Source organism: Haemaphysalis longicornis, unplaced genomic scaffold, assembly GCF_048455015.1.
Source record: "Haemaphysalis longicornis isolate Haplotype H1 unplaced genomic scaffold, Haemaphysalis longicornis Haplotype H1 scaffold_11, whole genome shotgun sequence".
In the NCBI taxonomy this organism is placed as follows: domain Eukaryota; kingdom Metazoa; phylum Arthropoda; class Arachnida; order Ixodida; family Ixodidae; genus Haemaphysalis; species Haemaphysalis longicornis.
This window is the reverse complement of record NW_027526214.1, coordinates 112,839,855-113,128,212: the sequence shown is the minus strand read 5'-3', so window position 1 is coordinate 113,128,212 and position 288,358 is coordinate 112,839,855.

Sequence of the window (288,358 nt, the reverse complement as noted above, 5' to 3'; positions counted from 1 at the left end):
GTATGTATGTATGTATGTATTGTGGGAGATGTGGCTGCCCGCGATCCAGACTGGTTACGCGGCAGCGCTGAGAAGGCCGCGCGGGATTGCGCAACCAGACGGCAAGAATAGAGGGGTTCGCTTGCGCGTCGCGAGATGGCGCCACCGGCGGGAGCGTGTGGGAGCGGGGAGCTCGGAGTCACTTCGGCGGCGGGCGCCCGCTCCGAGCGAGGACGAGACGGTGCGGGGGTGGAGCGACTCGGCGCCTTCCCCTTCGATCCTGGACCGACCATCGTCCACCTGTAGCGGCGGAGTCGAACGACTTCGGCCGCTCGAGCAACGCGGAAGCCGTCGATGACTGAGAAGACGGAGCCAGCTAGGAGAGGGTTTTGGGAATAAACCCCCCTTGGCGTGACAAGTGTGTGGCGCCCCCCATCCGTGATATTCGTTGGCCGGTAAGTTCAGTGGCCCCACCAGGCTCGGTGGGCAACCTTGTGTGTGGCCGGGCAATAAACGCCGCCGAGCACGCTGCTCGGGGGTCAGTCACCGTCACCACCAGCACGCTGCATGTCGTCTCTCGGCTGGAGGGTACCCCTACCCTCACAGGTTCACGAACGCGGGTCTAGATCGTGACACTGGCGACGAGACAAGAAGCCCGCGGAGCGGCCGAAGCCACCGTGAACGCTGCCACCGAGACCGCCGAGACACCGCCCCCTCAAGCCAGCCGCCATTACGCCATGCCGCTGTACGGGAGGCTCGAGCCGTTCGAGGGTGAAGGGTCCGCCTGGCCGGTCTACAAGGAGCAAGTCGGCGTGTTTTTCCGGGCGAATGACACACCCGAGGCAAAACAGCGCGACATCTTCCTGGCCAGCTGCGGGACCCGCGTCTTCACTATCCTGCTCGACCTGCTCAAGCCGGCCACGCCGCACGAGAAGTCGCTGGGTGAGCTGCTCGCTACGCTACGCTCGCACTACAGCCCGGCTCCATCGACGTTAATGGAGCGTTTTCGCTTCAATAACCGGAGCCGCCGAGACGGAGAGACGCTCGGGCAGTTCGTCGCAGCGCTGCGAGGGTTGGCGAGCGGCTGCACCTTCGGGGAGCAGCTCGACTCGCTGCTCCGAGACCGTTTCGTCTGCGGCATCAACGACCCCGCCATGCAGACACGACTCCTGGTGCTTCCCGACCCATCGCTGGACCACGCCGTGAAGGCAGCGCTGGCGATGGAGGCTGCGGCCAAGGACGTGGGCGAGCTAGCAGGTGTGGCCGGCTCACCGTGGACGGAGGCGGCGGTGAACAAGGTGGCGTCACGGCATGGCAGGTGCGTTCGCTGCGGTGGTGACCACCCCCCTCCCAGTGCCAGTTCGCGGAAGCGGAGTGCTTTGCGTGCGGAAGAACTGGGCACATTGCTCGGGCGTGCCGAGGGGGGACGACGGCGGACGCACGGAAGCAGCAGCCAGCGTCGAGCACAGGTTCCGCGCCAGCCCACGGCCGAGGGAGTCGGCGCAAGGGTAGGCGGCGGGGGCGTGCGGCAGCAGCTTCGGGTGCAACGGCTAGGCTTCACGTCGTGGCTGAAGACCCGCAGATTTACGACATGTGGCACGCGGGCACAGTGCATCCGTCGGTGTCACCATACATGCTGACCGTCGAAGTCTGCGGGCGCCCCATCTCCATGGAGCTGGACACAGGGGCTAGTGTGTCGGTCATGGCCGGGAAAGCCTTCAAGCGCACCTTCCCTGGCGTGGCCGTCGAGGCGTCGGGCGTCATGCTGCGCAGTTACTCAGGACAGCTCACCCAAGTCGAGGGTCAAGCCCAGGTCAGCGTCCGCATTCGCGACAGGGAGGCCACCCTGCCCCTGTACTTGACCAAGGGGTTGTCACCGACGCTGCTGGGCCGGAACTGGATCCAGGCTTTGGGCTTGCGGCTGCCTGAGTACCAGGAAGCAGTGCGTGCGGTGGAAGACGTTACGAGCCTCCTGACCTATTGCAAGGCCCTGTTCCAGCCCGGGGTGGGCACATTCACCGGCACGGCGGCAAGCATTCATGTCCCAGAGGGAGCAAAGCCCCGGTTTTTCAAGCCGCGCCCGCTGCCATTCGCCTTGAAGGACGGGGTCACCCAGGAGCGGCAACGGCTGCAGCGAGACGAGATCCTGGTGCCCGTCAAATCTTCGGAGTGGGCTGCTCCCATCGTGCCAGTCCTGAAGCAAGACGGCAGTGTAAGGATCTGCGGAGACTTCAAGGTTACCATCAACCCCGTCGCTACGGTCGAGAAGAACCCGCTGCCACGCATTGAAGATCTCTGGTCGGCGCTGTCCGGGGGACAGAAGTTCACCAAGCTCGACCTCAGAGATGCATACCAGCAGCTGGTGCTCCAGGAGTCGTCCCGGAAGTATGTCACCATTTCGACAACGCTGGGACTCTTCCAGTACACGCGCCTACCGTTCGGCGTGGCCTCAGCTCCTGCCATTTTCCAGAGGGAGATGGACAACCTGTTCAGGGGCATGAGGCACGTGGCAGTGTACTTGGACGACATCCTGGTGACCGGTACCGACGATGAAGACCACCTGCAGAACCTACACAACGTCCTGGCACGACTGCAGGATGCCGGGCTGAAGCTTAAGCTGGAGAAGTGCGTGTTCTTGGCCCCCAGCGTTGAGTCCCTGGGCCACATCATTTCGCAGGCAGGCCTAGCCCGGGCACCCCGCAAGGTTGAGGCTGTGCTCAAGGCGCCCAAGCCCCAGAACAAGAAGAAGCTGCAGAGCTACCTGGGCCTGGTAAACTTCTACAGGAGCTTTCTGCCGAACCTGTCATTGCATCTGGAGCCGCTGCATCTTCTGCTTCGAGATGGACAGCAGTGGGCCTGGAAGAAGGAGCAGGACTTGGCCTTCCAGCTGAGCAAGGAGCTGATCACCAAGGCTTCGGTGCTGGTGCATTTCGATCCGGCCAAGCCTGTCGTCCTGACCGTAGATGCGTCACCGCACGGCGTGGGAGCCGCCCTGGCCCACCGGGAGAAGGATGGCCAGGAACGCCCTGTATCGTTTGCGTCCCGTCGGCTTCATGCGGCAGAGCAGCGGTACAGCCAGCTGGACAAGGAAGGCCTGGCCCTCATGTTCGGGGTCGAGCGCTTCCACCAGTACCTGTGGGGCCGGAAGTTTGAGGCGGTCACAGACCACAAGCCGCTGCTAGGACTGCTGGGGCCTGACAAGGCGGTTCCAGTGCAGGCATCGCCTCGAGTGGTGCGCTAGGCCTTGAGGCTGGCGGAATACAGCTACCGGCTTGTCTACCGTCCGGGAAAGGACCTGGCACCTGCTGACTCCCTGAGCCGACTGCTGCCGGAGGTGCCTGCTGCAGTTCCTGAACCTGCCGAAGTGTTCATGCTGGAGCACACTTACCCGGAGGTGCTGTCCAGGTCGGCAGTGTCGCAGGCGACCAGCCGGGACCCAGTCCTGTCGCAGGTGGTCAAGGCGGTGTCCCGAGGGGAGGAGTTGGCTGAGCGCACGTACAGCCACAAAGCCGGCGAGCTGAGCCTGCAGCTGGGCTGCCTGCTGTGGGGCACCAGGGTGGTGATTCCGCAGAGCCTCCGGTCCAGGGTCCTGCAGTTGCTGCACGCGGGTCATCCAGGCGTGGAGAAGACCAAGATGGTGGCCCGGTCCCACGTTTGGTGGCCTGGCCTGGACCAGGACATTGCGCACGTGGTGCAGAGCTGCCAAGTCTGCCAGGAGAACCAGCGAGCCTCACGCCATGTGGAGATCACCCCCTGGCCGTTCCCGGAGAGACCCTGGCCCCGCCTGCACGTGGACTTCGGGGGCCCCTTCAAGGGCCACTACTTCCTGGTGGACGTGGACGCCTTCTCCAAGTGGGTGGAGGTACTGCCAGTCCCCACTCCCTCGGCAGGAGCAACCATTGCGACGCTGCGGGAAGTCTTCGCAGCCCAGGGGTTGCCGGACGACATCGTGTCCGACAACGGTCCCGCTTTCGCCAGTGAGGAGTACCTGGCCTGGCTGACGAAGAACGGAATCCGTCGGATGATGGTTCCGCCGTACCACCCTGCGTCGAATGGTGCTGCCGAGCGGGTGGAGCAAACGGTGAAAGAAAAGCTGAAGAAGAGCCAGGCTGGGGATTTCCGGACACAGGTTGCCCGGTTCCTCTTCCAGTACCGGACCACACCCCACGACGTCACGGGCCGTGCCCCCTGTGAGCTCCTGTTGGGCCGGATGGTGAAGACACCGTTGGACGTGTTACACCCAGACCTCCGGTCCACAGCGCTTCTGAAGCAGCTGAAGCAGAAGCTGGCGGCTGACCGAGGTTGCCGTCCTGGGCCCTTGCCGGAGTCTGGGACTCCGGTCTTCGCCAGGAACTTCCGGCATGGTCCACGCTGGTCTGCCGGGCACGTGGTCTCTCCTGCCAGTGCATCGTCACTGCTCGTTCGCATGTCGGACGGGATCGCGTGGCGCCGGCCCGCTGACCATGTGAGGCCTCGCCTGGTGACCTCAGCCGCCCCTTCAGGAAGCCAGCAGGCAGGGGAGCCAACCACACCGACCGCTGCCAGCACAGTACCAGGGGCTGGTGCTACTCGCGCAACTGTGGCGCCGCGCGCAAGTCCTTCGACACCGGGAAGGCCGACAGCTGGTGCGAGTGTGACCCAGGCAGCACCTAATGCTGCCACAACGGCTTCGACACCTGTGCTCCGGTGGAGTGAGAGACAGCGGAGACCGCCGAACCGTTACTCGCCGGGGTGACAGGTGTTGTTTGGTGTTTGCGTAGGACAAACAAACTTGGGGGTGAGGGGTATGACAAGTGTGTGGCGCCCCCCATCCCTGATATTCGTTGGCCACTACGTTCAATGGCCCCACCAGGCTCGGTGGGCAACCTTGTGTGTGGCCGGGCAATAAACGCCGCCGAGCACGCTGCTCGGGGGTCAGTCACCGTCACCACCAGCACGCTGCATGTCGTCTCTCGGCTGGAGGGTACCCCTACCCTCACAGGTTCACGAACGCGGGTCTAGATCGTGACACTTGGAGGTTGGCGTCAGTTGCCTTTGTCTCTTGCCTGACTCTCACGCCGGCGCCGTGTACACGGCAGCCGCGTGCGGAGGATCGTCATAGAATGACCCACACCACAGTATGTATGTATGTATGTACAACGTGGTTCCTCGAGGTGCCTCGTGGTGCCTCCCCAACGTGATGCCTCGACTGCAAACGCAGTTGAGGCACAAACAGGCAAGATGGCAAGCAACGCAACGAGCGGAGCGACGGGAGGAGGCTGTAGGCACGTAGGCGTACTGTCAACTTGGCCGCGGATCGGCTCCCCCGCCGCGCCGTGCCCGCGCATAAGCACCGGCTGCTGCGATGAATTGACCCCACAAGCACCGAATGGTCCGGCGGACTCTGCCTACAAGGAAGCAGCGGTTGGGAGTACGCAAATGCGCACCATAAACCCGTGACTACAGGCTCCGTGCGCTGGTGTTTAGAGCGCGACCGCAGCGCCGCCGAGCAGCGGCGCCGTCAGAAATGGGATGTTGGTCAGCCCGAAGGAGCGGCTGTACCTGGAGGAGATACCGCAGTCGTGAAAAATTGGAGCTAGTAGTGCGTATTTCTGTATGTATTGCTGGTTCTACGGCTCCCGCAGCATTTTAAAAAGGTCGCGAGGAGGCTGACGAAAAAAATAGTTTATCTCGGTGCCCTTGAAATGAAGCGGAAAGGCGACAGTGATGAACCCGCGCAGTGCGACAGGCAATGTACACAACGCCGATCGACTTCTGGCCATAAGCGTTCGTTTTTCTGTTTTGTGTGAATGTGGTTTATACTGTGGGATCTTGTTCCTGTGCACACCCGCTATCAACTTCGCAGGGGACCTGCGGCAGCCGGTGCCCGGCTAAACTTGCATAGGCAACGCGAGCTTCATCGGCAACAAAAACAGCGCGCCAGCATACAGCCAGAAATATGACGCAGCGTAACGGTTGACACGAAACGGCAGTGAATCCACAGGGAACCACTGCGGCTAAACGAATGGGTCATAAATATACGCGTCAATCATCATGAAGCAGTGACGGTGTCGGTCGTTTTCTTTTTTTTGTCGCTGCGCTTATGCCTCCCCGGCATTTTAGCATTGCGTGTTGCTTATGCTTTAGTAATCTGTATCGTTTATTCTTCTTCGGTATTATGGTGCTCATCGCTGCTTACCCCCTTCCTAGGTGTACGCGCGGATCAGCTGCCCATGTGGCCTCGGCCGCTGCATTGACGCATATATCGCGGCCAACTTCATACGACTAACATTTCGCTAATTCGGACAGAGCTGGAACACCGGCGTTGATACCGGCACTAAAATTTGGTAATAGCTGCTCGGTGCTTACCGTTATGAGTTGACGAACCTAGCAACTGCATCAGCATGTTTACGTGAGCCGCGGCACCCCGCCTTGCGCGTGCAGCTTCCCCCGCCTACCTCGCTTAGACTCACTGAACTCGTAATAAAGCGCTCGTCCTTGTATCCCTCGCCCTCTGTTCTCTTTGCTTCGCTCAAAAAAGTTATACCGGATTACCAACTCGCTCGTACCCACACGTTGCTAAATCATAAAGTGCAGAGATGCGTGAGCCGCGTGTTTACAACAGAACTCATAACCATTCACTGTACCCGCCTTTAACTGGAAGTCGCAGCCCAGGGTCACGCCTGTTATGTGCCCAACGCCATTGCTGGAAAAATCGGACGGGTCCGTTGTGTTCGCCAGCTCCTCCCGGACGCAGTAAACATCGTTTGCGGCCTGTAGCTGGTGACCGCGTTTTGAGGTTTTCTTAGACAAAAAAGAAAACGAGCAAATATCTCCCACCTGTCTAAAACCGTTAAAACGAGCGTGCTGGTTTGAGCAATCAGTCATCGGAGCGTAGCACGGGCAGTACGGGTAAGGACGCAAGCGACGACCACAACATCCAATAAATGCCTCCAGTGGCCGTAGATGGCGCTTGTTGTTCCGGCGCTTGTGTCGCCACCATACCAGCGCACGGAGCCTACAGCGCGTCGACTTGGCCGATGCGACGTTGACAAAGAGCGAGGAGGACGTTGAGGGTCAGTGTTTTTTGTTTGCTACGGGTGGTGCGAAGGGAGACGAAACCGTCTCCACGCTAGTAGGTGCTTGCGTCTTGTTGTCGGAAATGTGAAGAAGGTACCGCCCGAGATTGCATTCGGGCAGTAAGAGCTTCGCGTGGCTCGGCAGGGGGCTGGTTTTTAAATGCAGAGCACTTCAGTAACTCACGATGTCACCCGCGTTGACGTCCATAGTCCGCACCGTCGTTGTCCCTACTACATAAAGAAATACTATCCGGCGCCCGGTTTCGACCCCTCGACCCTACGGGCGGAGCGCAATGTACATGGTGCTCTACCCACAGCGCCACAAAGCCGACACAGAATGAGACGCTACGAACGCGCCTTATATCGTTGACTCATACAAATTACTGCTGACGATCGCTGTCTCGTCAGCAGTTGCCACAAGTGCAACAACATTAACGTAACGCAAACTACTTAACGTCGTGCGCCCCCGGAAATGCTCTGCATTTGATCGTGCCCCTCGCGAGGGGGATGTTACACTGCGTCTTCTCTCGGTCGCGGGACCCGTGGCGCCATCTGGCGGAGGCGCGGCACAACTCGTAGCACTTTGAAAAGATGCGGCGCCAGCCAGCTGTGTGTGTGCGTGCCACACTTGTACAAATGGCGAGTGCATTGGCTTCGAGAAGGAAGAATTGGTGAGGGAGGAAGACGAAGAGGTGACGCTGGAAGAGGAAGAGGTGGACCAAGAGGAAGACTTCGACAAACGGGAAGGGGAAAATGAAGAATTTGTGGATACTTCTGATTAAATTCGTCGCTAACATTCATAGAAAAATATGTCGGGTAAAATTGATGAAATACGTTACTGAAAATCGCTATATCCACAAAAAGACTTTGTTCCTAACAACCAATAAAATAAAGAATATATTGGCCCTCCTTCGGAACACGTGTGCTTTGTTACAGAATTTTCAAAGCCAATAATAAAGTGATTTTCTATAAAATTACGCTTTTTTACAAAAAGCAGCCTGGTGTGAAAAAATTGAAAGGAAGCAACAGGTGTTGCGGAGTTTAAGGGACCTGTTAAAGGCATTCATGAAGGATGTTTTTTTCCAAATTTCCCCGCAGGTATACCTGTTCCGCAGAAACTCCTGCAGGTAGATAAACAAAACGCTCGATGTTATTGTTACTTATTACATATGCGCAGTTTCTCTTGCATTGCTGCAGTTCGTAAAACGAAGGTGGCCACGTCTGTTATATCTCATCAACCTTCATTTCGCAGAGCTAGGGCAAACCTGATTGATTATTTTGTAGGCTGTCGCCATAACGAGAATACCTGAATTGCCGAGTGAATCCGACAGATGTACCCTGAGCGCTCACTCAAGGTTTACAAGGGCGGTGCTTCCATAGCAGCAGGCTACGAACAAGCCAAAATAATAGCGTCTACATATGCTGTTAAATAGCGGGCTATAACAAAGTACCTTCATTGGTATTTTATTCATAAAACGAGTGCTTTTGGGGTGCCTGCAAGAATAGAAAAATAATATAAATACTTCTTGAAGCCTTTATTAGGTCGCCGCAGCAAAAAAAAACCCGAATTAGTAACAGCTGTGGAGATATTTATTGGGCCATACAAGCTACATTACCTCCTTTAGTACACATTAGGCTGGTTTGGTTTTCGCTTCAATACCTAGTCCCGACAACAAGACCCAAAGGAAGAAAGGTTCCCTCAAGAAGATCACTGGACTTCAACTGACAAAAGCCACAGACGAAGAAAGAACGCTCCAAGCAGATCCCTCGACACTGACAATTTTTCTTTGCGACACGTACGGCGTGAGGAAGTGGCATTGATAAGGCGAGGCTATTTGTAGAAAAACATCACCTGAGAACCTGCTGCGGATTGGCCAGGTGTTGAAAGAAAAAACTTAAAAACCTTGCCGCAGCTTGCACCAGTGCTGCCAGGTTGGAAAAAACCGGAGAGATGGCGGCTCCTCTCTCTTTCTTGGAGATCCGGCTTTTGTCACATGACATGCATTTCCGAACTTGAAGCTGGAAGATTTCCACTACTGGCAGGCCCGGATCTTTTTGCCCGCGGCCTTTCGCACCTCCCCCAAAGTCGGCTGCGGTAGCAGCCGCCAGAACCCGCGGCAAACGGCTTCCCCAACTCCGTACCCGTGCCCCCCACTTCTCACGCGAAGGCACGTGTTCTGGAGAGGAGAACAGCACGCGAGAGATCACGTCATGAATGCCGGCCAAAGTGTTCTTGAAGGTCGAGGTCGCCCAGGTCGGCCACTCCCAACGAGCTGCAGTCTCACGTGCGCTCAATATTTTTTCTGGATATTTTTTGCAAGCTCCTCGCGTGAGGGCAGGCCACGCTGAAGCCCCGACGATGTCAATCGCCCCTCACAAGGCTAACGCTCAAGTGGTTTCGGCTGGACTGTTTTTTTTTTCGTTAACACTCTACGGTGGAACTAAATGCCTAAACAGCTCTGCTGCGAAACTAGTCGAGGCGGTTTGTCACCGGTAACAGAAGCGTTGTGCAAAATCAGAAGAAATATGCCACACTAGGCGGTGCATGAAAGACCGTCTAAGGGAGCACCGAGTGCATGGGTGGGGTCGCATTTTGTCGTGGGGTTGACTCGGCGAACATTTCATTTGGTGTGATTGCGGGCCAGCAATTAAACTAGTCGTGTTTTATCATGCGTGCGTGTACGGAAATCGAGAGAGTGATCGGAAACCTTCACTGCCCAGAGGGCGACACGAATGAATTAATTACCTAACTTATATTTAAATATAATGCCTATTATTTATCAGTAAAAAATTAGTTCATATTTTATTTATTTATTTCTGATTGTTTGGTTTTTAGTGGTATCCCCATTGAATTTGGGTGATGACGAGTCATCTTACTAGAAAGGACTGCAGTTAAACCTGGATTTAACGAACCTCAATGTAACGAGTTCCTGATTTTTTCAATTCCCGATTGGCAGCTCCATTGAAACCCATCTGTTAGCGACGTCTATGTAACTAAGGCGTTGCGACGGTTACCATTGATGTAACAAATTAGCTACGCTGATGAGCCAGTGTTTTTCGCACTTTTTCTGAAAAATCGAATGGAGAAATGCAATACTTTACCCATCTGTGGCTGCACCGCAAACTACCGTGCGTTTCCGGTGTGAGTCCGGTGCTATACCGGACTGCCGGCTTGTAGTCGCGCGTCTCCTATGTATAACCAATCCAAAAACGTCCGTATTGGTTCACCGGAATGTGCCAGCTCAAATATCTCAATTCGATAGCGTTGATATCGCACATGATCTTGTCGTCTTAATTCCTCCTAAACGAGATGCACTTAGGATATACATACTTAACGTATACAGCAGCCCAAGAGATACTGGGCACAAATTTGGTCACTTATTTTCTCTCGCTAAGCAGGCAGCCCACAATCACATGCTGATCATAGCAGGGGACTTCAATGCCCCTCATACTGCTTGGGGATACTCTCATTGTACAGAGAAGGGTCGCCTGCTATGGGAACAAATACAAGCACACAGGTTTGTTATTGAGTCAGATTCCTCGATCCCCACCATAATTGACAATAGCGTACAAAAAGACTCCTCCCCACACTTCACTCTCACTCACAAAATGAAGCGCTACGTTGGACCTACACTGATTCATCACTGGGCAGCGATCACTTAATTATTCAAACGGATATCTTCCTTGACGTTACCATTCCGCGGCGAACCAGACAAACCTATTTATAATTGGGAGGAATACCGCAACGTCCATGCTGATAACCCCTCGCAAGAAGTTAGCACCGACAACTTCCAGGACAGGGTAGACAGAATCATCTCCGATGCCCGACTTGTAAGCACTCGCTTAGACACAGAATTTCCTTCGGATGTAGTAGATTCCCGGCTACAGCACATGTAGGGAAGCATTCAAAAGCATACAACGCCGCTGGCGCAACAACAAGCACAACCGCAAACTCCGCCTGAAGCTAGCTGAGTTGACCGAGTCCATACAAAACCACGCTGCCGAATTAGCGCGAGATCAATGGGGCCAGATCTGTGATCAGATAAAGGGAAACTTAAGTATGAAACGCCCATGGTCACTTCTCAGACATCTTCTAGATCCCGAACGGTCAAAGACAACTCAGTTGAATCGACTATCCGCCATAGTTCATAATTTCCCTGGCACAAGTCAGCAACTCCTCAATAAGGTACGCTCTCTTTACATATCGACCGGCGATAGACAGGCTCTTCCGTCCTATTCAGGGGAAGCTAATGCTGAACTAGATGAGGAAATAACGGAAGCGGAGGTACGAGCCGCCCTCCTCCACATTCGCCCAGGACCAGACGGCATCACAAATAAGATGCTCCGTAATCTAGACGACCAATCTATTTCAACCCTTACAAAATACTATAACCATTTTTGGAAACTCGGCGTTCTACCCTAGTCCTGGAAGCACGCAAAAATTGCCCTAGTACCTAAACCGGGGAAGCCGCTCAATATTGAACGTCTTCGACCCATCTCCCTCAGTTCATGCTTTGGAAAAGTTCTAGAGCACACCATTCATGTTCGCCTAACGAATTATCGCAACTCTACTAATTTTCTTCCTCACTCGATGATTGGCTTTAGATCAGGATTGTCCACTCAGGATATTCTTTTTCAACTATCCCGGGAAGTAATTTTCCTTTCGACAAAAACGGACATGGCCGCTGTACTTGCCCTAGACGTCACGAAGGCATTTGACCGGGTATCACACAAGGCAATCTTGCAACGGCTGGCAACAGCCTCCCCTGGAGAACGTACTTACAACAACGTCAGGGACTTCCTCACGTCTCGCACTGCAAATATTCAGGTCGGAGACGTCACATCAGACGTTGTTGAACTCCCCTCAGTTGGCACTCCGCAGGGCACCGTACTGTTTCCGCTTTTGTTTATTGTCGCCCTCCTCAACATCCCCAAGAGGTTGGAAAGAATCCCGCACCGTCACTTTGCCTGTACGCGGATGACATTACACTCTGGGTACCGAGTGGTAGCGATGCCCTCATAGAAGAAGCCCTACAAGATGGTGCACAGGTGGTTGTCGAGGAGGCGGGTGCGGCAGGACTCAAGTGTTCACCTCAGGAATTTCAGCTCCTTCTTGTACCCGCGAAGCGTAGATCGGAAGCCCCAAAGGACATAAAAATTCAGATTGGGACCAACACTGTCCCAACAGTAGGAACTGTTAAAATTCTTGGTCTTTTCATACAGCGTAACAGATCAAACACTCAATTTATATCGCAAATTACATAGCATGTAAACCAAACTATCGGCCTAATTCGACGAATAACCTCCCGTAACAAAGGACCTAAGGAGACAGAAAGACTCCACCTGGTACAAGCTTTCGTGATAAGCTGCATCACCAACTCACTCCCTTATCTTTATGTAAGAAAAACCGAACTGCAGAAAATTGATTGCCTAAAAAGAAAAGCTTATAAGGCGGCGTTACAAGTTCACATGCACGCATCCACTGCTCGACTCGAACGTCTGGGGGTTTATATTACCGCGGAGGAACTCGTAGAAGCCCATCATATTAATCAACTGCGGAGGCTTTCGGCCACCTCCACCGGAAGGCATATACTAGATCGTCTGAAGCTGCACGCCCCTTTAGTTACTGATAAGAGACTCCCCATTCCCCGCGATACGCACGCGTGTCTTATAGTCCGCCTCATACCGCGCAATATGCACCCCATTCATCACAAGGGTCGCACGGAGCATAGAGCACGAGAGCTATGTCGGCGCTTTCCAATGCGACACCACGCCGCATACGCAGTGGCAGTAGTCGACCGACCAAATGTCCCCCCTGTCACCTCCCTCTCCGTCCGTACCACCTGCCCCACGAGGGCAGAAGAGGCGGCGGAAGAGACGGAAATTGCACTAGCCTTACTCAACGGCGAGCCCCCGCAATCGTAATCTCTGATTCAAAGACGGCCGTGCAAAATTTCGCCCGGGGTCTAATAACCCCGCAGGCCCTCCACATTCTCCCCAAAAATCCACCCACCACCCCGATAGAACTGATCTGGACCCCAGCCCACACCGGTGTAGGGGGTAACGAGGCGGCCCACGCTACTGCTCGAGAACTCACTATCCGAGCGGGCCCCAGCCTTGTCCCTTCCCACGGTGCCAGATCGGCTGGAGATAGCCTCCTCAGCTATCACGACTTGGTCCTACGCTACCGTCTCTCCCGCCGCGCATTTTCCCCCGCTCATGTCAGTCTTAATAACTCCCAGGTACGCACGTGGCGGCTCTTGCAGAACGACGCTCTTCCATGTCGTGCAGTACTGCACCATATCCACCCCTCACTATTTCCCTCCCCCAACTGCCCTTCGTGCGGTGCTCTAGCCACCGTGTCGCACCCCATGTGGGCATGTCCTAATGACCCCTTCCCCTCCATAGCGTGTGACGAGCAGTGGAAGGGGGCGCTGGGTATCTCGGATCCGCGGATCCAAATCTCCTTGCTAAACCGAGCCACCGCTGTCGCCACCAGGCTCATGCCACCGGCCACCCCGCCCTCTTAACTGCCTTGTACAATAAAGTTTTTCTCTCTCTCCCTCCACTGCCATCTGTGGTGTCGGTTCCGCGATGATGAGTTCTGCTGCCATAAAACGAGGTGTTCTGCCTTTTGAAGACAAGCTCGCAATGTTAAATGCCGTCTGCGCCAGCTAAAAAGAAGAACGTCGCCGCCAAAACCCCAGCTAGCAGCCTCTCAACAATTTTCAGTGCCGCATAGAGCTCCAAGTTCGCTAAAGCCGCCCTTCCAGGAAACAAATTTGGTCGTTTAAACGGTTAAGGCAACGAGAAGTGTTAAAAGACAAAATTGATACTTAAGTCACGTTTGGGAATACGGGGCTAAGGGACCTTGCGTTTTTGGACTGCCGTGTAGTAAATATATAAGTTCGTGAGAAAGCAGCACACGCAAATAACGCGGTTTTCCAGTGTAAAATAAATCGTTTAAGGGTGATTTAACCATCACAGATGTCTAGCAGTTTGATTTCGTCTCTTAGTCACGCGAGCCAAACTCGAGCCCTGCATGTAACAAAAACCTGCATGTAACAAAAATTGCGATTTTTCTTCAACTTGGTTATATCCAGGTTTAACTGTAGTATATTGTCACGAAGCCAAGGACGACGCAGTTGTCTTGCAGGAGAAACAAGTTTATTGGAGCGAACTTGTGCTCCGCTAACAACTCAAAAGAATACCGAGGCGGCGAAGCAGCGGTCAACAAAGTGACTTGCGTCAGCGAGCGTCGCAGAATCTAATGCCCCGGCGTCTGTTTTGCAGGCTTTTAAGAGCGAATGCTCTTTATAAGCGACCCCAAACCATCCAGCGCCGGCGGCGGCGGCGTCGGCGGCGTTGGCGTCCGCAGTGCTGTTTAAAGAAAAAACAGCATCCGGCGCCAGGTTTCGATCCGAGGACTTTGCGGGCCGCAGCGCGACGCGCTACCGACCAAGCCACAGACGCGACGGTGATATCAGTGTTAGACGCGCCTTATATCTTTAACGCATTCAAACTACGTCGTCAGCGGCGTGCGTTGGCGACTCAGCGGCGTTATAGCGGCTTGATAACTGCGTGGTGTACACGTGATACTACAAACCCGATGGAAGAGATGGAAGAGAAGGCGGCGAGGGGGTGGGCTGCGGGGGCCAAGCGCAAGCGCCGCAAGCGGGCCGACAACCGTGCATTCGCACTTTCACATTCTCCCCCTCGGGGAAATGCGGGGGATTTTTTATCTTTCGGCGCGCGTGGTTCTGGAACCGTCGATTCCCATCGAGAACATTGTAGATGCAAGAAGATTATTCCGGGATGTTCACGTTAGATCGGAATGCTCTCCCTATCAGAACAGATAACACATGCGGCACAGAAAGAAAGAATGGAACACGCGCCTCCCTTGGCACGGAGATAACACAGACCGGCGCAGCCGTGCGGTAAAAGCAAAACACAAACAAACAAACCCAATGCATGGTTCGCGGAATTACCCCCCCCCCCTCTAAGAGTGCATCCACCCAATGCTAACATAAGCGACAGTCCGAAAATGAAAATAAAAGTTCGTCATCGTTCGTAGAAAGGTTTTAAGCAAACCACGTGGACGACTTAGGGCCGCGTACGTTGTCGTGATGGGCCGGAGTCACCATCGGGGATCACTTCGTAGGTAAGTTGGCAAACACGTCGCAGAATCTGGTAGGGTCCGAAATACCGTCGCAGAAGTTTCTCGCTCAGTCCGCGTCGTCGGATGGGAGTCCAAACCCACACACGATCCCCTGGTTGGAACTCGGCGTCTCGGCGTCGGAGGTTGTAGCGGCCGGCATCCACCAGCTGCTGGTCCCTTATACGAACTCGAGCGAGCTGGCGGGCCTCCTCCGCACGTTGAAGGTATCCTTCGACGTCGGCGTTGAGGTCGTCGTCTTCTACATGCGGAAGCATGGCGTCGAGCATCGTAGTAAGTCGTCTTCCGTAGACAAGCTCGAACGGTGTCATCTGCGTAGTTTCCTGCGTCGCTGTATTGTACGCAACGGTGACATACGGGAGGACTTCGTCCCAACTCTTATGTTCAACGTCGACGTAGATGGACAGCATATCCGCAATTGTCTTGTTCAGACGTTCTGTTAGTCCGTTCGTTTGGGGTGGTACGCCGTCGTTCTTCGGGGATCCGTGTTGCTGTAGCGTAAGATTCCTTGCATCAGCTCCGCGGTAAAGGCCGTTCCGCGGTCCGTGATTAGGACTTCAGGGGCTCCATGTCGCAGCACAACTTGGTTTTTAAAGAACTTGGCGACTTCTTGTGCTGTCCCCCGCAGACGAGCGGCGGTCTCTGCGTAGCGCGTCATGTAGTCTGTCGCTACGACAATCCACTTGTTCTCCGATCGTGATGTCGGGAACGGGCCTAAAAGGTCCATTCCAATCTGTTGAAATGGTCTCGATGGGACGGCGATCGGTTGCAGAAGTCCGGCGGGTCTTGACGGCGGCGTTTTTCGTCGCTGGCAGTCCCGGCAACTCCGAACGTAGTGGGTGACGTCGGATGTAAGGCGGGGCCAGAAGTACTTCGCCTTATTTTTGCAATAGTGCGAGCTGTGCCTAGATGTCCGGAAGACGGGTCATCGTGGGACGCTTCCAAAATTTCGTCACGAAGGTCTGCGGGGATGACAAGTAGATAATTCGTTCTTGTTCCGGGGCTGAAATTCTTCTTCACGAGGACGGAGTTTTTGAGGCTGAATGTTGGTAAGTTACGCTTGAACGCTCTAGGCACGGCGACGTTTCGTCCTTCGAGGTAGTCGATCATTACTCGCAAGTCGGGGTCGGCACGCTGCTGGGCGGCTAGGTCGCTCTCCGTAACAACCCCGAAGAACGCACTGTCTTCATCGGAGTCTTGTGGTGGTGGGTCGACAGGGGCGCGGGACAGGCAGTCGGCGTCGGGGTGTTTCCTGCCGGATTTGTAGACTATCGTGACGTCGAGCTCTTGCAGGCGCAAACTTCACCGCCCAAGACGGCCAGAGTGGTCCTTCAAATTGGCGAGCCAACACAGCGCAAGGTGGTCTGTTACAACCTTGAACGGTCTGCCATACACGTATGGGCGAAATTTTGAAATGGCCCATATAATAGCCAGGCACTCGTTTCTGGAGGCAGAGTAGTTTTTCTCCTCCTTCGACAGACCACGGCTGGCATAGGCGATTACGTTTTCGCACCCGCTTTGTTTTTGGACAGGGACGGCACCCAAGCCTATATCACTGGCGTCCGTGTGTATTTCCGTTTCGGCGTTTTCGTCGAAATGAGCGAGCACGGGCGGACTTTGCAGGTGTTTTTGCAGCTCGCAGAATGCCTTTTCTTGGTCATCTTCCCAGCTGAAAGCGGTGCTATCTTTCGTCAAGCGCGTGAGCGGCTCTGCAATGCGTGCGAATTTTGCGACGAAGTGCCGGCAGTATGCGCACAGTCCAAGAAATCTTCGCACGCCCTTCTTATCTTTCGGCCTTGGGAAGTTCGCTATGGCTGAAGTTTTCGCCGGGTCAGGCAGGACTCCCGCGGCGTTGACGACATGGCCCAAAAACTTCAGTTCCTCGTACGCGAAGCGGCACTTCTCAGGCTTCAGCGTTAACCCCGACGTACGGATGGCCTCGAGTACGGACTGCAACCTTGCGAGGTGTTCGTCGAAAGTCCGAGAGAATACGACAACGTCGTCGAGGTATACGAGTCAGGTGTGCCACTTTAGGCCAGCTAGCACAGTGTCCATGACTCTTTGGAACGTTGCTGGTGCCGTGCATAGCCCAAACGGCATTACCTTGAACTCGTATAGGCCGTCCGGGGTTATGAATGCAGTCTTCTCTCGATCTCTCTCGTCCACTTCAATTTGCCAGTAGCCGGTCTTCAGGTCCATCGATGAGAAGTACCTCGCATGGCAGAGGTGGTCGAGGGCGTCGTCGATTCGTGGCAGGGGGTACACGTCCTTTTTGGTGATCTTGTTCAATCGCCGGTATTCAACGCAGAACCTCAGTGTGCCATCTTTTTTCTTCACGAGTACTACCGGCGCAGCCCACGGAGTTTTCGACGGCTGTATAATGTCGTCGTGGAGCATGTCGTCGACTTGAGTCCAGATGGCTTCGCGCTCGTGGGAAGAGACGCGATACGGTGACTGTCGGGTAGGTCGGGCTCCATCTTCGGTTATTATCCGGTGCTTCGCCAGAGGTATTTGACGTAACTTTGAGTTCGACGAAAAACACTCGCTGTAGCGACGCAGCAAAGCCAATAACTTGTTCCTTTCTTCTTGCGGTAGCGCCGGATTCACGTCGAAGGGGTGCGGAAGCGTGAAGGTATCGTCGGGTGCGCGTTCAAAGTCGGCGACTGCTATCATGTCACTTGCTTGTTGCGTTTCTTCGACGAACGCAATTGCAGCGCCCTTGTTTAAATGCTGGTACTCCTCGGTGAAATTGATGACCAAAACGTGGGATTTGCGCTGCTTAAACCGCGCAATGCCTCTTGCGACAGACACACCGCGGTCAAGAAGCAACCTTCGGTCACTCTCCACGATAGCGTCGACGTCGGGAGCAGCACCTTTACAGTAGACGGTGATCATCAAGCTTGCGCGGGGTGGCAGGGTGGCCTGATCATCGGCGATCCTTACAGCTGCACGGTGTTCGGGGTTCGATTCGGGCGTCATCGAGTGGTTGGAAGAAAAAGTTATCGACTTCGTCTGCAGATCGAATATTGCGCCGTTGTCCGTCAAAAAGTCCATTCCGAGAATTACGTCGCGGGAGCAGTTGGTCAAAACGACGAACACCGCAGGGTACGTCATGCCGTCTATGGTGACGCGCGATGTGCACGTTCTACTTGGCGTCACGAGGTGGCCTCCTGCTGTGCGTATGTGCGGACCGTCCCATCTGGTCATAACCTTCTTCAGCTTAGACGCAAATGGTCCGCTCATTACGGAGTAGTCGGCTCCCGTGTCTACGAGGGCGACTACATCAAAGCCGTCGATGGACACCTTGACGTCGGAGGCCGCCTTCCTCGAGTTCCGGGTGCGTCGGAGCGTCGCATCTCGGCTTGTGCGTGTTGACGGTCGGGCACTGTGCGTAGTCGTTGTCATCGTCTTCTCAGCGGACGTTTTGGTCCGGTCGGGTACGCGTCGCGGCGTATAGCTGTCTTCGTGTACGGGAGTCTCGTCAGGTCTGGGACGGGTCGTCGGGATGAGGGCTTGTTGTGAGTCACTGTCTTCCGCGAGTCGTTGCGTCGTTGGAGGGTTTTCAGTTTTCCGCGATCGTGCAACTTTACCTCCAGAAGTTGCTGCTTTTAGTTTCCCCCGCGTGGGCTGGGGGACCTTCCACGGGCGAAGTCAGCATTGCTACGGCGGTTCGGCGATTGGTACGGGTAGGTCGATGGCGAGCGGTTGAAACGGGATGGGCCACGGCTGGTTTCAGATATATACTCGTCGATCTCACGTGGTCGTTGGCCAGGGCGAGGGCGAGTTGCGTCGACATAGTAACCAGGCAGTCCGAGTCTCTTGTATGGGCAGCGACGGGAGATGTGGTCGGCCTCTCCGCAGTGGTAGCACAGAGGACGATTATCGGGAGTTCGCCGTACGTCCGTCTTCCTCAGCGTCTGGTTTCGGGGTACCGGGGGTCGGGCGTGTGCCAGTGGGCGGCGGTACGGCGGGGCCTCTTGACGGCGTGTTGGAGCAGGGCGCGGTCGACGAACAGCCGCAGAGTAGGTCATAGCCTCGGGCTCGCGGGGTGCTTCGGACGGCACAGAAGTTCCCAAAGCCTGCTGTACTTCTTCCCGGATCACGTCGGTCAGTGAAGTGACTTGACGTTGTGTTGTCGTCATCGGGAAACGTTTCCGCAGCTCCTCCCTTACCACTGCGCGGATAGTGTCGCGTAGTGAGTCGGAGTTAATAGCGCTGGCACCAATCGTCCCTGAAACCAGCGCATTGATTGGGCGGTCGTACTGCCTCGTTCGTATTTCGAGCGTCTTCTCCATCGCGGAGGCCTCAGACGCGAATTCGGACATGGTCTTGGGGGGGTTGCGAACAAGGCACGCGAAGAGCTCTTGCTTCACACTTCGCATCAGAAACCGTAGTTTCTTTTCCTCCGTCATTCCTGGGTCCGCACGGCGGAAAAGTCGCTTCATTTCCTCGACGAAGATTACGACTCCTTCGTTCGGGTGTTGCGTTCGAGTTTCCAGTAAAATCGCAGCTCGTTCTTTTCTCACCACGGTCGTGAAGGTCTTAAGGAACTCGCTTTTGAATTGCGTCCAGTCGGTCAAGGCGGTCTCGTGGTTTTCAAACCAAGTTCGAGCAGCATCCTCCAAGTAAAAGAAAACATGCCGGAAGGTTTCTTCATCGTCCCACCTGTTGAAGATCCGCACGCGCTCCAGCTTCTCCAACCATTCCTCTGGGTCTTCAGCGGGGGCTCCCCGGAACGATGGTGGTTCCCCGGGCTGCTGCAGCATGATTGGCGACGTTGTTTCTTGTACCATGGTGTTGGTTGCAGCGTTCCTTCTCTTGGGCCCTTCTGGCATCAAACTTAACTCGGGTGGTAAATCTTGCAGGCGGAGGCTGGCTCTTGTTGGACTGGCTTGGCGGCTTCCCGAGGTTGTAGTGGGCATGAAGGGTGCGTACCCCGCACCTCCACCAGATGGCACGAAGCCAAGGACGGCGCAGTTGTCTTGCAGGAGAAACACGATTATTGGAGCGAACTTGTGCTCCCCTAACAACTCAAAAGAATACAGAGGCGGCGAAGCAGCGGTCAACAAAGTGACTTGCGTCAGCGAGCGTCGCAGAATCGAATGCCCCGGCGTCTGCCCTGCAGGCTTTTTATCTTTCGGCGCGCGTGGTTCTGGAACCGTCGATTCGCATCGAGAACATTGTAGATGCAAGAAGATTATTCCGGGATGTTCACGTTAGATCGGAATGCTCTCCCTATCAGAACAGATAACACATGCGGCACAGAAAGAAAGAATGGAACACGCGCCTCCCTTGGCACGGAGATAACACAGACCGGCGCAGCCGTGCGGTAAAAGCAAAACACAAACAAACAAACCCAATGCATGGTTCGCGGCAATATCTATGTTTATACTCTTTGTTTAATACTAGCGCATCTCTGAGGGCAAACACAAAATCCTTATTTTTTCTGCTGCAGGTGTTAGATCTCCTAGGCATTATTGCCTCCTCTGCTTTTTGTTCACCATGATTCTAATCTTCTTTTAATCGCTTCGGCAGCCTTGAAGTGAACAACCTCTATGCTACCTGGGTGGACTACCTGTGAACTACCTCAATGCTATCTTGATGTTCTGTACTACCCTTGAATTCTAGAGCTTCTGGATGCCATTTATACCCTTCTTCAAAATTTGTATCTATACGCTTACATTGTAATACTATTTTCCGCATAGTGTCTGTTTCTTTTCCGCAGGCCACGTATACCCCTTCATTTTCTGTATGCTTCCCCAGAAAAATATTAGTTGTCAAATCTGCTTTCGCCTTAAAACGCACAGAAGTTTCCTTAGAATTACTGTAGAAATTTCCCTTTGTGGTGTGCGATTTCGCTGACCTTTTCATCTCTAACGACGTCTTCGCTTTCATATTCCGGAGCCAGTGACCCCACCACCTCCTTCAGAAGATACGTGCAACACTGGGGTAGGTCACCACGCGCCAGCCCTTTCGTGACTTGAGTGCCCTCCCTTCTCGCCGCACCCAGTGAATCATATTAATTGGCCCTTTTGGGTTTAAAATAAACTGAGCCATTCTTCATTAATTCTTCCGCACAGTGCCGTAGAGCGATGACGGAGTTCCGCGGCTGATCTCTCGAATGGGATTGAAGGTCTAAACAAATTCTCGTGACGACAAGAAAGGAACCGAGTACGTGGGATAGCTCATGCGTCTTCTCATTTTCCCTCACACCTTTCTTATGATCTTCGGGTTTGGTTCAAAACAGACACTGCTTTATTATTTTTGAATCCCCTAAATAGGATGTTTTATGTGCAAATACGATATCAGACGTTGCGTGATTTTTCCGCGAGTTAGCCGATATCTGTGAGTACACTCGTCGAATTTTCTTTTCCACTGCAGAACTACTAACTGAGAAAAATGGGCGTTACATAGTGATCTGATCTTAATATGGTACTTCGTATATGCAACAGTATGACATTCATACTTGTTTGTGTGTATCGGAAGCAGTTACATTATTGAATGAAACGCGCCCTCGAATGTGACGTCTCGAGAGCTCAAAACCAAATGCTTAATTTAATTCATCATTTCGATTACAAGAACAGACACTTTACAAGTGTGTGTGAGGCGCACCATGCTATCTTCTTTTCATTTCTCTTTGTTCGCTTCTGCCGAACCACTGCACAGCCGATATGACCCTCTCCAGCCTGATCGCGCCAGACTGTGATGTCCCGCCAGCGCGGAATACAGGGCTGCGTTTGCAAACACTGTGCAATGCACGAAGTAGACTTTTAAAACAGACGCTTCATGCGACATGGGGAGTTGCACCTGCCCTTCTCGATATACTTGCTTCGACACAGTACGACGCGTGCTCGCTAACTACTTGCATGCCTGTGCGTCAGCGCAAAATCGCGAACACGCGAGCAAGCCGTATATTTATTCGTTCGTGCGTGTTTGCGTGAAACTACTTTTTCTTTCGGACAAGATCACACGGGTAGAAGTGCGGACGCCGATACCGGACGCATGTGCACTCTGTAGCGATGCCCGAGCAATTCGCCGGAGTGCATTCGTGGCCTTCGCTGGCTTCGCGCTTTAAGCTTGGAAACTTTCGCTCTATGACGACCTTCGATTTATCTACCGGACGACGAAACGCTAGTGGGAAGTAGAGGTAAGCGATTAGTTAACGTACTTTTTTTGTCTGATGTATTTAACGAAGCATAGGTACTCTCAAACTTTAGTCCGCGGAAGCGGTTAGCCCTAATGTCTTCGTGGCTCATTTTGACCATTGCGTTGATTTGAAGGGCGGCTTTTAAATGCAGAGCATTTCAGTAACTCACGATATCACCCGCGTTGGCGTCCGTGGTCCGCACCGCACCCCTCCCTACTATATAAAAAGATCAATCCCTCGACCCTGCGGCCAGAACGCAATGTATATGGTGCGCTTCCCACTACGCCACAAAACCGACACGGAATCGGACGCTACCTACGCGCCTTATATTGTTGACTCATTCAAATTACTGCTGACGAGCGCTTTCTCGTCAGCAGTTGCCACAAGTGCAACAACATTAACGTAAAGCAAAATACTTAACGTCGTGCGCCCCCGGAAACGCTCTGCATTTGATCGTGCCCCTCGCGAGGGGGATGTTTGTACAGGAACTCCTACTTCGAGCGGACTCCTGGCGCCCTCTTTCTGCCATTGTAGAGACTACGAGGCGGTCTTCGAAGGGCGCCAAATTTGAATTCTACAAAATCGATTTCTTCTTGCATGCGGTCGACAAAGCAAAGTTCACGAATAGCATAAAAACTATGAGTTCTTCCTGGAAGGAAGGAACTTGATATCTGACATTTAGCACGTCCTGACAATTGCTTCACTTCGAAGCAACAGCTGTGGCAGTTAGCTGCCCAACATTGCTGTGTTGCCTTCTGAGAATCAAGTTCCTGTTTTGGTTTTCCCGGAATAAACCCAGGATTCGTTCTCATGCGGATCGGCGTTACTTCGTTTGGCAGGTTCGGGCTCGCGAACCCTTTACGCTAGAAGGGGGATCCTTCACATTCTAATCTTCTTTTCACCGCCTCGACAGCCTTGAAGTTATCTTCCTCTGTGCTACGCTTAGATCCTAGGGCTTCTGAAAGTCGAATATTTTGTATCTGTGTGCAAACACCATTCGTTCTTGCCCCATTTCAATACCTTTGTATTGTGTAGTGTTGGTATTTTTGCCAGATGTTTTCGCTAGCTGAATATTTCCCCAGGTAAGAAGCACGGTCACGCGAATAGTGGCAGCGCTATCCTGTACAGTCGCGTGCAATTTGAAGGTAATCGCGCGAGTGTCCACCGACCACGACGATAAAGCCCCCACGCAGCTTGTTTTACTGCGCCTGGTTCCTTGTTTACGCCTTCTTCTCTCCCTCGGTCGCTGTTTACTCAACCGGCCATCACTCCCGCGGCAAAACCAGTTACCCGTTCCTCTTTTTTACCGCGCACGCAGCGACGACATCCCACTTGTCGTGTCTTACAGCACTCCACGAAAAGGTGTGCACAAAGATATTGTTGGAAAATACTCGGCATTTATACCATTGGGTTCTATCACTGCCCACGATAACCACGGAGAAAGCACACATATAATTAGAACACAAAATCCCCACAAAGCGGAGGGGGTGGTTTACTAGCCGCGGGGGGGATGACTACTTGAAGGAACAGCGACCGAGGGAGAGAAGAGTGCATAAACTAGGTTCCAGGCGCACTGAAAAATAAAGCGCGAGGGCGTTATTGTCTTTCGGTTGAAGCTCGCGCGATTACCTTCAAATTGCACGCGACTGTACTTTTAGCTCGGCGGCTATTTATTTATTTATTTATTTTTTATTACATATACCTAAAGCACCGATAATACAATATTGTAGAGGGGTTACAATCTTGATGCATAAAACAATCACAGAAAAGAGCATACACAAAAGGCCAACATCGCTTAGGAATACAATGGCGGATCATAATACATAACTGCTACATGTTACATCACAAAATCATCGATGACAGTGTGAAAATCAGATGCGGCAACTACTTCACCGCGTACAGCATTCCAATCTTCAATCGCTTTGGGAAAAAATGAGTATTAAAGACGTTAATGCGGCAAAGATACGGTTTAAGTTTTCTTAAGCTATTCTGTCTAGTAGTGATGTGATGAGGCTCTTATTTAAATGTTTTTGTTAATATCTGTCTTATCGCATAGAATGTTAAATAAACATTTTAACCCCAATACTTTCCTACGAGCTGCCAAAGTTTTCCATCCAAGTCCGTCAACAATATTCCAGCTTCTGACAGTGAAATCGTAATTGGCTGTGACAAAGCATGCTGCTCGTTTTTGGGTGCGCTCTAACTTATCAATACTCTTATTAGTAAGTTTACCCCATGATTGGCAAGCGTATTCTAGCACAGGCCTAATGTTAGTGACGCACAACGTTTTCTCGAAACCTGTAGGGGCGTGCTTAAAGTTCCTCGGAAAAAAATACAGCATCGGGGATGCTTTCGCCGCAACTGTGTCCACGTGCGCCGACCAATTCATAGTCGAAGAAAATGTGACACCCAGATATCTAACTTAATTGCACATTTACATGGCGGTGTTATATATGTGGTAAAAAGTTACTAACACATTTATCTTATTTGTATATTTTTCATGGTAGCACTTCTTTATATTGAATGACATTTACTATTTATCACACAAACTAGTTACACCGTCCAGGTCAGTCTGCAAAATTTTCGCGTCATTAATGCGCGTAAGCTTCAAGAACACAACCGAAAAAGCAAAAGACAATTACTTTACTATTACGTTACCGTCATTTATTACTGGTCACCCCCAAAAATTCTGGAAACATTTCCGCCCTAGGAAAGCACGCAGTCCCACACTATCATTAGAACAGAAAAGAGATAAATCTAAAGCTTACAACAACTTTTTTCAATCGGTATTCACTAAAGATAACGGCCAAACGCCTCAGCTCCTGTCGCCTAATAATGATACAATCAACCCAATAAATATAACTGACGAAGGAATCTGTAGCCTTTTGCTTGAGCTATACCCTAAAAAAGCTTTTGGGCCAGATAAATTTCAAAACGCACTTCTTCGGCGATATGCAGAATGTTGTAGTAAATATCTCAGCCTGGTTTTCCGCAAATTTTTCTCGCTGTCACAGCTTCTACACGACTGGAAAAAGGCTAAAGTTACACCAATTCTCAAGTCGGGAGATTGCGACGACCCTTGTAACTGTAGACCAATTTCGTTAACCAGCACACCGTGTAAAATATTTGAGCTAATTATCCTGAAACACTTAACAGTTTTCTTGGAAACAAAGGGAATCCTGTCACCTTGCCAACACAAATTTCGCAGCAGATTATCGACTATTGCGCAACTACCAGAAGTTGTTGATGACCTAGCATTGTCTATTAACAACTGTTCCCACACTTAACTATTAACAGCTGTTAACAACCTAAGCGCGTACAGGATCAGAATTGAATGCTGTCCAAACTAGTTTTTGTGCCTTTTGATTGAGGGCACGATGGACGGCAAGCAGACATTTCGGGGCCTCCACCCCGCACTCTCAACGGGTAACTACATGCGTCTACGGCGGTGAGCGACTCGAGAAACCTCCCTCAATGGGTACAGCAAACAGGTATTGTGGGCGACACAGACAAGCGCAAAAAATAGCAGTGTGTCAGCTGGGCTATCCAAGCATACACGTAGCGTGAGTTAAGGTAAATGGTTATTATTACCTTTCCTGGTCGTCTAGGATTAGCTTGGTTATCATGCTTACGGATACTGCAATAACACACACACGGTATACGCATTATGTGACACATGTGTATTGTAACGAGAAGACGATGAAGTGGGCAACGCAGCTTGGCTCGGTCACCGCAGCCTACGACGATGAAGATCTGTGGGCGTGCGCTGCCTGCGGGGGCTCTGGCCGGGGCGCCATGTAAATAGGGTGTAAATACATCGTTCGACGGCCTCATAGTTCATCTCGTCTCTCCTGCCGCCACGTAACATTTTGGTAAGGTGTGGAGTACCTCCCCGTACTGGCACCAGCTTCTCACCTCATCGCTCTCGGCGAAATCATCGAGAGGGTGTGACCCACGTCAGTAGCCCCAGCCCCGCCGCCACCAGCACTCGACAAGAGCCCCCCGACCGTATCCCCAGCCCGTGAGAGCCGATCCAGAATCGCCAAGACGATGACAGGTGACCAGACGACGATGACGTGTCCCCAGCCCAGTTATCCGACATGGTTCTGGATACTTTCGACGTTTCGCCGGTGCCTTGAGAAGGTCGTGTCGCGAGACCAGGCTTGCCCACACCATGATCATCATATGTGGTGGCAAGGACTTCATTGTACATTGTAATCTGATCTTTCGTCCTCCCTTCATCGCCCACTACCGCGTCGTCGACCGGGACAGTCGCTTTCAACCGGGGGGCCATGTAACAAGACGGCGATGAAGAGGGTAACGCAGCTTAGCTCGGTTATCCCAGCCTACGATGACGAAGATCTGTGGGTGCGCGCTGTTTGTGCGGGCTCTAGCTGGGCCGCCATGTATATAAGGTGTAAATACATCGTTCGACTGCCTCATCGTTCATGTCATCTCTCCTGCCGCCACGTAACAACATCTATCAAGCGCAGAATCACGAATCACGCCAGAGCTAAGCTGGTTCCACAGGCTCGCGCCGGTGTTGCTCCGACGCACGAGCCATCGGTTCCACACCCGGCCACCCATCGAATAATCATCAAGTGGACCGGGCCGCCACGTGCCGCGCTTGCGCAGCACGGTGTTGCTGCGACGCACGAGCCATCAGTTCCACACCCGGCCACCCCTCGCATGATCATCAAGGGGACCGGGCCGCAACGTGCCGCGCTTGCGCCACACGGCTCTCCAGGAGGCACACGAAACTGCTCAGCCTCGGCTAGTATAGCTCGCGCTACAAAATCTTTACACAGCCCGGCGGCGGCGGCGACTGCAGCAGGTGACGGGCCGTCGCCGTCGCGTGAGTTTTCCCGGCCAGAAGAAGCCCACAGGCGAGCGGCAGTGACGACGACGGAGGGAATTGGCGTAATGCATTATTTTGTTCGCTTTTCCCTTGTGGCTGTCGCCCACACTGTATGTTGTACCCATTACGTTACGTTTTTTGCGTCCCTTGTCACCGTCACTGCATGTGGTTATCCTTTTAATGTTTGAGCAGTCTGATCGTTCAATAACGAGCCTATTGGTTCTCATCAAATGTTGCGATCTGCAGCGTGTGTACAACCAAGGGTAGGCGAGAAGGAAGAAAGCCGTAGCTAGGTGACCCACTGGAAACTTTCCCACACTGATTTTGTAAACGTATAATGAGCCGTATGCCGCAGTCGGCTAAGGACGACAATATTCAATGAAAATCAATCAGGGATTATAACCTTACACAAATACTTTTCTGTACTTAAATTTTGTGCAATGTTTTTACCGGGAACGATAGCGGGGTGAACAAATAAGGTACGGACACGTAAACATAAAAGCACTAATGGATTTTGGACGGAGTGCGTAGTTAGACAGAGCTGTAGGGCACGCTGTCTGACATGACATTGGCCAACTGGCACAAGGAGGATGGCTGCATCCACGGTCACCGCACATTCGCCTCTAGGCTGGTGACTGCGCCAAGCAGTATTGCATTCCAATGTGGTTTCACTGCGTGCTGTCTGCGTAAAAAATTAGCTATTACCCAATAAACTTTATTTAAAGTTCTTCAACGTCGTCAATTTTATTTTTCATTGTAGAACTCATTCTTGCTCTCCCCCTTTTTATGCCTATTTAGGAAGCAGGGGAAGAGTCTACTTCCCGAAGATTTTTTATTATGAAGCAGTAAACTCGAACGTATTTGTTTTTTATACCAAATTATGCATTTTTCTAATCTTACTAGCGCATCCTCATTTGAGAACCACCCCTATTAAAAACCCACTGGCAATGTTTCCTGCGGTTTCGTATTGTCCCACGAGTATATATCTGTTCAGAGTTCCCACGTCAATGTATGCTTATCGTTGTGTTGATGGAATTTTGTAATGCGTTATAATAATACAAGATGAATTGTTTTCATCCCAGAATATTGCTTGTAAAAATTTATTTGTAAGTGTTTTTGAAATTGTGTCCTAAATAAGAGCTGGCTTTCTAGTCAGACTGAAGCACTGACTTACGTTCTAAGGCCATTTTGCTTTATTTTAATACTGTTAACTATTACCCCATTGCTACAGTTCTACTGATGCTTTTCGTGGTAATGCCAGTATCTTTTTATTTGTGGGTGTTAATGCCTTTTTTATTGCTTTAATATAATGTTTGCCTTTCCATGTTTTTTTTGCTTTGCTGCATTTTTTGTGAACTTTTCTTGAATGTGTCCTAAATAGGAGCTACGTCTCCTTCTATGGGGATTTGGAGTGGGAACCGTTGTTTGTGCCGTGGTATTTTAATTTCATGTAAATTGCTTTTCGTGTGAAATTGCTGAATAAACCCAATTGTTCTGTTATTTTCGTGGAAAATAAAGTCTGAGCTCGTTTTTCCTTTGTTTCGAAGTTTCAAAATAGCGTTACCTTTTCTGTTTACAGTTCCATCGTGGGGGGGGGGGGCAGTAGCAGGCGGACGGAAAACACGCTGCCCCACGGGGAATAGCAGAACGCTCTTGGGGCGTAACGGGATGCTTTAAAAGAGGGAGTAGTGGTACCCTTCTGCAGCATACGGTGACGCCACAGCCAGAAGAGCTTATTCACGCCTTAAGGGAGGGATGGAACGCTGCCTTGAAGATTGCATTGCAATTCCCATACAGTGTTCAAGTACTCCGCCTCGAAAGCAGCAAGTAAATCCCACGATGAGTATTTCGCCTCTCGTTTTGACAGCCATACGCCACTCCTGGGAAGAGAAGCTCAAAGCTTCAAAAGGGGGAGAAATATGAAACAAACGCTTTTACTCCTAGACAACGTGCCCAGCACTCCTCGACTTTTTATAGGGAAGGTTTAGTGGCGATCTCCACACGCCTGCTGTTACATGCAGAGTGGCTTGGTTGTTCGACCATGGCCGCTCGATGGAAACAAGGTCCTTGTTTCCATGGAGCGGCCGTGGTTTAATAAATGCAGAGCATTTCTTAGCCTCGCCTGTTCCTGCGTCAGACGGTGTCAACAGTTCCGCGTCCGCAGCAAGGGCGCCTCTCCTTCCCTCCTCTCTCTCAACAGCAGCTGGCGCGCGCATGCGTCGTAGTCAGCCCGTTCGCTCCGTCGCGGTCTCGGCGTAACAGGTGCGTGATAGCAGCGCGGTGGGGCGTGGAAGGGCGCACGCTGCTTCGCATGCGCGCCCTCCTTCCCGTACTGCTCCCCCTCTACTGCGCGCCCTGCAGATATAGCGGCTAGCGGTCGCTCGTGTTTCAGTCACCGCGTTGCTCATTCCTTCCTTGGTTGACGCTCGTGCCCACGTTCACTCGTGTCTGCTACTCCAGCATCACGAAAGAAGCGATGGAAGCAACACTGCCTTCAATCAGTACTGAGGCCCCAATGCTCTGCATTTACACGTGTTCCCCTCGCGGGAAGGCGCGGGAATATTTTTATTTATTTATTTATTTATTTGGTTACCCTCAGGGCCCAAAGGGCGTTACAGAGGGGAGCAGGTTACATCTTGTGCAACATCATCATCATCATCATCATCAGCCTATCTACGCCCACTGCAGGGCAAAGGCCTTTCCCATTGTCCTCCAATTATCTCGGTCATGTGCCAACTGTGACCAATTTATCCCCGCAAACGTCTTGATCTCATCTGCCCATCTAACTTTCTGCCGCCCCCTGCAACGCTTGCCATCTCTAGGGATCCACTCTGTTACCCTTAAAGACCAGCGGTTATCTTGCCTTCGCATTACATGCCCTGCCCACGTCCATTTCTTCTTCCTAATTTCTACTAATATGTCTTTAACACCAGTTTGCTCCCTGACCCACTCCGCTCTCTTCTTGTCCCTTAATGTTACACCTATCATTTTCCGCTCCATTGCCCGCTGAGTCGTTCTCAATTTAAGTTTAACCCTCTTAGTGAGCCTCCAAGTTTCTGCCCCGTAGGTGAGTACCGGTAAGATGCAGCTGTCATACACTTTCTTCTTCAGCGACAATAGTAGGCTGCCAATCATTATCTGAGAATGTCTGCCATATGCACCCCACCCCATTCTGATCCTTCTAATTATCTCTGCCTCATGGTTGGGATGAGGGGTCACAACTTGGCCTAAGTAGATATATTCGCTTACCACTTCCACTGCCTCGCCACCTATCTCAAACTGCTGTGCTGTCCCGAGGTTATTGATCATTACTTTAGTTTTCTGCATATTAATTTTCAGGCCCACGGTTCTACTCTGTTCGCCCAGTGCAGAAAGCATGCTTTGCAATTCGTCCCCCGACTTACTTAACAAGGCAATGTGATCAGCAAATCTGAGGTTACTGAGGTATTCTCCATTAACCCTTACTCCCACCTGTTCCCAATCCAACGTTCTGAAAACTTCTTGTAAGCATGCTGTAAATAACATTGGAGAGATTGTGTCTCCTTGTCTGACACCCTTCCTTAAAGGTATTTTGCTGCTCTCCCTTTAGAGGATGATGGTAGCTGTAGACCCGTTGTAGATATCCTCTAGTATTCTTACATAATGCTCATCTACCCGCTGGTTCCGTAATGCCTGAATGACTGCTAGGGTTTCGACCGAGTCAAATGCTTTCTCATAATCTATGAAGGCTATATATAGGGGTTCAGTATACTCAGCGCACTTTTCTATGACCTGATTGATGGTGTGAATATGGTCCATTGTTGAATAACCTTTACGGAACCCTGCTTGTTCTTTAGGGTGACTGAAATCTAAGGTTGCAGAGATTCGGTTAGCGATTACCTGGGTAAATACCTTGTAGACGACTGACAGTAAGCTCTTCAGCCTATAATTTTTCAAGTCCTTCATGTCGCCTTTCTTATGGATTAGGATGATGTTCGCCTTCTCCCAAGATTCCGGTACCATTGCGGTCATTAGGCATTGCGTATACAGGTTTGCCAGTTTTTCAAGTACAATTTCTCCGCCATCCTTCAAGAGGTCTGCAGTTATCTGATCCTCATCAGGTGCTTTGCCCCCTTTCATTTCTTTCAAAGCCTTCTTTACTTCTTCGGTCGTTACTGGTGGGATGTCTATCTCCTCTGAGCTACTGTCTCGTTCAGCATTATCCTGTATGTCCCGGATACTGTACAGATCCCTATAGAACTCCTCGGCCACTGTGACTATTTTATCCCTATTTGTGATGACATTGCCTTGCTTATCCTTAAGTGCATACATCTGATTTTTCCCCACGCTAAGACGTCTCTTCACTGCTTTCAGGCTACTTCCGTTCTTTACAGCGTATTCGATCCTCTCCATATTATACTTCCGTATGTCAGCTGTCTTACGCTTATTGATTAACTTCGACAGCTCGGCTAGTTCTATTCTGTCAGCTGCGGTAGAGATTCTCATGGTTTGCAGTTTCCTGATTAGATCTTTCGTCTCCTGTGAAAGTTTACCAGTATCCTGTCTAGCCATAGTGCCCCCGACTTCTACTGCACACTCCGTGATAATGCGTGTAAGGTTGTCGCTTGCTTCCTGCGTCGTAAGCTCGGCTTCCTCGTTAAGGGCGGAATATCGGTTCTGCAGCGCGATCCTGAATTATTCTACTTTACGTCTTACTGTTAGCTCATTTATCGGCTTCTTTCGTACTAGCTTGTTGCGGTTCCTTCTCAAATCTAGCCTAATTTGAGATCTTACCATACGGTAATCACTACACCTTACCCTTCCGAGCACTTCCACATCCTGCACGACGCCAGGGTTATCGCAGAATATGAAGTCTATTTCATTTTTGTGCTCCCCATTCGGGCTTCTCCAGGTCCACTTCCGACTCTCCTGTTTTCAGAAGAAAGTATTCATTATGCGTAGGTTATTCCGTTCTGCAAACTCAACTAGTAGGTCCCCCCTGCTATTTCTACAGCCCAGACCATAGTTCCCAACTGCCTTGTCTCCAGCCTGATTCTTGCCTACTTTAGCATTGAGGTCCCCCATAACTACGGTAAACTGTGTTTTTACATTAGAAATTGCCGATTCCACATCTTCATAGAAGCGTTCCACTACTTGGTCGTCGTGGCTGGATGTGGGCGCGTAGCCCTGCACCACCTTGAGCTTGTACCTCTCATTGAGCCTAGTTACAAGACCTGCTGCCCTTTCGTTAATGCTATAGTATTCGTCTATGTTGCCAGCTATGCTTTTATTGACTAGAAATCCCACTCCCAGCTCTCTTCTGTCCTGTACACGCCGGTTACATAGGACGTGTCCATTTCTCAACACCGTAAAGGCTTCGCCTGTCCTCCTAACCTCGCTAAGCCCTAATACATCCATCCCATTTATTGCCCTCTAATTCCTCGAGCAACACCTCCAGACTTGCTTCGCTAGATAAGGTTCGCGCGTTAAACGTTGCCAGGTTCAGATTCCATTGGCGGCCTGTCCGGATCCAGGGCATCTTAGCACCCTCTGCTGCGTCACAGGTCTGACCGCCGCCGTGGTCAGTTGCTTCGCAGCCGCTGGGGAGTGAGGGCCGAGGGTTCATTGGCTTATTCATGGGAGGTTGTGGCCGGTACTACCCCAGGGTGGCCAATCCTGCTCTGGTGAGGGAGTGCATTACCGGCAATGGTCGCCGGGGTCAGGCCGCACCCCAAGCCCCTTTGTGCAATTCCATCAATACGCGGATTTTTTTTTTAATCCGGTGGGAATTGTCCGGCACCGGGATTCGAACCACGGTCCTTCTGCACGCGAGGCGGATGTTCTACCTCTACGCCATCGATGCATCTCTACGCCATCGCTGCATCATAACATTAAAAAAAACATAAAAGCTGTGCAACATAAAAGAAACAAAAGCAGCAACACAAACACAAGCTGAAACGAGCAACGTAAAGATAAGAAATCACCCCAACAGGTTGCTTACAGCAGATGGGAACGTAGTCTCATCTGTTATCGCAGCAACAAACGAAGGAAGGCGGTTCCAACTAACGCAAGTCCTGGGGATAAACGAATTATGAAAATGCTTCGTATGACCGGATGGAACATTAACTTCGTACAGATGATCAATGCGTGCCGAAGTGTAAGATGAAGAAGATAGTAGCTGTTGTTTTAGAACGGGATTTTTGTGATATATTTTATGAAAAAGACATACCCAAAATAATTTCCTTGGATGGTCGAGCAGGGATAAAAAAGGCTTAATTTCATGGCCGTAACGCTTGATGTGCGGTGATAATTAGAAAGAATGAAGCGCGATGCGCGATTTTGAACTTTCTGTATTTCTCTATTACACTATCGAGCCTTGTGCGCGCGCCAAAGCGCAGTATTTGCTGCATTTCCACGCCGCAATAGCGAGCAAAAATGAAGCCTCGCAGTGTCAGGCGCATTGTCCGAAGGTTACGAATCGGTGACATCGAATCGCGTGGTACGCTTTCCGCGGTCCGGACAAGTGATTTGTTCTGCAGTGTGAATCAGCCTTGATGGTACGAGCTTCTTTTGTAGTCGTCTCCACTGCGGCCGCCTTATTCCTCAGCTGTGGACACTCCTCGCCACGCAAAGCGGCCTTAAGGGCCAGACGCATGTCCGGCGAGCGACACGTTCCTGCGCGTGTTTTTCCCCTCTCCCAAACCGGTCCTGTAAGCTTCGCGCGTGCTCCTGGTCGCCTCCGAACCGGTTTCCAGAGCGCGAATAAGCGTGCGGATAAGTGTCCCTCTCTGCTCATGTGTTCCCCGCTTTATGCCCCTAACATGGCGGAATGCCCCGTGCTCTTGGGGGACCACTTGTACATTTATAAAGACGTCATTGTCGCTATCCGAAAATTATGTGCGCCCTTACTCACTGACGGTTGCGCTACTCGCCCTGAAATCAAACCGAACAAATCTGCAATATTGCTAAGACCCTACATCGCAAATGTCCCCATATATTCAGCATCACTCTAATTTTCTCTTTAGGGGTGTCAAGGCTCTGATTTTTACTTCTATTTCTTTGGGTCATTCGCAGTGCGTTCGTAGCGTAAGCAACATTTGCTTTGTGTTTAGCAGCCCGAAGACGAACACGATATTTTAGCAAAACAACGTGCTGACGCTACGGTGAACATGTATCCTTGCCTTTACAAAGAGGCGACAAGTACCGCCGAGCCACTAAACGTTTCAGCTGTGTTGTTAGGATCAATTCACTTCTTATTGAAGTTATGTTCTGCTCCTCTGTTTTAAATACGGCGGTGGTTTACACGATGCTTCACGCGTCGCAAAACCGATGTGACACCCCTACCTATTTGTACAAAGCTCCGGCGGACAGGGTGGCGGCCGAGGCTGCGTATGGTGCGTGCGCGTTCGCAGCACTATGGAATGCGCCGTTGTGGTTATGAGAAGGCGCTAAGCTGATTGCATGCGCGATCACTAAGCAAAGCTTTATTATTCGCCTATACCACTTTCGCCTAACCCGCTTTTGGCGCTGCGCACAAGGTCCCGTTCTGAGTCGTTCTGCTGAACTGATCAGCTGAGCAGGGCGCGGTTGTGGGCACTCAGCTGATTGACAGCATACCAACCTACCGCCTTGCATTCATGCGCCGCTTGTTCATCTCGGGCTACGTGACCCATCTTTCGTGTCGGCGAAGAGGAACATCGGATTCGCCGCGAATGAAAGCGAAGCGGGCCTATTGCGGTGAGCATTGCACAGTAACGGACGGGTTTGAGCCGTGGTCGGAAATACGTTGAACTACATGAAAGGTTGTGGGACTGCTCTCTACGGTTGCCCAGGAATGAGGTACGCTGCGGTTGTGTACAAAAACTCTTTACTCACAGTATGGCTCATTCGAGGTACACCACCCAGGCACGCACCGCACACAGACAACCCTCCAGAGTCCCGAGTCCCGCTGCTCCGTGTCAACTAGCGCCATCCCTCAGGCGCCGACTTTCCCAGGTCCCACGGCCGGTGGGCGATGGGGCGGGGGGGGGGGGCAGATAGGGTGAGGGGAGAGAGATTGCAGCGGGCGGCGCCCAGCGACCGCCGCTAGGCCAGAAGGTATCGTGCCAAGGCGGTCCGCACAAGGTTAACCAAGCCAAACCACTACTGCGAATATGCCAAGCTTTTGTTTTGCATATCCAAGGTTAGCTGAGTTAAGCCGCAGCCATTTTTTTAACTGTAGAGCACTTATGGGCACGGCATGTCGTTGTATCTTGTCCGCTGTCAGGCTAACTAGCCAGCACAGTTACGCAGCAGCAGGTAAATAAAGCAGAGTCCCCCGGCGTCACTAACGCAAATAGGTGCTTCCAAGAAATACCCGCTTTTACCTCAATTTAGTCTTCCGGCCCAATTTTCAGAGGAAACTTGAACCAGAGGTTTATATACGCCGAACTATAAACAATTGTGTGTATCCCCGAGTCTGGTCACAGAAATCCCCATTATTTAGCGCAAAAAAATGCAGGTACATTTGAGGTAACATAAGTATTTACCCGAATTCCCCGCGTCAATTAAGTTACGAATGCTCATTGGGTTGGTTTGTACGATAGTAAGCACCAAAAATGGCCACCACAGAAAAACATTTAGGCTGTTTCAGTCAACAAAAAAGCTGCCGAAGTGCAGAGCCATGATTCGCTATAGTAGGCTGTGGTGCCGCTATCACTCATTGCTACCACTTCTCACGCTCTTTGCCTCGCTGTCTCACTCGTCTCGATGCATTGAAGATATTTTAAATGCATAGCATTTTAGTAACTCACAATGTCACGCGGCGTTGGCGTGCGCTGTCGTAGTCCGCATGCGCGCCTTGTCGTAGTCCGCGTCCGCAGCCAGGAAGAAATAACAGTTTCCGGCGCCCGGTTTCGAACCCATGACGCCGCGGGCGGAACGCAAGGTGCCCGGCGCACAACCGACCGAGCCACGAAACCGACACAGATTTCGATGCACCGAACGCGCCTTATATCCTTCACTCATTTCTCGTTTGTTTCGAAAGCGCCACAAGTTGTCCCGCGCTTCCAAAAGATGGCGACACGGGTCCCGCGATCAAGAGATACGACTTGCCGGCGCACCCCCTCGGAAATGCTGTGCATTTGATCGTGCCCCTCGCGAGGGGGATGTCTTTTTTTAGTTAGATGACGACGCGTGGCGCCTGATTTCTCTAGTCATACGATGTGGACAACGCCTTATTTGTGTGATATAATTTCATTTTCATGAATTCACAGTAATCGAGCCCCCTGTCTGGAACAGCATGATTGGGAGTTTTCATCGTGTAAAGCGAAGTTCATTACCACACCCCCTCCCACACCCCCGCCCCAACGGTTCTGTGACCACCGTTCGTGTTAACAGGAAACTCCCGCGAACAAATAAAAGAAGTTACTGGCCCCGCAGGAACCGTACCTGCAACGAAGAGAGAAATGGAGCGAGAGCCCGGTGTCTTACCGATTGAGCTGCGTATCCACGCGGAGAATGGGGAGACAGACGGGACACTCACCGAGACCATATACGGGTTCACCCCCTGCGTTCTCCGTAAGTGCCACGTGATAGCGTCACGCCACTTTTCACGCTGCGGTGCGCTCCGCCCACAGTAAGTGTAGCGGCCGTGTGCGCGCCTTGCGTATGCTCGAGGAGTGAGTAAAGTGAAAAGGAAGGTTGCATCAACGCTTGGCATCTCACTTCTCCTCTATCTCTGCCGCCAATCTCGTCGCCTCCGTCGACAGCGGCAGAGACGGCGGAAAGTGAGATAGTCAAGCACTGGTTTTGAGCTTCCTTTAATTAAAAAAAAACTTTCCACTTACGTGCTCCACCAACACAACTCCACCAGCCACCATTCAGGGATCATGCATTTATTTAAGTTTAGCAAAGAATACCCATTTAAAGTAATAAACAGTGTCGTTAAGTGCATTTATCTTATCTCTGGTTTCACTGTTTGTAGAGCCACGTGTGTGAAGTCAAGTCACGTCACATGGGTAATCGTTGTGGACGCCATTTACAGTTTCGCTTTCCAACCACCTTTACAGGGTGGATTGGCGCACATTTTTTGTGCTTCTTTTCATCTTGCACGTGCTGGAGCCCTACTGCGCCATTCTTAACGCGTTTTTTTTTCGCGGCCTCTTTTTTTCGCCTACTACCATAAAAACCAACCCAACAATAATTCCTAACAAAACGCATCCGGGGATGGCCTCTTAAGTGCATATATTCTGCATCAGATATCCCCCCTGTTTATTTTGCGCTAACTAACGAGTGCAGGTATTACCAAAAACCGTGATTCAAATAGTTTCAAACAGTTCTTCTTACATAAACTTCTTGTTTATGTGCCATTTTTCCTGTCGGCCGAAACGCTGAATGAAGGGACAGGCGGGTAGCTTTTTGAAGCCTCTGTTTGGGTTCTTGAAGCCACGGTGCCGTGTTTGGGCCTGTAAAGCCGCGTGCGCACGGTGGCTAGAGAGCGTAAAAGAGGAAGAGCTACGGCAAAAAACCAGGCCTCTAAAGTTCTCTGCACTTAAAACGACGCTTTTGAAATGGTGCAGGAATGCTCTAAGCACGTGCAAGATTACCTCGGTGTAAGATATACATTTAGGTAATGGCACAGCTTGAAATGCAGACATTTCATCGTCGTTCTAATAAAGTTGCCAAAAGACACTGCTGAGACCGTAAGGCCCCTAAATTTTAGGGGCCTTACTGAGACCGTCCACTGCAGCGCAATCCAGCGCAAGAGAAAAGAAGCTGCTCGAACGGCTGCCACTCGGATGTGTTGGGATTTTTTCGGCTCCTCCTCGGGGCTTCTCCGAAGCTTCCGTAACCGGTCATCTGCTGGCCGTGGCTTGGACTATTCGGCGGGCAGATGGAGCCGGCGATAATCTGGAGAAAACCCTGGGAAAGTATTTGTGCTCGGCGCAGTGTTTGAACGTGTTGTGGGCAGTTGTTTTGAGTCTGTAGGAGCCAAATTAATATGCAATAAAAACACTAAACAAAGGTGAATGCGGGCCGTGATATCAGATGAACACTCTTGCAAGTCAAATGCCCTTCTGGCGCAAAGAAAAAAATAGGTTGCACATGCTTAATAAAGGATTGCACTGCCGGTACACGCACACGGCAAGAAAACGTGGCAACAGAGTATTAGCTGACCGTTTTCGATGGTCCACTGAGGGATCGGTGGCCCGCTCAGTGCAACCGGAGCCAATGCCGTTCACGGTAAAGTGTGCCACGCATGCGTAATGGCACTCCCGCTTGCTATCGGAGCGGAACTAATCGTGCACGAGGACCAGCTAAAATTCGCTATTATTTAATGTTGCGTGCGATACTAAACCAATAAATGCTTGCTCTGGAGCAATCCCGCGCCGGCAATGATGCTACTTGTAGTCGGAATTTCTCTGAGAGTGCGGTGTTGCCGATAGGTGCTTCTCGGAGCTTGTAGGGGAAGGAAGTACTACTGAACGTAGAAGAGGGGCGGGCTTGCAAACAATGCAGTGCCGTCGATTTTAGGGTTCGCTGCAGCACCCCTGCTACTCAGTGCCAGCAGCTGCAAAAATGGAGCGCTCCCTGCAGGAACACCACCCAGAAATACAAGAAGGGCAGCTGAATTACTGGAATTGATTAACCAAGCGGCGAGTGCGCGGATGTTTCTTTGTCATAAACGACTTTGCAAAACTTGGGTAAGTTTAAAGGAGCCATGAAGAGAAAATACAACTTCGTTTAATTTGAAAGAACTAGGATTCAGTATCTCACTCAGCCCCATTACAGCCACAAAAGATGTATTTTAACAAAAAAAGCAAGAAGTATTTAAAACTTACAAATTTTGCGCCACAGTGACGTGTTATGAGCAAGAATGACGTCATACGGGCCAACAATAAAACATAATTTTCAGTGCGTTAATTGCACGTTAGCATTCAAGTGATGCGGTCAAACGGAACTAGAGGCCCCATTACAGACGTCCAGTCATGTGTCGTCGCGACAGGACAGTTAGGTGGCCGCCAACCGCACAAACAAGGTTCCGTGACGTCATAGAAAAGTTGCGGGAAATTGGCTAGGGGGGCGCGACTGCTTCACACGTTTTCTTTAATATGTCCGTTATTTGTTCGAAGATTGCGACGATATTGGTATCATTGTTATCGGGACTAAGCAGTCTTTCTAATAAACCCAACTTGTATTTTGTCTTCATGGCTCCTTTAAGAACGACGCAATGGAGACGAAGCGGTGTCATCAGTCACTGGCGGCACCCAATGTTCGGAGGAGCTTCGGCGCAGGTTTAAATAAAGTTAGGACTCCGACACGTACGCAGGTGTTTTAACAGAGCGGTAAAATCCCGCGTGAAAATCGCTTTGTGGGAGCTCAAAGAGTGAGATTACACAACCAACGTTGTTTCACACATATGCCGCTGGTTCATGCGAGCTACGCTGCTCGGGAGAGTCATTAGTGAAGTCACGTGAAGTCTGCGACGCTCCGAAGGTACCAGTTCTGCCATCAGATGACATTTCCACCGGAGGTACACGCGCGGCGCCGTCAACTTTATTTGAGAGCCTTTTGAGCCACTTTGTACACACCTAAAAGTATCTCTTACACTCTGCGTGCGACCACTCAACGCTGTATGGGCAGCTGCGGCTTAACGTCACGCATTTGCTCTACCGAAAGGAGGTGTTCAATTCCCGGAATCACACAATCTAAGACCTTATTTATGATGAAGAGGCGGCCACCGATAGCCTCCTAATCTTGTGCATCAGCTTCGCAGGGGATGCAGTGGCGTTGCAGTGTTCAAAACGTTTCTAATAAATTTATTAATTGTTTGAAAGTTGTTTAAATACCCGAGTCAAAGCCGGCAGTTTGCTGTAAGGCATTATGAAAGATTTCTAAAAAAACAGTACTTTGATCGTGCCGCTTTCAGGTGGACTTTGGTAAGAGGTTATTTGTATCATGCTATGCACGTTTTGCCTCCAATATAGCGTGAAAGCGTTTACGTGCAGTGGTTTTGATAGTCGTAACTCATCGAGGCACTTATCCGAGAGACCCGCCGCGGTGGCTCAGTGGCTAAGGCGTTGCTCTGCTGAGCACAAGGTCGTGGGTTCGATTCCCGGTAGCGGCGGCCGATTTTCTGAAAGAGGCGAAAAGCACCCGTGTGTACGAGATTTCGGCGCACGTTAAAGATCCCCAAGAGGTTAAAATTTATCCGGAGCCCTCCACTACGGCGCGCTTCATCGCCGGTGCAGCGTCGGCGCATTAAACCCTCCATTAATAATAACTTATCTGAGAGAAAAGCAAATCTGCGGGTCTTCTCGCATTACAATAAATGAATAGCGCAGAGCATATTTTAGTGATTCGTATTCTTCAAACAGATGGTGCAGTCCCCATAAATGCAAAACTGAGGAAGCTCCTTGCAGTGCCAACTCAGCATGCGACAAAACGGTTAACGTTTAGCCATGAAAATGGCGCAAACGCTTAAATAAACCTACTTCGTTAAGGGGAGCTTTCAAAACGTATGCAGCACTCTATACACGCACGCAGACTGTTAGAAATACACGCGCAATCCTAATTTTATTTTTCCCACTACAGGTCATGCCTTGAATTCTTCAACCGCGGACGGGTGAACTTTGATGCACTGTGGATTGCACATGGCATAGGCTTGAACAGCTCAAATTTCGCGAAGAGCTTAGAGGAGATTTTTTACCTTTTAGTCTTCAACACACTGCACTACATCATGAGGATAGGGGTATACGCCCGGCGGCAGCCGGGCAGCAAGGGCAACGTTTGTTCTGCAACTCTGAATGTCTCCACCGGAACCTCCATGGTACGACAAATGATTGGGGCATGTTGCAGACTCTTTGTACACCGTGTTCAACGGGTAATAAAGTACAGCCTTTCTGTAGGAGATATCAAAATTCTAGAAGACATCTACTTTGCCGAACGCGTGGTTTGTTGATCATGACACACGTTGCGGTATTCGGACATGACTATCGCCCAACTAGACGTGTCGGATTTCACCTAATAGGGAGTCATCGGGGAGTTTGCGAAAGCCTCCAAGGGGCGACCCCCGTCCAGTAAGAGTGTGCGGCATCTTTATAGTATTCAAGATGTTCTGGATAATCTCGAATTTTCCAGCTTGGACGCGTGTCTACCCGGCATAGCTGCCACTCGAAGGATTCATTGCGGCTAAGAACGGCGTTCTTCGAGAGAGTGTTTTCGATGCCGAAGAAAAACGTGCAGCAACGGCGCAAATCGGTGTTACTACTCTGGAGCTGTTGTTTAGGAATGCGTATTGGCAATGGGCATCATCCGATATTCATAAATACTCGTCGATAGCAGACGTAGAACAAATATGGAAGGACGTGCTGGCAGTTAGTAAAAAGTCATGTCGAGGTTTTTCCTGACGTTACATTAAACTACAAACAGATATCTGGTGCGCCGTATTTAAGTAGATGTGAGGGTAGATGTTGAATACACTGACAGGCCAAATTATGTCTAAACTGTGCATTGCATGGGGATGCATAATGAGCCTGTGCATTTGGCAACTACTGTTTTGCAAAAGAAACCTTTTTTCGTAAACCAGTGCTTTCAGTAAAGTGGGTGTTTTCATTACCACATTTTTGCCCTATTTATTCACGGTCTTGTGCATAGCAACTACGCACCACCTTCAAAACGTGTTTCCGTCTCCGACCTGAATCCGCCTTCACTTGTTTTGTACAACTGTTTGTAAAACGGTTCCTCTTGATACTGCGGTGGACAAGCATGCGAGTTTCGTCCTCCTGCACAAAACCTCAGGCCCTGTGGTTGCCCGCACAGGCAACATTGAGTGGCCTATCTTAATGGCTGTGCATATTGCGTACCACGAGTGCTTAATAAGGCCCGTTTGAAGTTTACCAGCATCACAAATTTGAGCCTTATGTTCATTCCGGAGGCGTTGTTTCGAGGAAGAGTTTTTATGCACAGTGAACGCGCGCTAAGCGAAACAGAGATGAACGAAGAGGTCTTTTACACAAAAAATTTGAGAGTGTAATTGTTTTTCTGTAAGAGTTCTGCTAAGTTGTGCTCGACATTCAAAACATCGTTTTGCGAGAAACAGGGAAACCGTAATGGAGCTCCGTATAGACTTTGTTACTGCCCCTACCCACAATTCCATCCCATCCGGTGGCCACGCCCAGTTAAGCTGCCACACAGTTTTGAATATAAAGATTCTCCAGTCAGGCGGGTTTCTCTGAGGAGGTGGTTAGAAACCAGGAGTAGTAGGACGCCGACAGTGCTCAGGTGCACCCTGTCTCTGAATGGTGGCTGCAATTAGCGGCCTGGAATTGGAAAAATTAACGACAACGCAAGTATTCATGAGAACCTCGTCACCGGCCGCGGGGACACTTGCAGATATACTAAACGAATTTGAAGAAGCCCCGGTGGGGATAGTGACGAGGAGACCGACAATGACGATCATCAGACCTTCCCATCATCGACTGTAGAAGCAAACCGGGCTATAGAAGTACTGCAGCCGTACTTCGTATCTGTACTTTAATTCATATTCCTCTCTAGAAGTTTCTAAAAAACTACAAGCCAGTGAAATGCTTGTTAAAGTGAAGACGCCACAGCAAGCTGCAAACCTCCAGCACCAAACCCGCATAATACATCTGGGCATCAGAGTCACGCTTCACCACAGCCTCAACAGTTGGCAGGGTGTGATATCTAAGCCAGATCTGCTTAACAAAACAGAGGCGGACCTTCTGAAAGGCTTGGAGCATCAAGGTGTTACCGCCGTGAGAGCAATCCCCGTCATAAGAGGCAATGTAGAAATACCAACGGAACACATATTGTTGACTTTCGACTGATCAAAACTTTAAATACATGCCAATGCTGATTTCAATAGGTGTGGAGTACGTCGCTACATTCATAACAAACGCCGCTTCTTCAAGTGCCAGCGGTTCGGGCATGGTTGAAACTCTTGCACGGCAAAACAACCTGTGCCAAATGCAGCGCACAGGACCACACCCCTGACAGATGCAATTCCACTACCCGCACTTGTGTTAACCGCCGGGACCGCACGTGGCATTTTCCGGGACCTGCAAAAACGTCCAGCTTGAAAAGAGAGGTATCAACATCAAAGTAACGGAGAACATTTAGTTTCAAAAGGGACGGACGATGTTCTCCTCTTGCCCTCCGGAGAGGTACGCAGACGCAGCTTGCCGGGAGGCGGAGCGGCGCCTGGTTTTGGCAGCGAGTAGTACCGCGAGTCGGAATATGCCGCCCCCCCCCCCCCCGCTGCCCCCTAGGTTGCCTCAGTCCGCCTAACCCGTCAGCACTTTCGTGACCCAGCAGCAGTTGTGGTGGCAAGATTCTCCATCGGCACCAATGCCGCCTTTTTCCCTGCTTTCACATCCTACTGGCACACTGAAGGCTGCCGATGAGACTGACACGGGGTGCCACGCATCAGCGGCCATCCCCGCCGTACTGCCCGTGCCACTCGTGCCGCTCCTGACACACTCGGGGGTGGCGAATCAAACTAGGGCTCCCGTACGGCTTCTATGTTCAGGGCGCCCGGTTCGCCGGGCTCGCTCAAGACATCAGATGACGAGATAGACATCGGGCCATCCCAGCCTGCATCGCAGCGGAATGAAGTGGCTGCAGTGTCCAAACAAACAGAGAAGCCTAAAAAGCCCCTTCGAATACAAGCCCCGAAATACTAAAAATAAACACGCACGCACATTATAACAGCTCTTAAATGTACACAATGGGAAGAGGAAATATCACACAGTGCAACTGTAGAGGTCTCGTTATAAATCTTGATGAAGTGTACAAGATATTGCATTGTAATCAGCCAACTGTTGTGTGTTGCCAAAAAATTCCTAGCATTTCCCCGAGGGAAGAATGTGAAAGTGCGAATGCACGAGTTGATTTTGCGCGGTTCGGTAATGTTCGCGAAAAAGAGATCACACACACTCACACAACTACAAAGAAAGAAAGATGCATTTATTCACAGACACCTATTTGTGTTGTCGTTGTACTTGATTGCTAGAGCGGATCTCAGCTTTGAAATTTCGTGTCAGTACTCCTTTAAGCGGGTGCATTAGCCCTTCTCACGCCCGATTCCTGGCCAATCCCACACGTGGGTATGTGCCATGTCAGCGGCCAGGCAGCGCGCGCCCATCTCCTCCCGTTGCCAAGGAAGAAGAGGAGATTCCTGGCCAATCCCCCACGTGGGTATGTGCCATGTCAGCGGAAAGACAGCGCGCGCCCATCTCCCCCCGTTTCCAAGAAAGACGAGGAGCGCGCGCACCCGCAGCTGTTGCTATGCGGACGGCGGCGGACGCTTCAGGCTAGCTTAAGAAGTGCATTCGCACTTAAAAAAACATTCAAGCTCCAAAAAAACAAATTTCTTGAAACGTTTTTCTCTTTCAAAAGTTTACCCTCCCTGTCCTTACATGGGATTCAGTAAGGAAATTGAGGGTGCTGGTACGTCTTTAGGTGGCGTTCATCATCGCCCAAAAATCCTCGGCGTGTCAAACTATCCCATTGCAGCGACTCCTTGAGGGTTTTGCCACTAAAAAATATTCTCCAATAGGCTAATGACACTGTGCTCTGTTTACGTCCTTCCTGATTTCCAGCTTCCAAGCTCTGATTTTGAGGGCGTCCTAGATCAGCTACCCAAAACCTTTATGGTTATAGGCGACCTCACTGCACACAACTCCCTTTGGGGTCCTTCCCTTACGGATGCCGAGGCCGCCTTATCGAACTATTTCTAACATCTTCGAGACCATGACTAGTCAACAAAGCAAGCCTACATACCATAATAAAGGCGAACACTTATTCACACCTTGACGGCTATAGCCTCTGCTGTACTTTTTCCATCCCGGGAGTCGGATTTTGGCGCCAAGCCATGTATTAATGTTTACTTCCCTAGTTTACAAACATACATAGGTCCAAACAGTTCACCTTTATAAAAGTGGTTAAATGAAACAACAGCGAACTGGAACACGTTCACAGACACATAACCACTACACCCTACATACATAACAGATTTAAATATAGAGCAGGCAGCCCAGCTCGTCACGGCGCACATCCTCGCCGCCGCCGGAAAGTCAGTTCCCCAGGCCTCCTTTGCACCCCGCCACCCAAGAAGTCAATGGTGGAATGACAAATGTAGGTGACCCCGAAAAGCTCAGAACAATGTGCGGGGTGTCCTCCATAGATAGTCAACAACCAGTGACCTCATATCATTTAAAAGGACGGACTTTAAGTAAGCGTGTGCGCCGTGAGGCAAGAAGGGAGAGCTGGCGAACCTTACCCACATTCATAAACTCCCACTCCCCATCAACGCTTCTTTAGGTATGCGGATGAATACGTACACTCAAAGGCCAACGCTCACACATACTGCCCCTAGTTAGTACGACAGAGAACACACCCGAGGACTAGGCTCACACACTCGCACAACACTTCTAACAGGTTTCTAGTTCTGCCCGCAAAACAAACACTTTCTTGCAACACAAATATCTGACCAGAAGTCCTTACGCGACAAGAGCAAGTCGAAATCTGCATACAACTCTGAATATAAAGTATCTGATCCGTCGGTTGCTCTTGCCACTTGTAAGCCCTTAGCTCCTGGTGCAGACAGTACACACGCTATGATGACACACCCACAGGCAGACACTCTTGAGAGACTTCTACACCTAAACGACCAAATCTGGCTGTCGGGGAACCTTCCAACGTCTTGGAGGGAGGCCATAGTTGTGGTTCTCTAAAAGCAGAGAAGGACCCGTGTTCTCCCGTGAGCTATAGAGCCAATGACAGGCTCCCCTCAACAAGGTTTTTGAGAACGTGACTAACTGGAGGCTCATGTATTTTCTTGCGTACAATGCTCTCCTCGAGAGCTTCTAAGCAGGCGCCAGGACAAGGCGACCGACCAATCATCAAGTGGTTGCTTTAGAATAATACATAAAAGATGCCTTTATACACAAACGGATGTGCATGGCCGTATTCGTTGTCACCGTAAAAGCTTAGAATACGGCATGGCACATTCTTGCGGGCCTAAAATTCTATGGTGTAACAGGTAACAAGTTTAACACTCTTGATACTTATTTGTCCAAAAGAACATTTCGTTCCAGATTCTGGCCGTTACTGAGTAAGGTTGACATTCACAAAAATGGTGTGCTTCAAGGCGGCGTTTTGAGCTGCTCATTGTTTACTCTCAAGATGAATTCTCTTCGGAAAGCATTTTCCTGCTTCCATGTTCTGTTTATCGTATGTGGATTATATACAAAAATATTTTAAGTCTTCATATGTGAACGACAGGTCCATCTTGGTGTGAGCAAACTTTCTCGATGCGCAGACGAAAATGATTTTAAACGTAATCCTTTGAAAAGTACGTGTGTTGCATTCCTAAAGAGATGCAGAATAAGTCCCGATCATGACATAAAACACAATTGTGACTGACTTTCTGTAAAAAAGAACTCACATTTTTTGTTGTCGTGCTGGATGGAGAAAACACATTCATCTGTCACATAAAACAAATAAAAGAATGTCTAAAAACAATAAATATTCTTAAAGTCATTTGTCATCAATCATACGGTGCAGCCCAACAACTCCTGCTGCACCTTAATACCACTTCGGTAGGGTCTCATTTGGACTACGGTAGTGCTGTCTATGGCTAAGCCACGAAAACAGCGCTGGATATGCTTTACGCAGTCCTGCACTTGGTGCTTCTCCTTTTGTGCGGGGCTTTACGTACAAGTCCACTCCAAAGCCTATACGTAACCTGCGTCAGATGGCGTATAGTGTACCAGCCAAGTTATGGTGATCTGTTTTATGCTTATAAAATCTCATCAAACGGCAACCGCCTTTCGTAACCTGTTTTTATAAATATTTCCACATCGAAGTTCTTTTTGAATCACCAATTTATTTCTATTCCCTCATCACAAAGAGTAATAGAGAAGGTGGCTTTACATATTGTCTCCTTTTAAAACCCCTTCAAATCATCTCAAACTGATTTAGAGCACCATTGTACCTTCGCAATGTATCGGGAGACTTGTCTTCATTCCAACTCGACAGAAATATGGAACCAAGAAATGCGATACTGCAGCCCTTTCTGTCACTACAGCAGAAATACAAGTCTACAGAATTTTGCAGCAACACCTCCAAAACTACCTTCACCGTGTCATGAGCCGTGTATGGACAAAGTTTGAACGTTTCTGAGACCATGAATCTTGATTCCGGCATTTTCACAGTAGAGGCTAATGGAATTTTTCTTGCTCTGAGTAACATTGTCAAATGTCATATTCTAAAATCTATCATTTACACTGATTCACTAAGCGTTGTGCGGGCGTTATCACCCCGAAACAACTCCAAAAACTACATCATCAACCTAGTTCTTCCGTTTTCGTATATGGCTGAAATCTTGAGGTGACAGTGTGTTCGGTGCCAGGCCGCTCAGCGATCGCGGGAAACGACGAGCCAGACGAAATGGCCGCCGCTGCTGCACCTACAAATGCAGTGCACATAACAGCACGCTACACCGACCTCAATTCACATAAAACAACAGCTACGTAAAGCATGGCAAAAACATTGGAGTGAACAGACAGACAACACACTACACGTTGTGAAACCTTACTTGGGACAATACACAAGCGATTCACACAACAGACACAAAAGTTACCTCACCAAGGCTACGGGTAGGACACACATGTAACACACACACACACCTGCTCAGTTGATGAGCAAGACTCAAGTGCAGCGGTTGTAGGGAGGGCCTATTCATTATCCACATACTCATTCAATGCAAGGCACTTGAGACAACACAACACAACACTTTCTCTGAATCTAAGGACACCAAGTTCTATTCCACCCACCCTTGTTTTTAGGGGACAATCCTATGTTTTCTCAAAAACGTGACTATAATTTTTTGGCAGAAGTTAAATTTCTACACCTCATATTGTATCACGCCTGATCACATCTTGGTCCTTTACCCCAGCCATCCTTATTGTATTTTATTTTAATTCTGTTTTGCTAGCCACTTTTACTAGTGAGAGATTCATCTATGCAATGTAACTACTTTCTTTGCACTCTTTCCTCTAGTTGGCCTTGCGCCATTGACTTCCAATCATCATCACCACCGTAATAATCATTTATTATTATGAGGTGGGTATTTTTACCCTAAAAGCTTGCCTGCGTCTTGGCCAATCCGTCATGTAGGTTTGTGACATCACTGAAGAAACATCACAAAAATCACCAACGGAGAGCCACCGGCCTGCTAAGCCACCCCAGCCCGGCCCTCGGCCCCTTCATTGGAGGTTCTTATGGGGGGCTGGCTCACTCAGCGACGCAGCAGCCTCCATCGAGACAGGACACTCTATCATGCAGTGAACTGAACTGAACTGAACAGGGTATATCTGCTTTCAAATAACGCCTTGAGCATAAACCACTTTGTTTAAGTAAAGCTTAAGGACAACGCAAATTTTACACATTGTTGCTGCTGCCGTTTTCTTAGATCTCTTAAAAGCTTTCCACACCATTAAGCTTATTATTCTTTTCATAAAACTTGAGCGTTATGGCGTAATTGGTCCCGCACTTACTTTGATCCGCATTTTTTATATAACCTAAAATATTAACTTGATCAAAGCAGTTTTTCTGGGGAAGCGATTTTTGATTAGCATCTTATATTTCGTAAGCACGTAATCTACATTTAAAATAAGGTTTTCTTTGGTATCAAAGTTTTGATTAGACCTATACAATTCTACAACTCGCAAACTCCTCTAACCTTGTATTGCGCTTTTGTCCGCAGTCACCTAAATTATTGCATTTGTTCCGGGTTAATACGAAACATACCCGTATTGCACACTTAATACCACTGCAGAAACAGGCGCTAGGCCTTAATACATTCTCGCACCGACCAGCAGAATGCTCCCAAATCAGCTGCGTGTTTTGCCTCTGCATAAACGTTATCGATGCAGTATCGGTATCTTCTTTTTAAACAGTTTTTGCAATCACCTTTGCGTACATATTTTTCCTGAGGCCACCAGTTTTCACTCCAACTCAATGAGCTTTACCGCACGCTGAAATCTGCTACTTCCAGGTGTACTCACCACGCCAAACATAAGAATAAATTCCCACCCATCTGCCTTTGGAATTTGCTATGTCCTGCTAATAAATCTTCTAAAACACTACTCTTTTCAACATATAAGCAAAAACTTTCTTGTTAGAAACTTCGCAGTTCTTTTAATTATAACCTTAGTATTATGTGGTTTTTGCTAATATGACACTCATATGCCATTTTGTGAATAGATTGGCGTATTACTCACTGTTCGTTTCAGTGTGCCGTGTTCTGAGTATCATATCTTTTCATTGGCACCGTCCATCTTTGTGCATCTTACGTTGGGTGTTTATTTAAGGTTTTTAACATCTCGATTCTACTGTTGTTTGCTAATTATAACTTTTTTTACATTCATCGTGGGATGTCCCACCTGTAGTTTTCACCCTGGAGTCTTGATTTTGCACCCAATCACGTTTTATTATTCCGCCTTAGAAAGAAAATAATTTCATTTCATTTCTAACATAGAAGCTAATGCTGTCGTTGCCAATAACATCTCGCAATTCTAACCTACGCTTCTGCGTCGCCATAGTGGTAGTGGTTTATTTATTTCTTTATTTATTTATTCACAATAGCCCTAAAGGCCTCCGTGAAGGGGTATTACATAGGGGGGTGGTTACATAGCACACGTGTTGTATTAGCGCAGTAAAGCGGGAAAAAATAAACAAAAAGAAGCAGGATTGTTCACACTTGAAACGCAAATAAATACACATTGTAAAATTGAAAAAGTGATAACGCAGTAATCAGATGATTATAGCAACGAATACACAGGAATATAATACAGATTATCCAAATTCAAGCACGATACGATGTACAACCTATCAGAACAACAACAAAAATAAAATACAGAGCAAAATAAAAATGTTCAGCGGACAATTTGAAGGACGAAAAAAATCCAAAAACAAGAGGAAAGTGCTAGGTTAGCTGTTGAATTAGTTCCTGGAATTTCGTGTTGTCTTTTTGAGAAGCGATATGAGATGGTAGATTATTCAATTCGACTATGGTACCTGGAATGAAAGACCGGGCAAAGGCAGATGAGTGGCAATTCGTGCGTTTAACTTTGTAGGACTGTCTTGGCGAGAGGAAATTATTGGAGGTGGTTTGAAGAAGCCATCGTGAAGTGACGCCTGGCGATACAGCTTATGGAACCGTGATAGGCGGGAAAGTTGGCGGTGATGTACTAAATCAGGTAGTTCAGCGCGACGTTTTAGTGCTGTGATGCTTGAATGAGGTGAGTAGTCTGAATATATGAAGTGAGCAGCCCGGTTTGGCAGAGATTCAATATCAGTTACGATGTACGCCTGATGGGGATACCAAATGGCTGCTGCATACTCAATTTCAGAACGTATTAGTGTAGTAAAGGCAAGTTTTCGAATGTCAGAAGGAGCATGTTTAAGGTTACGCTTTAGAAAACCACAAGAGCGATTAGCGGAAGCCAGGGTGTGTTTTATGTGATAATGTCATGACAGATAGGATAGGAGATAGGTAGGATAGGAGACAGATAGGAGGTAGGAAAGCGGGAGGCGCGATTAGTGAAGGACATATACTAAGTTTTAAAATGGCTTAGGGTCATTAGCCATGATGAACACCATGCATTGATAGCGTTAATATCAGTTTGCAAATCTTCACGGTCATTATCGCAAGAAATTATTCGGTAAATCACACAGTCATTAGCAAAAATTCTTATGCGGGAAGTCGTTCATATAAATTAAAACAGTAGCAGTCCTATTACGCTGCCCAGGAGGACTCCGGAAGTTGCAGGTTTGAAAGAAGAGGTACAAGTGTTAGCAGACGTGAACTGTAGGCGTGATGAAAGGAAATCTTTTACCCATGATAAAATGTTAGAGGGAATGTTAAGCCGATAAAGTTTCGTGAGGAGCCTGTGATTACGAACACGGTCAAAATCTTTTACAAAGTCAAGAAAAATGGCGTAAACTTGGGATCCATCGTCGAGAGGTGAATGAATGTCATGAATGAAACCTGCGAGCTATGTGTCACAAGAATATCCTCTGCGGAATCCGTGTTGGTACTTATGTATGAAGTTAAGACCCTTTAGGTGGTTGATAATTTGTGTGTGTATTAAATGTTCAAGCAGTTTACAAATGTTACTGGTTAACGAAATAGGACGATAGTTTAGAGGTGAAGAGCGTTCCCCAGGTTTGAAGATTGGAATTACTTTTGCAATTCGCCAGTCATGGGGTATGCAACCTTTATGAGAAGGATTAGGAAAAAAGAGCACACAGTAAGGAACAAATGCTAGCTGATAAATGTTTGAGTATTTTGTTATTGAAGCCTGCATGATCCGAGGTAGTAGAAATTTTGAGTCGATTGAGCAATGAAAATATTCCAGCTTCACTTATTAATATTTCAGGCATGCTGATGTCTGGAATGGAGTTAACTTTAGGGCATGAGGCGGTGTCTTCACACATAAATACTCATATGAAGGCGTCGTTTAAAACCTGTGCACACTGAGACATGGGAATGGCATCATTATTACTGTCAGTGAGGATGATGTCAGGATGGCTAAGAGGATTGATAACACGCTGAAATTTCCGAGGGTAATTTTTAACATAGGTGATAAGTCATGTTGGAAAAAAATGACGTCGAGTTCATGCAAGCAGTGACTGATATTCTTTATTTCATCGTTTGTAGCGCAGCCAGCTATCGGAAAAGTGGACTTTTTTTTTGGCGCGGCGATAAGTACGTTTCTTTTGTTATTAAGGCGTCGAAGTCGCTGGTTATACAAAGAAGTGGTGTGTTCTGTTTTTATGGTGATGGTTGGGATGGACCTGTTCACTAAATTAGTAAGTGCGTTTTTGAAAATGACCCAATTATCTTCAACTGAACGCGATCAGTGTTCTTCCGAGAAATTATCTGCGAATGAGAACAGTTCATTATTATTGCTTGTGTAGTCATCCCTATTGTAACATCTTATTTGCTTTTTAGTAGTTTTGCTCTTGATAGGAGAAATATGAAGAATACCAGTAAGGATGTCGTTGTCCCATAGCCCATCGAGATGCGTGATGACAGACAAAATATCAGGGTAGTTGGTAAAAACTAAGTCGAGAATGTTAGCCGATGTGGACGAACAGCGCGTTGGACGACTAATTAATTGAACCAGTGAAAAATCGAGACAAGACTGAACAATGTTATGCGCTTCGGTTTGGCCATCCGTAACTGATTGAGTGGACCAGAAAATGTTAGCAAAGTTAAAATTGCCAAGAATTAACAATAGAGAATTTGGAAAAAGGGAGCAGAACAAGTTCAGCACACGGGTAAATTCACTTGAAAAATCAGCATTCGCATCGGGTGGCCGGTAAAAAACGCCAACAATTACGTCACGAATACCACACTTTATGGAAACCCATACACATTCCAGAAATAAACCATCATACACAGTCACGACAAGCACGTCATTTGTTACCGCTGGAGGAACGCCGCCTCCTGTTCTGTGTTTTCTATCACAACGGAAGAACCTATAGTTAGCCCAGGTTAGAAAAATACTGCTATCGGGAACGTCTTTGTTTAGCCACGTTTCAGTAAGCGCAATAATTGATGGAGTGCAGGAATCGACCAGGTAAGAGTGCGGAATGCTTTTGACTGAACGCTTCTGATATTTGTGTACAAAAACGAGAGGCCACTAGAACGGACCTTTTGTGGTGATGGACAGCAATTTTTGTTGAATGGGAAGTGAGAGGGGAATGCAGTCATACCGTGGTTGGATTTGGAACGGGTGCCGCTTGATTTGCAATAGTGTCCCACACGTAGACGTCGTTGTTTATGCATAGCCTGTCAAAAACGAGCTTCGCACGGTCACCATCCTTTTTTATTCTTTTTGAAAACTGCAGTAGGTTTCGCCGTTTGTCATGAACTGGCTTCAAAAAGTCACGTGAGACGTCGTAAGGTGTATTTTTCAGCTTGCCGCTACGGCTCATTATCGCCTCTATTTTATCATCGAAGAATTTGGTAATAATTGGCCGCGTTTGATCTGGCGATAAACGCCCCAGACGATGTGCTCGTGCGATTAATGTGACCGTAAGTTGAAGCTGCTGTTGACAAAAATCAGTTACAACCTTTTGGAACAGCATCCAATGTCTATGCCTAATTACTGTCAGTGATTACAACAAATGAGACGTTGGACCTTTGCGAGCGGTTTTCTAGATCGTCAATCCTATCCTAGATATGAGATATATTGCTTATCCTTGTGGCGGCCCCAAAAACATTATAAAAATGCGAAGACGGTGGCCGTAAAGTACATGACGCGTGCGCGGCGTAATTACGCTACCATAAAACCATACACTGCATCCATAAATTTGCGTATTGCCATCATGCAAAAGACACGCATTCATAGTACAGGCGAATAATCAAATTGAATGTCTTGATATCACCGGATACAATAGAATGCGTGACATCAGTCTCAATTCTTAAGGCAAGGGTTCGGACGAAGGGAGCGTTTAATTTCGTTTAGAATATTGTGACGGGAAGGCCAGTCCAAGTGATCCCGGCAACTCCAACACAAGGACCAAAAATACGACAGAATCGGCACTACAGTATATCCTTGGCAACCTGCGTTTTTGTTTAGTTATTAAGCTTTTGGAATCGCTCTTCAGTCGATCGTGCAGGCGATGCTCATATCTTCTCTTCCCGACCCTCCCGGTGGAAACTTTTTCTGGTGAGGATAGGCAATATACATACATATTTTGAGGAACTTCACAACGAAAGTGTTATTTGGCAATGAAGAAATAATGGCCACTCTGAAACAAGGCAAACAATATTTGTTGTTGGAAAAGACTTAAATCTTTGGAACCGTAAATGTAGTGCTCATTTCAATGAAATCCGATATCAATTGACTGTTTTAAGGCAAAAAAACATGAACTATAGTCACTTCCCTGTCATATTTAAAAATTCAAGTTCTGAAGACATTCATTATGCACACAGTATGCTTGAGAACTTTATATTATCCTCCTGAGACCAGGGTGTGAGGGTTTTTCCAATATATTGGACAATAGGTGATGCGGTAATACTCCAATGACAACGCATGCATCCCCATAAACCTCGAATGTCCAATACATTTTAGACCTGCTGGCGCAACCTAGGCAGCATTGGTGAGAGTACATTGTTCGCATTCCCACCAAAACTATTCAAAAATGATTGCGTTCAGCGGCGTGGTGTCCTACGGCGCCGTCCGAAAACGGGAATGCTGTTTCTCGTATTTCTACCTGCTTTCAAGGCATATCTTTGATTCTACAATAAACTTATTGCGACAGCGAACACGCAGAATACAAAATTTAAACTGTTGTCGCGCTTACTTTCTTCCCCGCTCATTTGAATTTTGCATGTTCAATACATCAGACGCCCGGACTTGACACGGACATTTTGACCGGGCTTTAGCGATGGCCTCATTAAAGGAGCACGGACACGAAAAGTTTGTTATACTTTTATTGCTCTTATCGATGCCTAATGGTCTGGCGAACCTTAAGCACCAGTTCAAATATTTCAGCACGCGATAGTTAATTACAATGAACGGTCTGAAAATCGTTTGTTTCAAATTCCCGCGCTTTCATCCCGAACGGCGCATACGACAGAATCCCGGCCTGACCTCACCGCTTTGTGCGGACGTCACCGGCGCCTGCTTGAAAGGGTGTTGCGCCCGCTCGCCGCTCGTGGGGCCGCACGCATAAAGTGACGTCACGAGTTTTTGACGGGCGCTGTCGCGTCACTTTTTTTGGCTTCACGGGGTGATGTCACGGTGATGTCCATTTGCTGAGTGCTGCTCCGTGCGCTGCTCCGTCGGCGCGATAAATGAGATCCAATTGAACTATGTTCTTCGCGTCGCAGGCCGGTCATATTTCAGCCAGGGTATGCTGTTGAGTGAAGGAAGCGAACTGTGCAATACTATTAACGCCGGAAATTGGTGTCAGTGCTCCTTTAAGAAAAGCATACGAATGCTGTTGGTATTTACCAGCTTGTAGGCGAAATCGCCTGTTAGTCCGGTCTCACGTGTCTGATGAGACGGATGAAGCAATTTTGCGAAGTTTCGCCAAACTGTTACTGCGACCCTTGATACTCCAGAGAGGAAACAAGACGAAACCCATAATGAGGACGAAGCTGAGTGCTATCAGCAATCAAAGCACGGCTCGACTACCTCCTGCTAAGGCCTAATAAAAGAGCACGAGCCTCTTCCCAAAGCCGCCAGACACTGCCAACGCTACCCGTTCCATGCCAGAGGGCGGCGAAATGAGACCATAGTTCTTTCGCCCCAAGTGTAGACTTTTTTCTCGATCGCGAAGGACAAAAGATGTTTTAAAATTGGCCACGGGAAGTGAACAAAAGAGCGATATCGTTCATCACATACTGCCCTCTTTGAGTTCAAATATCTTTGCACAAGAGTTTCAATGCAGTAGCTCCTGTACATCACACTTGCGCGCCGGAAAAAAGAACCTGGAAGCATCCCAGCGTCCAATATATTGCACATCTAGCTGAAGTGAAACTATAAGAGCTATTGAAAAAACAAGTAACTCTTTTCACTTTCATAATTCTTTTTACTTAGTATGCAGGTTTAGAAAAAATTTGGAGATCCAAATGCTTCCCGGGTCTCAGGAGGCTATAGAGAAATCTCTGTTCAATTATTGTGCAGTATACGTCGTTTTGCTTACACACAAGTGATACAGTGAAACCGAATTTTCTGCGCATTGCATACGGTTATACACGACATTTTTGAACCAAGCACGACAGAATAAAAATATTGTGTAAAACATACTCTGCTCAACAATTATATATTACAACCACAGTGCTGAAAAGTTACAAGGGAAACCCGGCAGCAGAGTCACCAACATTGTGGCGAGCCGGAACTTGCGCCCGATTATTTCATCGAGGAGCACTTACGAAGTGTTGGCAGTTGAAACGTTTCTATAAACTGCAGGGCACTTGGAAACGTATTCAATTCATTTAAACTCAATAGAGCGCTTTAACAATTTTTGATTTTCAATTAAAGAAGTTACGAAGTTAAGGGAAAATTCTAGCTGCACGGATGATGTTACTTCTCCAGAAGAGCCGCATGGTCACGTAAACACACAGGCACAAACACACGGATTAACGAGATATGCTACGCATGGGAATCCCTGCCTATGCTTACTGTCATAGCTCCACCCTGGCAGACCACCTGACCTACATCGGTGGATATGGGGACCCCACCACCGCTCCCTCCTTGCGTTTGTTCGCGAAACGGGAGTTAACCTATACTTGTAGCATAGTATTTATGCCAACGGGCATGCTGTCGCAAATAAAAAAAAAAAAAAAAAAAAAAAATAAAACGTAGGTATATTAGTTCTTTCTAGTAAGCAGACATGTCGCACCCCTGCTACAAAGGGGAAACCAATAGCAATTATTATCATCATCATTATCAGAAAGAGGTGGCAATATAGAGAAACAAGGCGAGGGAAAAGTTTTGAGAAAGGCCTCACGGATGACTGAAATGCTCTCGCCGACCCCTGGGGTCTACGAACCTCTATTTGAGGACTACTGCCTTATACTATCAAGTGATAAGCCATGTTGTAGGTAAGCGTAGGAGAGTGTCATAGAATCAAGCTTAATAAATGCTTGAAAGATATGGGCTGGGTGTTGTTTGAAGTTCGTGAAGCCCAGAGTAAATCTGTTTTGACAGGAGGTTGAGAGCACTGGATCAACGTAGGTTGTCAGCTAAGGTTTTTAGGTACATACACTTATAAAGCGTGGACACGCACTGGTAAAGGAAGACTACAAGGCTAACGATTTAATAACGAAAGAACAGTGGAAAATCGAAAACAGCCACGGTAACCAAACAAGAGGCAAGGCGGATATAAACGAATAAATGGACAGAAAAATGGAAGCTAAAACGTCGTTACAGATGTACAGGGCTGATAAATTGGACATCGGAAAGACACATTTCTACGGTAATTCCTTGAGGAGTGCCCTGCTTTTTTAGGCTACAGAAGGTTTCTTGCGAAGTGAGAGTTTTGTGGGGAAGTATTCACAAAATGATGGTGTATGCGTGGTTTGCGGAAAAGAAAGCTATGCGGTACAGAGTGTTAGAATGTGAAGGTATCCATTCATCACTACTTCGTTAGTTGTTCTTCCATCCGCGCCTAGGGCCAAACGAACAACCATTCTCTGGTTAACTTCAAGGCGTGATGGAACGTCGGATCGTAAGCAGAGTACAGCATTCGCAAATGTTGGCTGGAACGCAAAGCAAGAAATGGTGCGGCAAAATGCTGTCTTTTATTTGTATCCCTTCATACCAGGATTAGCAGCAATAAATATTGTCAAGACAGTCCCGTAGAGAAATAATTCTTTATCTTCGTGTAAAAAAGAATGTTGCGTGTGCATGCGTGCAATAAAAAAAGGATTGCAATTACGACGCCCAAAACGTTAATTTTGCAATGAAACTCAATAAATACACGCCCTGCAAATACCAAAATACGTACAGCTAGTGACTTCCGTAATAGAATATCAGGAGCGTGACGGCGGGGGGATCAGTACCTTATTGCGATGGAACGGGACAAAAGGGAAACAATCTCCACTAGGGTGCAGTCTACCAGACTGTTCCACTAAAGACGACCGGCCCCCTTCCGCCGGTAATCGGCCGGCTCACTTCATTGTCGAACGGTGACAGCGGCTCCGCGGTGGCCTTATATGTTGTATTATTTATTTAAATTCGGAACTCCAGTATCAGTGCATGTGCCAAATAAAGGAGTAGTAGTAGTAACTTAAAATCCAATTTAACGAAGTCAACGGGAACCGCAAACTATTTAATTAAATTGAGAATTTAGTAAAATCTCTGACTGTCATTTTACAAGAAGCTGATACCATAACTATTACGTTTAAAGGAGGCGCGTCCGAGCACCCACCATGGTATAGTAATTGGGGTATAGTATAGTAACTGCGTGGTATAGTAATTGCGTGGTATAGTAACCCGCGGCCCATTATTTGGCAACGTGCTTTAAGTCCGCGGTGCAGATCATACCAATAAAACGCTGGTATTTCTGGCGGAAAATACATTATTTTCTGGCCAGAAAGCTGCTGATTTTTGCATGCGTGTACTTCGTTAACGTTGGTCGAGAAGACGCTTGGTAGCACCAAAGCGCGTTCAATGTGCTCTCAGTTCCTCCGCGTGGTCTGGGAAAGCGCCTGATCAAGCCAATGGCGTCTATTGCCTAGGTTGGAGCGGGCGCAGGAGCTTCTGTAGTTTCTCGATCATCAGCATTCTGTGACACCCTTCCGGCTCCAGAAACTAAGTGTACAATGCCGTGGTGTTGTGAATAAACGAAATAAAAATTGCTCCCTTTACTTGTGTTCTCCCAATACTACTTTAAATCGGGAATAGCCTGAGCCTATTTGGTTAGTAACCGGTTTATAAAAGCATTGCGCATTATAGGCACTTGCGGGAGAATTAGAATTTGTTCGTTAGATCGGGAAAGACCGAATTTCGTTATATTGAGTTACGACTGTTGTACCAGATGTACCTCTTTAATAGGGAATAAAAGGACCCATGGATTGAGTAGGAATGGCAGGTGATTAGGAACGGGTGTTATTATCACTGCAGGCAAAACAATATGAGCTGATACATAGAAACCTCTTGCACAGGCAGTGTCATTCGGTATTTTAAATGCGAAAGCGTTTATTAGTCGGGGGTTGTCTTGCGTCCATCGAGCGGCGTGCGCCTGCATTCCCCCAGCGCGAGCGCACGTGAGCGCGCGCCTCGTAGTTCTGCCTTCGTCGTCGTCGTCGTCGTAAATGCGAATGCATTTCTTAGTCGGGGGTTGTCGTGCTCCGTCGGCGTGCGCCCGCAGGTGTTATCTCTCCGCGCTCAATGCCGAACGCATGCGCTTGAAGCGAGCTGTACTAGTTCGCTCGAAGCGGCAGAGACGGCAAGTACTGCGGTGTTACTCTCGTGTCTAACGTGTATGGGAACTTGATATCGCACGCCGTTGCCACGTCTCCCGTTCGAGACATGTCTCCGTACAAGGACTTGTACACCCTTGCCTACACCGGAGACCGAGTCTTTGTGGTGACCGTGTACTTCGCGCCCAACCTCGCTCGAGACGCCGTTGCCACGCAGCTGGATGCGGCTATGGAAAGTGTGCGCGTGCGCTCCAAACCCTGTGACCCCATAGTCTTGGTTGGCGACTGCAACGTTGACGTGCGCAAGAAGAATGGCGAGTGGCTGGTCGAGTGCATGCAGACCAGGCACTCTATGCATTGTCTCTCTGCCGGCTTCGACACGTGTCCCACTACCATTCACCGGAGTTGCATTGATCTGGTCTTTACGCGAAACTGTGACGCGCGTATGCTTCTCAAAGACCCTTTGACCGTGCACTTTAGCGATCACAAGGCAGTGATTGTGGCCGTCAGGTGCAACGATAACACAAACAGGTGCTGATGAATAAATGATTACGTTCACACTCTCGTCATTAATTACGCCATTACTCGCAACACACTCATCGGTGCACCCAATGCATTCGCATTTCTGCACGATTCCCTTCGGGGAGGTGCGGGGGAATTTTTTTTCAATCATGGTTTGCTATTGTGTGACGTTTCAATTTAGTATGCAGCAGCAAATAACTCAATACAGGGACAGCATTTACAGTATCCATGCAAGCCAAATTTAGAGTAATAATTGTCTATTTCAGTAAAATTACAGAGAGCTAGTGTCGTCGTACAACGATGCACGGTGCAGGTCTGCCCGCTCTTGCGTCAGGTAAACTGAACGTAATGCGAAAAAAAAACAATTTAAAATGAACAGCCCGCTGGAAGCCTCAGGACGACTGCAAGCGTTCGAATCGCAGCTTTGTGATATGTGAGAATCACAACTCGCAACGTTCAAATTTTGTTCGATTGTGCTGCTTCTCCTAAGCTCAAAGTAACCCTAGTTTAATGAAAACAAAAAAGAGGGACGGTATAGGTACTACTAATTACGTGTATAAACCTCAGTGCACAAGCTTGCTATTCACCATTAAACTATCAATGTATCTGTCGGATTTGCTGTGGATGGGAAGGCTTCGCTCTCGGAGGAACAAATGCGGTACTTGGCTAACAAATTTTGCACTTGGCAAGTCGTTTTGCATATACGACTACTCGCTGATTTCGCCGTGTCCCACCGTGATAAGGCACTCATCCAGACGCCGGTTGATGATCTTGCAGTATTCACAGAAAAGTCGCGTGATGTAGAACCGAAAGTGGTTCACTTGGAAAACAGCGCCGATGTCATCAGTTACTAAACTTTTTATACAACTAAAACATATTTGCAGCTTCGCTTGATTTGATTTGTTGGAATATTAAATGTCGTTATTAAATACATGAACGAATGGTTCCAGAGCCACACAAAAGCTATATCTCTGCAATATATATTTGTTGGAATATATAAAAAGGGGCTTTTTTCGAAACTGTTTGAACTCCACTTGAACAGAACAACAGTAAGACGCAAACGTTTGTGTCTGGACCTAAATACCACGTTTTCAAATGTAATATATCACAGTTTCTACATGTCAGCTTTGGGAAGTTAGCTTTAACCGCTTTCCTTTGGCCACGTAAAGAAAATTTTTGTCTGTGTAGGAAATATTGCCCAAATAGATTTGACTCATTTCTACAAAAAGCGCGACATTTGTTTGTGAAACCTCGTAGAGTATTTTTTCAAGAACAAAATACGCCGTCCGCAGTTTCCATTGTCAAATAATGGTTGTTAATAACATTTTTCAGAACTGTCGCAACAATATCTTAACCCCACCCAATGCTGTGGACGCTCCAGAGTGGTGGCGTGCCAGGAAGGTATCAGCGGAGTAAAGACACCAACAAGTTAGAAGCAGTTCTTGCAGTTAGGTTGTTAGGTTTAAGCGTGTAGGCCCAGGAAAAGCTTCATCAACCGTTCCGAAACATAGCCGTGAAACTTTTTTGCGTCGCTAGATTCTCTCAAAAATACAGAGAAATGATAATTACGGAGATTTCGTGTTACAGTCAAACCCGACTATAACAAACCCGGATACACCGAATTATGCTATATATTCAACAAAAATAAAACAGTTACGGAAATACACGCGAAGCATATTCGTTATAACGAACTTCACATCTGAATATCGAACTCGGCGTGCCTAGAATGGCAGCCAAAATGCATGGCCTCAGAGCGCCGATTGCGATGTCGATTGTCCTCGACTACTGAGCAAAGGCCGTGACTGAGACATTGCGCCTCGTATAAAGAAACATGACACCCGACATTTTCAGCAACTGTTTCCGACGCGTGGAACTTATGACGGAACCCGCCCAGTCAGTGAGTCCGGATCAAGACGGCAGCTCGCAAACCTCGCCGATGCTGTGCCAAAAGGAGTCCTTCGAAGATCTCCTGAGTGTCGATGACGACGTTGCCATCGCTGTAAGCCCCTCGGACGCAGGCACTGTCAGCAGCGACGTCGTAAAGCTGATGAAAAGCACCGAGGAGGCTGAGGATGTCGCGAGTGAAAACCATTCGACGCTTATGTTGTGTTCATGTGATCGCGCTGATACTCCGAGTAGGAGTACGCCGATGCGCCGCTTCCCCCAATCCGAGCAAGAGTCACCAGTCCCCAACCTATCGCGTACCCGATCTTGGAGCCGTGACCCGTCCCGATGAGAGCTTTAATCAAACATGATCATAATGATGATGGGCACGAGATAGGCGGGGCTTCATCGTTTTCAACACAGGACGCGACCATGGCGCCGCGGCACGGCCAACACGGGAACTGCAAACAGCCAGGCCGGCCAATGTGTTTCAACAAATAGCGGCCGCCAGATCGAACGCGTTAGCTCGAAGCCAAAGTTAAGAACGTATTCCTGCACTTTGAACACAGGAAGCGGTGCGGCGAACCGCTCGGCGAACTTTGTTGTGTAAACGTGCGAGTCATCATCGTCTGCGCTGCTGTCCTTCTCGGCGTCGATTTCGAAGCCAAAACAGACGACTGGGCGAGTTGGTACATTGTCTTGCTTGGTAACAGCGCAAATAAACAGCGCACCCCTCCCGGTAAATGAAGATTACTTAGGCCTGTCCCACGGTTCGATTGCGACCATGATTTTTGTTATGTCATTTGTTTTTATCTCGTTTCATAATGACCACTGTGAGTTTTTGCCTTCCCAAAATTCTTATCGTGACACGCCAAGGAATACGTGATGTATCTATTCCTTTCATGTTATCATGCATAAAAACTTTTCTTTTCCTTCTCCTTATCTACTTTTTCCTTTTTGTTGTTATTGCCAGTGTTCCTACAAACCCGCTGGCAACCGCAATAAAATTTGAGTTGTAAGTCAGCGCTGTGTTCGTTCCTTCTTCCTTTTGTGTCCTGTTTTATTTGCGCTGTTACCAAGCAAGTCGATTTCGAGCTGCAGAAGCAGAGGAGACGGTTCCCGTACACTCAGTAAGCATCTGGGCATCTCCGGATCCCGACATGATGCGGAGATGCCTTCAGTAGTAGCACGATAAGCGAAAAAGTCGAAATACTCCCAAAACACCTCTGGCTAGGCCTCAGCGAACGCCACCGACTGGACAGGCCAGTATGGGCGAGCGAGGCGAGCTGCGGCGCCGGGGTCACGTGACCCCATAGACTTCCTCCATGCGTGACCCGAACGCCTCCACGTTTCGGCGGCGGTCTAACTTCGGAGTCAGAGCAGTCGGAGGCACTCGGAGTGGAGGACGACGCTCTGAGACGATCAACCGAACGTACGTCGAGCGCTCGATTTCGACCACCCGAGCACGGAGGCGCTTTCCGGAGTGCTCCAGGGCGCTCTAAAACGACCCCCTGAATACAGCAATAATCAAGTGCTTTCGGCAGCGATGTCCTCCGACAATAATTCATCGATATTGAAGGACACGGACTCGGACTGGTGAGAACAATGCCTTGTGTAAAGAATGCTGTGCTAGTTGACGCTGACAAAATGAAAGGGAAAACAAAAAACAACGCTTTTTTTGGAAGTTGGCAGTTATGGCGTTAAGGCGGAAAGTAGCTTTATTATTTGCAAGAAATCGAATGTTTTGTATATGGTAATGACATACTTTATTTTGTTCGTTTCTGCTTTCGCGTTGGCAAGGGGATTCCCGCATATTGTGAACTCGTAACAATAAACTATTTGTAGGCGGGTTTGGTATATCGAACTGTTGGATATATCGAAGTAATACAGTCAAACCCGGCTATAACGAACCCGGATAGAGCAAATTATGCTATATATCGAACAAAAATGTTTCAGTGACGGAAATACATGGGAAACATATTTCCTATAGCGAAGTTCACATCCGATATATCGAACTCTGGGCGCCTAGAATGGCCGCCGAAATGCATGATCTCGAGCGGCGATTGAGATGTGGATTGGCCGCGTCCACGGAGCAAGAGCCGCGACTGAGGCATTGCGCCTCGCACGGAGCGACGTGACGCCCAATACTTTCCGTAGCTGTTTCCCATGCGCGGGACTAGCGACGGAACCCGCGCGGTCAGCGAGTCCGGACCAAGACAGCAGCATCGGTGAACGGTGGGAAGAGCTCGCCAACGTTCCCGATGATTTTGCGAGTGAAATCCGTCCGACGCTTTAATAAAGCGCTTTCGGCAGTCGATGTGCTCCGCCAATGCTTCTTAGATTTTTGAGGACGCGGACTCGAACTTGAGCAAACAATGTTTCATGTAGAGAATACTACGCTAGTTGAAGCCACCAAAACGAAAGTGAAAACAAAAATCACCGTTTTTTTTTGCAACGTGGGCAGTTAAGGCGGAAAGTAGCTTTATTACTTGCAAAAAAATGGGTTATTTTGGTATGGAAATGGCTACTGTACTGTGTTCGTTTCTGCATACGCGGATGGTGGAGTTGGGGAGGAGGCGGGGGTCTCCTGCGGATTGCGAACTCGTAACAATAAGCTCGATATATCCAAAATATTGGATATATCGAACTAATCGCGGTGCATATTGCAGATCGCTATAAATGGGTTTGACTGCATATGGACTGTGGCAAATGGAATTTTTTTTGCACCATCGTATTGTTAGGTCATACCGGGGTAAGTGCTTACTGCGTATTCATTGCTGTTGGTTTCCAATTTTTTATTGCGTGTATTTTTAATGAACGTGCGTAACAAAAATGATGGTTGCTAGAAAACAGCGCACTTTACTTGAAACTACAAACAACTAGGAGCGACGTGCATATGTTTATTTTTAATTTTATTTTTACTGCGGGCTATCATTACTATGGTTCTAAGAAAAATCCTTACACTTTCCCACTTCTCCAGCACGCCGAAAAGGCTCACGGGTTTGCGGAAACTGCAACAGTTCTAGTTTGAAAGTACAACTTGTCAAATATTTAACATTTATTTTAACGTTTGGGATGTACCAAAAGCCTTAGGAATATACCCCAAGACATTACCTGAGATGTATGTGCAATCTAATTTCAAGAGTGTTTCATGGCATAATAACATCGTTTCGCGGAATAATAATACAAACGTTATGAAACGGTCAGTTGCATCATAAATCCCACTACCTGATATGCCAACACTGTCTTTGGTTATACCGGGCTTATAATTGACTTTAAAGATATCAACACGGTTCTTTACGCATATAAGGTATGATAATGCGGTTTTGGGCTGAAATTATATTTGGTATTCAGTTTTCGTGGTTGTTTTGTGTCGAAGGGTGGCATGGAGTTAACGGGATCGAAAACAAATCTCCTTGCCCTTTAGAGAGGTCTAATCGAGCATTTTCAATTTGTGGGCACACGCCTTTCAAGAGAACCAAGCACAGTCCAAGAGTGCAAGGCCAAGATGTGACTTCGTGGCATATGAACCACCCTCTTCGAAATTTGGCGGCACGGACACTCTGCCGTGTGAACTGTCTACGTGTCTTAGATAGACCCAGCGCGAACGAAACGAAGACGCATGAACGAACAGAACGACGGCTCCTGGTGTAACAGGCAATGTTTAATATAAAAGAAGGGGGAATATAAACACAAAACTAAGACAATGAATGCACTGCGCATGATCAATGACGGGTGACAAATATCAAGGCGATGATTTAATTAAATAAAAACGGGTTTATATACACTCAATCCCTCTGAGATGACGACACAAACTCACTTGACTAATGCCTGTGCTACACGGGAAGTTTCAATTGTCAATTGAACTGTGCGCCCTATGTATCTACAATGGGGCACTCGATAGACCACAATTTTAACGGCATTCACAAGGCCTTTGAAACAGCCATGTACCACAGCCATTACCCACATGTCACCTCTTGCAGCAATGTGTAACGCTTCTATAACTTCACGGGTGATTTTTCGTCAGTGTGTAAACGAAATGCCTGATGCTGGAAAATTCCGCTCACTGCCATTACGCTCAGCGAAAGGTGATACAAAAGGCCGCGAGGGGCGGCCGGTTAATGACAATTTATGCTCTTTAAAATTTATTTATTTATTATTTATTCACAATACCCCTAAAGGCCCCCGTGAGGGCTTAATACATAGGAGGGTTACAGCGCACACGCATTGTAGGAGGTCAATAAAAGAAAGGGTAACAAATGAAACAAAAAGAAGCAGGACTGTTGAAACTAAGCGCAAATGAATACACGCTGTAAGCTTGAAAAAAGTGATAATGCAAAATGTATTACATGATAGCAACAAAAAATACAGGAATACAATAAAAAATGGTTCGAACACAAGCGCGACACGATGTACAACCTATAAGCACAAGAACAACATAAAAGGAAGTACAGAGCAAAGACAAAACTGTTCACTGCACGTTTTGAAGGACGAAAAAAAAACCCCAAGCAAAGTGTTAGGTTAGCTCTTGAATTATGTCCTCGAATTTGGTGTTTTCTTTTTGAGAGGCGAAATGAGATGGCGGATTATTCCATTCGACAATAGTACGTAGAATGAAAGCCCTACAAAACCAGATGAGTGGCAATTCATGCGTTTATGTTTTTAGGACTGTCTTGGCGAGGAAAAATGGCGGAAGGTGGCGGAAAGAAATCATTGGGAAGCGGCGGGTGTTGATGAAGCTTAGATTACAGTGATAGGTGGAACGTTGGCCGCGATATGCTACATCAGGTAGTTTGGCGCGGCGTTTTAGTGCTGTGACGCTAGAATGAGGTGAGTGGTCTGAATATCTGAAGCGAGCAGTACGGTTTTGCAGAGATTCAATATCTGTTATGATGCCTGCCTCATAGGGATCCCAAATGGTTGATGCATATTCAATTTTAGGACGTACTAGTGTAGTAAAGGCAAGTTTGCGAATCTCAGAAGGAGCATCTTTAAGGTTACGCTTGAGAAAATCGTAAGAGCGATAGGCGGAAGCCAGGGTGTGTTTTATGTCGTAATGCCATGACAGATCGGGTTGTAGGTAAATTCCTAGGTATTTGTAAGCCGAGATGAGGTCACTGACATGGTTATTTACACATTTAGGAGGAAGAAAAGCGGAAGGAGCGATTTTTGAAGGACATATACTTATATTTAGAATGGTTTAGGGGCATCAGCCAATATGAGCACCATGCATTCATAGCGTTAGGATTAGTTTGGAAAGCTTTACGGTAATTATCGCACAGAAATATTCGGTAAATCACACAGTCATCAGCAAAATTTTATTTTCGGGAAGAGACACAGGATGGTAAGTCATTATTATAGATTCAAAACAGTAGCGGTCCTAGTATCCTGCACTGGGGAACTCTGGAAGTAACAGGTTTGAGATCTGAGGTGCAAGTGTTACAAGACGTGAACTGTGGGCATGATGAAGGAAAATTTTTAACCCATGAGAAAATGTTTACTTATTTATTTATTTTTTCAAAATACCTTACAGGCCCAGCAGAGCATTGGGCAAGGGGAGCTAGTAGTGGAAATTATAACAAAATAACGGACGAAAGTTATATAATAACTAGAGATAAGTTATGGTACATGCGTCAACAAGCCAAGTAAGTAGTTCAAAAAAATAACATAAAAACCACATCATGGCAACGTCAGAGAATCTATCCAACGAATAATAACAACATCAAGTAAAACACAATGCGAAAACTTGGAACGAAAATGGGGGGGGGGGTGGTTTCAAGTGAAGAAAAAGATAGAATGCGGCCACGGAAGCGAACGCCACCATTGCTGCTTAAATTGAAAAATAGATCAGCAAGTGATGACGAGATAATTCCCGGTTAGTGAGTGACGAGATGGTATCCGGAAGATCGTTTCACAAGCCGATAGCATGTGACAGAGCGGATGAATTAAATGCGTTCGTGGTGCCGTAGGTGCACGCGAAGCTACGTTGGTTGAATAATCTGCGTGATGCGGAAACAGGGGTTACAGTGCGTAATGGGGAAGGTCTGATGGTATAAAGGTATGTGTGAAAAAGCACAGGAGAGCGATTTGCCGGCGCATATGCAATGGTTCTAGTGAAAGATCGTGTTTTACTGTTTTTATGCTCGTGCCGAAGTCATATGACCCGGATATAAACCACGCCGCACGAGTTTGTACTTCTTCTATTTTGTCAGTTAAATATTTTGGTAGGGGAACCAAACGGAAGTGAACTATAGCTGTGGTAATACAAAGGTTTTGTAGGCTAGTTAGAGGGAATATTATGCCGAGAACGTTTTGTGAAGAGTCTGTGATAAGGAACACGGTTTAAACCTTTTAAAAAGTCAAGAAAAGTCGGGTCAACTTGGAACCCATCGTAGAGACATGAATGATTGTCATAAATGAAACCTGTTAGCTGTCTGTCACAATAATATTCTCTGCGAAATCCGTGTCGGTACTTACGCATAATGCTATAACCAGGTTGTTGATATTTTGTGTGTGTATTATATGTTCGAGGAGTTTACAAATGTTACTGGTTAACGAAATAGAACGGTAGATTAGGTGTGAAGAGCGTTCAGCAGGTTTAAAGATTGTAATTACTTTTGCAATGCTCCAGTCATCGGGGATGAAATTTAATGATAAGTATTGGGAAAAAATAGCACACAGTATGGTACAAACGCTAGCTGATAAATGAGTATTTTGAAATGACGCCTACATGATCAGAAGCACCCGCCGCAGTGGCTCAGTGGCTAAGGCGTTGCGCTGCTGAGCACGAGGTTGCGGGTTCGATTCCCGGCTGCGGCGGCCGCTTTTCTGATGGAGGCCAAAAGCAAAAACGCCCGTGTGTACGAGATTTCGGCGAACGTTAAAGATCCCCAGGTGGTCAAAATTAACCCGGAGCCCTCCACTACGGCGCACCTCATCACCTGCGTTGCGTCGGCGCGTTAAAACCCACAATCATTATCATACATAATCAGAAGCAGTAGAAAGTTTGAGTGAATTGAGCAATAAAAAAAGTCACCTTTCACTGATTATTATTTCTGGCACGCTAATATCTGGAATGAAGTTCTTTTAGGCCATGATGTGGTGTCCACTGAATACGTGAACGCGTGAATACTAATACGAATGCGTCATTTAAAATCTGTACACACTCAAACATAGCAATGGCGTCAATATTGCCGTCAGTGAGGGCGATGTCAGCATGGCTAGCAGGATTGATAACACGAAAAAATTACCGGCGGGTATTTTTTAGCATAAATGATAATTCATGCTAGAAAAATGACGGCGAGTTGATGCGAGCAGTGACTGATAGTTTTATCGCATCTATTGTAACGCAGCCAGCTATCGGAAAAGTTGTCTTTTTTATTGGCGCGGCGATAAAGACTTTTTTTGTTATTGAGGCGTCGAAGCTGCTGGTTATTCCAAGGAGCGGTGTTTTTAGTCTTTGTCGGGATAGCTGGAATAAACCTGTTGATTAATAATTAAGTGCGTTTTTGAAAATTACTCAATTATCTTTAACTGAGCGCGATCCTTGTTGCTCCAACAAATTATCTTTGAATCACAGCAGTTCATTCCTAATGCTTGCCAGGCAGCCCTATAGTGAGATCTTATTTGTTTCTTAGTAGTTCTGCGCTTGATAGGAGAAATACGAAGAATACCACTACGGACGTCGTGGTCAGATAGCCAATCAAGATGCATGATGTCAAACTAAACATCAGGATCGTTATTGAAAACTAAGTCGATAATGTAAGCCGTTGTGGATGAACAGCGTGCTGGACGACTAATTAGCTAAACCGGTGAAAAATCAAGACAAGACGGAACAAAGGTATGCACATTCGTTTTCACATTTTCTCTCACATTTGTTTTCACATTTTGTTTCACATTTATTTTCACAAATGCAGATTGATTTTTGTTTCTCCGTTTCGTTCGCAGCGGTTCCGCTCAAAAACCTCTTTCTAAATAACCCAGCTAGCAACACTTCTGATTACGTGCTAAGACGCGACTGTATTCGTAATCCCTCTGCGCTTTCTTCATCACAGCTGAACAACTTATGAATACTAAACTACTTGTTACCCGTCATATGTAACACAGCTCGTCAAACTCTCCTCGTGCCATTCCATTTCATCACCACTACCGGCTTGCTGCATGACGATCTGAATAATGGCTATATGCACAACGTTCCCTTCTAGCCAAGCACTCCGCGGTTGCTATTCTATTTGAATTTCAGTTTTCTCCAGTCATCGGTGCCACTTCGTTGGTTGCATGTGGTTTTTCTTGCAACGTTTAGTCAACTATTTGTCGGTTTCGCGCTAATGTTTTATTCCCCGCGGCAGTTTGAGGCGTACATGGTTAGGTTCATTTCATGTGATTCCCGTTTGGCCAAAGGGAAGTGTACATGTGCTGGGACGATTTCGTGTTTAATAAAGAGTTTGCTTAGGAGAGCGCTTTCAGTGAAAATGTTCACATTGTGGGACCGATGAAATATTGTGGCGGCACCGGTAGTTAGGGGCATTGGCCTCTCCCGTGCTAAATGTCCTTGCGTGAAACCGAAACGATCAAGCTGCCCTTCACCAAATGGCCCTGTTGTAGCTACTCGTGTAGTAGCTCACGAAGTTTTTCCTGGATTGTTTGAAGTAGACCTAGAAGGTCTCGCACACAAAGATATTCCAAGTAGGTGAAATCTAATTTGTGGAAAAACTCTTCTGTTTATAAACCGCGGTGCTCCAAACTAGAAAATGATTTATTCCGTATAATTTGAAGCGAATGTGTTCCGCACTTCATACGTGTGCCTTTAATCAAGACACTGTAGGCCGTTTCCCCGTTTTGAAAGAACTGTTCACTCAGACTTTGTTGTGTCATCCAGATGTATTTTCTAGTAGGATGAAGATCGTGCTTGTGCGCACATTTATCTTAGAAACCAGAAAGCTCCCGCTACCTCGTAGAACCGTGGGTGTGCGCGTGCTATTGAGGCATATTGCGCTAGAAGTATAAACCGATATTGCGGTCCGGTTTCAGTCTTCGTATTTTCGAAATTCCCCACAAGCAGACTAAGACATTTTATACGTTTTATATATGTACGTTATTTAAGCGGAGGCGTGTGCTCCTGAGTGATTTAGCGGTTTGAGGTTATGCACGAGTTACTTAGAGGCAAATCCAGATTGATTGGTGCTTTCCAGGCTGGGGTCAGTTCTGCCTATGTGTTTTAAAAGTTGTCGCAAAAGTGGTTGAATCATTTCTTTGAATAAAAAGAAAAATTGGTACAATGTTAAGGCGAGCAACGCGCGTCCACATCTTTGTCTCGCGCATTTGAGTTTCGCCTCACTGGCAGCAATTACTTTTATATGCCGCTAACCACGATTACGACAGTGCTAGGCATCAGGTGCTTGCGTATGCGTAGCTTCATATTGTTTTTTCATTTCGTTCTGGTTGACTTCTATTTACAAAATATCCCACCGAATTTGTCAAATGTCCTTCCAGACGATCTTCTACGTCACTTTTTGAAGCTACTTTACGCCTATGCAAGCAAGTGTCAAAAATGATTTTGTCTGAACGAACAGCGTTGGCAACGATTTACGTAACACGAAGGTTTCCAAAAACTATTTTTTTTTGTTTTGAAACACCAATATATTTACCAGACAACTCAGTTGAGAAAATGTAGAACAGTCACAAAACCCAAATCAGATTTAGGCAGGCTGAGATAGGGTTCAATTTCGGTCAACAATGACATCTCAGAAGCGGGGATTGAACTGTAAAAACAATGCAGTCACAAGAGTAGTGGTGTTCCGAACCCAGAGAAGGCGGTCATGAGTGTGAAATGAATGGTTGAGTTCTGGTTAGCTATTTGCCCAAATAGTTATAATGGAAGAGCTCCAGTTTAAGGTTCTCTCCACCATCGCGGATTTATTCACCATGTAACACTTTGTTCATATTCTTTCTAAGCAACCAAGGCCGTTTATGTTACTGCCGTTCGACCCCAGTGTTTTCGGTAAATTTCAAAAACATGACCCTCATGTTTTTGTTGTACGTTAGCTGAGTAATTAGTGTATCATTTTTTAGGGCAGTTGGCAATGTAACAACATAAACGTTCTCTGCAGTATTATATATGTCTGGCGAAGAGTGAATAGCGTACAATAGTCGTACCTATGAACAAATATGGTCGAAATAACAATCCCAGGGTGTCTGTTGGCTGGGTAACTTTACAAACTTTGGGAAACACACAATTCTGCATACATTTTAAGGTGCCGGTGAAATAAATATTCGAGACATTTGCAATGGTTGTTCTTTTTCGCAGTTTTTAAACCATATACACGGAGAATCTGAGAACATGATCATAAAAAAAGAAAAGGTGCATGAAGTGGAAGCAGAGAAGGTATACTCGCCTTTTGGGTAAAGCTGGATTTCAACTTACCGAAGACGATGACAGCAGAAGCGTAGATGGGCAGCAGCCTCATTTTGTCCAAGAGTTTAGGCTGTCCTCGGTAAGTATGGTTTAATTTCTTGACGGCTATGCAGACCTTCTTTTATACTTCGGTGCTTTAGGGTGTGTGGAAAGGTGAACACTTCCATAGAACGAAACTCCACCGTGTGGCACTAATTCGCGACTTTTACCCCTCGTATGCTTTGAGCATGCCCTCAGATGTTTTTTGAAAATCGCTTATTCTTGAAGAATAATAATTGCAAGCTACCAAAAAGAAAAACAGTCTCTCAAATTTTTTGTATTCTGGTAGAGAAAACTGCAAAGAATGAAGAACTAGGTACTTTATGAAAAAAAATGAAGCGACTTCTCGAATAAATTAGGCTGCTTTTCGCAAAGGTCGGAGGAAGATATTTAAGCATAAAAAATGATGCACAGATATGTAAGGATATGTACAAAAGTTTTAATGCGATACTGAAAAGAAACAGCTGTGAAATGGGTGGGCGAATTCGCTTTTGCCTTTGTCTTTAACGTAACTGAGAATGCTTCTAGACCTCAGTAGAATTCCTTCAGGGGATAACAGCAGTATTTTTCGCTGTGCGCGTGGTAAAAATTACAATTATGAATGAAAAATATATTTCGATGATTTTATTCTACAAATTTACAACAGAATTGTTGTCAATTTAAGCCTCAATTAAGACTACGCCCGTGCTGGTCAAGACAAAAAAGTCACAGCTGAGCCTCTGGCAGAATAATTTAAAATCGGGGCTTCACTGTCTTGATAGCAATAAAATGACCTTAAAATAATGAGGTGTTACGGAGCGACCACCTCGTTGCTGCTTAGGCGTCAGGAAACGGAGCCGTAAGAGCCCCCATCGAACCTCGTTAATGGCGATGACACACTGATGTACAATGATGATGATACTGGTGGCCTAGAGCCAGGAGCCACATCTTCTTCCTCTACGATTTGGAAAATACTGCCACAAAACAGATGTGAAAAACATTGACATCTGGCAAATCTCTCCTGCCGAAAAAATACTACCGAAGTGCTCGGCAAAAACACGGCGTACAGGGCGGTTCAGACTAGATTGTCTTTTCGCCCTTTATGCCGTGTTTTCGCCTAGCACTGTGGTGGTATGTCTGGTGACGCACCCGCAACGAGGTGGTCACTCCACAACATGAGGAATTTTCTAACTACTGCCAAATTACAACACTGACGTCTTTTTCACACTTGGTTGAAAAGTTTTTTTTCTGTATTTTACCATTGTGTTAGCCTACAAGAACGCCGAACACAATTTTTTAGGTGAATGTCAAGATTGTTTCGCTAAGAATTTCACGGTCACATCACGTACGCCCTCCTCCTGCACAAACAGACAGGCACAAATAGATGCCTCCTTTACAACTGTAAGAACCCCTAAAGGTTTCAAAGTACTACAACTGAAGAGAACAAATATACTTCTCACAATCATTTCCGTGAACGCGCTTTAATTTAAATAGAAAGGGACATCAAAATTTAACCCTTCCTCTCTTCCCTCCTCAGTACGTCTCATGAAATTACGTTAGTACTCTGCCGCTCAAGACAAGTATGCCGTCTCCCTTGCCAACTCCGAACCTCTTCGCCACTGCTTTGGACACTCCTGCGAATAATAAATACATGTTGGTTCATTTTAACTCAATTTCCCGGAATTAGCCCTGCTGGCCCGGTGTTTTTGCTACAGTGTGCATTTGTCTCACGTCACCGCAATATTGTTAGCAACGCGTTGCTTTTTTTTAATTTTAAGCTCCAAAAACAAGTCCGCCGCGCTATCCTAAATAAATAACGAGAGGGCTTCCGGTGCTGCCTATATAGCTTGAATAAAACGCCCACTGTTTCTTTCGAGCGTTTTAACACACGCCTGTGTCAGCTCAAAAGCAATTCATTTGCACAGAGCCTGTATGAAACCTGGCCAAATTTGTTCTGCTTGTGTCAAGTGCTTGAATCGATTGACGATTGTAAGACGAACCTATTTTTTTGGAGTTAGACAGCTCGAGGGAAGTGACCTTGTGAAAATGTACATGTAAATATGTTTCAACAATTGGTGTCTTTATTACGGTGAAACTGCTTGTGGGGTATGTATTTGTCGGATGAAGTGCAGCAGATCGAGATATAATTGAACTACATCCGGGTCATTACCGTTCACCGATATGTCGACACACGCGAATTTTTGTTTTTCACCTCCACCTGAAAAGCCGCCGCAGCGGTAGGGATCAAACCAGCTTCCTTCGACTCCGCACCACAATGACTTCGTAATTCAGCCACAAGGCGGGCGGAGCTAGAACATGCCAGCACAACCTCGTTTGCCGTAGTATGCTCAATGATTAATTTCTATGTAGTAAGAGGCTCTGGGAGTCGCCAGGCGGGAGACTTTATTCGTGTGGTCACAGCGCCAGGAAGGCTCAGCAAGAAAGGCGATGTCGATGACACTGTCGCCACCGAGATGAAGATGATGCGATGATAATAGGATGCACACCCAGGAAAGGGCGATTGTCCACTTGCTAAAATATAACCTGTATAGCTTCCCACACATATCCTCCCCCTTCAGAAAAAGCGGTCACCTGGCCACTGGCTAGGGCGTGTCGGAAGGATGAACGTAAGGCTTCAGCCGAGAAACGTGAACAATTTCAGTCCCGCGGCAGCGACGATCGGTGGCAGCGTTGTTCGGAGCCACGCGATTATTCACCGGGGACGTTTGCTGAAGCACGGTATAAGGACCGATGAATCTCCAAAGCAGCTTTTCGGAAACCCCACGTTGGCGTACGGGTGTCCAGAGCAAAACTTGGTCCCCTGGCTGAAAGGAGACACTGCGGTGAGTCTCATCGTAGTGAGACTTGCGGAGATTCTGACTGGCTTCAGTATTCTACCGGGCCAATTGGCGGCAGTAAGCGACACGGGCAATGAATTGTGCGGGGACATTCTCCGTGCAGTCAACAGGTGCAAAAAAGAAAGTTGAATCGAGAACAGAAGGGGGTGGGCGCCCATAGACGAGATAATACGGCGAAAAACCAGTGGTGCGTTGAACTGCAGAATTATACGCGTATGTCACAAAAGGCAGAATAGTGTCCCAATTGGTGTGATCTGGTCGGATGTAGTCACAAAGCATATCAGAAAGTGTCCGATGAAAGCGCTCAGTCAACCCGTTTGTTTGAGGGTGATAACTCGAGGTCGTTTTATGGACGGTATTGGCGGCACGAAGAACTTCTGCGAGGACTGCTGACAGAAACGTCTTCCCACGGTCGCTTAGAAGAGCGCGTGGTGGACCGTGGCGCAAAAATAGGGAGTGTAAGAAAAACTCGGCGACCTCTACGGCGCAACCGGTTCGGAGAGGGGCGGTTTCAGCATAGCGGGTAAGGTGGTCAACCGCAGTTACTACCCGCCGATGACCAGCTGGAGTAACGGGCAATGGGCCGTATAAGTCGATGCCCACAACATCGAATGGTGCTGACGGACAAGGTAGTGGTTGCAGCGGTCCGGTAGGTGCTGTGGTTGGCCATTTACGGTGCTGGCAGGGCGCGAAGGAAGCGACATATTTGTTAACACTGGTAGAAAGCCCAGGCCAGAAGAAACGACTTTTGATTCGGTGGTAGGTCTTGTGAAAGCCTAAATATCCAGCCGTAGCGTCGTCGTGAAAAACGCGCAGTATCTGCTGTTGAAGAGCACGCGGAACGACGGGAACCCACTTGTTACCGGTAGGGTCGTAATTATAGCGATGCAGGATGCCATTAAAGAGACGGAACTTCTGTAGCTGACGACGTAAGCGGCTGTTCGACGGCTCTGCCAAACCGTTCAGTTCATCCATGAGTTTCTGACAATAATGGTCTGCCCGCTGGAGTGCAACGAAGTCTTCCGGGCAGTCGAGCTTCACGACGTCTAAAGGCGCTATTGGCAGGGTGACTTGAGAAGCAGGAGCTGATGATTCACTTTGTGTCGAGAGGGCGTTTGCATCCATATGCTTTATGCCAGATTTGTAGGTCACAGTAAAATCATACTCTTGCAGCGTTCTGGGGCCCGTCTGAATCTCCCTACGCGCAAGACGCCGCGGGCCGCCTGCACTTTCATGCTTTGCGCACGGAAGCTCAACAATTAGGCGCGCCGTTCCGCTGCCCTTGCATGCCCCTTGTGCTGCCTCGGCGAAAGACGGCTGCTCATTGTCCGCCTCCACAGAAAGAAGTTCGGCAGCTAAGACATCTGCCGCGCGAGATTCCACGATCTCACCTGTAGCCGTGGGAACGCTACGGTGTTGCTCAACCACTGGGGTGGCTTCGGCCACCTCCACTACATTCCCACTCTCCTTATCCCGCGGCGCTCGAAGCGCCCACGAGGGAACAAACACCGTGAAAACATTGGCGTCCTCATCGAGTTCACCGATCCTAGGGAGCTTCGCTTTCTCATAAGCGATCTCCGCTCTCCCTTAGGCTAATTGAGCACTGAGCTCATCAGCCGTCCATTCGGACGGGCTACCCGCACCCCGGTTACTCGCTAGCCTTGATTTTCTAAAGCGTGCTGAGCATTTTTGAGAGCTAACTCCGCTCTCAACTCCTCAATCTCGAGCACAATGGCACTAATCTTTCGGTCGGTGCCGCGACATCCTGTTAGCATAGTGGCCATGGTGAACCTAGAGAAAACAAATCAGGGCCCACCTGTGCTCGCTCCGGGCTCGATCGGGTTGCCGTGTCGCTGATGCAGCAGCTCGTGGACCCGATGCGCCGCTCTCGATGCTGGGATGGGGCCATGCTCCCCGGGCCGGAGCCCGCGAGGCCTCCCGCTGAGGTGTCGCCCCTTTGAACCGCGGCTTACACCACCCTGGGCCAGAGCCCACGAGGCCTCCCGCTGAGGTGTAGCCCCGTTGAACCGCGGCTTCCGCCGTCCTGGGCCAGAGCCCACGAGGCCTCCCGATGAGGTGTCGCCCCGCTGAACCGCGGCTTACACCACCCTGGGCCAGAGCCCACGAGGCCTCCTGCAGAGGTGTTGCCCCGTTGAACCGCGGCTTACGCCGCCCTCGGCCGGAGCCCACGAGGCCTCCCGCTGAGGTGTCGCCCCGTTGAACCGCGGATTACGCCGCCCTGTGCCGAAGCCCACGAGGCCTCCCGCTGAGCTGTCGCCCCGTTGAACCGCGGCTTACGCCGCCCCGTGCCGGAGCCCACGAGGTCTCCCGCTGAGGTGTCACCCCGTTGACCCGCGGCTTACGCCGCCCTGGGCCAGAGCCCACGAGGCCTCCCTCTGAGGTGTCGCCCCGTTGAACCGCGGCTTACACCGCGCTGCGCTGGAGCCCACGAGGCCTCCCGCTGAGTTGTCACCCTGTTGCCGTTGAATCGCGGCTGCTGCCGCACTGAGCCGAAGCTCACGACGCCTCCCGCTGAGGTGTCGCCCCGTCGATGCTTGGAGTCTGGCTCGTCGTTGGTCGGAGCCGAACCTTGCGTCGAAGGAGTCTCTCCGCAATGCCCCACCAGCTCCAGCCCATGGTCGTGGTCATCCTGCCGACTGCGCCAGTTAAATTTCGCCTCTCCATTTTCTTGGCGAACTGATGGAGACGAAATAGTGATGGTCTTTTGATGCGCGAGCCGAGAGGACGATCTCGACTCGCTCTCATGACAGACGACCGATGCTTGGAGCGGGTGAGGGATGAGGTCTGCCTTCCTTGCTGGATATTAGGTTTATTTACACTATTTACATTACTCCAAGTTTACATCAGGTCAGAGTGATGGTTACATTGTCACTCTGACAGCAGCAGCCTGTTCGGCCGAGATCTATACTGAACTAGATCCCCTCTCGACCGACCCCCGACAAAACCCAACACTCCTGTTTTGATAACAAAAACCCCGCCTCCAAAAAGGGGGTGTTCAAGAAAGAGACGAAAACCTTTCAAAAAATTATTACAAATCCTTGATTGGCCACAGGAACCAGCCAATCACACACATGTCCCCACCTGCGGTCACGTGACCTAACGCTCTCTCTTACACACTCATAGTGCATTTCCCCCGAACGCCATAGCACCCGACAAGCAAACACAGGACATCTGTGGCCTAAGTGGACACTCATTACGTTCAGCGGGCGGCATCTGCACAAAAGCCAAGCCGAGGGCTCGGAGCGGTCCCCGCGCGGCTGACCTCCCTCCGCGCGACGCCTCCCACGACGTCGTGCGTCTGCGCGCGCGGCGGGACAATGAGGGTTGCTAATTCTCTCCCAGACTAAAGGGGCGCCGCCGCCCACCTGAACAGACCACGGGGAGAGACGCTGCCAGCCGAGGCGACCATCGTCGAGGCGAACGACCCGTTGACGAAGAGCGCCCGCCGCCGGAGTCGAAGATTTTCCAAACTTACACCGCGAGCGCTTTCAACACTAAGAGATACGATAATCTGGCCTCCCGTCAGCTTGTTATGCCAAATGACCCAGCCACCTCCGGCGCGACAGAGGTACTCAGGCTAAGCACCCCCGTCCTTTGACACACAAAAGGACAGGCACAACACACGCTCTCCGCGTCTCCGAACTTGGCGTCCGTGCGGCAACATGAAAGAGACACAGGATCGTAGCTACCAGCGGAGGCGACGCCAATACATGGGCCACCGGCGGCCTTCATTAATTACATGCGGAGCCCGAACTTGACACATCCGCACCAAGATAGTTGTGCGTACACTAGCTGTACGCACAACATTACTCGCCCGCACGTTATGTCTTACTGCAGAGCCAGAACTAAAAAAAAACACTCAAACCGTTACGCAAGTGCAATACAACGTGAGTACAATACAGTACAAAAATAAAAAAAATTACCCCGGCACACACCAACCCAACCAGCACAACGCGCCGGCCAACTGCACCAAAAACAGATACCACACGGCACACTTAGTGCCTTGGCCTAGCCGTTGCTTGTGCAACATCAAACGATAAAAGAATGCACTCAACTACAGGGCCCGTGAGAACAAACTCATGGCACCCTCTACCAATAAAGGCAACCAACATCACGGAGGGTATAAATGTTCAAACTTGACAACTCAATGAATGACACCATCCACTCTTAAACGTACGTGCATGCAGGGGCATTCTTTCTCTCCAAGGAAAGGAACAGACACCCGAACAAACCCAAACGCACAAAATGAGGCTAGTCCTGTACAAATAAAAAAAAAGGTCTAAGGAAGTTCAGCGTCTCTTCACGCACTCGCGGACGCCTGTTCTTTCAGAATGCGACACAGATTGTTCGTCCCGGTTGCAGTTCACTTGCTGTCCACATGCGATGTACTGAAAGTTAACTTTTCAACACTTCAGACACTTGTTCGCACACAAGCGCAACAAGGGGGCCCTACCTCTACATTCCATGGCCCAAAATGACCACATGCCAACGGGCGCAAATAAAGGAATGCACTCGCCATTGTACCCAGAGGTAAACTCCCTGTTGCGCTGTAACAGCGGCTCTACTCCTCAAGAAGACAGCTTTAAGACCGCCAGGCTGCGCTTCTCGCAAATCACACGACTTACGACAGCTGAACGCAACCAACACATGCACAAAAAAAAACTAACAAGGGGGGAGAACTACAATACAGGTGAAACTAACAATAATTGCCCTCTGAGCGATCCCTACGCACCCAGAGAAAAACACGCTAACAACTAAGTAACACGCTAACAACTAAGTGTGCGCCAAACAACACTGACGCGTTCTGTCTAGCACTGCACACTATTCAGCGCAACCCCCCCCACCTTTCCACGGCGGCACACACCGACCGTCGCACGGAAGCTGATTCCGTTTCTTGCGCCACCAGCTGATTCTACACGAACCCTGCTTTGGCTCGCGGCGTCCTCTGCTCCCGGGAGAAAAGGAACACCCTACCCGGCGGTAACGCGTACGACGATGTCGCACCTGAGCTGCCACACCTGCCCCCGCGTTCCGCGTTCTTGGGCCCGTCTGAATCGCCCTACGCGCAAGACGCCGCGGGCCGCCTGCAGTTTCATGCTTTGCACACGGAAGCTCAACAATTAGGCGCGCCGTTCCGCTGCCCTTGCATGCCCCTTGTGCTGCCTCGGCGACAGACGGCTGCTAATTGTCCGCCTCCACAGAAAGAAGTTCGGCAGCTAACACATCTGCCTCGCGAGATTCCACGATCTCACCTGTAGCCGTGGGAACGCTACGGTGTTGCTCAACAACTGGGGTGGCTTCGGCCACCTGCACTACATTTCCACTCTCCTTATCCCGCGGTGCTCGAAGCGCCCACGAGGGAACAAACACCGTGAAAACATTGGCGTCCTCATCGAGTTCACCGATCCTGCGGAGCTTCGCTTTCTCGTAAGCAATCTCCGCTCTCCCTTGGGCTATTTGAGCACTGAGCTCATCAGCCATCCATTCGGACGGGCTACCCGCGCCCCGGTTACTCGCTAGCCTTGCTTTTTCTAAAGCGTGCTGAGCATTTTTGAGAGCTAACTCCGCTCTCAACTCCTCAATCTCGAGCACAATGGCACTAACCTTTCGGTCGGTACCGCGACATCCCGTTAGCATAGTGGCCATAGTGAACCCGGAGAAAACAAATCAGGGCCCACCTGTGCTCGCTCCGGGCTCGATTGGGTCGCCGTGTCGCTGATGAAGCAGCTCGTGGACCCGATGCACCGCTCTCGAAGCTGGGATGGGGCCGTGCTCCCTGGGCCGGAGCCCGCGAGGCCTCCCGCTATGGTGTCGCCCCATTGAACCGCGGCTTACAACGCCCTGGGCCAGAGCCCACGAGGCCTCCCGCTGCCCCGTTGAACCGCGGCTTACGCCGCCCTGGCCCAGAGCCCACGAGGCCTCCCGCTGAGGTGTCGCCCCATTGAACCACGGCTTACGCTGCCCTGGGCCGAAGCCCACGAGGCCTCCCGCAGAAGTGTCGCACCGTTGAACCGTGGCTTATGCCAACCTGGGCCGGAGCCAACGAGGCCTCCCGCTGAGGTGTCGCCCCGTTGAACCGTGGCTTACGCCGCCCCGGGCTGGAGCCCACGAGGCCTCCCGCTGAGGTGTCGCCCCGTTGAACCGCGGGTTATGCCGCCCTGGGCCAGAGCCCACGAGGCCTCCCGCTGAGGTGTCGCCCCGTTGAACCGCGGGTTACGCCGCCCTGGGCCAGAGCCCACGAGGCCTCCCGCTGAGGTGTCGCCCCGTTGAACCGCGGCTTACGCCGCCCTGCGCCGGAGCCCACGTGTCCTCCCGCTGAGGTGTCGCCCCGTTGCCGTTGAATCGCGGCTGCTGCCGCACTGAGCCGAAGCTCACGAGGCCTCCCGCTGAGGTGTCGCCCCGTCGATGCTTGGAGTCTGGCTCGTCGTTGGTCGGAGCCGAACCTTGCGTCGAAGGAGTCTCTCCGCAATGCCCCACCAGCTCCAGCCCATGGTCGTGGTCATCCTGCCAACTTCGCCAGTTAAATTTCGCCTCTCCATCTTCTTGGCGAACTGATGGAGACGAAATAGTGATGTTCTTTTGATGGGCGAGCCGAGAGGACGATCTCGACTCGCTCTGATGACCGACGACCGATGCTTGGAGCGGGTAAGGTATGAGGTCTGCCTTCCTTGCTGGATATTAGGTTTATTTACACTATTTACATTACTCCAAGTTTACATCAGGTCAGAGTGACGGTTACATTGTCACTCTGACAGCAGCAGCCTGTTCGGCCGAGATCTATACTGAACTAGATTCCCTCTCGACCGACCCCCGACAAAACCCAACACTTCGGTTTTGATAGCAAAAACCCCGCCTCCAAAAAGGGGAGTTCAAGAAAGAGAGGAAAACCTTTCAAAACAATTATTACAAACCCTAGATTGGCCACAGGAACCATCCAATGACACACATGTCCCCACCTGCGGTCACGTGACCTAACGCTCTCTCTTACACACTCATAGTGCGTTTCCCCCGAACGCCATAGCACCCGACAAGCAAACAAAGGACATCTGTGGCCTAAGTGGATACACATTACGTTCAGCGGGCGGCATCTGCACAAAAGCCAAGCCGAGGGCTCGGAGCGGTCCCCGCGCGGCTGACCTCCCTCCGCGCGACGCCTCCCACGACGTTGTGTGTCTGCGCGCGCGGCGGGACAATGAGGGTTGCTAATTCTCTCCCAGACTAAAGGGGCGCCGCCGCCCACCTGAACAGACCACGGGGAGAGACGCTGCCAGCCGAGGCGACCATCGTCGAGGCGAACGACCCGTTGACGAAGAGCGCCCGCCGCCGGAGTCGAAGATTTTCCAAACTTACACCGCGAGCGCTTTCAACACTAAGAGATACGATAATCTGGCCTCCCGTCAGCTTGTTATGCCAAATGACCCAGCCACCTCCGGCGCGACAGAGGTACTCAGGCTAAGCACCCCCGTCCTTTGACACACAAAAGGACAGGCACAACACACGCTCTCCGCGTCTCCGAACTTGGCGTCCGTGCGGCAACATGAAAGAGACACAGGATCGTAGCTACCAGCGGAGGCGACGCCAATACATGGGCCACCGGCGGCCTTCATTAATTACATGCGGAGCCCGAACTTGACACATCCGCACCAAGATAGTTGTGCGTACACTAGCTGTACGCACAACATTACTCGCCCGCACGTTATGTCTTACTGCAGAGCCAGAACTAAAAAAAAACACTCAAACCGTTACGCAAGTGCAATACAACGTGAGTACAATACAGTACAAAAATAAAAAAAATTACCCCGGCACACACCAACCCAACCAGCACAACGCGCCGGCCAACTGCACCAAAAACAGATACCACACGGCACACTTAGTGCCTTGGCCTAGCCGTTGCTTGTGCAACATCAAACGATAAAAGAATGCACTCAACTACAGGGCCCGTGAGAACAAACTCATGGCACCCTCTACCAATAAAGGCAACCAACCCCACGGAGGGTATAAATGTTCAAACTTGACAACTGAATGAATGACACCATCCACTCTTAAACGTACGTGCATGTAGGGGCATTCTTTCTCTCCAAGGAAAGGAACAGACACCCGAACAAACCCAAACGCACAAAATGAGGCTAGTCCTGTACAAATAAAAAAAAGGTCTAAGGAAGTTCAGCGTCTCTTCACGCACACGCGGACGCCTGTTCTTTCAGAATGCGACACAGATTGTTCGTCCCGGTTGCAGTTCACTTGCTGTCCACATGCGATGTACTGAAAGTTAACTTTTCAACACTTCAGACACTAGTTCGCACACAAGCGCAACAAGGGGGCCCTACCTCTACATTCCATGGCCCAAAATGACCACATGCCAACGGGCGCAAATAAAGGAATGCACTCGCCATTGTACCCAGAGGTAAACTCCCTGTTGCGCTGTAACAGCGGCTCTACTCCTCAAGAAGACAGCTTTAAGACCGCCAGGCTGCGCTTCTCGCAAATCACACGACTTACGACAGCTGAACGCAACCAACACATGCACAAAAAAAAACTAACAAGGGGGGAGAACTACAATACAGGTGAAACTAACAATAATTGCCCTCTGAGTGATCCCTACGCACCCAGAGAAAAACACGCTAACAACTAAGTAACACGCTAACAACTAAGTGTGCGCAAAACAACACTGACGCGTTCTGTCTAGCACTGCACACTATTCAGCGCAACCCCCCCCCCTTTCCACGGCGGCACACACCGACCGTCGCACGGAAGCTGATTCCGTGTCTTGCGCCACCAGCTGATTCTACACGAACCCTGCTTTGGCTCGCGGCGCCCTCTGCTCCCGGGAGAAAAGGAACACCCTACCCGGCGGTAACGCGTACGACGATGTCGCACCTGAGCCGCCACACCTGCCCCCGCGTTCCGCGTTCTTGGGCCCGTCTGAATCGCCCTACGCGCAAGACGCCGCGGGCCGCCTGCAGTTTCATGCTTTGCACACGGAAGCTCAACAATTAGGCGCGCCGTTCCGCTGCCCTTGCATGCCCCTTGTGCTGCCTCGGCGACAGACGGCTGCTAATTGTCCGCCTCCACAGAAAGAAGTTCGGCAGCTAACACATCTGCCTCGCGAGATTCCACGATCTCACCTGTAGCCGTGGGAACGCTACGGTGTTGCTCAACAACTGGGGTGGCTTCGGCCACCTGCACTACATTCCCACTCTCCTTATCCCGCGGCGCTCGAAGCGCCCACGAGGGAACAAACACCGTGAAAACATTGGCGTCCTCATCGAGTTCACCGATCCTGCGGAGCTTCGCTTTCTCGTAAGCAATCTCCGCTCTCCCTTGGGCTATTTGAGCACTGAGCTCATCAGCCATCCATTCGGACGGGCTACCCGCGCCCCGGTTACTCGCTAGCCTTGCTTTTTCTAAAGCGTGCTGAGCATTTTTGAGAGCTAACTCCGCTCTCAACTCCTCAATCTCGAGCACAATGGCACTAACCTTTCGGTCGGTGCCGCGACATCCCGTTAGCATAGTGGCCATAGTGAACTTGGAGAAAACAAATCAGGGCCCACCTGTGCTCGCTCCGGGCTCGATCGGGTCGCCGTGTCGCTGATGCAGCAGCTCGTGGACCCGATGCACCGCTCTCGAAGCTGGGATGGGGCCGTGCTCCCTGGGCCGGAGCCCGCGAGGCCTCCCGCTATGGTGTCGCCCCATTGAACCGCGGCTTACAACGCCCTGGGCCAGAGCCCACGAGGCCTCCCGCTGCCCCGTTGAACCGCGGCTTACGCCGCCCTGGGCCAGAGCCCACGAGGCCTCCCGCTGAGGTGTCGCCCCATTGAACCACGGCTTACGCTGCCCTGGGCCGAAGCCCACGAGGCCTCCCGCAGAAGTGTCGCACCGTTGAACCGTGGCTTATGCCAACCTGGGCCGGAGCCAACGAGGCCTCCCGCTGAGGTGTCGCCCCGTTGAACCGTGGCTTACGCAGCCCCGGGCTGGAGCCCACGAGGCCTCCCGCTGAGGTGTCGCCCCGTTGAACCGCGGGTTATGCCGCCCTGGGCCAGAGCCCACGAGGCCTCCCGCTGAGGTTACGCCCCGTTGAACCGGGGCATACGCCGCCCTGCGCCGGAGCCCACGTGTCCTCCCGCTGAGGTGTCGCCCCGTTGCCGTTGAATCGCGGCTGCTGCCGCACTGAGCCGAAGCTCACGAGGCCTCCCGCTGAGGTGTCGCCCCGTCGATGCTTGGAGTCTGGCTCGTCGTTGGTCGGAGCCGAACCTTGCGTTTAAGGAGTCTCTCCGCAATGCCCCACCAGCTCCAGCCCATGGTCGTGGTCATCCTGCCAACTTCGCCAGTTAAATTTCGCCTCTCCATCTTCTTGGCGAACTGATGGAGACGAAATAGTGATGTTCTTTTGATGGGCGAGCCGAGAGGACGATCTCGACTCGCTCTGATGACCGACGACCGATGCTTGGAGCGGGTAAGGGATGAGGTCTGCCTTCCTTGCTGGATATTAGGTTTATTTACACTATTTACATTACTCCAAGTTCACATCAGGTCAGAGTGACGGTTACATTGTCACTCTGACAGCAGCAGCCTGTTCGGCCGAGATCTATACTGAACTAGATTCCCTCTCGACCGACCCCCGACAAAACCCAACACTTCGGTTTTGATAGCAAAAACCCCGCCTCCAAAAAGGGGGTGTTCAAGAAAGAGAGGAAAACCTTTCAAAACAATTATTACAAACCCTAGATTGGCCACAGGAACCATCCAATGACACACATGTCCCCACCTGCGGTCACGTGACCTAACGCTCTCTCTTACACACTCATAGTGCGTTTCCCCCGAACGCCATAGCACCCGACAAGCAAACAAAGGACATCTGTGGCCTAAGTGGATACACATTACGTTCAGCGGGCGGCATCTGCACAAAAGCCAAGCCGAGGGCTCGGAGCGGTCCCCGCGCGGCTGACCTCCCTCCGCGCGACGCCTCCCACGACGTTGTGTGTCTGCGCGCGCGGCGGGACAATGAGGGTTGCTAATTCTCTCCCAGACTAAAGGGGCGCCGCCGCCCACCTGAACACACCACGGGGAGAGACGCTGCCAGCCGAGGCGACCATCGTCGAGGCGAACGACCCGTCGACGAAGAGCGCCCGCCGCCGGAGTCGAAGATTTTCCAAACTTACACCGCGCGCGCTTTCAACACTAAGAGATACGATAATCTGGCCTCCCGTCAGCTTGTTATGCCGAATGACCCAGCCACCTCCGGCGCGACAGAGGTACTCAGGCTAAGCACCCCCGTCCTTTGACACACAAAAAGACAGGCACAACACACGCTCTCCGCGTCTCCGAAATTGGCGTCCGTGCGGCTACGTGAAAGAGACACAGGATCGTAGCTACCAGCGGAGGCGACGCCAATACATGGGCCACCGGCGGCCTTCATTAATTACATGCGGAGCCCGCACTTAACACGCGGGAGCGTGCTTTTTTTTATAAGTTAACTTTTTTCGTTTTCGGCCAATGTTTTGTATACTGTGTTCACCTTTGTTGGGCCGCAACGTTCTTTGCTCCACGAACTAGTTCACAGAACGCGCGCAGGCTGGCACTGGCGCGCTAGGGCGTTCTCGTTGGCGTGCTGTTGCCATAAGCACCTACTGCTTGCGGGCAGCGGGCACAGGCCAGAATCAACAGACCCTTGGCCTTGTGCGAACACGCTTTTTACGATACAGGCATGAGTGAGGCAAGCTCCAAATATGGGGGAAAAGCGCACGGCATTTCAGCGCCTGCGGGGACGCCGAAGGCGTTCATGCACTGCGTAGGCCTCGGCTAGTGAATTCTACGATTCCAAGCCGTCCTGGGAGGCTTATCTTACGAATTTTACAGCCGACAACATGGCAGAAGCGCGTACGATGATTACTGAGATATTGAGAATGCCCATCCAACAACGCCATCGGTTGTGTTTTACAGAACCGAAACCGAAACCGAAACTTGTTTGATTGCTAACCTTGGGCATCGTCCAATCATGGTGCTGCCTCCTCCCAACGTCACAGCTTCAGTTTGTGCGGCCGCCGCAAACCGCGCATGGTAGTTTTTCTTCTTTCGCGCTGTGTAAATTAATTACCGATTTGTCAACAGGATAAACGATGAAAAGTGGGCTAATTTGAGCCGGTCTACGCAGTGCAAACAAAAATGATGATGATGATGGTTGGATGTTTATGGCGCAAGGCCAACGGGGGCAAAGAGCGCCAAAACAATAGTCATATATGAAGGGTGAAACCTTAAAACTAAGTAAAGTCAGCAAAAACAAAAGTGAAATTACAAAACGACAATGAGCATGGCTGGTGTATAGGGCCAGATTTCATGATGCGTGATAGGAAATGAGGTTTAAAAATTTGATGTCTAACAAATACTCAAACACACGTTTCACAGAAACAATGGCATCGTCACCTAGAAAAAACGATGGATGTAGGGGAATATGTTGTCTGTAGAGTTCTCTGAAGTGTTTGCGTCGTGTTGTGTGAAGTGCCTTGCATGTGATTAGTATGTGCACTACGGATAGGGCCTCTCCGCACCTGCTGCACTGGGATCTAGAAGATCCCGTCAGCAGATACGAGTGCGTCGCATGGGTGTGCCCTATCCGCAGCCTACCCAAGGCGACTTCCGCGTGTCTGTTGTGTGAGTCAGATGTGTACCATCCCAAGTGTGGCTTTATTACATGTAGTTTGTTGTCTGTCTGTTCGTCCCAGTGTGTTTGCCATGTTCTGCGCACGTGTTGTCTTATGTGTGGCTTGAGGTCTGTGTAGGGTATCGCTGTAATGTCTACAGTGTTCCTGAGTGCAGCCGCAGCGGCCCTCTCGTCTGCCAACTCATTCCCAGCGATCCCTGCGTGTCCTGGGACCCAGCAGAGGACCAGCTTATGCTTTTGTGCATACACGGACATGATAGTGTCAAATACAAGATTAACAATGTGGTTTTTGGGGGGTGTATGCGATGACAGTGCGCGAACAACACTGAAATAATCTGTATAGATGATAGAATTGGGAATTTGATTTTCAAGAATGTGTCGTACAATCAGTAAAATTCCATACGCTTCTGCTGAAAAAACTGTTGTGTGCACGCTCATGGTTCTGGCTGCATTAAAATTTGGACCATGAGCAGCGCACGACACCATAGTGGAGGATTTAGAAGCGTCACTATAAAATTCCGCACATGTGTATTTAAACTGCAAAGACAGAAAGTGCTGCAGTATTGCAGCTCGTGGTACACGATTTTTATCAAGTCTCATAAAAGAAAGGTCGCACGACACAGGGCGAACTTGCCAAGGCGGTAAACTGTTAGAAAAGGATGACCTGTACACGTCTAAAAACGAAGCACTGAGATCCGAGGCTCGCTCTCTCACTCTAAGTGAAAAGGGCAGAGGAACGGATGGGCGATTTAAAAAGAGCAGAGATGTTGATGTATCATTAAAGACAGGTTAAAAAGGATGATTATTCAGCGATGAAATTTTAAAAGCATAAAGCAAGTCCATGTATGTTCGTTGGTTCTCAAGGCTCCACTTATTACATTCGACATAAAGACTCTCAGCAGGGCTAGTGCGAAAAGCACCCGACGAAAGACGAAGGCCCAAGTGTAGCACTGGGTCAAGAATTCGCAAGGCTGTCTTAGTCGCCGACCCATATACCACACTGCCATAGTCCAAACGAGACCCAACCAAAGCAGTATACAAGCGACGCAAGAGTTCTTTGTCGGAACCATAGGATTGGTGGGAGAGAACCTTAAGTATATTCATTGTTTTGAGACATTTATTTTTAAGTTCCTTGATGTGGGGAATGAATGTGAGTTTGGGATCAAACACCACACCCAAGAACTTGTGCTCCTTGTTCACAGGAAGCGACACGCCATTAAGAGTAATGTCTGGGTCCGGATGGACCCCACGCTTCCTGGTGAACACAACGCAGGAGCTTTTTGCAGGATTCAATTTAAACCCATTGTTGTCTGCCCAGCCGGCAAGTTTCTTGACACCAAGCTGGACTTGACGTTCGCAGATTGACATATTACATGATTTATAGGATATCTGGACGTCATCTACATACATGGAATAAGAGATTGTGGGTGGCAGTGCCTTACCAAGAGAGTTCATTTTTACTATGAAGAGAGTGCAGCTCAACACGCCACCCTGTGGCACGCCATTTTCTTGCACGTGAACCCTTGAGAGTGCACCACCGACTCTCACTCGAAACGTTCTTTCTGACAGGTAACTGACAAGAGTGTTTAACATGTTACCCGAGACACCGAATGAATTCAGGTCACTGAGGATCCCGTAGCGCCAAGCGGTGTCGTAGGCCTTCTTGAGGTCGAAAAAGACAGTTAAACAGTAGTGCTTATGCGCGAAGGCATCCTTGATGTACGAATCAAGAGCAACTAGTTGATCGTTCGTCGATCGCCCCACCCTAAAGCCTGCCTGGCGGCCCTCGAGAAGACCGTGTACTCGAGGAAGTACACGAGCCTGCGATTTACAATCTTCTCGAAGAGCTTGAACAGGCAGCTCGTCAGGGCTATAGGACGGTAGCTTGAGGGGGACGACGGGTCCTTTCCCTCTTTCAGAAAAGCAACAACTATAGCCTTCTTCCAAGAGTTTGGAATGTGCCCCGAAAGCCATATCTTGTTATATAGGTGTAAGAGTGTTAGAAGAGTGTCTGCGTGCAGGTGTTGTATCATTGTGTATGTGATGTTGTCTGGGCCTGGAGCTGAGGGTTTACACATGCTCAAAGCAGCCCTCAGCTCATGCAGTGAAAACTCTGAGTTATAAGAAGATGTTGACCTATTGTTATCTAGTATAGGTTTCTTTTCGGCCGTTTGTTTGTGTTTCATGAAAGTGTTTGTGTAGTGTGCTGAACTGGAAACGTGTTGGAAGTGTTGTGCGAGGGTGTCAGCCTGGTCTTCAAGTGTGTCCCCTGTTGTGCTGACCAGAGGCAGGCTGTGTGTTTGTTGTCCTTTGAGTTTCCGTATTCTTGTCCATACTTTCCGTGTGTCTGTGTAGGAGTTTATTGATGTTATGAAGGAACGCCAACTTTCTCGTTTTGCCTCACGGCGCACACGTTTTCCTAACGCCTTGGCCCGTTTGAACAAAATGAGGTTACCCGACGTGGGGTACCGACGAAGGACACCCCACGCCTTGTTCTGGGCCTCTCGCGCCCGCCTACAGTCCTCATTCCACCAGGGCCTCCGCTGGTTGCGCGGGGCACCAGAGGCGTGGGGAATGGACTTTTTGGCGGCGTCGAGGATGTGCGCCGTGAGCAGTTGGGTAGCTTCTTGGACGTGTAGGTGTCCTATGGATGTGTGGTGTAGTTTGGATGTCTGTGTAAATGTATTCCAGTTAGCTCGTGCTTCATTGAACCTATTATGGGAAGATGGACTGCATGGGCCTTTACCTATGTATGTGAGTGAGGTGGGGAAGTGGTCACTACCGTATGGGTCGGTGCCCACACCCCACTCGTGGAGAAGAAAGAGAACTGCTGAGCCAATCGCCAAGTCAAGACATGAGTATGTGTTGTGTCCTATGTTATGGTATGTAGGCTGTTTACTGTTGAAAAGGCATGCTCCAGAAGATGTAAGGAATTTCTCTATCAGGCGACCTCGGGCATCGGTTCTGGAAGAGCCCCAAAGAGAGTTGTGAGCATTAAGGTCGCCTGTAAGGATGTATGGTTCGGGCAGCTGGTCTACCAGCGCCTCGAAGTCAGAGCTTAAAAGTGAAATATCAGGAGGAATGTATATGGCGCATACCGTTATCAACCTATTAAATATTATTACGCGTATTGCTACAGCCTCAAGGATGGTGTTCAAAGTGACAGGGTGGCATGCTAAAGATTTCCGGGCAATTATGGCCACACCCCCAGAAGAGTGTGTGCAGCCATCCCTGTCCTTTCTGTATACCAGGTAACTATTCAAGAAATTTGTGTGTTTAGAATTCAAATGTGTTTCCTGAACACACATTACACTTGGCTGATTAGCATGCAGTATTTCATCTACATCGTCAAGATTTTTAAGGAGGCCTCTGCAGTTCCATTGTACTATGTTCTCTCTTCCCATTATGAAGTGTTCGGAGCTACTGGACTGTGTTGTTTATGTGTCGTCTTTCGGGGCTGTGATTCTCGTCTTTTTTGGCTCTTCGGGAGGCTTTGGCGTCGGGACGCGTTCCTTGCGGTGCACCGCAGACAAGAACGGACCGACGTCCATTTCATCCTCGGATGTCCTCGGAGCGCCTGAGGGATCAGGCTCCTTGGACCGCGAACCCTTTGGGGTGCGCTTTTCCTTGCCCGCAAGCACCGAGGAATTCAGGAACGCCTCGGATGGCGCAGGCGGTGCGGTGGTGGTGGGAGCTGCTGCTGGCTCCCCCAAGTCCATCTCCTCTGCGCCCTCGCCTGTGGTTTGGGACGCTGGAGTGGAAGTGGAGGATGCAGCATCGCTTCCACCAGACGTGGTTGAGACCACAGCCGCTGCTGGCTCAGCGAGCGGTGCGGAGGCGGGTTGGGCTGCCTGAGGCATCTCAGGGGGGGGGCGGAGGCGGGACCAAGTCCGACTCGCGGTACTGGGTCCCCGCCGAAACCAGACGCCGCTCCGCCCCCCGGCGAGCTGCGTCGGCGTACCTCACCAAGGGAAAAGAGGCGAACCTCTTTCGCGCCTCGGGGAAGGAGATGTTCTCAGTTACTTTCACGTGGATGATCTTTTTTTCCTGGTGAAACTTTTCACAGCTACGGGAGTATGCCGCGTGCGGCCCCTGACAGTTTGCGCAGGTGAAGGTGGTGGAATCACACTTTTCAGTGGGGTGGTCGTGTGCGGCGCATTTTGCGCAGGTCTGTTTGCCGCGGCAAGAAGTGGTAGCGTGCCCGAACCGCTGGCACTTGTAGCAGCGGCGCGGGTTAGGTATGTATGGACGTACACCACACCTAATGAAACCAGCATTGATGTGATCAGGAAGTTTTGAACTGCTGAATGTTAAGATAATGTGCTTTGTGGGTATTTCTACATTGTCGCGACGGATGGTGATTCTCCTGACAGCTGTTACGCCCTGATCCTTCAGGCCTTCTAGAAGGTCGGCCTCTGTTTCACTCAGCAGATCTGGTTGAGATATCACCCCCTGCGAGCTGTTGAGGCTGCGGTGGGGTGTGACAGTGATGTCCAGATCTGCCATGCGGGTTTGGGTCAGGAGATTTGTGGCTTGCTGCTGCGTCTTGGCTTCAACCAACACTTCGCCTGTTCGTACTTTTTTTGCCTCGAAAGATTTGCCAATGATTCCTTCAAGGAACTTGGAGACGAGGAATACAGATTGGGAGGAGACGGGTTTGGATTTGTCTATTGATTCAAGGACCAAAAAACGGGGATAGTTGTCATGTTTCGGAACGTTGATAGTTGGTAGGAGTGGAAAGGAAACTTCGGTGCGGCCCCTTTTGGGGGGCCGATCACGTCTGGGGGGGGGGGTTGAAAATTCCATATGATACATTGGAAAGCAGGGAGACGGGGGTACTTTCTCCTTTAACCTTACCCTGGTAGTCAAAGAGGTCCCGGAGCTCCCTGCCTGGTAGACAGGCAGGGAGCCCATCGGCCGGAGCTTGACCAAATGCTCCGACGGCCACCGTTCATGGTTTCTAACCGTCCACCTATAAACACATTGCCACGGTTGGATCCAGCGTATGTTTGGGGGCTCGGGGTCCGCGGTATCGCCAGTACCGTCACCACGATTGCTCAAGGTGCCTCGTGCGGGGAGTGCAAACAAAAACGGGAGCTTGACAAATTCACTTCAGTGTCCCTTTAAAACATCCAAAATTCTCATTATTTTAAAAACATAAAAATAACGATATGAATCTTTTTGCTGTTTTATGAATATGCACACATGAATTTGATTGTGGGCCTTAACGCGCCGACGCTTCTATTCGATGCGACGCGCTGTACTGGAGGGCTTCGGATTAAATTTGACGACCTGAGCCTAGTTAAAGGGCGCCGAAATCTCGAACACATGTTTTTGCTATCCTCCTGCATTAGTAAAGCGGCCGTCGCGGGCGGAAATCGATCCCGCGTCCTTGGGCTGAGCGGCGCAACGCCATGGCCACTCCGCCAACGCGACAGGTGCAACCATCAATTTATATCCAGGTTATCGAATAACTAATGCAAGCACTGCGCCAGCTGCATGATGTTTGATGGTGTAGAATTCGTTTGGGAAGGAACATACTCAGACGTTTCACAAAATACAGAATAGGGCAGTGATTTTCTTTTGTAGGGCACTTTCTTTTACTACAGCAGATCGGGACATCCTCTCCTAAAATGCCCATTAAGAACATCATCTCGCCTGTCCCATGCGCACCCTTTGATGACCATAAAATGCCGGACGGCGGCGATGAGCAGCTCCTTTTTCCCTCATGCCATAACAGTTTGGAATGCACTACCAGATAACATTTTTACTTGCAGAGACCACAAAATATTTCGCGATAAACTAACCCGTTCTCAAAATACAAATGATACGTCCTAACAGCACATTTACCTCTCGCATTTATAGTTGTGTCTTTACTGTGCTCTCAGAATTTATCACCTATAATGTATTTTCATGTGTTGCTATGCGTGTTCCTTTCGTTTTTTCTTTCTTTATTTCTTGTAATTAGTGTGTACCTTCATATTGTTGCCTTGTTATGAAACTTCCAACTTCGATGTACGCCCCCCTTATATAATGCCTTCGGGCCCTTAAGGTTGAATAAATGAAATGAAATGAAATTTATTTTAGCTTACCTGGATCATAAACCGAATGGTAAATAGCGAAATTATACAGAAATGAAAAACATCAATAGATGGTAGACTGGCATAGCGTCATAGCCGCGGCAGACGCACTGGCGCCGGTGCGTGCCCAGGTGTGAGCCTCGATTGCGCTGTAGCCAAGTCTGACGCTGCACCTGAGCGCCAAATCTTATAGAAATGACGGAATCTTGAAGCGCTAGGACACAGGGACAAGCGAGTGAGACAACACAAGGCGCTACTTCCAACAGTTTTATTAGCAGACGAAAACACATATATATACACATGACCACTGGCCCACGTCATGATACAATCTTACACGTCACACTCCATTCAGAAAATCACGCTCTTTCTTGGATAAGGCGACAGACGCAGTACTAACACAATCGCGGCCCGCTTTCGCTATCATGTCAGCTTCTATTATTTCTCGCGTAAGCTGACTCTTATGCTTGGCGACAACTGCGCACTTGTCGAACAGGGGCTTGCAACCATGCTGCTTACAGTGTGACGCAAGCCATCCCCCCGTGTTGGTTTTTACATTATTGCCGTGTTCACGGAGACGATCATTTAGGCACCGCCCTGTTTGGCCGATATACCTTTTCCCACAGTCCAACGGAAGGCTGTAAACAACGCCTTCTGCGCAAGCACAAAGCGATTTAAGTGCTTTTTGTTGCACCTCGGTCTCGTGGGAAGGCTGGGGTCAGTCAGTCTGCATAGCTTGCCCAATTTGTTGGGAGCCGAAAAAACGACCCTTACTTTTGACCGCTCGGCTATCTTTTTCAAATTGTGAAAAAGTTTGTGCACATAGGGTATAACCGCCGTTTTTTGCTTTTCGATGGGCGTTGCCTCAAACTCACCGTTGCCTCTTTTTTTCTTTTCCTTGAGCAATGATTCCGCTACTGAAACTAACACATGTTTGGGGTACCCTGCCTGAGACAGGCGCGCATCGTGATTGCCAAGGCTCTGACTCATTAAATGAGGACAAGATTTATTTAAGGCATTTCCGAAGCATAATTTTACGATTCCCCTTTTCACAAGCTTGGAATGCGCAGAGTTGTAGGGGAGGAGCGGCTAATTTGCTCGTGGTGCGTAGCACCAGCAGACATGCTTATCTTTAAATGAAATACATAAATCTAAAAACCGGATTGACCCATTGTCGGGAAGTTCATGAGTTAGTTCTAGCGGTGCAGGGCACTGCCTAACTTTTGTTAATACATTGAAAGCCTCCGACTCAAACATGTCACGCTTGCAATTAAGAACAATTAAATAATCATCAACAAACCTAAAGATCCTAACAACCCACGTCCCTTCAAGAGAAGAGGAGACGACCTTGTCCAGTCTTGCAAGATAAAGATTGCTAAGAATGGGGGCAATACAGGATCCAATGCAAATGCCCGACTTCTGGAGGTGCGCTTGATCGTTCCACCTGATAAAGGTAGACCTAAGATAAAAAGCTAAAAGTTCTAAAAAATTACTGCAAGCTACTCCGGTAGTGTTTTGGAAGGCAATAACACCATAGTCATCAATAGCACTTTCTACACACGTTAACAGGTCTGCATGAGGTATTGAATAATACATATCCTTTATGTCGATGGAGAAGGCATTCATTCCCTTGTTCAAGTGCGACGTGAAAAAGTCAATAACCTGATCTGAATTTTTAACCATGTAAGGGTCATCTACCGGCAGCATGCTCAGTTTATCTTGCAAAAACAAGGCAATGGGTTTAATCCACGTTCCATTTTCAGAAACAATTACCCTTAACGGAAGGTCAACCTTGTGGGTCTTGGCGCTAAAAAATACCTCAAGGTAGTCACGCTTACTATTGTCTATCGCTTGGGCTAGATGGCTGAGGTTGAGGGCATTGCAAAGCTTTTTCCCTTCACGTTTTACAGCGGATATGCTTACTTCCCTGTGGGGTTTAAAAACTGCTGACACAGCTTCGCAGGCTTTAGAGTTAAACATTCCGGAAGATACAACTGCGAATCCGCCTTCTTTATCAGCTGGGAGAAGGCGCAGATCGTGCTCTTTCAAGTGACCAATGGTGCGTTTTACAGGTAACGTAAAGCTAATCGGCTTACATTTGTTTAGGATGTCAACGCCTTCCGAGATGCAACGAGTGGCTTCATCATCTTCTGTGGTTTTGCGAGCAATCTGTCGCCCAAGTGTCAGGAGCTCCGGAGCGGTGCGCTTGGGTGCCTCGGCGAACTTAGGACACAGAGAAAGAACCTGCTGAACATAATCAGGCAGTTGCAGTCCCTCCGGAACGTGCACCGAACACTGTGGTGCAAAACGCTTCGCTGGGGTGAGGTGTCGACGTTCTCTAAGTTGAAGCTGCCAGAAGAACTCCGTTGTGCGTTGAGCCAGGCCCAAGTACTCCCAGAAGAGCCGGTGCGTTCTTGACGTTCCTTCGGCGTGTAGGAGCTGCTCCCAAAGCTGCTCCCAAAGCTGCTCCCAAAGATTCCGTCATGTCATACCAACAGGCCCAAAGCAGCACCCTCGTGAATTATAGAAATGAAAAACATTGGTAGATGGTAGACGACACTTTTGTTTGAATTTATTTTTCTATCTACCATTCTACAACGGTCATTGGCAAGAAGAAGATTATCAAAGCCATATCCTATACGTATATAACAAAGGGGGACCACAGTTTTCAAGTTATTGATTTTTTCTCTCCAGGCCTTTTGGGTACTAAGTTTGGATAGGTCAATAGTCCGTTGAAATGATTATGCGCATAGTGTTGAATCTGTTGTTTTAAATGGAGATTTTTACCGCCATTTGTCTGAGTGATATGATTTCTATGGTTTGAAATCTGATATTGCACGTACCATTCGTTCTACTTTGCTTAGTGATGTGTTTATTTGCCAGCATTTGGCCGCTTCAGAGCCTTTTATTTACTTTCGAAACGAAGCGCGTGTTGTCTTAGCTGCACATGCAATCTCCTATGATAGGGAGAGTGCTTTGCCCTGGCGTGGGTAGACCAGTAAAATCCCTTTTATTCTCGAGTGTTTCTCGATGCAAGTGCGGAGTTCTAGAAACCATTGTGCAGAAAGATAAATGCATAAACGAGAGACGCTTCAGCGCTCGTTGGCAAATACTTGCCCGTAACCGTCCCAATGTTGACTGCTTATTCATTTGTTGTGTATTTTTGAGTTTTAAGCGGAGCACAGGTTTCCTCCATAAAATTTTTCTTTTTGAAGAAACCTGCTCGTGCTTAACAAATACCATCTGGTTGAGGTTCTCGTAAACCCCTTTTATGTTTTGACGCCCTCAGAATGCCAGCAAGTCAACCGAAGTCCAGCAAGCCGCCGACAGCAAGGTTTACCCGCCGAGCTTGTTATTCTGAGAGAAGGAACCAAAAATTTTTAGTAGCTTAGCTCTGCTATGCCAGGATCTACGTAGCGTGAGGTAAGGTTCACCAATCTAGTCAAGTCCTGTGCAGTCTAGTCCAGTCCAGGCCAGTCTAGTCCAGTCCAATCCAGTCGAGTCCAATTCAGTCTAATCCAGTCCAGTCCATTTCCGTCACTGCGCCTGGCGCATGCTCAGCACGGCTCTTCACGAGCCATTCGAAACGGCTATCAAGCGGGTCCGGTGCAGCGTCAGACTTGGCTACTGCGCAATCTAGGCTCACTCCTGGGCACGCGCCGCGCCAGTGTGTGTACCGCGTCTATGACGCAAGACATTCCAACACAATTCACTTTAATCTAATTCCAATCCAAATCCAATCTAATCAAAGCCACGCCAAGCCAAGCCAATCCAGTCGAATGTAACATCCCGCGCGCTTGCGCAGAACGGCCCTTCACTGCACACGCCAAACTGCTCAACCTCAGCCAGTGTAGCTTGCGCTACAAAAAGACCACCGGAACCGAAAGCATGGTGGAAAAAGCCACTCCTCTCATCGTCTATCAACAGCCCTGGTGATCCACCATCGTTCCAGGGATCGCCCGGCGAAGGCCATAATTGCAGGTTCGATAAAGGTGTGTGCATTGGGGCATCCAAAAGATGGTACGATGAATGAATTCTATAGCGTGTATTTCAAGTACAGAGCACTTGTCGCTCGCCCCACGGTGTACCGTCGTCACGGCACCCGACACAGGCTTCGAAAAACAAGAGCTTTATATAGTCATAACCCCTCAATACTCGTCACCTGGTTGTGCTTGTCATATATTTTTCCGTTGTTTAGCGCAAAGGAAACTGCGATACAGTTGAGGCAAAGTACATGTTATTACCCGTAGCCCTGCGTTCTTTTAATTAGGAACGCTCGTTGGGATGGTTTTTACGATACTAAGCAGAAAGAAAGTGGCATCGCAGGAAAACAAAAGCAGCGTTTCAAACTATGCAGTAAGGCACCGGCGCGTGCGTTATGAAAAGCAAGCAAAGAAAAGACTCCCACTAGCGGTGTTTAAGGCACAGGTGGCGCAACCACTAAGAAGGCGGGAAGAATTTCAAATGCATTGTACAAATGTCCGTTCCATTCATTAGGAGAGGAGCGGGACAGGGCAGTGAATAGTGTTATAGGTAATAACAGCTAGCCGATAAAGGCGCCACCGCCCGTTATGGTGGATGACTGCTCGGTACTTCTCACAGCTCTCACGTTGAGTGGAAATGCTTTATTTACTTTTCTATTCAAACGATGCTGCTCGAATCCTGTTGAGAACTGCGAGAGGTCAGTGACGACTTAAGCTCTCTTCAGGGATGACATAGTGAAGACGTTCATTAAAGCCGCGCCGGAGGAAACCGCTGAAGGTCTGCTGCGAAGGCGTACCGGCAACACTTGCCGTTTTCAGATGCATCGGATTGCCGTTTTTAGATGCGCCGCATTTGTTGCACTGAGGCATGTCCTTCCTGCGTCGTCGGCGGCGGCTGCGGCGTCCGTCCGCAGCCCTCCTCGGTTCACCTCTCTCACAGCTGTGTGCAACACTATCACTCCGGCGCATTAGCATAACGACAGCTGGCGCGCTTGGTTGGCGCGCGCTTCGCTGCGTTAACGCTGCGTTAACAGCTGCTCCGGTGCGCATGCGAGACTCTCCTTTGCGGTCTTCCCTCCTTCAACCCAATGAAAACGCCAATTGAACCCCCAGACGCGCCGCATCACACCAGGGTTCCCTCGCGGGGAGATGGAGGCAATTTTTTAAGAGATCAGGGATAACTTCGCCCCGCTTACCTGGAGATGAACGAAGGCAGCAAGCTGCGGTTTCTGATGTGCGGAGGTAAGAACAATAAATCTTGCTGGTCTTATACGCAGCCCACCAATGACTGTCGCCGTATTTGTGTCCGGGGCCGCTGCTATGGAAGATACCCTTGGCATGCGCTGACGATGATATACGCGAAACCTAAATGAAATTACGAATGACCACGTCAACGCAATGGTAATTACGTCGGAAAGAGTCCATGCAGTCCGTTATGTAGTTCGTGAAGAGCTGAAGAAGCTCTTCGAAACAACCAGGCCCTCTAAATCTGCTTCTCTTATCGGCGCTATGAGAGAAGTGCAACATGCACTGGGTACATGTACATCGTCGTAAAAAATCCGCTAACCGAATCTATGGCCTACGCCGCAGCCTTTCATCATCCCTTCCCTTCGGTCGTTTCGTACTCGTTTTTTCCCGCCGTACCGCCCTCTAGTGTCTCCCACCCTTCCTCCTGCATTTAAACACACCAATCCCCGGAATACCGAGAGATGGCGGATTCCTGACCGTCGTCTGCGGTTCTACTAGCGTGGACAAGCCCGCCAAATTTACCTTCGCTGCCTCTACAGACAGTTTGGCTTGCGAGGTTTCTCCTAGACGCACCACGCCCATATCCCGAACAACAATCGATTGAGGTTGACAAGTGAAGTCGAACACAAGCCCCGATCCAGGATGTTTGAACTGTGGATCGTCGCCCCATCTCTTCAAATCGCCAAGCCACCGCAGCAAGAATGACATCGCAAGTGGGAGCTTACCCCGCCCTCGAAAGGAAATCTAAAAACACCAGCTACTGGAGGTGAAGGGGCGGTAAGGGAAAAATAAAAAAAATTGTCGATCGGCGCATCCACGCACCGAGTACCAAGATGTACGACGCGACAGTGCCGGACGGCCCAACCCATACCTGACGTGACCACGCAACACAACGAAAGCCCCGCACGAGCCGGAAGAGCTATTGCACCCGGTTACCAGCCTTCGGAACATTACTCGGATGTACCGTGAGGAGAGGTGCAGACTGCCGGAACCGAACCCCAAACTGTCTAGGCAATAACAGACGTACCTGCGTCGAGCGCAGGTACGTCTGCGCATCCCGTCTGCGCACTTGAGCATCCCGTACTGATGAACCGCCTCTACACTGCGGAACACGATACGCTTTGTCCATTTTGCAAAAGAGAATAGGGCACCCTGCCGCACATGTGGGCAGAGTGCCCAGAACTCAATACCACCCTCCTTCTCTTCCCCACAACTACCCCAATCTCCAACCCCTTGAGCGATGGGAGACCTTGTTGTCCAGCCCCGCCCTGCCGACTCAGCTCGCAATGCCAGACAGGGGCCAGGAGCTACTGGGAACAGTGGTCCCGTAACTAGGGAACCACCCCGTCTGGTGCCAGCGTGCACCACCGATTTCTTTTTGGGCTCAGTAAAAGTTGATTCCTCCTCCTGCTCCGCGCGACGCCTAATGACCTGATCGAATCTGGACTTAAAAAGACGACGAAAAAGACAGAGATGACGAATAGCTAGCGACCATCAACACGAACGAAACATCATAAGACACCCCGATGAACCAGCAACTCCAAACGAGGAGTTCGTACAGCTACACATAGATGGGATTCACGCTGTAGCCCTAATGCACACGACACCCGACTGTTCAGCCATAAGCGGATCATTCGCTTCCGAACTGAAAACCGTTACTACACGTTGGCACAGTCAGTACATACGCACAGCAGGAACCCATCTGGCCACGCAAAGTGGAACCCGTAAGTCATCCGTTATAATAAACGGCACCATGTACCGTGTCGCGTTCGTCACACTCCAAGATTGCTCGCATCGCGTGATTTTCGGGATGGACGTTTTGACGGACCATGGTGCGATAATGGAGTTTCAGGCCAGTCCACAGGTTTTTCTGACGGTCAGGCCTTGACGCAAAAGCCAGGCCCAAACCAACGTGTCACGTAAGGATCACCGATCCACCCAGCAGCAGCCTAGCGCGTGTAGCGGTCCCTTTCATTTCACTGCCGGACAGGCTATGTTACTTGCAGGGAGAGCGCTTCGGGCTTTCGCCACTAGACTAGAATAATATTATATGATCTTCAGTGTTGTCGATGTCTTTCGACAGTTCCAGAAACAATCACGTGGAAATATATTTGCTCGCACGAGAGACACTCGCGTGTGCACGTAACTTTGTTAACAGCTCCTTCACCGCGTCTGTATTCTTTTAGTTCTTAGGGGTGCACAAGTTCTCTACAATAAACTTTATCCCTTAGAGAAACTATCATCATTCTTGGCTTTGTGACAATTGTGATATCTCCCAGCTGCTGTAATGCCTGCAAATGCAAGGTATCCAATAAATACATAAATAACTGAATAAATATTAAAAATATTTGGCCATAAGGTATCCGTCAATATTATACTATGGTATTAGCAGCACTAGTTCAAATATTACGGGGGTGTTCATTGCAAGATTACTTTTATGGTCAAAACTATGTTGCGTAGTTCTTCAGAGTGGGTGCTGGTGTTTGCTACTAAAATGTACGGAGAGTAGGGTATTACTAAAGAAACTTCTTTTCTGACTGAGCTTTTTGGTAGATACTGATTCGCCCTCCGGACCGCTTTGAATCTGAGGTCCTTTACGGATAACAAGAGATGACCTTTACTAATAATATATCTGCGAAATCAGTATAAGACGTCTGTTTGCACACATTGGTTGGCCTTTAAAAGTCGCCAGGGCTTTAATACAAATTTTCATATGGATTTCATAAAATGTCACTACCTTGCATGATTACCCGATAAACACCGAAATTACACACAGATGACAGAAATCCGTTAATTGTGATTGTCGCAAACTCGTGGTAGTGCAGCATTTGAAAGATACATGGTCATCCGTGTTTGCGGCCTATTCACTCTTTGCAGATTACATTAAAGGGGACATGCCAACATAACACAGGTTTGGTTCACTCGAATCTCTGCCTTGTTAGAATCATACTGACACAACTTTTAACGCACACTTCGCTCAAATAAGCTACATTATTAGAAAAAAAATCGAATGGTGATGCGACCCACTAGGTCATTTCCTACTACAGAACCTATGATGTCATATGCTCAGGTTTGCGACTGGCCGAGGCCGAGAAAAGTATACGCTAATTAGGCGTGGTCTATAAGCTTCCCGAGCTAGCTATTTGTGCTTAAATGTACTGCACATTTATTTTACAGCAGTAAGAATGGTAGGGGAAACAATGAAACTTACGAAAATACTCGTAAACAGATAAATACAGATGCGTACTTCTGTTGGTACTGGCGGCACTAAGCTTGTTTTAGCTTCTAAGGAGTCAGCTGCTTTAGAGTTGTTATACACGACACCGGCCGATGGGCGTAAGCACCCCGCTTGTCAAGCATACCCCATGTTTTACGAAATGATTACTTTACCGTAGCAAAAAGCAAGCGAGGTGCAAATACAGGTAAAAAAAAATTCACAGCATATCCACGGGGTGAATGATGATGAGTGGGCGAAGCTCCTGAGGGGAAATCATCGCAAAAACCGTGACTCTTCAGTGAAAGTTCGCACACTACATCTGTGTCCGAACGTAACGTCTAGAAAGTCTCGCTTAAACCGCGCGTCGGCACCTTAGGGCTGAGCTCGCCTGATGCGTTTTGCAGACGCCTCACGAGCTCTCACTGCATCGGGGTCTGCCTGCCGATACGCGCGCTTTCTCGCCGCTTCCCGTTCCCTGACGTTTTGGAGATCCTCTTCGCGCCGCAGCCGTGCCGCTTCGCGTACGGCAGGGTCCTCGCGCCGTTGCCGTGACGCTTGGGCCTCTCGTTCTCGAACGCTGGGATCTTGGCGGCGTCGCCGCGCAGCCAGACGACACGCTTCGGCCTCCCGCTCTCGTACGGCAGGATCTTGGCGGCGGCGTCGCGCAGCTTCACGGAGCGCTTCTGCCTCGCGGGCTCGCACATCTGCAGCCTTATCCATCGGGCGACTGCGAGCGCGCGCCAACAGCGAACGGATTTTATTACAACGCTCTCCACCATCTAGTAAACAATCCAAGTACTAAACTAGAGGTAGCCGCGCCATCTAGTAAACAATCCAAGCGCATCTTTTCATCATATACAAGTACCGCCATCTAGTAAACAATCCAAGAACTAAACTAGAGGTAGCCACGCCATCTAGTAAACAATCCAAGAACTAAACTAGAGGTGTCTACATACATACGTCGAGGATGGACAGACCCACGCCCTAAGAAGCTTCGCCCCTAAAACAAAGCAGCTGCGCCATCTGGGCGGACTGACAGTGCGCAAGGCTGCAGAGCTTAACAACGTACAGGAAATTCGTTTTAATACCCCCCCCCCCTTGTGACTTCATGGCAGACGTCATGAAAACACATGATTTCGCGGGAGAACAAAATTTCGAACTAAACTGTTTAATTTATCAGTGAATACGGCATTGTTTGCGACCAGATGAACACTGTAGGCACTGTGAATCCCAAAATCTTTCGAATAAATGAAACTTGTATTTTCTGCTTGGCGCCTTTAGTATTAGTATAAGTTGTTTGTTGAGAAATATTTACGTATATGTAGTGTTATGGGCGGATTATTGTGTATTCGTTGGTCCTATTCTTGTGGCTGTAGTGTGTGAAGTGATCATATTATGAAGGGTTTCATATGCTGATGCCAGTATGGAGTGTACCGTTATCACCGCGGAGAGTGGCCACAGAAAGATTTGGGTGAGAAAAGTATTTGCCCCCTACGTCGGTCGTTTCGGGCGAACCATTTTATCATGGTTGATTTGAGGACATCAATAGATCATATAACTGTTGTGGCACGGCGTAAGGTACGTTTTCCTTTGTTTGTGGCTGTACGGCCTGTACAACGCCTTGAGAAATCCTACAAATATTGCTATAAACAACAACCTGTTATTTATTAACTGAGGACTTCTCACCCCCACCGGGCCGAGCCCGGCTGCCTTATATTTGAAGCAAAGCGCGCGTTTCCTCGTTTTTTATGCCGCAAAGACAATTTTATTTGTTAGAGGAAGAATGATGCTTTTAAAGCACTTTTCGTTTCTGTTCTCGTCGCCCTAAAATGTTCTCACCCTAAATAGATGTTACAAGAAATGATATTACCCAATATAGGTTCTCGCGCAGCAAATTACGGGGCAGTGTACTCGGCGACGTTCAACAGGTCATGTTAGTTTATTGAATTCTTCTTCGGTGCTTTCGTTTTCTTCTTCTTTTTGAAAGCATATATTTTTGTCAAAAAAGTCGTAATCTCCTGCTGCAAAGGTGCTCGTAATTATTTTAGGAGTATTGCAACAGTAAAACCCTAACAATGTGCAGCCCGTGATATAGCAAATTGAACTTGTAGGCATCCCAGCCAAAAGCCGGTATGTGCACTTGGGTTGCAAGTATAACAAGCTTTGTAAAATCAGTTTGTTTCAAGCGGTGCTTTTCGGGGTTCTCTAGTAGATACTCAAAATGCAAGTCGAGTTGTCTACCAAAAAGCAACGAGGTGTGTAAAAAAAGTTACAACAGTTTCACCAAATACACCTGGAGTGTAGAGAGTCGCACGTTGGAGGCACAGAAAGGCTTGAAAGTAACGGAAGATTCAAAAACAACTGTATGAACAATTGGTGTTCTTGATGGAGGATGAAAACAGGTAATTTTACATGAATTTCATTTTCGGAGCGTACAAAAAGTCTGCGTATGGGTGCAGTTTTTTTACGATCCACCAAATATCTTCTATGTACAAATGTTGGTCAGCCTCGTTCTAAAAGCTTTATACACGAGGCCCCACCTCATGCATGCGACCGAATCAAGGCTATTTCGGCATATCTTTTGAAGCTTACGGTGGTAAAAAACTCCGATTGCCTGTTCGTGCCCTGATTTACCTGTATAAAAAGGGCACTAGGCAAGCGTTTTTACGTTGTAAGCGTAGTGGGGAAGCACTGCACCTTCATTGAGTTCATTTGCAATTTTATCTGGTATTGGCATTATAAGTGGAACAAATGGAAGCGTCTAGTAAAGCATAATACCTCAACCAATTTGTTTCCTTTTTACTAGACTTACTACAGGAATTATTCGGACGGTGGGATAAGCACGAGTGCAACTGTGGTCGGAAAACAAAACACAAGCGCTTGCTCGGGATTGATCCTGAAAATATTTCCTAGGCACCGACTTCGCAATGCTCTGCACCACAAGCTCCACCTCTCCTACAGAGGTCCACAGCTACATGACCTGGAAATATTGTGAATATTGCCCACATAAAAGAATAAAAGATTGGACGTGGTAGAGGTGTAGTAAATGTGACAACGAATTGTCAAAAAAATTTGGTCATGTTGCGCATAGAAGACAGCCGACGTGAAGACCTACTTCAAATCGATGGTGTTCTAAATTTAGGCTGAAAATATACTTTTCAGAAAATTATTCCCTGCCGAAGGTTAAGGGACACTGAAATAATTTATCATCATTGCGGGATTACTAGCGCAAATTGTAGTATGGAGTCTCTAGGGCATGTTTTGACCACTCTCCTGTTTTACGCGACTTTATTCATATAAAAAGAAATTAGAAAATTCTGTCCTCTTATCTGCATTGCCGCCCATTTTTTGTGGCGTTTCCTATGACATCACAAAAAAGTAACTTGGTTTGCTGAACTACAGCCCGGCTCGCCAACCCTCCAACAGAGTCCGTCGGCCCATCGTTTGGTCGGCCGGCGGCCGGCAGTTTGTCGCAATTTGTTAGCTAAGGTGAAACTAAGCCACGACGCAATTTCCGCATGGAGGAATGTGTGTTTAATTTGTTAGTTTGTAGACTGTACCAAGCTATAAGTCAATGCACCTCAACACAAGTGCCCAACTCACGCTTCACTGAGCGCTAGCTAGTAAGAAATGTGGTTCATCCCTCTGTCATGGGAATCGGTAACGCATAAAAGTGACATGTGCCTTCACAGGATCAGTTGAATGTTTATGCTGCATCAATATGTACTTGCACATCGCTATTTATATTTCATTGGTGTGGCACCACCAGAGTTAGCATTAGAAACTTGATGAAACCACCTGCTCTTGCAACTCAGGCGAACGAAACCGAATAGGTTGCCAGCGGATCGTTTGGTGAACTCACGGTCCACTGCAGCGAAAGAGCATGATTTGCGGGGCTGTCTTGAGGGTGTGTTTGGGGAGTGACTACCTGCTGGAGCGCGCTTTCGCAAATTCTCGAACACTGCGTCACGATGCGTCCCTGCTCTGTGGAGTGTTCGGCAGGCGGTTGCGACGAGCTCAGCTGGCGCAGACTGTCGGCGCTCAGTAGCATTGTCATGCAATACTTCGCTTCACCTGTGTCAGACGGCAGCACCATCGAAATAGAGAAGCTTATAGGAAAGATATATGGCGCGTTCACACGGCTGTCTGCGCTTCAGCCCGGAGCGGAATCGGTAAAGCACCAGGCACCTTCCGTTGCGCCGAAGTAGCACCCGGCACGCATCCTGGCGCAGCCGCGTTTTTCTGGCGTTGTCATTTCAGTGACGAATATGACGTCAGTATGGTCTTGGTGGATCCCGGTATAAAACACTTTTGTGTTAAAAATGCAAGACCAATTATTGCACAAAAAGAGTCAGCGAAACTAATATAGGTCTTAAGGAAATTATATCACCGAAACGTCTACCGTACAGCGTCAATACTGGGTGCAGGAAGCACACTTTTGCGCTGGGTGAACAAGCCCTGCGCTCAGTAGCCCGACCACACATCTGCGGGCGCTGTTCCGTCTGAGAAATGCAGACGTTAGACTTGAGATAGTGTGGGAATTTGGTGGACGCCTAATGCAGGAGAACTATACAATAAATAGTTATATAAGCTGTTTAAAGCGCTAAAACTAAATAGAAATGTGAACTGGCTAGACATTATATAGTTTGTATTTCCCGTACCTAGATAGTGTGTATAACTGAATTGAATTGAATTGAAATGAAATGAAATTTATTACGCAACGATAATATATTACGAGGAGGACCGGTAAAAGCTTTGGAAACAGCTTGATAGGCCCTGACCCCCTGGAACACGGGGCGGCATACAAAGCAAGCGGCTAACCGATAAAAGCCTTCATAGGTAAACACAATAGGAATTTGCATTGTCATTTGAAGATAAAAAATAGGATAGAAGCACCAGTCTCCAGAGCACATCATTATACAAACATTCGGCGGAGTTATTTTACTGGTATACAGGATGCGACCATGTTTGCTGACGTTACTATATGGTTTAAAACTGTAGGATAATGGAAATTATAACATTTGATTTCCATAATTAGTTCTGCATTTAGTGATATGCCACACTTCAGGATGGCGCTCAATATATGACGGGATGTTTTTATTTAAATTTGCTATGCTGGTTACGGTATCATTTTTCAATATACCTAGTTTATATGAAGGACATAATTTATATTAATACATCGATGGAACCTTAATTATGTGATATTTTCTAAATACGTCGGTGGTGCGGCTGCAATAAGGCGCTTTACAAGGTAGACGTAAAGGTTTTTTCTGCAAGACGGTAAGCCGGCTAATGTTTAGAGATGTTGTTGGAATGCATAATATAAGAGAAAATAAAATAAGGCGTTATATGTGAGTATAATAAAAAATAGGCAAATTGTAGCAGTGGCGATACATGATACCAACTGTCCAAGATAGTTTACTAACAATATAGCTGATATGATCATCCCATGTCATATTTTGTGAGAAATACACACCGAGAGATTTGAAGCTTTTTACAATTTCAATTTCAGTGTGGTTAACTGAATTTTGGGCAACACAACGGGCGTGTGGTGGAGGTGAAATAAAAAAAACCTCGTTTTATATTGTTTAGTTTTATGTAGTTAACAAGCGCACATGAATATTAGAGTCAGTACACGATTCGCCTTACTACCTAATTCAACGCACTACTTGTCTGAGAAGAATAAACTAGTATCATCAGCATATACGATATATTGAACTGTTTCATCAATTCTCACAACTTCGTTAACATAAAGTATAAATAAGGACGGCCCTAGGATGCTTCTCTGGGGGACACCGGTTGTGATGGGTTTGATTTGCGAAAGTTTTCCTTCGATGGCAACAACTTGAGTGCGGTATTGCATGTAGGAACTAATGGAGTTGTGTGCGATTCCCTTTTTGCCACAATGATCCAGTTTGTGAAGCAGAATTTTATGATTAATCAGGTGGACGGCTTTTGAAAAGTCCATGAACAGCCCAAGTAAAATATTTTTACGTTCAAAATTGTCTATAATTAATTCCTTCTGGGCCAGTAGCGCAAGTTATGTATACTTGTTCCTACGGAAACAATACTTTGCAGCATTAATCAAGTTGAAGCGGTTAATAAAAAAGGTTAGGCGGGGCAAAATTATTTTTCTAAGCCTTTTAAAAACGCTAGCAGAACCGATATGGGACGGTAGTTAGAAATCTCATTTCTACTACCTTTTTCTGCACAGAATTTACTTTGGCTTTCTGCATATTATTTGGGAAATTCACTTGACTAACCGCCTGGCGTCTTCTCATTTTTTAACGCTTGTGTGTGTTTAGTGAACTTTGATGTATTTGGAACATTAGAATTTTGTGTTCAAGAATTCGTTGAGCAATGAGAAGAAGCCATATGCTTCAACTGAGTAAATTGTGGTGTATGTGCTGACGATTCTACATGCATCAAAGTTTGGCCTATAAGCAGCGCTAGGCACCAGAGCTGCAGTTTTTGATGCGTGACTGTAAATTTCTGAACATTGCTATTTATAATGCAGGGACAAGAAGTGCTCCAAACTGCTTTTTGTGCTATCCGCGTTTTATTCATTTTCATGAAAGATAAGCCACAAGATCCAGGTCGAATTTTGCAGGCTGGTAAATTGTCAGTAAAAGGTGATGAGCAAATGTCTTAAAAGGAGATGTTGAGATCCGAAGCTTCTTGTCTCATTCTAATGGAGAATGGCAAAGAAACGGGCGGGGGTTTATAAACTGGGGAGATATCGATGTGTCACTAAAAACCTGTTTAAAAGGATTGCTATTTAGCGATGAAATCTCAAAAGCATAACGCATGTCCATCTACGTTCGTTGGTCGTCAAGGCAACACTTGTTACATTCAGTATATAGACTTTGGACTGGGCTTATCCCAGGCTAGTTCCAAAAGGCGAAGCCCTTAATGTAGCTCTGTATTGACCATTGTATATGCTTTTTTGCCTCTGATGTATATACTGCACTGCCGTAGTCCACCTGATACCCAACCAAGGCAGTATATAGAGGCGCATCAGTAGTTCTTTGTCAGTATCATACGACTGGTGTGAGAGTTTAAGTATATTCATTTTTTGGACATTTATGCTTAAGTTGTTTTATTTGTGTAATGAATGTGAGTGGGTCATCAAACACAACACCTAACAATTTGTGCTTCTCGTTCATATGAATTGAAACAGCACTGAGAGTAATGTCAGGATCCGGATGCATGCCACGTTCTTGCAGGACACCAAACAATAGCTCTTTCCTGGATTTAGCTCAAAAGCATTCTGGTCCGCCTAGCTGTCAAGTTTTTTTCACGTGAACCTGGACTTTAAATTCACAGACTGACATAATACGTTATTTAAAAGATATCCGCACGTCGTCTACATAGATGAAACATTGAGTAAATAGAGCTTTCAGTGGCTCCCCGGTATCACCGAAGAATAACCGGTTTAGTACCAATGGCCACAGTACATGCACAGTCCAATAGGCAGAAGAATTTCATCCACCCGAGGGGGGAGAGAAAATAACAGGGAAAGCTACCTTGCGACCCACCGCCAGGGGGACTACCCCGGGGGGACCCCTGTTGTCCCCCCAAAGAAAAAGTCGGATGGGGTGGGTTTTTGAGAAAAGTAAGTGGAATCGGGATGTGTTTTGGGAAAAAGGATGGGATTGGGAGGGAGCAATATCGGTCTGATCCAGATAGATGTCTGACTCCTTTTCAGGACAGATCGCTCATCGAGGGCATTAGACAGCGCCAATTGCCAAATGTGTGGTCCCTTCCATGGGTTACCGCTCACTCATAGGGACCGTTAACTGGGCCCAACTTCTTGGTTGTGATGGTCAGCCCCCGCTTCCCCCTACGACCACCAGCTCTGCGGTCAATGCGTACTAACGTCCTCTATCGACAGTCCCGCACCAGGTACTGACGAATCACCACTTAAGTTTTCCACCATAAACGGGTACTTCCAACACCTGCATTTCACGGTCTCCGGACACCGGAAGTTTGTATGCGAACGTTAACTCAATTCCACGTTCGCAAATTCCCCATGGTGGTGTGAGGGCCTTTTTCTTATGTACTCCTCTTTGCCTACTCTGTCGCTCAATGAAGCAAGAGTCTGCTGGCACGGCAGAGATCGGTCCGGGCCTACTAGCCGTTACTAAGCCAGGAGAGTTTCCTTGGTCGGTGTACTAACCTACCATTTCCTCGTTTTAACCATGCGGGACACCAAGTAGCTCGTGGTAGCAGGTCCCTGCGGCTTTTGGGTGACGAGGCTCGCCTACTGCCTCAGCTAGAGAAGATCAGTATATAGGCAAGGTAACAGGAGGGCGTGACCCCCCTCCCCCCGGCCCAATACGTACTGTACTAACCTCTAGCCCCCAATGACGTTTGGTTACAAGGGTATGTCACTCCCCCCGACACTCTGTCGATCAGGTCGCTGGCCCCGCCAAGCTTGCGGTTACAATGATCGCCAGTCCCCCGGCCCGTAGCGGTTTCCCGACTATTACCATCGGTACTGCCAACTACAAACGACTGTATGCTGGCATCACTCGCTACTTCGCAAATTGACTTGCCGGCCTTCTCTCACGCTGGAGTACAAGGGTGCGTTACTTCCCCCGGGCAAAGAAAGTCATAGTTGATCGATCTCGACACATCTTCCAACTTCAAGCGCATCACCAAGTGCCGGGTTGACACCCGACCACGCGACCTCCACGTAGGACCTGATTCCAATTGACCAGGAACCTTCTTTTTTTACGATGAACCTCCGCAGTGGGCGCCGTTTTGCGTGCTCCCCGGGCAGGGGTTGTGCGGCCTCCCCGAATCCTCGAGCGGGTCCTGTGAAACTTCCCGCACCTCCACGCTCGGGCCCTTATGACATAAGGTTGCAAGGGTTTGTCACAACCCCCGGCCCGCAGACCAGCTCGCAAGTTCAACCAAACGAGCCGAAAGCTATGGTTACAGGGGTTTGCACGCCTCCGGCTCGGTAGTGGTTTACCCATTGCTTCAGCAATAGTACGCCAACACTACGTGCGAACTCTACCGCTTGAGCGCAGTAGTTAATTCGCAACATTTACCCGCTTGCTGGACAACGCTGGCTTACTTGGGCCGGTCTCCCGGTCTCCCGCTGCCGGTTTCCTGCTGCAGGTCTCCCGTTGCGGCGTGTGGCTCAGCCGTGATCTGCTCTGGCTCGTCGTGACGGCGGGACACTGGCATGTTCAGAGGCCTGGATGACAGTAATGTCGAGGACTGGCTGTCATCCTACCAACGCGTGATGTGCACAATCAGTGGGACGATAAATACAAGCTGTTTCACATCGGTGTCTATGTTACCGGGCTTGCGAAGCTGTGGTACGGCAATAATGCACCGGGTATTACTACCTGGTCTGAGTTCCGGACCCTCTTTGCTGGAGCGTTCGGACGACCTGCTGTACGCAAGCTTCGCGCCGAGAAATGATTGCGTGTGCGAGGGCAGCGAGCTGGTGACACGTTTACCAGCCATATTGAAGACGTGATGGACTTGTGTAAGCGCGTCGACCTGTTGATTACGGAAGCCGACAAGGTCAAGCACATGCTAAAAGGAGTGGACGATGACGCCGTCCAAATGCTTCTGGCGAAGGAACCCCAGATGATTTCTGGCGTTGTGAATTTGTGCCAGAACTTTGGCGAGTTGCGAAGGCAGCGGGCGCTCACCAGACAAGCTTACGCTCGGGTGGAGCCTTTGTCGAGTTTGACTGCGACCTATGGAGAAGACCCGGTGCTGTTCGGCCGAATCAAAGCTTTCATTTGGGAACATGTTTCCCGCCAAGTCTCCCTTCTTCCGTGTTGCCCGTAGCCGTCATCTACTCTGGACCCAGTGCTAAGTTACGTTATACGCGGAAAAGTAGCTGAGGCACTTCCAGCTCGTCAGGATCATGCGCCGGTTGCTGCTCCCCTCACGTAGCCACAGCTTTGAGAACGCCGTCTCTATGGCCTGCTTCATTGTTGCACCGGACAATGCCGCAGCCTGTCCGGCACTCGCTCATCCTCTCGGACAGTCGAACCCACTCAGCCGCCACGCCCTCTTACAGCTGTGCCTAGACGACCCCCTCCGTTTAGTGTGAGTAGCCCTTACTTTTCCGGTTCATGGCGTACACAGGAACACCGACCGATATGTTTCGCCTGCCGAATTCCTGGACATCTCGCGCGCTATAGCCGCCGTCTCATTCCGCTCCGGGAGCAGGATCAACAAGCTCCTAATTACAATCGCGCCTATGCCCCGTTGTACATGCCGCAAACTACGTACCAAGTCCAATGTTAGCGGCAATTTATCGCGTCGACATCCGACCATCCTTTCACCTTTAGCCGCCGCCGCTCCCCTTCATCTCCTCGTCGCTCGCTGTCGACTATGCGGCGCCGTCCTACTAAAACCGAGGAGGAAAACTAGCAGCCGCAGTTCCGGAGGCAATAAATGCGTTGACCTTGAAAGGTCCAATTCCTCGATTTCTTTTAGAAAATGTTATCGACATATATAGGACAGAAAATAAGGGTTGGCAGTCAAGAAAACCTCGGAAAGCAATGGGGGGGGGGGGGGGGGGGGTTGTGGTGGGTCATACAAACAGATGAAGAATTTTTTTTTCATTCAGAAAGAAATTGGTGAAAAAATGCCCGCCGGGTGGGATCCGAACCCACGACCTCCAGAATACCGGTCTGGTGCGTTAACCACTGCGCTACAGGCGGGGCTGTTTCCCCACCAGTTTCTCGGGCATTTATGTTAAGGTACTTTTTGTTTCCGGTACTTGGGGGTGGTAGCCAGCGCCACTCTGACTACACGGGGTGAAGGGGACCTTCTTTTAAACCCCCGAGCCGTGACTCGAGTGGTCGAACAGCGTCGAACCCTCTTAAGCTACCTTTGGCACCAAGACTACCAGAACAGAGGCCCTCGCTTAGCGTGTAGGGAATCAGAAATGGGAAATGAGGGGCTCGGTGAAATAAGACAGAAAATAAGGGTTCGCAGGCAAGAAAAACTCGTAAAGCAAAGTTGTGGTTGTGGTGGGTCCTAGAAACAGATGAAGATTTTTTTTAGTCAGAAAGAAATTAATAAAAAAATGCCCGCCGGGTGGGATCCGAACCCGCGACCTCCAGAATACCGGTGTGGTGCGATTACCACTACACTACCGGCGGGGCTGTTTCCCCACCTGTTTCTCGGGTATTTATTTTAAGGTACTTTTTGTTTCCTGTACTTGGGGGTGGTAGCTAGCGCCAAAGGTAGCTTAAGAGGGTTCAACGCTGGTCGACCACTCTCGACATGTCGTAGGCACTGGAGTCACGGCCCGGGGGTGTAAAAGAAGGTCCCCTTCAACCCGTGTGCTCCGAGTGGCGCTGGCTACCACCCCCAAGTACAGGAAACAAAAAGTACCTTAACATAAATACCCGAGAAACTGGTGGGGAAACAGCCCCGCCGGTAGCGCAGTGGTTAACGCACCAGACCGGTATTCTGGAGGTCGTTGGTTCGGATCCCACCCGGCGGGCATTTTTTCACCAATTTCTTTCTGAATGAAAAAATTCTTCATCTGTTTGTATGACCCACCACAACCTGCCCTTTGCTTTCCGAGGTTTTCTTGACCGCCAACCCTTATCTTCTGTCTTATTTCACCGAGCCCCTCGTTTCCCACTTCTGATTCGCTATACATAAATATATATATATATATATATATATATATATTGTAGCGTTGATTATGGACGCGATTGATGTAATTGTCAGAGGCAACCATGCAAGGACAATTCCCCGTTGGGGATATTCGGCTTGGTGCACGCCCGACGACGAGGAGGCAGAAGCATCGCTTGGGCACGGGCCGATCGAGGATCGCGTCGGACACAGCTTGCTTGGCACGAAGAACCTCGGCTTCTCCGCAGGTCTAACTGCTCGTTAGTGGTCCAATAAACCACGCTTCAGTTTGGTGGAGTGTGCGGGTTCGTTCCCAGCGTGACTCTACCTTCGCATCGCAAGACTCCGATACCACATCCTGGAGTTACGAAGCAGGCGGCTACAGCCCATGATGCAGCTGAACACCGACCGGGACATGGCACCGCAGCCCATCATGTGTTCGGGTGTGCTTCGCCAGCGCGACCCCCCTAACTTCGATGGAACGGATGACAACGACGTGGAGGAGTGGCTGTCGCAGTACGAACGAGTAAGCGCGCACAACAGATGGGACGATCGCATGAAGCTTAATGACGTTGTGTTCCATTTGGACCACCTAGCCAAGAAGTGGTTCCACAACAACGCCGCCACCATGGCTACCTGGGCTGAGTTCAAAAATCGTATTGTCGAGGTCTTCGGCCGTCCCGCCGTACGGAAGCTTCTTGCTGAGCAGCGTCTCCGCACACGAGCACAGCGTGCTGGAGAGACCTTCACAAGCTATATCGAGGATGTTGTGGACCTCTGCAACCGTGTTGATTCAGCTATGGCGGAAGCAGAGAAAATTAAGCACCTGATGAAAGGAATCGATGATGATGCTTTCCAGATGCTGTTAGCGAAAGATCTGCGAACCGTTGCTGACATCATCACCCACTGCCGAAGCTACGAAGAACTCCGCAGACAGAGGGCGCTTACCCGGAACTCTTCTGCCCAGGGAGAGCCGCTGTCGAGCTTGACAGAGCCGGGGGCCGATGCATCCTTGATGCGGCAGCTTCAGCAGTTTGTTCGCGAAGAAGTCGCTCGGCAAGTGTCCCTTCTTACCCTGGGGCCTGGATTAACGATGCCACCGTCTGTTCCTGGCCCATCTCCACGATACGCAGTGCCTCCGCAGCCTACCGAAGTGACTCCTTCCGTTGTCTCGCCGACGCTTCCAGCGCTTCGCCACATGATCAAGGAACAGGTGGCTGAGGCCCTGCCACCCACTCTATACTATGCACCCCTCACGTATGCCGAAGCTATGGGGAGACCGGCACAGCCAGCTGGGACGTCTTTTCGGGCCATGCCACCAACCCCGCCACGCTCTGCGGTACACAGAAATCCGCCACCGGTGAATCCGTGGCGCACGGCTGATAATCGCCCCATCTGTTTCGCCTGCCGACTTCCAGGCCATGTGGCCCGGTACTGCCGCCGCAGCGTGCCCGGTATGAATGATGACGCTGGAAACCACAGATTTGGCTTTGGCTCTCCTCACGGGTCTCCGCAGCTAATGACAGACGTGTCACCCAGGTCGCCGTTGCCTGCCTCCGGTTACAACGATTTTAGCCGTCGTGACGCCGATAGCCGCCGTTCAAGCTCCCCACGTCGCCGCTCACTTTCGCCGATGCGACGTCGTTCAAGCCCAACTGAACAGGAAAACTAGCCGCCGCAGTTCCGGAGGCAAGAGCTGCGCGACTTTCGAACTGTAAAAGGCCTACAAATGTAATCGACGTATCTGTTGAGGGTGTACGTACAGTCGCACTAGTCGACACAGGCGCAGCCGTTTCCGTCATTACCGCCGATATTTGCCGCTCACTTAGAAAAGTTACGACGCCACTGCCGCAATTTTCGTTATGTACCGCAACTGCGCAACGTGTAAAACCTTTGGCAGCCTGCACGGCGCGTGTCACAATCCAGGACGTCGTGTACCCCGTCGAGTTCCTCGTGCTGCCATCCTGCTCCCATGACGTCATTTTAGGCTGGGACTTTTTATCTCGCAATCGCGCAATAATCGACTGTGCGCGTGCGCAAGTAGAATTTGATTCTCCGTTAGACGCGCCTTACGCCGACCTTCAGTCCACTGCCCCTGCAAAGCTCACCGTGGCTAACGACACGGACATTCCTCCACGCTCGGCTGCTCTCGTACCGCTCTGCTGCTCTTCCATTCCCGACGCACCTGTTGTTTTTACGCCGTCGCCCTTATTTGTCCACCGAAAATCGCTGTCCCTGCCATTCGCCCTACTGACAGTTCATGCTGGCACGAGCGCCATAGTAGTCAACAACGAGTCCTTGGAGCCCCTTCGTCTCCTGCACGGTGAGGTCCTTGGCTGCGTCGAAGTTGTTGAGCCACAGCTTGTCACCGCCGTACCGGACGACTTTTCGTCATGGGTTCCAGTGGCTGGACTGAGTCCTGCCCCGTCAGCACCAGACCTGTCGCCTCCGGACATTGGCGCTTCGATCGATCCTACCCTCAGATCAGACCAACGAGTGAGGCTCCTCGCTCTGCTATATCGGTTCCGCTCTTCCTTTGACGGCGCAAAGGCACCACTGGGCCGAACATCTGCAGTTGCTCACTCCATCGACACCGGATCGCATGCACCACTGCGCCAACGACCGTACCGTGTGTCGCCGAAGGAGCGCAGCACTATTGACGAAGAAGTGAACGATATGCTCGAGCGGGGAGTAATTCGGCCCTCCAACAGTCCCTGGGCGTCTCCCGTGGTGCTTGTAACGAAAAAGGACGGTTCCATCCGCTTTTGCGTAGATTATCGCCGTCTGAACAGCATAACGCGGAAGGATGTCTATCCTTTACCACGGATTGACGATGCCCTTGACAGTTTACAAGGCGCCGAGTTTTTTTCTTCCCTTGATCTGCGGTCTGGATATTGGCAGGTACCCATGGCGGAGGCCGATCGCGCGAAAACGGCGTTCATCACTCCTGACGGCCTGTATGAATTTAACGTCATGCCGTTTGGCCTGTGCAACGCTCCTGCCACGTTCGAGAGGATGATGGACACCATTTTGCGCGGCCTGAAGTGGAAAACGTGTCTATGTTATCTCGATGACATAGTCGTTTTTTCTCCCGACTTTGACACTCATTTGAGGCGCCTGGAGCAGGTTTTGACTTGCCTTGCCGAAGCCAGATTGCAGCTCAACATGAAGAAATGCCACTTTGCGGCGCGAACGTTGACCATACTGGGCCACGTTGTGTCGAAGGAGGGAATTCTTCCCGACGCCACCAAACTTCGCGCGGTCGCCGAGTTCCCTAAACCGACCACCATGAAGGCTCTACGGAGCTTTATTGGACTATGTTCGTATTTCCGCCGCTTTATTCGCAACTTTGCCGCCATAATTGCGCCCTTGACGGCGCTTCTCGGCAAGGAAAGTGGTATTGGCGCTTGGTCGAGGGATTGCGATGAAGCGTTCGCAAAGTTACGGCGACTCCTTACTTCCCCGCCTATTCTGCGACACTTTGACCCGACCGCGCCAACAGAAATCCACACGGATGCCAGCGGTGTCGGAATTGGTGCAGTGCTTGCCCAACGAAAAGCTGGTTTTGACGATTATGTCGTCGCTTATGCCAGTCGTACGCTCACAAAAGCTGAGTTAAATTATTCGGTCACGGAAAAGGAGTGCTTGGCCATCGTATGGGCGCTTGCAAAATTTCGACCATATTTGTACGGTCGTCCTTTTGACGTTGTGACGGACCACCACGCATTGTGTTGGTTGTCGTCGCTCAAAGACCCGTCTGGCCGCCTTGGTCGCTGGGCTCTGCGACTTCAAGAGCATGACATCCGTGTGCTGTACCGTTCCGGCCGGAAGCATTCAGACGCTGACGCCCTGTCCCGCTCCCCCCTACCGGCGGAAGACTCGTGTTCCGTTTCTGTTGCTGCCGGCCTGTCGTCCCTCGACATCACGGACATGCCAGCCGAGCAGCGCAAGGACCCCTGGATTGCTTCGCTTATTGACTTTCTCTCTGGCGTGCCCTCTGCTCAAGAATCGCGTGCGCTGCGCCGCCAAGCTGCCCACTTTGCAGTCCGCGACGAAATGCTGTTCAGGCGCAACTACCAATCAGGAGGTCGCAAATGGTTACTGGTAATACCTCGCCATTTGCGCACGGGCATATGCGCATCCTTCCACGCTGACCCCAGCTGCGCTCACGCCGGTGTGTTAAAAACGTATGAGCGGCTTCGCCTACGGTATTACTGGCGGGGGATGTACACGTTCGTCCGCAAGTACATCCGGTCATGCATCAACTGTCAGCGGCGCAAATGCCCTCCTACTCCCGCGGCGGGCCCGCTGCAGCCATTGCCGTGCCCAGAAAGACCGTTCGATCGCATCGGGATAGACCTTTATGGTCCCCTTCCGTGCACAGCTGCTGGCAACCGTTGGGTCATTGTGGCAGTGGATCACCTTACGCGCTATGCAGAAACCGCTGCTCTAGCAACTGCCACGGCACGTGACGTCGCGTCCTTCCTGTTACGCCACTTCATACTTCGCCATGGTGCCCCTCGAGAGCTGCTCAGTGACCGAGGTCGCGTCTTCCTGTCGGAAGTCATCGAAGCCCTCCTGCGGGAATGTCGAATTGTTCACCGAACTACGTCGTCTTACCACCCGCAGACGAATGGTCTCACAGAACGATTTAACCGCACCTTGAGTGATATGCTTTCGATGTACGTGGCGTCGGACCATTCGGACTGGGACGTGATACTTCCCTTTGTCACGTACGCCTACAACACGGCCACGCAGACGACGACGGGATTCTCACCTTTTTTCCTGCTCTACGGGCGGGAGCCGGCATGCACTCTTGACACAATTTTGCCGTATCGCCCAGATCAGACCGAGTTCGCACCCATTTCGGAAATAGTCAAGCATGCCGAAGAATGCCGTCAGCTCGCCCGCTCGCTCACATCTGAACACCAGCAACACCAGAAGCATAATCTCGACGCTTCCACCGCGGCTCCCACCTATAGGCCTGATTCACTTGTCTGGCTTTGGGTCCCATGCCCTACACCCGGTCTCTCACCGAAGCTTGTTGCAAAATATCATGGACCCTACAGAGTCGTCAAGCAAACTTCAGCAGTGAATTACCTCATCGAACCGGTTGCGCCCGCACCCGACCGTCGACACCGTGGACGCGAGATAGTTCACGCCAACCGGCTGAAAGAGTACTACGATCCTGTGGTCTCCTCGGCACCTTGAGTCGCCAGGATGGCTCCTTTTCCACCGGGGGCGAATATTGTAGCGTTGATTATGGACGCGATTGATGTAATTGTCAGAGGCAACCATGCAAGGACAATTCCCCGTTGGGGATATTCGGCTTGGTGCACGCCCGACGACGAGGAGGCAGAAGCATCGCTTGGGCACGGGCCGATCGAGGATCGCGTCGGACACAGCTTGCTTGGCACGAAGAACCTCGGCTTCTCCGCAGGTCTAACTGCTCGTTAGTGGTCCAATAAACCACGCTTCAATATATATATATATATATATATATACATAAATATATATATATATATAAATATATATATATATATATATATATACATAAATATATATACATAAATATATATATATATATATATATATATATATATATATATATATATATACATAAATATATATATATATATATATATATATATATATATATATATATATATATATATATATATATATATATCAAAGTTTCAGTCCTTATTGCCAGTGCTGTCTGGCGTTTTTTTTTCCTTTTTTTAACAGTGTTTTATAGTGCCGAATGAGGTATGATTGCCTTTTTTTTATGCAGGCATAAATAATTGAAAATTTAAGTCGAGAAAAAATGCGCCGTTTTTTCCGGAAGCGGGAATCGAACCCACAACCTCGGCATAACGCGTGGGGTGCTCTACCATTGAGCTAGTTCCGCGGCGACTCCTCTCTCGACTATACCGCGGGGTTTTGTATTTGCGACTGCTCAGAGCCCGGTCAACTAGCGCCGCCCCTCGACCACCGCGGGAAGACGTAGAACGTCTTTTTCCCAGCGGCCACACGTAAGACGTGGTCGGAAGTCGGGGATAGCCAAAGGCATTTCAGACTGCTGAAGCCCGCATGCATTTTGTAGAACAGAGACGTCCGGGACGAGAGATTCCGTAAGGACGCATATCAAAGTTGCAGTCCTTATTGCCAGTGCTGTTTGGTGTTTTTTTTTTCTTTTTTTTAACAGTGTTTTATAGTGCCGAATGAGGTATGATTGCCTTTTTTTATGCAGGAATAAATAATTGAAAATTCAAGTCGAGAGAAAAGGCGCCGTTTTTTCAGGAAGCGGGAATCGAACCCACAACCTCCGCATAACGCGTGCGGTGCTCTACAATGAGCTAGTTCTGCGGCGACTCCTCTCTCGACTATACCGCGGGATTTTGTATTTACGACTACTCAGAGCCCGGTCAACTATCGCCACCCCTCGACAAACTGAATCATATATATATATATATATATATACATGTCTGAAGGTTTTACTTCACGTCCTTACATTCCCGATTGCGGTTGAATCATGTCATCTGTTGTCACGTATGCTGTAGCAGTTCTTTGTTTTGTTTTTCAGCGTTTTTTATTGGGTTGTGAACTGGTTCCTTCCCTGCACTTCGGTGTTGGAATCAACCACCCTGCTTGTGGAATGCGATTTATATGTTACGTCTTTCCTCCCTTCTTTCCTCAACCTGCCCTCCTTCATTAGCACACAAGTTGAATTTTCCGTTACTAAAGAGAATACAAGAACAATTTGCGTTAAATCTGTGGATAAAATATCTGTCGTTAATTACCATCCGCACTGACAAAGAATCTTAAAGATAAAAAAAATTGGCAAACATGACAAATTGTTCAAGTAGAATTTCAACTGCTTTCTCAGAGAGATAAAACTTAATCATTCAAGAAAACGTATGTTTAAAAATGTACCTACCTGCTCAACGATGGTCACATCTTTGTATTTCTTATGGCAGGGTTCTGTGTAAATTGAATCTCTTGAGTTACAAACAAGAACATGAACAGTTTTGGACTGGTATTTTTCGGGCTGAATCATAGGAACGGATACAGACATCAAAAGCGTGGTGGGGTTATGTATGATGGAGTCGAAACGCCATATAAATCGGCTCCTGCATTCCCCCGGCCCAAAACGATACACATGCCTATCTTTCTTTGCTGGACCATTCAGGCGCATTCCTTCCACCCTTTTTATGTGGTGCCTGTGGACGATAAACGGTGTGCTTGTCTCAAACATTGCGTCATGAAAACCATTATTTTACACAAAACAGTATTCCGCTTACTCTGCTTTCAACATATTCGTATGGGAGATTTTGGCAACCCGACCATCGTATATTTCGAAGATTTCCGGGTAAATTTCAGTTCGAAAGCCCAATACCCCAATCCTTTTGTGGTCTACGCGAAGCTGGAAAACATTTCTCCGAACGTTTTTTCCCAATCGTTCTTCGTGTGTTCGTTACTAATAAGGCTTATAGGCACTATGCGGACCGAAGCATCACTTCAACATTATTAAAAGCCATGAGAGTTCAGAAAATTGCCCGTTTGGCCCTTTTATTTTTATTTAGCTGGCTCATTTACATTACATTAGCGGCAAAAAGTACGTAATGTCATAAGTATCAGAACATATGAAAAACAAAATACTAGTTTCACTATATCGGGGAGCAATGCTTTTTATGATGAACACATCAAAACTTTGTTAGCAGCTAAAAATGAAAGACGTGTTCAAGTCTGACTGAAATTATGAAACGAATCGCATTACCTATGTGCCACATCGTTTGTTCGCGCGCGCAGAAAAAATATATTATGAGGTATTTGTTATTACACCGTTTGAAAGTGGCTGAGAAGTCAAGCTTAGGTAGCATCGCATTCTGACCGAACGGGCTAACACACGGCTAGCACCTATTTTTTCATGCTACCGAAATCTAAGTCGTGCATCTATCGCGGCCATTATAATACACGTGGGACCTAATGAGGTAAACATTAGCGACAATTTGTTAATTTGAGAATTTTTGTAAGTGTTGCTACAAAGGGGACTTTTTGTCCAACCAGGTAGGGTTTGCTAACGTTCAGAGATCACTTAGTCACAAAAACTCCCTCATTAACGTTGTTTGGCTGCTGTTTTGATTGGCGTTCGCCACGTATTTTTCTGTTCGCAAGTTGTTTCCAAACAAATCTGTTCGATGAATACGGCTTGCTTCTATTTCTACGTAATCTTTCAAAGAAACACTACAAAACTGCACAGGCTGTAAAATAATGTAATAAAACTCAAGTCAGGATGTATTAATAACGCGCTAAGATAAGATTCTTTTGGACGCTTTTCTTTTCGGCCTAGGCTGAAATGGTTGGCCGTAGACCCACTCTTATCTTTATTTTGAAGATGAAGTGCTTTAAAACGAATGACCCTGCATGTGTGTAGAAGTTGTGTATTGTTCTTTACTTATTTTTCATGTTTCGACACGCAACAGAATATCCGTAGTGCTCAGCGTTACAATTGTCCGCTGACTTAGAGCTGATGCGGTCTGCATTGTATACCTGCCCCGCAAACTTTTTGTTTCCTGCTCAGTACGGGCCTGTTTTAGGCTCTGGAAACACAGATGTTGAAACTGTCACGTATCTCTTAGAGGGCACGAAAAAAATCGCATATTCGTGGCTATTACTCAGGCGAGATCGCGAGGAAATAGGGAGATATTAGGTACTTAGTGCATACAGAGATTTTTATAAAATCTCAAATCGGGTGATCAAGCTTTGGTAACACATGCAAATATTTCTTTAGCTGGCCTAGGAGGCTGCCGATGTGAGCGATTTTTATGTTTATATTAGGCACTAAATGATGGTTTGGTAGCAGATGCGACATGATAATTTGTCGACATGCCCTTAGCTCTTATTTGAAATGACGTATTGCCGCAATAATGTTTGGTCGGTCGGCGGCAGGAAATTCTATTTGTGACGTCTTTACTGCAGTAACCATGTATACCATCGACTAAAACCTTTTATATATATATATATATATATATATATATATATATATATATATATATATATATATATATATATATATATATATATATATATATATATATATATATATATATATATATATATATATATATATATATATATGTATATATATATATATATATCACAATTACGATTTGAAGTGGTGAACTTTCATTTTGTGCAGCCTCAGTTGTGGCTCTGCATCGGCCTACCCTTAATATTTACCGGCAGAATAATCGACCTCAACTACTTACGCCGCGAAATGTATTGCCCAACATTTCAGAAACACTGCTGTTCGCGAGATGGCCCTTGGAAAAGGTACGTGACGCTGGGTGAGGGTACTGACTCAGCATGCGTTCCGAGCCGCAGCTGTAATCGATAACGTTTTTTTCTCTGCTTTTCTACACTTCGTCTGATCTACCTGCCGGAATAGCGCGACACATGGGGGGCCTGTGGAGCATAATTCACGACTACGTTAAGTGTCGAAAAAGGACATGGTCGCAGGGAGGCGACGGGAACAAGCGGTAACTTCAACTGAGCTTTAGTTAAAAAAGCGAGAATTTTATCACTGAGGCGGGGCATTATTGTAAACAAAGATAGAAAAGAGCAGAAAAGAAGCATGGTATTATAAAATTTGCAATCAAAATTATTCCACAACGATATGACGTAGAGAAAAGACAGAGAGAGAATGTATTTATTCGTAAAAGCGAGGTTAGCCGAGCCATATCGCTTAGCATGCTACACCATATCAAGAAAAGAAAACATGAGGGTCTTTGAACTAAAATATTTAAGTAAATAAATAAATAAATAAATAAATTATGAAAGAACGAGGTGATGCGCCTGAGTGTTCAAGGGAGCACAAGCACTGACTAAGGTCGCACCCACCTTTTATATAGCCAAACTTATCAGACCAGGCCACTGACTCGCTGAGGCCTCGGCCTCGCGTGCTAAATGCTTTCTCTCTTGATTTAAAGGATTTTTATTACCAACTGCCTGACAATGAACTACTTGACGGCTTTGAGGCTGGAATCTACAGGTTTGGAGCCGTAGCCTTCTATAACACTGCGGATGTTATTCTATCGGGCTTTCTAGAGATGCTGAAATTGTACCTACAGGAAACGCCCACAATACGGGAGGACGGCACGTGCATCTAGAAGCGCGGGGTGTGTACAGGACCCTGCTTCGTACCTCTACTGAGTCACGTGTTACAAACCCAATAATATCGACGCTTCTCTGCGCTGCTGGACCGAGGACATTTTGTTAGGGCTTTTGGTATGCGGGTGATTTCATTGTGTTCATCGCGTGTGAGAAAGCAAGTTTTCCCTGCGATTTAACGAACGTTGTAACGACGTTAAAGAGCTGCTTTGAATCATTTGAGCTGGCACACCAACTACCTGAAGGGATCATGTTGCGGTTTTTCGACATGAAGCACTTTTTCCCGGGTGAGCATGTGTATTTGAGCTACGAGCCACGTGCCAGCTGGGCGTTGCTACCCTTCTCGTCGGCGCAATCTCGCTTGGTAAAACGGGGGGCGGCAAAGCTGGGTTTGAAAAAGTCGCTACAAAGGTTTTGTCTCTTCAGGATTCAAGAAAGCTTCTTGCAGCAGGAGAAATGCCTTTGCCAGGCGGGGTTCCCGCCTCAACTTGTTACCTCTCTTGCTGAGGGCCTACAAGGTGCAGAGCTTGAGGAGCATAACGTCGCTGATAGCCCTGTCAAAAACGGCTCGCTGCAATACCGACCTTTCATGACCTATCACATAAGCTAAGGAAGATGAGTGCCAAATATGAGGTGAACGTTGTGTTCTCCGCCACAATAAAATTGTTAAGCTTGCGCAGCATAAAAGACCATGCAGCTCGCCTGCAGCTAATGTGCTATAAAAAACCCCAAAAGCCCTTCATTTCATGCACAAGAGTCGTTGGTACGCCATTCCTCTGAAGTGCCCTGAATTTTATGTTGGCCAAACAGGTCGTTGCCTGAACGACTAGTTTCGTGAGCATGACTAAAGCGTTCATAAGGTTGTGAAGGGCCACTTGCGCATTCATTTCCGCGATTGCGGTTGTACACCCCTTTTTGAGAGTTGTGCCGTCATTTCTCGAGACGCCAACCTGACGACAAGGGAAAGAATTGAGGCAGCCGAAATAACACGCTTGGGTCGTTGCGTGTCCGCACCATTCGTGGCCTTGTCCGATAAGAATATTGGCTATGTAACAGGAGGGTTGGTTCAACACTAGTTAACGCCTTGTGCTGCCTTTTGTCGACATTTCATAAATCTGCGAATGATTTTGTGTGGCAATTTTATGATGCCTCACTTGTGTTCTGTTCTTTTCTAGCTTTGTTTGTTTAAGATTATGTACCACATGTCTATTTAAATTGTAGGATTTTTTTTCTTAAAGCTTAGTTGAAAGATAGCGCCTGTGCCCATTGCCTCCCTCTGTCCTTGTCTGTTTATGGCGCTATACAAACTCATGAATTGCCGCTACCAACTAGCCCAAACCCAAACGCTTTTCACCTGCTAGCATAGAACAAGCTAGCTAGCATAGTATTAGGAAGGGGCACCAGCAGAAGACTGCAAGGTCTGAGACAGGAAGGCTAGGTGTGATGCTGCCGGGACGCCGACGCCGCAACCTACGCCTGGGCAGGGGTGGACACACGATTCCTCTGGAACAGCGGTTCAGCTCTCCAGGACTAGCGTCTAATAAATATGCTCTAGTAAACGAGTCGCTATAATAGGCCGGTCGCAATTGCACTGAAGAACCTCCCACAAATAAAAAACTGTGACCCAATAGATTTTATTCACTGAAAAGTGGAGAGGGCGGTTTCCTGGCTTGGCAAAACTTAAAACCGCCATTTCTGTGGTCCTGTGCTTGGATATTGCACCCGCACTTCGCAGAAAAAAACAGCTGCCAGCATCGCCTGCGTCGTTTCAAACCGCTTCGCGGCCATATTGTTAAGAAATTTATTAGTATACGCACTAAAAGTATGTGGAAATGCTCTAGTTGCCATCGAGAACCTAAAGGGAGAATGAAACCTGGGATGGAAATGGAAGCGACATTGCGAGAAAGCGGCCGACGCTGCAGTCGCCTGCGATCGCGTATGTCCTCACAAGTGGCCTATAATGCGTGGGTGACCACAAAAATCAAACATTGTTTTTGAAGATAAGCTTCACGTGTCCAGCGATTTAGATACGATGGTAGCGTAGCAGCTAGTGCGTCTGACGTGCCGTGCCGTGCTCAAACTCACTAGTGAGCGCACATACTGGCGAATGGGCCGCGCCCATGGAACAAATCACTTGAGTTAGGCTAGGGTACCAAAGAATTGTCGGCAACAACATTTCAGTTGTTGTCCTTGAATAAGTGAGATAACTTAAAATATTGATAGGTTCTCAGTAGCATACGTACACGACTTGTTCCATCCTGGCGCAGTTGCAAGGCCTCAAAGTTCTTACCGCTCAACTTAATCACGCGAAGATTTCAGCGGTGTCTGGTGATAGGTACATCGTAGGTTGTTGCAAAGAACAATATTTCGTGTCGATATATTACTTTGCGTTCGGTGTGACACAGTTTGGAACACCAAACAGCTTTTGGTTTCATTGGCCGTGCTCCATCAGAGGCCAGCCCAGCCATTTACCGCCACCTCATGGAGCCTGACGTAGCACAGACACTGTGGCAGATATATGGCGCCACACACGGAGGGTTGTCCGCATGAGCGCCACTCCAGTAGATACAACTTATAAAGTACATGACTGTTGATAAAATCGAGCCTCTCACAATGAAGTAACGTTTTACATGCCCGAGCACCCAAGTACGGCACCGTTGCCAATGAAGGTGACGGTCTTTATGTGGAATTTTAAAAACAAAGTTAGGGAAACAACTGCACGGAATGTACAACTTCTGCTACAAAACGCATCTAAGACAAACGGTATTCAGGAAACACCACAGATGGAGCTAGCTTCTGTGCAGAAAACATTGGAACAGAATTTCGGACATAGACAAATTTTCTTGGAACTTTTCAGTTCTGCGGAAAACTGCACACCTTTCCGACAAATGTGTGCAGTTATCCTTTTTAGCCGTATGGCTGCATTTCAAGTGGATGTCACTTTTCGTTCACAAAAGACGTGCATCTCCATTCAGCTCGGATCCCTGCAATTCAAATTTGCAAAATTATACAAGGCAGCGAAAACTGGGCCTATTAACTACCATGATGAAATCCTTTGTATTTGCATGGAGAGTATACACGGTGAGAAAGATGCGGATGGTATAAACTGGTGATAGGTAAACCACGTTTCTTGTGGGGGGTTCATGTGCAACGAATTACTTAGCATGTATATTAAATCATTTTTACCGCAAGAACCTCTTGACCTCTACAGGTTTTGTTGTAGTAATAAGAAGCTGTATTCTGTGTTAATTATTTCCAAGTGCTGCGTGATTCCTTAATTTTCAGTCTACCTCAGCCGAACTCAGGCGAACATGTCAATAAAACAAGTTCCCACTGTTCAATGTATGAGTTCGAGCAAGTCAATAGTCCATGATCAAAACCAAGAAATGGGTAAAAAATTGATGCAACTATTTCAAATAAATATGAACAGTAAAATAGAAGGAAGCAAATGAACAGTGCGCGAGATATTACTAACTCTTCATTGTTCTGCCACTTACTGAAATACTTGCACATAAAATCCTGAAGCTTGAATGGATACGTACATGGGGTCGATTTTGTTGGCGTTGGCGTGAATAATTTATTTCGATCTTCATGACACCCCGCTGTCTTCATGGGTATCAACTACCGTGTTACCGCAAACCCTCGCTTTAAATTTACACAAAATGAGAATGCAGTGGTGTATTTAAAGTAAGCCATTGATTTCAAGCCAGGCATGGTCGAGAAACCATTCGGGTATGAGAAGTGGCCTACACATGGCAGAGTGAGTGCTGCAGGCAGGCTAGGGGCACCGTGAATACGGTCAGGAGACGCGACAATATACAGAATTGGGACAAGAAGAATGGAACAACGTTCATGAAAGCAATAACAATTAAGTAATCTACAACTACTGAAAAGCAGAGAAAACGAGAGACGACCCCCCAAGCAGGGCTGTTGCCCTTTGTTGTCTTGATGGTCGTTGTCACCTCATTTCTGTCAGTTATTAAAAGCTGATTGGCTTCACAACTGCATATAAAAATACTAAACAAAATAGGCATGCCTAGACAGCTACGCCTGGCAAGCAAAACTACTTGTTGGCGTAGTGAGCTGCAACCGGGAAAAACAGTGTGTTACAACACCCTCGCGAAACGCCCGCAGACACGAAATCTTGCCAAGAGCGTTCTTTAGTGATTTAACTTCACGAATACATCGTAATATAGGTTCATACAAAAATGAATGTGACAATAGAATTTGTTAGCAGAAAGCACGTTGGCTTGAAAAGTCATACAGGATAACAAGCAAAGTCATTGACCCCACATAATGCAAGACGGTTGGAATGTCCCCATATGAATTGCGTAAACGCGGCTGTTACAACTGCCGCGAGCAGAAAGAAACCTTTTGACTAGCAAGTATGCGAACCGAAGGCGCACGCCTGCTAAAGAGGAGCCCTCACCCGAGTCCGCCAGAGGGTAACTGTTGCACACCCACAACTGCCAGCAAAACCATAGTGGCAAAAGACGCTGGAGCTTTTCAACAACGATTTACTGAGCGAGAACCATTGCCAGTGTACGAATTCTGGCGTCGGCTGTAAAATTCGAACGCCACCACTTGAACTGCTTTGGGGGGTACTCCGTGTTGTTACTACCCGGAAACGTGTAAACGTATGGCGCGGGATTGCAGTGAGCAAACGTGACGTCACATCCGCCTTGTGCTTCTGCTTACCCACCGAAATCCTAATTTAATTCCCCTAGCGAAGGGAAGGTAGACAAGCAGAGGGCGCACTTGATTTTTAGGTACCACAAGTCTCCCTCTTATCTTTTTAACGTCTCTCTCCCCATACTTCCTAAAATGAAGAGTTTTTACTACTAATACTACGTAGAAAAAAAATCTAGGTAACCGTAGCCATAAATACCTCCACTGTAAAACAACCATATTCTAACTATTACGGGTTCCCAGTTGGTGAATCGACTTCCGGCAGAACAGGAGGCTAATGGTTTGTGAATTGTTTACGGTTTTAATCTTACTAATACAGGCTAAACGAATTCTCTCGGTGACGCCCATGTTGGATACTCCTAGTTTTAGTTCGATGTATCCCCTCCTAGTGGCAGCGGCGCTGAGGGGGGAACGCTTTTCTCCCGTCACTGTTTTTTGCTCCCCTTCTCTCTGGCGGGACAAGAGGCGCGCATTGGCAAATACTGTCACCGCTGCTGCAGTAGCAATAGCGGAAGGCAAGGCGGAAACACTGGCGCGCACGTGGTAGCGTTGTAGCAGAAAGCTCCTGTAAGGGTTCTGAGGATAACAAAAAAATGTGGTTGATCCCTCTTTCAAAGGAATCGGTAAAACACGAAAGTGAAATGTGCTTACACAGGAGCGTTTAGCTGTTTATTGTGGGTCCACATGAACTTGCACATCGCTATTTATATCACGTCGGTATGGCACCGTTAGACGCATAGTTAGGCACCAGATTGCACGCGCCGGAACATTGGGTAAATCTGACTGAAAGCATGGCCACTGGAAAACCGTGCGAAAGAAACCGAACAGAAACAGAAACTGAAAGCTTAGGTGGCGGATGTTGCCTCAATTAACCCGCGTCCCGCATACACGAACACGATAGCATCGAGGCGCCAACTGTCGGCGCTTATTAGTGTCATGATGAACAACCTTGCATCGCCTCTCAGAGACGGCAACACCGTTTGCATGAAAAAGGTAGTGAAAAGACATAAGGCGAATTCGTAGACCAACCTACGCTTGAAATCATAGAGCGCTTGGCAGAGCGCTCGGAACGTCCCATTGTGGCGATAGAGTCCGTGGCTGTAATCCGGGCGGAGCAGCTTCGATTGAACTTTTCTGGCGACGTCATTTCCGTCAAGGACATGACGCCGGTGCGATCTTGGTAAACCCGGGAATAAAACAATTTCGGTTTAAAAATACTATCCCTACGGCAGGAACGAATCCCAGCAAGAAGTCTTTTCGTTCCGTGTTAGCAGAACATGAGATTCGCGTTTGCATATCGTGAAGTTTAGGTGTACAATGCGGAGTTTTATCATGGCGGCTAGTGTAGCTACGTTATAGTGAGCGTGTACTGGTGTCACGCGTCACCTCGGTAGAAGAATGAATTCCGGGCACAAAGGGATCAAGTTGAGACGAGACTTTAAGGTTGGAAAAGGTACCGGGAAGATAAGAAAAATAGGCAAAAATAGTGTTTCAAATACCTCATATACCAAAAACCCTGAATGGCTTTCAGTTCATAAACTACAATGGTGTCCTCCCGCTTTATCTATTGGTCCATATCGTTCTTAAAGGCCATTTTCATACCGCACTTTTCTTTGTTAGGTTCCACCAGATCGTTGCGGATGTAGGGTGTGAATTGTCGCTGAGGTGGCTCCCTGAGCGCCGCGCCGTAAAGTTTGTGACAGGGCCAATGGGAAGAAGCCGCTGTGGCGTGTGTGCCCGTGCAAGCTGGGGCTGAAGCCAGCGGAGCGGAGCCGCTGTTGTCCAGGCGCACCCGTGCCAACTGCTTGAGGCGGCCAACGGGGCAGTGCCACTGGTGCCTTCCGGGTTCCCAGACATAGAGTACCACCTCGTTTGGACTCCTCGAACCACAATCTTCTCTTCCACCTGCTCTTCCTCTTCCTTCTCTTTGTTCGTCTCCTTTTCTCCACAAGCTTCCAGAAATTTGCTTCTTAGTCTCTTCTTCGTCGCCTCACGCGTCTTCGCACCCTGGTTCCTGACATTTGCCCCCATCTTGAAGAACTCCTCAATTCTAAATGTCTGCACTCTACTCATAAAAACTCCTGTAACGCTATATTGTCGTTTATCTGGTGCACTGATCACCCGCTAATTTAACTGCTCTGTCTCATTTGAACATTAAACAATATACACCACTACTCCACTAATCTACCAATTTACCCTGCTCTATTCGCCTAACTATTCCTTCTCCTATTCCGACATTCTTGGCACACTCCATCTCTAGGATCTAGGAGGCCTTGTTTCGAATTGTCACCGTGTTTGTGTCTATAGGCTGGTCCGGCATAACGTATTTCGTCAATGTAATGTTTCGGATTTCACCACCCTGTTCCTCGAACCTCTTTCGGTCCTCGTAGTTCTTTATACCGTTGACCTGCGTCTCTGCTTCCTTGGGAAGCTTGGTAAAACCCTTGAGTTGCGCCACGAGCGCTGAGTCGGCTGTTTTGTCGGCTCTATATAACCATTATTTGCCATTCCCTTTGTTGTTCTACTTGCCTACACGATTTTCGTGCTCCAGGGTAGGTTTCGTTCGCGCTTCTGTAAAGATGACCTTCTGGTACCACTTCATTTTGACAAAATTTTCTGCCTCCTTGAGAGCGATTGCCGTATGCACTGATTTTACTGTTGTCTGGGCTCGAACCTCGTCGTCTGGTGCTTTGGAAATGTTGCCGGGAATGCTGGTATTTGGGTTGTGCGCACCAATGACTCAGAGATGGGTCCTTCGTTGGCTGGCTTTTATCTTCGGCGGTTGTCATGTCCGACCCTTCTGTAGTTGCACCGGGAAGCTCATGTAAAGGTTCTGCTTTCTCAATTGCGGCCATTGCACGCGCTTTCATAGACATTATTGGGGTTGAAATGATTGCTTTTGTTGTTTCTTTATCCTTTTTTTGTTCATCCTTTAGGCGTGTTCTATTTTCTCCATTAACCTTCTTTTCTTGGCGTTTCCATTTCGTGTCAGGGACATTCACTTCTCTAACGGGTGACACATTACCCAGAATCAAGTGATACAATGGTTCATCGACACATTTTGCTATGAACTCTCCCGTGTAGTAAGGGGTCGAAACTTGAATAATAGCTTCCGGCCAGAACCTTCTCATTCCATTCACAAGAACGACTGGTGCCTCGTGCCCAGTAAACTGCTTTTCCCTGACCGACTCTTCCTCACTGATACCGTGTTCTTTCGGGTATCCTGGACAACTGATATTCGCTCTCCCCTCATATCGCCATCTTCAACAGGCATTTGACATTCTTTTGTTGCCCGATCGTCTCCTTCTCTCAGTGTTGTCTTTTTTTTGTGCTTGTGATTGGCTTTGGCGGGGCTGGGCCGAACTCATTGGCGTTTATTGCACACGCTGACTTCTCCTGATTTGAAAACGGCATTCTTCTGCTGTATGTCCTCTTCTCTTACACACCTGGCAAGCCGAAGGTGCTTGCCTCGAGATCGCAACAGCTCGGCAATCAACGACATGATGACCTACGCGATTGCAAAAAAAAAAAACAACGGGATAAAGCCCTCGGAGTGAACCATAGTGTCATACTATTCTGTGCTTCTATACTTGTCGCCATGCTCTCTTCCTTCACTTTGTCCAAGTTCTTAATCATCTCAGCTTCGCAGTATTTATCCGCGGCAGCAGTCATTTCTTTAAGGTTCTTTAGGCTGCGCTCCTTCAGAAATACTGCCAACTTGAAATTGCAACACACTAGAAACTGCTCCGTCACCATTCGACTTCAAAGTTTTTCAAACGTCTTTTCTGTGTTGGACATCTCACACCATCGGTCTAAGTAACTCATGAGACGCGAAGTAAACTGTTTTTCTGTTTTCGCATCCTCTGGCATTGCGTTGCCAAATGTATCCTGAAAACCATCCGCTGTAAGCCTAAGTCTTTGCAGCAATGCTGTTTTTACAGTGTCGTAGTTCATATACTGATGCGGGCATTCTTCCGAAGACACTAAGTCTTTCACCCACCAGTCAGTGACTCAATGCTGTCGCCCCCTGACTCTTCTCCCAACCTTGCCCTAGTGCTACTCTTTAGAAGCGATGGAGATAGGCATCGAGGTTATCTCTTTTGACATCAAAAGGAGCCATGAGCTTTCTTGGCAAACTTCCGGACTCTTGGATGTTTGTGGTACTGAAGATACACAAGATTGTTCACCAACTTCGTTTGATGCGCTAGAATACGCTAACTGTAGCTTAAACTCGACCAACTCTTTTTCTTGGGCTAGCTTTTATTTTTCTACATCCGACATGCGCTTGGCTCTCTCTTCACCTTCACGAATAGCCTCTCTTACTGGTGCTCTTTCCTCTCTCCGTCTCTCATTTTCCCTCTCATACAGGTCCAACATCTCTTCCTTAGTCAACACCAAGCTACTCGCCAATGTCATTAACTTTTCAAGATCCATCTTCTACCGCGGTAAACAGGTGACAATGGGAAAAGGGATCCTTGAGGCTTGCCAATGTTATTGTCACGCGTCACCTCGGTAAAAGAATGAATTCTGGAAACAAAGGGATGAAGTTGAGACGAGACGTTATGGTTGGTAAATGTACTGGGAAGGTAAGAAAAATAGACGATAGTAATGTTCGAAATACATTACATACAAAAAACCATAAATGGCTTTCAATTCATAAACTACAATAGTGTTCACCCGCTATGTCTTTTCGTCCCTATGGTTCCTAAAGGCCATTATCATATCGCACTATTTGTTGCTAGGTTCCACCACATCGTTGCGGCTATCGGTTGTCAATTGTCGCTGAGGTGCGTCCCTGAGTGCCGCCTTGTGAAGATCATGACGGGGCAAGTGGGACGAAGCTGCTGGTGCGTGTGTGCCCGTGCAAGCCAGGGCTAAAGCCAGCGGAGTGGAGCCGCTGTTGTCCAGGCGGAACCTCGTCAACTGCTTGAGGAGGCCAACGGGGCACTGCCGCTGGTGCCTTCCGGGTTCCCAGACCACGGGTACTGCCTCCTTCGGTCGCCTCCAACCACAATGTCCTCTTCCACCTGCTCTTCCTCGTTCTTCATCTTGTTCCTCTTCTTTTCTGCACCAGCTTCCAGAAATATTTCGATTCTCAGTATCTGCTTTATCGTCGTCTCATCCGTCTTCGCACCATGGTTCCCGACAGTTGGGACCCGATGGGCAGGTACGCATTCGTTCTGCGAGGACAGGCGGCCAGCCTCCGCAAGTACCCGCGTTCATAACGGTGAGAGGTCGCCCTCCTGACATCGCAGGAAGAAGAGCTAGTTGGAGATACTCCTTTTGAATGATAATGGTGCACATTCGGATAACTGTAGCAGGGGTAGCGGACTAGTCACTCTAACGGGATGGCAGTCGGCCTCAGCGCGGAGGTGCGCTTTTGCTATCTTCGATTACACAGAACTAGCGCTCGGCACGGGATTGTGTTCCAAACGCGGTGCACATCGCAGGTTTAGTGGAGAGGCTTCTCTTCAGGGTAGATAAGCTCAGGCCCTGCGAACCTGTCTTGGCCTACCACGATGTACGTCCACAGCAGCGACCATTGCCCTGGCTCGAAATCACCCTTTGGAAACCTTTGTGGACGTTGAAATACTCAGGACACATATCAGGCACCTCGCCCGTCTACCTGATCATCACCCCGCGGGAATACCAGCGACCCGTCCCCATGCGTCGTTCGCAAGGGTAGTAGCTGCCCACAACACCAGCATTCCATCGAACTACACGCCGGCGATGAGACCGCTCGTTCCGCTGCGGTGTGTGATGCCGCCCCGATTGTGCCTAGATATCCCAGGAGTGACAAGAAAGCGTGATCTTCCAATTTCGGCCCGTCAACAGCTCGCTTTGACGTACATGCACGAGACATACAGTGACCGAACCCATGTATACACTGATGGCTCGGTAACATCGTCGGGTTCTGCCGAAGCTGTTGTTATACCACGACTGTCACTGTGCAGCAAATTCAAGATAGCCAATCTTACAACATCCACGGCTACAGAACGTATGGCCATCCATAGCACTCGTCACACCATCGAGCAAAGTTCGTGCCACAGATGGGCAATCTTCTGTGATTCGAAGTCTGCACTTCAGTCACTCCAGTCAGCGCTGTGCCGGGGACCTCGCGAACAGCTCCTGCCAGAAATAAGGATGGTGTACGACCGTGCTCCCTAGGCGGGTCATGATGTCACCCTGCAGTCGCTTCCTAGCCACTGCGGCATTGTCGGCAATGAAATTGCGGACGCTGCCGCCCGGCTGGCGCATCCAACAGCGACAAGTGTACTCATCCCATTCTCTAGGACGGACGCAGCCAGGGCCCTCCGCATTCTTGCCCGGGAAACAGCTATCTCCCAATGGTCTCCAGAAGATTTCACATGTGCACGCATTGGTGCATTTGACCTGCACCTGCAACGTCCACTTCCACTAGGCCTCCCACGGTCTGTAGCAACTCTTCTGTGCCGTCTCTGGCTGGGGGTGGCATTCCAAAATGCTTACTCGTACTTAATAGGAAAGGCAGCAAGGGCGGAGTGTGAAACGTGCGGCACATCGGAGACGATACGTCACGTTTTATGCGAGTGCCCACGCTACTCGCCTGCTAGGAAGAAGCTGCCATCAGCACGGAGGAACTTAGACTCTAGGCAGCCATTTTCAGGGGAGAAGATTCTGTGCCACTGGCCTTCTCAGTCATCCGCGCAGAAGCCGACTGAGGAACTATTACGTTTTCTACGGGCGACGAACGTGAACACTAGGCTATAGACTGAGAGGCTCCAGTGTCAATCACTGTCAGTGCCTCAGTGCTGGGCATACGTGTCTGGTACAACTTTTCCTCTGTTTTTCCTCGCTCTTTTTCGCCCATTTCCCCTTTCCCACGTGCAGGATCGCAAACTAGGCTCTAGCCAGATTAACTTTCCTGCCTTTCTTCTACATTCTTCCTTCCTTCCTTCCTTGAAGAGGCGTCGGAGTTCCCGAACTACCACATTAGAGTCTGTGATGAAGGCAAGACGGCGGGTTCATGCGGAGGTCAGGCTCTAACGCAAATAAACAATCTCAAAAGGCCACACGTTCTGCCATAATTGAAGGAACAGGGGCAACGCTGAGTTATTAGCAAGTCTTCCGGGCTTCGGTATGAGTGTGGCACACCAGAGTGGTGTGTAAGAGGTTTTGGGTCATTTCTGCTTTGACGTGCCCTTCCAGTTAGCGGTTCTGCCATCCGACTCCCAGGCGAAAGGAGTAGGCAGCAGTATAAGTCAGCAAAACAGAAAGAACTCACTCAAAATAAATCACAATATTTTTCGTTCAGTCTACTATCTCAAACTCAGACTCAAAAAGCTCGCCTGTTCTCAAAATCACTCGCACTCACTCATCACATACTCATTTGTAATTGCATTCACTTGCACTCAAATTCATTTGTCTTCAAGAGTACTCGTGCTCACTTTGTACAAATGATTACTCAATTTTTCTTAACTTACTTGCAGTCATAGTCAATCAGTACTCATACTCATACTCAATTTGTAGTCAGGAGTGCTGTTACTCATCTGAAATTAATCGTACTCAACTCATCTGTACTGACCAGTACGCGCACTCAGTCGATAGTAATAAGTACTCAAACTGTACTCATGACTAAGCGCACTCAATCTTTACTCATAATCACTCGTATCTAGTCATGGGTACTAAATTTGTACTCAGGAGTACTCAACCTGTACTCACAAGTACTCAACGTATCTCTACTGTTACCTATAGCTAGCCCGTGTCTCAAATAAACGACAAAATAGAAAAGAAATAGTGCTTGATTGAGTAAAAAAATGAGGTTAAATAAGTTAAAGACAGAGTACCACGGGAAGAAAACATCTGACGTGGCGCACTGATCTAGGACGACTCACTGGGCGAAGGCACGTACACACGACAGACCGGAACGGGACTTGAGCACTCGCGTTGCATCTGGCACCTCCCCTGGTTCTCAGTAATATAGCAACGAAGTGTAACCCCGGTTCGGGCTGTCGAGGGGATACAGATTTCTCGCGCGGCCATGGCCGCAAGTTGCGGTTCTCTGCGTGTTGTCTGGCGGCAGCTTCTGTGGTCCGTTTTTGTTTCTCGGCACGCTGATATCCTACAAATCGGGCTCCGAATCCCAATTTGCCTGCCTGAGGCACATTCAAGTGGACGCGTAGATTGACGTCCGTTCGTATCCAGATCACTGTCCGCTTATCGACAGTTGCTCGAGGCTTTGACCGGATACTAGGCGCTTCATTAAAGGGACACTGAAATGAATTTGAAAAGCTCCTGGTTTTGCTTGCACTGGGTAGACTGGCTCAAATTAGCACACTTCTCATCGTTTATCCGGTTGACAAGTTGGTACTTATTTTACAAAGTGCGAAAGAAGAAAAACTACCATGTGCGGTTTGCGGCGGTCGCACCAACTAAATGCTGTGATGACCGGAGGAGACGCATCGTGATTGAACCATCGCCTCCGGTATTTTTGCGATGGATTGAACGATATCCAATGTTAGCATTCAAATAGGTTTCGGTTTCGGTTTTGTAAAACAACATGCTTGACATTCGACGCCATCGTGGGATGGGCATTCTCAATATCTCAGTAATAGTCGTACCGCGCTTCTGCCATGTTGTCGGCTGTAAAATACATAAGATAAGCCTCCCAGGACGGCTTGGAATCGTAGCAATCACTAGCCGTGGCCTACGCAGTGGATGACTGCCCTCTGCGTCCCCGCAGACGCTCAAATGCCATGCACTTTTCCCCCTTATTTGGAGCTTGCCTCACTCATGCCTGTATCGTAAAAGCGTGTTCGCACCAGGCCAAATGTTTGTTGGTTCTGGCCTGTACCCACTGCCCGCAATGAGTCGGTGCTTATGGCAACAGCACGCCAACGAGAACTCGCTAGCGCGCCAGTGTCAGCCTGCGCTCGTTCTGTGAACTAGTTCACTGGGCAGTGAACGTTATGGCCCCAAAAAGGTGGACTGTGTACAGAAAACATTGGCCGAAAACGAAAAAGTCAACTTACAAATAACAATGTACCCTCGGAGATTGGAACTCGTGACTTGCAAAACACTTGTAACCTTCTTTCGCACACACCTAGCGCTCCAGACCACTAGGCTACGGGCGAGCGCTGTCGATATTGAAAATATAAGGTATATAAGGTATAACCAGTTTACACTTTTATTTAGTTTTAGCGTTTCAAGCAGCTTAGGTGACTATTTGTTGTATTGCGCTCGTGCAGTAAGCGTCCTCCAAGTTTCCACAATATCTCATGTCTAGCAATTGCATTTCTTAGACAGGCAAGAGTTTGCAGATGCGTAGTCGTGCTGCTGACCGCTGAGCTTGTTCGCCCAGCGCAAAAAAGTGCTTCCTGCACCCTAGTTTTACGCTGTACGGTAAAAGTAACAGTTGATTTTATTTCCTTAGTACCTATATTGACTTCACTGACTCTTCTCCTGCCTTCAAGTGGCCTTATATTTCTCTACTAACGTACACACAAAACACAAGTTAGCCTGAATGGGAGTTTCTTCGCTGGAATACGTCTTTTAAACTCCTCACGACAGGCGGCCTGCTCCCACCTGTGGTAGTATGATGGCGGAAAAACTGCGAATTTACACCGGGGGCCACAAGCCGTCGTAAATAAGCGCATTTACCACGGTTGTACTTCTTCACAAAACGCAGTATCTGGCTGTGAGTACTGCGTTTGTCCTAATGGGAGTATTAAAAACTCCCACGCCACCCCCATTTTCTTCTCCTCCTCCTCCACCCCTTCCTCCTCTACGTGTCCTTACAAAATGGCTGCCAGTTGGTGTCGTGTGTCGTGTGAGCTCCAGCGTCCCCGAAAATTTATTGCCAGTGTGAACTTGCGGCTGGACGAACGGATGTGAAGTGCTTCCCAAGAACCGAAGCTCGTTGCGAACATTGTGGAACCAGTCTGGACTGACGTGCGACGGACTGCAACGTCGCCTCCGTGTCACCGACCTTCGAGCCGACGGAATACGCGAGCGAGCCGACGCGAGGCCTAACTGCAGTGATCGCTGAGAGTGGCTCGTTAAAAACAACGCGGTTGTGCCTCTGCGAGGTGGTTGAAGGTACGATTTTCACGTTTTTTTATTGTACGCAACATTTTGGGAGACTTGTGCCCATTCTAGCGTCAAATAAACTCAACATGTTTCCCGCGCCACTGCACGGGCGATTCCCTGCGACTGGAGGTGAGCGTTGTGCGTGAAAGACGGCACCATGCCCGGAACGTCATTGGGGAGGCCGAACGGTGTGAAAGTAATGCGTATTTGCGCGGGTCTCGAGCAGAACACTCACTCTTTCACACTTGCAAGTAGAATGAAAACTGTCCGAACTCTAGACGGCTGTTAGGTGTATTTGTTAGGCTGTGTCTGTGGCTTACTGGCAAGCGAGGGTGAAGTTGGCCGGTCAAACGTCGCAGGGCGGCCGCTTTTCTTGAGAAGTAGGTGTGGTGCCAGCCGCGCCGGCTACGAGGAGGGTGACTGCCGCGTGCCAACGACGAATAATTGCTTTCACTGGAAAGGGAGAAGGTCGGGGCCCCGTGTGAGCTCTCTGTACGCTAGGCGCGTGTAACTATAACAAGCAAACGCCATTCGAGGGAGCATTCTGTAGAGTCGACAGACGACTGCTTATTTGATTTTTTTTTGAAGGGGGGCACGCGCAGGCGTCACACCGACCGAATTTTTTCCTTAACTTTCGGTGAGGGTAGAGAGGGGCAGTGCGGGATTAAAACCTGAAGCTCGTTCCCAGAACACTACACGCAAGGAAAAGAGGGAAAGGAAGCATTTTGAGAAGTTGGTCGTCACAAGGGTCGCGCACCTTTTTGAATAGCAGAACACTTCGTTTTGACGAACTAGTGAGCGCAGGTGTCTCGGACAGAAGTGCAATTTTGCGTAGCTTTAAACAAACATTCAGACATTACGGAAAGTTGGAAACAAGAGTGAGAAGTTCAGCGTCTTTAAAGGGCCGTTTATTTTTTTTTCAGGTCAGATGCCCAATATGCTTATGTATTTGTTAACGCAGATTTAAAGCATTTTGCTATCACTCTAATGAATGTGCTGCTGTGGCTTCCAGAAAAACGTGCCAGGGGGTGCGGCAACGTCAGCGTTTGGGAGGCAGGTGCAAGCAAACAGCGCACCGACGACATGCTGACCTCATTGTTTGCAAATGGCTTAAATTTTTTTCGTTGAGGAGTTTTGTAGTAGATGAAGTTCTTACCAAGATACCTTGTGTTCTCGATGTAGGTGTTTTGTTGATTCAGTGTTTTTATTGTCTTATTAACGTTTTCACACGTATATCGTATTCATGTAATTTTTATGCAATAAATTGTCTGCGCAGAAAACAAACTTTTCACGTTTCGCCATTCAACGTTTGAAGCGGAAAAAGACCAGAAATTACGTGATCCCCAACGAAAAATAAAAATGCGGCCTGTGCCCTTATTAAGAACTCCCAAATGCAGTAATAAATTCCACTGCAGCGCATATATATGAAGCGCACAAAAACACACACAGCAAAAAAAAACCTCTAATGCAGGTCAACACTGCTCCCAATGCGCCCCCTGAAAACTCCCAGATGGAGGAAACAATACACTCCCAATGGTACCCCTGGAAACTCCCATTGTAGGGGCAGTAAAATGAAACTCCCATATGCTACTGAAAAAACTGCCGTAATAATGGGAGTAAGGCGAAACTCCCATTGGAAGGAGTTTTGAAAACTCCGAATTGGTACTGAGTTATGACACAAGCCATTTACTCCCATTCCGGCTTATTTGTGTTCTGTGTGTACGCTTAATCCTCCCACTCGGAAAGGTGTAAAAGCTTCCTTACTTCATTATAGACAGTCCATTAAAATGGTTATTGAGAAAGGAGCGGAGAGCCACAGTTAGATGTCTCTATCCTTGCGGTGAATCTTTTTATTTTGAGGAATGGCACAGATTGACTAAATAGGATGTGTTCATACCAAGGGGGGCTAGGGGTGTCCCCACATAACCGTCAGCAGAACTACTCGCAGCGCTATGCCGTGATTTTTCAAAAGAAATGTACTGCGTCAGATTCGTTTGTATACATTACTTCAGGGGACAAAACGATGTCAAAGCGTAATGTTTTGATCATGATGAACCTTATAGGTGGAGTGCATTTGAATTACCGCCACGTTCGAACAATCGCTTTTAATTCCACATTTAGCACCTCTCGTGTTAGATTAACCGAATGGGCACTTACGCGCTCATCAGCAAATTCTTGAACTACTCGACAGACAGATTTTTCACAAATTATGCAACTGTTTATTTTGTGCTCGTGCAATAATTTGACAGCAGAACGAATTCAGTTTTGTGCAGGTTGCAGAGATATTGACTGGCAACGGCGGCGGCGAGGCGAGGACAGAACTCTGATGGGCGCAACTTACATACGCAGGATGGTAAAACTGTGTGGATGCTTCCTCTACGAACACCGTTCGAAGACCACCTTGGAGCCGTGGACGAATGCGCGGTGACTTGTTGCCGGGACAACACATTGGAACGTCCGTGGCAGTATCAACTCTTCTGCGCATCTAAGCGAGGCACATTTGTCGTCACCGGAAGTTGCACACCGGGATTCCGTCATTCTGGGAACGGTGGCGGTGGGGGCAGGACGCAGCTCTGACCGGCACAACTTACATTCGCAGGTTGGTCATATCACTCGGTTAAACACTGCTTGTGTCTTGTGCCGCAGCTGGAGCCGGACCCGGGATCTTCTTAAGTACAGAGCACTTTAGGCGCTCGCCTTGTCGGCCTGGCTGGCTCGCTCGAACCAAGCATGTCGCCACGGCGTTACGGTGGAGCCTGTCACGGTTCCTTCGCCGCGGCGTAACCCAGAGACTTCGAAAGCCAAGCGGTTTATATAGTCATAAGCGCTTGAAACACGTGAACTGGTGGCGCTTAGAAGTTCCTTATCTCGGCTATGCCAGGATATACGTAGCGCGAGCTGGTTATTCTTAGCTTTCCTGGTTGTCTAGGATTAGCGGGTTATCAGGCTTACTGCTGCTTATCATCCAATCCAAATCCAATCCAAATCCAATCCAATCCAAAACCAATCCAAGCCATACCAAGCCAATCCCATCAAATCCAATCCTCGCGCTTGCGCAAAATGTGGCAGTGCAACGCCGGCATGTGCTGGGAGAAAAGCACAATGAGAACAGAACTCCCGCTGGCGCAGTTTCAGGTAGGGGGCGCGCGAGCACTGCGAAGGCGGGAAATTTGATTTGCATGGGTGGTGGCAGTAAGCGGATAACGGTGGTGCAGCTCATTATGGCTAATAACTGCTCTGCACTTCCGACAGCGTCTACATTGAGTGGAACCGCTTTAATTTTTTGTGTATGTGCGGTGCAAATGTCGCTTGATCTGTGCATATCCTGTAGACCGCGGTTAAGTCATGAACAATTCAAATACGAACCGCGCAACCTAGATAAAGAGATACCGGTGCCCTGTCCTGGCAGCGCCAAAGGAAAACACACGACTTACGCAGAATGCGCAGTATGACCGGAGAGGGTGTTTAGAAAGCTTGACTTGCAAACACAAGATTGAGGATAAACAGCGAAAATGTGGCCCATTCGGGGTTTACGGATGACAGAGTTTTGCTGAGTGAGACTGCAGAACACCTGCAATTAATGCTCCAGGAACTACAATCAGAAAGCACGGCGGCCGGGCTCAACAAAAATATGAATAAATCTAAAGTAATGACAAATAAGCCTGCCAAACACGTCCTCTTCAGCTGAGGAAACGAAACCACAGAAGAATAATACCTCGGACAGGCGGTAAGTACTGACCACAACCACGAAAGAGAAATCCGGCGCAGAATAGGTATGTGTTGGGGAGCACTCGATAAGCACTCCCAAATGATGAAAACCAAGCTACATCTGTCCCTGAAAAAAAATCTACAACCAGTGTATACTGTCGTTTATGACATGTGGAGCTTAAACTTGTGGGGAGCGTCTTGGCGCACCTTCTAGCCTAGAGGGTGTTGCCCGGAGCCCCTCGTCGCGAGCTGCCTTCCCTTGCCCTCCTCGCCGGTGCCCGAGGGATGGCGCGAGTGGACGTGCAGGAGCGGGCGGTGGAGTGGGAGAACAGCCGCGCGCGGGGACTCGGACTCGGGAGGGACAGATAGTGTTCTTGGCTGGTGTGCGTGTGTATGATCGAACGAGGATGTGAGTAAAGAGTTCTTTCACGCAACCGCAGTGTGCCTCATTCTTGGGCATGCCGTTGAGAGCAGGCCCACAGCTGGCGCCCGAACGTGGGGCTGATGTCAAGCCCACCCGTGGACATTTGCTCTCTGTGGCTGCCGGGAAGGGGCCCACTGCGGTTTGGGACGGCATTCCTTTGTTCCGGGAAGGAAGCGCCATTTTGGCAGTGGGAGACCAGGGCTTTGAGCCGTGTAGATGCATGCCTGAAGTTTTTCTTGCGTTTTTTTTTCTGTTGTTTGGTTAATGGCCTAAGTGGTTACATTGCGAGTGTATGTAGCGTTTGTAGGGATATTGTTCGCTTGTGTATTTTGACGTGTCCCTACTGTAGTTTTTTTTGTATTTTAATGTGGCTGTAGTTCAGCCCCGCTGGTCCTATGTATTATCTTGACGTTCCTTTTTTGCTTCCATTGTAGATCTGTGTGTGGGGTGCGTTTGTCGCGTTGCGCATGTAGTTAGCGCGGCTTGCTCTGTATCTTCGCGTCTACGGTTTGGCGTGGTTGAGCCAGCTTTTTGTTGGGTAGTTTGCTGGCAAAGGCTCCTACCACACGGAGAGAGACGGGAGAGAAGGAGGAGCCCCTGGGCTCGGCGGGAGACTCAGCGGCCGCTGCGCAGGAGGCTGCTGATCAGTTGCAGCCCGCAGATCTCGCCTCAATGATGAGGCAGGTGACCGGGATGTTCGCGGAGATGACCCGAATGCTCGGTTCGGCGCCAGCGGCTCCCACCGCGGGTCCCGTAGGGCCAGTCTCGAAGCCGCGTTTGAATATCGAGGTTCCCTCCTATTCCGGCTACGGAGACGTGAAATCCGTTTACGAATACCTGCAGCAACTGGATTCGTATCAGACTGCGGTAGGCGCATCGGATGATGACATGCTGAGGCAAGTCCTGCCCGTGGCACTGGTAGAAAGCGCTGCGCGTTGGAGGCGCTGCCAACCGGCTTTCGAGTCAATGGCAGATTTTAAGCACCGCTTCCGTGCGGAGTTCCTGCCACCCGATTACAAAAACCGTATGAGGGACGAGCTTTCCCTTCGCACGCAGCACCCTGAGGAGAGCCTCCTCGAGTACGTGCGGGCGATGCAGGAGCTGTACGAATGGGCCGACCCCGAGACAGCCGACGCGGTCAAGGTAGCGCGCGTGTGCAGGCAATGCCACCCGTGTTTCAGACCGTACGTGCGGGGCCGGAGTTTTCGCAACTTGGAGGCCCTCGCACAAGAAGCGCGAGTAATTCAGGTGGATTTACTCGCCGAGCTTCACTACAGGTTGCCGCCAAGACCCGAGGAATCGCTCGAACCGGGTTGCGCCTGGTCGGGAGGGGGAGCGGATAACGGCCCCACAAACTCCTCGGTCGGAAGCAACGCAGGCGACGGAAGAGGGAGGCAGGACGAAACAGCCCGCTTGTGCTGGTTTTGTCGCAAGCCTGGCCACTTCTCCCGTCAATGCCCCGAGAAAATGCGTAGCACGCAGGGAAACTCGGATCGCCGGCGGCGGTGAAGGGCGCTAGCTTGTCGTCGCCAGCGGGAAGCGAGAAAGGGGGGCCAGGCAGAGGGGGTGCGAGGGAGCCCCCAGAGCACCCCGGCGCTGGTACCGACAGGCAACTGGCCCCCTCCGCATGTAGGGAACACGGGGACCCATCCTCGGTGGCCCCATTCATGCGAGTGCAATTAGTCGCTCAAGAACATTTTGCACTGCTCGACACGGGCTTGACGGTTTCTCTCATCGGGGACGAAATCTTCGAAGCCTGCCGGAAAAGAAGAATCCGGGTTAGGCACGCCGAGACGCCCTTGAGCTTAGCAGCGGGCTCGGCAAAAGCAGAGGGAGCTGTCAGACTGACGCTCGGTTTTGATGGCAGAAAGCGCAGACAGCGTTTTGTTTGCTTGCCTGGTTTGTCTGTTCCAGTCATACTGGGCAGAGATTTCCTCTCGAGGGAGGTTGTTGTGCTCGACATGGGGAAGAACGGCTATCAGTACGGGCCGCAACCCCCTTTCTTTCCTTTCGCGAACGCGCCGATGCATGGTTTACAACCGCACGTGGCAAATAAACTCTACTGCGCTGCGGAAGGCCAGGGAGAGGCGTTAGAAAAGATGAGCACTGATGTAGAAGCGGTCGTGGCATCTTTTTTAGGGTCCGATGATCAGCGCCGAATGTTGGCGGAAAGTTTGCTCCCCTTATTGGAAGGGGGTGGCGGAAGCGCGCACGCCGAGTGCAGTGGTTTCATGGGCACCGCGGGCCACCCTGAGAGGGTGAGGAAAGGGCCGGACGGAGGATTTGAGGCGGGTCGCAAAGAGAAAGAAAAGCGGCATCTCGCAGCGGCGATTTCTCGCCCCCCGAGAACAGAGGCAGAAAGGAATCTGTCGTGGGGGGAGGTAGTGAGTAAGGAAGAGCTCATTGAGGCCCAGAAAGCAGACGGTCTGTGCCAGCGGGTGCTGAAAAGGCCAGCAAGCGGCGTAGCTTGCACCGGTAACGCTGAGGGGTTTGACGCGTATCTGCAGGGCGACGATCGCTTATTACTTCGCTACATTCCCCAACTGGACGACGAAGAGGCGGTTTCATCCCCTTTTCGAGTCGTGGTCCCGAGGAAGTTCCGGAAACGGCTCATGCGGTACTTTCATGACTCAGCGCTGGCAGGACATGGCAGTGGCAGTAAGACTTACAAGTTATGCCGTGTCGCGACCTGGCCAGGCATGAGGAGAGACGTGCTGAGCTATTCCCGCGCTTGCCCTCTTTGCCAGGTAGCGAAGCCGCGCGCTGGGAAGCCTGTGGGTTTCATGAAGCCGGTGGAAAGCAGCTACCCGTGGCAGATTGTAGCGTGTGACGTAATGGGACCCCTCCCAAGATCCGCGCGAGGGAACCAGTTCATTCTGGTTGTAAATGACCACTTTTCTAAGTGAGTGGAGTTGTTTCCCCTTAGAAAGCTAACGTCGGAGCGGATCGTAGAGAAGCTGTTGGAGACAATCACTCGTTTCGGCTTCCCCTCCGACCTGATCACTGACAATGCTCGTATTTCACAAGCAAAGTCTTTTCAGACTGTTGTCGAGCGCTGAACATTCGGCACAGGAAAACGAGTCCTTATCATGCTCAGAGCAACATCACTGAGAGGGTGAACAGGAACCTGAAGTGCATGCTGGTTGCGACAACCAAGGAGCATAAGGACTGGGACGCGCGTTTGCCTGAGCTGGCTTTCGCGACTAGGACTACCGTAAATAGGTCAACAGGTGTGACACCAGGTTGCCTAAATTTCGGTAGAGAGATCGCTTTTCCAATGGAAAATGCACTGCTGTACGCGGCGGCGGGTAACGCCCCTTCTCTGTCGCAGTACGCGGCTAGGTTCCGGGAACGCCTTTGGGCAGCGCAACGCACGGCTCGGGAGAACCTCGACGTGGCGCGCATGGAGCAAGCCGAGCAGTATAACAAAGGCCGTCGTCACCTTGTGTACAACATCGGTGACCTAGTGCTCAGGAGAACGCACCCACTCAGCAATGCTCCTCGCGGCTTCACCGCAGCGCTCGCACACAAATGGCAAAGGCCATACCGAATTACGGCGCAGACAACTCTGCTCACGTATGAGATGCAGTCGCTTGAAAGCGATGAGCTGGTGGGTCCTGTGCACGTTAGCGATGTCAAGGCCTATCACGTTCGCACTGGCAATGACGAACAGGTGGTAGCGGAACCAGGAGGTGGGAGTCCCGCTACTGAGGACAGAACGGCCGGCGATAGGGTTCGCACCCATCGTTACGACCTGAGGGTGCGGTAGTGTCTACCCCCCACGGGTCCGGGTCTCACGTGGTTCTACCACGGAGCAACCCGCAGCACAGTCACCACTTCAAGTTTCATCGCGCCACCTCTGCGGTGGTGCGAGGCGTGGTTTTGTGCCTGGCCGTTACGATGACCCGCCACGGTGGCTCAGTGGCTAAGGCGTTGCGCTGCTGAGCACAAGGTCGCGGGTTCGATTCCCGACCGTGGCGGCCGCTTTTCTGATGGAGGCGAAAAGCAAAAACGCCCGTGTGTACGAGATTTCCGCGCACGTTAAAGATCCCCAGGTGGTCAAAATTAATCCGGAGCCCTCCACTACGGCGCGCCTCATCGCCTGCGTTGCGTCGGCGTGTTAAACCCTACAATCAATCAATGGCCGTTACGATTCCAGCCTGGGCCGGCCGACAGCGGGCCCTTCCGGTGCGACCCGGGAGCTTCGCGCCACCGGCCTGGTGGTGCGGGGCGATAAGTTCGTGCCTGGGCGTTGCGAGTCTGGCCCGGGCCTGCCGAGCAGAGGGCCTCCAGGTGCGACCCGGGAGCTGTTGCCACGGTCCGGGGGGTCCTGCCGCCCTTCGGAGATGCGAGGCGGGTGCGGTTCGCCTCCTGGTCGACGGCGGAGTCCTCTTCATGGGTTGGAGGCCTGCTGAGCTCCTCGTGGAGCTGTAACCCTGGCGTGGAGGCGAAGGTGGGCGCAGAGCCTACAGCTCGTTCGGGGGCTTCGAGCCTCTACGAGCGCCCGTCAACCGGGTTTGCCCCGGGCTCATCGCGGCGCCTCCGGTTACGGCACCGAGCAGCGGAGATCGGGACACCGGGGCGCTGTCGAGAGGAGCCTGGCCGTTCCGTGGAATCCTGCGCCGGGCACTCGAGAATGCGCTCCTGCGGACGCCTACGTGGGAACGATGGCGACAGAGCGGCATGCTGCCACACTTCGGCGGGTGCCAGCCCACCCACATGTGCACAGGGCGGCCCCGGGCGCCGACCAGCGGTTCAACGTGCGCTAGGAACCCGAGGACGATCTTCATTGACGGACCCGTACCCCGTGTTTGAGGGGGGGAGAGATGTGGGGAGCGCCGTGGCACACCTTCTAGCCTAGAGGGCGTTGCCCGGAGCCCCTCGTCGCGAGCTCCCTTCCCTTGCCCTCCTCGCCGGTGCCCGAGGGATGGCGCGAGTGGACGTGCAGGAGCGGGCGGTGGAGTGGGAGAAGAGCCGCGCGCGAGGACTCGGACTCCGGAGGGACAGAGAGTGTTCTTGGCTGGTGTGCGTGTGTATGATCGGACGAGGATGTGAGTAAAGAGTTCTTTCACGCAACCGCAGTGTGCCTCATTCCTCGGCATGCCGTAGAGAGCAGGCCCACAAACTTGATGCGTTACTAAACTTAGGTTTGCTCACCAGTCGATGGAACTTATAATGCTAGGAGTAAGACTCACGGAACGTAAACAAGCTACCTGGATCAGAGAACAAACTAGAACAGAGGGTATCATAGTGCAGGTATAGAAAAAGAAATGGACTTGGGCTGTAAATATAGTCAGACGAACCGACAACCGGTGGACAATTACGGTAACAGTGAAGGCCAAGCGAAGAAGGGTAAAGCCATTATTCTGATGGAGGGAAGAAATAAGGGAATTCGTGGGTAAACTGTGGGCTCCGGCGGCACAGGACAAGATCAGATGGAGGTTAGTTGAGAGTTCCTCGTCCTGCAGTGGACCTGAGTAGGCTGATGATGATCATGGTGGTGATAATGATGATGATTATTGGGTGCAAAAATGACAAGAATTCTTAAGAGTAGCGAACTGGGTAACAAATATTATTTTTTGGTGAATGCGGGGAGGCGGCTCTAGATGACTTTTGTATAAAAAAAATGCGACTTTTTAGCTACTTTACGCCTTCAAAGCTTACAAATAATCATAGACGTGCGTTTCCTTCGTACCAATTTTCATCCATTTCGCTTCATACTTGCATTACCGGTAGCAATGAATAGCCGCAGAAATGCTTCCCAACAATCAGGGGCGCTATTCCAAAAGGCCGGAGTTTCGCCTACTCCCGAGTTTCCAGCTGCTTGGGTTATGAAAGCAGAGATAGTGGAGCATGCGATGTACCTCGAGCGAAACCGCCGGGATCGTGCGCAGCACGCCTGGCATAGTCAGCGCGCTGCGTTGGGGCCGCTTACGTTAATAAAGTACGGCGCCTGCTATCTTCCGCTTCCAGCACCCTTTGAAAGCGCTCTGGGGCGGTATTCTCGTAACTGTCCCTTTTGAAAACGTCCCTTTTGCGTCCCTTTCATCGTGACGTACTTCCGGTTAAGCAGTGGGCCTTTGGCTCAAATACCGTAACTGTTATTGCAAACGTATTTTAAAGAACTGAAACCGTATCAGAGTATCTTTTATGTGTTTATTGTTCCACGAGCGAACCAACAATAAGGCGACGAAAAATCGTCTGCTCCAAATCGTCTGCTCCGAGTAGCATAGCTCCGCCGTGCTTGCATGGCGTCACATCCGTGTGTTCGCTTTTAGCCAATCAGGGCTCGCCCAAAAGGGACACTTTTTAAAGGGACACAAAAGGGACAAAACACGGGAATACCGCCCCTGAAATGCTCATTCCCGATCATAAACTAGATAACCCCACTGCTACTTTGAAATCCCCAGCGTGACTTTTGGCCATGCCCGGTAAGGGGAGGTCCATTTTTCTCGGTGTTCTGTTCTTCCACTGAATAATGTCTGCAACGTGGCCAGAGGGCAGTCCCAGTGCAGCTCTGCGCAAGCCCAAATGAAGTAATCAAGCGGGTCCACTGTAGCGAATGGAACGCGCCCTGCCCCCGACCATCAAATATGGCTTTTGTTTACGGCTTGCTTGAGTTTCCACGGCGGGCGCTTATCAGAAATCGTCCCGGCCAATTGAAGAGCGTGTTTGAAAAATGGCATGAGCGTTTTAGGTGTTGAAGTTGTGTCATTAGTCATCGACTATGTTTTCACGGTGTATGAAGAAGGCTCCCATGGCAAAATCATGTACTTGTTGCCTCTCCTGTCGGCTTGTACTATAGTGAACTCTAGTTCGGACCGAAGACCCTCGCGACTGTGACACCATTAGCTGACGGTGGCCTGGGGACTTCATTTTTGTTTCGTGCTAAGTTCTTGTCGCCGCTAGGGGGCATCAAGTGACGACTTAGTGACTACAACGCTACGATCCCAGAAAGCGGACGCCAGGGGTGGGTGTGGCTTCGGTTGTTACGCCGCGCCCCGAAGGTGCTGGATGTGTTTGACTGACATTAGAACTCACAGGAAACTAGGGTATGGTTTTGCACGTCCGAGTTGAACTCGGGACGCCCATGGTGGCCGCTGCTGCAGCGTGGTTTTTATTTATGGTCTCCGTAGCAAGCATATTTCTGCCGCGACAGGTCTTTTAAACGAAATAGGAATTTCGAGCCCGTTTCTTTCTCTCGAAAAGTGTTGTGCATTGGCTGTGCAGTCGTACGGCGGCAGACCCCCGTTTGCTATGACTTAGAGGCGGCTTTAGCTCCATGACCGTCGAGGAGCAAGTGAAGTGTGCGCTGCGCTTTTACGCTGCGCGCAGCTTTTCCAGAAGCCTTGACAGCGACCGCACCATCGACCGTCACCAGTCGACTGTCTGCGGGTGTGTGCGCCATATAATCAGTGAAGACGTGTTTGGCAGACCTCGCCTTTCTTTTAGGTGGTTTGAGGGAAATGGCTTCCACAGGTTCCTACCACACGTCTATCCTTCTGCTGCCGGAGCGTGCGCTTCAGTTATCGTCTGCTCGCAAAGCAGTTTCGAACGAAGCGTTGCACGACTATGTGTTTTGTTTATCAGCGTGGCGGACAGTCTCCCTAGAGGGGTTCCGTAGAGCGCATTTCTTGTGAAAACGTTACTGACAGGATAGCTTATACGTAGTACATATGCTGTCAAGCAGACAGTCGACGCACCGATAGTCGGTTGACGTGGTGTGTTCGCAGGGGTGAAGCTGATAGGAACGCAGGTCCGAGCGTTGAGATAACCCAGCTCGCGCATGCACCTTATGGGGTTCATCTTCTTTCCCCGGCACGTCTTTGGCGCATATCCCCGTGTCTGGATTGGACATAATCCTGCCTTCCTCTTCCGCATGGTCGAGGCTGTAACGGCGAATACCCCGATAGCTTGATGGCCTGTTGCGTCATCTTTTCATTATCCTCTCTACAATACAATGAACGGCACGTGCCTATTGTGAGAGGCGATCTTAACACTTTTCAACAAGTTTTGTTCAGCGTCGCCGTCGTGTGGTAGGAAGCAGAGCATGGAAAGCGAGTAAAGGGGAGAGCTAAGAATTAAAGCAACCGCGTGACGCCAGAGGGAGGGTAAGCGGGAGTGAGAAGGGCGCGAAGGAAGAGAGAGTTGTGAGGGGATTGAACTCTACAAAAAAAAAAGACTATGGAGAGGTTCTTCGAACAAGAGCGGTGAAGAGCAAAATGAAATAAAGCAAACAAATCTGAAAAGTCCTTTTCCTTGTCGCTATTCCTTCCTTCGTAACACATGGCCACTTGGGGGATGGGCCCAGAATTTGACCCTTGAGGAACTAAAGTGCCCGGTACGCTAAATTCGTAACACTGTGGATTCGAACAGTAACACTTCTAGGATAGTGCGTGCAGCGTGAAGCCTGAACGTGATGTCACGGGAGTAGGACAGGTGCCCACTACCCTCGCAGAACCCCGATTCTAGGGAGGCTGTGGCGTGTTCCAGTCTGCTTGGACACTAACACGAACAAATGAAACAGAAGAAACTGACGCAAACACGCAACAACAGAAAAAAGAGCCGTTTAAAGTAATCCGTGCCAAAAGAAAAAGAAACGAAAGCTAGGAAAAAGGCGCAAGTACAATAAATTAAAAAAGAATTTGCTAATACATCTCATCAGGGTTTCGCCTTAAAAGCACGTAAGCAGACTGGACTGCGCCGAGAAATTGTGTCGAAGACGGAGGGTTTTCGATAACGTAATACGAGCAGCTACTGTTTTTATTGTGGCGCGCTTTCATCACCCGCTTTCTTTTTTTGCCAGTCGGCAATAGTCACGTGATTGCACTGTGTGCCACAAACGGCAAAAACTACTTCTTAGTACGAAAAATTCCAAACAAAAAGCTCATATGAACGCATGAAATAAAACATAAAGTGGACTTTGCAGCGAAATACAGATTAATAAAGTAAAAGTACAATAACATGAAGTAACTGGATTTGCGTGCCCCCAGTAGCCACCAGTGTCGCAGGGGAGCGAGAGAAACCACTGAAAGATGCGCCACGCCCTAGGCGCGCAACCTTGGTGCGCGGGGCCGAATACGTCACCTCAATATTTAGCCAATAGCATGAATCGCATTTTTAATGCATTTTAAGCCCGCCTTGAAATATCTCCATTACGTGAGGGGGCGGGTACAGAGATCGTTGATTCCCGAGTTTCGGTCAATCTCGGGCCTTCTGGAATAGCGCCCCAGGTTTTGACTCGATCCCCAATGTATAGCTTGCCGTTTATCAAACAAGCATAATTTTTTAGTTGTAGAGGAAAATACCCGTGTAAAGTGGTGTGCGTTCTGGTACTCTGAGTCTCTAAGCACAATGATTAACTTTGACATATCCCCGCATTATTAAAGCTTTGTTCTGATTTGCTTTCAGTTTAGTCTCGATGCCGAAAATGCACGAAAACGCAACTTGCCCCTTTTTCGGGCACGCGAGGTGTCCGAAGGGCCCTGAGGTAAGTTAGATCCTCAGCGCAAAAGTAGCGAAGAGGTAGCTAGCCCGCCACGCTGACAGTTCAGTGGCCAAAACGTTCTAAACGCAGCCAGTTGGTCACGTCATCTCCAATCCATGCAACCCTGGTTGGCGTGATGGTACTCTCAATGCATTCTAAGTACAGGTTCGCACTCACTATGGTGAATACTTTCCGTGCTCCCGTGTAATTTTATTAATAGCGAGAGACGAGGCTCAGGAACGACGCTTATTGAAACGTTCTAGCCGAGAGAACACCAAGCAGAAAATGACGGTAATAATGTACAGAATTGATGAAGAAACACTGCCATATGGGCTGGTGCTGTGAGTGTGTACAGATGAAGATGAAGTGCGCGAATTGTCCTCCGGAATTCTCCACCGCCGGGAGTGTGGGAAAGAGTGCTCACACTAATTTCCCCCTTCGACTGGGAGGGACCTCTTGCCCGCCTTAGTCAGCCTAGGTAACGACGCTGGAACGGTTTCAGCCTTGATACGTGCCCGATTTCCGTGCCACGATGGCGGCGATGTTAGAAAGGATCTACTGGAGGGACTCGGCAATTCACCCGGGAGGTTTCTTCATCGATTAAGTACGGGCCAATAAGGCGATGCAGAACATTTCGCACGGCCAGCACTTCCAACAGGATTCCAAAGAAACACCTCTTCTCACGTTGAAAACTAACACGATGATGAGACGAGTCGTATCGAATTTTGCAGACTTCCTGTGAGCTTCAGTGCGGGAGCAAACCATCTGGCGCATTGCGTCACGTTTGAAATATACTGCTCTTGGAGTGGTGTATCAGAAGACACAGATGCATAGGCGAAAGTTGGATCGAATTAACAGGAGGATGAGCGGCCGAATACGAGATAGAACGAGGAAAATTCAGTTCTTCGCTGCACTGCAGTATGGTAGGCGAAGGTGACGAACGGGAGGGTATGGTTCCAATTGCGACAGTCAGGGCTGATATTCTTTTACGACACGGCGTATTCAATTGTACACGCCACTTGTAATAGCATTTTTGTGAGTTACAATTGTCGTCATTCCTACTTGAACCACTCAGACAGCGTTCACATTTCCCGCTCTGCGGCGGGAAATGCGAATGCTGGCTGAGCGTTTTAACTGGGCTTCAAAAACACCTACTGATCGGTTCAACAACACCTACTTAACACGCCAAATGCCCGGCTTGCCGCTGAATTTCTTAATTTTGCGCTATCTATATATAGTTAAAACGTTTATTAGAGCAAAACTAAAGCTGGTATTTTAATACATAAGGCCTACAGATCACAATAACGCGTATATGTTTTCTATTGTAGCAATGGTTCATAAATTGTGGCCAATTTACGATAGCGTATTTACGATTAGTACACGATGTAATTTATTAACTACGTTAGAGGTCGGGTAATTTATTGTTTTAAGTGACATTTTGGGTATCAAAGCATACACAGGCAGTTTAAATTTTTTTGACGGCTACATCCCAATGCACGTCGCGGAGGGATATACAGGGAAATGATGTGCAAGAGGATTCGATGAAAATTTTTTTGTTAAACCCTTGTTCTGGGGGTGATAGCCAGCGGTTTTGTGAGCTGTGTTGCAAGCATGCAGAATCTTTGCGAGGATGCTTGAGAGAAACGCCCTGCTGCGGTCGTTGAGGAAGGCGCGTGGTGCTCCATGGTACAAAATTATGTGACGCAGGCCGCAGCCGGCACTTGTATAGCTGCACCGGAACGTACTAGCGCTGTTTCTGCGTATCGCGTCAAGAGATCCACAGCCGTGACAGTCCACCGGAATTCCGGCTGTGACCAAGGCAAAGGCCTGCAGAGGTATATTTCAATAGTCTCGAAGGGCGAAGACGGGCTGGGCAGAGGCTGCAGCAAGCCGGCAGGTGGAATTGTTGGTCACTTACGGAGCTGACAAGAAGAGGACGAGCTGGTGTAGTTACCAAGGAGGTTGTATAAAACTTCTGGAGTGGAGATGGCGCTCAAAAACTGACTCCGACGCCCGCCATGTTGCCGTGGGCAGAAAACTCGTTCCGTCGTAGCAGACGCATTGCACCTGTCGAATCACGTTCTTGTTTTTGCAGCGGGTTGCGTTATATTTTTGCTTCCATTCTTTGTTTTTGTTTCGTTTTATTTTGTTTTGCAACTTGATTCTCTCATGCGGCTAGCTTGAAGCACGGCAAGCGTTTCTTGCGCGCTTTCATTTCGACGCATGTGGTTTCGGTTAAGCTCAACTCTTGGTGTTTCTAGTTAAGCGCTACGCACGTACCTTGTGCGTGCGCAGGTGGCCGCACACATCTGCTACTTATTTACATTCTTGGGCTCAAACAACTAAAATAAACAGAAGACACAATGACATTTTTTCTGCCTCATGTGTCGTTCTTCCGAGTTCTCTCTTGCCAAAGAGCAGAACTCGCGTTCGTTCCATTGTCGTTCGCAGATTAATCCTCAAAAGGTGTAGAAAGCATGCAGAAATGGTCTGCTCGTGGGTTGCGATCGGCTGCGCTAATTGCACGAAGAAGACGTCGGGGATCACTTTTCATCTGTAAGTACTGAGGGTCTCTGTTTGTTTTGGGTCTCGAGGGCATTACTAGTATTATATCGTTACAAGTGCACGCTTGCTCCAGTTTCTGCATGATGTAAAGAGAAAATTCGCCGTAGCACCAGCGTCCGCTTATACTGAGCATACCGTACGCGCTTGCCTACGCAGATAAGCGAATGTTTTCGCTTGTAGTTGTGGTGGCCCTGTAGTCGCTTGACAGCACGAAATCACATGTTTGTAAATATGTGGCCCGCAAATTGTTTTTCCACACTAATTTAAATGCAGAGTATTGCGCATATAGTTACCGTAAAAAATCAAGGCATCCTTGTTTAATATATTTCATTTGCATCCGGCCCTACGTGAATACTCTGACGTTTCTCGTTACCGCTGTTTCGTAGAAGTCTCTGATGCACCGCAATGCTCTCTCGCGTTCTTCGTCCACGTGATTTTCTTATCAATAGCACGCTGCTCGCGCACGAACGTGCGCGGTCAACGAGGTTGTGAATGTGATTGAGTAACCTCCTGTGCGTTGTTTTCTTATCAACAGCACGCTACTATCGTGCGAACGTACCCGGGTAATGTAGTCGTCCATTCAATTAAGTAGCTTCTGGATTTGAAAAATAAAGAAAGTCAATGTGAGTGAGATCATGCGAGTGAGATCAGTACGTGTGATGATCATGCTTTCTGTAAAGTGCACACGAAATAAAAAAAAACCTGCTTTAATGAGCTTCAGTGTGTGCCTATTCCGTTTCGCAAAATACGATTGAAAAGCGGGAAATAGACCCGCCGCGATGGCTCAGTGGATAAGGCATTGTGCTGCTCATCCCTAGAACGCGAGTTCGGGTCCAGACGGCGGCGGCGGCTTTTCTGGTGAAGGAAAAAAGCGAAACCCTTGTGTGTACGAGATTTCGGCGCACGTTCAAGAAATAGCAGGGGGGGGGGCTACTAGTTGAGCTTGCAGAACGGAATAACCTACGCATAATGAATGCCTTCTTCTCTAAACGGGAGAGTTGGAAGTGGACCTGGAGGAGCCCGAACGGGGAGCACAAAAATGAAATAGACTTCATATTATGCGATACTCCTGGCGTCGTGAAGGTTCTGGAAGTGCTCGGAAGGGTAAGGTGTAGTGACCACCGTATGGTAAGATCTCGAATGAGGCTAGATTTGAGGAGGGACCGCAACAAGCTAGTACGAAAGAAGCCGATAAATGAGCTAACAGTAAGACGTAAAGTAGAAGTATTCAGGATCGCGCTGCAGAACCGATATTCCGCTCTTAACGAGGAAGCCGAGTTTACTACACAGGAAGCCAGCGACAACCTTACACGCATTATCACGGAGTGTGCAGTAGACGTTGGGGGCACTATGGCTAGACAGGACACTGGTAAACTTTCACAGGAGACGAAAGTTCAAATCAGGAAACGGCAAACCATGAGAATAGTAACCTTATAACGCGGCATTTCTTGCCATGGTGTGTAACATGAGGTATTTTCAATGTTAATGGGGGTGGCCTACAGGCTTAGATATACTGAATAAACGTTTATTGAAATAAAAGCAGGGGTGGTGCCTTTAGCCAAGCGCTACGCGTTTACCCGTGGCGACAGCTCTGTTCACCACGGTAAAATATACACACACGAACTCGCTGCTTGAACCACATCTTACGTCAATATCTTCCGCGTAAGGCAACATTCAGGCTGCCCTCAAATATCGTAATGGATAAACCAGGTTACCCATCGTTTTCTCCCTTGTAAAGGCAAAAAAACACGACCGCACTTCAACGTCCTTCCCACGGAAATATGGCCGCCGACCGGTTCGCCCGGCTTCACCTCCCCGCGTTGCCCGCTATGTGCGGCCTCCACTTCAAGAAGTTTTATGCAACCTCCTTGGTATTTACCCCACTCACCGAGAGGCTAGGCCAGAAGCAGCGGCCACAAACGCGGTCGTACGTCTTTTCGAAGCCAAGATGTCCAGCGGTTGCTGCGTCATGACACGCTTCCAAAATTTAATGGCGCAAAAAACGAGCGAAGACAGGGACCCACGTATGTCCAGTGGGATGATAATTGCGCCGTCAAAATACGCTTTTATGTGACTGAAAATTTTACAGTTGACGCCGAGCACGGCTGTTTGGAGGTGAGACGCGGCCGGTCAACTGATCAATCATGGGGCTACAATCATGGGGCCACAAACGTTGCAAAGATGGCAAATGGGGAAGTCCGACGACGCTCTGAGACATAACGGGTGCAAGAGAACACGTTGCAGTTGGGAAGTCCGGAACAACGGGACACACAGGGAGGACAAGGGGCACCGCGACAGGTCGTCCGCGTCAAGGTGTTTATAGACTTAATTGCAGGTGACTGTAAAGTTATTCTGCTGGATGCCTAGAATCCAGCAGCCCGGGCGCCCAGACAGATACTTGAGTGAGGACAGCTAGCAACGCGTATGATCCTCAATCACCACTCTGAAGTGTCGACCGGGCAGGTATGGCCGACACTTTAACACAACTGCTGCACAGTTGCACTGCTGCAACCAGTGCTGCACAGTTATGGTGTATTTTCTCTCAGCCGCTGTTAGTGAGTGGTTTGCGTCAGCAACGGCCTTCTCTGTAAACTGCGAGTATTTCTGTAGCGGGAGCCTATTGTATGCCCACTTGCGTCTGTGCGAAGTATGACGAGCTTCTGTAGTCGAAATGATTGAGCACTGGTTCAGATGAGCGCAGATTTAAGTGCTTCAAAAGCATGCTCGCACTCACGCGACCAGATGAAAGGTGTGCCCGACTGCAGGAGCTGTTTTAGAGGGCATGGAATGGTAGAAACGTTCCGAATGATCCGACGAAAATACGACGCTAGCCCCACGAAACTCCGAAGCTCCTTAACTTGAAGTGGTTCAGGAAAGTGGAGCACTGCAGATAGTTTGTTAAGGCCGGGTCGTATGCCTCCTTTCCCCACACTGTTTCCTAGCACTTTAAATATTTTGCTAGCCCACACTGTGACCTAGAACTTTGAATATTTTGCTAGCAAAGCCGCATTGTTTCGAGTTCACTTTCAAGTCCGGCATTTCAGAGGCACATGAGCACTGCATCCAGACGCCATATATGTTCATGAAACCTCGTCGAAAAGACACCGATGTCGTCAAGCTAAGCAAAGCTAGTTTTGCATTTGAGTCCTCGGAGCAGTTTCGTAGCCTGTTTCGGATCCGCTTAAAAGTGGCGGGAGCATTTCAGAGCCCGAACGGCATGACACGAAATTCATTTAGACCATCAGGAGCGGCAAATACTGTCTTCTCCGTGTCGGAAACATGCATGAGAATTTGCAATAGCCTCAATGGAGGTCAGGCTCGAAAAGTACTCGTCTCCTTGTAAGCAGTCTAGTGCGTCATTTATTCGTGTCATTGGATACAGATCTTCGCGGGTAATTTTGTTTACGGCAAGATAATCAACGCAAAATTGCACGGAACCATCTTTTTTGAACTATTACGTTCGGAAAAGACCATACACTTGAAGGCTGAATAACGTGGCGTTTTAGCATGTCAGCCAGATTTTCCTCAATTATAATTCTTTCCGAGGAAGAGACACGATATTGGTGCCTACGAACAATTATGTCCCCGCCCTTGTGAATTTGACGCGCGGCGGTTGTTGTTTGGGTGAAAAGTTTTGAAAGGAAATCGAAGGAGGCCGGATGCTATTTTTAAACTGCCAATCCTGCCTTGATTTGAGGGGATGTATGTTTGGGGCTGATAGTGAACGGGAGTGAAGACTGAGGTGCGGTTAGTTTGGTAATGGGCAGGGGCGAGCTGAAGCGGAGGTGGTGGGAAGAATGGTGCTGCTGTTGTCGGAGAAAGAAGTGATAGGGCAGCCTTGCGGAAGTAGAACTGGCTCTGGTTTAGTGTTATATACAGGGATTACGGCTCGCCCACGGGAAAACCGGATGAAGGGGGAAGCAACGACGATGCTTTCAAAAACAAGAGGCCCCGGAGGAGAGGCTCGCATGTCGCCGTAATAACTGTTCCAGCAGAAACCGAAAGGGTGCGCTCTTGGCACCGGGTAGTCTTCAGTACATACCATACTAAGGGCACGAGGTTCAGGGAGCACAGAATACTTGGTGTCAGTTAGGTTGATAGTGGGCGATCGGCAACAAATCATAACAGACGTCGAAAAGCCGAAGAGAGGACGATCCGAACGAGGATAAGTTTATGAGGGCAAGGAGAGAACACGGCACACTGGATGTGATAAAAAACTTCCACAATACAAAAGTCAACTGTACACTATCCTGACAGTCGTATGGATGCCTTGTTAGCGCCATGCAACTGAGGGCCGTCGTACGGAGTTTTCAGCCGTTCGCACAAATCAGCATAGATAATCGTGATGCTTCCCTCAGTCTCCACGAACGCCTTACGAAAATACCTTGAACTGACACTGACAATAAGTGTCACGGATGCTCTAGAATAATTTGTGTCGTTCTAATCGATTCCGTTTTCCCTCCAAAAACTGCATGGCCTAATTTTCCGAGCGGTGGCTATGATCGTGTACTAGGAGGAGTAGAGGTGAAACAGAACGGCGTAAGAGGGACGGAGATCGGCGTCGTGATTAGCGAGTATTTCGAGGAACATATAAGCTGAATCAGTGGGGGGGAAACGATGTGCCGGAGGCTGGTAGGCTCGTTGTAGGTAACTGGAACAAGGACTCATTTCGTCGCGCTTTTAGATGTCATAGCCGCGTCGTTCATTTTGCTGGTGCCTGCGGCAACACCTTGTGATGTGGCTGCGGATTCGGTAGTACAACCACACTGGTCGATTTGCCGGCCACTCTGGACGGCGCCCTGGTCCACGAGCGGAAGGGAACGCAGAAACACACCCTGGGTGATGATGAGGATTAACCGGAGCCAGCGGGAGGGTTGGTCGTGCAGCAACTTCAGAGTAGGACGGCCCGACCAAAGGAGCAACAAGATCAGGAGGTGCCTGATTAGTCACAGACCAAAGTTCCGTGAGCCGGTGCATTTTCGCTGTCGCTATCAGGAATTGAAACAAACGACCGTCCGCGAGTTGATAGCAATTGAGCAGACGAGCAAAAATTACACAAGCACCTGGTTTATGAACTTATGAAATTTATGAACTTTTATTGTCACTTGACAAACACACATACCAGTTAACTTGACGTAGACTTGGCGCAAGTTGACGCGTAGTTAATAAACGAAAATGCCGACCCCTCACGCATTCTTTCACTTGGAGTACCACAAAAATGCCAACGCCGTAATGAACTACTCGGGGCTTTTAAAAACGCTGTCGTGAGCATGCCGTAAGTGCACAGGCGCCGACATACGAGACAGAGGGTTATTATCTTGATGCGTCTTCATTGTCATAGACATAAACGTCGTGGTCCGGGCGTGAGACAGGTGAGCGCCGGTACAAACTCTACTGCCACATGAATAGCTGGCTGCCACCTTTCGACATTCGCCCCGGCGTGATGAAGACTTTCAACTTCGTCATAAAAAAATCTTCTGATGCTTAGGTTTTCAATACCCGTCCAAATAAAGCATAGAATACAGTCCATATTTTGTTTAGTTGTGTAAAGTGCGTTTGCAAAAACAGTAGCGCCAAAGTAAACTCTAATCCCGCCAACAACTGGAAGTACGTCACGACAAAATGGACGTACTCAAAACGTACAAACTCGATAATAGAGAGTTTTAGCAGTACGTATGCTCCGGCCGTTCCGTTCGTTGCGTTGCTACCGGGTTTACCGGGACCCGACTGCGCATGCGCCATTTGTTCCGTACGCGGCCGGCGTCTCTCCCAGCGCTCTGCTTCCATGTTACCGTATCCGGAGCAGCCCGCAACCGGCTTGCTCGGGTGTTGGAAACTTTAGGCTTAGCGTACTGGCGAATATTTGATCGCCGCTATCTGTGCAATTGCGAATGACACTCCGTAACGCAACGTTTCACCTCACTATCATCCCCTTTCTCGCATGTGAAACTTTATTTGAGCTACAACTGCCGTGAGCGATCGGTGACCGAGACATCTGCGTAGCCTGTTTCGATGCTTCCGCGCAGGTATCGCCATCTCTCGGCCGCTCGCCGCAACGCGCGCCGCGGCCTCCACGGCCGGTCAGCATAGGCTTGCATCGCGGCAGATATATCTGATCGCCGCTTTTAAAATAAGCCCTGAGAACTATCCCTAGCACAATTTTTCACCACCCTAACACCTACTTTCTCGCAGGTGGAACTTCGTTTTAGTGATCAGATTGATTCGGAAGAGCAGCGACAAGCGGTTGCTACCGTGGTCTGCGCCGGTTCGAGCCGCTGAGTGTGCCGAGCTGGCAGGCGCGACCGGCGTGTGCGCAGACTGTTTCCGATGCAGAAAACGCTTCACGATTGCCTGCTTTATCCATTTCTTGCGTACAAAGGCGCGGAATCTACAAATTCAGCTCAGCGATCGTCGTAGTTGACCATGGAGCAAAAACAGTGGGCGGAGCGGCGCCGACGAGGCATCGCACACCCGAATCGGGCCATGTGTCTCAAATTCACGCGTATGACTAGCGCTTCAATGTCTAGCGCTTCAATCGGGCAAGGCCAAGGCCATTCCTCCACGTGAACGGCGCGCGACCATGTCGTCACCTGCGCTCGCTCTGGTGCCGTCGCCGCCGCCGCAGCCCCTGCCTCACAATGCGTCCGGCCGAGCGCGACTTATTTTAGATTTGCAATGTTTAAGGGGAAACTGCGTTCTTTATTTACGTATTTTTAGCGTGTAGATTTTTGCAACAACTCGGCTAATCAGCTGTCACACGGAACGAACGGTACGACGCTACGGAGTGCTAAAACACTTTTTCCGTCTCACTACACGGAAAGAGCCCGGTACGTGCGCGCGCATGCGCAGTCGGGTCCCGGTAAACCCGGTAGCAACGTAACGAACGGAACGGCCGGAGCATACGTACTGCTAAAACTCTCTAATAAAGCATCTGCTGACAAAGCGTTGGCAGATTCCAGCGTCATGGGCGTCTCCTGCTGTGCTAAATAGCCACCCAAGCAGAGCACGAGGAGTGTGGACGGGAAGGTACACAGCGGGACCGATACGCACCCTCCACCAATTGAGAGACGAGGCTGCTGAACGGCGTTTATTGAAACGTTCTAACCAGAAGAACGCCCAATAGACGATGATGATGATCGTGTACATAGTTGATGAAACACTGCCGCATGGGGTGATGCTGATGAATATGTACAGACGAAGACAAAGTGCGGGAATAGTCCCCCGGAGTTCTCTATCGCCGTAACTGTGCTATAGAATTCCCACAATAAAATAATTCGTTGATTACGCGATGCATGCCGCAGCAGGAGTGCAGTAAGTACAATGGCGACCGAGTTACGGCATTAGGCCTCAAAGAGTGCCGTTGGGCTAGCGTATTCTGCCTAACTAGCACAACATCTTGGTAACCAGAAAGTTGAGGCGTAACAAAGGCCAAGAAAAGTCAAACTTGCTGCACGTGCTGCTGCGGTACCAGTTGAAAGTAAGACCCCAGAAGGAGGTTTTAGGCATCATATGTGCCGTAGCTGCACCCGTCGCCTGTTCCGTCGTCTGCGGATCGCGATATTCACAAGCTAATTTTGAACTGAAAAAAAAGTCCGGTGTAGATAGGAGCCTTCAGAAAGCAGCCTGCACAGATTTTAATACGGCAAAAGTAATCTATAAGAGCCTTCTAAATTAAAAACGTCGCACAAAATGCACTGTGCTCTATGTCAGATAACGCAAAAGCATACCCTGCTGTACTCTAGCCGAAGCCGATAAAGTCGGGTTCACTACTTCGGTTTAACACAAATTTCTTTAAAGTCGCTAAACTCGGTCTCACAAAATTCATCGCTGACAAGATTTCTTTTCGGGCACTACATTCTCCCTAGAAGACACCAGGTATTCCTCAGGATAGCATTCAAACAAGCTCTTTGAAGTGGGCGCAGCGAGTCTACGCAGCTCAATTGCTTGGAATCAATTACAGAGGCAATGTGAACAGTCTAATCAAAAGTATGGCAATCTTCGGAATTTAATTGGCCGTCGAAATGTCTCAGCTTTACAACGCTAAGTTTGTTGCATGCCCATCGCACCCAATATCTATAGTGAGTAGCGCTCGAGCCGTTTCAGTATTCGGATTCGCTGGCTTGAACAGCGCCAATCGTCCCCTCCTTTTACTTTGATGTAATTCACCACCATCAGAGTTTCGTTGCCCTACTTCCCATTTAATTCTTTTGATCCCATTTTCGAGACGAATTCGCCCCACAGTTCATTTTAGATGCAAAGCATCTCTTGCTCGGGGCTATGTAATGCGTCCGTCCGCTGTCCGCACCTCTACCCCGACACTCTAAAAAAAGAAATAGCGGCGCCCAGTTTCGATCCCGCGAGTCTCCGGCCGCAACGGGAGGTACACGGTGCTCTTTCTACTACGCTACAAACCCGACACAGAAGCAAGTGCTACGAACTTGCCTTATGTCATTGACTCGTTCAAACTACGTCAAGAAGCTACTGATACAACGAAGGCACGCGAAGCTGAACGTTAACGGAAACGACGAACTGAAAACTTTAGAGGAGGATGTTGAATTTCCGTGGGATAGCTGTGGCGGGGAAGCGCCACGCACCTTGCAGCTCAACCAGAGAATAGGACGAAGAGGGCGGGCAGCAGGTAGGAGCGTGAGCACACAATAAAGAAATACGAGGACCTGGAGGTGTTCCATCAGGTAACGCCGGTGTCGGTCTCCCTAGTTGTTGCGCCGTCCACACCCCCACTGCGCTTGCGCGTCTCTCCTCCATTTTCCTCTCCTGCAGCTGTATAAAAGCAGGTGCGCGCGCTTTGCGGCGTTCTGTCGGCTCCGAGACACCGCCTGCGCCGGTTCTGCTCCGGTGTGGAACCTTCACGGAACCCTTATGCTTTGCATTTACCACATAGTTCCCTTCGAGGAGACGGTGTAGTTTTTTTTGGCTGGTACAGTTGGCGACAGGACCGTCCAGCGGCAAGAACCTGCCTTTTTCTGAGAAAACGATGGCGCTTGCACGAATGCAGCAATACGCGGCCATGTCGGCTTCACATAACCCTTCCCCCACGTACCCTGCCGCTCTCACATCTTCTCCCCTGTATCCTTAGATCAACGGTGAGAGATTTTGATAACATAAGCTATATATTGCTCATTCAAAAGTCTAACGTCACTTGAGCAGCTTCCGGTGGTTGTGAAGCTCAAAAAAGTGATGTGTATTTGAACTCCTCGGAAGCTTTGTTTCCGCGCAGCTTTCTATAAGCGATTCGTCCTCTTTCCACGTGAATTTGCTTCAAAACCCGGTTCCCCATCCGCTCTGGTATGGCTTCACAGCCTAATGAGCACAAAGAACATGGCAAGAGCAAGATGTATAGAATCTGGGGCCGGACCGTCAGACATAAAAAAAATCAATGGTGATCACCTTAGAATAAATGATAATAACAATGATACTGAATTTTACTAAAGTAACTAAATTTAATGAAACTAAAGGCGGAAAAGCATTATGTGGCGTATATGCCCAATACTCTTGAAAGAAAATAAACCAACACGTAAGCGTAGGTGAAGAAACGCCTAAACTGACGTATTCTGCAGAAGAACGACATTGTTGGGGTTGTATGGTACGCAGATGGCTGCCTCTGCAAGCAGTCAATAAAATAAAACCATAATTTATTTCGATTGAGATTTCAACATGGGCTTCCAAGGTAGGACTTCAAAGCGGAACCTCCGCGCTATTCACGGTTGTCGCCAACGATTGAACAAAACCTTATCTACTGCATGCGGTCGGATACGTGACCAGGAAATACGATGGCCCGTGAGCAGAACAGGTACCTCCCAAACCACAAAAATGTGGTTCAGGGAAGCTTTGGCACGTACTATTGCTGTTGTTCTAATTCTTACCGTAAGACGAAGAATCGAAAACAGGGAAATACGCACCATGAAGCAATAAAGAAGTCTTATAAGTGTCGCCAGGATTTCTCACTTGTAGTACGCAAGAAAACCAAGGTGCACTGCACAATTTCCTATGCGCTTGAAATTTAAATCAAAGAAAAAGAGCCGCGCAAGAACCAACCAACAAACCAATCATACGGAGTTGTAGAGCACAGTTGCTTCGAACGCTGTTATGAACACTGAGGCTCATTTGCAGCAGAGACTTAGGTTGTGTTTGTTCCTTTGTGTCCAGTGCGTGTATTCGGTTGCTCGATACTTGTCAAAACGTCTTCAAATTTTCGTATGCCTGTCTGACCCCAACCTTACAGTTAAAAAATATCTGCGTACCTCCTGGGAGCAAAGGACCTACACCGTGGCTTTTTTATATTGACAATATCAGCGACAATGAAACGCCAGGCATATGTGCAGCAACACATAAGTTGAAAACCGCGTGTCGCGGCGTTTACTGAATTTTGAATGGCTTTTGTAGTTTACAAAAAATAACGATAAACAAATTCTCCAAAAATATAGCGAGGCGCGACACAAAAAATGAAACCGAAATAGAAGAATGATGTAGAGACCTTTCCCAATAAAAATGCCTAGACGGAAACCAATCCTGTCCAAAAAGACGGCATGCGAGCAGAGTGAACGGGGGAGCATGGAATGCAACAAATGTACGCCATTCTTCATTAGAAGGGCAAGAGATGATAATACCGTGCGGGGAGGCTGCGGCTGCTCAACACTATTGTCTTTTTACGACATTTGCGACTAAGCCAAGAGATACGCACAAATTGTTTTTGTCTCCTACTTCTTTCGGCGAAAGCCTTAGGTGCCCCTTTATGTTTTAAAAAGATTGCTGCTGTTTGTGGTGCTCATGCAAAGAACCGCCCGAATTGTAAAGAATGAATAAAAAGAAAAGATTAATTTCGTTACGACATTACAGCATGACTGTCCAGGGGAGAAGCCGTTACCACAGTGTCTGTTACCACTGCGCCATTTCAGCACGTGCGCAGCAGTAGAGCAAAAGTTACAATAGCCGTTCCGTGTGACACGAAATCTTAATGCCACCTTAGTAGAATAGGAGTTCCCGCACTCCGAAAATTTTGTTCCGGGTAAATGACGCACTTGTTACGATTGTGCTTGTTGTATCATTTCCCACCAAAAGATGCAAAAAACAAAAGCGAAGAAAGAAACGTAAATTTGGAGTAACATAAAGGACCCATCGAAATAACTTCCAACAAAAGAAGACAAAAGAAGGGAAAGAAAAGAGATGCGAATGCAACGTAAAGTCATTGATGAACATTACTATGCCTTCGCACTCGATTAATTTATTTCCATTTACACCTTTTTTCAGGCCATGAATTTTTAGCGGCCAAAAACAACACGTAATATTGATATCTAATTATCGCCTTGAACCATCAAGTAGTATTGTTTTTGTACTCACAACCATAGGTCGGTGTACTCACTCGTGAGTACACTCATCTAAAACATTTGTACTCAAACTCAGGAAGGAGTACTATGGTAAGTCAATACAGACGCAAAAGATAAAGTGAGTGCGATGATGAGTGATAACAAGCATAGACGAAAAATGTATGATGACTAGTGAGTACAGACGTGAGTACATATACTCACGAGTAGTACTTATGAGTACTGAACCTACCAGTACTCCACTCCTGTTTACATGCACTCGCAGTAGTCTTCACCCCTCCGCATCCCTCCAAAATAACGAGAAGTTCTCTATCCCCTCCCTACCTCCCGCAACATGCACCCCATCTATCACACAAACCGTCGCCTGGCGCCAGCACGATACCATGCCCAACAGTTCCCTCCCTCCTCGGAAATGGTATACGTTGATGCGGCTGAAAGCAAGCCCGCCATACATACGTTATAGCAGCAGGGAACCACACCCCAAGCCCCTCCACCTCAGCCCCTATCCACGCTGCCCATCCCTACGAGGCGGAGGAAGCAGCAGTTGCCCTGGCCACCACCTTCCGCCCTTACTTTACTCTCATATTAACGAATTCTCAAACGACCGTTAGGAATTTCTGCAGGGGCATCATTTCGCCCCTCGCCCACAAAACTCTCTGCTCTTAACCCCTCCTAAACGCGCCATCTCCCTTTTGTGGACTCCTCGTCATATTGGCTTTGGCGGGGCGGAGAAAGCCCACGAGGCGGTACGAGCTTTGATACACCGGACCCCTCAAAAGACCCCCTTCCAGCTTCGCATTCCCTCCTCACCTAGAGCCACTGCTCACCTTCCGTGATATCACCCTGCATCACAGGCCTTCACACACCACCCTCCACACCCTCACCCCTCCTTATCCCCCGCTGAATCAGCACTATGGAGACAGATCCAACCCCACTCCCTCCACAGTCGATCCATCCTAGCCCACATATCGCCATCCCTCATTCCCACCCCCGCTTGTCCACAGTGTTCGGACTATGAAGAGACTCCACGTCATCCAGCACTGCCCCACCCTGTTTCCGCTACCCCTACCCAACCACCTCGACTCCGGCGTGTCTGCCCTCGCGCATTCGGACGCCCAGTCCCAGTGCGCCCTGATCGACAGGGTTCGGGCCCAGAGATCCGCGCTTTTACGGCTTAACTAAGGCTGGCCAGAAATAAAATGTGTTTCTCTCTCTCTCGGAAGTAGTACGCGTGAGCACCGCAGTCGCAATTACATGAACTGGCGAGTAGTACTCATGAGTACAGTACTCGCGGACACAAATTTGTGAGTTTAATCAAGCACTCGAACCGCGACTCGAGTGCACGAGTCTCACGCATTTCGTAGTGCGGCAGCGCCCCTGTTAAGGAGGGTAAAATGGTGTGATAAGAGGCAAAACGGCCGTTCCTGCCATTTCTTCTTCCACTGCTCCCGGCACTGGTTCGCTATGGGGTTGGCATAGTGAAAGCAAGGGCACGCATTGTGTATTCACTATTCATGCTCCGTTCAAAATATAGCTTAATAGGCCTAGTTCAGTGCCTGAACGCAAGTGGTTGATTTGGAGAAACAATTATGAGAAGAACTTTTTTATACGAGTAACTGTGAGTACACATTGACTGAATGTTAGCTAGATTGAGTACGAGGAAGTAGGCGTTGAGTACACCAGTGCGAGCTAGTACAGATTGATTGTGAGTGCAATTGGGTTGAGTGCGAGTGAGTACAGAATGGTTACCAGTAGTGGCGAGGATTAATGAGTTTGAGTGCACAAATTAGTTGGGTAATAATGAGTAGAGATTGAGTTCGAATACTCATGAGGAATAATGAGTTTGAGTACAGATGAGTACGATTAGAAATGAGTGTGTGATGAGGGAGTACGAGTGATTGTGAGTACCGACCATATTTTCGAGTCTGAGTTTGAGTGAATGCAGCGTAAAGGAAAAAAAATTATGATTGAGTTTGAGTGAGTTCTTTCTGCTTTGCTGACCTATGAGCCCAGAAAAGGTTTTCTTGCTCACACCAGAAATAAAAGGTAATCGTTCCATACGGCCTGTTCATAACGCTGCTTTCTATGATCAACCTTATTTCTTTTGTAACGTGTCCCCTGTTCATATTCAAGATGTCAAACATGTGCAATCCCTCATTAGAGCGACTTGTCTCTATCTTCAATTTAAGATTTTTGAGGTGTAAATACAAGGCCTAAAGCTTTGCCTGACATGCCGATTTTATTGGGGTACTTATTTTTGGTATTTTCTCCATAAATAATGTTTTGAAGGTATTAGGGCGGCAATGTTTGGATGGATCGGGGAAATGATGGACGCGCCATGTTAAACGGAACATATAACTCAGTGGTTAATTCTTTCTTAACCTTACGAGTTCTCTTAAAAAAACAAAATTCGTGAGAGCTACCAAGTGTACATACATTCTTTTCAATTCGTTTTTCCCTGGTGCTTTTATCAAATCATGGGGGTTCGCTTCGGGTTCACGAAAGATGTACGTAACAGTATTTGCAATATTTCTAAGGATAAGCAACGTGCCAGTCTCAATAGTGCAAATCGAGCCACTTCTTACTCATCATTCTTGATGGTATCACATTCAGTCTCTAAATGCATGGTCACTGTGATCTCTAGTTAATGGTGCTGGCTGCTTCGCACTGTAGGCACCCCTAGGTTCGGTACGCATTCCGTGGCATGCCTTTGAATTGCCTATGTAGAAGCTCGATTTTATTGCTGGAATTCAAGGAAACATGCGCTATTATAATTTCGGTGCTGCTTAAGTTGGTGGTTGTGCCAGCGAACGTGCGCCAAAAAGACTTGTCGAGCGATGACGTCTCGCGCGCGCTGGCACCGAAGCTTTACCGTAGCTATGCCTCGCCGCGCTCGGGCAGGACGCAGTTGCAACCTTTCGGGGACGCGATACAACTCGCACAAACACGGATCTGCAAACCCGTCGTGGGGAGGCATGATACGGCTTTCCAAACAACGGCCGAGGATTCTTAGTGGCCCACACGCCAGGCCACTCAAGCCGATTGGTGGACACCCAACAAGTACAAAATGGTTGAACCAACGGTCGTTCCGCTGCGCCCTCCCCTACTGCTGGACCTTCACCGCAAAGTCGATGGTCACGCGTACACCGTACATACTTTATTGAGCCAGTGTCCGCCGCTCTTTGAGTGGATAACGACGACACCACACAGAAAACTTGACCAAGTCTCGAAGGATAGCCACCAAGAAAACTTGATCGGATGTTTAAACATAACCATGCAGAAACTTAGGTGATCCAAGAAAAACTAACGTGGGGCCGCCAGCTTCACTGTTTTCCAAGTCTCCACGACACGAGTACGAAGCTGCCCCAATTTTCTTCCAGCGGGACAGAATAAGAGGTCAATGGCAAACGCGCCCCAGCCCATACCAGGTGCTGATCTTGTGGAGTGTATTCTTACACGCTCACCTTCGAACAAAAAAACTCCACATTTATTGTTTTTTTTCACTTGGCTACGAATTACACTTACCCTCAAACTAATTTGCGAAGCACTTCAACCATATAGAATGAACTGGCGGACCTCTTCACAAAGATATTTTTTCGACCCAGTAATGAACTGTCCAAAATGAAGCTTTGTTGAAAAATCATGCGCCCGTCCATCTAAAGATGGCGATGGCTGAGCGCGAAGCTTTCTTTTGGTGTATTCTTTGTTTGGCTAACCCCAGTCTTCGAGTACGTGCTATTGTGGAGGTACGCACCACTTTTCTAGAATATCCACAGCAACTCTCGCGTGTGCAGTCCCTAGGCAAAGCAGTTTCGTTCGCGGTGTGCAGTGCAAATCAATAACTGCTACTTGGCGTTCAGTGAGCAATTTTTAACAGCGAAGCTGTTTACCAAATCGTAGTTTTTGGAGCCCACAGCTAAAAGTAGCGAAAATTATCGAACGCGCGCACGGCAGCCCGCGCACATGCGCTTGGGCATCCCTGCTACCGCCCGGCCGTTAAAGAAGCCATGAAAATGCCCAGCGCTCGTGCGTGCGTGCCTCGCGACGACTTATCAGCGTCCCCGGCACATGTTGGTCAAGTCAAGCATACCCACTTATGGCGATAGGCCAAGATTGCGGTGACCGCCTTCAGATAAAAAAAAAACCTAGAAAATGCCGAGCGCTCGTGTGCGTGCTTTGCGGCGACCGCCAAGACTCCCTGGCGCCCGTTTGCAAGTCAAGCATGGCCACTTGGGAAGACTTGCCAAGATTGGCACAAAAATATTCGAGTGTTCCCCCTAATCGTGACAACACTTGCTCGGAACGAGAAAGAGTCCAGCGTTCACCGTAAGCGCGGCAACCCGTGCTCGAAACGAGAAAGACACGTCATAGTCCGAGGTGACGTCCAATGATTCTCAGTTCCAAAAAAATGAAGGAAGGTCATACTTATAGCAACAATGATGGAGTAAATGTCGCTGTGGCAGCGAAGAAGAAGCAATTCCGCTGGAATCGTCAACTTAAACCTTCTTGATGGTAGTGAAGGTCGCGTAAAGCTTCCCTTTCTTCCGTCATTTTTTAGTCGGTGCCAGTTTCCGGTATCAAACCCCAAAATTTGACGTAAACCTACCGTTCTCAAACTCAAAATGGGAAGGTAGGCCTAAGGACTTGTGGCTAACAGCCTCACGGCACGCAGAGCAAAGGCATTCTTCTCTTGACGGAGTTTTGGTGGTCCCAAACTGCTTCGACTATGTCGAAAAGGAGCGTTCGGATAGATGCCCGCTTCATAACACGAAGGAACCAGGCTCGATTCCGGCAACGGGAAACACTTTTTTCTTTCAATTCAGCCGCGATCATTCATCATCATCATTTTCAAAGAAAGTTGGCTTTCCTGCAGGTCGTATGGCGTACAACGGCATCAGTACGCTCACCTAAGCTTTGCTTTAATGTAAGGTATAAGGTGCCGACTCACCACAGGAGATGAGGGCAGCCCTAGAAGAGGGCTCTGGATTTATTTTGTACAGACCGGGGACCTTTAACGTGCGCTGTACTTTGAAATAACGGGTCTTTTTGTCTTTTGGACTGCATCATAAAATCGTCCGCAGAGGCCGGGAGCCAAACTGCGACCTTGGGCCCAGCAGCACAACGTCTTAGCCACTGAGCCCCCCGCGGGTCGGGAAAATGAAGCTCCAGAACCTTAACGCACACACATATAATAATATGGGCTATAGGTCCAGATAAATGGAGAACGCAAAAGCCATGGCCGTACTGCAGTATCTATGCAAGAGTGGTCTTCCCTTCGAGCATTCTTCACGGGATCAGTGCTTCCTATGGGGCTTGGATAGCAGAAAATCTGGTTTGGTCGTCTTCGTTTCTTAAGTAGTTACGCGATTCTTCGTTCTGGTGCTGAGAGTGTAGGTCGGCTTAGAGTTCCTCAATGAGCTACGATGACCGTGTTACGAAGACGGTGATAACACTCTCATTGCCACGTCGCCTATTTCCTCTTTATCGGAGGCTGTGGAAGGTACGCACTTCTAGATATTTAAGGACATCATGGAAAGCACATGTCGTAAGGATTAAACTTAGAGCATACCTCGTGTAATCTGCATATAGGACTCTCCACCGCGCCATGTTATGGACTATGGTAGTTGGGAACGACCTCACTAAACGGACTAACGACTGCATTTTTTGTCGATGTCGTATAAAATTGGCACAAATTTCCATTTGTGTAATATGACCATGGCAACGATGCTATTTGTAGATTTATCAATAGAAAAAGTTACGAACAAGGTTACGCCTTATATCGGCATTGGAGACAGTGCAAACAAACATGTGAGGTAGAGCATGCAATTGGAAAGCCACGACGGCTCAACAAATCCGGATAACGTTTCGGTACACTGCGAGGGCATGCGTTACACTGGGATGCCTTACAATTGGAAAAATTCTGTCCGATTCAAGGTCACTAAATTGAATTTCACGTTGAGCCTGGCTCAAAGGGCGCGGTTAAATAACTTCAGGTTTATAGCCTGAGTGTGGTAACCCGCCGGGTAGGAGTGAGTTTTGCCACCACTCTTTCGTTCATCACCTCAATCACACAGGAAGTCATCTTCTATACCTGATATGGCGGATCACCTATTGCATTTAACTAGCTACAACCATCCATTATTATACAGTATTATTGACAAATAAGGCCGCGCTTATTTTTATTTGCTTCTATTATCAAGAGTCTACAGGTGTTTTTCAATACCATATTAGTGCCGCATAAATAATTGGATGTTTAGTAGCTAGCCCGAAAACAAGATGAAGCATATTTCCTCTCTTAGGTTAAAACATAATCGGCAAGAAAGAATTCAGACTCCAAACCATTACAGCTCCCTTTTAGGTGTACAAATAAAAAGTAGGCTGTTGCAGGATTTTGGAGTTTTCACAAAAATTACTAACTCTGCACGACATCGCACCGTTGCAAACACGGGTGACAGCCAAGTCTGCGTTGTAAAGTCGAAATTTTTGTTGATCCGGGAAAGCAATTATGCATAAAACTTGGAATTATATTTAGTTTTTTAGCAAAATAGAGAGGTTAAGTACTTAGCAGGCTGCGTCTCATCTCCCGGCAACAGTGAAAATTAGCTCCGGAGAATTCTCACGGCAGTTTCCATAAAAGTTGGTTCGCCTAAAAATCGCTGAATAATATTACTTCCCACCGTACCCTAACAAAACCGAATATAGCGTAACCCAACCTAACGTACCACAACCTACTCAAATCCAGCCCAACGGCCGCAATCCTAACCTAACCCAGCCCAACGACGCAAAATACAATCTATATTTAACCTAATCCAACCTATTCTAGAAGTCCTTTACGCCGATCTTCTGATATAATAATAACCAGGATAAAAAAAACATTAAAAAAATTAACAAAGCGACAATTTCAAAATTTGGAAAGCTAAAAAAACACTCCGAGAATGCGGGACTCGAACCTGAGCCTTCTCGATTAAACGCAAGTGCTATAACACATCGAAAAAGGAGCAACGATAGTAACCAGCTTTTAGGAAATAATTGTCCCATAAAAACTTCTGGGTAGTGCTTAGGCAATCAAATTCCTGACGGTAATTCTCACGCTTGGCGGGATAATAGACACTACCTTATTTGAACATCTCTCTTTTGAACGGCTGTTTATTGCCGCTTTCTATAAACGGCACGGTATCGTGTCACGGTGGACACAGATGGCATTGATTCCTTCGGTCATGAATGTTGCAGAAACATGCAAGCACTTACGAGGCACTTGGTGCCTGGAGGAAGGATCTTGTCGGTTCTGTTGTTGCACGGGAACCTGCACCCGCCCGAAACTGCGACCTGAAAACAAGATGGCGATAATAATTTTTTCAGAATGCGCTTGTATTCGTGGTTCAATTGGAAGATGCTGTTACGTGGCGGCTGAACGAGGAGACTAATCATGATGTTTAAGGTGACGATTTTAAGTAAGCGCAAGCCATCTTGGCATGCGTACTGCCGTGACACACTCTGTGTGCCACCTACTCCGATGGTGGGGGCGCATAGCGAATACAAAAAAGGGGCCAATATATGGAGTTTTCTATTTGGATTTTTATTTCCGGCAATAACGAGCCTTTGGCTATCAGTATTGTTTGACAACACTCCAGCCCATCTCCTATTCCATTTCCTTCTGCGTTTCCATTTCCAATTCCATTTCCTTCTCCTACCATTTCCTCATTTGCGTGGTAACTCTGTTTGGCAAAGTATTTGTCCCTCCAGGGCAAATGAAAATTAATGGGGTATATCACGGAGCTAGCAAATGTTTAGACGTCTCACGGTTTTTCACTATATTAAACAACCAGTTTAAAAAGCCATGAGGCTTTATAAACTGGTTGTTTAAAGCGGATGGAAACAATTCGCATTATTTAAGCCCTGGCGCCTCCCGGTAATAGGAATGAATGTCTACCTTTTGCGGTGGAACAAATGTGGAAAGATGTGTTCGCGAAGGTTTCAGTCTTGCATGAAATATTTTACATACAATAACGATAATCTGCGCCGTAGACCGCAAAATTAGCCGTTGCCGTACTCAGAGCGCAAGCGATAACTTGACAAAGCATCGGTACAAAGGCCTTTGAAATGCATTAGTATTTACAAGTGCATTTGCACTCGAGTAATTACGAGCAGAGTACAGCATAAGGAAGCGCCTAGCAGACTCGCGCCAAGCTGCGAGCGATTTCAAGAAAACCTTTTTATGCCTTACTGACTCCGTCCGGCGAGCGGCAGAACGAACTACAGAAAAGCCAAATTTGCACAAGCCACCAGGAAAGGAACACTTCCCGGGGGCGGAATCGAAGCTGGGTCCCTCACGCTATAAAACCACCGTCTACCGGATGCGCCATTCCGACGCGGTGGACACGTACCGCAATTTCAAAGCGGAGCTTTTTTGGTATCACTGACGGCGCCCGTACTCTCTCCTTTAGAAGTGTGAAGTCGTCGATGCAGGCGCGAAAGTGTCAAGGATGACAACTTCTCGATTGATGACAACTTCTCTAGAGGCATCTTCTTAATACATGACTTCATTCAAATTGACGATTAAGTACTAGCATCAGCGATTACTTCACTACATTCATTCTTGCTAGAACTTTGACACTTCACCGTCCGAATGGCAGTCAAGGAAGCTTCAACTATTTTTCGTCTTTAAATGGCGCGGTGTTGGATTCTATTTCCTTTTTACGCTGCCGCGTGCGAAGATGAGAACTATGATTCCGTTTCGCATTTGATGAGTCTTTTGTGGCTTTCTCCTCAATCAAAATTATAAGGCGTGCCACTGTGCGAAAGTGAATGCCCACCGGAGCTGAGGACATAGAGGTGACACAAAATAACATTTATCATCGTTTTCTAAAGAAAGTTTAGAGAAACGCGGAAGCTTTTAAGCATCAAAAGTACGTCAAACCTGCGTGAAAACGTTCGGTAAACGTGCGTTCGATCTTCACTGAAAGCGCGTCTCCAATCGATCGTGAAACCTTCAAAAAAACTTCAACAAGGTAAAAATGTGGGCTGGTTGGTACATGTTCAATGATTAGCGTTTCGTCGCTTCGTTCTTCTTTGTCCCGTCCATTTCGCTCTTTGCTGTCCTCCAAAGACGAAAATCAAAAACGAAGAACGAACCCATGCAACGATTTTTCGCGCACTAAGTAAGCACGTCTAGGAACAATCTATATGTACAATATACCGATACGTTGTTTATGAGGTAAACATGTACTATTGTAGTTCTTCATCCCGATCGATGCGGGCATTTCCTTTCCTAGAACCGTTCCTTTCTCGGGATCTTCAAATAATCATTTTGACACAGTGGACGCCAGGTTTCACGCACACGTCATGTGTCCAGACATCTTACAAGAGCGTTTCGGTCAACCAGCCGGTCTGTGTAAATGCATTAGTTTTTTGACAGGACGCCATCTGTACAAGTAAGTAAGCAATACTCTCCTTTAGTAGGCGAGAAGAGAAGCCGACTCCAAACCTCAGAACAGTAGCTTCTGGAAGCAGAGCAAGTTGGTAGTCAAGTGAAAATTACAAAACAAACAAATGCCCACACACGAATGCCTCACAAATGATGTCTTCAACTGTGTGCGACTTCAATATTGGTTGCATGCTTATAGCAAGCACACAAGGACGTTTGTGTTCCAATGTCTCGAGCTATAAAGAGCCTTGCGCTTCAAAGACACGTGGAGTCTCGAACGTTTTCGGTCTCGGACATCAAATATGCATGTAACTCCAGCCGTATAAGCTTCGCTAACACTACGAAAATCTGAGCACTACTTCTGACGTACTGAATACGAAATTATCGCTCCATTGGTGATATAAAGGGTCGGTAATGTAGGCGCCACAATGGCGCCTGTCGTACCCGGTCACACCCATGTCGCTGTTTGAGACAGCACAATACTGCATCGCCTTGAGTATAATCATCGTATTATGTACTTTGCACTTTAAGGCGCAGCGGTTTACCTGTAGCCCTGCACGCCTCTGGTGAACGCATTTCGAGGAAGGTATTTTTGGCGGATGACGTCCGTATTGTGAACTATGTACACGGGTGTGGCTGGAACAGACAGGAAACACGGAGGTGAGACATGGCAGGAGAAAGAAGCAGATTGCGTGGAGGCAGTGCTGCAGTGATTGGGCAAGCTTCGAGTTTCTGCAAGCACCGGCCACTTGCGTAGCCAGGGGTGAGGGAAGACCCTGATCAGGAAATACCCAGAAGGTTTAGCTCCAAGAAGAAACAGAAAGTTTAGAACACAAACGTTCGATTACGTTCACAATTGAGATGCGAAGACGGAGGAGGAAGTGGAGCTGGTGGTATTCACTAGCTTTCACTTGGCTGTTTTAGGTCTGTCTTTTCTTAAGAGAGAGATGTTTAACATAAATCCAGGCTTTCTACATGCAAAGTGGGGTAAATGAAAGCCTACCATCTACCCTCCTGAAGTCCAAAAAATATCCAAACTGCCAAAGGCTGAAGCAAATGTGCACTTCAACTCTGTCTAAGTTCAAATCCAACGCCCGCGCTACAAACCGAAAGGAAATCTCAACGCCCCGAATCCGATGATAGCGCAATTAAATAAAAAAGCATGATAGACCATTGTTCCACAGCGCGAGGGACCCAGCTTCGATTCTGACTACAAAAAGTATTTTTTTCTGAGAAGCACGCCCCACTCCCCGAACACCCGCTCGTGGGCTCTTTGCCTTCTTGCAAATTTTCCTTACAGTTCTTGGCCCGGCATTTTCCCAGTCTCCACGTTACCGATGATGATAGTGTTTTGATAACGAATCGCACGAATAGAGCTCAAGTTTTAACCGCTCTACTGTTAAAAGCTGGGCACGTCAACGACTGCCTTGGTAAAGTTTTACCTTCGGAGGGTGGCTGTCCGCAATTATTTCTAACATAGCTCTCAAATATCTATCTCCGCTACTGGACATCATCCCATCCCTCCACCATGCCCTATATGCCGACGATCTTACGATATGCACAAACTCAGGTTCCATGGGTGAACAACAAGAATCACTTCAACGAGCCATCGACATAACTATAAATCTCTCTGCTCCCCAGAAAACTCCGCACTGCTAACCCTTCAGCAGAGAACTCGGGAACGACACACGGCGCCGACGCCTGACCCGGCTCTTACTATACAGGCTCGTCTCGTTCCAGTAGTAACCCATCTCAGGGTACTCGGACTCACAATCCCACGAGACGGCTCACGCTCGCACACCATCCTGGCACTTGTACGCAGAGTTACATAATTGGCACAACTAGTTAAGCGCATCACCCACCAACGTACTGGTCTCAATGAAGCTGAAACTGACCGTCTGGTTCAAGCTTTTCTCATCTGTAGCCTTACATACGGAGCTCCTTACCTGTCCATCAAACCAGCAGAGCACAAGAAACTGGACATTTTAATTAGGCAAGCGTACAAAACTGCACTCGGCCTCCCCACTAACACCTCTACTGACTTCTTACGCTTGGGAATACATAATACTTGCACAGAGCTGTGCGAAGCTCAATGAACATCGCAATTTCAACGCCTTAAGGTTACGCCTACTGGCTGTAGTAACTTAGCTCGTCCGGGCTATGCGACCCCGACTCAGCCTCACCGCCTGGCACGCCCCCTCCCCGCCTACCCCCCCCCCCCCCCCACTGCGCGCTCGCATTAAAGTCGTCCCGCTACCACAGAAAATGCACCCAGGCATCCGCGATGGTCGTCGCATTACCCGCACCAACTACATCCGCACCCACTACCAGCATCTTCCCGACACGCTGTACGTGGACGCATCCCCATATCCAAACCGATCAACTTATCCCGTCGCCTCTGTCGACAGACAAAAACGCATTATCGCCACTGCCTCCACGCGGGCCTCAACGCAAACTGAAGCTGAAGAGATAGCCATTGCGCTCTCCCTTACATCCACTCGTCGCAACTACGTGACAGCAATCACGGACTCGCAGGAAGCCTGCCGGCATCTTCAAAAAGGTCTACTTCCTCGCACTGCCCTTCACATCGTCGAGCAATCCTGTTACCTCCCCGAAGAGTGCCACAATCTATGGACTCCTGGCCATTTTGGGTTGGCGGGCAATGAAGCGGCGCACGACGCGGCCCGAGCAGTGATACCACGGGCAATTGCCCCCGACCTCCCTCAACCCACCCGGGATGCCCACCACCTACTCACCTACAACGACATTCTCAAACATTATAAGCTGTCTCGTCACACCTTCCCGACACCTCAACCCTCTCTAACAAAGGCTGAAGAAATCACTCACCGCCAACTTCAAACCCGGACCTTCCCTCACAATACACTATGGCATTTGATCTTTCCAACCTCTCCCTCACCGCAGTGCAATTTTTGCCCCGAAAGAGGTACCCTTTGCCACATCGTATGGGAATACTCCCACACACCCTACCTCTCTCCCAATACTCACCCCTCCTCTTCACAGTGGGCGGCGCAGCTGTCCAGCTCTGAACCCGGCTCCCAGCTTAAAGGAGTACTGACACGAAATTTCAAAGCTGAGATAACTATGTAAAACGCTTCCTTTTTATCAGGAGATATCTCACAGCAAGTTTCAACAGCAACCGTTCAGCGAAACATATTTAAAATCCATTTTAATCTTCGCCCGCACGAGAAAGCCCAGAGCGGGCCGACGTGACATCATATGCTACGTGCCCCAAACTGCCGACGTCGGGGCTCCCGTGACGAAGCCGACGCGCTGGCTGTGGTTGGCGTGCGCTGCTCGGGCGTGTGTACACGTCATGGTTCTGGGACTGACGTCATGCTGCCCGGGTCTGTGGGGACGGCGAAGACCTCGGCCGGTCTGGGCGCGCGCGTGCGCTCGCTCGCGCGCGCTTCCAGAGAGGCAGCGATACGGCAAGAATGGTGACGCCATGTGATACATGCTGTCATGGCGGCCGCTCGGCGTTTTTTTGTCGAAACCGAAACTGGCACGAATAAACGACGTCGTAAATGAATGTTTACGCTGCGCTCGACCGTCTAATCTGTCATTCTATGATTAGTGGGCTGGTAGGTCCGCATAGCAGCGAAAAAAACGTAACATAAAAATTTCGTGTCAGTACTCCTTTAACCTGGTGAGACGGGCCCGGATGGCCAGCCAGAGCCAGGGACTCCTGGACTAAGGAGTCACCCCACTTGTCTGCCTCCACGCGGAGTCAGATTGTGATCCAATAAAAGTTTATTCCTCCTCCTGCTCATAATATGACGTGTGGCCAATCATCCTCGTTAGTCCTATCTCTATCGTTATAGTAGGGAGCCCTGAGAAGAAATTTTATATTTGTCGTACGTATATCTGCACTGGCTGACCCCAGTAGTTGTGAAGGCGTAATGTTATGCCATAAGGGAGGTCCCCAAAATACCCATGATTGCATCACCAAGCAAAGCCGATATTTTGACAGAAACCCGCTTTGCAAGCCACCTAACTCTCCTTTCGGGAGTATCTTACGCAGATTACTTATGTAGTCCTCGTAGGAGTATCTGAAGTGTTTCGGAGGCCACAACGCATTTACTAGGTTTACATAAGTCTGGTTGTGTCATCGACCATCGGTTAGGTTGGGTATGACTCTTCGTCTTGAGTTCCAGAGGAGCCTTATTTCATTCCTATCCACAGCGTAATATAACGATCTCTCTTTTCCTTGACAGCCCTTTATTTTGAACTTTTGTTTGCGCCTTGGGTCATTCTGGGCGCCCTGTCTCTCTCCGACGCCTGGTAATCAACACTGCCCCACATTCTCGATGATGGACACTAATAGTTTGGCCATAAACAACCTCTAGTTTTAACGCTAAACAGATCAGAGCGAGCTAGAATATAATGTAGAACAAAGACCGTGAACAATTGGTAACTGTAAAAAACATTACTCGCAATTTCAGCACGCGCCGCACAAGCTCAGTAGTCCGGCAACATTTGCTCAATTCACTATGCTGATGTGTTAGGAACAGTTTGTCTTTCTATTTCTTCCTTTCGTTTTTTTTTCTTTGGCTACGCCGCGCGATCTCACGCAGCGGCGACCCGCTACAAAGGGCACAGCCACATCTCCATCACCATCACCATTACCATGATATCCCCAGTATCCTTTTATGTTAACTTTTATTTCGCCTATCGGCAAGAGATCATCACTGAGGTAACATCCTTTAAAATTGACATTAGGAAAGACAGCATACGTTTTATTAGCGATGGATATATGCAGCCCATTTTCTGAATTTTGTGTGACTACTTTTCGGCCTGAGCATAGTACAAGCTCCATCTTGTTCTTTTGGAGCTACGAGCTCTGAGATTGTGTCTCTGTCTCCGAAGACAACGTGGTAAATATATACTGAATAAGAGGCCCGCTTGACCTGCATGGAGTGCCTATTTTATCTTTACGATGATAATTTTCGGATCTCCTCTGAGCAGATGTCGATCATTGATGGTGGCTAAGCCAGCATTTTTTTCGCCCTCGTGTATTTACACAAAAGGCTTATTTGCGCCGCTCAACACGAATCAACTGGCAAGCATTCGACGCTCTCCTGGCAAACTTCCCGAAGTACCTCCTTCCCGTATGACCATCGAAAACGTTTCCCCAGTAACACACAATTCAGTCCACACGGATAATAACGGGTTTGCTGGACGTCTATCTGGAAAACGTCCACTATCATCTGGTAGAGGCAGCACATGTGTGGCAACGTGCGGACAGGGTCGGCGTGGGAATTTTCAGCTTCCATCTTAAGTGGCAATTTATTTATCATTTACGGGACTTTACTGGTTTACTTGATGTTGAGTTTTTGAAAAAGTTCTGACCTTGACAGTGTTACCTCCGTATTCTAAGAAAGTTTCTGTTATTTGAGACTGCCTATCAGATTGTGCAGCTCTAGCTTCTAAAAAAATGAATTACTTATTCGTACCTCCTGTTCCCTCGTGCTAACCATTTACGTCACATCCGCCTGATTTGGGTTCCAGATGAGAGGGGTCTATGGGCCAATAAAACGGCTGCCTTTTTGGCCGTATCTTCTTAAGAAGGCCTTCAGATGAACCTCTGCAGGCTTCCATCCCTCCTGGCGTGACCAAGGTTCTGCAAAAGCCAACGTCTATAGAAGACACTGAAAGTTGCTTTCACCTGCGCCGAAGATTACCCCTTTGCATGTCATGCTAGGAATTGACGGGTTTCTGTGTCCCACCAGAAGGAGGTTCCTTTACCACAATCAGCTGTACAATGCATGAGCTTAACATTTATTCGCATATACCCGGCTCGCCCTTCCGGTCTCTGTGCAGTCTGCGGTGAAAGGGAAACCATTGATCATTATCTCTTGTACTGCCCCAGTTTTTCTCTGATTAACAAACGCTACCTAGCCTAGTAAATGCAACACCTTGGCCTTACTCTGTCGATGCCTGTCTGCCTTTCGTTCAGGACGACATCTGTGGGTTTCTGTCGCAAATGTATGCTTCCGGCCATTTTTATTATTTTTCTTTAGTTGCATCTATGTGGCTTTTGTTTATGGTGACTGTTTATTTGCTGATTTGTAACATCGCTGTTCTGCCATTGCTGGGTAATTAGTCATTATTTCACAATCAGCATGGGAGGTCCTGCCTACGGTTTAGGCCTTCCGAGTCCCAGGGTTTCCGCACCCAATTGCGTTTTATGATTACGCTGTGGAAGTAAAATTTCATTCATTTCTTCTCAAATGTGGATGCTAATCCTCTCGTTAGCAATAAGAAACGCGCAGTTATTACGTAGGGTACTGCTTTGCCATTGTGGCAGTGGTGAATAAACGTTTATTAGAAAAATTCGAATAGGATAGCGGATAAGCTTATAACATGGGAGCAGCGTTATTACGTAACAATAAAAACATAAAATACATTAAAAAATTTGCGTATATACATCATGCAAAGGACACATATGAACAATACAACCATATAAATAAATTTCTTGTCGAGATACCAACGGGTGCAATACAAAACGCTACATGAGTTTAAATTCTTTCGAAAAAGGCCGCTGAATGTAGCGTTTATTTTGTTTCAGATATTGTGACTGGAAGGCGAACCCTAGTGAACCTAGCAACTCCAACACAAGGCGCAAGAAGTACAATAGAATTGCCCTACAGTATCTATCTTGGAAACCTCCCCTTATGCCTATTTATTACGCGTTTTCGTATCGCACTACAGGCAATCGTGCAGGCGATGGCCACAGCTTTGTTGTCGAACCCTTTAGACGGCAACTGCACTATAAGTTTCCTTACACCGTTGATTAGGATATGCAATATGTATGCATAATTCAAGTAACTTCACAGCGCAAGTGTTTTTCGGCAATCGAGAAATGAATGTAGATCTGAACGACTGTAGCTCATAATTCTCGTATGGAAAGACTTACATTATCGGATCCGTAAAAGTTGTGCTCGTTGCATTGATGGCCGAGGTCAGTTGACTCTGGTTTGAATGTACAAATAGGCAAAGAACGTTAACTAGAGGCCCTTCCCTGTCACATCTAAATGTTCGCGACCGCATACAGTACGCTTGAGAACTTTACACTATAGAAATAGCACTCTTCAAATCGTGGGCAATATATTCTGCTCGCGCACACAGAATTGATACTGTGAGAGCGAATTTACTGTGTTTTGCATGTACTTATGCACAAATTGTTTGAACCAAGAGGTACTGAATAAACAAATTGTAATATATATTTACTTTTCTGAAAATAATCAAACACAACAAGAGTGATCGAGAGTTAGAAAGGAAACTACGCCGCGGAGTCACCAACCTTGTGGCGAAAGGAAAATTTCACACGATTATTTCATCAAGAAGCACTTACGAAGTGTTGCCAGTTGCATTGTCTCTATGAACTCCACGCCACCTGGAAGTGTAATAAATGATTTTAATTGAACACAGTGCTTTCATAATTTTCAGCTTTTCAAAGATAGAAAAGTGATGATTTAAAGGAAGGTTCTTTCTGCGTGGATGATGTTACCTCTGCAGGAAAACCACCCCTTCATATACACACACTGGCATAAACCCGTGGATGAATGCATAAACCTACGCATGCGACAGCCGGCCGGTGAAGACGATTCTAAATATCAGATGTCACTTCAAACGTTTACTTTGCATGTCGTCTAGATGACAATGCAGATATTTCTCGGATAATGTGAGAAGGTACGTCAGGTATAACTCTGGAGTGATTATTAAATCACCGTAAGATTGCCTTTTTGGGAGCGCATATCTCAGTAGCCATATTGCAAACGATAAACGTTTTAAGGTTATTTTTTGGCCGTGATGGGCTTGTGCCATGACAGTTAGCCGTCAAAAGACATTCTTTCGGGTCATATGTTACTTTAACCGTAAAATACCCGTTAAAACCAGGAATGGAGCATCTGAGGGCTTGGCACGGAAGTGTTTTCAGGTACTTCACTACTATTTGTGTGTCTTTACCTCGAGAAAGACACCAACATTTCTTGAAGCAGGTATTAAGCCAAACTCTATGACACTCCGATGTATACTGACTTATAACATTGCTTATCACTTGATATTATAAGGGAATAACACTACTTTTATTTGCTATCATGTCGTAGAAAATGATGGGCCTACAAGTGCTGTTCTACTAACACAGTCACTTGTTTTAAGCGTCTTTTATTCAAACCAATTTATAGTCTCTTAGCTACTACAACAACGGTTTTCAGCTGTTCTAAATATCCAATAAAATGTTTTCTTAAGAAGGGCGGCTACTTGCTCCAGGTTGAAGCCGCCCGCTACTGCACATTACAAGACGTAGACAAAGACATCACACTGCTAACATTCCAGGGACTGAACAAACACAATACGTTCATTTCTCGTGGGCCCCTTCAACAGGCAGGAGTACGCTGCAGGTGCTTTTATGTACACTGAAAGTAAAGCACCTGCATTGGGTGCTTTGCGACCATCTATCAATATAAAATAGGTATCTGAGACTAATAGTACGTAATATTTTATATCGCCCGAGTTCGTGTGTAAAATTCAGCGTCTGGGTCACGCAATGAATAGCCACAATTCTGGCCTTGATGCTCTTATTCTTGTTCGCCAGTTGCGGGATCATGATGTCGGTTCTCACAGCGCGTTAGGCACGGGACATTCGGTCTGATTAAGAATGCCGAAGATGATCGGAGTCCTCAAAAGTGCAATAAGCGGGATTCTGAGGAAAGTCGTCGGAGTGACCACCTGGATCCCTACTGCACTTGACATCAATATACCCCATGCTTCCTCTACCAGGGTTCTGTGAAACACTTCCACAATAGTGAAGCATATTGCCTGGAACAATAAAAAGCCCCGACTTCTTATTTTGGACATCGCATAGTATACGTAGTGTTACCGGATCACGAACTTTTCTGCAAAAAATTTATTGCAACGCAAAAAAAAATTACTGCGCATAAAGGCCCGCAACGAGTTGAAGGGCTGTGTTTTCGAGATAATAAGATGTACACCAAGAACCGCGCATAAAAGGTGCAATTACCTGATTCCATGGCAGCGCTGTCAGTGCTGGTCACGGTGAGAACTGCAGGGATATGGTCAAGCCCGATAAACACAAGAGCATAATTAAAGCCTGGTTAATGCAATTATCTTGCACCATTTACTTCAATGTTCATAAATATTCACCTATAAAAGAATTGGTTTGCTAGTACCTAAAGTAAACAATGCTACAGCAAACTGCCCCGTCTTTAATTTGTATCCCTGCATACCAGTGGTAACTGTAATAAAGAGTGCCAGGAGAGTCCCGTACAAAGATAATTTTCTTTAAGTTGAAAAAGAATGTTTTGTTCACGTGCGTGCAATGAAAAATAAAAGATTGCACACACCGCCCCGAATGAAACTCACTAAATAGGCACCGTGGGAATACCAGAATACATACAGCCAGTGATCGCAGCATAGTCGCGCGCAATGGATCAGTGCTTTGTCACGGTGGAAGGTGACAAAACGGAAAACAAAATCTCCAGTAGACGTGTAAGTGTACCAAACTGTTCCCACGAACACGACCGGCACCCTCCGCCGGTAATGGGCCTGCTCAGATCATCGTCGAACGGCGACAGCGTTTTCGCGGCCGCCTTATCTGTTGTCCTTTATTTCTTTACATTCGGAACTCCGGTATCCGTGCATTCCGGCAAGAAAAAGTAGTAGTAGTATGAAGAACATATTTAACGATGTCACGGGGAACCGCAAAATATTTCGTAATATTGAGAACTTCGTAAAATCTGGGCTGTAGTATTACCAGCAGCTGATGCCGTAATTTCGATGTTCGACGCTCGGATTTCGAGCATCCGAGCAGCTACCATCGCACCGTGATTGCGGCGGCCGCCGTGCTCTCCTTCCCATAATTTAGCAATGTGTTATAAGTCGGCGGGGAAGGCAAAACACTAAAACGGTAGGATTTCTCGGGGAAATTAAATTTTTTATCTGGAAAAAAAATACTATGATTTTCGCAGGCGGGCGCATTGTTCTCATCGGGCAGGAACACTTTTGGTAGCCCGCAAGAACGTTCAATGCGGCCTCGGTTCCTCTGTGTGCCCCAGGAAGGCACCTGACCAAGTCAATAGCATCTATCACGTGGCTTGGAGCGGGCACAGGAGCTTCAGCATTTTCTGGATCGTAACCATTCTCTGACACCTCTTGCGCACCGTGCACTAACTGCACAGTGTCGATGCGTTATGATTAAACGCAATGAAAATGGATCCCTTTAAGATGTGTCTTTTGAAATACTCCGTTCAATCGGGAATGGTGACGAACCTATCTCGTTAGTAGGAGTTCACAAAAGCATTGAACCGTGCAGGCACCTCTGGAGAAATTGAAATTTCGTCATTAGATGGGGAAGTTCGTAAGAGCTAATTTAGTGAGATGGCGTTTGACTCCAGTATCAGCTGTAGAACATTTATGGGGAACGTGAGGACTATTAAGTAAAAGAGAGAGAGAGAAAAAAAAACATCTTTATTTGTCCTGCAAACGCGACGCGGCCTCACGTCGTGTCAGCCGGCCACTCGGCTTCCGTCACCTACTCATGCCTACCCACGGGTGGGGGTGACACTTTAAAGTAAAGGAGAAGTGTGATTATGAATGGGTGGTATCATCCAATCAGGCGTAACAATACGAGCTGCTACCGAAAAACGTCTCCAGAGGCGGTGGGAATCGATATTTTTTCAATCATGAATTAGTACTGGACTGTGATCCAGTTTAGGATCTAGTGGCGAAAGATACAATGCAGACCTCGCATTTACAGCATCCGTGCTACGCGAATGTTAACCGAACACTGTTTATTTCAGAAAAATGAAAGAGAACAAGTATGTCGGTACACGTGTGCAGGTCTGCCGGGTCCTGCCGGGTCCAGGCAACCCAAAACATTGGAAAATAAAAAACCCGCTAGAAGCCTTACGACCATTGCAGGCCTACGAACCATCACTTTCGGATAGCTTCATTTAAAACCCGGCACTTTGTGTTTCTGTTCCAATTTGCGTCTTCCCCCAAGCTCGGCGTAACACCAGTGAGATGAAAACAAAAGAGGGAAGGTAGGGATACTACTAATTACGTTTATGAACTCATGTGCACAACTTTGCAATTCACATTCAACCAGTAAAGAGATCTAGCGAATATACTGCGGCAGGGACTGCTACGTGTTCGGAGGAAAGAATGATGGATTTGGCTAATGGATTTCCCCCTTGGCAGGTCGTACTACGTACACGACTATTCTCGCTCATTTCGCCGTTTTCCACTGTGACCGGGCGCTCATCTAGACGCCGGTACATGATCTTGCGGTTTTCACCGAAACGTCGCATGCTGTACAATCCACAGTGGTTCACTTGAAGAACAGCGGCCGATGTCAGCAATTACTCAGAAGTTTATACAAATGCAATACTCTTGCAGTTTCACCTGATTTAATTTGTTGGAATATCAAATGTTAAATACCTGAACAAATGCTTTAAGGGCTACCCAAAATCTTTATCTCTGCAATATATTTCAGTGGAAATATATTTGAGGAGCTTTTTTTGCAATGAGGCAAATTGACCACAACAGAATTGCAGTTACAATCAGAAGTTTGTAACACGATCTACATGCAATATTGTCAAAATTATTATATCGTATAATCTGCACGTGAGCTTAGGAAAGGTAGATTTACGAGCGCTGCATTTATTCTCCGTAATAAAAGTATCGCTTTTTTTCTGAAATATTCTTTACGTGGATATGTCTCATTTAAAAAAAGCTCCAGAATTGTTTGTGGGGGCCTTTTAAATTATTTTGCCAAAAACTACATTACACCGCTCGCAGTCAGTTTTCAATATTAAGCAATGGCTGTTAATAGCATTTCCCGGAGGCGTTGCAACAATATGTTATCCCCACACAATCGTATGTACACTGCGCAGCTGTAGCGTGCCGTACAGTTATCAGCGGGGTAGAGACACCAAGAAGTATTAAGCACTTGTTGCAGTTATGTTGCTGAGTTTAAGCAGAGTCCTTCAAGGCTTCTGGTTTAAGCATGTGGCTTCAGGAAAAACCAGAGGAGCCGTTTTAAAACATATCCGCGAAACGTTTTTTGTGTAGCCAAATTCTCTCAACAGTACTAGGAAATCAGAAGCAGGAAGATTTGTGTTATATGGACTGTGGAAATTGGACTTTTTTGCGCACAGTCGTACATAGAAGTCACAACGGGGTATGTGCTTCCGACAACGTTATTGGTATTGCTTTTTTTGTTTATTTTCAATACTTGCATTTTCAATGGCCTTGTGTACAGAAATGGGAGGTTGCTACAAAATAAATAGCGTACTATACGTAAAAGAAACGAACACACCCACCCACTAGGAGCCATGTGCGATTGTTACTTTTTTTAAATTGTACTTCGGGCAATCATCGGTTCTAATGCCAATCTCAACACTTTACCACTTCTACAGCACGCCTAAAAGACGGGCGGGTGTGTGGAAGCTGCTGCTATTCCAGTTTTAAGGTACACCCTTTCAAATAAACGACATTTAATATCACGGTTCAGATTTAGCAGTCTCCAAATGATTGCACCACAAGAAATTAACTGAGATGTACGTCCAACTTTATTCCAAGATCTATTCCTGCATAAAAACTAAAAAAAGAGTAATGCAACGCCCAGCTCCATCAGGGCTTTCCGCGACCTCATATGCCAATAGTCATTGGTTAGGCTGTCTATAGTGCGGTCCGGCGGTACAATAAGGATTGCACTAAAGCTACGCCCACCGGTATTCGGATGAAATAAATTCAGGGTCTGGCACTAATTCCTCCTGTAATAACGCAACGTAACGCAATGTAAACTAGCCAAACGAGCCAAAAATAACGGTGAGAACACCAAAAGCCGACCTAAGGCACAAGAATTATAATTCAAACTTTTCATGCAACAAAGTAAAGGAGACAATAGCCGAACTCAAACCATCGCCCTTAGTAACAGGGTGCAAAGATAGAACCTCTAAACCACAATGACGGATGCTCTGGCCTGTGTCGGGCAAGTCTTAAAAATACACAAGGCATTGAAATGCACTGCTCATGGAAAAAAGAGGGTGTCAAACAGCAAAGCGATGATGTAATGCGATAAAAGTCAGCTTACATATAGGCAATTCCTTTGTGATGAAGACCCCAACTCACTTGAATAAACACATGCCGGTTCTTTCAAGAATGTCCAAAGCTTCCGTAGCTTCAGGTGTTATTTATTGTGGGTGCCTAAATAAAAGGCCTGGGGCAGGACAATTCGGTTCACAACCACTACACTTAGCGCAGGGTGCTTCATAAATGGATGAGGGGCGGCCTTCTAATCACAATTTAAGCTCTCTCAATTGCACAGTTGTTTTCGTTTCTTCGTTTCGCTTACGCCCCTTTCACCCAAGAAATCTCTCCGAATAGCGCAGCTAGCAACATTTCTAATTAAATTTCAAAATGCGACTGTATCCGCAATCCCTCTGATATATATTAACCATGGCTAAACATCGCATTATTGCTGAACTCCTTGTTCCCGCTCAGATTTACCGCAGCTCAGAAAATGCTTCCTGTTTCATAACATTTCACCTCCGCTACCGGCTTGATGCATGGCGACCTGAATGACACCTCTATGAATAAGGGGCCGGCTGTCCAAGCGTTCCACAGTTACTATCTCTATTTGAATTTTAAGTGCACAACACTTTAGGTGCTCGCCTTGTCGTCGTAGCTCTCTCGCTGGGCCCACGTAAACCCACACGGTGTTCCGTCCTAGCGGTTGTCGTCGCGGCGTAAACCAGAGGCTTCGATAGCCAAGCGGTTTCTATAGTCATAAGTGATCCGAACTCGTGAACTGCTGGCGCTTCTCATACATCTCCCTGCTGTTTAATGCAAAGAAAACTGGAAGTACATTTGAGGCAAAATATACGTAATTTACCGGCAGCGCGCAGAATATACGTAATTAACCGAGAGTAAGCGAACAAAACTTGGCGGTGCAACTCCGACGCATGCGGGAAGAAAAGCAGCCCCCAAAAATTGGCCGCGTATCTGCTACTTTCGTTGCAGATGTCGTCAAAAGACGATAGTCTTTCTAGAGATTTGCTAATGAAATGTCCCCCTTTGCTTTCCCGGTGACCTCTCATTCTGTTCCTGTTCCGCTTCGCTCAACCCAAGGTGAACACTCTAAAGGATTGCTCAAGGCAATTTGGATTTACCGCGTTCCACTGCTACAGGCCGGGTTCCTCTCTATGCCAGCGCTGCAGTACGGCGGAGATGCGCGTGAATCGAAGCTGCCAACCTCAAGGTTTATACAACCGCGCTTTCGTGCTTGACGTGCGTTTTAAGCAGTACGTGGAACCCAGTTAGTGGAACCTTTCCTTGCTGTTGCCGCGTGATTTCTCATAGGCTGCCAGGAGGTGGCGCGGGCAACAGCAGGCCTTGGGTTTCTGGAGTAGATGTAAAATATCATTTATTATCGATAAACCAAGCATCCATAAATTTTTTAATAAAGGAACACTCTAAATATCGCTTGTGCAGCTAATTCCTGTCCTATATTTGCGTAATGCCCGGTACTTGTTGAACAAAGTTGACAAGTATGAACATATAAACCGGTATTAGACATTTACATTTGTCTGCGCGTATATAAGACTATTGCGCAGCATCTATTTTACTTAGGCGAGGTGGCTTAATCAAGTCACAGACAGTCAGACAAACAGACATACAAACGCCAAAATTTCTCGGTTCAAGTAGCCCAAAAAATACCATCGTCTTTAAATGAACAGAACTCCCGCTGGGGCGGTTTCAGGGAGGGGGCTTGCGAGCACTGCGGAGTGAGGATATCAGAACAATACAACAGAAACTTGAGGCCCTTAACGATAACCGCTACCGGCGAGCCCTCGTGAGAGCGAGAGTGGACCGAATAGCCGGTTTGGAGGCCCCTACCAAGCGTTCGCTGGGTATAGAACGGGCGAACCATCGACGTAATAATATAAGGGAGATAGAGAGTGGGAAGAAAGGGGAACAGCTGATCAGCATGAGATTGAACGGGCTTTTCCTCACTACTACAAAGAATTGTTTGCCTTCCGCAGGGTTGAAGTGGAGGCCTTTAAAACCAAGTTTATCAGTGCTTTTCCAAGGATTGTTGAAGAGTGCAAAGGAAGTTTAAGCCAGCCTATTGCAGTTGCAGAGGTTGAATGTGTGATCAATAGTTTGAACAACCGAAAGTCACCGGGTCCACACGTGTTAAGTGCAGCCGTTTACAAGGCCTTCCAAAACGATTTATCGCCACTCTTGGCAGCAGTATTTAGTAAGGCTTTCGGACTACAGGCATTGCAACCCTCTTACGGAGAAGCGCACACGATACTAGTTTCTTAAACAGAGGACACGGACACACCTAAACCTGTTATAGCATATCGCCCTATATCTTTGACAAATGTCGACTACAAAATGTTGATGATGGTGATTGCACAAGACTTCAAACAGTCATCAAGCAGATTTTAGGGACACGCCAGACATGTGGTATAAAAGGACGTACTATTTTTAAATGCAGAGCATTTCTTTAACTCACGGTGTCACCCGTTCTAGTTGTCCATCATAGTCCGCAACCCTTCCCCTACACTATATAAAAAAATACTTTCCGGCGCCTGGTTCCGATCCCACGACCCTGCGGGCGGAACGCAAGGTACATGGTGCTCTACCCACTGCGCCACAAAGCCGAAACAGAATGGAGGGCTACGAACGCTCCTTATATCCTTGACTCATTCAAACTACGTCAAGAAGCTGCTGATAAAACGCATTCACTACCTGTGGGCGGAACGCGAGCTACATGGTGCTCTTTCCACTGCGCCACAAAACCGACACAAAATGAAAGGCTACGAACGCGCCTTATATCCTTGACTCATTCAAACTACGTCAAGAAGCTGCTGATGCAATGCATTCACTACCACCAACTCCCCAAACACTAAACGTTAACACAATACACCCACCCCCTATGCGACGCATTTACTCGAGCCCCCCTCGCGGGGAGATGGGCCCAATTTTTTTCAAACACACACAAGGCGAGATGTGTGCCGGAGTGTTGCGACGCTGCCCGAGCTCGCGTGGCTGTTCTCCAGCTTGTCTTGGAGAAAGCTTTTTGATTGTGTGCCCCATAAATTATTGTTGCTCATTTTAGATCATCCGAACGTTAGAACAGTCACCAAGGAGGGGGTGGCTCTGACATACCGTAAGTGCACCACGAGATTAATTGTAAACAAGATGCTAGGTGCCCCCATTAGCGTGGAATGGTAGGTGCGCAGGGTTGCCCTCTGAGCCCACTTTTTTTCTGCCTTTATGTCGAGACGCTGTGCTTGAAGATAATTCAAAGTGAACACATTCGCGGGTTTCAGCTATGCGAGGCAGAGGGAAAATTTCTGGCCTGCGCAGACGACATTGCTGTTTTCTGTACGACGAAGGAAAGTGTTACAAAAGAGGTGGACATTGTTAAACGTTTTGGGTCAATCACAGGTAGTGGGGTAAACTGGGGAAATGTTTGGGTTTCTGACATGGGGAGTGGTCTTTCACACCGGAATATTTGCCAAGGTGAGCTGGGAAACCTGTCTTGTTAAGTGTCTAGGGACGCCACTGGAGTGCTACCATGACAGCGAACCATATTGGCGTGCCCGAACGCAGTATATACGAGACAGGGCAGAAAAGTGGAAAGGGGTTTTTCTTTTAATGCTTGTTAAAGCGACCGTTTGTAATTTATTTGTTATTGCCAAATTGTGGTACGTTATGCAAGTGTTGCACTGCTGGCGTTTGAATGTAACATTTGCAGTGTTTATCTGGTCATCTACTTGGAAAAGGTGCAGTAGAGATACCGACCTTTACCGACGCATCAAGGAGTGCGGGTTTGTGTTGGCGCACCTGTTTGTCCGCCAGTTGATGAATATGTTTCGTTGTGATACAAGCGATCCTTTTTTACTAACAATTAGCCAGGTGCGGCTGTCTCAAGCGCTGCCGGAATTTGTCGTATCCAGTTTACACATGCAGGGAAGGATTTCAGGATATCTTAAAGAAGTTGTCATGCCACTCAGGTGTCTGTTAGCTTTCTTTGCGATGGACTATTTGAGTACAGTGTCACGTAGAAAAATATAAAGATGCTTGCGACAGTCTGTTCCCGGTACCGCGATATAGAGAACTCTACGAAGGCCCAAGGCAGGTTGTACTGAAAAGAGTTACGCGTATGGCTGTAAAGCCGGGGGGTGAAGTCCTTTTTTTTAACCTCATTCGGGGACACTGACTGTGCAAACATGGTTACAAGAAAAGGGGTTAGCTACACCGTGGGGTACTGACTGCACAATTTGTAAACATCCGGATAATAAAGACCACGTTTTTATACACTGTTGGATGGCGGTTCAATTTTGGGACGTTATGCAGCGAAGGTTACACGAAGACTTTCCACTTAACCGGCATGGTATTTGGTATTTACCCACAGAAAATAACGAAGGTTTCCCATACGATTTAATAATGCTCCCGGCCCTTCACAGCATCTGGCGGACGCGCATGCCATGGCTCCAAGGCGACGTGGATGCCCGAACGGCCCGGCAGTTTTTGAGGGACAGTGTCACGCAGTTCGTTGAGGGGCTGAGAGTCCAGCAGGCAGTACCAGATGTGTTGGATATCTAGAGCCGTTAATTACTCTAAATTTATGAATAAATGACAAAGCCTAGCCGGAGGCACGGCTGGTATGTTTATGTCGGTGTGTGTTGTACCACATTCCGCGTGTGGTTATTTTGGTGTTTTAAGTGTGTGTTGAATACTGGTAATGAAGAAAAAGAAAAGAGGCGAGAAATTCGAATTGCATTGGCTCGTAGCAGTGAGCGGATAAAGGCGCTATAGCCCATTATGGCAAATCACTGCTCTGCATTTCCGTCAGCTTTCGCACTGAGTGGAACGGCTTTACATTAAATGCGACTGCATCTCATCCACTCGCCTTGTCCCTCCATATGGCGTTGTTGCTGTCCGTCCACACCCCTCTTCCATTCTCCTCGCCGCGCGAGCTGCGCTCTCCGCCGCTCACCCCCTCTCCTCTCCGTTAGCGAACACTCTCTCGAGAGGGTCATTGGATTGGATTGGATTGGATTGGCTTGGCTTGGCTTGGCTTGGCTTGGATTGGATTGGATTGGATTAAAGTGGGTTGTGTTGGATTGTGTTGCGTCAGCCGCACCACGTTGTGTCATATCCGCGGCAGGGGGTTCACGGCACGTTTCACGCGATGGGAGAATCAACCTAACGAAAACAACAACGGAACCACCTATGCGTCGCATCTACACAGGGGCCCCGCGAGGGGAGGTGGGAGTAATTATTTTTTTAGTTTTGTCCCGTCATCGGTACAACTGCATCGGCTGCCGCTCATTTTCTTTGTCACTTTTAGCGTTCTAGTGTCAGTTTTCAGCAATTATTTTATTTTCCGCAGCTATGTGGGGGGCACCTGCTTAGGTTCTTTCAAAGCGATTCCAAGTCGGCTACAGAAACGTGCTCGTGTGTTAAGATGACTTCGTGTTTAATTTAAGGGCCTTGCTTATTAGAGCGCTTTCAGTAAACAGGTTCACAGTGCTGGACGTTATGAAATATTTTTGCGGCACCCGTAGTTACGGGCATTCGCATCTTTCGCGCTCAATTTCCTTGCGTGGAATAGAAACGATGAAGCGGCCTTTAGCAAAATGGGCTTCTTGGAGCTACTCGTGTAGTGGTTCCAGAAGTTTTTTCTAGATCGTTGAAAGTTGACTAGCGGGTTTCGCTAAGAAAAATATCTTCCCCACATGAAACCCAATTCGTAAAAAGGCGCCACGGTTTATAACCCGCAGTTCTCTAAACTAAAAACAACATTTTGTAAAAGTTAAAGCAAATGTGTACTGTACTTGATATGCGCGCCTTTGTTCGATGCACTGCGGACCGTCTCCCTTTTTTGAGAGAACCCTCTACCCGCCATTTCTCGCGTCATCCAGGCACCTGTTCTACTTAAAGGAGGGTCGTGCTTGTTCTCTCGCTACTCTTATAGCCTCAGGAGCTTCCGCTGCCTGGTGGAAGCGTGGGTGTTCGCGCACTAATGGGCATCTTGCCCTAGAAACATGAACTTGTATGGCTGTACGATTTTGGCGATTCATTTTTTCACAATTGTACACAAGCAGTCTAAGACAATTTAAATGTTATATGCATGTTATTAAAGCAGACGCGTGTACGCCTGCGTGATATAGCTGTTCGACTTTATGCATGAGTTACTAAGGGGCGGATCCAGATTGATCGGTGCTTTCCAGGCTTCTATGAGTTCTGGACCAGTGGTCGCAAAATGTGTTTGAAGCAATGATTGTAATCAACAGGAAAAATTGTTACTACCCCAACTGGAGCACCGCGTGTCCGCATGTTTGTCTCGGGCAATTGCGTCTCGCCTCTCTGGCAGCAATTGATTTTACATGTCTCCAACCATGATGCCGGTAGTGCTGGAACCAGGTACTTGCGTATGCATCGCTTCATATAGTTTTACCATTTCTCTGTAGTTATTTTGGAATTACAAATAATTCTTGCGAATTTTGCAAATGTGCTTCCATATCATCTTTATTACGTCGCCTCTGAAGCCACTATGAGCTTATGCATGCAGGTGTAAGGAACGATTTATTATGTAGGAGCAACGTTTCCCTGCGATTGATAGAACAATAAGGTTTCCATTAACTTCACTTTTTGCTTTGAAGCACCAATGTGTTTAATAGTCAATTCAGTGTACATTCTGCAGAAAAATCACCAAACACGAATCTGGCATAAGCAAGCAGAGCGTTACATTTCCGTCAATAAGGGCATCACGGAAGATAGGAGTGAAGTGTAAAAACAATGCAGTCACTAGAGTAGTGGTGTTGCTAACCCTGAGAAGGCAGCCATGATAGTGGAAGCAACAGTTCACTTCGGGTTAGTTATTTGCCCAAATTCTACGAATTGAAGTACTTCGCTTAAACGCTGGTATACACCGTGTCATATTTGCGTAATTTTCTTTGTGATGAAGCAAGGCCAGTTATGTAACCACAGTTTGAGAATAATGTTCGGGTAAAGTTCCAAAGTTAATCCTCTTGTTTTCGTTGTTCTTTAGATGATGAATAGTGTGTCATGTTATAAGGTATTTGACAATGTACCAACATATGTTCGTTTGACAATGTACCAACATAGGTTCGTTTGAGTATTTCATATGTCACGTGAAGAGCGAACACCGCACAAGCCGTAAGTCTGGTTATATTTGGTCGAAATAGTTAGTAATCACGGGGTGTCTCTTAGCTGGGGCTAATTTACTAAATTAGAAAAACCCACTCTTCTGTACCCAAATTCCGGTGAAACAAATAGTTGAGTCTGTTGCAATGGTGCTTCTTTTTTTCAATTTTTAAAGTATATGCACATATATATTCTGTTAAAGTTATCATAAAGGAAGAGAAAGTACATGAAGCGAAATCAATATAGATATACTCGCTTATTTGACCAGAGCTGGGTTTGAACTCACCAAAGACGATAACAGCAGAAGCGTGGATGGGCAGCAGACTCATTTTCTCTGAGATGTAGGCAATCGTGGGGCACTCAGCGGCTCCCAGCGGCTCTTCAGACCTTCTTTTATACTTGGCGCTTTACGGTGTGTGGGAGGGTGAACACTTGCATCAAATGAAACTTTGCAGTGAGGCACTCATTTATGACTTTCCCCCCTCGTTTCCAGGCTGCATGGCCTCAGCTATTTTGTTTTGAAAAACGCTTATTCCGGAGGTCTAACAATTAGCAGCTACCACAAAAGGAAAAATATGCAAATTTGTATGTATCTAGGTAGAGCAAACAACAAAGAACGAGAACTTAGGTAGTTGAATAAAAAAAGAGGTAAAGAGCAGCTTCTTCACAAACTACACTGCCTTTCGCAAAGGTCGGAGGAAGTCTTTCTTGCATCTAAAGAATAACGAGACCATTTGAAAGGGTATGTGGAAAACTTTTATTGTAATCTGTAAAAACAACATCCGGGAACTAGTTGAGCTAATTAGCTTTCGCCTTTTACCCTAAGGTAACTGGGAATCCTTCTAGACCTCTGTGGAATTATTTAGATGAATTGTATTTTAAGGCATAAGCGCTACCTTTTTTACTCTGCGAAATGTAAAAATGGCCACTATTAGAGTGGGAGGCAAGTTTGAATAAGAAAACGTTCACTGATTTTGTTCTACAAATTTTACGACTGAATTATTTAATAATTTCAAGCCTCAATGAGATCAACCCCCCGTGCTACTAAAGATACCAAAAGTCACAGCCAAGCCGCTGATAGAATATTTTTGACAGAGCTGACGGAGCATTGACCTTTTATACGTGAACACTGAAACGGCTTGCAAGACCTGCGTTGGTCTTACAAACGAGACTGGGTGTCACTGGCTGGATCAGAAGGATGCGTTTCCTGAGAACGAAGCCCGGTTTTGTGGGGAGCTGCGCACAGAACACTGAAACCAACCATGGGAGAACACGCGTTTTTCTTGTAAGCACAGCCACGCCGCTCGGTTAAACTAAACTTGCGGGCTTTTTCACCGTTAGTGCGTACAGCTGCGGGTAATTGGTGTTTGTAGCGTGACACTATCTCCCTCTTCGAGATGCATCGCCCCGATGCGAAGAAAGAGTAAGTCCAATGAAAGGAAAAGGAAAAGAATCAAACATTTGAAGAGAACGGAGTTCCAATGCAGTCTTGAAACATAACGGAAGCCATGCTCCACCGCTAACTGCTTTAACAAAACGAACTGTTTCTTCTAGGTAGCGCTGGTACAGCTGGTTCGGCGTCTGATTTTGTCCTATTTGTTTGGCTTTAAGGTCTATTTCAAGCTACCACAGCTTAAATTCCTCGTAAATTTTGTGCCATTTTATTTCTGGGTGTATGCGAAATCGCTACTGCCTGAGGTATAATTCCACTTTTTCTAGGGCTAGCCGCTCCCTCTCCATCTCAAGGTCTTTTTCTTGGAGGTGTCGCTCGTGCCGCTCGTTCCTGGCTGTCGTGTTCGAAAACGAACAACTTTTCCTCTTTCCTGGAAAAAACATGACACAAATGCTGTTCACAAACCACTGCATCTCATTTTATTGTTCTTGAACGTAGTAATCAACATTACCCTCAAAATAAAGATGTTGTTTTTTATGTAACAAAAATAAAGTTCACCACAAAACCAACGCCATTGTGAGTCGGTTTTGTTTGTGAGTCATTCGTTTTCTCAAAGGGTAGCGGACAATGGTTGTACACTCATTCTTCCAAATATTACTTTTGCTAGGTCGGTAGATTGTTTAATTGCTCATCCCAGTAGCACAGGGGCGTATAGCCATCCCTAATCACGCAGTGCTTGGGGGAAGGCAGTCAGGGTACCAACACCTGAGCAGAAGGGCAATAAAGGTAATTTTTGAGTGTACAGAATCAGAAATCAGAATCAGAAAAAGAGTTTATTTGTTCGTTGATTATGTATACATGAGTGACAATACAGAATGAGGTCCCAGAGCCAAGGGCTGAAAGGGGAAAGCACAGTGCCAGCGAACACGCAAAAAAATCGCGTACACAAGAACCAATGGACAGTTGATGAATGCATAAAAAAGGAAAAACAACAAGAGATGCAAGCAGAATTGTCAGAAGAAACATGTACTGGTATCTGTCAAACTTACCCGAACTGCTGGGACGACTGCTCTAGTTCTGCCGACGTGGTTGTCTGGCCTCCTGTTGAGTATAGGGGTGGTGTGACGCTCCGTTCTGAACTGTTTTGGGTGTACGTGTTGGTGCTGGAGCACATCGTATCTGGAAACCAGCCATTGCCACTTCATGGGTCGGATGGAGATACTTCTCCTTGCGCGGCCACCGGGGGAGTTGCTTGGCCACTTGATATCTGCTCCAGCAACCGAAGGTCTGACTCGGGATCGATGAAGTGGGCGTCTGAAGTCACCTGTTCTGCGTAGGGAATTTATTTATTAGTAATTACGTGAAACCAGTTTCCGAAAACTGCATTGTTATGCACGTAAACATTTGATTCTAATCAATTCCTTGGCAAAACAAAGTAGAGAAACGAGTTGCTGTACTGGGAACGAGTTCTGTACTATAAGTCAGGTCCGTAGTTACCTTTCACCAATTTACTCCTCCACTTCCTTCCCTTACTCGAAAAATCGCGAGTTGATAAGCTTTACTGAGGTCAAATATGATTCATGTGGATAGAGGATTAGGAATAAAGGGACCCTGCAGCACTTTTGATAAACGCTCTCCCTCTTTTCTTCGCGCCTGGAAGCACTGCGAAAGCTACAGTTCTCGTCAGCACGGACCGGCACTGCGTGATTTGCTTGTCACACAAGATACGCCTTCCGTTTCTGGTTTATTTTTGTGGCTTTATTTTTAAAGTTGCTATAAAAAACGCCTATTAACGACAACCGGCCAACAGCCGCTATATGGCCTCAGTGACGAAATTCGTGCCGTCGAATAACGTCAAGACCGCGAAAGAGAGAAAAATATTTTGAGCAAGTTTCCATGTTATCTCATGAGAACACAGCAGTAATTTTTGGCTGAGGTAATTTGAAGTACTGGTTGCGCTGGGTGACTACGTTCTGCAAGCATTTGAGATTTCAAAAAAAAATTGAAAGAAGTGTTGCAGGGTTCCTTTAAAGAGAGGGAAGGGGAGCCCATTCAACTGCTGTTGTTGTATTGGAGGCTTTTCTCTTAGGTTTCACCCCGTGGATCAATGGAAATGTCATGTATCTCATTCAAGTTCTACAAGCTGCCAAAAACATGCAACATTTGCACTTGTTGGAAGCCAAAAAACTTGTTTCTTGACAACTCTCTCCCTTAGTATTGTTACTCCATTCCCACGCATGCAAAAAATAATGGGGTACGCGTGTACACGGTGCAAGTCGAAATTACTTACCGAGACAGTCATGCCCACACGGCATCTATATTGTAATTGCGGAATCGGTGGCGAGAGCCTTGTCCCGCCTGAGTACAGCCGTGGCGCGCAAGCAGCACGAGATACCGTCCGTCTTCCTTTTATCTCGTAGCCGTTTTCTCTAGCAACGTCCCACAATTCCTGTAAGAGTTTTTCTTTCCTTAAGTACTCCTCCTCTGTTTCCGACCTACAAAAAAGCAGTTTGCACTCATACAAGCATGGCATGACACTTGGGATCGCTGTGCCGACGGGACTTGTCGGGAATCATGACAACAAAGGGTGCACAACAGGTTATTTGCGCTGCTACGTACGGTTAACTGAGTAGCAGTGGACGCAATTCGAAACGTTCGAAACGTAAATCCGCTTTGGGGATGCACGCAGAATCCGGAAACAAGCCTGCGTAGATGGCTTACACGCAGAACGCAAGGTCCGCTCTGCTTATGACGTACCCACCGCGCGAGGCGCGCAAGCCGCTTGCGAACGCTGGGCATATCGTTTACTAGCGTACGTAGTACTAAAGCTCGCTAATTTTACAGGCGAAAGTCGAGATTCCTTCGCAAAGACTGTCGGTGTGCCGGGACGGGCGCACAACTGGATAAACGAACGGATTGCACAAGCGACGGGGAGCCCCGGTGCCATAACTCTCACTCGGGAGAACACTTTACAAACCACTTGCTTCATTTGTTTTGGCAGCTTTAGTTTACGTTTTTAAAATCCTATGCGGACAATCAAGCGGCGAGAGGTCAAAGGCATAGTTCTTTCCCATATACGCTAGGGAGGACTCTAGCGCCGCTGTAGGAGGGATTACGTCTTCCTCGATCGCACTCAGTTCTACGCCGCACGTGGCTTCGTGGCCTTCCTGCGTGGCGCGCGCTTATCGCTGCGGCAGCGACCTCATAGCATTCCTCCACCATGTCCGGCGCACGGGTACCGCGCAGGTCTCCTTTCCCACCTTGACTATCTCTCCCAGCCATCGGGCCGCTGCTCCATGCCGAGCGGTTGCGGAAGCGGGTTTGGTTTCTACCTCTAGTGCTCAAGGGCAAAACTAGTTACCCCGCTTAACTGCCTGATGTAGCGTAGTGTAGCTTCTGCTCCAATATCGGGAGTGGTACGACCGGGTTGTGGACTCGGCTCACTCAAGCTCGGACGTCGGCATTAATTAGCGCGTTTTCGTCGCCACTGCCACCATCGCCACCGGCTTCGTCGTTATCGGCGTGTGCCACGTGCGAATCCGCATTGAATACAGTGGTTCATCAACCCTGCGTCATCCGCACAACTTAAGCTCTCTGGTTGACGACAGTGGCATACCAAAAGAGGCGACTTCGACAGCGCTGGCCCCGTACGACTCTTTTGAACACTGTCCGTCAACCCTGCGTCTTCCGCGTTCCCGCAACTCTGATTGAATGAAGACAGCAGTTGAATAAAGTTGGCGATTTCGGCAGTGTGGACCATGAAGGCGGTGATTTGGCGAGCGTCGTGACTCAGGCACTCCGGTGCGCCAGGCGGTTGGACAAAAGGCGGTTGGACAACGCACTGCCTCCTTTGCGGCCACGTGGGCAAGCAACCAGAACGGCTTCGAGTGGGGCGGAGCCTATGTGTTTTGATATGTGGGTCCGTGATTTGACCAGTCTTTTGGCAGTTGAATTCCCTAACAGAACCCTAGGGACTTTGATTGAACAAAAAAGTGGTGTTGCGAGCCGCCCATGGTTGGTGGCTGTGCGATTCATTCGAAGCACAGCATCGAAGCTTGTATCCATCATGTAAATACTTGTATAATGTTTTTCTCTTTCATCACCGCGCTTCGGTCTCCCGATCAACGTCTCCGGACACCAATCACGCTACGAAGGTGGTCTCACGAACCGGGATCCACAACAGGAGATAGGCCGAACCTGCACCATTCTTCCTTCACACAGCAGAGCCCATCATGCTTTGTGGATTCGTCCTTGAAAATAAAGTGGGCGCCTTCAATGTGATGGGAGAAGACTACAGCAATCTGAATAAGTGCGTGCGCTCAGCCAACGTTGCCGCTAAAAAGCCTGCGCCGTTCGACGTTCTTTCCCCTAGGCTTTTGTTTGCGCGGGCGCCGGCATAGAGTCGTAAGCTAATCCCTTCGCCAGACTAAAAGGGACGACGCTGTCCGCCGCCTGACTAGCGCGAAGAGCTCGTTCAAACCCCGGCGAGTACTCCCGAGGCAAATGACCCATAAACGAATAGCACACATGCCGACTTCGCAAATCCTCCAAAACCACGCGGCGCGCCTTTTCAACACTAATGCTGAATTCGGGTGGTCGTTTTAGAGCGCTCTGGAGCACTCCAGAAAGCGACTCCGTGTTCGAGTGGTCGAAATCGAGTGCTCGATTTATGTTCGGTTGCTCGTCTCAGAGCGTCGTACTCCACTCCCAGCGACTCCGACTGCTCCGACTCCGAACTGGGAGCGCCGCCGAAATCTGGAGGCGATCGAGTCACGTGACCCCGGCCGCCGCGGCCCGCCCCGCTCGCTTGCCTAGACGGTGGCGTTCGCTGAGGCCTAGCAAGCGGTTTGTTGTCGGAGTATTTCGACGTTTTTGCTTCTGAAGGCATCTCCGCATTATGTTGAAACGGAGACGCCTATTGATTGTAGGGGAACCGTCTCCGCTGCTTCTGCAGCTCGAAATCGACGCCGGGGAGGACAGCAGCTCATACAACGACTACTTCCACGTTCACGCGAAAAAGGTCGCCACACTGTTCGTCGCACCGCTTCCTGTCTTCAAAGTGCAGGAATACGTTCGCAACAATGGCTTGCTGCTAACACGTCCGATCTGGAGGCCGAAATACGTTAAAGCACCTAGGCTGCCTAGTCCAGCCTGGCTCATGGCCTCCGCGATCGACGCGCGCAGGGGAATCTCGGAGGCCATGCCTGGCTGTTTGCAGTTGCTGTGTTGGCCGCACGGCGGCGCCACGGTCGCGTGCTGCTCGAAGATGGGGTACGCGTTCGGTTAGGGGAGCGATGTGGGGGAAGCAGCGCATCGGCGCACTCCGAGTCGGAGTATCACAGCGACCACCCGAATACAGCATTGAGACACCCTCCTTTCGCTTCCCGTCAGCTTGTCATGACGAACAACCCAGCCACCTCCTAATGTCGGCAAGTCATATTAGCGCCGTGCGCGCCGTCCGAGAGGGAGCCCCGCGCCTCAGCTGTTTTCACTGCTGTGCACCCATCCGCCGTTCACTCAGACCGCCCGGTCGAGCTGACCGCATACCAACGTGACAGAGGTACTCAGGCTAAGCACCCCCGTCTATCGCCACACAAAAGGAAGGGACAAAAAGCATGCTCTCAGCGGCTCCCAACTTCAAGTCGGTGTGGCTGCATGAAAGGGACAAAGCATAGCAGCTACAGGCGGATGCAACATCGATGCATGAGCCACCGGCGGCTTTCATTAAATAAATGAGGAGCCCGAACTTAACATCGTTGTTGAAACGCTAATTACAAAAAGAGGGCAAAAAAGTTTGCTGAAAAAGTTAGTGCAAAGAATATAATTGAAAAACACGCACTCATAACTAAAATTTGCGGCACAGCAAAATGATTCCCCAACCCATCCCACAATTTCACACGACGCTTTCACATTAACTTATTCTGCACTAGGGGTTACTTTGATGGTAACTTCTCAGGCAACATTCTTTTTGCTGCGCCGAGTATTTGGCGAAGATTGTATTTAGGGCGACAGCTTGTCACCGAAATGAAAAAGCATATAAACCTAATTCAGTCCCCTGAAAGCACGTCTCTTCTATTATTGCTCCGTAATTGCGAGGCGCCTCTCACGGTCGAAGGAGTTAAGGATGCCTAGCCACTGCTCACACTTAAAAGACACAAAAACAAAACAAGATGGAAAGAAAGATTTGACGGAGTAAAATAGCGGAGGGGTTAGCTTGTGCTTGTGTGATGTATGGCTGGGGTGAAGCAGTGGCGTAGAGATAGAGCATCTGCCTCACGTGCAGAATGTCCGTGGTTTGAAACCCAGTGACGCGCAATTACCACCGGATAAAAAAATCTGCGTGTTGACAGAATGCACAAGGAGACGTGGGTTGCGGCCTTATCCCGGCGACCATTTGGCAGTAACGCACCCCCTAACCAAAGCCGGATTAGCCGCCCTGGTGTAATAATGGCCCCAGCCACACATGAATACGGTAATTAACCCTCGGCCCTCGGCCCCCAGCGGTTGCGAAGCAATTGACCACTCCGGCGGTCACACATGTGACGCGGAAGAGGGAGATAAGTATCCCTGGACCCGTACAGGCCGCCGTGGGATTGTGAAGCTGGCAACGTTTAACACGAAAACATTGTCTAGCGAGGCGAGTCTAGAGGTGTTGTAAAAATGAGAGGGCAGTAAATTAGATGTCATAGGGCTTAGTGATGTTAAGAGGACAGGTCTGGTCAGCCTTTAGAGTGCTGCAAAATGGGCACGTTCTATGTTTCCGTGGTCTAGTGGACAGAAGAGAAGTAAGAGTGGGGTTTTTAGTCAATAAAATCATCGCTGCAACATAGAAGAATACTATAGCATTAACGGAGGGGTATCCGATGTTGTAATTAGGCGCAATGCGAGATACAATTCAAGGTGTTATAGGGGCACGCGCAGTGGAACAAGGAACGAACGCGTGTTAAGGACATATTCGTAGAAATTAAGAAAAAATGGACGTGGACAGGGCATGTAGTGCGAAGGCAAGATAACCGTTGGTCATTAAGGGTGACAGAGTGGAACCTTAGAGTACGCAAGCGTGCCAGGGGCCGCAGAAAGTTTGGGGCACATATAAGATCAATAAGTTTTCGGGGATAAATTGGTCGCAGTTAGCACAGGACCACATTGGAGATCTATGGGAGAGGCCTTTGCCTTGCATTGGGCGTAGACAGGATGATGATAATGATGTACTGCTGTCCATTTGGCAAGAAACCTTAGGAGTACGCTTGCGCCCATCTAGATTACCTATACTGAATTCGCATTAATTCATTCTACCCAACCATGCGGCAATTTAAGATATCTCCCCCCCCCCCCCCGTAATTAAAGTGAGGCAACGCTATCAGTTTTATGATTAATAAGGAGATTAATGTATCGTCCTAATGCATAATATGGAGGGCCGTACCAGCTAACATCCATTGCACCAGACCGAAATGAAAAAGAGAAGCGTTTTGCTGTGCAGTAAAGATTATGGTCGAAACATTTCTTTACAATTGTCTAGAAGGTAAAAGCTACCAAAAGTAACTATAAAGGCCGAAACATTAGAATAAGTTTTAATTGATTGATTGATTGTAGGGTTTCACGCGCCGACGCAGCGCAGGCGATGAGGCGCGCCATAGTGGAGTGCTGCGGATTAATTTTGACCATTTGGGGATGTTTACGTGCGCCGAAATCTCGTACACACGGACGTGTTTGCTTTTCGCATCCATTGAATAAATTTAATTGGCGTATTCATGGGAGGTTGTGGCCGTTACTGCACCAGGGAGGCCAATCCTGCTCTTGTGAGGGAGTGCATTACCGGCAATGGTCGCCGGGTTCAGGCCGCACCCCAAGCCCCATCCGGTGGGAATTATCCGGTCAATTGCCACTCATGTGCATTGCCATGTTTATTTATACCCTACAAGTTAAGGCTTCATCCGTGCGTCACCTTCATCAATAAATGCTCTCAAAATGCGCACTTTTTAGTGTTTAAGTAGAATTCATATTTCCGTTTAGTACTATACGCGCAGTCTTTCATCTGCCCCATTTATGCCCTTCTATTCATATGCAGGTGCAGGTGAAGGTGCACCTGCACACTATGCAGGTGCAGCAGGTCTCAAGGGGAGTAGCATGTTACTTTCACCATGCACGCATCTGCACAGAACAAATGCGTAAGCAAAGGGCGCCGAGCTCTAGTGTCGCTATAACCATTGCGGGGATGTCGTGCATTAGACCTTCTTTGTGTGGTGAAAAATACTGCGCATTATTATACAGACATTTCTACCTTGTTGTTCCCGTCAAATCTGTCCCATTGTTCTACCTGCGGCATCGACGGCTGCTTTTCTGATGGAGGCGAAAAGCAAAAACTCTCGTGTGTACGAAATTTCGGCGCACGTTAAAGATCCCCAGGTGGTCGAAAGTACTCCGGAGCCCTTCACTACGGCGGTCGTCATCACCTGTGTTGCGTCGGCGCGTTAAACCCTACAATCAGCCAATCGTCTGAATAAGGGCTTTTGCCCACTTGATTAACAAATTTCACACATTTGGGATGGCAGCTCGTAGCGAGTGCGGGCCCACGGCATAAACCCGCAATTGTTCAAATAGCCATTTGCAAGTGATGGTCACTGAATTGAATACGACATTTTGGCGCTTGTGTGAATAGCGGTAGTGGGGTCATTCTGGAAAACAATTGTAATGAGTAAAAACCGAAGCCGGCCGTTTGACAAGTTCAGAATAAAAGAGAACAGTTTATTGAGGAAACTGTGTGGCAGTTTTGAAACGTTTTGCGGGCGTGTGCATTGCCGTAGCTCAGGTAGGCATGGGGCCTGCTCGTTTCTGGGCCAAAGAACACATAAGATATGTGTTCTGCCGGGGGAAACTGGCAGTTACGCCCTTCTTTTACCCGATGCCGGGCAGGGTTGGATGAATATGCGCTTGGGTATACAGATGTTGTGTCTTACATGATGGCTGGTAGCGGGGCAGTAGGCGCTGGTTGAGTGATAGTCAGCTAAGAACGTGAGGCGAGGCATTGTTCCGCATGGCAGTATCTGTACCCTGCGTCGAGTGGCCCTTGCCTACTACAACGGTTATCCGGCCCGGTCACATATTTCTAAGCGGAAAGATAGTTGCCGGAGAAAAATTGTGTTTACGGCATGTCCGCATGCTCGTAAGTTAAAGCGGAGCAATGTGTTTTCATAATAGTTAGCTTAACAACGCACAATATGCCGTATGTTTTCTCCTATACCGTTTTTAGATGTCGAAGTGATAACAGAAGCATGAAACCATGGCTGTCTTCCACATACGTACTTTACTAATAAAAAATCTCTTCCAGCGTACGCTCCCTTTGTTAGAAGTAAAACCACGAACAATATAACGGAAGCGGAATATTTGTTTAATAACCCATAAACAGTGAACATAAGCAGCTTCTGAACGCGGCTTCTTATATATATATATATATATATATATATATATATATATATATATATATATATATATATATATATATATATATATATATATATATATATATATATATATATATATATATATATATATATAGCGAATCAGAAAATGGGAATAGAGGGGCTCGGTGAAATATAACAGAAAGTAGGGGTTTGCAGTCAAGAAAACCCCGGAGATCAAAGGGGAGGTTGTGGTGGGTCATAGAAAGAGATGAAGAATTTTTGAGTCGAAAACAAAGTGGTGAAAAAATGCCCGCCCGGTGGGATCCGAACCCACGACCTCCAGAATACCGGTCATGTGCAATAACCACTACGCTACTGGCGGGGCTGTATCCCCAGCACTTTCTCGGGTATTTATGTTAAGGTAATTTTGTTTCGGTAAGCCTGCTTTCAGTGCTGCGCACAAGACGCCGTTTTCAGTCAGGTCTGCCTAACTGAGTGGCTGCGGCTGCGGATGGTGCGGTTGCTCAGATAATAGGCAGACGTTTGCGCCCACTGCCTCGCTGCCCCCCAAGTGTTGGAAGACGCAGCCGCTGTTGGGTCGTGTCGGGCCACGTGGCTCTTTTTGCGGCCGGCGAAGAGGAACGATGAGTTCACCTTAAATGAAAGCGAGGCAGGGCCTTCTTTTGTGAGTGTTGCACGGAACTGAATGGCTTTAACTCTTTCGCTACCGCGCCTATCAAAATCGATCAATTTGATCGATACTTTTGAGAGCGCCTTTGTATAGCGTTCCAGGCGTTTCTCGAACAAGTAAAGCTGGTCGGAGTTAGATCAGAAAATGGCCTTTCAAAATCAGTTTTGTTTTCATTTTTGCAGCGGAAACGCGATTTTTGACAGGCTTTTGAATCACCTGGGTGTGGAAAAGGGGCGTGGTCATCGCGCGTCACGGCTACCAACGAAGAGTGCGTGCAACTCGTAATTATTCTGCACCAGCGCTTGTTTTTTGCTATCAGGGCGTGAATGGGGGACTAGCAAACGATTTTCAACCGTCAGGTTCCCGCTCTGACAGTAATAATCCCAGAAATCGGCTGAAAATGTCAAGCAGTGCCTGGTTGCAAAGCTACTTTATGATTTTAGGCAGTTTTATTGCCTTTGCGCACGTTTTTCTAAGTACTGTTGTAGTTCTACTTAACCCAGGACCATTCACAAACAGTTTACAACAGTTTAGGTTTCGTTTCTGCATCGCCAAATTCCTATTTAGCGCTACTACGCAGTTAACCAACATCAAGGCTACCGGCCATGGCGCCTGAAGCGTCCGCGACTGATCCTCGAACAAAGCACGGCGCTCCTGATTCCCCCCCCCCCCTAACCCGATTTCTGCGATAAGAACTACAGATGCAAGTCAAAAGGTCACACCCAGTCGCCAGATATCTTCCACCGAGGACAGCGCTTCAAACCGGCCTTACACTGAAAGCTGTTCGCCTTCCGGTTTCGTTTCCATGCGAGGGTATATCCGGGTGTCTAATGTTGCTGCTTAGTTGAACTGTCTATTCGTACGGAGTCTGTGATAAGTTTTTGTACTGTTTCATTTGAAAAATGTTAGGTGGCGCTGCAATAGAGGAGGCTCGTTGTGCTGATCTTTTTCAGCGCGCAACTGCTACTCGGCCAAAGATCGCAGAGCACGATTCTAGCTCATCAACCCGCCGCGGTGGCTCAGTGGCTAAGGCGTTGCGCTGCTGAGCACGAGGTCGCGGGTTCGATTCCCGGCCGCGGCGGCCGCTTTTCTGATGGAGGCGAAAAGCAAAAACGCCCGTGTGTACGAGATTTCGGCGCACGATAAAGATCCCCAGGTGGTCAAAATTACTCCGGAGCCCTCCACTACGGCGCGCCTCATCGCCTGCGTTGCGTCGGCGCGTTAAACCCCACAATCAATCAATCTAGCTCATCGTACCTCCTTTGTGCAAGCAAGGCTACAATTGCGAGAAAGAAGATGATAATAAAGCTCAGCTTTATGTTTTAAGAGATGACAACAAGCGTCAGCCACGCCGTTCCGTTTTCAACTTCATGCATGTTTTTTTCCGCATCGCGTGCTTGTCCCAAATATTGTGCTTGCTGTAAATGCAAAGTCAGCCATTGACAAGATGTTTTTACGTTTGGTGGGGGCAAATTAGCGCCTCTGATAATAAAAACCGCAAGATTTATTCCAAGAAACTAGCCGAAATTGCACATTATGAATTGGAGGTTGGCCTTCACCACATGACACGAGCACCGTGCATGCTAACATTTTTTTTTATATCTGACAAACTGTTCCGCGCAAGTCTACATTTTTTCTAGGGCGTGTTATTGAAATGTTTTCCTACAAAATGTATATTCTTATTGTTTTCTACTACCGGAGGTTTGATGTACACAACTCCTTTTTTATCATTTTTTTCGACAACTTGACAAACATTTTGGTTTTGATATTTTTTTATAACTATGATATATAAAAACCGAAAAAAACTGGTATTATTGAAAATTCCGTAAATATTCTCAATTTTGTTCTCCTGCAATTAGTGCCTAACCAATTTTTTAGCAGGAAAAAAATGTTTTCTTGGACCCCTAAAGGGTGGTTTCTTTTTCGTCCAGCAAGTGGGACCCGACATGTCGGGTCCGACTTTTTTGTCGGTCCGACATGCGAGTTTGCGTAGGGCGGCTGTTTTTTTTTTTTGCGTTCGGGAGCAGGACCCCGACAGCAGTGTCGGGCCACACACGTGACTTGAATCGAATATTGTGATTGGTTCGTCCGACCTTATAGTACTTTTTGTTTATGCTCAAACAGCAACTTTGGTAATTTGAGAAAATCTTTTCCCTCAGCATGGCGCGAATGTTGATCTCGCTAGACTTAATCAGCCAGCAGCCGTAACGTTCATGTAGAAGCAAGCGCATTGGAGAGGTTCCCTTAAACCGGTGCATGCCCGGCGATGCTGCAGCTTGGCGCGGGCAGGGTCACTCTGGCTGGGGTTATGAAGCGGCGACGGCGCAAAATATATTCTTCCCGTTTTTCCGAATCTCATGCGGCAAGACTGTTCTTTGAAGCATAACCGCTCTCCCAGCGATGTAACATGCGTCCACGTACGTAGCAGTGCTCTATGATTACGCAGAAACAAGCTTTCGATCATTCAGCGCATCGCATTCTGATACGGTGCGCACGGGCTGTCTATTTGCGTCGTTGCGGCAAATGTTAGCGCTTCTTTCGTCAACTGCAATTAGCGCTGGTATTTTAAATTCTACGACGCAGGGTACAAAATTTTGGTATGGGAATATCGGCAGCATAGTTGTTACCTTAACATCATGTCCGCATCTCTTAAACACATATTTACGTATTCATTTTGCGATTACGCGCCTGTGGAACTACGGCAGCCGGCGATCGTATTTTGTAACTGGCAAAAACCGCAATAGTTCCACCGACCGGCGCCGCGGTGCTTTCTTTTTTTTAATGGCGATGTCGGCTTTGATCTTTGTGTTCTACAACGAGATTACCTTTTCTGGATGACTGTAAGAAGGCTCCCATCCAGGTGAACAGTTTTACATAGTAAATAACTTCCACAGAAAACACAGCTAGGCACATTTAACGCTGCTGCATGTTTTTAGTACATTTGGTTACAGTTAATTATGCTGATTCCGACACTTCAGATTTTGTTTGCAAATTAGCACAGGCTTCCAACCTGGTCCGGGGTTTGTAAAAACAGGCGTCCGTACACTCCTGCATTTGGTGGCCATATACAAGAACGCATGAGCGATTTATACAGCAGAATGGAAGTTTTTTTTTTATCCCTCACAGGAGCAGGCCAGTCCCACCACCTGCACTTACTGGGGGTACCACCCGTCTGGCCAAATTAATTTCGAAAAATTAATTCACCTACTGCCTCCCAACCTCCCCGCGCCTTTCTTGCAGCATGAGTTACTGCTTGTTCGTCGGTTGGAGTGAATAGCTGACACTCTCCTCGTACTTCTAATGGTCCCCTGGTAGTGCCCTTGGTCTTTCCTTTAATTTTTCGTTAATGAATTATTTCCATTGTAAATGAGCCTAGACAGATTTCGCTACATACTGGCAATTTCACTATTTCTTATATCTCCTCTTGAAGTCATGAGCGGGCTACGGGGTTAAAACCGGATGACTACAGTCTCCCTTCATATCGTCAACAAAAAGAATCCACTCACACTTCTTTACCCTTTTTCAGGAAAACTTGCCCGAAGCTCAGAAATGTACTCGTATAGCTATTGTATAAACTAGCAACTTGAGCTTAAGTCACATATAAAAACCAATGTTTCCTCATCTTGTCGTGAAGTCGGTTTTATAAAGCATAAACTCACCGATACTCCATCAAAAGTTAGATTACTTTTGTACCCTACTTTAATTTCATAGAAACTTCAGTATGCCTGCAGTCTCAGACCCCTATAGAGGAAATAATATCGAATTGGTTGAAAAGGCTCTAATAAAGGCTGTTGTCTTTATTTATTCTAAATATAATTGCACAAATTTCCTTTTGTGAGATCATGTAAGCTTATGAAATTCAAATATTAGTCAAGGAGAAAGTTTTTACACCTTACATTTCTTCACTGTTCAGAATTCTAACTATGGTCGCACGATATGGTCGCACGGGTTCTGTTCATGAGCTCATGCAAACTTGTGCGATTGAAGCACTAGGGAAAAAAGAAGTCTTAATGCCTTACATTTTTGCTGCTGTTCTGCTACAAACTTGGCCTAGGTACAAGACCACGACATACTTCAAAATAATATTCATCATTACCATTTTCATTCTTTCACCCATTCTGCACACCAGTTGAACTTTTTTTTCTCACGTATTATCGAATTACCGACTGGAAAAATACACCTGAACCAGGATTAATTTGAATAAATAAAAGTAAATGTTTATATTGTTTTAGAATTTTCTTCTTTCTCATTGCTGCCACATGCAGTATCCTAAACTGCTGGTATCTATGATCTTGTTCACACCTTTATGCACTGAAAAAATTTAAAAATTAGTGACAAGGGCAGCTGGAGGTGCTGAAGAAGAATTGGCCTCACACTAATTGCCGAAGACTCAGGGCAGAACACAGCGGGTATTGAAGTAAGGTGGCAAGTTGGGCTAGTTGGTGCAGATTAAGATTCATGGTGAAAAACAGCGCAAGGAACACAGGGACAAAAAGGAAGAGTGGGCGACGCACAGCGCTGTGCGTCGTCCACTCTTCGTTTTTGTCCCTGTGTTCCTTGCGCTGTTTTTTACCACGACGTGTATACCCCAAACAAAATAAAACTTGCCGATCAAATTTTATTTCAAAACAAGACAACTATGTACAAAAACAGATAGGCCCCAGAGATTTATAGATACATGAATTAATAAGACTTAGTTATAAACAAAGCTGGCTACGTTTTGTAAAGAGCGGTGATGCCTCAATGAGATACCAAGATCTAGTTCATTTCCATAATTTCCACTTATAACGCGGTTTCTGTTTTAAAATGAAGCCTCTTTCGAAACTTAGGCAAGTAAAGGCACAACAAAAAGAGTTCTTTTGTTTAATGCTACCAAATGCACTAAGTATTACAGACTTGAAACACACAAGGTTAAGTGAACAACACTACATACAACAATAAGTAAAGTTTATGCAGACTTCAAAAAAAAAAGATCAGCTCTAGATGACGCTAAACTGCAGCACGGTTTCTTGACATTTCATCGATAGGCACACAACTCGTAATGATCAAGTAGTCCCATGCATGTTGAACCCTTTCATTTTGCACCATTCATATTTTTCTTCTCCTGGGTTCCTTAAATATAAATTGGTACTTGAGCATCATCACATACACTATGTTCTTGCAATCAATAAAAATTTTATGCACTCAACACCAATACAATGGTTTAGAAAAGTGGACAGTCAGATTCAATCAAGTTGAACGCTGCACTTCCTCTTTTTTGTGGTGTGCAAAAACTTTGACACCTACTAAAAATAGCATATACCCCATTAAAAATGTACAGATATGCCAAATTTTTGTAGGTCACCATGTTCTTCATTTATCTCGTTGGTTTATTACCGTCTAGTTAATCCTGTTTCACAACTTTCCTTGGTCACAAGAGGGCAGGAAGAACCGGTATGTTGTTCTGACTCCCTGTCTACCTTGTGTGGAATAGGGCATTCTAGGCAGCGTCACATAACGAATCAAGAGTGCTGCATGCACGCCTGAAATCAATACAGATATAGCTGTACACTCAACGAGATTGAGCTCCTCATTACCAAGGATGACTTGGAGAAAGAATGTACGCAAGTACTGGAGTACACTGACAGCATCATGCAATGCTTGGCACGGCTGCAGCAGTAAATGTATGGTGACCAAGAGCAACTCTCCATGTCAAACAGTAGCAATTCAAGTAATTGAACAAACGAACGGTGACGAACCTCGAATGATGACGTCACAACAGATGAATGTAAATTACCAAGAATTGAACTGGGGAAGATCAGCGCACAACGGTAGGAGTGGCAGCCCTTCAGGATGCTGCGCAGTACAAGAAAACAGTCGTGCTGCAAATGTCTGCCATCAAAAGAAATGTGGCTGATATGCTGACCAAGTTCTGGACACTGGAATCAACTGCAGTGAACGACATCGAAGAAACAAACAGCCCACATCCCAACCTTAAATGTTTTTAGGAGACCATCAAACAAATGGATGGACAGTAGAAGAAGGCGCTTCCTTGGAAGCCAATGTCCCTATACCACTTGATAAGGCACTTTCTAAACTCCACAGAATTGTGTCAGGACTACCGACACTGTGATCAGAAACTACGCCCAGCTAGGGATAGCAAAACGTACGGACAGTACGAGTGAAGCTGATGCCGTTTACTACATGCTGCGCTAGGCTGTTGCACGTTACTCTCACAAGCTTCAGGTGGTTTTAAGTGCGAATGCACTTCTTCGCCGACCCTGAACCTGCGTCCACCGGCGATGTCCGCATAGCATACCCACGTGGGGGATTGGCCAGGAATCTCCTCGTCTTCCCTGGCAACGGGGGGAGATGGGCGCGCGCTGCCTGGCCGCTGACATGGCACATACCCACGTGGGGGATTGGCCAAGAATCGGGCGTGAGAAGGGCTAATGCACCCGCTTAAAGGAGTACTGACACGAAATTTCAAAGCTGAGATCCCCTCAATCAAGTACAACGACAACACAAATAGGTGTCTGTGAATAAATGCATCTTTCTTTCTTTGTAGTTGTGTGTGTGTGTGTGATCTCTCTTTCGCGAACATTACCAAACCGCGCAAATTCAACTCGTGCATTCGCACTTTCACATTCTTCCCCTCGGGGAAATGCGGAGAATTTTTTGACGCCTCATCGCACAGTAACTCACCGAAATATCTCAAAAACTTTGAAAGTGGACTGAACCTGCCCTTCGATTTAGTCAGTTTATAGGGCGTATGCAATGGGCTTCGAATGCGTGGTGCTGCTATTTGCTGAGCTGCACCGATGCCATCTGCACGGTTGCATTTTGCCGCATGGGCCGCGGCGTTCCTGATGTGAAATGTGGTTCGCAGTGTGGTGATGGCAAGAACGTTCATGTGGACAGCGTTTTTTTTTCGATCAATTTGTGGGTTTGCGAATGCCTTGTTACAAATAGTACTCAGCATTGTTTTCACGTCGAAATTCCAGACTGTGCTGCGCACACTTGCTACAACCGCAGATCCGAAGCAGGTCGCATGACAAAAGCAAGCGTGTCGCTCTTTTTTTTGCTGCTTCGAAGCAAAGGATAGAGCAGTGCTTGACGACAGTGCGCCTTCATGCGACGAATTTACAATGAAGTTATCGATAATGGGACTAATCAGTACTGAATCTGTTGCACCCGTTTCGTTTCAAGTGGAAACGACGGGCCTTGAAGCTTTCACCTCACACTTTGTCACATGCTTGAAACTGCGCAGTGGTCTCTGCACCGCTGTCCGCACCTGTCTAACCGTTGGACAGGCGCTGATAACGTAGTCCGCTTTGCACTATCTCCGTGTGATCCCCATGCATTGATTTTCTTATTTTTGGGCTGCTTCAAAGAACCGTGTCTTGAGTTAGAAAAATTTTTCCACCCAAAGCTGCAACGATATTCGATATGGTGGCGCCGTGCGGGACGAGGCACTGGCTTTACCGAGCCACCCAGGCATGCTGCGCGCTTCTTGGGGAGTGCGAGAGGCGGTGACGTGCTCTGGCAACAGTGTTCTTGTGTGTTGAACGTATGACGGTCGTCTACCTAAGCTCCCAATGACGGTGAGCAATTACGCAGAGGTTCTGGGTGGAAGCAATCGCGACATATGTATATAAAATTACGTGCAGCGACGTCGACAGAGATTCGACCGATAATTTTCAAGTGCTTTTTTTATGTAGACGAGGTGTACATTATAAGAAAAACAAGATTATGGAACACGCTTTGAATACTGCAAAAACAGCGCAGAGACAAGCGATAAACTATACTGCTCTAGTTTGTCACTCCATAAGTCTTCATCTCTGCGCTGTTTTTGAAGTAGTCAAATTGTATAGCCAACTGTCAAGCTTTAGTGCATAAGCACAGAACGCGCTTGAGTCGAAGACGACAAAAGAGTTGGATGCCCACAATTACCTGAAAAAAAGTTGCATTTCAAGTACACGTATTCATCTAAAAACACTGGAAGTAGACAAGGCTGCGGCTGGATGCCCAGTCGGGTTAGCCTCTTTGATAATGTATGCCGGCTACCTTAACACATCGTGTTAGAAGCATGTACAAGGTATGAGGTGAAAGCGTTGATGGCCGTCGTCTCCACCTGAAATAAAATGGGCACGCCTGATTCGGTACTGATTAGACCCATCATCGATAGCTTCTTTGCGAATTCGTTGAATGAAGTCAGACCGTCTTCAAGCACTGCTCTAGCTACCGCTTCAAAACAGAAAAAAAGCGACACGCTTGCTTTTGTTGTGCGGCCTGCTTTCGGATCTGCGGTTCTGGAGGTGTGAACAGCACAGTCCGAAATTTCGAAACAAAAACAATGCTGATTACTCCTTGTCACAAGGCTGTTAAAGAACCGAGGCGAGGACCGCGGGACGTGAGTGATTCTTTTTAATGGCGGATGGAACTGTGCAATGATGGTGATATTGGGAGGCAGCTGCCGATAGCAACCTCTTCTTTCTCTAATATTTGCAACATTCTCCCGCGCGCGCGGTTAGCACAGGAAGATGCTTAAATTAAACAGTGTTCAGCGGTCGTTCCACGTTACCACCTTTGTCGCACCAAACAAGCGGAAGTTCAAGTTCGTTAAGCAGTTTATGATACCAGGCACCCGTTATAGCCGCCCCGTGCTAGTCCGTACTTTTGCTTCCATCGATGCTTGGTGCGGCGGTGACACATGCGGTTTGTGGAGTCGGGCCAGGGCGAGTGGCTTGTATGGACCGTCGTCTGTCCTGGATGACTTGCCAGTGCTCGTGCAGGCGTCTCGTGACATGTACGTCGGATAGGTTTTCTTTGCTTGGAGGATATCTGGTATCGGTCGGCTCTTGTTATGCGGGCAGCGATCCTTTTACACGGGGCTTTTCCTTTCTTCCTCGTTGTTCCGATTAGTCGACAATTTTTCATGAACTTCCGTGGAGCCGTTTTTGTGGTACTTGTACCTGCTTTTTGTGGGTCCATCTTGACTCGCTTTTTCCGTTTTGACACCTGGGTCTTAAGATCAGCACGTTGTGCCTTGGCCATCACAATCCCCGTGGAAGCTGTGCTGCTGTGATGACTACATTAATCAGGTGTCTCCATCGGTAAGCCTAGGTTTCCTTTTGGTTGTCGATATTTATGATGTGTTCCTTTCTGAACCTGTCGTTCTTGTGGGCCTTTACTAAGTCGTTCCTGGCGCGCTGATCTCACCGCCTCGGGAAGACTGCACGAACAAGACGACTGGTCAAATGCCCCCACTGCGTTGTCGTTACTCATATGACTAGTTCGGTAAACTTCATCGTTGGGAGTGAAATTGTCTGAGCAATCAACAGAAGTGGCTGCCTCTGCTTTGTCAGTTGATGCTATAATTCCTTGTAAGACAGCAGCTGGTTGATTGACTTTTGGTTCCTGATGGGCTTCTTTCAATGACGTCGTCAAATCACTGTTTCTTTTTAGAAGGTCGCCGTTCTGCAAAGCAGATTCGGTAATGTTTACGGTACCATCATCTTCCTCCAGTGCTTTTTTTACAGTCTCATCGAAAAGTGCTTTTGCAATTCCGGGAAAAATCGGTCCATTCTAAATTTTGTCAGCAGGATAGAATCTTCGAATTCGTATGATGCTTCAAATTCTCTCTCTAAATCATCCAGGGCAACAAGTTCTTCAATCCTGCTGTCCAGCTTCTTTATAATCGCGTGTTTTTCGATTAGGCTTTTCTTGAGCAAAATCAGCTTCCGAATTGATGGGGCTTCAGCATTCATCTCTGTCCTGATGTCCTTAATCAGTGCAATTGTGTCGTTTCGGATGAGGGCTCGTCGTTCATACAGAGACTCCATGCCCGCGCTCGGCGTCGTTAGTGTCGGTTTGTCGTCGAGAACGGTCATGGTCGGTGTAATTGAAGCAGTTGTCCGTTAGTCTCCAAAAGGCTTTCGCCAAGAATCGGTGAGGTGAATATTTGAAGCCGTTGACTTTCACTGGTTTCCACGAGGCGTCCGTCAAGAATCGGTAAAATGCTTGAGGGCGTGGGATTCGGTACATGCACGTTTCGCTCGTCCTCAGTTCCTTAAGTTTTCTTGTGGACGCTTGCGGTCAATGGTCAGCGGTAACAGTTCAATCCCATCGTTGCGGTCACTCACGTCATCGTTGTGGGGCGGTGCGCACTCAGGTCTTCAACTGTGTTATCCTTTGATCCTGGTCACGGCACCATTTTGTTAAAGAACCGAGGCGAGGACCGCGGGACGTGAGTGATTCTTTTTTATGGCGGGTGGAACTGTGCAATGATGGTGATATTGGGAGGCAGCTGCCGATAGCAACCTCTTCTTTCTCTAATATTTGCAACAAAGGCATTCACAAACCCACGAATCCCGCAGAAAAAAACACTGCCCAAGCGAACGTTCTTACCAACACCACGCCACAAACCACATTTTGCATCGGGAAACATGCTGCCTGCACGGCAGAATGCAACCGTGGATATGCTGTCTGGTAAGATATGCTGTCTGGTAAGATATGCTGTCTGGTAAGCAACTATGGTAAGCAAACAAAGGGTTGCACCAGGCAAGGAAATTACACTGGCGAGACTGGACTGATGGCATGCCTGCTCGCTGGTCGACTGACTAGCTATATTTTGGAAACCCTCAAGCAACAGTCCTCAAACATCTACCTACGGACAGATTCAACAACAGCACTCTATTAGATTCATGAAGATGTTGGCCGCTGGAAGCAGTTCGCACGCAACTGAGTCACTAAAATTCAACGCCTCGCGGACAAGTGCGTATGTAGACATTATCCGGGAAGAGAAAATCCAGCACGCGAGATCCCAGCCACGCCGCTGGCCAAAAACGCACTGTAGCGGAGCAAAGCACTGTGGATTTGTCCAGCATGCATATTGGGGATGAGTAGTTCCGAAAGCGATATACGATGAAATCGAACTTAGGGGAAAGGAAGAAAACAAGGTCATTGCCAGCGGCAACATCGCCACCTACTGAGTCGGGTGTGATCGATCTGGAACACTGCGGCAAAATCTTAAAGCTAATCAGAGTCACCGCTCGGGTTTTTCAGTTCAGCGCTAGAACCAAACAACAAAGGAGCAAATTGGGACCCCTCTTCTCCGACGAGCTTAATCAAGCTGAACCATACTGGATATGTTGGGAGCAAAAAGGGATTCTCAAAAGAAGTCACGTGTGCCGCCCACGGAACACGAATTACCCCCAACTCAGCTTTAAGAATGTTCACTGATGATTGACAGTGCTAGCATTTTAAGAGTTCAGGGAAGACCACAACATAGCCAACTTTGGTGTGGCTTAAAGCAAACAACTATAACAAAAGCCTAAATAGGCATTTGAAAAGGTTTATGATAGAAACCATTTTGTGAACATGGTGTGCAAACACTACTCACAGGAATATGTTATTAGTGCATAATTACATTACTATAACCATGTGCTTCATTAGTAAAGGTACTTTTTCGGATAGTGCTGCATGGAAGCTTTATCTAGCGCCTATACGTGCATGCGTAAACAAGCAACAGCTGCAAGTGAAATGACCACGAAAACTAGTCCAAAACGGAAACAGCATCTTGCATGAAGCACACGTCACGTAACCAGGCAGTGCTGAACGCGAAAAAAAAAAGCACAACCTGGACACACACTGCAGTTGCTGCACAAAGCACACTTGCCACCACATCACGCGGCCACTAGAATAGGCGAACTAGCGGAGCACTCACGACGCTGGTTTGTAAACGCTGCAGTCCACCAGCGGCAACAAAGCACTGGGAACAGCCTCACATTGCAAAACGCAGAAACACCGCCACACATCGCTACCAACTGCGCAGATATACACAAGGAAAGTTATGTAAAAGGTGCACCCCTCGGGTGCGATGTGTTTCTTGCAGTATCGGAGCTAGCGGCACCGTATCTTCACAGACACACATTCAACTCCGGGAGAACTGCGACGTAGCACACACGGCTGATCGCGAGAGCCGAACTTCGACACATCAAACGTAGATATCAGCACGGCGTACACACTTGATATGAATACTTGCAGTGTACACAAGCGCTGACCGCCACGGCGCGTTGCTTTCACTCACATTGACCGTATTTTGAACGTTATCGATTATCCAAGCGCGGAGACAGACTTTGACAGCTCAGAGCGCGCGAGAGCCGGGCCATGATGAATTGGACTTATCGGTCGTCTCACGCTAGTGATGAGCACGACGAGCGTATCGATGAGCACGACGAGCGTTTTGATAGGCAAAACAAACACGGCGCACCGCTCTGCAGACGCTGGTACTGGTGCCTTTTCTGCCTCGGCTCCACACAAAGCGCGAACATTAGAAATAGACCAACGATAAACGCGTATCGCAGTACCGACTCAGGACCGTGGTGGACTGTCGTAACTTCTGCAAGTGCTTGTCGTTCTGATATCGCAATCAAGCTGTGCGACGCACACCGTCCCCGCAGCTCGCCGCCGCCATGTTGGCGAAGGCCGATGGGCGGAGCCAACTCGAGTCGGATGGCCGAGCCGCACGGCTGAGCCGGATGAATTCGCTCGCCGAGCGAATTCGGCCTCGGCGTCCAACTTGGCCCGACAGGGCCTCTCCGACAGGGCACGATAGGCCCAGTCGTACCATGTCGGGCTCAGTCGGACTAAGAAGAAACCACCCTTAAAATTAGTCAATTTTCCGGCGGTAGCGAAATTAAGCCGTGCTCAGCAAGTTGCGTCTGATAACCCGGCGTGTGTGTAACGTTCCGTGTCAATCCATGCGTAATCAGAGTCATGTCTGGCCAATAACCTAGGCACAGCCATCGTGCATGGCTTAATGATGATTGTATACCGAAGTATAATAATTACACGTAAATGAAAGGTTTACCAAGTAAAACTAACCATTAGCTACGCTAAAACAACTTTTTGCTTCGCGTTTACAGGGTTAGCTGAGCTAAACCGCAGCCAAGTTTTTTTTTAGTTCAATGGTTAACTGATTGGTTTCGCATGGAGATATGTTATCCCAATGGCAAAAAAACACATCACAAAGCAACAAAGTCCGAAAAGAGTGTAAAAAAAGAAACAAAGTAATATATCGGACATAGAATGTAGACGTCCGTGCTGAAAGTGCGGGATTGGCAATGTTGGGAGGAACTTGAGTATAAATGACCGATGTTAATATATCAGACATAGAATGTAGACGTCCGTGCTGAAAGTGCGGGATTGGCAATGTTGGGAGGAACTTGAGTATAAATGACCGATACATCATAAGATTCCCACGAGTGCAAAACAAAATATTCACATTGTGCTTTAGGGCTTTACTGCTCATCTACAAATACTTAGCATACGTATCCATGGCATGCGGAAAACGCAAGTGATTCATCAATGCGCTGCCAGGTTTAAAGTAAAATAGAATAGTCGTAGCAGTAAAAGAAGTGTGCCATCAGAACGAAAATAAATAAAGCAAAACAGGCCAGAAATATGCAGCGCCAGCTGCTGCTCAGGTGACTTTTAAGCAGTCGCCGTGTTTGCCAGAGTCCGTGTAGTCGTTCTTCAAGAAGTCCACTAGCTTGTGTATCAACTTTGTGCGCCCGTACTCGCCGATAAGGACTGATGTTGGGCATGTCGACGGCCCGCTGTCGTAATTTATGTCGTAGACGGCCACGGTAAATTTGACGCTCGTGAAGTTGAACTTGGCGTCGCACAACTGCATTGAAGTGCAAGAAAAATGTAAATACAAAATAATAGTTAAGTTTCGAATCGTAACTATTTATTACGGCAAGTTCTCCTTTCGAAAAGACGTGCTTTCTAAGTAAGGGCTGATGAAAATCTGCATTGTATGTGACTGCAGGGAAGTCAAGGAAATGCCATCCGTTGGAGAAATGCTCAAGCGTTCTGGATACATTTACCCGACTTCCTAGATATGCGTGGTGATTAAAGAAAAACGTGAGACAATAGGCTTGTTGTAAACTCCGGTTTGCCCGCCGCGGTGGCTCAGTGGCTAAGGCATTGTGCTGCAGAGCACTAGGACGTGGGTCCGATTCCCGGTCGCGGCGGTCGCTGTTCTGATGGTGGCAAAATGAATAAACACCCGTGTGTACGAGATTTCGGCAGTTGTTAATGATCCCCAAATGGTAAAAATTAATCCGGAGCAGTCTACTACGGCGTGCCTCATCGCCTGCGTTGTGTGGGCGAGTTAAACCGTATTATCAATCAATAAAACTCCGGTTTGGATACTGCAGTGTATCCCGCCAGCTCTTTCTCGTCGCTTGCTTTAGTTTGAACAAATATCTACGTTGAATTGTAATACTCCCTGTAGCTGACGGTTTGCTTCGGCTTAGCAATCTATTACCACGAAAAAAACTTACCACCAATATTTGTGAAACTAAGTAAATTAAGGTGCAGGCATGGCTAGGAATCAATCAATCAATCAATCAATCAATCAATCAATCAACCAATCAATCAATCAATCAATCAATCAATCAATCAATCAATCAATCAATCAATCAATCAATCAATAATTCAAGCAATTCAATCCAATTCAATTCATTTCAATTCATTTAAAAAGGACCTGGAAAATCTTCTAGGACGAAAAGCCGGAGATTGTCACAACGTCGAAATGGGGCAGCGGGTGGTGCCCACGCCCTCTCACTCTCTGCGGCGCCTCTATTTGTAGATGTCGCTGGCATGCAGTTTTGCCCAGTCCAGCCACCACACTTATTGTCAGTTTACATTTTAGGCTACCTGTACTTCCGTAGTCCAGCATTGCCTACTCTACGTGCTAGAAGAGAAGAAGCGGAAAAATATTTTCATTCCCTGAGATCTATAACCTTTCAGTGACGATGCTCACCTTTCTACGGAGGGTCGTGCTGTTGTCGAAGGTGAGAGCATGACCTCCCACGGTGCTCTTGTCGAATGAGGTGACCGCTTGGAGGTCCTCATTGAAACCGAAGTTGCTTTTGTAGCTGACGCTTGTTTGGTTACAAATCTTTGAAAGAAAGCAGAAAAAGGGACATGTTTGTGTTGTTATGTTGTTGCATCATTCCCCGAGTTTAAAATAACCATTATTCGAAGCGAGTTTTGCGCCGTATTTGTCACAAATTCTACCCTACTGTTTCTGTTTTGTATTGACTCGTGTAGGGAATTCAAGATACTTTCTCCTGTTCTCCATTAAAATATATTCCATGCTACAAGCACCGAATGCAGGTAATTGCTCTGATCTCGTGGAATTACAAAATAGAGGACAAATTCAGAATACTTCTGCTTAAAAAACATGAGTACACCCCCTTTATGTTGAGCTTTTGGGATGATACCTTTTTCAGAGGAATGGTCCGGGAAGCAACACAAGTTGTCGGATTGATTTCATTTTTAGTAAATTGGCACCAGCTGCTCTAAACATTGCTGTCGCTAAGCGGGACAAATACGAAGAATTACACACAAATTAAGCGCACACTACCAACTGATTTATTAATCACAACAAGCACAACTTATAAAGGAAAAAATTCAAATGACATGAAAGGTGGAGTTGATCAATCTCGCTGAAAGTGTATACAATATTTGTCATGCGTATGCGCTTGCTTACGAACTGTCAAGTAGTGCCTACTCAGTTGTCGAAAGTGCAATCAATGGCGAACTCATACAGTCTTTTTCTTTTCGGGTGGCGTAGGCTTCCCATATCTCGCGGGTGATCGTTTCTGATGATTTAACGAGGACCGTGGTGCTTCCGAATTTGGCAGAGCACCCATGTCTGGCGCAGTGGGCAGCCAAATGCCCTGGGGCTGAGACTTGCTTGCACATATTTTTGTGTTCTGTGAGTCGTTCGTTAACGCAGCGTGCAGTTTGGCTTATGTAAGTCTTCCTACATGACATAGGTATCCTATAGACAACCCCGGAGCAGCATTCGACAAACTTACTCGTGATCTTAATGCCACATCCTGTTTGTTTAGCATATCTGGTTTTGTTAGTCATCTTGCACAGCAGTTTTAGTTTTTTGGGAGCAGAAAAAACAACCGGGACATCATGCCTCGTGCCCACCTTCTTTAACCTGTGGGAAAATTCGTGGATGTACTGCAGAACGATCGGCCGCTTCTTTGTTTTTTTGCGGCCTTTCTCTTTGTTAATCTTCTTTACCACTGTTCTTAACACTGTCTCTGCGACAGAGACAAGTACGTGATTAGTGAACCCACTTTTTGTTAGAAGGTCAATTTGAAAAGACAGACTTTCAGTGACTCTGTGTTCGCAGGATTTTTTGATGGCTTACGACATGCAAGAAGTGGCTATGACCCTCTTAATCAACTTTGAGTGTGCCGAATCGTATGGTAGCAGCGCCTTCTCTCCTCTCATGCAAAGAAGGGCTGTAGGCTGAGCTCTTTTGCTGCCTTGACACGTTTTGACAGGCTTTCCAAACCCATGCCCTCGCTCATGTTTTCCGCTGTGCTCCGTAAACCTGCCAGCCTTCGCTTGTTGTCTTCGCTTGTTGCAGCCTTCGCTGTTACGGAGCACAGCGGAAAACATGTGCGAGGGCATGGGTTTGGAAAGCCTGTCAAAACGCGTCAAGGCAACAAAAGAGCTCAGCCTACGGGCCTTCTCCACTACAAAGACCCACAAGGAAGATATGCCCTTCCGGACAATTGTCGAGGACCGAAACACCTGTCAGAAAGAAGTCGCAAGGTATCTCCAAATGCACCTGCGAAGGCTTCATGCGAGCGACCCATTCTTGATAAGGGACTCTTGTGATGTGACACTTTTTGGAGCGACTCGCCGGCGATCCCATGCTTCTGTGGGGACGCAAAGGACCTTTTTTACAGCATCCCTCGAGAACGCCTTCTGATCGCTGTTGAGGAGGCTATTGACTCCTACGGACCTGTGAAATTTCAAAATGAGGCAGGCACTGCGAGCAACAACTTTGTGCACTTCAGTTTTACCTCGAGTCCTTGCTCATCAACCACAACGATTATGTGTATGTCCAGTCCGACGGAATTAGAATAGGTTCATGTATAGCACTGGTCGTTTCTGACATTTTTTTTGGCACAAGGCAACCGCATTTTGGAAAATGTATTACCAGATTTGCATGTGCAGAAATGCTTCCGGTATGTGGATGATTTTGTGGTTTTCTTAAAGCCAGGCACTGACATTGAAAGTAGCATCTCTTCAATCATTGCAGCATTTGAGTCTGCGCACCAGGGCCTTAATTTCACATATAAAAAACCTGTTAATGATGCCATTGAATTCCTTGACATTAACTTGAAGACGGGACTGTCACACACGTGTTGGTGCTATCGCACGAGAGGAGAGAAGGCGCTGCTGCCATATGATTCGGCACACTCAAAGTTGATTGCGAGAGCCATAGCCACTTCTTGCATGTCGCAAGCCATCAAAAAATCATGCGAACACAGCGTCACTGAAAATCGGCCTTTTCAAATTGACCGTCTAACAAAAAGCGGGTTCCTTAATCAAGTACTTGTCTCTGTTGCAGAGAAAGTGTTAAGAACATTGGTAAAGGAGATTAACAAAGAGAAAGACTACAAAATACCAAAGAAGCGGCCGATCGTTCTGCAGTACATCCACAGATTTTCCCACAGGTTAAAGAAGGTTGGCAAAAGGCATCATGTCCCGGTGGTTTTTTCTGCTCCCAAAAAACTAAAAATGCTGTGCAAAGTGACTAACAAAACCAGACATGCTAAACAAACAGGATGTGGCATTAAGCCCACAAGTAAGTTTGTGGAATGCAGCTTCGGGGTTGTCCATAGGATACCTATGTCATGCAGGAAGGCTTACATAGGCCAAACTGCACGCTGCGTTAACGAACGACTCAGAGAACACAAAAATATGTGCAAGCAAGTCTAAGCCCCAGGGCATTTGGCTGCCCACTGCGCCAGACATGGGTGCTCTGCGAAATTCGAAAGCACCACGGTCCTCTTTAAATCTTCAGAAACGATCACACGAGAAATATGGGAAGCCTACGCCATCCGAAAAGAAAAAGACTATCAGCTCGTTATCTATTGCACTGTCGACAACTGAGATGGCACTACTTGACAGTTGGGAGGCAAGCGCATGTGCATGACAAATATTGTATACACTTTCGCGAGATTAACGCCACCGTTCACGTCATCGGATTTTTTTTTCCTTTATAAGTTGTTTGTAGTGATTATTATATCAGTTGGTAGTGTGCGCTTCATTTGTGTGTAATTCGTCGTTCTGATCAGCCATTCACGCAATAGTAGCGTCTCCCGAAAGTGAGTTTGGCCTCGGTCGTCGTGGGGTGCGGAAGTGGTTTTCGTTCGCTCCTGCGCGGCCGGGGCGGTATCACGATTATGCCGGCCACGCGTGGCGAGCCATGGGTGATTGTTTTCTTTACACGCCATTGTTTCTTACCTCAAGAACTTCGGCATCTTGACCATAGGGGCCAAGGGCGCACTCTTTCAGTAGGTCGTAATTGCCAATGGTTGGCACTGTAGGATCGTCAGTCTTTGGCTTGTACAAGCGTCCTTTCAGAGTAAATGATACCGCAATGGGAAATTGCAAGCTCTGGTTGTTTTGAAGGCACTCGGCAAGCTGACATGCTTCGTACTGCAAGAAAGCGAAAGACAATAGAAAAAATTACACGAACTTTAGTACGCCTAAAATACCAGGTAACTCTTGAGTTTACGAATCAAGTCAACTACCTGCCCACAATTTTGTAGTGTGCCTATATCTGTACCTTTTATATTCTTTTACTTGTTTATAATGCAAGTTTTGCTCGACTGACATTTGCCTGAGTACGTATATTCTCGGCTTTGGCTAGTAAGTAGATTCTCTCTACAAAGTCACGGTATTACTAAGGTTTTAACGCACACAACAGGACATAATGCAGTTTTCAGTGCAGGCTTTCCAACATTGCTCTTCCGGCAGGCGTGGGAGAGAAACATACTGCCCCATAATATAGAACCATACCTTGGTACTGTAGTCCAGCTTATATATAGCCTGTTCGTGCGTGCGCAAAACATGGCACTCTGTTCGAGACTACATGCGCAATCCGTGCACCATTCTTCACTGTAAAGCGCACGTCTCAATGCCTCCAAAATTTAGCCACCTAGAAGATATTTATACCTCTCAGTACTGTTTTTGTATGCAACGTCCTTGCAATATCTGTCTCTTTCTTATCTGGTAGCGCTTACTGCGGCCTGACTGGTGCAAGGAGGTAAGGCCAAGAAAACCAGACTAGGGAATCACTGTTTCTCTCAATGCAGCCTGCCAATTTTAGGCGCCATTGATTTCCCAGTCCTACGTTTTCTTCTTTTTACATCGTCTGCCAACAGCTCATATACTCAAGAGCTGTGTGCCAGAATAATGCGCTTGGTCAGGGCCTTTGGTCTGTTTCGTGTTCTGTAGACATTGATCTTATGATACACAGTCAAAAGGTTTACTTACAAACGTGTGGCCGTATGTTAGAGCATTTCGGACGTTTTCTGGGATGTAGTAGTTATTGGGAGGCAATATCATGCACGTCATTGGAGCCCCAGATTCGCCGGTGTCAATGTTGTTGCGGTAGGAAAGATGGCCAAGAGTGACAACCATGTCCGGCGTAAAATGAGTTCTGTGGAGGTGACAGATTTTTACTTCAGGTAAGTTCGTTTCCTCTCATTTAGATTTGCTTCTCCTCGTGCGGTGTATTTTTTTCAATTAGAAGGAACACAGTGTTCAGAAAAAATCAACGCTGAGGCGAAACTACATTGTTAAGCCTACTAATGTACCCGGGTTGCTGTTATCTGTTTACGAAATTACCGGTATTGCATACCCACTGTAGCCAACAACGTTTGTTCAGGAACTAGCCCTTAATTAAGAGCTGTGTGTGTCGCATTAACAACGAATATAACAAATTATTCCAACTCATTGACTTGGTTGTAATTCTTGCTGTACCTTCCTTGAAGTAGGAGCATCCTGAACAGGTAGATATTACGGCGCTGCGGCGTCAGAGCTCCAAAGAAGACGAGTTTTCTTTTTATTGCATTGTGACATTCATCATCATCATCATCATCATCATCACCAGCCTATCTACGCCCACTGCAGGGCAAAAGCCTCTCCCATTATTCTCCAATTACCTCGGTCCTGTGCCAACTGTGACCAATTTATCCCCGCAAACTTCTTGATCTCATCTGCCCATCTAACTTTTTGCCGCCCCCTGATGCGCTTGCCTTCTCTAGGGATCCACTCTGTTACCCTTAATGACCAGCGGTTATCTTGCCTTCGCATTACATGCCCTGCCCACGTCCATTTCTTCTTAATTTCTACTAATATGTCTTTAACACCAGTTTGCTCCCTGACCCACTCCGCTCTCTTCTTGTCACCTAATGTTACACCTATCATTTTCCGCTCCATTGCCCGCTGGGTAGTGACATTACATTCAGGCGCCTAAATTGTGTCATTACAGGCGCCTCAATCAGCGGCGTTTTTTTTGCCACGATGATTTCCAATACGTTAATTTTTTACCGAGAACACATGTTTTTTTAAAGGCAACATAAACGCAAAATCCAGTGTTTTTTTGGGAACCTCGTCTGGTTAGAATAACGTGGATACCACTTTTACGCAACCTTCCCTCAAATACGTCATATAATTAAAAAAAGAATGGCCATGCTACCGACTGGAGCATTTACCACTAGAGCCTATGGCGTAATATCGGAACCTGCGCGATTGGCTGGGGCTGGAAAAGCCAAGCGCAGGTTGGGCGAATCTTGTGAGCTGGGTGTGTGCGCCTAAATGTATTCGTATCATTAAGTACAAGTAAGAAGAGTGGTTTAAACCGTGTAAGCTACGAACGCATACGGAAGTACCGAAGCAGCAGTGTGCACTTGTACGCACCTGTCGAGTGTCACTGCACAGCCGCCTGTTGGGTTGGGGTTGCACGGGCCAACTGTGATAAGCGACAATCTCTTCTGTGAGTCTATTTTATCGAGCATGCCCAATGTTTTCCAAGAGGAATACTATCAAGCGTAAAAACCTCATATTGATGTTCATCATCATCATCTTGAACAGCCCACTAGGTCCACTGAAGGACTATGGAATCTCACATGGACCTCCCACCTCTCGAGTCCTGCGCTGCTCGAACCCATTCTCCGACTCCCAGTTTTCTTATTCTTCCCTCCATGTAGTCATAGGCCTTCCCCTTCTACACCCGTCTCTCATCACCCACTGTGTACGGTGTTGAACTGGCCACATCGGCCATCCCAAGTTCGTACAAAGTGGATACTGAGTCCATTTCTTCTTCTTTGTTTGAACCATGATATCCTCTACTCGCGTTTTTCGTCTGATCTACGAAGCTGATTTCCTCTTTTTTAAAAGTTACTTCTAAGGCAACCGCCATTTGCTTTGAAGTTGTTTTCCGCCAAGGCGTGAAGTTTCCGGTCCATACTTTATTTGTTTTATTTGCAGTAGGAATTGGCAGGATTCTAGGTTGTATATTATAGCATACTTTTCATTATTTGGGAATGTTTGACTTGCGGTCCCCCATTCCACACATACTGTAAGCCGGATTACTTTATGGTTGTTAGAAAATGTGATCTCGTTGGTTGGAAGACGATGAGAACGAATCGAAGACGAGTAGCCACCGCACGAGTATCGAGGCTCGTGACGTCTTGTTCATCAGTCGAATAACGTCAGCCTCTCGAGGGTCGTTAAGAAAGCGGTGTCATTTAACCCGCCCCTGCTTCCTCGTTTTTCAACAATTTGTTGCCATCACCAGGATGGAAGGATTACACCTTTGAAGACCCCTAACGATGAGGCAAACCCATTGAAAAGAACTCACCATCCAAGAACGACGCGTCGCATCATTTTTCACCAGAACGGCATCTCTGCCTACCAAGCCCCACCATGGATCGTATGAAATGGAAACGGGGTGTGCAAAGATAACCAGCGAGATGAAGGCCATGATGGAGGTGATCCCACTTCTAATCGGTTAGCTGGCTCTACAGCTTAATATGCTTAAGCGGAAAGAGGCTGCCTTAACCGAAATAGCAAAGAGATATAGCCCCGCGTCCCCGATGAAGAACTTGACGATGAACTAACAACTCTAGAAGATAACAGGGATTTTATCGCATGCATGGCCTTCCGGAGTGAAAGACGTCTTCCAGCCGTATGCCCTTTAACGACTACCGGTGTGGTACAGGTTGCAACTTCACCTCATGAAGGAGTTAAAGTTATATTGCCCAAACTTGAGATCCAACTTTCATAGGGTGGCCTGCATTTTGGGATAAGTTCGAGTCTACGATACATAAGAACCTATGCCTAACAGACATTGACAAATTCAAGTACCTGCGCAGTTATCTAAAGGGGAAAGCAGAATGCGTAATCAGCGGGTTACCGTCAACTAAAGGCAAACGAAATGTATTGCGCAAGACGTGGAGGTACTAAGCAAGATTTGGTGAAGTTATCATAGGATAGTTAGGTGCAACGTAAGGGTAAATCTCGAAAAAGAAAGAAGGAAGCTCGTAAAAGTAGGAATACCACCGTCAGGTCAGTAAGAAACAGGACGCATCAGTTTAAAATAACGATTCAGAACAAGTTCGCACATCTAGACAGTCAGAACGAGGACAGTCTGGACACTAAGTGATAACCTAACCACAGCAATCACGGAGTCAGCAGCGGATACTGGAGAAACAGCAGGTAGGAAGCAAACTGTAAAACTAACTAGGCAAACAAAGGAACTTATTTCGCTGTACCAGAAGATGATATGGTAGAGTACGGTGAATCAAACTGAACTATTCTAGCTGTCAAAAGTTATAAACAAAAATAAAACCATGACATTTGTGCGTAAAACATGGCGGCCATCGAGGAAACTTTAGAAAGAGGAGAAGGCGTGAAGGCAACAAGGAGAAAACAGGCTATTGGCAGAGATAGAATGTACCCACTTAGAGATAAGCAGGTTAACGTCACGCACAATATGGAAGAGATAATAAAAAATCGCAGAACTGCTCTACACCAGGCTATACGCCAGCGACGCTGGAGCAAGACAAAGTACCGAACTTACAAGCGTTGCTTGCGATGTTCCACCACTAACAAAAGATGAAGTAGAGAAGGCACTTAGGGCATAAAAAGAGGTGCCTTTTTCAAGTTTTTTTTACAGCTCACTCGGCAGGCCACAATACATTCTCTCTGCGGCGCGCATCTCCCGTCGCACCCGTCACCCGCAACAGGTTGCGCACCCATGTAAGCGCATCGTCACTTTTTCTTCTTCATTCTTTCTTCGGGCAGCAACGGACTGGGACGGCCTTACTAATAAAATCACCGCCATAACCTTCCTTCCACCTTTTTGTACACCGTAGCAAATTACCTTGCATTGTAATAAAATATGGTTTTCACGTTTTCTTGTGTGTTCCCACCCCTTATGTAAAACCCCTGAAATGGGGTCTTTAAAGAAATAAATTGAAAATGAAAATAAAATGAAAGCCGCAGGCGACGACGGCATAACCATAGACCTTCTAAAAGAGGTTGGAGATATAATTCTAGAAAAGATTACTGAACTATTCTCAGAATGTTTAAGGGATTTAAAAGTTCCAAAAGCCCATAAAACTGCGAACAAAATTTTAATTCATGAGAAGGGAGGTAACAATAATCTTAGGAACTACAGACCCATCAGCCTTCTGTCGATTGTATACAAGCTGTTTAGCAAGATAGTAGTTAGCCGCGTTACCGTCAGCCTAGACTTCTTACAACCCAGGGAACAGGCTGGGTTCAGAAATGGATACTCTAGAATGGATCACATCCATGTCTTCAATCAAGTAATACAAGAATGCGGAGAGTATTTTAAACCCCTTTACACCATGTTTATAGACTATAAAAAAAGTGTTCGATTCAGTAAGCACCGCCTCAGTAATGGACGCCTTAAAAGAGCAAGGAATACAGAAAACCTACCTACGTCTTCTAGACATGTATGACGAATGCACCTGCAGAATTACACCTCACAAGCAAAGTGATAAACTCCCGATCCGAACAGGAGTGCCACAGGAAGATACCATCTCACCAAGATTGTTCACAGCATGTCTGGAGAGTGTATTCAGGAGGCCTGGCTGGGAAAACGTAGGCGTACGGATAAACGGCGAATACTTGCGCCATTTAGGGGTTCCAGATAACATAGTCTTGCTCAGTAAATCTTCAGCGCAACTCCAAAACATGATTGAGGAACTAAAATCAGAGAGGTTCGCTGTGGGGCTAAAGATAAACATGAATAAAACTAAAGGTATCATAAATAAGCAGCGCAACTCTAAAACATGATTGAGGAACTAAAATCAGAGAGGTTCGCTGTGGGGCTAAAGATAAACATGAATAAAACTAAAGGTATCATAAATAAACATGCTCAACGCGCCTTTTTTAGACGAGAAGACGAAACACTGTCACAAGTACAACAATATAACTACCTTGGCCAGATGGTCTGTGCGGACCCAAACCACGAGAAAGAAATCAGGCGCAGAATAGGACGGGGATTGCGTGCATTCGGTGCACTCGCAAAAATTGAAAATTAAGATGCCTCTATCCCTAAAAAGAAAAGTATTCAACCAATGGGCCCTGCCGGTGATGAGTTACGGAGCGGAAACTTGGCGACTTACTAAACAATTAGAAAACAAACTTAGGTCCCCTCAACGTGCCATGGAGCGTATAATCTTAGGAGTAACGCTTAAGAACAGAAAACGAGCTACCTGGATTAGGGAAGAAACTCGGATAAATGATATCATAGTTCAGGTTAACAAAAAGAAATGGACTTCGGCTGGCCATGTTGTACGACGAACAGACAACAGGTGGACCACAAGGACAACAGAATGGACACGGCGAGAAGGAACTAGAAGAAGAGGAAGGCCATTAACTCGATGGAGAGATGAAACATGAATATTTGGAGGCGCGGAATGGACACGGGCAGCAGAAGACAAAAACGGGTTGAGGTCAATGGGGAAAGCTTTTGTCCTGCTGTGGACACAGATAGGCTGTTGATGATGATGAAAGACAGCTACGCCGTAACCATCGAAATGTTGCAGCAACGTTTTGCTGAAAAACCCTGATAATAGACGACCACATGAGCAAACTGCTAATTCCCACGCAAGTGACATCCTGCGAAGACTTGAACTACTTTCAGACGCTCCATGAGTATGTACACACTCATGTTACATCACTCAAGAGCCTCGGAGTACACATTGAGTGGCACTGAATTATGTTGTAGACTGCGCTGTTCCACAAGCTTACCTATGGGCTCGTACTCAAGTTTAACCAGTTAACGTTAAGAACGCGACAAGGACAGGAAAGGGAACGGCCTGATGAAGTATCGACGTTACTTGAACTGTGGAACCTGGAAGTGCGAATTCGAGAGATCACTTCACTAATGAGGGGATCAGACATGCCTACCACAACCGAACCACACCAAAACCAAGTCAAGGACAACATGCAAGGTTCTTCTGCCACGCTAACGGTAACGATATCAAGCTACAGGTGTCCTCTCTGTGAATCCAACCACCACCACCTCACAGAAGACTGCCGGGCTGAACTTAGATTAGATGTACAGAATGCCAAATTGCGAAAACAGGGATGTTGTTTTCGCTGCATCAGGCCCTTCCACTACGCCAAAGATTTCAAGATGACAAGAAGACTCTCATTTCAGAACTGCAAAGGATTCCACATCGATTCCTCGTGCAATGCTAACTGGAAGTGACCAACGCCAAACAAACTGGCGATTGTGTCCATATCAAGGGCTGAATCAAAGACTTACAATAAACCGGTTTTGGATGGACGGAGCCTGGAGATGCGAAGCTTACTATATCTAGGATATAATCATAAGCAGCTACAAGCTCGCACGTAGACATTTAAGGGCCACGGTTTCAGCAGGAAAATGCCTCTTTGTAGGAGGACAAACCCAGAGCTACAGACAAGGGAAAATATTCCGAAGAAAGTGGACTGGTTTTAAAAACCCTCGCTGGAACCGAAACAAAACTTATACAAAAAAAACCGCCGAAACCGCCCATGCTTTTCATGAATAGATATGAGTCTGTTATATTTGCCTATAAAATGCTCAACATAATGCCCTTCAAACCTTGTATGAAATATCATGCCTTGATCCTTCTGTATCGTTAAATTGGAATAGCATCATCTGTCCTTCAATTACAGGGATTCACCGCTCTACGGAATACTCGCTTCGAAACACATGCCCAACCACACTAGCAGTACGCGAGATTAGAACTAGCTATAGATTGTTTTCTTTTTCTTTTATGGTTTCCCGCTTATAGACCAAACTCCTACAGAACGTCACGTCTGCACCATCATTTTCTATGTTTAAAAACAACTAAAATTACCTGTGTTTGTTTTTTGAGGGATTTATCGATTTTAGTAGTGTTAATATGACTAGTGTTTGATTTTAGTACAATTGGTTTTTATATTTGTCTTCAAATACGCCTGTTTTCTTCTCTCTTTCTGTCTTTGCTTCGTGCTCTCCATATATTTTTTGCCAGTAGCCAATGACCTTTCTCCTCCTTTATGACTACCACTTGTGTTTTTGTGCATTTGTTGTATAAATCTTTCCAACAATAGTCTGTACGAGGAGAATGAAGGTTTTGCTTAAAAAAGCTCATAAATGTTAATATCTCATATATTTTAGGGACCCCATTCACAACCCATTGTTTAGTTCTGGCATCCCGCCTGTATATTTCTACGCACATGCATTTCTTTCTGGTACAATAAACTTGAACTTGAATGTTCATGCTCGACTTCAGCGCCTGAAGCTTCATTCGCAGCGACACTTTGTGCACCGTTTAAACATGAACAGCCCCTTCTGGACAGACCATGGAAGTTAGGGCTACTGAACAAATGCATGCATGCAGGGCGCCCTACGCACATTTCTCCAAGGAAGTCTCCAGTTCTCAACCTCAGACACGCCAATCATTCGCAAAACTATTTCCTCATTCAAGATATCGGCCATCTGAATCCAACAAGATACGAATTATTTCGCGGGCCCAGAGCCTGTTACAAGATGTGATTTGGTTGGTTGGAAGACATTGATACCGAAGCAAAGATGAGCAGCCACCGCACGAGCATCGATAATCGTGATGTCTTCTTCAATTATCGAATAGCGGTAGCAACACGAAGGCAGTTGATAAAGCGGTGTCGTCTAACCCACGCCTTCTTCCTGGTTTTGAAGAATGGTTTTTGAGATCAGCACAGATAACCGGTCCGAAGTAGTTATAATGCAACTGTTCAGAAATTTGGTAACGTATTTTGAACAGGGTTTTGTTAATATTATATCTAAAAGCAGGTTTTGCCAGTATTATATCTAAATTTCTTCATAGTTGTTTTTAGACCACGCCCCCGCTTCCTGACTGTAGTTCCTCAAGAGAATTAGGCGGGTGCTCTGAAGACTAGCTTGGGAAGTTTAAACATCTGCAAACTTCAAGTAGTTCAAGTAATTTTTTAATGTACTCCTGTGTTCTACCTGTCCCGCTTACTCGATACCCCCTCTAAGCGTGGCGCGAACAGTTTTTTTAGAAGATATCGCCCTGTCTCACACCGTCTCGGGTTGGACATTTGCCGCTTTGGTTTTGAAGGAACATCTTACCCGTACATCCTTAATAACAAAGGGGACTTATTAGAAGAGTTCACAGAACGGAGTAATCTACTCAGCATGAATAACGTCTTGTGCAAACGGGAGACCCCGAAGTAGACGTGGAGGAGCCCGAATGGGGAGCATAACAATGAAAGACTTGATACTATGCGCTAACCCTGGCGTCATGCAGGATGTGAAAGTGCTCGGAAGAGTGAGGTGTAGGGAACACCGCATGGTAAGATCTCGAATTAGGCAAGATTCGAGGAGGAATCGGAACAAGCTAGTACGAAAGCAGCCGATAAATAAGCTAACAGCAAGACGTAAAGTTGAAGAATTCAGGTGGCACTGCAGAACTAATATTCAGCTCTTACTGAGTAAGCAGAGTTTACGACACAGGAAGCCAGCGACAATCTTACCCGCATTATCACCGACTGTGTAGTAGAAATCGGGGACACGATGGCTAGACGGTATACTGGTAAAATTTCCATGGAGACGCAAGATTTAATTAGGAAACGGCAAAGCACGACAGTCTCTACACCAGCTGACAGAATAAAACTTGCACAAATATCGAAGTTAATGAATAAGCGTAAGACAGCTGACATACGGAAGTATAATATGGAGACGATCGAATACGCTGTAAAGAACGGAGGTAGCCTGAAAGCAGTGAAGACGCGTCTAGGCACGAGGAAAAAATAAAATGTATGCACTTAAAGACAAGCAAGGTAATGTCGTCACAAATAGGGATAAAATAGTTATTCCGGGGAGTTTCATAGACATCTGTACAGTAGCCGCGCCATCTAGGATAACACTTTACGAAGAAGTAATTCAGAACAGGTAGACTTCCCACCAGTAAGGACAGAAGGGAAGAATGCTTTGGAAGAAATGCAAGGGGGCAAAGTACCTGGTGAGGATCAGAAAACAAAAAACCTCTTGAAGGATGGCGGGTAAATTGTACTTGACAAACTGGCGAACTGTATACGTAATACCTACATACGGAGATTTTTCAAGGCGTCCAAGGAGCTTCAGACGCCCTAAAGAACATTACAAACCCCAACGTGCTCGCCTTCTTCTCGTCCTGGACAACTCAGTGCACATTGATATGCCCGAGCGTTCGCGGCTGGGGTGGGTTTTGAAAGGGGCTTTTACTGTCTGAAAAAATCTCTTTGAAGAAGATGCATGGACGACGGTTGCTAAACGAGGCATGGTTGACCCCGCTGACGTAGTGAATGCTTGGCCTTAAACTTACGTTTTCAATGACGTAGAGGAAGTTTGTCCCCAGTATCCACCAGACTTTCTCATCAGACAGCCACTTACACAATTACCACCTTAGGACTCAACAATAAATGCCGACTCGACTATCGATCAACTAACGACTCTCTGGCGCAAGCAAGATTACTAGCAAGCGTTCTGGTCCAGGTTGGTTTAATTGTTACACTTACAGGATTCGAAAATTTGCATCCAACCAAGCGAGAAGGACTGAGCTAGTGAAGAAGGAACATGTTGTTATACTGGACGAAAGAGCATCTAGGAGCACTATGCACATTGGCGCGAATAAAAGAGATGACAGGCGGGCTGACTATAATATCCGGTTCTACTCTCTACGTTTTTCTCTGGACCTATATTCAAGTGTACTGTAAAGCTACTGTACCCTCTGGCAGCCACCTAGCGTCGTTCGTCGGCAGAAGAAACTGTTGGTACATCCTTTTCCTCACTGCTTGTAACAGACAACGCAATTCATCCTCTTTTCATTTCGCTCCTTACAAGCTGTCCATTGTTCTGATGGCTACGCCGGCTGGATTACGAAATTGCGCTAAATGGACACACAGAGGAAGGAAGACAGACAATGCGCAACTCACAACTATTTATTTGCAGGGAAAGGAGTTGCCTTAAATAGGCTTCTCCATGAAATGAAAACATAAAACCAGGTAGTAAAATCGATGACAACACCACAATACTCAGAGCCAGCCTACCGCTTGCTGTCTAAAAAACGAAATTTATTGCTATAATATGATAATTACGGTTCACTGATGCACCCCTCGCAATTTTTTTTATGAAGTACGCTTCTGAAAGTTCACGAGCAGCAGTGTCACGGGTTTTGTCAATGATAATAGTTTCTTTGAGGCGCGGCGTACCACCACAATCATGGCAGTGAATGGGCAAGTATGATCAGGTGCCGTTCTTCATTGATAAATCGTGTTCCCTACAGGCGATCATATATATACCTTGTTATATATATACCGATCATATATATACCGATCATATATACACCTATATATACCTTGTCACATGACAGCGGTATCTGGTAAACAATGCCGACTTTGCATCCCACGTGTTTCATGGCGTGCTTCTTCCAGCATGAATTAGGTTTCTTTTTTTCCGGCGATGCAAAGTTCGCAGTGTTTACCAGACACCGCTGTCATGTAACAAGGTATATATAGGGCACAGTGGATGTTGCGTAAATGATCGCCTCAGGGAACACGATTTATCAATCAAGAACAGCTCCTGATCGCACCTGCCCATTTATCGCCGTGATTGTGTTTGTACGTCGCGCCTAAAAAAACTTTTATCATTGGCAGAAGCCGTGACACTGTGGCTCGTGAGCTTTCAGAAGCGTACTTCATTAGAAAAATTGCGAGGGGTGCACCAGTGGACCGTCATAATCACTTTTAAAGCAAAGCGTTATGCCTCGATTCCCAAAGGGTTCTTCCGCGACCATTGGTGTCAACAGAACACTCCCACGAACAAATAAAAGAGTTTACTGGCACCGCCAGGAATCGAACCTGGAAATAATAGCGTAACAAAGCGAGATCCCGTTGTCTTACCGATTTAGCTACGAGCCACGCGGAGACGGGGAAGACAGGTGGTGGCCTCACCAAAATCATCTACGGGTATACCTACTGCATGCTTACTGAATGCAACGTGATAACGTCCCGCACCCTCCCGCGCCGCTGTGCGCTCCGTCCACGGCACGTCTAGTGGCCCTTGGCGTACCTTGCGTGTGTTTTAAGAGTTAGGAAATTAAAGGAACCTCACACCTACGCATCGCATCTCTCTTCTAGTACGCAAACCAGATAAAGCCTGTGGCATCCAGGGTTCACGTAAAAACTCATAGCTCCTTGTGGTCCGCCCTCACGCCAAACGACACACCAAGGAACACATTCAAATTCTCATTTATGGCCAGGCCATCAAACGAAGCCCCAGCATCAAGATCCTGGGCCTACATCTCCAGGGAAGCACCAAGACTGACGTATAGTTGCAGCGCTTCAAACACAGCATCAATCAAATCATACATATGATCTGGCGAGTTACCACCCAGAAGCCAGGCCTCAAGGATTCCGATACCTTTCGATTATTTCAAGCTTTTGTCCTCTCGGGAATCACTTACGTCATCCCCCTCCTTTGTCTCGCAAGGAGGACACAAAGATGCTTTATATAATGATTAGAAAGGCGGTTGAGCAGTCCATTGGTCTTCACCTGAGTGCGTCCACAGAGATGCTGCTTAGCACGGGACTCCAAAACACGGTAGAAGAGCTCATAGAGGGCCATCTTTCTAATCAGAAGCTCCGAATGAGCAGAACTGCGGTGACTCACCACATCCTTCACCAGATGGGCTCGACAGCACAGAATGTCACTCCGCTTGATGTACTCCCGCACTCTTGGGGACAGGACCTAAAGATGCTCCCGTTGCTTAGAAATACGAACCCCTTACACGACGAGTGTCGCCGACAAGCACGGCCTCAAGCGCTCAACACCACCCTCTGTGGAATCGTTCAGTTATCTGCACTGATGCCTTCCAAATCGAGGGCAGTGGTACGCCATCATCGTCGCTACGTCCAGAGCCGACCTCCTTGCGTGTGCCTCACTCAAGGTCCAAGACATGATGGCCGCAGGCGAGGCAGCCATCGCCTTGGCTCTCACTCAACCAGGAGTTCGGAAGGTAGTAACTGATTCCAAACAAGCCTGCCGGAATTACCAGTCGGGTTGGGTGTCCCGACGTGCACTGCGTGTGCTCAAAACCCACTCACCAAACGTTTCCATTCAGCTCATCTGGACACCCACTCACGCTTCGCTGGAGGGCAACGAACACGCCCACCAACAAGACTGCGCTTTTACCCCCGTGCTATGGGGTAGCACGAGGACAGTCACCCGCTTTCTCGTTCAGGGACATAACCCAGCATTATCGCCTTCAGAGACAGACCCTATCTTTGCCTTACCGTGACCTTTCCAGAGAAAAACAAACTGCCATACGGAACATGCAATCCGGCTCTTTCCCACACCCGACGCGTCTTCACCTAATGCACCGAATCGCTACGACGCTGTATGTAAATATTGCTCAGAAGTAGGAACACTCCGCCACGTAATCGGAGTGTGCGACTTTATCCATGAGCACCCTCCTCTCTTTCCGCCAACCACCCAACAAGAGAAATGGGAGATGCTGCGGTACAGCCCCGGTCTGCCTACCCAGCTTCAGTTGGTGGACTGAACACAGGCGACGCGGACTGCATATGGGCTCCAGTGAAGAAAGAACCACTCCCTGGGCCGCACTCTGGGCCGTTCAGGAATCTGAATAGAAGTAGATACTCCTCCCGCTGCTCCTCCTCATTCTTCTCCTCCTCCGTCGTCTCGGCCGCCGATCTCGTGACCTCCGTCCGTGGCGGCAGATATGGAAAAGTGAGATCGTCTAACACCAGGCAGGTTTTAACTTCCTTTAATGTTATGAAAAAGTTTTCACTCATGTGCTACACCAATACAACTCAACCAACCACCGTTCGTGCATCATAATTGATTTGCCCTTACCAAGAATAACTCTTATAAGTAATACAGGGTGTGGTTAAGTGCATTTCACTTCTCTCTGGTTTCACTATTTGTAGAGCGACGTGACTGAATTTAAGGGACGTCACGTGGGTAATTGTTGTGGGTGCCGTTTACAGCTTTGCTTTCCAACCATATTCACAGGGTGGACTGGCGCAAATTTTTTAGCAATGAATTTTGTTTGTTAGACAGCAAACGGTCACCTGGCTCTGAGTATTGTGGTGTTGTCATCGAATCTACTATCTGATTTTTGTTTTCGTGTCAGTGTCATGTAGAAGCCAATTTGAGGGAACTTCTTTCCCTGTAAATAAATAGTTGTGCGTTGCGCATTGTCTGTATTCCTTCCTGTGTGTCCAGTTAGACCAATTTTCGAATTCATAATGCACCAACTACCCCAACAGCACATTTTACTGCGGCGGGTACCCGTTTTCTAGCACAATAAATAAAAGCGTCGCCCAAAGAAGACGTTTCGCTCCGCTTTTAATCAGCGCGCCGCATTTGGAGAACCCATAACTCCAACACGCTCCATTGCTTCTACTCGCAAATGTTGGCGTTGAATATAGATAGGAAGTCGTGCTGTAACGTCGGCCTTAACGCTGAAAAGTTAAGGTCACAAATTATGAGTTTTTGAGCTGATTTCTTACTTGAAAGATGTTGCCACCGTCGTGCACCAGGTTGTCATAGGGCCGTATATTCCGAGAAATGTGTACGAAGCCGCTTTCTTCGTTTCAGATGGCTGGGAAAACTTCGCCACCGCCTGCAAAAAATGTTTAATCCGTAAGCTTGTCAAACAGCCGACCTGACCACGTTATTAGGCATGAAGGTACGCTTTTCTGCTCAGGCATCATCGCGTACCTGTGCAAGGGTTAGTGTACCGCTATTCGTGGACAGCGTATACAGCGTCATCTGCTAATCGTGAGTTCTATGCTTTGGAAACTTCACAGAGTCTCCTTATTTATCTCCTATAACGAGCAATCATTGTGGGATTATTCGCAATCTTGTGGCTTGGAGTGATATGGGAAAGACGCCAGTTCGCACGCCCACGTGACCCACTGCCGCGATTCACACGGCGTCCGGACGGCGATTGGGGTGCGTAGGAAAGCAGCGCCTGAAGTCGCCTGTGCTTGGGCCAGCGTAAAAATAAAGTTAGTCCAGACATGACCGCAACAACTTATCAAGCCGGTAGAGAATGGCACCGAAACAAAACAGCCTACAGACACGCGAATTCACTGAACAAGTGCAAGGTTAGACGGTGCGCGGCGGATTCGTCACGGTGTTGCTGCACACGCTTGCGAGGACAGTTGACACTTCTGCAAAGCCACTGCTTAAGCAGGGTGCAGCACCGCCTGCGCCACCGTCGAGGGCGATTTTATGCAAGGCATTGCATTACGGGAACGACGTCATGAGGGCAGTGTGGGAACATGATCGCTCAAATCTAGGTGTCTGTTGGGGTTCTACACAAGAACTCCACACCAGGGATCATTTGTGCGGCACCTCGAGAACAAGTCGAGCAAGTTAGCATTCACGCCTCACAACTATTCTCTCCAAAATGAGTCGCTGGTGCAGCCCTTGGCACGCCAGTTTCTCACCAAAAGCTCCTGGCTGCGAAGATAAACCGTCACTCCACTCACCAAGCTCTCGGGGATATGTGTATTGGCGCTTGTAGGTACCTGCTGCGTCCGCTTCCCGTTTTAGTCCAGGTGAAACGAGGGAAATAGCAGCAAGCGTTTTCACTGGACCCGAGAAGAAACAAATGTTGGGTCTCGGATGGCGATGGCCATAGGAAACTTGAAAATTCCAACTTAGCAGCGCTAAACGTTTCAGTCGCTTAAAACATTCCGCTTTTATGACTACGATTTTTATCTGAGTGGACATTGTTATTTGCTATGAACAGTCGAACAAAATTCTTCCGTAGAAGCATGCACCGCACGCTTTAGTTCAGCTGCCAATGCCAACTCGTTTTGGCCTTGCGTAGCAAGCAATCTTATAATTTCTTAGTGGTTTTACTTGTTGATGTTTGTAATGGTAATTGCTTTGGAATGTTTCATAGCTATTCGTCTTGGTTGTGAAGGTATTCCCAAAAAAACAGACGAAGGCTGAAACAATACACGGCGCTTCGTCCTTGTTTTGTGAGTGCCTTGGCTTTCAAAGCGAATAGTTTCCAAGTAGTGCAATTTTCTTTTGTGCATTTTTTGGTAGAAATGGCGGTTTATATTTTAATCCTTGCTCCACAATGCAGGAACGCCCTTGCCAGACGCTGCGGTTAAAAAAAGGGCTATTTCAGTTATGCGCGGGAGTCAGTGTTTGGTGACTGGCGCACATAACTCGGAGGCTTCCAATGCGTCAAGCACTGAGAGCGTGGAGGCGTGGTGCTACATGTTTTCCCATCCACCGATACAGTGATCATTATTAGTTTAGTTCACCCTGAAACTTGAGTCTACGGGTAGCAATGAATGCGTTGTGTATATGAAAGGACGCCAATTATACCGTCATGGGTCAATAAACCACCACTAGGGGTACGGGCCACAGTCCGGCGATAACCGTCATGAAGGGTTCAGAAATGTCAGACGATCTGGTAATAAAAACAGGGTGTCGAAGCGGAACCAAACCGAACCGAAAACTGGAACCGAACCCGAATGTGAATCTTTACTTTTGGAGTATGCAGAACCGCAACCAGAACTGAACCGAAAAATTAACTGTTACCGGTTCACAGCGAAACGGTTCGACGATCCACTCTTATGAACACGCGGTCAACACCATTCTGGGCTGTTCTCGTTCACGCACCATTTAATTCGTGACTCCTGACGCACTTTCTCTTTCGTTTCAATCACAACCCTATCAGTGTCCGCTTCATCGTCACAAGACGAGAAAAAGTATGTGCACCAATGTTGCAATGGTATATCCTCCTGCTGGGAGCGCCAGCGGAGTGTTAGTCTGAGAAAACGAAAGATCACATTCTCGAGCCTGCAGACGACATGAAATATCGACTTTTCTCTTCCCTTAGTGCGATTGCATAAGTACAATCGGACCACCGGACTGCTGCTCAGAGCAACGGCGAAGGTCAGCACACAAAACTTGCATGCTCCTTGCATTTCTGGATAGGCTCTAAAAAGGTCGCGCACCTGGAAAGTGCAAATACTCGACAAGTGCGACCCTCAAGAGGTGCTCGGTGGAAGCTCCTTTGGTTACTGAGCACAAATATGTGGGCTGGGTCACCGTACCCGGCTGCCGTCTTTCTGACGTTGACAAAAAACGACGGCTTCCATGTACCAGCACTTTGAGGCACCTTAAAGATCGCCAGGAGCTCTAAATTGCTCTTCCGGCCTGCATTTTACAGTGCCCCTTCCACCACAGCAGAAGCTTTGTGGTATGAAACGCGCCAGTATTTTGTAGCGTGAGCTACACCTGCCGAGGGTGAGCAGTTTCGCGTGGCTCCAGGAGAGCCGTGCTGCGCTTGCGCGAGGAGCAGTGACGTCACATGGCGACAGAGCGTTGCGCGCTACACGGGCGTCTATCACCCACTCAACGCGCCCAGCTTCTTCGCTGACCTCCGTTCCGCACGTGGCGGCCAGGTCCACGTGATGATCATGCGAGGGGTGGCCGGATGTACAACCGATGGCTCGTGCGCCGCGGCAACACCGGCGTGCGCTTGTGGAACCAACTTAGCTCTCGGGATAATGGTGACGCTGCGGCGGAGCCGCTTAATATACATGTGTCACATTACTACGTATACAGTGTGTGTGTCATTGAAGCAGCAGTAGGCATGGTAATCAAGCTAACCCTAGACAACCAGGGAAGCTAAGAATAGCCAACTGAACCCTAGCTCATGCTACGTATACCCGGGCATAGCCAAGCTAAGCCAGTGCTGTTTTTTTTTTCAGAAGTCGCTTTCCACGGTAAAAGCAATACAGAAGAGGCTCACCTTGTGGTTTTAAGGTTTTAAATTATTCCGCGCTAAGTACCCACATTATCAATTTCTCCCCTGTTTCGCTGCGTTCAGCCATCATATAAGCAAAAAAAAGCAAAAGGTATATTTTGCTCTAGGCACCCTTCGGTTTTCTCACCCTTAAGCTTATCAAAACGTGCCATCCAGCGAAGGCAGAGAGTGCCGTCGTGCCTGGTATAATAGTCACTTTTATAGACGATAGTCGTTCTTCGGATACTTAAGCGCGGAAATAATGTCTGTATCTCTATCTGTGCGTTCCTTGATTCAGCCGTCCGGATAAAAGTTGGGAAAAGTCTTGAACGCGACGAATTTGTCGGCAAACCAATATTCAAACTATTAAACCTGCAACAATGCTTCATACTGGTCAAAATTTGGCAGCAAGAAGCAAACATTTGGGATATATAAGGCAAACAGTAATACATAATTATACTTGCAGTGTTCTCTTATTAAAAAAGACGCGGTCGTAATTTTTGTGAAATCAAAGGAGAAACAATGCGTTAAAGCGGCCATGAAGAGAAAACACAAGTTTGGTTCATTCGAAAGATTGCCTCGTTAGAACCATACTGACACCACTTTTAACCCAAACTTCGCTCAAATGAGCTACATAATTAGTAAAAAAGGGAATGACCATGCGACCCACCAGCTCATTTGCCGCAACAGAACCTATGATGTTACACGAGAATGCTCTGCGATTGGCGGAGGCCGGCAAAAGCAAACGCAAGTTAGGCAGGGCTTACCAGTTTGCATAGTGAGCAATATGCCCATGTCAAAAAAATGAAACGTTCCCTAGAAAAAGAAAGCAAAACAAATGAAAGCGGGAACAACCCGCACCAGCGAATGCTATCACAGGTTAAAGCCAATCAGAAAAATAAATAAAAAGGGAGACATGCTCCAAAGATAAATTAGAGGATAAAGCCAATAGGGTTAAAAATATTAATAAACTAAAAAAAAGAAATAGTGATCGTGTGACCTGCCACTTCGTCTTTTTCGGCCGTGCCGAAACGAGGACAATCCCTTCACGGGCATGTGTCCGCGACGTCGTCGTCGTCGTCGTCGTAAAAAAAAAACGCCAGAAAAGCGCCACAGAAAAGTTCAGAAAGAGTTCACCATGACGTGGCGTAGTACTCGGGGAGTCGGGGTGTCGCGTTGCGTTGCGCTGAGGGCGGCGTCGGGAAGTCACGCGTGCTGGGCCGTTGACGATGCAGCTCCGTCGCTGCTCTTCCAGGAACGGTACTTGCAGGAACAGTCGTGGCAGGAACCTGGTCACCACCAGGCGCCACGTCACGGAAGGCCGCGGGCAGCCGGCACCCGGTAGCCGCCGGTAGGCGATCTCCAGGCCGTGGTAGTTCAGGACCGGGGCACGACGCAGCGCGTGTTCCTGCCACGGGCCAGGACACCGGGGAATATGACGCTGGTCAGGGGAGGCCTTGGCGTCAGGTAGATCCCTTTGAGCTTGGGTCCCCGAGACCCGATGAGCTCTCGATCTGCGCCTGGACGCCGCTCTCCTCGAACCGTCCTCTCGGAACTCCTCCACTGGAATGGCCGTCCTTCCTCGTTCCCGTCTGGCCTCGTCACCCCTCCGTCGTGGCCGGCTCTCATAGGGCCCTCGCGTTCACCGTCATCGGCTCGTGTGACCTGCCACTTCGTCTTTTTCGGCCGTGCCGAAACGAGGACAATCCCTTCACGGGCATGTGTCCGCGACGTCGTCGTCGTCGTCGTCGTCGTCCCCGCCGACTGAGCGCTTCACCTTACATGTGTTCCATCTTTAGAAAGTTTTTTCTTCCGTGAAAAAAAAACTGCACAAGGAGGTGAAGGATCAGTGCTGGGTGGTTGGACGGGGTAGACGTAGTTGGCATCACGGGGAACACCATCCCGCACACGGTGAACACAATCACTTACATTCAGTGACTGTCACACACACTCGCGCACTACAAGTCTCCCGTGAGTCACCAGAACACTTCACGATTCCCAGTCTCATTCCACCACTAGGTGCAAAAAGAACGTCGTCAAGAACACTTGGCTTGAACCCAACAACACCAACCACTGCACCGTTAACCTATTACCTTCAATTATCTTAATTATTGGTTGGCGGCAACAAGCGACTTATGTAATCCCCTCCTGCGTTCTAGGACCCCTTGATATACTCTACTCTGAACGAATATTCCTGTAGAGTTAGACATCACTGGAGAACTCGAATGTTAGGATGTTTGGCGCTAGCGAGGTACTTCAAGTGCTGATGGTCAGTCTGGACAACAAACGTTGTTCCGTACAAAAAGATGTAAAATTTTTCCGCGGCCCAAACTAGTGCCGAGCATTCCCGTTCTATGGCTGAGTACCGGTTTTCGCGAGGCTGGAGTTGTCGGCTGGCACTTTCTGTGCACACCACACCGAGGGCTTCCGACGGTAGCTGGGTGCGCATGTGCGTCCCCTCCAGCGACAGCGTCTGCCTTCGAGAAGAAACCTCGTCTCCTCGGGGCAAACAAGCAAATTTCGGTGAGTGTTTGCTGTTGGGACGCCGACCCGTCGTCGGGCGTTCTGTAAGAGGTGGCCGGAGCCTTCCTGCCGGCCCGGCGCTCCTCCAGTTTCGTGCTCGGGGCGCACATTTGGCTTCCGCGTTGGAAGTGGAACTCGCCCTTCTGTCGACTGCCTGAGCAGTGGCTGAGCCGTCTCTGTCACGGATGGGGCCCCGTCTAGGTCTAGAGGTCTCATTACCTTGTAGCTTGTTGGGGCGGTGACCAGGAGACTTGCGGCTGGCAACGTCGCTACGAGTTTTCTCAGGTGACGGGCCCCATCTTTCGACTCTCTGTTGCGGAGACTTCCCAGCCTGCGGGAATTTATCGGGGCGGGATCCGCAGCTGCGGACTGAAGGCTCCTTGCCCGTCCCTTGGTGTGTCTCATGGTCCGTTGCGCGTCGTCGGTTGCCCTTTGATGTCTTTGGGGAAATGGGACCAATGACACCGACCACTACTCGTTCAAACGGTGCATCAATGAGCGGCATGCACCCAAGTGGTGCCTTCGGGACTCTTCCTTTGGAACGCGTCCTCTGGCAAGCGTCCCATGATCGGACGTACCGCTGCGCGTGCGCTTGCAGCCCGGGCCAATAAAAGGCTTCCAACAGACGCCCAACGGTCTTCTTGATTCCCAGGTGTCCCGAAATTGGACTCTGCTATGCCAAGCTCAGTATCTGGGAACGAAACTTCTTCGGGACAACGACCTGTTGAAACACGCTGTCTCTTGACATTTCGTATTGCCTCCATAGAAGTCCGTTTTTGACAAAGAACGTGTGAGCCCCCGCTCGCTTGCCGGTTATGGTTGTTCTAACCCTCTCCCAACATATCCGTAGAGTCGGGTCTTTTCCTTGTTCCCGCTGAAGCTCCTGCGGGGTTACTTGGATGACGTTCAAGGCCGCGGCTGGCCTCCTTCTGCGTGTTGTAGGTCCTTTCGTCCCCATGACGACTTGGGTGGAGGGTGCAGCAGTCACGTCACCACTTGTCTCTGTGGCCCATAATAAGCTGCCGTTTTCCCTCCACGCGGGATCCGGATCTGAGGCATCGCGTGCCCCTGGTATATTTCCTACAATTACATCATATATTGGGGTCTGCATACACCTTGCGGTAGCCTTTCCGGAGAAATAAGGCGTTAATACTTCCACAACTGCCTCTTCGACCTCCACGCTCTCCCCATTTGCTAGAAGCAACGTAGCTTTTGTCGCTGTCATCGCCGAATCGGTAACCAGGGATCTACGGACCACCAGTGTATTGCTTCCGGTGTCCCGCAACACAGAAACCTTCTTCCCGAAAAGTTCCCCTTCGAGCACTGGAAGACGAGGCCGCGTGGAGTTCTTTTGTACCGCGCAGGCAACCCTCCTTTCTTGCACCCTCTCTGGACAGGAATGATCACAAAGAGGACTCCCCTCTCTGTCCTTCCAAGAAACCCATTGGCGTTCTGTTGGTGACATACAGCAAGATATCGTCTCGTTGCTGTTGGCTCGTTCAGGGCAAGACTTGACGTTATGACCAACTCGGCGGCAATCCGAACAGTACGGTTGCTTTGGCCTCGACCGACAATCTGAGGCTTGGTGACCCAGCTTGTCACACAGAAAGCACCGAGGGGTTCTGGCTGGGTTCGTCATATTCTTCGCCTCCTTTGACAACCCAGCGTCCTGCGCTCCCTTAAAGCGCAGCAGATTGATTTGATGCTGGGCCTCGAGGAAGTGATCGGCGGCCTGCGTCATTTCCGCGAGTTTCGTGCAGTCCCTTTCCCGTAGGAAAACTGCTAACGCGGTGTGGCAGTTGGTCAGGAATTGCTCCGAGGCAATTAACTCTCGTACTCCGTCATAGGTTTTAGGAGTACCTGCCATCTCCACCCAGCTGTCGAAGAAACTCTCTAGTCTCATCGCATATTGCTTCGCCGTCTCACCGTCTTGCGGCTTGCTCTGCCGGAACCTTTCCCTGTAGCCTTCAGCCGTGAAACGGAAGCGTTGCAGCAGCGCCAGTTTAGTCTTACCATAATCGACGGACTCGTCAGGAGACAGCCGTCCGTAGATCTTCAAAGCTTCTCCGGCTAGACACAAACTGAGCGCTGTGGCCCATTTCTCTTTCGGCCAACGCTGTCCGTTCCCCACTTGTTCAAAGCGCTTCAGATAAGCGTCCAAATCATCACAAGCTTCATTGAAGACGGGAATGAAGTTTTGTGGATTGACATTAAAGACGGGGTTTTCCGCAGAACGCGCGTCCCCAGCAGTCGCCCCAGAGCCTCTACTCTCCCCAGTTTCTGCCAACCTGAGTCTTAGCTGCAGGTCCTTTTCTTCCTGCTCGAGTCGCAATCGTGTAGCCTCTCGCTCTGCCGCCCTCTCATCTCGCGCCTTCACTAGACCATCGTCAACCCATGCACGCAACTCCGCCCCACGCACCCCAAGACGTTCCCCGGTGGCAACTAACTCCTGCGGGTTCATAGTACACCGATGTAGAGATAACTGTCGCACGGTAACCTCTCAATGCGCGAACGCCCTCGTCCTGCCGTGGACGCCAATTTTGTGAGGAGGGGAAGGAAACCCCCTCTGCAGGTTCCTGAGTAGGGTGTGTTTAGTGGCGACTGGGGGTAGCCACAGTCACCAGTTAATCAGACGAGGGCGCTTTGAGACGTTATAAAGAAAACATGTATTACAGAACAAAGCACGACGCAGACAATAGCACTTAGACGATACCCTATCAGAGAACTATCAAAAACCCAAAAGGAATAACCATTTCACAAATGTCACATCAATAAACTCAAAACGTCTAACTAATGTGAAAACAAACACCAAAAAAGCGCCACAGAAAAGTTCAGAAAGAGTTCACCATGACTTGGTGTAGTACTCGGGGCGTCGCGGTGTCGCGTTGCGTTGCGCTGAGGGCGGCATCGGGAAGTCTCGCGTGCTGGGCCGTTGACGATGCAGCTCCATCGCTGCTCTTCCAGGAACGGTACTTGCAGGAACAGTCGTGGCAGGAACCTGGTCACCACCAGGCGCCACGTCACGGAAGGCCGCGGGCAGCCGGCACCCGGTAGCCGCCGGTAGACGATCTCCAGGCCGTGGTCGTTCAGGACCGTGGCACGACGCAGCGCGTGTGCCTGCCACGGGCCAGGACACTGGGGAATAGGACGCTGGTCAGGGGAGGCCTTGGGGTCAGGTAGATCCCTTTGAGCTTGGGTCCACGAAACCCGATGAGCTCTCGATCTGCGCCTGGACGCCGCTCTCCTCGAACCGTCCTCTCGGAACTCCTCCACTGGAATGGCCGTCCTTCCTCGTTCCCGTCTGGCCTCGTTAAACATACTGCACATTCCTTCTATGACACTAAGAACGGTGGAGTAAACAGTTGAAGTTCCGAATACACGACTCGACATCTCGCCATCTCGACATCTCGCTGTCTCCACCGTCGCGCAGACAAATTTTCGGGTTCGAGGCTCTTCGGGGCCAACGAACCGTCCCAGCACGCACAGCCGCGACCTTCCTTGTTATCGTAATCCCTTCACAGGAGGTTTGCCGTCATATCGCCAACCAGCAAAGGTAAAAATAGAAACGAGGGAAGTAACGAACAGCAAGCAGGGACGAGATAGTGACAGTCGTCGCAGAAGTTTCGGAATGGTGTTGGCTCACTGCTGTTGTTAGGAGCTCGTTTCCAGTTTACAACCACTGAAAACTTCAGTTTGTTCGAGTACTTTACAATAAAATTTCGTTGCTGCGTTTTGAAATGCCCGTGTAGTACGGGCAAATCGTTGAGGGAGTGCGACATCCCCGCCGGTGAGGAGATCTCCTTTCATGTGCTGCCCATCGACGAACCTCGGCGAAGCAAGTGGCTACATTTTGTGAACTTTGCAAACGGAGGAGAAAGAGAGATAAAGGAAGTACGAGTGTGCTCGCTTCATTTCCGAGGAAGTGATTACAGCAGGGACCCTTACGTTAGCTCACTCCTGGGACATGCTGGCGCTCGTCGCCGACTTCGTCAAATCGTCGTCAAAGCGCTCTGACCTTGGGGGAAAAAAATGCCGTACACACCGCGCATTGACGCTCGTATCTTTCTGGTCCGAGCAGAGAGCTCGCGCGAACGGCTTTCCATACACGACACCGGCCAACTGGCATAAGCGATACTGCTACTTAAATTGAACTATTATTACCAGTAATAAAAATACGGCACATAAGTACCAGTCTGTATTCGTCCATCGCGACGGGGCTGACGAGGCAGCGGTGCCGACGGCTGGGCGTTTATCTGTTGTGGCTATCGCGGAATGGTCGCTTTCCGGTCCATCCGCGTATCCCACAACTCCTGCCGCTCGTGCACTTAGAAGCATTGAGCGTTCGAGTGGTGTGAGGTTGTTAAATGCAAGCCCGAGCTTCTCGGCGAGAGTTTTGTTCTCTCGATCAGGCGATTCTATGACTAGGGCTGCGGGTGCACTAGGTTTTACTAGTATTTTTGAAATGGCGGCCGTCTCGGTTTCGGCACGAGTTCCGCTTCCTGTTTGATTCCCGCGTGTGGGCGCTACATGGAGTCGACATACTAAGTATCTGCTTCATGGACCGGCTCGTATGACTCCATTGTTCACGTCACGAAATGTGAAATTTAGCGGGAGATTTAAAATGTTGGCTTAAATTGCCTGATTTCTGAGTGAATAAATCATCATTTGCTTCCGGGAAAGCGCTTAGGGTAGTATGAAACACCTAATCTTTCGAATAAAACAAACTTTTGTTTTCTCTTCATGGCTCCCTTAAACACGATGTTAACTGAGAAATGCAAAAACGGCTCGCACTGAAGCATTAAAATCCTGGCTCGCAACGGTGACTAATCGTCCCTACATATAGCCCAGCAGCAGCGCGAAGACGGGAAGTTTCAATTAAATTCCCCAAACCATTATTATGTTTGTCACGTGACGAACGACACAAGAGAGGAACATCGTGAGAGGTAGGCGGGAAAGAGACAGAAGATGCAGCCCTGTTCCGGCTGTTCATCCGGTCGATGATCTGTGTTCCGGATGATCATCACCCTTGTTCATGACGGAACAAGGACGATGGTGAGCCGGAACGGAGACGTACCCATGTTGAAGCACACACCGAGCATAGCTACTTGAAAATTCATTCTAGGTATCAGAGCAGTAGTAAGTGACCAGGCGTTACTAAAGTTCACTTTTTACAAACTTTTCGCTCACAAAATCCACGAAGGAGACTTCTAACAAACTATCAAAGTGGTTAAAAACACAATTTATAAGTAGCATTTACGTGACTGGTGTAATATCTCTTTTATTATCCTCAAACTGATGAAAAAAGGAAACGTATCGCTGGTTTCAAAACGCCTCGCTGCAAGCTTACAGTGGTGACGCGCCGGTACGCAGGCCAAACTCGACGGTTTTCATGTTCAGGGTGATAGCCAGAGAGAAGAGTACGAAAGCAACAACCAAACAACGGAAGCGGGAGAAATAGTATCACGCAAACAGCCGTGATCCTCGGTGGTGGCTTTTAGTAGTCGTAGGGACAACATGAGGCTGGGTGAGAAATTGGCGGGTAAATCGTCACTACTTCATTTGTTATCCGTTATAATCTGGCCTAACTGTTTCATGTTGTATTTAAAATTGCACAACGTCTTCAAGGAAAACAAATGTTGTGAATGGGCCAGAATTGTATCTAGATTTTATGGTTGCTTAAAGTACGAAGCATGTTTACGTTCTTCGCGAATAATTTAACGCTACCAACCGGTTCACTAACCTGTTCCAGCTGCGAACCGGTTCGTGAATCGGTTACGGTTGTGATTTGTGTCCAACCGGAAGTGAACCTGAAAGAAATTCTTTTCCCTAACACGACAGTAACCGAACCGATATTTTTTCGGTTCCACACACTGAATAAAATATATTAAGAAAGCAGGGACAGCGGTACAGAACAGCTACGACTTCAGGAGCAGGTAAGAAGCACCTTTCTGAAAGGTGGTAACACATACCTCTCGTCTATAAAAGTATATTATTTTGAAGATTCGAATTTGTTTAAAAATGGTGCTTCAGGAGCATCCAGTCAGCTATGCGAGGCGTTGTTCAGGCGGCCAATTGCGACTAGTGTGTCAACGGTGAACAGAAGAAACTACAGGGTAAAGTATCCATTCATTAGTGCTTATGAAACCAACCGACGAGAGTACGTTGTCTGCCCTCTATTTGATGATAGCACCTGCCCTCAGCGAAACACAGCTCGTAATATTTGCCAGAGTGCATCGCCATTGTCCTCGTCTCTAAGGTTCACGCGAAAACGTCCATTGCTTTCAGGGCTTGTTTTTAAAGGAGCCATGCGAACAAAATACACGTTTGTTTTCTTAGAAAGTCTTCGTGCTTTGTAGTGCTCCCAGCAATTGTGCTGAATGAAACCATGCTTTTTATTGCGCCAAAAAAGTAACCAATTCAGGTTAAAATTTTGATTCTCCCGCCAAATTGTTCGTTTTCGTGACGCCTGGAAAGACATCAAAACGCTTAGTAAGTCTAGGTGGCGCCACCACACAACGAAGGGTCGTTTTAGGCCTTTCCTTTTTTTACCGTAGTGTCTCCTGGCTTGTTTTCGTTAAGTTAGAAAAAAAAGAAGGCCGGGTATCCGCTCCTTTCAATGCAAGTGCCGATGAAAGACAATAGTAGCCTGGTGCCCCTGCCAAGTAAATGCCTCCCTTATCTTTCCCGCTCGTTCGTCCCGCGATAACACGTTCGTTCGTCCACGACAACATTCTAGAGGTTTGCTAAGTTAAATTTAACTATACTGCGTTTTACTGCTCCGAATCGGGTGCCTCGATGTCAGGCCTGTCGCACTGCCTAGACGCGCATGATGCGAGGTGCCCTACTACAACTTTTATAGAACCGCGTTGCCGTACTCCACGAGCGTTCTCTGCGGAATGTGGAACCGGACTAGTTGAACCTTTCATTACTGTTGCCGTTTGATTTCTTAAATGCCGCAAGGAGCAATAGTGGCGAGGCAAGAGCAGGCCACGGTTTTGTGCAGTTTATGTATTTCATTTTCGATCGCAAAAATGAAGTATCCGTAATTTTATAAGCAAAAACACTGCAAATATCACTCATATATTGAATTTTTGGCTTATATTAGCGTAATATCTTGTTGTTGTTCAAAAAGATAGTCAAACATGAAAATTGACACCGAACTTAGATATTTACATTTGTCTAAAGGTATGTAAGACTACTGCGCAGCTTGTTTCACTTTGGCCGGGTGGATGAATCGATTCACAGACAGACAGACATACAGACGTACAGACAGACCAAAATATGTGTGTTGAAGTAGCCCAAGACAGGCTATCTTGTTTAATAATCGTTTCCTGAAACATGGTGTGGTCGACAAATATGGTCACGAAAGACATCGTCGCTTACGCAAATCGGTCAGTGCCGTCTGAGACAACCCCAAAGCGCCACAGTTCTGTGCAGCTAAAACAAATCGTAGTGGGCGTAGTACCCACAGCAGTACGCATCGGTACTTCTGTGTTTACGTGTACTTTCGGAACTTCCAGTGTTAGCTCACCATTCTTACTGCAATAAAAAGAATGTGCCCTAAATAAGCTGAAATAGCTTGTTTGGTAAGCATGTCAGCCGCGCGTAATCTTGGTTGGATTTTTGCAGGCTCAGCCAAACGAGAAGCTGAAACATATGACATCATATGCTCTGTTGTGGGAAATGAGCTAGTGAGTCGGAAGGTCATTCCCTTTTTGCCATAATTATATAGCTTATTTGTCAAAGTTTATGTTAACATTTGTGTAAGTATGATTCTAACCAAGCAATCTTCCAGAATGGTCCAATCTTGTGTTTTTTTCTGCATGAGCCCCTATTAGGTGCCATTGGATCACACTTAATGGCGCAGCACCGTTGACATCTATGGGTTCTCCACAAGAAATCGGTTGATTGCGTCATAAAGGCGCCGCGTAACAAAACCAATCTGGATTATGCCTAAGTCATGCAGCTATTCAAACGTACCTTCAGGGTTTGAAGCACCTCTATCAAAACTTCTGTCTTGAGTTCAAGCTCATTCACGTTGAGTACGCCCCAGTGGTAGGCATTGCTGTTGAAAAGGTTCTGCTGAATCCACGTCTTTCCCTCCGGCTCGTTGAAGTCAGGGTCAAATGTGGTACTGCTCCTAAAATAAAAAAAACACATCTAACAATAGTGTTCAGTTCCTTAGGCCCACCAAAATACTCCGCCCAGTGCTTCACCAGCGCAAAGTGCGGGGCACAGGAATTGCGAAAAGGGAATGCCTAAAATGAGACCCTGCAGTACCTTTTTAACCCGTTTAGAAATCGTAAATGCTAGCAAACCATAATGAACCAACGCATTGTGAACTTAGGTTGGGGGTTAGCAAAGTCCGTCCGAAATACATTACTGCTCTAAGCGCATCAGATAACTCAGAAACTTGATCAAAATATTTTTCTCTCCTATTAGTCTTGGCTTGCTTCGCCCGCTAGAATTAGGTAATTGCTGTGGTGTGTGGGCTATTGGCGGGATTTCTGTCAGCTGCAGCAATGAATGCTATCGATACCTACTTTGAAAATAATGCCACATACAAAGCAGAAACAGAAGGTGTATCTAATGGGACAAGAAGACTGCACAGTTCCGCTTCAGGGTGGCTATAGAAAAAACTTTCGCAGTGCTTCCAGACGCTAAGAAAATATCGAACGCGTTTATCGAAAGTTTTCTAGAGTCCCATTAAATGGTATATTTTGACGAAGAAATGACTTCCTAAGCAACACCAAGAAGTCTAATGCAATCGATTAATTATTATTTATGTAGTCCCCATAAACTGGTGGAGCTTCATTCCGAATCAGACGAAGCTTTATTCACAAAACGTGAGACAATTCATTAGCAGTGACATGACCGGCGAAGTACTAAACACGGTTATCAGTATGCAGCATCATGTCAGCCTTCAAGAGGTAGAAACAACTGAAAATAGAGACATCAGTGCAGCCAAATAGTCATATTTGTTGATCATGGCTTTGCTTGACCGATCACGAACGTATATCTTTGTGGCTTCATAAGAGTTGGCTTAGAAAGTGGCCGCTCAACCGCCATTTTGTAATCACTTGGGGTTATATTGTGATCATCTGCGAAAGCTTTTGTTATAAAGAATGCCATTTGTACTTTGGCCAAGCGTTTTTAAAGCAAAGCTTTTTACCTCTACCCCCCACGGGTTCTTTCGCGAACGTTGGTATCAACGGAAAACTCCCGCGAACAAATAAAAGAATTTACTTGCACAGCCAGGAATCGACCCTGGAACTAATAGAGTAACAAAGTCACAGCGCGTTGTCTTACCGAGTTAGCTACCAGCCCACGCGGAGACGGGGAGACAGGTGGTGCATTCACCAAACACATCTACGGGTTTACCCCCTGCACTTTTGCTGAATGCCATGTGATAGCGTCATGCTACCTCTCCCGCCGCTGTGCACTCTGCCCACGTCCCGTATAGCAGCCCTGTGCATGCCTTGCGCATGCGCTAGGAGTTACAAAAATTAAAGGAAGCTCATGCCAACGCATACCATCTCACTTCTAGTACTCCAATGTGCTATAGCCTGTGGCCTCCAGGTTCGCGTAAACATCCACAGCTCCTTGTCGTCCGCCTCACGCCAAACACATCAAGGAACACATTCAAATACTCCTTGATGGCCAGATCAGCACTTCAAGTCCTAGCATTAATATTCTGGGCATACATCTCCAGGTCAACACCAAAAGTGACGTATCCTTGCGGCGCCTCAAACGCAGCAACAATCAAATCATAGACATGATCAGGCGAGTTGCAACCATGAAGCAAGACGTCAAGGAATTCGATACCTTTCAAATATTTCACGCTTTTGTCCTTACGAGAATCACTTACGTCAATCCCTGTCATCGTTTCGGCAAGGAGGATAAATATGCTTTATATAATGATTACAAAGGTGGTTGAGCAGGTCATTGGTCTTCCCATGACTGCGTCCACTGAGGGGCTGCTAGCACGGGGCTGCACAACACGGTGGAAGAGCTGATAGAGGGCCATCTTTCTTACCCAGAAGCTCAGAATGAGCAGAACGGCGGCGGGACGGCGCATCCTTCACCAGATTGGCTTGGCAGCACATAATGACACTCCGCTTGATGTACTCCCGGACTCTTGGCGACAAGAACTAAAGATGCTTCCTTTGCTTAGAAATATGAACCCCTCACACAGTGAGGGTCGCCTTCAAGCAGAGGCTAAAGCGCTCAACACCACCCTCGCTGGAGATCATGCAGTTATCTACACCGACGCCTCCGTACAACGAGGGCAGCAGTAGGCCATCATCGTGGCTACCTCCAGAACAAACCTCCTTGCGTGTGCCTCACTGAAGACCCAAGACATCACGGCAGCAGAAGAGGTAGCCATCGCCTTGGCTCTCACTCAGACAGGGGTTCGGAAGAAAGTCACCGATTCCCAACAAGCCTACCGGAATTACGAGTAGGGCTGGGTGTCCGACCTGCACAGCGTTTGTAAAAAAACACTCCCCAAACGGTTCCATGCAGCTCCTCTGGACACACGCGCACGCCTCCATGAGGGCAAAAAATACGTCCACCAACAAGCCTGCAGCTTTTACCCCCCTGGTTATGGAGCTGCAATAGGACATTCCCCCGCTTGTCTCGTTCAAGGACATAACCCAGCAGTATTGCCTTGAGAGACAGACCCTATTTTCGCCTTACCCTGACCTTACCAGAGAACAACGAACTACACTACGGCTCACACAATCCGGCTTTTTCCTACACCGGACGCGTCTTCCCTTAACGCATCCGTATCGCTACGACGCTGAATGTAAATTTTGCTCAGAAGTAGGTAAACACCGCAGCATAATCGGGGTGTGCGACGTTAGCCCTGAAAACCTTCTTTCCTTTCCGTCCACTACCCAACAAGAGCAAATGGAAGATGCTGCTGTCCAGCCCCTGTCTGCCTACTGTTACGATCGGCGTAGTGCCATTGCGAAGACCGTCTGTTATATTATCGGGTTCAATCACCCAACCCTCCCGTCGCCTCGTTTTCGCCGGTTCCTTCGCCCCCCCCCCCCCTCTCCCCTCATCGACGGGGAGCGTCAAGGCCTTGTGCGCATGGACGCGGGGGCGATTAATTCTGCTACTGCACACAAGCCCTTTTCCGCGGCTTCACGGTAACCCCAGCGCCCACTGCCAAGGCAAGTTACAATGAGCAAGAAAGGTGCGGGTAGGGATGAACGAAGGCGCGCTGCGTTGCTCTTCCGGCGGCAATCTTCTGCTCCGACCCGAGCATCGTGGGGCCGCTTTGTTGCGAGTCCGAGACGCCGCTGTTCAAGGAAGGTTGCACCACCGAAGCAAACCGACTGACCTGTGCTAGAGGAAAAGTGCCTTCTCTTTGTGAGTGTGTGGACGTCAGTTTCAGCGACCCGGATTGGTGCGTCCTGACTTCAGTCGAAAAAAAGGGTAAATAGGGATGAACCCAACCTGGTTATTTATTCTCATGCGCACAGGAGCGCAAAACCCTTTTCACTCAGTCAAACGCCATGTAAATTTAGGTATATAAAGTTTCTTTTTCGCCCAATTTCGCGAAAAAGAAACTTCGTTCGTTCGTTGATCCGGAGTTGGTTAACCAACTCCGGATCCAACTCCGGATCAACGAGCGCCATCACCGGTCACGCTACCAGATCCGCAACACTACCCAGCTTCTGCTGATGGAGAGAGCACAGGCGGCGTTGACTGAATCTGGGCTGCAGTGAATATGTAAGTACTCCCTGGGCCGCAATCTGGGCCGTCCGGAAATCTGAACGCCGCGGTGGCTCAGTGGCTAAGGCGTTGCGCTGCTGAGCACGAGGTCGCGGGTTCAATTCCCGGCCGCGGCGGCCGCTTTTCTGATGGAGGCGAAAAGCAAAAACGCTCGTGTGTACGAGATTTTGGCGCACGTTAAAGATCCCCAGGTGGTCAAAATTAATCCGGAGCCCTCCACTACGGCGCGCCTGATCGCCTGCGTTGCGTCGGCGCGTTAAAGGGACACTGAAGTGATATGTAAACATTGCGGGATTACTAGCGCAAATTGTAGCCCGGAGTCCCCAGGCCATGTTTCGACCACTCTAGGCGCGTTTACGCGATTTTATTTAGTAGAAAAACTAATTCGAAAACGCTGTCCTCCTCTCTTTACGCTCGCCCATTTTCTGTGGCGTTTTCGTGTGACGTCAGGAGGGGATGAGCTGGCAATTGGCTGCGCCACGGCTGCGCTACTGCACGGCTCCCCGGCCGACAGAGTCAGTCGGCCCAGCGTTTCGTCCGCCGGCCGCCGGCGGGTCGTCGCAATCAAGGAGGTTAAAAAAAAATTGCTTGGTCGCAATTCGTTCGCTTAGTTGAAACGAAGCCAGGACACGTTTGTGAATGGAAGAATGTGCCTTTCTTTACTTGGTTTGTTTGTACACTGTATCTAGCTCCAAGTCAAGGTCGCTTCAGACAAGCGCTGCACATGCGACGCTTCGCTGACTGGTACGCCAGTAGGAAAATATAAGGCCTCTTGAAGGCGGGAGAAGAGTCAGCGAAGTCAATATAGGTACTAAGCAAATAAAATCAACTGATATTTTTACCGTACAGCGTAAAACTAGGGCGCGGGAAGCACTTTTTTGCGCTAGGCGAACAAGCACAGCGGTCAGCAGCACGACTACGCATCTGCGAACGCTTTTCCGTCTACGAAATGCAATTGCTAGACTTGAGCTACTGTGGAAACTCGGGCGACGCTTACTGCACGATCGCAGTACAAAAAATAGTCACCTAAGCGGCTTGAAATGCCAAAACTAAATAAAAGTGTAAACCGGTTGTACAATATATACCCTATATTAGCAAGGCATTCGCGTCCCGCTCCGTAGCCTAGCAGTCTGGGGCGCTAGGAATTCACCGGAAATGTTTTGCGAGTCACGAGTTCGAATCCCCGCGGGTACGTGCTTTTTTTTGTAAGTTAACTTTTTTGTTTCCAGCCGATGTTTTCTATATTGAGTTCACCTTTTTTGGGGCCGCAACGTTCATGGCTACACGAATTAGTTCACAAAACGCGCGCAGGCTGGCACTGGCGCGCTAGCGAGTTCTCGTTGGCGTGCTGTTGCCATAAGCACCGACTGCTTGCAGGCAGTGGGCACAGGCCAGAATGAACAGACCCTTGGCCTGGTGCGAACACGCTTTTTACGATACAGGCATGAGGGAGGCAAGCTCCAAATAATGGGGAAAAGCGCATGACATTTGGGCGTCTGCGGGTACGCGGAGGGCGTTCATGCACTGCGTAGGTCTCGGCTAGTGAATGCTACGACTACAAGCCGTCCTGGGAGGCTTATCTTGTGCATTTTACAGCTGACAACATGGCAGAAGCGCGGTACGATGATTACTGAGATATTGAGAATGCCCATCCAACAAAGCCATTGGTTATGTTTTACAGAACCGAAACCGAAACCGAAACTTGTGTGATTGCTAACTTTGGGCATCGTCCAATCACGGCGCCCCTCCTCTCAACGTCACAGCCTTAGTTGGTGCGGCCACCGCAAACCGCGCATGGTAGTTTTTCTTCTTTCGCGCTTTGTAAAATAATTACCGATTTGTCAACCGGATAAACGATGAAAAGTGTAATTTGAGCCAGTCTACGCAGTGGAAGCAAAAACGGGAGCTTGTCAAATTCACTTCAGTGTCCCTTTAAACCCAACAATCAATCAGTCAATACTAGTACTTCCTCCTCTCGCTCCTTCTCATTTTTCTCGTCCTCCTCCACCGTCTCGGCCTCCGATGTCGTCGTCTCCGTCCACGGCGGCAGAAACTGAGAAATGAGATCGTCTAACGCCGGGTTTGAGCTTCCTTTATTTTATAAAAAAAGTTTCCACTCATCAGCTACACCACTACAACTCAACCAACCACCGTTCATGCATCATGCATTGATTTAACGTTACCACGAATATCTCTTTGAAGTAATAAAGGGTGCGGTTAAGTGTATTTTACTTCTCCCGGGTTTCACTGTTTGTAGACCGACGTGTGTGAATTTAAGTGATGTGGCATGGGAAGTCGTTTTGGGTGCCGTTTACAGTTTTGCTTTACAACCACATTCACCGGATGGAATGGCGCGAACGTTTTGGTAAGGAAAATTTCTTCGAAATTTTTGACATACGCCATAACTTTCGATTCGCCACATGGATTTATTGGCCGGTGAAATTCCTCTCTATAGATTGGAGCTTCGCGTTACAGCCATAATTGTAAGTGAACGCCAGAAGGTTATTATATGACGTAGCCAGGAAGCGTTACGATTCTGTGCATTTATAGGCTAACATTCTAGTGAGGTGTGGCTATCAGCAGCGTAAGGCTCACTAAACAATGGTAAACAAAGGTGTGTTTGTGGGTTGTTCAGAGATATGAACCGTAAATTTCCTGTCTTTTTTTATCTTCTCGTGCGCGATGTCTCACTTTCATTTACACTTCGCTTATTTTCCCGCTTGTGGTTATCACGTACTAATACGGCGAATGACCAGCGCCAAATACAAGGAGCTTCGAGCTTTCGGGCAATTGTGACACAAAAACCCAAGAACTATACACGACTGTTTGCGAGTGAGAGCGTCTCCCTCCCATTCCTCCGCGCCGCATGAGAAGACTTAGAGGCGAACTAACAGGAACCTAGCCGGACAAAGCGGCTACAACGAAGATAGAAGTTGGAGGCAGGACTGCTACTATTAAACAAACGGCCCAATCACCGATGCGCCACCCTTTCGACAGCTGACGCCGCCCTCATTGCTTCATCTTGCAACTTGGCACACGGTCCCCGAGTGCGAGTGGTTTTTTCAAATTTTATTTACAATTGATGAAACACAGAGTGCCTTTAGGCCTTCATTATTGTTTTTATGTTTATATTTGTTGAAGCTTTTTCTGTATTTGGGCCAAGCTCTCATATCTCAAGTGCTAAATAGCCTCTATTACGTTGCCCCATGTGTATCAGCATAGATGTACGATGAGGCTGGCTCTGCTTACAGGAACTTGGCAGCAGCAGCGGCAGCAAGTTACAGCGTGCTCACAAAATACATTCTTAGGACATACAGGTTCCACTAACGCGCCGCGTGCTTTGGTCGTACTGATCGTCTGCAGTCTGCCTAGCTCCTCACCACGGCACTCTTGGATGCAACAGGCGGTCTTCCGAAAAGGATCACGGCGACAGCGTGACGTAACATGAGCCCTGCACTGCCGTTGAACCGTCTTAGCCTGCTGTTGTGCCAGAGCGCCTGGCCCAAAGGCGTTGCACGAGGCGACGCGCCGACAGCGAGGCTCAGTCACGCCTCTCCCTTTCGTCGCTGCGGCGCGGCCGAATCCCCGATCTGGGAACGCTGCGGCGCGGCCGAATCCCGCATCTGGGAACGACCAAACAAGGGCATGTCGCTACGCCCGGAGGCGAGGTCACGGAGACGGCGGGGGCATCGCTCTCCCTTTCCCCATTGGCGGCGCAGCTGACTCACCGCTTTGCTACCATTTGTCGGAATTCAAACTTCAGGCAGCGAGAGCCCTAAATGGAGCTTTTCGAACTTCTTGGGGCCACAACGAACTTCCAGGGCTATAAAAGAAGCCCGGAGGCTCTCATCGTCGGCATTCCTCGGCAGCTTCTCTCCGGCACCAGTCTCGTCGGAAGCACCGAGTGAAAAGGGTGCTGTCGCCTTTGTGCGAGTCATGTAACGTTTGCCTACCCTGTATATACTGTATATAAATGTTACTTCAACTCTTCGTCGGCTCGAGGACTTCCTCGCTCTGCTCTGCGCTGCGTCGATAGCGGACGGAGCAAGGCAACATCGCTACACCGGTGAGTGCGCTCGGGTGGCCAGTCGCAACACTGCTGCGGGTATAAAATTAACGGCACGACACGCCACCGATCACTTGGCAGCAGCGGCGGCGTCAAAATACATCTTGCTCACAAAACGCAATCTTCCTAAATGCAGGTGTTTTAATTTAATGTTTTTGCTTCGGAATACCTTTTTGCTTCCCCGGCTGCTGCCGCTGTTTGCAGTGTACTATCTCTACTTTTGACTGAGCTGTGTTGACTATGTCTAGTGACTGAACCACTCTTTTTGATGAACTCAAGTGTGATTTTAGGGCAGAGCTGAAGGCGGTGGTTCGCGGGGAGGAAAAGGAAAGGAAAGGCACTGGGGATGTTTGGAGCTCGGCAAGGAGCTCACCTGCACACAGCCAAGTGCAGGGGAGGGGAAGTAGGGGAAGAGGGGAAAGATTAACTTGAGAGAGACGGAGGGAGAGTGAGCACAGCTGAAGGAGTTCAGGGACAGCTTTGATTGTGATCTTGAAATATAAATGCGCGAAATCAAGGCTAGTTTGGAACAGATCAACAAGGGAAATGAGGAGTTGGCGGCTGAGAATCGGCTATTGAAAGAAACGAACGCCAGTGACCCGTTTCCACCGGCCAAGGAGCACGAAGTCAGGCTTGATCAACTTGAACAGCAGTCCCCTGTTGCTAACATAGAGATTAAGGCAGCGCCCTTTCTCAAGGAATATCTTACGCGAGTAACAGCTAAAATTTCAGGAGCTATTGAAGAACCCTCACACCGGCTGACATCGAAGTTGTTCATCGAGATCCTACAGCCAAAAGCCCTATTGTGAGGAACATTGTCATGCAGTTTGACAACCGTAGAAAAAGGACCTGTTTATTCAAATGGGTCGCCCCCAAACCACCGCGGTGGCTCAGCGGCTACGGTGTTGCGCTGCCGAGCACGAAGTAGCGGGTTCTATTCCCGGCCGTGGCGACCGCTTTTCTGATGGAAGCGAAAAGCAAAAACGGCCGTGTGTACGAAATTTTGGCGCAATTTAAACACCCCCGGGTGGTCAAAATTAATCCGGAGCCCTCCAGTACGGCGCGCCTCATCGCCTGCGTTGCGTTGGCGCGTTAAAGCCCACAATGAATCAAAAAGGATCGCCCGGTCGGACTTACGAGCAGTGTTTTCGGTTTTAGTTCACAGGCCTCGGTCCTCATTAATGATCATATGTGCACATCCTTGAAGCGCCGGCTAGGTCCTGAAGTTGCCCGTAAGTGTGAAGTAAATTGGAAGTACGTGTGGGTGCGCAATGGGAAGATCTTTGGTCGGCACTCTGACGGGGTACCTTGCATCAAGATTGTTCGAAGTCAGGACATTACCAGAATGTCTGCGCATGCGTAGGATAATGCACTTTAGGCGCTCTTTTGTGCAGCCCTTACCACGTTTTGGAACGAAGCTAACTGATCTCGCAGTAGTCTATTTTTGTCTGCGCAACAGAAAGTGCGAACTTACATCTCATGTAACCAAATTCTCCTGCAATTCCGACATTGTCGTGTTTGGCTCTGTCCCTTTTACAAATGAATCACTAGCGTGCTTCCGCGCATGCTATTGCCTAGAAATAATCTTTACTTAGTTGCCCTGCCCGCTGTGGCGTCTGTTCCTTCCCTCATATCTGCTGTAGGGTATTATTATCGGGTCATGACGAGCGACATTCGTTGCAGTGCGAACGCCAGCAGTATTTCTGCTGTTCATTTCAACATCGGATAAATGAGAAAGAAGCACGTTTCAAATAATGTTTTTTAGGTAACTTCGCGATGTCCATGGATTTTATTTTATTCGGCAAAACGGAGTGTCAGAATGAAGTCGACCTACTAACATTGCCATCGCAGTCCTGTTTTTTCCTAAATAGGCCATTCCGTGGAGGTGGTGTAGCTTTTAATGTGAAATTTTTTCACTGTACCATCACTAGATAACTTTCAGTTATCACTGATGACTGCGAAGCACTTGTGCTACAACACAACCCTTTCATTTATTCTGTAATGTACCGCCCCTCTAAAGGAAACCATAACATCTTTTCAACATTTTATATACGTTTCAACACTACTGCTCACAAAATAAGTATACCTTACTGCTTGGCGGAGACATCAACATTAATATAAGTAAAATGACCACCCATTCTCTAGAATTTACCGTGGCACTTGAATTCAATGGATTCACGAACGTCATCACTTGTCCAACGATGGTCACGGTATATTCATCAAGCACTATTGACTTGTTTATTACTAACATTGACACCACAGTGAATCGTGAGGCACAATATCCTCTGACCTAAGCCGTCACTGCCCTATTTTCGTTACTATAAAAATTTGCCATTCTACACCAGCTCAAAGTACGTGGGCAAGGTTCCGGGCAATTACGGATACGAAACTAGAATATTTCAGGCAAACGATCGGTGAAGCGTCGTGGACACTGTCGTTAAATCGGTGAAGCTTACAATGCTTTTGTTGATAAGTTTAAAAGGCTTAACAACATCTGTTTTCCGCTCCTAACAAGACAACCGCACAAAAAAATTAAAACGCCATGATTTTCCTTTAGCGTTTTCAGAATGATTAAAAAAAAGACCGTCTGTACCATAGCTTTCTAATAAGGAGAGATCCCAACGACTACATTGTGTTTCAGAAGATTAGGAATAATTATATAATTACCGGGTACTGATAACGTACAGATCATTCAACAATAAAAATGACGGCTTCACTACATGTCTGTTGAAATTTACAGGAAAAAGTTCAACTTGTCCGACAAGCATGCATAAAAATGGTTTGTACCTACTCCCCGAACCACTTGTGACATACAATCGCTATCCTATAGCTTTCCGGTCCTTCTTAACAGGCTGAACTGAGAAAATATTTATGTAACTTGCCATCCAAACTCGCATACTAGACTGAATTACTAGAAATTGTGTAGCACCGTCTGAACTCACGTGTTTTTTGGACATCAGTGTGTTCCTTAGATTTTTTAGAATGATTTTATATTCTGATACCCAATACCTTTTTTGTTGCAGAGAAAGCCCCCGAGTTTTTGTTTAATAGCAAGAGTGTTTAATATGCCTTTATTTGTATATGCCTTTGATATTTAGGGAGCAACATAAGGTATTATCCTAAAAACAGTTTGATGCAGCTCTGTTTACGATACGTATAATGATTGTTTTGCTTGTGTTGAGTATGTTGTTTTTATAAATGTTTATTTTAATTGTGTTTTACGTATAACGAGTGTCGCCCTGCCGACTCTGATGCCGTTTGTATACGGGGACAGATCCTCTCTCAAGCTGGATCCACAGCTTTTAGTTATAGACCCTCCTCGCCCCCAAAAATGAAGAATTGAATTGAATTGAACTAGAGTGAGTTGAATAAATTAAATAATAATATGTGGAAGGCAATGTGTGACTACTACTGGAAAATTTTCACAGTGTATAAGGAGGACCCTAAGGTAGTTTGGCGTTCATTAATTGAGATGCATTGATTATTTGAGGTTCATTCATTGACGGTCGTTAAAAGAAAAGCGAGGAGTGTCATCTAAGAGCTAATTACTTTTGGGTGCCCCACATCGGGCATGCCTTTGGCTGATTGCTTTATTAAATGCTTTACTGAGAGTACAAGAATAAACTATAACACAGATGCGTGTTCGAGGGTTTCATGTAAAACAACGGGCTCAGTATTTCTGAACCCCCCATTTACACAGGTAGTTTCCGCGGTCATTAGGTCCGTAAGAATTAATTCCAGCACTGACACGGAAGCCCTTACAATTAAGGCGGTAAAATTGGTTGCTTATTTTCTTGCCTTTCCACTGTGTCATACCCTTAACCTTTCACTGGAATCATCGTTCTTTCCAGCAGGAATGAAACTAACAAAGGTTACAGTGCTTTTCAAGTCAGGCTCAAAGGACGTCATGAGTAATTTATCACCCATTCATTATTCTGCCAGTTCCTTCTAAATTGGTGGAAGGAATCCTACTGGCACGTTACCAGAACTTTCGATGCGAATCAGTTAATATAACAGTCCCAATTCGGCTTCCGTAAATGTTTCTCAACAGAATCGGATTTTTTATAACCCAATAAATTGTATTATAGAACATGGACTACCAACATTTAATAAAACGAATATTTGTGGACTTCAGTAAGGCCTTTGAATGTCTAAACCCCGATATTGTCTTACATAAATAAACAGGTATGGAGTGACAGGAACGACCCTCCAAGTTTTCAGTTCATATCTAAAGACCGTCAACAAATAGTTCACATTGGTACTTTTTCTTCATCGAAACGCTACTTAAATGCGGTGTCCCTCAGGACAGTATATTGGGACCTTTTGGGACCTTTTCTTTACAATATTTACATTAACGACTTGGCAACGGTTTCTAAAAAAACTCGATTTGTAATTTCCGCTGACGACACCTCCCGATTTGTCTCTTGTTCTATAACTACAGATGTATTTCGGAAAGCATATTATGTCCTAAAATGCCTTTTAAATTTGTCGAACGCGAACAATATAAACATCAATACGACTAAGCAAAAGGCTGTGTTTTACCCCCAATAAATCGAAGCGTAGAAACAACTTTATCTATTAATCTTGGTAATGTTACAGTCAAACCCGGCTATAACGAACCCGGATAGAGCGAATTATGGTATATATATCGAACAAAACTAATTCAGTTACGGAAATACATGGGAAACGTTTTCCTTATAACGAAGTTCACATCCGATATATCGAACTCTGCGCGCCTAGAATGGCCGCCGAAATGCATGGTCTCGGAACGGCGATTGAGATGTGGATTGGCCGTGGCCACGGAGCAAGAGTTGCGACTTAGACATTGCGCCTCGCACGGAGCGACATGACGCCCGACACTTTCCGTTACTGTTTCCGGCATTAAGGGTGCGTACCCCGCACCTTCACCAGATCTCACGAAGACAAGGACGATGCAGTGTTCTTGAATTATAAACACGTTATTGGAGCGAACTTGTGCTCCCCTAACAACTAAAAAAAAATACAGAGGCGGCGAAGCAGCGGTCAACAAAGTGACTTGCACAGGCGAGTGTCGTCGAATCGAATGCCCCGGCGTCCGCACTGCAGGCATTTTATCTGTTGGCGCGCGTGGTTCTCGAAACGTCGATTCGCATCGAGAACATAGTAGGTCCAAGAAGATTATTCTGGGCTGTTCACGTTAGATCGAAATGATCTCCCTATCACAACAGATAACACATGCGGCACAGAAAGAAAGAATGAAACACGCGCTTCCCTTGGCGCAGAGATAACACAGACCGGCGCAGCCGGGCGGTAAAAGCAAAACACAAATAAACAAACCCAATGTATGGTTCGCGGCAATATACTCTCTAGGTGCAGGTACGCCCCAACCACTTCCTCTTTATCGTAATCTGTATTCGGTCATGGCGCTGTGGTAAATTGCCCTTCTATGTGCCTTGTGGCAATTATGTCACTTCAGAATGCTATTCAAAAAGTGTGCCATTCTATAGCGGTCAATCCCACCACAGCAGCCCTACAGGGATTAATATTTGCTGGCTTGGACAAGCATAGAAAGTTTACCGGTCTTTCTCTGCCTGCTGAGTCCGTCGCCATTCCACTCTGGCAATTGAGCTCTCTCATTACCTATACAGCAACTACACGTAGTAGCCCCCAGGTTCACTCTACAATATTATACAGGTTGCTTTTCTGCCTATTATTCTCCCTCTAATAACGCATTAACAAATCATGTTGTATAACTTTAAACGCATGTTAGAGTAGGGTATTCATGGAATTATTACAGATAATTCATTATTCGAGCCACAAGAAAGCGCCTTTGTTTTCTGAGCTGCATGACTCCAATTGCAACTTTTGTTCTTTTTTGTATTTTTTATCTGTGAACAACTTTATATATACAAATACCATTACTTACAGCTTGTTGGTAGCCACTGCCTGTATTTGTTGTAACGTTAAAGCACAGAAACGTTCTGGTGAGCACAGAGTACCGCAAAAAAGCAAATGTGAAATTTAAACGAGTGGCACCTTTTTATTGCATAATTTTCTTTTGCCTCGGTATTGTTGGCAAGTGTAGGTCCATTGCTGTTCCTTCTGCTGGAGTAGGACGGGTGCTCAAAAGCTCTAGTCTCACAGAGACTGGCAGTATTGCATTGAAAATAAAACAAAGTAAACGCACGAAAACCTCAGCAATGTTGGGAGATAATTATTGATGCAGTTTCATGCAGAAAAACACATCTTCAATAAAAATTGCGTCTTCAGTCCTCCTACTTTTCTCCGAACACGTGAGCAAAATGTAAAAAAAAAAATTGAGGATATGTAGAAAATATATTTCGTAGAAACAGTTATGGGGTCACCTTAGATTCTTCTGATGGTAGATAAATGCATGAGAGAGAGAGAAGAAACACTTAATAGAGCAAACGGTGGTGGTTGAGCCGTCACTTGGCGGGGGGGGGGGACGAAGGAGGTTCGCCTCAGTCCAGGTACCCTTGGGCCTTGGCTGCAGCCCTGGCACGGGTGACCAGAAAGATCTGATCACCGTGATGTAAGCTGGTCAGCAGGCCCTCCCACTGCTCTGGGGAAGGTCTGAGATTGAGGGTAAGCGATGGGGTGTTTGGACTTGCCCACACCATGCGGTAGGTAGTATTAAGAGAGAGACAGAATTGACAGGTGAGGGTGTGTTGGGTAGGGGAGATAGCGTGGAGGATGGGTGCGTTGTAATGGTAAGATTTGTTTAGTTCTAACACGCACGCACAAAACATGCAAAAAGCATATTGTTGCTAACAATGCATTGGGTTTGTTTGTTTATGTTTTGCTTTTGCCGCCAGGCTGCGCCGGTCTGTGTTATCTCTGTGCCAAGGGAAGAGCGTATTCCATTCCTTTTTCTGTGCCGCAAGTGTTATCTCTTTTGATAGGGAGAGCATTCCGATCTAACGTGAATACCCTAGAATAATATTCTTGTATCTACAATGTTCTAGATGTGAATCGACGGTTGGAGAACCACGTGCGCCGAAAGATAAAAAGCCTGCAGAGCAGACCCCAGGGTATTCGATTGATTGATTCATTGATTGAATGTTTATTAGCATTTGTCACATTAAGTTTACAAACACTGATTGGACCCATAGCCAGAGGCTAGTGCATGTTCCAATAAGAAAAGTAATGGACAGAAGCGCGAACTATCAATTACACATAATACAGGTGTAGCTATACAAACACTGTAAATATATACTTCCACGTAATTATGAGCATACTCATTTACAGAGTAGAGACGTCTCTCTCCTTAAACAATCGGGTCACAAAAAACAAAACTACACGTGTCTATACAATCAAAAAGTTACGCCAGATCACTTTGTGGACACACCAGAAACATCAGTTAAAATACAAAAACACTCTAACTACCACGGGTTTTAGGAAGAGGGAAAAAAAAGACTATGTTTACAAGATTCACCAGTGTATAATTATACAAATATAAGCGTTTACCACCAAAAAAAGAAGCACTTACCGCCTGGTCAAGAATTGATTTTTTAGTTTTACCGCATCAGTGTGTGATGTCTTCAATTCTGTGGGCAAACTATTCCAGATCTTTATCCCTGTGAATTACAACAATCTCTCACCATAAACGTTATTTCTTGGTGCCAAGTTAAAGTTGCCGAACGTGATACTTCTAGTAAGGCGAGAAGAGGAGTAAAATAGTGAGACTTCAAATGGGTTAGTGTATTTTACAATACTATTAACACGAACAGTGGTCTTGTATTCACCCAAAAGATTGAAGCGTAGTATTTTTAGCGATCGAATTAACGGCCGGCTTGGCTCATTGTGGTTACTGTGACTTATTATTCTTATGGCACGCTTTTGTAACCTCCGAAGGGGATCCAGATAAAACCATAAGTCCAGGCCCACGATTCCATGCAGTAAGGTAAATGGCTATTGATGAATGCGAAGTAAAGCGCCCGCCGAATGCTTTTATCGAAGTAGCCTCTAGCTTGAAAAAGCGCGTGACAGCCGGAAGCCAGCTTTACACCGACGGCATTTATTTGACCTGCCCATTGAATGTGATTATCTAGTATAATCCCAAGGTATTTAAACGTATCCGCACGTTCCAGTATGCAGTTGTCAATTTTAATCTGAAGATGTTCGTAACTAATTAATTTCCTGCGGGAATAAAATATAATATACTTCGTTTTATTGGCATTAACCGTTAATCTGTTAGCAAAAAACCACTGGGAAATTTTCTTCAATTCTGAGTTTACTTGTGTTTGTAATTCAAGAACATTGTCGGCCGTACATATTAATGCTGTATCGTCGGCATACATATAATTTCGGAACAGCTTAATACATGAGGTAAGTCGTTGGTATAAAGTGAAAAGAACAGCGGCCGGAGGACCGATCCCTGCGGCACCCCTGTGTTCAGATATTGCAGTGTGGAAGTAATATCAGCCATCACGACAGCCTGCTGTCTATTTTTGATGTAATTAGAGAATAACTCATAGGATTGATTACGTATACCGTAGTGCTTTATTTATGCAAAAGAATGGAATGATCTACCGTATCGAATGCTTTTTGTATGTCAAGGAAAACAACTCCCACTAGCTTGTTGTTGTTTAGGGCCGTGTTAATCGATTGAGCCAATGTCAACACTGCAAATGACGTAGAATATTTAGACTGAAATCTATGTTGCTGAGCACAAAGAACCATATACTTGTGTAAAAACTTATTTATGCGGTTTGATAGCATTTTTTCAAAAATGTTATTTACAATGCTAAGAACAGATATCGGTCTGTATCTAGACGGATCGGAAATGTCACCGTTTTTGTAAACTTGGATTACTTTTGCAATTTTTAGTATGGATGGGTAAGTTTCATTCTGTATACAATGATTAAATAGATTGCATAAGATTGGGCCAAAAATATGTACGTTTTCTTTTAACAACCGTGCTGTAATTTGGTCTAGTCCAGGAGATTTGTTAGTTGAAGTATTATTTATAGTGTGAACAACTTAAGGAAGTTCAATATCATACACCACAAACGGATTGACAACTGGTTGTGACGCAATGTAGCTGTCAATGTCTGCGACGCTCGCCGACACACGTCACATTGTTGACTGCTGCTTCGCCTTCTGTGTACTTTTGAGTTGTTAGGCGATCACAAGTTCGCTCCACTAAACTTGTTTCCCTTGAAGACAACTGTGTCGTCTTTGACTTCGTGACATCTGGTGAAGGTGCGGGGTACATGCACCCTAAACCCTTGTCCAGCGGACAAGCAAGCACCACTCGTGTGAGCCGCTGACAACAAGGTTTCCAGCCGGAGTTTGCACTGCTTCCAGATAAAATGAAGAAAGAACACGTCATGACCACCGCCATGCACAACGCATCCACGATTACCAACACATCGATAACCCCGGGAACCACCATCATTCCATGGGTCAGGTACGGAAGATCCCGAGGAATGGCACGTGCTTCTTGAAAGGGTCCAAACGTTTACCCGATGGGATGACGACAAAACACTCAGGAAAGTGTTTTCCTACCTCAACGACTCCCCACGGATTTGGTTCGAGAACCACGAATGTACACTGACAACCTGGGAGGTATTCAAGGCCGATTTCTCGAAACGTTCACGACTCTGGTCCCAAGGAACGGGCCGAGAAGCTGCTGCAGACACGCACACAGCGTTGGCTGAGGAGAAAGCCAGATAAGAGTGTGGAAATTCAAAAGCAACTTGAACGTGAAGGAATAGACGTGTACGCTTAAGCCGAGGCTCACCCCCGGGACCTAGAAGCCCCACCTATCATAGACAATTATGTATGGCAAGGTTGCAACAGGACCACAGGAATGATGAAAGGGGGAGGTGTGGGCATGCTCATTAAACAAGGGTCCGACTGGCAGATAGTGCATGAAAGCTGTAAAGAGCATCTATGGGTTAGAGGCACCATAGAGGGGGAAAAATACATGGTTAGGAGTAATGTATCTCTGAACCGGAAGTAGTGGAAAATGGTAAACTGTTTGAGAAGAGATATAAACGGGTTCAAAGATTCGGGTGAAATAATTATAGCTGGAGATATGAATGCCCATATAGAAGGTTAGGATGGATACACAGACCACAACTGTTCTCTAGTGATAGATCTATGTCAGGAAAACCCGCTTGTTATAGTAAACACGGAAAACAAGTACGACGGACAAATAACGTGGGAAAGAGGTAACAGACAGTCCAGCATAGACGACAGTTTAGTATCCGAGACAGTATACGGAAGGCTGCGGGAAATGAGGATCGATGAAAATAAAACAGAGAGCTTAGAAAGCGACCACAAGCGGTTTAGCTTGCACTTTGGTGGCGCAACCCGGACAAATGCAGAAATAGGTACAATAGTAGGAAATAATTTGAATAATGAGCAGTTAAAGATCATCGCTGATAGATTGGACGATGAAATCAATAAATACCCAGGCAAAATTGGGATTATGACGAAATGATTGCATTCATAAAGGGTAAGATGAATGAAGCAAAGCAACAAAGCCGATGGAAAAGGAAGAGAAAGCCGAGAAGCCGGTAGAATAAGGAAAAAGAGGCTATTGACCAGCGAAGAAAGGCGTCGAGAGAACACAGAGAAGCAAAAAGAACTGGTATGGAACCGAAGGTAGTGAAGGAGAAATGGGATATCTACCGTGGGAAAAAACAAGAAGTGCAGAAAATGGTGCAAGCAAAGATCAAGCAGAAAAGCGAACAATAGATGGCAGAAATACCGAATAAAGACAAAAGCGCATCTAAGAAGTTTTGGAACCATGTAAAATTACTAAGATCAAAAAGCGATAATCATCAAAAATTCCTGATTGATAAGGAGGGGGAACATTTAGAAGGAGAGCAGGCGTTAGCGCATATTCATCGAGTGATTAGTGAGAAGTTCAGGACAATAGTGGTAGGGAAACCAGCACCGATAACATCAGCGCCACAGAAGACTGCAAAAAGGGAAATAAGTTTCAGCAACCTTGATTGGGAAAATGCAGAGCAAAAGGTTCCCCCCCAGGCAGCAGTGGGCCCGGACGGAATACCAATGCAACTGATCAACCTGCTTGGACCTAAAAGTAAGGAATTCTTTATGACGGCTATAGATAAGGTGATAGAAACCAAACAAATACCTGAGGACTGGTTAGAAAGTAGGATGAATTTATTATATAAAGGCGGAGGAGACAAAGCCAGTATTGAATCATACAGACCACTCACAGTAACGTCAGTGGTGTATAGCTTTGTAATGCAGGCGATAAAATGAAAAATTCAAGCATGAATGGAAGAAAATAAAATTCTTGGAAAACTGCACAATGGATTTAAACAAGACAGGCGACTGGATGACAATTTGTTCTTGATAACGCAATGTATTTAAATTGCGAAAACACAGAATAGCCCACTATGGATTACGTTCTTGGACATTAACGGGGCATATGACAACGTAAACAGACAACCACTGTTGAGAACGCTGAAACTACATGGATTAGATGAAGGGTTAGTACAGTTCCTTATAGCAATCTATAAAGACAATAGAGCGCACCTTACTTGGGAAGGACAGAAACGCGCCCAGCAGGTCAACATCTATTGGGGACTGAAACAGGGATGCCCTTTGAGCCCAATACTGTTCATGCTTTACACGGCAGGGTTAGAAAAAAAAACTGGAAGAAAGTCAAGTAGGGTTTAGAATAACCCATATGCTGCAAGGCGAAGTGGTACAACAGCACGTTCATGGAATGTTATACGCAGACGACATTGTTTTTTTTTTGTTGATAACCAAACCAAAATGCAGCGGCTAATAAATATTAGCCGCCAGGAAGCCACCGATGTCGCGTTATATTTCAGTGCAGAAAAATCAGGAATAATGGTTTTCAATGACGCTACCACTGATGTAGTGTCTATCCAGCAAGGCGAATTACCTAGAGTGAAGAAATATAAATATTTGGGATTGTGGATAAACGAAGGGGTTAACTACTTAAGAACTCACGAGGAGCAACTTAAGGTTGAGGGAAAGCGAAACGCAGCTATAATGAAGCATAGAGCTCTGTGGGGGTATAACAAATGTGAAGTAGTAAGAGGAATGTGGAAAGGAGTAATGGTTCCGCGTCTCACGTTTGCTAATGCTGTACTCTGCTTAAAATCAAACGTTCTATCAGGCCTTGAATTAAACCAGAGAACGGTAAAACGTTTGGCCTTAGGCGCGGATGGAAAAACAACTAACGAAGCAGTTCAGGGAGATATGGGCTGGGCGTCGTTTGAAGTTAGAGAAGCTCAGAGTGAAATATGCTTTGAGATAAGGTTGACGGCAATGGATCAATGAAGGTAGGCAGCTAAGGTTTTTAGGTATCTATACTTGACAAGCGTGGACACACAGTGGTTAAGAAAGAAGAGAAGGCTAACGATGAAATACGGAAATAACAGTGGAGAATCCAAAACAGCCAAGGTAAGCAAAAAAGAGGCAAGTCAGATTGAAATGAATAAATGGAGGGAAAAAATGAAAGCTAACACGTCGTTAGAGATGTACAGGGCTGAGAAATTGAACATCAGAAAGAAAAATTTCGGCGATAATTCCCAGTGCAGTGCTTTACTTTTTGGGGCTAGAGCAGGTTGCCTGCGAACTAAGAGTTTTGTGGGGAAGTATTCACAAAATGATGGGGTATGCGTGGTCTGCAGAAAAGAAACAGAAGCTATGCGGCACATAGTGTTAGAATGTGAGGGTATCCATCCAAATCTACATGAAGAGAATATTGGGCTTTCAGAAGCCCTACGATTTAAGGGTATCAGAGAGGAAGTTAACTTCAAGGGTGTCGAGGGGACGAAAAGAAGATTAGAATGCTGGTCGACGAAAAGCACAGAGATGAATATTGCATAGGGCAGTTACCACCTGTAACATGGAAAAAAAGTATTTCGGGCCTAATAAGCTTTAGTGCCTGCCCTAAGCAGCGCTAGTAATAAACCAAGATTGTAAAACGTGGTTATATAGTCCTTTTTGGTAAGATGACATGTCATCACCCCGCTTCAAAGGGGAAACCAATAGCAATCATCATCATCATCGGTGCCGTTCTTATGTTGTCACCGAGTATAATAAAAGCAGCAGTCTTCAAAGTCTCTAGGGGGGGCGGGAGGGGGTGCAATTTACGTTCATAAATAAGTGTGTTATTTGTCGGCGCACTGATGACTTCTCCGCTTTTCGTTGACTCCCATCTATGCATGCGATCCGCCAGTTTATTATTCGAAGATAGTACTGCGACCGGTGATACTGACTAGGAACAAAACTATTACGTTCAGAAATATACTTGTCGGTCAACGATTGCCGGTGACGTGCTGTAAATGCAAGGTGCAGCTGACAGACAGTTATTATATAGGCACCGGCCACAGCCGATCGGGCGACACTGAGCCAGCGTCATCTAGCGCTGCCTTCGGCAGATACGTCCAACACTGGGTCGGTGACCACGCGCCAGCACGTTTGTTACTGGGACGCGATCCTTTCTCGCCGAAGCGGGTGAATCCAAACAGCAGCCAACTTTACGTCAAAAGTAAATTACGCTCTTGTAAATTAATTGTGACACACAGTGCAGGAAGGCGAAGACGGATTTTCCCGGTTGAACTCGCGTATGAGATGTAAGGTCGAAACAAATCGCCGTGACGCCCAAAAGGGAAACGCATGCGCGGCATAGCTCGTGCGTCTTCTGACGGACCCGCACAACTTTCTCATGATCTGCATGACTTGATTCAAAACAAACAGCACTTTACTGTTTTTGAGTCTGCGTGACTGCATGATCTGCGTCACTTGGTTCAAAGCAAACAGTACTTTACTGTTTTCGAGTCCCGTAAAGATGATCCTTTGTTTGCAAATACGAATCGAGACGTTGCGCGATGCTCGAATTCACCGACGCGCAGCGAACCGCCATAAACTGTGACCTCCGAGCCAGCCGGTGTCCCTCGGAGTTACGAACAAGTACACGTGTTTTGTGTTTGTACTTATGCTTGTTTGTTTGCGGTTCTTCTTCTCTCACCGAGCCGGAAACGACCGGAAGATGAATTCCACCCATTTCCGCCGCTGTCCTGCAACCCCTGCGAGGTGTTGAGTTACGTTACGCAGAACCGTGGCGCGCCTATAGGACCGGAGGCCCCACGACCACCAACTGCCGTTGCCATTCCTTAAGACAGCACCATTTTTTTACGTAGCTAAGCAGCGGAAGCAACCTTTCTTTGTTCAACTTGTAACCTTTTTTTTGTATTTAGTGTGTACCTAATTCGTTATACTTCTACATATATGCTTAAATTTATTATACTTTTAAATTATTATCATTTATACTCAAAGTTTGCCTTTAAGGTCGTCCAATGTCTATCCGTCATCTTTATGGAGAGTGGGCGCACAGACGCCGTCGAACAGTGTTCCGCGAGGGCAGATTACGCGATGTTTCCGCGCGTTATCCCATCTATGTGAGTACACTTGTTGAAATACGTTATCTACTGCAGAGCTACCGACTGAGCAACATATCTGAATATGATACTTGGCATATGCAACAGTACGAAATTCACGCTTTTTCTAGGCGTGAGAGGAGGCGTCGTTATTGAATGAAATGCGCCATCGAATACGACTTTTCGGAAGCTGACATTCCAAAGCTGATATTGAATTCACCATTTCGATTACAACAATCTAAGTATTACAGACGTATCTATCCGTCACACCGTGACATCTTCTTTCATGCCTCTTTGTTCGCTTGCATCGGAGCACCGTGCTAATGTGGCTGATACCACTGTCTCCAGCCTCACGGACTGATAAAAATAGATAGCTCGGTGTTTATGTTGGCCCCTCCACCAATACATTTTACGGGTTTCTTAGTGCAGCACAGCACGCCGGCTGCATTAAAACACGCCGCAAAAAAGAAACTCTTCACGGGAAGAAATAATTTTTATTTGTATAAGGAGGTTGTAAAGGTGGGGAAGGGGGAGTAGGATACGCAATAAGCATGTTGGAATATTCCGAGAATATTCATTTTACGCTCTACACTAAGTTCGCTGGCGTGAGCACTCTACTAGAAAGTAAATGTATCGGTTTTAGTACCTTCAATTTGCAGCAAAAGCTTCAATATCCACAAAAAAATAGTTGGAAGGCGAATAATTGGTCCTGCGTTTTGCTTATGTCCAACTTTTATTAAAGCCGATGTTATCTGTATTTTCTTACTCGTTCAATGGATTAGACAACACTCTTTAAAAGTTTGTTTTGCGAGAAAGTACAACGATATGTTATGATATTCAATAGCTACAGAAGCATTTATGAACATCAACGCCTAAACAGTGCACCAGTTGTTGTCTGCATTAGATACGGCGGTAGTCATGTGAAATAATAGATGTACCATCGAGTGTAAACGCTTGTTGATAACCTACGCTGTGATAACTGCGTTTGAGCGCCCTCGTTGTGAACAAATATGCTGTGCAGGGTGCACTTTTTCGTGTTTACCGCCTGCTAACCAAACTTATAACCACCTGCTCGTATTCTACAGCAGCACGTAATCTGCTCACTTACTCTGTTTTCAACACGCAGTAACCAGTTCAGTAACTATGGCTTTGTATCTGAAAAAAAAAGGATAAGGATCTGCGAGTAAATGTAAGGCCTTCAAGGCAACCTTCACAGTGTGCCCGCATACGGCTCGGCAGGACTCCTTTATTACTCGTCAGAGACGCCTTATTTGGAGGCTTCAGCATTCTAAAACATTTATTCCTGCCGTCGTTGCAGTATTTTGAAGGTGTGCGTGCTAAAAAGTTAGGCTAGACGCCTTGGAAATGGCACGTTCGATGGCGATGAAGGCAGCCGGCGCGGCCCCACCGATCCGGCGCTATGTACGTCTGCTGCGGATGGCGCTGCAGTCACCCTGCAAACTCGAGTATCCGGTGCCTATACCGGCGGTGAGTGTCAGTTTCTATGCCTTAAGAAAGGAAGGCTTACCTAGCCACGTGTGCAACTGTCCGGCTGTGCGAACTAACGCCGGCATTTCTGCGGAATTTTTAAAATATCTGCACATGCAGCATTGAACAAAAATTCGCAGGCTTTTTTGTTATTCCGTGTTTCCACACCTCGACGACTGCCAGCTTATGCGGTGTACCAACACCAGAAACCCACGTCCTAGCTATGAAAACTGCTAAGTTCAATGTTGCAAACTGGTTTGTTGGTGTCACAACAGCCTCTTTTCGATCAGCTCTTACGACGAATAAAGTATTTCTTTCTCCACCTCTCCTCCTTCTCTTCATCCCTTTTCTCGCAAAGCTTTCAGCTTGTAAAACGAAATTGGTGAGTCGTCTTGGGCAGCAATTTTAACTGTGCTGACGGAAACTTTCTTGATAGTTCACTAATTACAAGTGCGCCCGTTATAAAGTCTATGCCCGACACGATAACAATCCGTTCGAAGGCCACCGGAATGCCTTTGAAGAGGTCTACTGCATAGAAACGTTTTAACAACCATGGAGATCCCTTTGTATATAACCCAATTTTTTCGCATCAATATTTTGCAGCTATAACCGATAAAAATATTCTTGGGCCCAATATTTCTAACCTAGGCGTCACTAACGCAGTTCTTCAGAACGCGATTAACACAATAATGAGAAAAATCCGATCACAGTTGTAAAACACACTGTCAGAAGTGGGCGACCCTGCACAGCATCTAACAAGTTTGTGATTTTTGCATACCGCAAATAACAAAGCCTGCGGTCTCCCCTGAACGTTTTTTGATGATCACTAGTGACCGGAACCTTAGGCAAAATGCCTATTTTTCCTTCGGTCTGTATCAAGCCTATTTACCATATAAGCCCTAACTAAGAGAAGCCTTTTATATAAGCCTTTTAAACAATAGTTGTTTGTGCCTATAGTTCCTATTCTGACTATAGCGGCTTTTAGGGCCTATTTTTACTATATGGACTTCTTGGTGCCTATGAATGCCTTTTTAGTGTTATACATGCCTTTTTTGTATGTTTTAGTCGGTGTCCTGCAGGGACTGTTCTCATTTCTGAAGCCCGCAACGAGGAGATTGTTTGACGCCGTTTTCCCTACAAATCAGCGCATGTGCCAATCACGCCGAGAAGCGAAAACCGCGCCCAAACCACCACCACCTCGAACTTGCCACCTGAGCCGAGCCGGTAAAAAAACCAGTGCGCAGCTACACCGGAGCAAAGCTCACCGAGGTCACCCCTTTCCGCACGATATCCTGTCTTCTATTGCTTATGACGCACTGTGCCTGCACACCAACAGCGAAAACTTCTGCCGGTTGCCCCATCTATTGCTAACGACATTAAAAAACAAGAAGCGAAAAAAAACGAACGCGACACAGCCATGTACACGCCGGTTAAGGCGAAACACGCCTCCTGGTGCAAATCTCAGACACCAAAGCTTTAAGATGACGCCACGAACACTTGCACTGTCAGCCGCCGACAACAGGTACACCACCGGCTGGCAAGATGCAGTGCGTGTAGCACGAAGAATGAACGTGATACGGAGCTTTGGAATGGGGATCTCAGCACTTTACAAGTAATCTGGTAGTGACACCCGTCATCTGCCGTGTCGGGTAATCCTGAAGAGCATATTGAAACCTAGCGTTAAAGGAGTTAGTTCCAAAGAATCGTGCGTGCTATCTACTGTAGGTAATCGGCATATAGTGCACATTCACTGAATGGCGTTATTCCCGCTGCTTCGCTAATGATCTGCATCTGCAGGACAGAATGGCTCGACAATTTTTAGAGAATTATTTCCCTTCAGTGTACTATCCATGGGATTCATCGGTGTTGTTAGGAGCTGGGAAGGTCGTTCTTCTCCGTTAATGAATCATCTGTTGCAGTCAAGATCTTCTTACGAAGCGCAGTTATGTCTTTAAGCGGCGGTTAGCGATTTTGCCTCTTCCACAACCGCGCGTTGTTCCACTTCCAGGAACTCGGCTGAGTGCTCAAAACTAACACAAAACACTCCGATTCTATCAACAGCTTTGCAATCGCCAAAAGCGTCGCCACCCAAAATATTTGCACCACGATACACTTCAACGGGGCAGGGCACAGTCGTGTGCTTGTTTCGCATTCTTAGCAGAAGGCATTTCAGCAGCTGAGAGATTTGGCGCCATTCTGTCTGCTGAGCTCATTTGGGAGGTCCAGGACAGATGCGTCCCCATCTCCGAAGGACCGGTTGATTAAATCTGTCTGGAATAAAATTTCTGGAATCCGTGCGAAAAATATCTGCGGAATGTTCTCATCAACAAACGTTGACATATTCCAGATTTAATGAGGTCATGGAGCATCCAGAAGTACAAGAGCGCTCCCCCAACTTCCGTGGATGTTCAGCGTTGTTTTTTTCGCACAAAATTATAGACTGAAAGGGGGTACAACTTGAAGCTGCAAATCATTGACATTGGGGTCGTTTTTCATGGAATTCAGTCCTTTCTTGTGCTGGTAAGAGTCGCTGATTTTCACGTAAATTTTGGAATGGAAACTCTTGTGCGGCCTATTTTCCCGAATAAATCAAAATTGCTCTGGCCCAGCACACAATTCGTCCGCAGCATTACTGCAAGTAAACAAAAAAATGTGCTAAAGTATGCTTTTGAAGTAAATATGAACTGAGCCTATATATGCCTAAACAAGAGTATTTAGTGCCTATATACACCTAAATGGCTATTTTCAGTGCCTATTATAGGCGCCTAACACCTGGAGTTTTCGTGCCTAAAGTTCCGGCCTCTAATGATCACGCTGCGTGTGCAACATAAACAAAAGAACGGCTCAACAGAGTTCTTATGAAACAAGCACCATCATGAGCCAAATATCACATGCATAACCCTCAGAAAAAATGTTGAAGAAATGAACCGCCCCATACTTGACGTTTTTAATACGCCGTAAGCTTTTAAGCTGCGCAAGAGGAAAACAAATGCCCCGCTGTGTTGGAACGCAACAAAATCTGACCCCGCGCCTACTTTTGAAATTCCGATTATTCTGATACGCTCACGAATCACCGTATTTAAAGAATTGCGATGTGACCCCCTTCGGCCCTCATGTACGCCGGTACCTCAGAGCGCATCGAAACAGCTTTTGCAGCGGCGTACGCCGGGATTCTTTCACCAATTATCAGCGCCAGGGTCGACGCTCTGGTGGAAAAGAGAATTAGCCCCACCACTGGCGGAGAGGAACATTTGGTAGGCAGGAACTACTTTTCATCGAGCGGCCGTGGTGGTGGAGTAAAGGACAAGAGTTGCAAACTAGCAGGTAAACATAGATGCCGTAAGCGCGGCAGTTGCCTCGCGACACAGCCTAACACAGATGTGGGGCACGTTGGGATTGTCTGACACGACAAGCCAACTGCCATAAATGGCACGGCTACTTACGCGACTTAATTTGTAGAGTCGTGCCTGGTGTTTCATGAAATGATAGTTGTGAACCATAACAAAAACGCGGCAGCTAATGCCCGGTTAAAACCAAGATGTGTGCGAATATTGGTATTGCTGCGCCATCTGGGATTGCACACGGTAACGACCGCAACAAAAATGACATTTCACGCCTGATGGAAGCGTAGTGCACCGTTTGCCTAATGGGTTGGGTATCTATTCTTAGTAAGTAATTGCAGACGTCATGAAACCTATGATACACTGAGCGTGAAAATTTAAATTTCTTGCTCGAAATATTGATTTTCGAGTTAACAAAGCATCGCTTCCTGCCGGGAAAGCGCTGAGGATAATAGAAAACACCAAACTTGCTAAATAAAAACTTGTACTTTGTCCTAATGATTTCTTCAAACTCAACCTCCTTAAAACAAAGATAATGATGATGATTGTAGGGTTTAACGCCCCGACGCAACGCAGGCTATGAGGGACGCCGTATTGGAGGGCTCCGAATTAATATAGACCACCTGGGGATCTTTAACGTGCGCCGAAATCTCGTACACACGGGTGTTTTTGCTTTCCGCTTCCACCAGAAAAGCGGCCGCCGCAGGCGGCAATCTAACCCGCGTCCTCCTGCTCAGCAGAGCGACGCCTTAGCCACTGAGCCACCGCGGCAGGCTTAAAACAAAGAGAAAAACTGCTGCGCAGTCAGCTGTGTAACACACAAGAAATTACCAAACTCTAACTTCTTACGTTCGATTAGTTACGACAATTGTTTGGACGTGTTTCCCTGCGACCCTTTGTGTGTAAGGAACAGAAAATAGGACAAAGAACAGTTAAATATAACTCGCCGTATGCAGACTAGAGAAGTCGTGATTTGTTACGTGATACACCGTTCTTTATATAAGGTCGTGCCCGAACATCTGACATGGATCTAGAAGAAGAGTTAATGACAAATTCGATTCCAAACCGTTAAAAAAACCAGAGCAATCTCTGCACGAGTTCTAAGCAGTTCCGAGAAAGTTAGTATGTACAATGCCTACGTGGTCATCGTCCTCATTTTCGGTTGTTTCTTGTTGGCCACATGAAAGCGAAAAAAAGCATGAGTAATAATGCCGCGAACCATGTGTGGGCTTGCTTATTTATTGTTTGTTTTTACTGCCGGGCTCCGCCCGGCTCTGTTATCTGCGTTCCAAGCAAAACGCGTGACTTGGCTTCGTGACAATATAAAATGATTGCGAAAAATATAAGGCAGCGATGATAAAGTTTTTATTTCTGTGTGACAGGAATTAATGACGAACTTTAACCTAAACAAGTTTGCAGATACTAATAGTGAATTGATATTATTTTTTGCACGCGTACAATACGTCACAAGAGATGAATTATGCTGCGCCTTCATTACTGCCTGCTGTTTCATTGCTGTAGGGTGGTGTGACAGAGGGAAGCACATTTTGTTGTCAGAATTTGAATGTCATGTTTCTGAAAAGCAAATCATAATATCAGTAGCGAACCGTGGTTAAAAACTAATTGACTGTGCGAACTGTTTCCATCATTTGTTTATAGAATTTGGTTATTAAGCCAGTGGGGTTTCAGAGAGGGAATTTTGCATGACAACGGGAATGCTTGCAGAGGTAAAAAGTGCGCGCTCAGATGTGAGAAGAAAACTGAATTATAATGGAATATATAAAGCATCGCCGATCGCTTCCATGAGATATGAGGAAACACTTGCTGTGAAACGAATTGCGGGCTTTGAAAGACAGTTATCAGCTCACAGAATCGCCAATGGCATCATTGTTTCTTTTTGGACCTTACGACGAACGTTCCTGTTCTGAAAGGTTGGATTCTCTTAGAAAAATCAGCACTAGTGCGTTACCATAAATGTCAAAGTCACTTGTGTTTTGCTTCGCTTTCTGTGCATTCGCCAAGAAGGAATTTCCTTTTCTCACGCGCACAATTGAGAGGAAAGACTATTGACTAGAAATGGTGGATGAAATTTGTTTTTGAAGAGCTTCGCTATCGTTGCACGTATTTCTGGTTTTTCCATGTTCGGAGGTTTCGAGCATGGTTAGAGGGCGGCTGCACTTCTTTGCAGGGATGGGGCACGTGCCAAAAGGTGTTCTGACCCTCTCAGCTTTTCGTCCTTGCCTCCAATGCATTGACATCCTCAGTTCGTAAAGCAGCCTTTACTAGATACCCTGCATAAATTTTTGATAACTACCGTTTAACATATGTCGGGAACTGCGATTTTGCAGGTTACGCTTTATTGTAAGAGGCTATATTAAATCATGCAGTACACCATATGCATGAGTACAGACTGAAGACAGACATTTTTGCTGGTTCATCTATTGCAGGCATGCCACAAACTGCCACAACAGTATTATTGCTCTCCGATAGAGCTACTCCCTCTTAAAGAGCATATTCTAGGCTTTCCGATTGTCTTTGAAAAACAACAACGTGTTTTAGGAAGTCTAATTGTTTGGTCAAAGTGAAATACTGCCCGCAGCGAATGCGAAGAGTTATATCTAATGTTTTATACATTTCTGAATTCGAAAATTAAACTTTTCCGTATATTTATAGCAAAGAAACATACAGGGAACCTGTATGTTTAAAAATATTTTAGCCTAAATAGTTCGCCCCTAAAAATCGCCGAGCATCAAGTTGCATCAAGCCTTTGGGAGCAAAATACCCTCAGGCCAAATACCCAGCACAGGTTTCCCTGGTGAAGGTTTTTACAGCAATGCTGCTCTTTCTAGGGTCCCGTGTCCTACAAATATTGATCAACCGAAGCCCAGTTTTCCTTCTCTTTGTCCATGTTCCTAAATTCCTCTCTAGCTCGTCTGAGGTGCTTGGCGCCTCGTCCACGCGGGATCACAATCCCAAGCCTCCGAGTGTGTATGAAGTGCTATGCGTTTTATACCGTGATGGTTCGTGCCGTGGCGTATTTGTTTGTTTCATTTGCCTGCTTATCAGGGGCTGATGCTGAAAGAGGCATCTCCATCGAAGAAACTGAATCTGCCGGCGGAGCATGCTACACCTTTAAAAAAATGTCGTGGCACTTACTAACAGAACACTAACCAGTTACTTGTCCCAGTATACACTAGATACTTAGTGCATTTACCAACCGGTCATGCATAACACAGTAAAAAAGCTACGCGTGGCAACGTGGATCTGCTGAGCGCGCAGCACGGCATACACATTCAAGACGCGGATAACCTACAAATAAATTGAGCAAGAAAGCGAGATGCACGAGAAGAGCGAGTATAACTTAGGCAACTTATACATGTGCTCTTCTTGATTTTGTAGCCAGCAGCGGAAAGTCTTCGGATAGAATCGGTGGACTCGTCGGAAAAATGAAATATTTTAGTGATAACTTTACATTTATGCAATTTAATGTGAACATATACAAGTCAGCATGTGGATTTGCAAAAAAGTTTTAATCGGGATTCGGATTGGGAAAAGTGCTGTAGTCATTGTGTTCATAAATTTACGAAATTTCGTACTATCAGTGAATGTTAGTGTCTAACAAGCAGCAGTTACTAAGTGGACGGTCTTACGTAGTAACGGCGGCGAGATTTTTTGTTAAGATCGTACAACCGCGCCGTACCGTTGGCATGGTCGTCCCTGCTAAGATTTTACACTAGAGCTCTTGTATCAGCGAAGACGTTCCCCATTGCCCGCGTCTCTGCTTTGCTTACAATTCTGTCAACTCAACTTCACCTTTAAATAGTCGAATAGCCCATACGTTTTCTAACAGCTTGAAGGGATTGTGTTTTTGTTTTTGTTTTTTCTTTTTGCGATAATTACAGCTGCAGAGCTCCCCTAACCAACAAAATGAATGATGTTGATCAGAGGGCTACCATTGAAATGTTTATTCGGATTGATTATTTCTGGCATGGGGACGACTTGCACTAAAGCTGGCCAACTAGCTAGATTCGCCCCTTTGTACTAGTTTGGCTAGAAAAGTGGTGTGCTGTAGCGATCAGGAAGAACCTCCCACCGTTCGATAGATCTCTCACTTTTTTATAGTGCTAACCTACCACTTTTATTTTGCTATCAAATATCCTTTCATTTGGTTTGTAATATCACAAAAGAGGAGATTGCTAGTGGTAATGGATCGGTTGCGTATCCAAAAAAATTAGCCTGGTGTATGCTCCTTTCGCTGCAAATGTCGCTGAAAGACGATAGTCTTTCGTCAACAATTGCAAAGTTAATGCCTCCTTTCGCTTTCCCGCTCTCCTTTGATGCTGCTCCTCTCTTGTCGCGCTCCTCCCAAGGTAAGCACGCTAGGGGTTTGCTCAAGTCAATTTAATTTTACCGCGTTCCACTGCTCCAGCCGGGTGCCTCGATGCGAGCGCTGCCATACGGCGGAGACGAGCATGAATCGAGGCGCCATACTTCAACGTTTATAGAACCACGGTGCCCTACTACACGTGCGTTCAAGCGGAACGTGGGACCTATTTATTGGAACGTTTCGTAACTGTTTACGCTTGATTTCTTAAAGGGACACTGAAGTGAATTTGTCAAGCTCCCGTTTTTACTTGCACTGCGTAGACTGGCTCAAATTAGCACACTTTTCATCGTCTTTACGATTGACAAATCGGTAATTATTTTACAAAGCGCGAAAGAAGAAAAACTACCATGCGCGGTTTGCGGCGGCCGCACCAACTAAAGCTGTGACGTTAGGAGGAGCGGGCCCCGTGATTGGACGATGCCCAAGGTGAGCAACCAAACAAGTTTCGGTTTCGGTTTCGGTTCTCTAAAACAGAACCATTGGCGTTGTTGGATGGGCATTCTCAATAACTCAGTAATCATCGTACCGCGCTTCTGCCATGTTGTCAGCTGTAAAAATGCATAAAGATAAGCCTCCTAGGACGGCTTGGAATCGTAGCATTCACTAGCCGAAACCTACGCAGTGCATGAACGCCCTCCGCGTACCCGCAGACGCCCAAATGTCATGCGCTTTTCCCCCATATTTGGAGCTTGCCTCCCTCATGCCTGTATCGTAAAAAGCGTGTTCGCACCAGGCAAAGGGTCTGTTCATTCTGGCCTGTGCCCACTGCCTGCAAGCAGTCGGTGCTTATGGCAACAGCACGCCAACGAGAATTCGCTAGCGCGCCAGTGCCAGCCTGCGCGCGTTTTGTGAACTAGTTCGTGGAGCCATGAACGTTGCGGCCCAAAAAAAGGTGAACTCGATATAGAAAACATCGGCGGAAAACGAAAAAGTTAACTTACAGAAAAAAAAAAGCACGTACCCACGGGGATTCGAACTCCTGACTAGCAAAATCCTTGCGGTCATATCTAGAGCCCCAAACCACTCGGCCACGGAGCGGGCTGCGCTGGCCTTGGTAATATAGGGTATATATTGTACAACCAGTTTACGCTTTTATTTAGTTTTGGCAGTTCAAGCAGCTTAGGTGACTATTTGTTGTATTGCGCTCGTGCAGTAATCGTCGCCCGAGTTTCCACAATAGCTCACGTCTAGCAATTGCATTTCGTAGACGGAAAACCGTTCGCAGATGCGTAGTCGTGCTGCTGACCGCTGTGCTTGTTCGCCCAGCGCAAAAAAGTGCTTCCCGCACCCTAGTTTTACGCTGTAGGGTAAAAATATCAGTTGATTTTATTTCCTTAGTACTTATATTGACTTCGCTGACTCTTCTCCCGCCTTCAAGAGGCCTTATATATTTTCCTAATGGCGTACCAGTCAGCGAAGCGTCGCATGTGCGCTTGTGCAGCGCTTGTGTGAAGCGACCTCGACTTGGAGCTAGATACAGTGTACATACTAACCAAGAAAAGAAAGGCAGATTCTACCATTCACAAACGTGTCCTGGCTTCGTTTCAACTGAGCGAACGAATTGCGACGACCCGTCGGCGGCCGGCGGACGAAACGCTGGGCCGACTGACTGTCTGAAGGTAGGGGAGCCGTGCAGTAGCCCAGCCAATTGCGAGCTCGGCTCCTCTCGACGTCACACGAAAACGCCGCAGAAAATGGGCGAGCGTAAAGAGAGGAGGACAGCATTTTCGAATTAATTTTTCTACTAAATAAAATCGCGTAAACGCGCCCATGGTGGTCGAAACATGGTCTGGGGACTCCGGACTACAATTTGCGCAAGTAATCCCGCAATGTTTACATATCACTTCAGTGTCCCTTTAAGATTCCTCTAGAAGCTATAGTGGCGTGCGCGACAACAGGTAACGGAGTGAATTTTTTAATGCAGTGGATGCAGTATTTTATTTGCAAAATAAAGCACCCATGAATTTGTTTTAAAGGAACACTGCAAATGTTACTTATGTAGTAACTTTCTGCTTCATATTAGTGTAATGTTTTGTTCTTGTTAAGCAATGTTGGCAAGTATGAATATTGCCACCGAAAGAAGTTTAGATTGGGGTATCGGTATATAAACCGATTGTGCTGCTACTGCTCGACTTTGGTCGGGTGGCTGAATCGTGTAACCGATAGACAGACAGACAGACAGACAGACAGACTGACAGACGGACGGACAGACAGACCAAAATTTTCGCCTTCAATGAGCCCAAGAAAGACTATAGTCTTTTATATAGACAGGTGCCTACCAGCCGCACCAATTTAGAAATGGAGGCCAGAAACGAGATAGTTGCCTCTGTAGGTGAGCGTAATTACAACGTATTTTCAACAAAATGTCGCTTGGAACCTTGAGCTGACCAAGTCAAGAAATATTTTCACGTACACGCGCATATATATCGACAGGTACTATTTCTGCTGTTGTCGTCGTCTTTTGTTTTCTACGAAAACAGATTTCGAAAACCCTGCTACGGCAAAAATAAACATCACGCTTCCTAATGTTCCAAAATAACCCACCGCAGCACGGGTAATTTATGAAAACGTTACTAACCGGATCTAGTAGACTTCACGGAGGATTCATAGTTTATAGGTGTACTGTGAATTAAAAGCAAGTACCGATTGTTGCTAGCAATAAGTTCTTTGAGATAAATTTGGGGACGAACACGTCATTGTAATTGTTGTTGGTCTGCAGAAATATACAATCTCCCCTTAAGGACTATGTGTTCGTTTTTTAGAAATATTTGAAACGATACTTTTCACCCTGACTGTGAGCTTTCACTGAAAAAAAACTGTTCCTTTCGGTTCTGTGGAGCGTTATATAGACAGCGATTACACCTTAGCCTCACATTACCGTA